This window comes from Moschus berezovskii, chromosome 3 (assembly GCF_049115385.1).
Source record: "Moschus berezovskii isolate FMDL1 chromosome 3, NW_MosBer_1.0, whole genome shotgun sequence".
In the NCBI taxonomy this organism is placed as follows: Eukaryota; Metazoa; Chordata; class Mammalia; order Artiodactyla; family Moschidae; genus Moschus; species Moschus berezovskii.
This window is the reverse complement of record NC_142462.1, coordinates 31,709,956-31,939,778: the sequence shown is the minus strand read 5'-3', so window position 1 is coordinate 31,939,778 and position 229,823 is coordinate 31,709,956. Positions and strand designations below refer to the sequence as shown.

The 229,823-nt window shown below is 39.4% G+C and overlaps 3 protein-coding genes and 1 non-coding gene across 5 annotated transcripts; 2 read left to right on the top strand and 2 right to left on the bottom strand.

The window, feature by feature from the left end:
• Positions 1-46,752: 46,752 nt before the first annotated feature.
• Positions 46,753-110,862, bottom strand: BZW2 (basic leucine zipper and W2 domains 2). 2 transcript variants are annotated; one of them, XM_055420530.2, is made up of 12 exons: positions 110,706-110,862; positions 93,100-93,164; positions 82,603-82,779; positions 74,925-75,028; positions 73,661-73,726; positions 70,214-70,349; positions 66,912-67,021; positions 62,525-62,695; positions 60,375-60,521; positions 58,610-58,748; positions 47,813-47,935; positions 46,753-47,215 (listed from the first exon to the last, which is right to left on the bottom strand). In XM_055420530.2, the coding sequence occupies exons 2-12, from the start codon at positions 93,155-93,157 to the stop codon at positions 47,187-47,189; spliced, it is 1,260 nt and encodes a 419-aa protein (XP_055276505.1). In that variant the 5' UTR covers positions 93,158-93,164; positions 110,706-110,862; the 3' UTR covers positions 46,753-47,186. The 2 variants fall into 2 exon arrangements, with proteins under 2 accessions (XP_055276505.1, XP_055276506.1); XM_055420531.2 differs by having other exon boundaries at positions 110,690-110,836.
• A 224-nt stretch (positions 110,863-111,086) lies between these two features.
• ANKMY2 (ankyrin repeat and MYND domain containing 2) lies at positions 111,087-157,697 on the top strand. The gene is made up of 10 exons (XM_055420528.2): positions 111,087-111,482; positions 120,522-120,586; positions 126,017-126,155; positions 129,048-129,146; positions 134,707-134,867; positions 139,885-140,099; positions 140,981-141,116; positions 146,656-146,784; positions 148,688-148,817; positions 150,220-157,697. The coding sequence occupies exons 1-10, from the start codon at positions 111,416-111,418 to the stop codon at positions 150,405-150,407; spliced, it is 1,329 nt and encodes a 442-aa protein (XP_055276503.2). The 5' UTR covers positions 111,087-111,415; the 3' UTR covers positions 150,408-157,697.
• LOC129552858 (small nucleolar RNA SNORA40) lies at positions 130,902-131,024 on the top strand. The gene has a single exon (XR_008685343.2). It is a non-coding gene; the product is annotated as a small nucleolar RNA SNORA40 (small nucleolar RNA).
• A 758-nt stretch (positions 157,698-158,455) lies between the features above and the next one.
• On the bottom strand, positions 158,456-228,525 carry LRRC72 (leucine rich repeat containing 72). Its single transcript, XM_088833551.1, has 9 exons — positions 217,387-228,525; positions 210,770-210,843; positions 204,594-204,663; positions 177,448-177,529; positions 176,614-176,724; positions 167,933-168,022; positions 166,759-166,911; positions 161,232-161,259; positions 158,456-160,368 (listed from the first exon to the last, which is right to left on the bottom strand). Exons 1-9 carry the CDS (start codon positions 217,477-217,479, stop codon positions 160,203-160,205), a joined length of 867 nt encoding a protein of 288 aa, XP_088689677.1. The 5' UTR covers positions 217,480-228,525; the 3' UTR covers positions 158,456-160,202.
• Positions 228,526-229,823: the final 1,298 nt, after the last annotated feature.

The following is a 229,823-nucleotide window of genomic DNA, read 5'->3' as shown; positions in this document are numbered from 1 at the left end:
GGGGTTTTGTATATTAGCTGTTACTGCCATAAAATGCCAATGGTGCCTTCATGATATTTTTTCTTTCTTTTTCTTCATGATATTTTTGGCAATCTACTAGGTACAATTTATGGCAAAGAGACAATTTTTAGAAATAAAAGCATGTCTCACTTAAGTCATATCCTGTTTATAAGTTCAAGTACACTGGAACACATTGTTAAGCACTTTCCTAAAATAAAGGAACATGGTAAATTTTTTGAGACTTTAAACATCATTCAGGAAAAATGTTTCTACTTTTTGGGCCACACATCTTGCGGGGATCTTAGTTCCTTGACTAGGGATCGAACCTGGGCCACAGCACTAAAATCTCTGAGTCCTAACCACTAGAGTGCCAGGGAATTCCTCAGAAAATATTGCTATTCTTCTCTCTCATTTTATTGAAATTGCCCAGTGTGTTGAATTCTAGTTTGGATATTATTTCTTCCTAGAAGTTTGAAGTTCTTTCTTATTAAATTATTATTGTTAAAATTTATCTTGCAGTGCTGTTAAAAAGTCCAAAGCTATTCTGATTCCTGATACTTCATTTATGACCCTTTGCATTTTTTTGTTCCTCTCTTTGAAAGTTTGTAGAACTTTTCTTTGATTTCAGTGTTCTGAAATTGGAGGAACACTGAGAAAAAGATTATCAAAGTACAAAAAACAGAATTTGGTACAAAATTAAATTGCCTAAAATGGATAAAGAAAACACAATAAATTATACATTTTTAAAAATAAATGATCAGTTCTAAAACCTCACAAAATCCTAAAAAAAAAAAATAGAGCTTTTATTAATCTACTGTCTTATGTAACTATATATTTTTGGCTATTTTTTAAAATTTATTTTAAATTGGTAGATAATTACTTTACAATAGTGTGTTGGTTTCTGCCATATATAAGCATATATCAACCATAGGTATACGTATGTCCCCTCCCTCTTGAACCTCCTCCCATTGGCTACTTACTTTTGATCTCTTTTTTTAATGGTAAATGTTTTGTAATATGTTCCACAGAGAAAATAGAAAAGTTATTCAGTCTTTCTCTAACACAGTTAACTGAAATTTTAATTTTTATTATCAGTAATTTCAGTTCAGTTCAGTTCATTTCAGTTGCTCAGTCGTGTCTGACTCTTTGCGACCCCATGAATCACAGCACACCAGGCCTCCCTGTTCATCACCAACTCCCGGAGTTTGCTCAAACTCATGTCCATCGAGTCGGTGATGCCATCCAGCCATCTCATTCTCTGTCGTCCCCTTCTCCTCCTGCCCCCAATCCCTCCCAGCATCAGGGTCTTTTCCAGTGAGTCAACTCGTCGCATGAGGGGGCCAAAGTATTGGAGTTTCAGCTTTAGCATCAGTCCTTCCAATGAACACCCAGGACTGATCTCCTTTAGGATGAACTGGTTGGATCTCCCTGCAATCCAAAGGGACTCTCAAGAGTCTTCTCCAACACCACAGTTCAAAAGTATTAATTCTTCGGCGATCAGCTTTCTTCACAGTCCAACTCTCACATCCATACATGACCACTGGAAAAACCATAGCCTTGACTAGATGGACCTTTGTTGGCAAAGTAATGTCTCTGCTTTTTAATATATTATCAAGGTTGGTCATAACTTTCCTTCCAAGGAGTAAGCGTCTTTTAATTTCATGGCTGCAGTCACCATCTGCAGTGATTTTGGAGCCCAAAAAAATAGTCTGACACCGTTTCCATTGTTTCCCCATCTATTTGCCATGAAGTGATGGGACCAGATGCCATGATCTTAGTTTTCTGAATGTTGAGCTTTAAGCCAACTTTTTCACTCTCCTCTTTCACTTTCATCAAGAAGCTTTTCAGTTCCTCTTCACTTTCTGCCATAAGGGTGGTGTCATCTGCATATCTGAGGTTATTGATATTTCTCCTGGCAATCTTGATTCCAGCTAGTGCTTCTTGCAGCCCAGCGTTCCTCATGATGTACTCTGCATACAAATTAAATAAGCAGGGTGACAATATACAACCTTGACGTACACCTTTTCCTATTTGGAACCAGTCTGTTGTTCCACGTACAGTTCTAACTATTGCTTCCTAACCTGCATACAGGTTTCTCAAGAGGCGGGTCGGGTGGTCTGGTATTCCCATCTTTTTCAGAATTTTTCACAGTTTATTGTGATCCACACAGTCAAAGGCTTTGGCATAGTCAATGAAGGAGAAATAGATGTTTTTCTAGAACTCTCTTGCTTTTTCCATGATCCAGCGGATGTTGGCATTTTGATCTCTGTTTCCTCTGCCTTTTCTAAAACCAGTTTGAACATCTGGAAGTTCACAGTTCACATATTGCTGAAGCTCTACAACTTATAGTCACAATTCATTAGTGATAATACTATTTAAATTTGAAGAATGTCTGATACTCATTATCTATTTCTGCATAACACATTACATTACCCCCTGCATTTAGTAGCTTAAAAAAGATAATCAGTTTAGTATACCTCATAATTTCCTAGGTCAAGAAGTTGAGCAGGACTTGGTTGGCTAATTCTTCTGCTGCACGTAATGCTGACAGGATTGTTTGGTGATATTCAGGTGGCAAGCAGGCTGGTCTGGACAGTCTGTTTTCACATGCTGGACTTCACGTGAGATGCTCTCTCCCCATGTAGCCTGAGGGACTATTCATGTAGTCGCTCTGTGCATTACTACGTGACGACTTTGTGTTCTAAGAGATGGAGTGGAAGCTTACAATCCTCTTAAAGACAGGCCTCAGAGCTGGCACAGTAACACTTCTTACACACTGGGCAGAGCAGTAACTTGCCAGGCCAGATTCAAGGAGAGAGGAAACAGACCCAATCTCTTGAGTGAGTCTAGAAAAGCTTTTGTGGGGTGGTCTTTATTATCGCACAGTGGTTCTCTTTCAGTTGTCTGTTGCTGTCTAACAAGCTGCCTCCCCCAAAACAGAGACCTGAGACAGTGACCTATTGTCATCGCTCATGGGTCTGTAGGTTTTCCGAACTCGGCTTGGCCTTTCTCACTCGAGGTTTCTCATTCTGCTGCAATCAGATGGAGGCTCGAACTGACTGGATGTAAAAGATGGCACCCACCAAATGCCTGGGGCCTCAGTTGGCATGGCTAAAATATGTGGGGGATCCAGGCCTCTCACGTGACTGGCTTAAGCTTCCTCACATCATGGTAATCTCATGGTAATTGGACTTTTTTATGTAATGTATTGTATTCCTAGAGTATGTTTCAGGAGATCCAGGCAGAAGCTGCAAGATTTCTTAGGACTTAGACTCAGAACTCAGCTACATCACTTTTACCACATTGGTCAAAACCAAGCAATGCAGCCAACCCAGACATAAGGGAGGAGACTATACAAGGCCATGAATACCAGCAGGCATTGAGGGTAGCTTTGACGTTAGCAGCCACACCCTAACAAATTTCTTACATATATATGCTCTTCATTTCAAGGCATTTCATAACCTTAAATGCTCTTGAATCGACAACTCAAAAAATTTGCACCAATAGCCATATATAGTGAAATATTTTACAAGTTTTATGCAATTCTATCGATATGAGAAAACTTCCATTTTGATGAGACATGGTTGAGACAGAATCTTCCATTTACAATTTTACATATCCAACACTTGAAAGAATTTTTCACAGACTTCCTTCTGTCTCTGTAAATCACAACATTTCTCCCCAACATTCCTCTTGCGCTGGGCTCCACAGGATAAATTCATAACACTTTTCACTTCTGGCACTGCATCTCTCTGTTTCATGGGGTAGATTAGCACAGTGGCAATGAGTTTTCCAAGAAGTCATTCCTAGTCCCATGACTAGCTAAACCATATATGCAATACATATGAAATAGATACATAGAGAAGTGACTGCAGGATACATAACTGTATCACACTAAACCCAGACTAAATATGTCTCTAACTGAATCCAGTTATGTGGATGGCCTCCATAAAGCCACCTGACATGAGGGAGAATATGAAAGAGGAAAAGTTAGAATAGAGAGAGTCAGCTGATCAGGGTTAAAACATCTTACTTACGTTTACGTTATGTTACAGAAACATTGGACTACTTGAGGAGGCGGTGGCTGCTTGGGCACCGGAGAGCCGAGAGGAGCTGATCTACATTCAAAGCAGGAGGCGCGGCCTTGAGGAGATACCCCTCGTCCAAGGTAAGGTACAGCGGCTGCACCTTGCTGGAGCAGCTGGGAAGAGATACTCCACGACCAAGTGGAATATAAGAATCCAGTGTTCTTGGGAGGAAGGAACAAGATGGCGGAGGGATAAGATGGCAAGACCACTTTCTCCCCCACAAATTCATCAAAAGAACATTTGAACGTGGAGTAAAGTCCACAAAACAACTTCTGAATACTGGCAGAGGACATCAGGCTCCCAGAAAAGCAGCCCATTGTCTTCTAAAGGAGAGAGAAGAAATCCAACTCCACCTACCAGAACACCAACACATGCTTCCCTAACCAGGGAACCCGGACAAGTCACCCGTCCAACCCCACACACAGCGAAGAAACTACGTAATAAAGAGAACTCCACAAACTGCAAGAAGAGGGAAAGGCCACCCCAAGCAAAGCAATATAAGCAAGATGAAGAGGCAGAGAAATACCCAGCAAGTAAAGGAACAAGATAATTGCCCACCAACACAAACAAAAGGAGAAGATATAGGGAATTTACCTGATAAAGAATTTCAAATTTTGATGGTGAAAATGATTCAAAATCTTGAAAGCAAAATGGAGTTACAGATAAATAACCTGGAGAAAAGGATTGAGAAGATAGAAGAAAGATTTAATAAGGACTTAGAAGAAATAAAAAAGAGTCAATATACAATGAATAATGCAATAGATGAGATCAGAAACACTCTGGAGGGAACAATCAGTAGAATAACAGAGGCAGAAGACAGGATAAGCGAACTAGAAGATAGAATTGTAGAAATAAATGAAACAGAGAGGAAAAAAGAAAAACGAATTAAAAGAAATGAGGACAATATTAGAGACCTCTGGGACAATGTTAAACGCTCCAACATTCGAATCATAGGAGTCCCAGAAGAAGAAGACAAAAAGAAAGACCATGAGAGAATACTTGAGGAGATAATAGTTGAAAACTTCCCTAAAATGGGGAAAGAAATAATCACCCAAGTCCAAGAAACCCAGAGAGTCCCCAACAGGATAAACTCAAGGCAAAATACTCCAAGACACATATTAATCAAATTAACAAAGATCAAACACAAAGAACAAATATGAAAAGCAGCAAATAACACATAAGGGGATTCCCATAAGGATAACAGCTGATCTTTCAACAGAAACTCTTCAGGCCAGAAGGGAGTGGCAAGACATACTTAAAGTGATGAAAGAAAATACCCTACAGCCCAGATTACTATACCCAGCAAGGATCTCATTCAAATATGAAGGAGAAATCAAAAGCTTTACAGACAAGCAAAAGCTGAGGGAATTCAGCATCACCAAACCAGCTCTCCAACAAATGCTAAAGGATCTTCTCTAGACAGGAAACACAGAAAGAGTGTATAAACTTGAACCCAAAGCAATAAAGAAAATGGCTACGGGATCGTACTTATCAATAATTACCTTAAACGGAAATGGGTTGAAATTTTCAAAAAGGCTAGGAAACAATTCTCATAGCCATCAATAGTTCAGTGTTGAGTTCATGAATAGTTTTTAAAGTTTGGGACAAACTGTAGTATTTGCTATTTGAAGTACTATTTGTAATTGGCATATTACGATGTAACATTGGTCTTCATTTCCATCTTAAAATGCCTAAAAATGCCTAACAGGTTTTTAGATTTGTGAATTTTAGTTGAAATGTATTTTATGATGTTACTAAACCTGCAGAAATATTGAAATATTTCAGAGAACTTATTCACTGTACATTTAATTTATTTTATTTATAAAAGTTATGAACTGTAGAAAGTTTTACTTGTTGGGTCAAATGCTTGTTGCTTCAAATGCTTGTTGCATTTGAAGTGCTAGTTACAAGAAAATCAAATACCTTCAATGTATAAATGCTATTAAGTTTTTAAAGGACTCTGGAGTATAAGTAAGTTTGTTTAAAGAAATTTAGTCTGTTCAACTTGAAAAAAATAAATAAATAAAATTGGAAAAAAAAAAAGAAACATTGGACTACTTGAGTTCATTGCTAGAACCCCTCCACAAAGCCTTTGAAAGGCTTATTGATAACCTTACTTTGCACTCCCTGCCCTTTACCTCCAGCCTCCTCATCACCTGAGGACCACTTTGATCTGCTGTTACAGCATCTGTCACATGCCTCCTTTCCTCAGATTTTGGTCTGCTAAGAGCCATCACTCTGAAACATAAATTCGGCCTGCTTGGAATTCTAGCTTAAAACCCTCAGCGGCTCTTTGGTGATGGTGGTAGTCGCTCATTCATGTCCAACTCATTTGCAGCTCCCTGGACTGTAGCCCACCAGGCTCCTCTGTCCATGGGATTTCCCAGGTTGCCATTTCCTTCTCCAGGGGATCTTCCCGACTCAGGAATCGAACCTGCATCTGCTGCATTGTAGGCCAATTCTTTACCACTGAGCCACCAGGGAAGCCTGATTCACTGGCTCTTTACCATTTTTCAGATTCCTTAAAAAGGTTTACAAAGCTTTTCAAAGACTGGACTGTACCTCTACCTTCCATCCTAATTCTTCTCATTGGCTTTTCCAAAATTCTTTAATCCAGTCACGCTGAACTATTTTTATTTCCTGGTATTCTTTTCACTCTGGGCCTTCCTAATTCCTGGGGTTAGGTACTGTATTAGATATGGTAGATGTAAATCTGACCCTGAAATTTCACAATTCTAACAAAAGTGCATGCCTCATACATGCAAAATTGAAAGTCAAAACAGTTATCTTTCATGCGGTGACCCAGTAACACAAGCAGCTTCCATCAAATCGTATCAGGGTGACCACCTGCAGGGTTCACACATGCTTTTAAAACAATCATAAGGGGTCCAGACACCTTCTGCTCACAGTCCCTGGGCCAGAATAAATCAAACTGCTTGAATAACTGCTGAGAACCACTAACCGGGTAACATTACCCATAAGCTACTCCCATCACATCTTCTCTTTACCAATCCCATCATCATTTTTATCACTTCTTTTGCCCAAGTCTTTTAACTTATCTCTCTACACATTCTTAATACACTAATAACCTCTGTGAGGACTCCCCTGGTAGCTCAGGTGGTAATGAATCTGCCTGCAGTGCAGAAGATCGGGTTTGGTCCCTGGGTTGGGAAGATCCCCTGGAGGAGGGAATGGCTACCCACTCTAGTATTCTTCCCGGAGAATTCCATGGATAGAGGAGCCTCATAGGCTACAGTCCATGGGGTTGCAAAAAGTTGGACATGACTGAGCGACTGACACAAAACTTCTGTGAGAGCAAGAAGCATGTTAGTTTGGTTCAACATTTTGTTCTCTCCTAGGGTTGGACACGACTGAGCGACTTCACTTTCACTTTTCACTTCCCACTTTCACACATTGGAGAAGGAAATGGCAACCCACTCCAGTGTTCTTGCCTGGAGAATCCCAGGGACGGGGGAGCCTGGTGGGTTTCCATCTATGGGGTCGCACAGAGTCGGACACGACTGAAGTGACTTAGCAGCAGCAGCAGCAGCATCACCTAGAAAATTCTAGGCATTCAATGACTGTTTACAGAATAACTAAATACACTGACACTATCAAATGTTGACTGAAAGACTTCTAGCCCCAACTTTCCATGATCCCCTGAAAAAATTATAAACTATAAGACTTCTTCACTTTTTTTTTTATACTCCACTTAAATCGTTATGGTTTTCTATGTTATTCACTCCATTTTAAAGATCACAGAGTTGGGGCTTAGATATCACAAGGGATTCAAAAACATTCCCTTTTTAGAGCAGGCCTGAGTTACTTAAACCTTGCACATTGAAAGGCCAGTCTTCAGGACTACCCTTAACCAGTTCCCAGGAGATGAGCTAAGCCATGGAATATTCCACCTGATAAGCGCTTTGCATGCCTGAGGCCTTCAGCCATGCTGCTTTTGTGGTGAATGCCTGTTCTGCTCTGGCAGGGGCGGGGCAGACTGGAGTCGGAGTTGTGGTCTGTCACACAGGGTTAGAGCCCTACCTGCATGCCTGTGTGAGTGCATGCTTGCTCAGTCATGTCCGTTGTGTTTGACTCTTTGCGACCCCATAGACTGTAGCCCACCAAGCTCCTCTGTCCATGGGATTTCCCAGGCAAGAATACTGGAGTGGGTTGTCATGCCCTCCTCCAGGAGATCTTCCCAGCCCAGGAATCAAACCCGCATCTATGGCATCGCCGGCATCTCCTGTATTGGCAGACAGATTCATTACTGCTGAGCCACCGGGGAAGCCAATGTCTACCTGACTCAGTTCAGTTCAGTTCTGTCTCTCAGTCATGTCTGATTCTTTGCGACCCCATGGACTGCAGCATGCCAGGCCTCCATGTCCATCACCAATTCCTGGAGCTTATTCAAACTTATGTGCATTGAGTCGGTGAAACCATCTAATCATCTCATCCTTCTCCTCCCACCTTCAATCTTTCCCAGCATCAGGGTCTTTTCAAATCAATCAGTTCTTCGCATCAGGTGGCCAAAGTATTGGACCACTACCTGACTCACCCCAGTAAAAACCAAAGTAAGCTTCCATGGTCTGAAACATTTTGCATGTGTCATCACATAGCACTGCTGGGAGAATTAAAGTGTCCCTGTGTGAGGGACAGGGAGGGAACTGTCCACTGGGAGGGAACCCAAAACTTGTACCTGATTATTCCTGGACCTCTCCCCATGCATCTTTTTCCCGTTGCTGATTTTAATCTGTGACCTTTCACTGTAATAACCTGTAACCAGGCATTTAACAGCTTTTCATAGTACTGATGGTGACTCATTGAAACAGGGTGGACTTGGGGACCCCTGGCACAATATCTAACCAATATCTAACACACCATGCTCCCGGCCCTGCCAGATTCTAACCTATATTCATTGTAAACTTAGATTTTCAGTTGGAAAATAAAAGTTCTTTATAATTAACTCCTTTATAATAAAACATGTCCATGTTATTTTCCTTCTCCTAGTTGGAGAGGACTCTTGAGAGCCCCTCGGACTACAAGGAGATCCAACCAGTCCATCCTAAAGGAAATCAGTCCTGAATATTTATTGGAAGGACTGATGCTGAAGCTGAAACTCCAATACTTTGGTCACCTGATGCGAAGAGCTGACTCATTGTAAAAGATCCTGATGCGGGGAAAGATTGAAGGCAGGAGGAGAAGGGGATGACAGAGGATGAGATGATTAGATGGCATCATGGACTCGATGGACATGAGTTTGAGCAAGCTCCAGGAGTTGGTGATGGACAGGGAAGCCTGGCATGCTTCCATGCAGTCCATGGGGTGGCAAAGAGTCGGACAAGACCAAGCGACTGAACTGACTAACTGATTGATGCTATTTTCCAGAGATACATAGCTTGAGATTAGAAGTTTGTTGGAAGAACTCACCAACTAGCACACAGGAGAGTTTTAAATCATTTCTGTGTTTCTTGGCAAACATCAAGTAAATGTCCAGTTTTAACCATTTATCTTGAGGCAATATGCAATAAATAAGTTTATGCTGTGAAAAGTAAAACTGATTATTGCCTCATCTATTTTAGAAAATCATAGGAAATATGACTATTATATTTATTCAGAGAAGTGGTTTTGACACGTGGCATGATATAAATACCAGTTACTGTCAGTCTATAAATCTTGTTTAGCCATGGATTAGGCCTTGCATAAGTCTGATCCTAGAGTTCACTCATCTACAACCTGCAATGATACCACTTTTCCAATACCCTATTTAATCAGAGTGAGGAGGAAAAGAGATAAAACATATGAAAAAAATTTGGAAACATTAAAATGGTACGTGAATGTAAAACATTATTGTTGTTGTTATTGTTTAGTCACTAAGTCCCGTCTGACTGTTTAGCAACCTCACTGACTAGAACCCACCAGGCTCCTCTGTCCATGGGATTTTCCAGGCAAGAATACTGGAGTGGGTTGCCATTTCTTTCTCCAGGGGATCTTCCTGAGCCAGGGATCAAACCAATGTCTCCTGAATTGGCAGGCGGATTCTTTACCACTGACCCACCAAGGAAACACAAAACATTACTATATGTTCTCAAATTAGTGGCAACAAGGAAGTGTTTTCAATGTAACTCATTGTGCTCTCTTAGGAAACTGCTTTTAAGGGGACTCTTTCATAGGAGTTACTTGAATTCTTCACCATAAGACTCATACTTAAAAGCTTAACACTTATACACATAAAGTAATGTGCACTTATATTGTTAACCTCTAGGTCAAGTGGCAGAGTTGGGTAAGGAAAAGCATGTTTTATACATTAATTTATGGCTCTAAAAGAGTATAAGATTGGACCATAAAGAGAAGATGTTTCAGTAAGCCAGGAGTCAACCCTCATCAGTATAAATACTACTTTATAAATATGAATTAAAAGCACTTAAACTTGTTTTTGTTCAGTTGCTCAGTTGTGTTGAACTCTTCATGACCCCATGGACTGCAGTATGCCAGGCTTCCCTGTCCTTCATCATCTCCCAGAGCTTGCTCAACTTATGTCCATTGAGTCGGTGATGCCATCCAACCATCTCATCCTCTGTCAACCCCTTCTCCTGCCTTCAATCTTTCCCAGCATCAGGGTCTTTTCTAGTGAGTTGACTCTTCACATCAGGTGGCCAAAGTATTGGAATTCAGTTTCAACATCAGTCCTTCCAATGAATATTCAGGATTGATTTCCTTTAGGATTGAGTGGCTTGATCTCCTTAAAGTCCACGGGACTTTCAGGAGTCTTCTCCATCACCACAGCTCAAGAGCATCAGTTCTTCGTCACTCTGCTTTCTTTATGGTCCAACTGTCACATCCATACACGACTACTGGAAAAACCAGAGCTTTCACTAGATGCACCTTTAATAGTGCTCAAATAACACCAGGTATGATCCAATAATGTGACATAATAATTCGGTCAGGATAAGCTAGGTTATGATGTGGTCATGTTAACCCTGAAATATCACGGATGAACACAACTGAAGTTTATTCCTTGTTTATGCTGTTTTATCAGAGATGGCAGAGCCTTCTGCTCTGCATTGTCACCAGATTTGGGATGATGGAAGCCCAGGAAATCAACCCAGAGTATTCATTGGAAGGACTGACGCTGAAGCTGAAGCTCCAACACTTTGACCCCTGATGCAAAGAGTCTACTCACTGGAAAAGACCTTGATACTGGGAAAGACTGAAGGCAGGAGGAGAAGGGGATGACAGTGGATGAGATGGTTGGATGGCTTCACCAATTCAATGGACATGAGTCTGAGGAAGCTCCAGGAGATGGTGAAGGACAGGGAAGCCTGGCAGTCCATGGGGTTGCGAAGAGTCCAATATGACTGAGCAACTGAACTGAAAATTGTATGTAGCAGACATGACTTGGTCTATTCTACACATTTTGGGTTGATACCTAGCTGCTGCTGCTGCTGAGTCACTTCAGTCGTGTCCGACTCTGTGTGACCCCATAGACGGAAGCTCACCAGGCTCCCCCTTCCCTGGGATTCTCCAGGCAAGTGATACCTAGCTAGTATCCATTTATTCCAGTTACCTTCTTCCTTGCTTAAAGTGTACACTCAATTTCCCAATAAACATATAATGCAGAGGAACAGATTCCCGGATTGCAGATCCTCACTCTATCTGCAAGCCTGGTTCTTAGATGGCTTGATGGCCTTCCTTGACCACAGGCTTTGCTTCAGGTGTAGACATATGAACTAAGGGGTTTAACTAATGAGAATCTCAGGAGACTTGCTTGGAATATTGGGACAAAAGTAGCATTTCAGAGTAGGCAGTTGTAAAGCATGGCACATGCATGATAAGGGAACCAGTATGAGAATGATGATAACACAGAGAAGGCACAGCCAGCAGAATAAAAGAGAGATGAGACGAGAGCCGCTGACTGGGCTTAGCCAATCTCGAAGCCTCGCCCTTCCTCTAAATTTGCAGAGGAGCCAATGTGTGTCTTCATAAGGCCTTCGGGTCAGGTATTTTCTTACGTGCAGCCAAAGATATTTTAACAGATTAAATATCTAAATTCCAAAAACATCTGCACGCCTATACTGTTAACAATAATTTCAATTGTATTCAGTGCAGTGACCAATGAAACTTCACTCAACAGTCTGGATAGTACCAAGTTTACATGAGATCACATGAGTCTATGATCCTAAATGAGTTAAAACTGATAACTCGGCAGGAACACAGAAATGAGTCCCATTGTGCTGGTCAGGGTTCTCCAGAGAAACAGAACCAGTAGGACAAAGAGTGAGAGAGGTACAGGGAATTTATTTATAGGAACTGACTTAACACATTCATGGAGGTGAGAAGTCCCACAGTTTGTTTCCTAAAAGCAGGAGAACCAGGCAACTAATTCAAGTCTGACAGCCTGAGAATCAGGGGAACCAATGACGCAAGTCTGGGTCCAAAGGCCCGAAAATCAGAGGGGAGGTCCAAAGGCCCAAAAATCAGAGGGGAGAGCAGTGGCGTTAAGTCCAAGTCTGAATCTGAAGGGCAAAGAACCAGGAACACTGTTGTCCACGGGCAGGAGAAGGATGTCTGAGCTTAAGCAGAACGAGCAGACTTGACTTTCCTCTGCCTTTTTGCTTTCCACAGGCCCTCAAGCGACTGGATGACATCCACCCGCAGTGGTCAGGGTGACCTTCTTTACATCCTCACAGGCCAGGAAATGGAGTTTTACCAGCTCTCTGGGCATCCCTTAGCCTAGACAGGTTGACACATTAAATTAGCAATCACAGCCACTGAATAATCTCTCAAACTTGATCTGTTCAGACACCCTTTTCTCTTTTCAGGTTTTGCCACTGCCTTCAGAACATTTCCTTCTTAGCTTTTCTTTTTCAAATTCCTCAAATATCACCACCCCATCTCCACCCCAGCAGTCTCTGTTTTATGCAGCAGTATTTAAGAAATCCACATATTACTTTTACAAATGACACCTACCAACTGCCCATGTTTGGTACAAAAAGTAAATTGAACATTAAGTGAAATTTATCACTAGCAAACAAAAATTTCAGGAAGAAGGAGCTGAAATGAGCTGAACATGATCTTTGAAAATGTGGCTACTACATCATGGTACAAATTGTTGGGGAAACAGAATTTAAAATAAAACCTTCTCCCAATCCAAAAATCTCTCCAGAAAGACAGTAGAAAAAGAAACACTTTTTATTGTTATTATTCCATAAGCATTAAATCGCTCTAAGAGGCTGCAAGAACAGAGAGGAATCTTAACTTTTTACATAGCCTAGCAGATACAAGTCATCCTTTACATGTTCAAAAAACATAACAACTAGTCCTCAAGTAAGAGGACTTGACAGCACCGTTTGTCACATGTAGTTCATTCTAACTTTACCTGGTAATTATGTGGCCAGCTACATTAGCATTGGCTTGTTGGCTTTACCAAGAAGAAAAGCTAAATTCTTATTTTTTTAAGATAGGAGGTAGTTTTGCAACTAAGAACCAAGCACCCACCTAAATAAGTCTACCACTGTCCCCCAGAAACTGGGAGAGAGGGGTGCTATCTTCCTTTGTGTTCACATTCAAAGAGACCGCTCCCAGCTTCTTGAGAGAAACATTCTCCGGTTACAAAGCTGACCGAATGCCAATCCAGTCCTCAAAAGAATTCAAAGCACTTCCAATTATAGCCTTTCTAAAGTAAATGTCAAAGAAAAAAAGAGAAGGCAATCTCTCATTTTCTACAGGGAGAAGCAAGCCTCTCATTTCTCATTTTTACTTGTCCTCACATGATGCACATGTTTTGATTTTATTCTAGGTGTCCAAGACAATAAAATCAGTGAAAATTCATTCAGCAAATATATCTAAGAGTGCCTACTATGTGCCAGGCATGTGCTGCTGCTGCCAAGTCGCTTCAGTCGTGTCCGACTCTGTGCGACCCCATAGACGGCAGCCCACCAGGCTCCCCCGTCCCTGGGATTCTCCAGGCAAGAACACTGGAGTGGGTTGCCATTTCCCAGGTAGGTCCAAAACCCTTTGTCTTTATTCTAAAATAAAGAAGTTCTGCGCTCAACATCACTATTTATTAGGGAAATGCAAATCAAAACTATAATAACGTAGAAGTAGGTGTGGGGGGAGGCTCAAGAAGGAAGGGATGTGTATATCGTTATGACTGATTTGTGTTGTTGTATGGCAGAAACCAACACAACATTGTAAAGTAATTATCTTCCAATTAAAAAATAAATTAAAAAGAGAAAAAGAAAACTACAGTGAGGTATCACCTCAAACCAGTCAGAATGGCCATCATCAAAAAATATACAAAAAATAAATGGTGGAGAAGGTGTGGAGAAGGGAACCCTCCAACAATGTTGGAAGGAATGTAAACTGGTACAGCCACTGTGGAGAATAGTATGCGGGTTCCTTAAAAATCTAAAAATAGAGTAATCATATAACCCAGCAATCCCACTCCTATCCAAAAGCTGGAGAAAAGCATAATTCAAAAGGATGCATGCAGGAATTCCCTGGTGGCTTAGTGGTATAGAATCTACCTGCCAATGTAGGAGATGCAGGTTCAATCCCTGATCTGGGAAGATCCTGCCTGCTGCAGAGCAACTAAATCCATGAGCCACAACTATTGAGCCTGTGCTCTAGAGCCTAGGAGCTACAACTCTGAGCCCCGGTGCTGCAACTACTGAAGCCCAAGCACCCTGGAGCCTGTGCTCCTCAGTGACAAACCTGCATGCTGCAACTAGAGAAAAGCCCATGCAAGAATCAAATTCCCAACACAATCAAAAATAAAAGTTAAAAAAAATTAAGGCTGCATGCACCCTGATGTTCATTGCAGCAGTGTCTACAATAGCCAGAACATGGAAGCAACCTAAATGCCCATTGACAGAGGAATGGATAAAGAAGGTGTGGTACATATACACAATGGAATATTAGTCAGCCATAAAAAGGAATGGAGTAGTGCCATTTGCAGAGACATGGATGGACCTAGAGTCTGTCAAATGGAGTGAAGTCAGAAAAAGAAAACCAAATACTGTGTCACATCGTTTATGTACAGAATCTAGAAAAATGGTAGAGATGAACTTATTTTCAAAGCAGAAATAGAGTCACAGATATAGAGAACAAACATGGTTACCAAGTTGGGGAGAAGAAGGTGGGATGAATTGGGGAACTGGGACTGACACACATACACTATGTATACAATAAACAACTAATGAGGGCCTACTATATGCCACAGGGGGCTCTCCTCAGCACTCTGTGGTGACATAAATGGGAAGGACATCTAAAAAGAAGGGTGGATATATGCATTGTTTGTTCATGCTCCTGCTTAGTCGTGTCTACCTCTTTCCTCCCCATTGGACTGTAGCCTGCCAGGTTCCTTTGTCTATGGAATTTCCCAGGCAAAAGTACTGAAGTGGACTGCCATTTCCTTCTGCAGGGGATCTTCCCAACCCAAGTATCAAACCTGAGTCTCCTGTGTCTCCTGCATTGCAGGCAGATTCTGAACCCGCTGAGCCACTGGGGCAACCCTAGATATATGTATATGTATAACTGTTTCACTTTGTTGTATAGCAAGAAACTAATATAATATTGCAAAGCAACTATACTCCAATAAAAATTAATTTTAAAAAAAGTTCTGAAAATAAAGCTTCTTGTTGTTTTTATTTTCAATCAGTCTGGGGCTGAGTTTCTTTTAATAGCAAAATTTGACCTAAAATGCCATGAGAGTCTGTATAAACTTCATTTACTCCACTTGCTGTAAATAAATTTTAATACATTTTACTGAGAATTATTAATGTGTTTCAATAATGGATAATACTCCAGCCCCTGCTTAATTAGCTCCAGTTATTGTTTTCCCTTGATTTTGAAGTAGGAAAAAACATCAAAATGTAACGCAATGGGAAGAGAGAGATTAGCTATATATATATGTGTGTGTGTGTGTATAAGTTGCAATTAATTTTTTTCTTTGATCTACATTATAGTCAATTAATGGAGGTCAGAGGTCAAAGAAGTAGAAAGAGAAAATAGACAAACTGAAGGAAAGGGAAAATGCAAGCATCATAAATACACATGAGGAGAAGAATTATGTTTGTTTTATTTTTTCTGTTAAATATCCAGAATTTAGCGCAGAGCCTAATACAAAGTGGAAGCTCAAAATTATTTGCTTCACGAGAGGCACAAGAGAAAGGACAGCTGGAGGAGCACAGGCAAGAGAGGAAAACAGAGAATTACATAATAAGCAGCAAGGGAAAGGAGACAAACAGCATACTCCTAAAACTGTAAAGGGCTAGGGAAGAAAGGGGGGTGGGGGACAGAGAGAAAGAGAGGAGAAAGAGAGGACTGGGAGAGAGAAGAGAGAGAGGGAACAGAGAGAGGAGAGGACTGGGACAGGAAGGAGAGAGCAGGAGCTCTGAACTCAAACTGCTGACAGCCAGCTCTTTGGTGCAGAGACTTCAGAGTTCTATTATCGTTGATCTTTGAAATGCTAATTCACGGATTAAAGACTTGCCAGCACTTGCTGTTTATACTAACTTCTAGAGGAAGCCTCTGAAAGGCCAGGCCGCTGCAACTCCCCAGGTGGGAAATGATGCTTTTGGTTGCCCTGACAGTGACTAAATTACCAGGGTGATGAGGGGAAGCCCTGCTAAGGTCTGAGGCCATCCATCTTTTCCTTAGAACGAGTAAAAGATAATCTGACGTCAGATAGGTTTGCATTTGAAAAGAGATCCTACACAGCATTGCAACAGCATTCTTCTTTGCCACAGGATCCCTTTAGTTTGGTAATATCATCCGGGGCCATTCATTCGGTAATGGTTAGGAACCTCCGACTATTACTCAGAAGACCCCTAATCTTTCAAGTTGTTCTTTTGATGGAGTCTTCATTTTTTGATTTTTTTTTTTTCCATTGTAAAATTCTGTTGTTCTTGTTGGAACCCAGATTTCCTCTAGGCAGCAAGGAAGCGTGAGATGGGGTACAGGGCCACAGAGACAAAAGGAAGGGTCTGTGAGGAAGGGAAGCCCATTATCAGCTAAGTGATATTGGAATGTATTCTCCCTGAAACCGAGTCCCCCTGAAACCAAGTTCCTCTGCCAGGTGTGTGATGAACCTCTCTATCTAAAACTATTCGCTTTCTGGTCCCACCCTTGTTCCCCTCAGGACTGAGGAGTAACAAAGAAAAAGGGGGGTTGAAACCAAGCTGGGGCCCATGTGGGAACAAAAAGTCTCTCCATGTCCCCCATTTCTTGTTTTTAGAAAAAGGCTTTAGTTTCCTAGGCCTTCCCTGAGATCCAAAGAGCAAACTCAAGCAGTTACTAATCAGGGAAGTGAGGGAATGCAGAAACAAAGGAAAAGCAGATAAACAAGAAAAATAATAATTTAGCTACAGACATCCCAAGTTCCTCCTCAAAGGACATGCATGACAACTTGATACACATCTTTGAGTTCTGCAAGAACTAAGATGCCCCCACCCCCAACCCAGTCCAAGCGAAGAATGGTGAGTAAGTGTTGAGCAGAAGTTTGTAGGCCCCAGACTGGGTGGGACCAGAAGGCTGCTTAAGATTCTTAAAACATCACCCTGTTACCCCACCACCAACCAATCAGAAGAAAGTCACACATCCCATAGCCCTCACTCCAAACACTGCCATTAAATTCCTTCCTTAGGGACTTACTGGGTGGTTCAGTGGTTATGACTTCGCTTTCCAATGTGGGAATTCAGGTTCCATCCCTGGTTGGGGGACTAAGATCCCACATGCCTCAGAGCCAAAAAACTGAAACATAAAATGGAAGCAACGCTGTCACAAAATCAACAAGTCCCCCCAAATAGTCCACATTAGAAAGTCTTATAAATAAAATAAAATCCTTCCCTGAAAGTCATCAGGAAGTTCAAATCTTTGGAAGATGAGCTGCCCATACTTCTTGGCACATTACAGATAAATCCTGAACTTTCTTCACCAGTAAGCAGGCTTCGCTGCACAGAGGGCAAGTGGACCCGTTTGGTTCGGTAGCAATGTCAGCATGAAGATTCACAAGAACAAGCGAATATTTGCAGATAGGGCAAAAAGCAACAATTTAATTTTAGCTGTTTCCTCCTCATAGCCAGGAATTCATAGTCTTAATTGTTCCTTGAAATCATCTGAAGAAGTTTTAAAAAAAATATGGATTTCTTGACCTCACATAGTTTGATGCAGTGGCTTCAGAATGTGTCCTAAACATCTCATAGTAAATACACATACCCCTCACACACACACACCCTTCCAGGTGGTTTTAATAAAAATCCACAGTTGAGCACCTCTGCCCTAGGGCAGCAGTCCCCGACATTTTTGACACCAGGGTCCAGTTTCATGAAAGACAATTTTTCCATGGGCTGGACAGGGTGGGTGGTTTCAGGATGATTCAAGCATGTAACGTTTATGAGCACTTTATTTCTAGCATTACTACATTAGCTCCCCCTCAATCATCAGGCATTAGATCCCAGAGGCTGGGGATCCCTGCACCAGGGGACCTGCTAATCTCCTGTTGTACTGGATACTATGAATATCCACACAACCATCTAACTTGTGCACTTCAGCTGTTGTTTTACTTCAAACAGCTCTTGATTTTTACATCCATCTCCCCAAACCCAACTCCATTCTTCTTCCATATTCACCCTCTCCTCCCAAGTACCTTCTATCACCACTAGCTCATGTGGAAAGCTTCTTGACACCTTCAGATACCTCATACCATTCTCACATTCGGTCATCAAGTTCTGCTGACTTCACTTTTAGGACATCTGTCCACTTGTCTATACCATCACTAGGCAGTGCCCCAACATCTGCCCTCCACCAATGCACACACACACTCACACACTCATTTTGCACGTGAATTACTAGGATGGCCTCTGAACCAGCTTTCCGTCTCCCGCTCTTGTTCGCATGGAACGCATGCTCCACAGAAACCTGTTTATGACACACTCTTGCTGAATGCTTTCAAAATCTTAAAATGGTGGTTATCAGGGTCTGTGTGGGGAAAATAGAGAGAGAGTAACTAATGGGTACAAACGTCTAGTCATTAAGCTTAGCAAGTTCTGGGAATCTAATATACAGCGTGGTGATTACAGCTAATAATACTGTATTGTATACATGAAAGTTGCTATGAGAGTAGATCTTAAATGTTGTCACCACCATAAAAGGGCAAGCACGTGACAGGAAAAGGGCAAATAGATGGGGAAACAAGGGGAAAAGTAATAGACTTTATTTTCTTGGGCTCCAGAATCACTGCAGATGGTGACTGCAGCCATGACATTAAAAGACGCTTGCTCTTTGGAAGAAAAGCTATGATCAACTTAGACAGCACATTAAACGGCAGAGGCATTACTTTGCTGACAAAGGTCCATCTAGTCAAAGCTGTGGTTTTTTCGTAGTCATGTATGGATGTGAGAGTTGGACCATAAAGAAAGCTGAGCGCTGAAGAATTGATGCTTTTGAACTGTGGTATTGGAGAAGACTCTTGAGAGTCCCTTGGACAGCAGAGAGATCAAACCAGTGAATCCTAAAGGAAATCAGTCCTGAATATTCATTGGAAGGACTTATGCTGAAGCTGAAACCCCAATATTTTGGCCACCTGATGCAAAGAACTGACTCCTTGGAAAAGACCCTGATGTTGGGAAAGATTGAAGGCATGAGGAGAAGGGGATGACAGAGGATGAGATGGTTGGATGGCATCATCGACTCGATGGACATGAGTTTGAGAAAGCTCTGGGAGTTGGTGATGGACAGGGAAGCCTGCTGTGCTGCAGTCCATGGGGTCACAAAGAGTAGGACACGCCTGAGTGACTGAACTGAACTGACTGATGTGACAGGATGGAGTTATTAGCTAAGGAGGTAGTTGTAATCATTTTGCCATATATAAATGTATCAAATTAAGACTTTGCAAACCTTAAATTTACAGTGTTAAATCTCAATTACATCTCAATAGAACAGCTTGGAGGAAGAGGATCTTTCTTTTGCTCTAAGGATAAAGCCCCATTTGTTTAATCTGACCCACTAGGTCTGGACCACTTCTACAAGTTCATTTCCCACTCCCCTCCCCCACTAACCCTACTTCCATGTCTTCACTGATCTTCGTTTTTAGGCCACATCAAATCACTGGCCTTCTGAAAGGCCTTCATGCAAGATCACTGTTCATCCTGCCCAAACTGCCCATTCTCACATCCTTCCTCCCCCAGCCTTCCCCACCTCAGATCTTTATACCACTTCCGTGCCATTTTCGGCCTACATTTTACGTACCTTTTAGTTCTCAAGCTAAACGTTATCTCATTCTAAATTAGGTTCCTTTCCTAAATGCTCTAACATCCTGTATTGTTCCCTCAAAGTGCTGTGTATTTATAAACCTTTCTCCCCCAGTGGAATGTGAATTTACAAAGTCATGGATCAGGTCTGTCTTGTTCATGTTAAACACCCACCATGTACCACAATGTAGATCTCATAGATCTCAAACACTAAATATGTGCTGAACACATGATTAAAATAGGAGCTTCCTCTTTGTATGTTATCAATATCCGTGGGATTCTCTTAACTCTGGACGACTGATGAGCACCCATGAGTCCCAGCTTGGCTCTCACAGGAAGAAGGTGAGGATGAGGAAATCAAGGTAAGAACAAAGAATAGAATCTTAACTGGACATGGTTAACACTGAAGTTTTCTAGTAATCTGTGCCTTTTTGCTCAGTCTCTGTTTGACAGATTGTCTTCCTTGATAAAAGCACACATTTGCTTGCCCAACGGGTCCTGTTGGATTGCTGTCCCGCTGCTATTCTAAAGCAGAGATCTGGCATGCAGGATATGATGTAGATCATGGGATATGAGCAGAGAGGGACACACGACAGCTTAGAATGACACGTGGGTCAGCACTGACGCCAGCTGAACTGGAGATCTCCAGTCACCGATACACCTCTGTGATTCCAGAGCCTGTTCCGCATTTTCAACAAATCTCTTTTCTGGGTAGTTCTGCAGTCCAGCGCTGTCTTTACCTTCCATGCATGGACGTTCCTAAAGTTACTGCACTATTTAAAATTTCTATCTAATTCATATGGTTGACTCTTTTCTGTTTCAGAGGCCACTCACAGAAATATAAAATGCTTCTGCTAGTCTTGTTTTGGCCCCCAAATATATGTTGTTGTTGTTCAGTTGTTAACTCGTGGTGTCTGATCCTTTGTGACCCCATGGACTGCAGCTCACCAGGCCTCCCTGTCCCTCACCAGCTCCTGGATGGTGTCCATGTCCTTTGAATTGGAGATGCCATCCAACCATCTCATTCTCCGTTTTCCTCTTCTTCTGCTTTCAATCTACAATCTACTCTTTGATTGGCAGTTTACCCAGTCATCCAATTACCAGTCAAAAAGCAATCTACTTTTTTTTATAGTAATCAGTCAAAAAATATAGAGTGAGATCATAGTAGCTAAAACTGTGAAGACAGCACAGTCATAATTTCCTCCAGCCACTCAGCACTGATACAGTCAACAGGGGTCTAGATCTGACCAAGGAAACTTCTGGGGACGTCCAAAGGGATTACCCAGCAGAGGTACCCATAACCCTCATCCTTTCAGGCATCTGATACCACAAACTCATTTAAGTGCATGAGGAGCTGCACTTTTCAAGTTATTCAGTACCTCCATTCAGCAAATTCTGCACAGGAAGCAATCTTAGGGCAGTCAACCAATATCGTCATCCACAGTTTGGAAATCATTTTCTGGTGCCAGGGGATCCTAGAGAATGAGACTCAGGTCCTAAAGCACTGATAGGCACCCCGTGCAATACCAGTGCAGGCACCACTGTTCCTCCAGTGTCCTCAGTAGCATGCTGGGTCTCTTGTCTTAACCTCCTGGGGGTGTTTCTACTGATAAATGGGTAAAAGTATAAAGAAAAAAGAAGTTATTTATTGTTCTGAATTTTAATTCATTGAGCATAAGCAAAAGATTTATTACCATTCTTTTATCATTTAATGAACTATCAGCATACACATGATCATAGCTCATAACAACATAAATCTTTGTATTCATTATTGAAAGAATCTCATCTCATTGTTAATGTTATTATTAACAACTAATATGTAGTGAGGGCTCACTAAGTGTTGACAATGTGTTTAAGCATGTTATTTATTATCTCATCTAATTGTGACTAAAATTTTGGGAGAAGCTAGGTAATTTGCATATGAGAGGACCTGTATTACAAAATAAATTTTATCTCTTTCAACTGTGACAGCAACCCTGTGAGACATTAATAAATAGGGACGACAATAATATTAACAAAAGAGGTTAGGAAACATTTGTGGAAAAGTAATGGGTAAAATTTTTGATACATAAGAACAGAAAAGTTTGTTTTAAAACATTTGGTAAGGAAAGACAACAGATCTTAAACAGGACATAAGATTAGAGACCTCTATATTAAGACGACATAAATATTCTAGTGTATCAGTCATAATAAATAACTTAAATTTGCAGAACACATTTTATTCCATTCTATATAATTCTAAAAATATGAGATGGAAAAGGATGAGATCCTAATTAAGAGCCTGTTTAAGAATCCAAAAGAAATAAGCGACCCACCAATGAGCTAGAAACTTTTTCTTTAGTTGTCTACATAAAAACTCACTGAGAAAATATATTTAAAAATATAGAGTTGATTCTTGTACAATGCAGGGGTTACAGACGCCAACCCTGTTTGAAGTCAAAACTCCAAGTGTTATCTTTATCTTCAAAACAAAAAATTGATGAATGATTCACCCAAGGACAGGAAGCTAAAACAGTTTGAATAAGATCAGGACTCAAATCCTAGTCCTTTTGATCCCACATATTGTGATCTCTAATCCAACACAAGTTTTTTCCCCACATTCAGCTGTAAAATGAAAACACGAATACTGACTGTATTTATTGAAAAGAATCAAGGTGTAAATGGGTCAATGCAGTTTAAATCTGTGTTGTTCCAGGGTCAGTTTAATGCAATCACATAAAGAGCCAGGCTTTCAGATATAGAAATTCTAAGAGTAATTTCCATTTTTGAGTTTTTTATAAAAATGATAGACAAAATAAATTTATTAAAATTTGTATTTTGAAATTAATACATTTTCTTTAAGGGTGGTATAGCAGGGGAGCCTGGTGGGCTTCCGTCTATGGGGTCACACAGAGTCAGATACGACTGAAGTGACTTAGCAGCAGCAGCAGCAGCAGCATTTAAATACCCATACCCAGAAGTTACACATGACTTGTTATCTGTAAAAATTTGGATGAGTAACTTAGCTTTGCTAATCTGGTTCATCAGCTGTCTAGTCAGATTAACAACTGCTTTACCCAACAGGGTTGTTTTGAAGATAAAAAGAAAATTGATTATTTGGCTTTTGGGAATTAAGTATAATGACTGAAATGACAATTATATTTACCTAGTCACATAGAAGAAGTGGCAAGAATACACAGAAGAACTATTCAAAAAAAATCTTCATGACCCAGACATCCTGGAGTGTGAAGTCAAGTGGGCCTTAGGAAGCATCACTATAAGCAAAGCTAGTGGAGGTGATGGAATTTCAGCTGAGCTATTTCAAATCCTAAAAGATGATGCTGTGAAAGTGCTGCACTTAACATGCCAGCAAATTTGGAAAACTCAGCAGTGGCCACAGGACTGGAAAAGGTCAGTTTTCATTCCAGTCCCAAAGAAAGGCAATGCCAAAGAATGTTCAGACTGCACAATTGCACTCATCTCACACACTAGCAAAGTAATCCTCAAAATTCTCCAAGCAAGGCTTCAACAGTACATGAACCAAGTAATTCCAGATGTTCAAGCTGAATTTAGAAAAGGCAGAGGAACCAAAGATCAAATTGCCACTGTCCACTGGATCATTGAAAAAGCAAGAGAGTTCCAGAAAAACATCTACTTCTGCTTTATTGACTACGCCAAAGCCTTTTACTGTGTGGATCACAACAAACTGTGGAAAATTCTTGAAGAGATGGGAATCCCAGATCACCTTACCTACCTCTTGAGAAATCTGTATGTAGGTCAAGAAGCAACAGTTAGAACTGGACATGGAACAATGAACTGGTTCCAAATTGGGAAAGGAGTATGTCAAGTCTGTATATTGTCACCCTGTTTATTTAACTTGTATGCGTGAGAAATGCTGGGCTGAATGAAGCACAAGCTAGAATCAAGATTTCTGGGAGAAATATCAATAATCTCAGATACACAGATGATCACACCCTTATGGCAGAAAATGAAGAGGAACTAAAGAGCCTCTTGAAGAAAGTGAAAGAGGAGAGTGAAAAAGCTGACTTAAAACTCAACATTCAAAAATCTAAGATCATGGCGTCCGGTCTCATCATTTCATGTCAAATAGATGGGGAAACAGTGGAAACAGTGAGAGACTTTATTTTGGGGGGCTCCAAAATCACTGCAGATGGTGACTGCAGCCAGGAAATTAAAAGATGCCTGCTCCCTGGAAGAAAAGCTATGACCAACCTAGACAGCATATTAAAAAGCAGAGACATTGCTGACAAAGGTCTGTCTAGTCAAAGCTATGGTTTTTCCAGTAGTCATGTATGGATGTGAGAGTTGGACTATAAAGAAAGCTGAGCACTGAAGAATTGATGCTTTTGAACTGTGGTGTTGGAGAAGACTCTTGAGAGTCCCTCGGACTGCAAGGAGATCCAACCAGTCCATCCTAAAGGAAATCAGTCCTGAATATTCATTGGAAGGACTGATGCTAAAGTTGAAGCTCCAATACTTTGGCCACCAGTTCTTCTTTGATGCGAAAAACTGATTCACTGGAAAAGACCCTCATGTTGAGAAAGACTGAAGGCAGAAGGAGAAGGGGACGACAGAGGTTGGATGGTATCACCAACTTGATGGACATGAGTTTGAGCAAGCTCCAGGAGTTGGTGATGGACAGGGAAGCCTGGGGTTGCAAAGAGTTGAACATGACTGAATGACTGAACTGAACTGATGCACTTATTTGATTATTATGTGTTTTAATTTGGCAAATATCTGAATTAGCTCTGACTGGCAAGATTCCCAATACTGAAGCACATTAGAACACAGTTTATACTCACATTTAAATGTATTTGTTTTATTCATTTATCTCTAAAATTAATACCTGATCAACTTTAGGATGCTCAAAAATTTGACATTTATAATTATCTTCAATCTTATAGAAGAAATTTTTATGTCACCTTTATTTCAGACACTCAGTACGGCTATCTGTACTTCATATTCAACCTGGAGTTCCATGTGAGTTACCCAGTATGTTAGTTGGTGTCTTAGTCAGCTCAGGCTACTATAAAAAAGTGCAATAGACTGAGTAGCTTAAATATAAGACACTTCTTTTTCACAGATCTGAGCTTGGGAATCCAAGATCAGGGAGCCAGCATCCCGGGTTTTGGTAAAGGAATTTCTCCCACTTTGCTGATGGCTACCTTCTTGCTGTGTTCTCATAGAGCAGAGAAATAGAATAAGAGAGTGCAAGCTCTTTGATGCCTCTATTCATAAGGACGCTCATTCCATCCCAGGGCCCCAGCTTCATGATTTTATGTAAACCTAATAACCTCCCAAAGGTCCTACTTCCAAACACCCTCACAATGGGCAAGAGGACTTCATCACATGAATTTTGAGGGATGCGGGAGTTCAGTCCATAACATTTGGCTAGGGTTGCCATGACAAGATACCACAAGCAGGGTTGCTTAAGCAATCGAAATATACTGTCTCACAGTTATGAAGGGTGGAAGTCTGAAATAAACATGTTGATAGAGTTGGTTTTTGCTGAGAGTCGTGCAGGGGAATCTGTTCCATGCCACTCTCTCAGCCTCTAGTGGTTTGCTGGTAACCTTTGGCATTCCTTGACGTCTCTGGGTGTGTGTCTCTGTGTGCAATATTTTCCTTCCAATAAGGACACTGGTCATATTGATTGGGAATCCATCCTACTCCAAAATGACCTCATCCTAACTAATTAAATCTGCAATGATCCTATTTTCAGATAAGGTCACATTCTAAGGTACTGGAGGTTAGAACACCAACATATGAATGGAGAGGGGCACGATTCAATATGTAATGGTTAGTTATCCTTACTATCTATAAAGCATAAAGATATGAAGCATATTACTGAGTTCCTTAGTAGTCATAGGATATATTGTTTTTTCAAATTAACATAAAATATTATTTAAAACATTACCAGGTCAATGTTTGAAGTATTAGCCATACTGAAATAAAATTCTGAGTTTTGTGAATTAAAAAGGAACATTCATTTACAGAAGGAAAGTGAATCCTGTGTTTCATCTGAGAACACTTTACCAAATCAAATTTAGCAATTTGCTGAGTTTCCCGGTATGGTACTTTGAGTGTTTAAAAGTGTTTTCTCAATTAGCTATTAAAAAGCATTTAATTTTACATAAAGCAGCTTTCTCTTTACAGCCTTAATTAAAAGTCAGTATTCAATTATTTATGTACCACTCAGGGTATCAAATGATTTAGAAGGAATAGCAAGTAACATTCCAAAGATTTGGGCTCATTTAAAATATGATTGAAATAGCATATACGTGATAACATTTAAAATATGATTATGACCTTCCTTATTGGGCTTTGTTATCTGTTGGCCTTTACAGAAAGCTGCCGGCTAATGTGGTCTCTGATGAGACCAAAAGCCAAGAAGATGCTGGAAATATTTTGAATACTCAAACGTCCAGAGAAATTTGAAGCTCAGAAAGTTGTACCTGCTTGCAGGAGGACAATTAGATTGAGACATCACTTTAAGAGCTAAGTAACTTTTGAACTGTGGTGTTGGAGAAGACTCTTGAGTCCCTTGTACTGCAAGGAGATCCAACCAGTCCATTCTAAAGGAGATCAATCCTGGGTGTTCATTGGAAGGACTGATGCTAAAGCTGAAACTCCAATACTTTGGCCACCTCATGCCACAAGTTGACTCACTGGAAAAGACTCTGATGCTAGGAAAGGTTGGGGGCGGGAGGAGAAGGGGACGACACAGAATGAGATGGCTGGATGGCATCACCGACTCTGTGGACATGAGTTTGAGTGAACTCCGGGAGTTGGTGATGGACAGGGAGGCCTGGCATGCTGTGACTCATGGGGTCACCTAGAGTCAGACACGACTGAGCCACTGAACTGAGCTGAACTGAATAGTCATGCTGAAAGAAAGAAGACTTGGTTACCTAATGCAAAAGGTCACCTGCCCCTCCTTGGTGACCAAGCAGGATCTGGGGGCATTACACTCCCCAATCTGGGGATCTCCAGCCCTAACCAGCTGCTTGAGACACTTCTGAAACAAGAGGAGTTTAAGGGAACTTCCATGGTTCCCCAAACAATGAGTGATATAAGTACTCATCACTCCACTCTGACACCTTAATATCTACTGCAGTAAACAGCTACCAAGGGTGACACTGCCCAGCACGGACAAGCTGCCCAGAGAGGAACTGCAAGAGTTGTATCCCAGATGGAAGCAAGCCAAGTAATTTCAAGTGATGCCCAGAGGTATAGTGAGACTCTGACCAGGTATAGCTAAACATCAAAACCTTCTCTCTTTTTACATACGCAGGATCCCAAAAGTCTCAGTTCAGTTTTAAGTTTTAATATCTTCCCTAGCATAGATGTCACAAACTTATAAAATCAGCATGATCTGGAAGACTATCTGTACTTATTTAGTTTTTAAATATTAGAAAAATTAATTTTTTGGCTTGAAAGATGATGCTGTGAAAGTGCTGCACTCAATATGCCAGCAGATTTGGAAAACTCAGCAGTGGCCACAGGACTGGAAGAGGTCAGTCTTCATTCCAATCCCAAAGAAAGGCAATGCCAAAGAATGCTCAAACTACCGCACAATTGCACTCATCTCACATGCTAGTAAAGTCATGCTCAAAATTCTCCAAGCCAGGCTTCAGCAGTATGTGAACCGTGAACTCCCAGATGTTCAAGCAGGTTTTAGAAAAGGCAGAGGCACCAGAGATCAAATTGCCAACATCCGCTGGATCATGGAAAAAGCAAGAGAGTTCCAGAAAAACATTTATTTCTGCTTCATTGACTATGCCAAAGCCTTTGACTGTGTGGATCACAATAAACTGTGGAACATTCTGAAAGAGATGGGAATCCCAGACCACCTGACCTGCCTCTTGAGAAACCTGTATGCAGGTCAGGAAGCAACAGTTAGAACTGGACATGGAACAACAGACTGGTTCCAAATAGGAAAAGGAGTACGTCAAGGTTGTATATTGTCACCTTGCTTATTTAACTTATATGCAGAGTACATCATGAGGAACGCTGGGCTGGAAGAAGCACAAGCTGGAATCAAGATTGCTGGGAGAAATATCAATAACCTCAGATATGCAGATGACACTACCCTTATGGCAGAAAGTGAAGAGGAACTCAAAAGCCTCTTGATGAAAGTGAAAGAGGAGAGTGAAAAGGTTGGCTTGAAGCTCAACATTCAGAAAACAAAGATCATGGCATCTGGTCCCATCACTTCATGGGAAATAGATGGAAAAACAGTGGAAACAGTGTCAGACTTTGTTTTTTTGGGCTCCAAAATCACTGCAGATGCTGATTGCAGACATGAAATTAAAAGACGCTTGCTCCTTGGAAGGAAAGTTATGACCAACCTTGATAGTATATTAAAAAGCAGAGACATTACTTTGCCAACCAAGGTCCGTCTAGTCAAGGCAATGGTTTTTCCCGTGGTCATGTATGGATGTGAGAGTTGGACTGTGAAGAAAGCTGATCGCCGAAGAATCGATGCTTTTGAACTGTGGTGTTGGAGAAGACTCTTGAGAGTTCCTTATACTGCAAGGAGATCCAACCAGTCCATTCTAAAGGAGATCAATCCTGGATGTTCATTGGAAGGATTGATGCTAAAGCTGAAACTCCAATACTTTGGCCACCTCATGCGACGAGTTGACTCACTGGAAAAGTCTCTGATGCTGGGAAGGGTTGGGGGCGGGAGGAGAAGGGGACGACGGAGAATGAGATGGCTGGATGGCATCACCGACTCTGTGGACATGAGTTTGAGTGTACTCCGGGAGTTGGTGATGGACAGGGAGGCCTGGCGTGCTGTGATTCATGGGGTCGCGGAGAGTCGGACACGACTGAGCGACTGAACAGAACAGAACAGAACAGAATTTTTTGGTTCTGTTTTAGTCCATCTGGAGATGGCAGACACTAAAATAAAAAATTAGATTAAAAATGTATCCTTTGGTCAATAAGCATATGAAAAGATGCTCAACATCACTAATCATTAGGAAGATGCAAAATCAAAACCACAATATTATATCACCTCATACACATTAGGATGGGTACTATAAGTAAACGAAAAATTAACAAGTGTTGGCAAGGATGTGGAGAAATTAAAACACTTGTGCCCTGTTGGTAGAAATGCAAAATGGTGCAGCTACTATAGACAACAGTATGGCAGTTTCTCAAAAGATTAAAAATAGAATGACTATGTGATCTGGCAATTTCAATTCTGGATATATATCTAAAGAATTGAAAGCAGGGTCTTGAAAAGACATTGATACATTGATACATTCATGTTCATAGCATTATTGACAAAGCCAAGAGGAGGAAGCAACTCAAATGTCCATCAATGGATGAACCAGTAAACAAAACATGGTATATACATATAATACAACATTATTCAGCCTTAAGAAGGAAGGAAATTCTGACACATGCTACAGAATGGATGAACCTCGAGGACATTATGCTAAGTAAAAGAAACCAGTCACAAAAAGACAAATACTGAATTATTTCATTAACATGAGTTATCTAGAGTAGTCAAATTCATCAAAATAGAAAATGGGAGGGTGCTTGCCAGGGGCTGTAGGAGAGAAAATGGGTACTTGTTTGATGGGTATAGAGTTTCAGTGTCCCAGGATGAAAAAGTTCTGGTAACTGGCTGCAGAACTATGAATACACTTAATTCTACTTAACTGTCCATGAAGAAATGGTTAAAGTGGTAAATTTATGTTATGGGATTTTTATCACAATAAAAATTTATTATTCAAAGTTTCTCAAAACTGTATGATATGATAAATATAAATAACTTACATTTTCAATGTTTTTTCCTTTGAAGCATTTATACTTCTGAGATTATCAAAATTTAAGAACATCTAACATCTTTGAGATACCCTAGGTTTGGGGTCTTCCTTCCATTTATGGCTGATGGTGCATACTATTTGGTTTAGCCAAAGTGTTATATTACTATACTACATGTTGTAAATAAAAGCTTTAATATAATTTTGAAAAGCTTGATATTTCAAAAGTTTGAATGGATTTGAAATCCATTTGTATTATCAGAGAACTTTCAATATTACCAACATTTCTTTGGTAATGAAAGAAGTGAAGTGCCAACAGATCTTAAAATATAATCTCAAATATATATTTTAGAATCGTTGTAAGAACAATTTAAGTTGTTCTACTTTTAATTAAGAAAAATTTCAAATGTATTAAAAAAAAGAACAGATATGCTGGGAAAACTGGAGGCCTGTGTTTAAGATTCAATTGCACACTATTGAAAGTTACTAGAAGAATCAGAACTCATAAAACTACTGTGTTATGAGGAATAAAGAATGCTGTTATTAATAAATACCTACAGTTTTAAATGAAAATGAACTGTTTTTAAAATCAAAAAAGTGTTTACTTGCCAAATTAAATTTCACAAATGAGACCATAAGATACTCTTTTAATTTAAATGATCAAATTTTTCTTTATCTTTTTTTTCTTTTTTTTTAATTGGCTGAGTTGCTTCCAGCAGATCAGTGAAGTCATATTGGTTATCAGGAGCCTGGTGAATAAATTCAACTTCCTGAAACAAACACTGTCCACAACTTTAAGTGAACACTGTTCTCCAAAACAAATATTTTTAGAAACACTGTTTTTCACAAAACAAAACAGTTCTAAGGTCAACAATGCTTAGAGGATCTCTAAAAAACAAAAATAAAATATAGATATAAAAACAAGTTAGAAAATTGAAATACTAGGGGAAAATTTCCTTCCTGTTTAGTAAACAGATGAAGACATTCACTTTTGGATGATAAGGAGCAGACTAAATGAGATTTAACTTACTCTTTATGGCTGACAAAGGATAAATTTTATCCTCTATCTTTGTTTCTTTCTCTCTCACCATATGACAATGACTAACCTAGTGATGTAAATTCAGGCATCAGTTGTTTCAGCACCTTTCTATTTTTCCATCTGTTTCACTGAAGCATTTTTGAAGAGAAGTGAAGTAAAAGTTGCTCAGTCGTGTTGAATAGGGACTTTTTCCTTTGACTTAATCAAGGCTGAATTAAAGTACAGGGCTAATAATTTTTTTCTCTTAGTTCATTGTGAATGAGCATTGTAAGCAAACACTCTGAAATTTTGATTGACATTTTGACAACTGTAGATTGAATGATTATCCCACACACTTACCCCGGCAAGATATCCACAACCTTATCTCCAGAACTTGTGAATATGTTACTTCCATGGCAAAAAACTCTTCAGATGTAACTGAATTAAGGTTTTTGATATGGAGAGATGAACCTCAATTATCTGGATGTAATGCAAGCACAAGAGTCCTATAAGAGGGAGACTAGACATTGCCTTGGAGAAGGCACTGGCAAGCCACTCCAGTACTCTTGCCTAGAAAATCCCTTGGATGGAGGAGCCTGGTTGGCTGTAGTCCATGGGGTCGCTAAGCGTCGGACACGACTGAGTGACTTCACTTTCACTTTTCACTTTCACACATTGGAGAAGGAAATGGCAACCCACTCCAGTGTTCTTGCCTGGAGAATCCCAGGGACGGGGGAGCCTGGTGGGCTTCCGTCTATGGGGTCGCACAGAGTCGGACATGACTGAAGTGACTTAGCAGACATGCATAGACCAGAGAATATGCCACTGCCTTTGAAGGTGGAGGAAGGAACCACAAGCCAAGGTATGCAGGCATGTCTAGAAACTGAAAAAAAGATTCCTCCCTAAAGCCCACACAAGAACACATCTCTGCTGATCCATTCTAGACTTCTGACTGTCAGACAGTAAGACAATAAATTCATGTGGTTTTAAGCTAGTACATGTGTGGTGTTTTGTTTGGCAATAGGAAATTAATCCAACAATGGTCTGTGAGCAGCTTTCACCTGTCTCTTTTGTGGCACCTACACCTGTTACCTCTGGTGTTGCTTTTAGGTGTGGTTTTGAAGCCAGCACTGCTCAAGCCTGTACCTCTGGTTGCTGCCCTAAAGGTGATTGAATCCCTAGGTGAATGGTGTTGCTTTAGCTGCCTTATAAAAAAGAACTCGGTTTCTCTTGTGTGTGGCTACCTAAGATGTAGATTAGAAGGCTATTCACCATAACAGAAACACTAAAATATTAATTTTAAGTAAGATAGACAACCTAGAGGAAGATCCAACAGAACATCCATAGTTAAGCCCAGTTAGTGACTCTAATTAGTAAGTGTTAGCTCTCCTTCATCACGGCTTAAGCCAATTTGAGTTTCTATAAATTTGAGTAGAATAAACTCATCTTGAACCTATACTGTTCTGAGGTAAGGCTGGAACTATGAGAACAAACTGATATGAAAAATGTTTCCTAACTGCAAAACCATTATGCTCTTTAATTAAATATTGATCTTTGAGGCTTTCTCTGACTATCTCCTCTCCTATTTGGTTCAGAGCCCAGACTACCTGTGGTGTGCTTTGCTTCCATGTAGAATTAAGAATATCATTCTGTCTCCTTTCATTGCCCTGGGCTGGGCTCTGTGTTTGGTTTTTCATCTACTCCCTCATTTACCTTCCAAGATAATAACTTCAGAGCTGCTCTATGTGTGTGTGTGTCCGTCCATGTCTTCTAGCATTTTCTGCTAAAATCCTGCTGAAAGGATTTTAAAATCCTGCTGAGACGGCCTGTAAGAGATGATCAACTTTTTTAGAAAAGGCGGGTATGAAGCCACTTTTAGGTCACTCTGAATTCTGCAATTCTGAAGGCCAGTACCAATTCTAAACAATTCCAATCCAGTTTCAAAAACTGAATCTTTAGTGCTATATGTTTTACTTTGTAAGTTATTTTTCAGTGCTTATAAAGTGAAGAAAAGAAAACCTAATTTACCCCAAATAGACACTAATATGTGCAGTGTCTGTGGATAGCAGAGAGAGTAGCTGTCTCCCCAGACAGACACTAAGAGGCTGTATTCTTTAGTTGGCTATTGTGTGGAACAAATCAAGTTTATTACCTGAGTTTTTAAAAGCTGAAAGGTACAGTGAGTTATCTAAACTACTCCATATTTCTTGGAAAATAGTCTATTGCTCTTTCTGAAACAGTACCCTGTTCTAAGGCCAATCCCTACCCGAGAAGGACAAATAGTAAGTGGGTCACTGAAACAAACGCTTCATTAAATTAGCCTCAATACTTCCTTTTAATTCCTCCACTCTCTATACCCCGAGTCCCCTTTACTCTTCATTTTTCCATCGTGAAAATACAAAAATATGTCCAAAGGAAGGAAGAATGGCCCCCAGGATGAAGATGAGATGCTAACAGGGGACTCTGGTGTTGACAGTGGCACATCCACTACACATGAGAGAGGGCTGTCTGGCTATGATGATCTGCCTGAGCTACCTTGATACCGCTCTTTGGCAAGCTCTTGCCAGCTACCTGCTATTTTTTTTCCAGAAGCAGCACATTCTTTTGTGAGTTCTATGTAATTACCCTGAATGCACACATTTCTAACATATTTTGCAGTTCAACCTTTAGCAGTATCTATTTTATTCATTTAGTTCCTAGCAAATCTTTATTAGAATCATTCTTTATTTTCAGCGTGATTTTAAACAAGAGTATTTTCCTTATATTTAAAATAATACACAAAAATGGACCTCCAGGGAGTTTATTTACTTGCTTGAAACTTTGTTAGTCATTGTACATGAAAAACAACATTTTTTTTATATACAAGCAGAAAAAATAAGCCTTTGGACTTCATCTAACTAAAACGACTTTAGGAATTAATATTTGACTTATATGATTATTTTAATCCACAGGGTGGCAGAGGAAGGTATCAGTGGCTTTTATGAATTTGATTGAGCATGTAAAAAATTGTGATCTGTAGCTTTAACAAGTGTTTGTTACATTTTTCTATGACGATCATTGTTTTAGGGTGTCGTACTTTGGCCACCTCATGCGACGAGTTGACTCACTGGAAGACTCTGATGCTGGGAAAGGTTGAGGGCGGGAGGAGAAGGGGACGACAGAGAATGAGATGGCTGGATGGCATCACCGACTCGATGGACATGAGTTTGAGTGAACTCCGGGAATTGGTGATGGACAGGGAGGCCTGGCGTGCTGTGATTCATGGGGTCGCGGAGAGTCGGACATGACTGAGCGACTGAACTGAACTGAAGAGCTTATTGATAAGGTTTGAAGGTCAGAAGGCAATTCTGAAGCATCTCCAAGAATTATGGAATCATAGACACTTAGAAAGATCTGTGCTCTTAGAGGTCATCATGCTTAACCCTCTGATTTTGCAAGAAGAAACCAACCAAGAGAAAATAACAATGAACAAACAGACTGTGGTCTCTTTCTTTTTTTTTAAGCTAAAAAAAAATTGAGACCATGGTCTTTTGAATCCCAATCTGATGCACTGGTTCCTAAAACCATGCTACTGTAGAATTCAAATGTAAACATCATCCCCAAAACTATTCTAAGAATAGTTTGGAGATTTTCCTTGACAGTTTGGGCATTTTAATCTCAAGACTAACTGAATTCATACTATTTCCATCACTTTAAAATGGGATCAAATAATACAGTTTTATTATTTAATGTAGCTTTCATGCACAATAGTGTATCTATTCCCATGTATGTATATATGTTTTTGTCTATATTTATTGATGTATCTCTATCTGTCTGTCTGTCTATATATAAATATCCTACTGGTTCTATTTCCCTGGTAGAACCCTGACAAGTACAGGTATTTCCCTTGTTGAACTCAGGACAAGATACGGTATCATTATATCTTGATACACTTCAACAGAAAACACTGAACCATGGAAGAAGTTCTGGTATGTAATGAAACCCACAGTCTATTTCTAAAGTGGTTTATCATCATTACCTTTAAGTGCTTTGAACAAACTGCCAGTAGAGATGATATTAAAATTAACAGGAAATATGTCAATATTTGTAATTTTGCTTTTCTCTATGAGCTAGAACATGTTATAATAGGTTTAAAGGTGTCGGTAATGATATAGAACTATTGGAGACCTGATAACTAAACCTCCCACCCCAGGTGTGATATTGATGCTCATTCACTGTGATATTAATTTTGTGATATAAATTATGACCTAAAGGCATTCTCTCTTCCTGTGGCAGCAATTTCCAGTCCCTGATTATTATTATTATTTATTCAAGATTCTGCTTCTGGTAATGGCCGATTAATTTCTACAAGAGTATAGCTGCTTTCTTGATTAAGTTTTAATACATATTTGTTTCCTGAGGAAACGACACTGATTTTTACAAAACATTAGACTTCTCTTACTTCTGCCAAAGTAACTAGTACCTGACAGAGCTCGTAATCTAAGGTGAAGGAGGATTTCTGGAACCAGAGACTTCTCTCTGGAGCTGTGAGCAGTCAAGTTAACCACAAGTTAACTGGCTTTCATACATTTCTGACTAGCATTTGGCTTGGAGTAGAATGTGAGTTCGGAGAAGGCAACAGCAAGCCACTCCAGTACTCTTGCCTAGAAAATCCCATGGATGGAGGAGCCTGGTAGGCTGCAGTCTGTGGGGTCGCTATGGGTCGGACATGACTGAGCGACTTCACTTTCACTTTCACACATTGGAGAAGGAAATGGCAACCCACTCCGGTGTTCTTGCCTGGAGAATCCCAGGGAAGGGGGGGCCTGGTGGGCTTCCTTCTATGGGGTCACACAGAGTCGGACACGACTGAAGTGACTTAGCAGCAGCAGCAGCACGGTAGAGTCAAATGCCAAGTTCATAGCAGGCACTCACCCTCCTCTGTTACCCCCTAGATCTCTCAACTTTGGGGGGCTAATTGAACAAAAACAGGTTGGGTACTATGTGACGAGGCCCTTCTCAGGTGGCTCCTACTAAAGAATCCGCCTGCAATGCAGGAGACGCAGGCAGACGTGGGTTTGATTCCTGGGTTGGGAAGATCCCCTGGAGGAGGGCATGGCAACCCACTCTAGTGTTCTTGTCTGGAGAATCCCATGGACAGAGGAGCCTGGCGGGCTACAGTCCATGGGGTCCCAAAGAGCTGGACACAACTGAAGCGACTGAGCACACAGGCACGCACTGTGTGACTATAGCTTCAAGCTGATCAATAAGATTCCTAAAAGAATTCATTGTTCAAGATTCTGCTTCTGGTAGTGGCTGATTAATTTCTACAAGACCAAGTTCCCCATGGATAACAAATATGAAGGCTAAACAAAATATGGAAAACAATTACTTGGAGGCATTGGAAAGTAACCAAAAAAATCAGGCAAATAAAGGTACAGGCACAAAAAATGGGACAGTTGGCATTGGAGGAAGAGAAGAACACCTGGTGAGTGTATCCCACTCCTCTTTATTCAAAAGAATAATATATATATATGTCCCATCATTTCATGGCAAACAGATGGGGAAACAGTGGAAACAATGGCTGACTTTATTTTTCTGGGCTCCAAAATCACTGCAGATGGTGATTGCAGCCATAAAATTAACAGACGTTTAGTCCTTGGAAGGAAAGTTATCACCAACCTAGACAGCATATTAAAAAGCAGAGACATTACTTTGCCAACAAAGGTCCACCTAGTCAAGGCTATAGTTTTTCCAGTGGTCATGTATGGATGTGGGAGTTGGACTACAAAGAAAGCTGAACGCAGAAGAATTGATGCTATTGAACTGTGGTGCTGGAGAAGACTCTTGAGAGTCTCTTGGACTGCAAGGAGATCCAACCAGTCCATCTTAAAGGAGATCAGTCCTGGGTGTTCATTGGAAGGACTGATGTTGAAGCCAAAACTCCAATACTTTGGCCACTTGATATGAAGAGTTGACTCATTTGAAAAGACCCTGATGCTGGGAAAGATTGAGGGCAGAAAGAGAAGGGGATGACAGAGGATGAGATGGTTGGATGGCATCACCGATTCGATGGACACGGGTTTGGGTAGACTCCGGGAGTTGGTGATGGACAGGGAGGCCTGGTGTGCTGCGGTTCATGGGGTCACAAAGAGTTGGACACGACTGAGCAACTGAACTGAACTGATTACATAATAATACAATGTATATGTGTATCTTTTAGCTTGGGGGAAGTTCCAGAATAATGATTTGAATCCTCCACCCCCACCACCTTCCCTTCTCCACTCATCAGAAAAGAATGAAGTCATACAATGGAACAAAACCTTTTAGCACTGAGAGCTAAAAACTGCAAGCCCAGAATACTGTACTGAATGAAAATATTCCTTCACAATGAAAGCAAAATAGAGACATTTTCAAATAAAAGTAAACTAAGATAATTTGTAGATAGGCCTACACCTCTAAAAATTATAAAACTTAGGGCTTTGGTTTTTGGTTTATAGTGAAGAGAAATGGTACCAGATGAAAACTCAGCTATTCAGGAAAGAAGAGGAGCACCAGAAATGGCAAACTAGAGAGGTATAACACATGCTTTTCTTTAATAAAAAAAATGCTTATAACTATTTAAAACAAAAAGTGCTTATATTCTATAGGTATAATGTTATAGATGGAATATATATGACGATTACACAAAGGATGGAGGAGAGTGTAGATAGGTCCATACAGTTATGAGGTATTTATATTTTATGCAAAATAAAACGATATTCAGTTCAGTTCAGTAGCTCAGTCGTGTCTGACTCTTTGCGACCCCATGAATCACAGCATGCCAGGCCTCCCTGTCCATCACCAACTCCCGGAGTTCACTCAAACTCATGTCCATCGAGTCGGTGATGCCATCCAGCCATCTCATTCTCTGTCGTCGCCGTCTCCTCCCGCCCCCAATCCTTCCTAGCATCAGACTCTTTTCCAGTGAGTCAACTCGTCACATGAGGTGGCCAAAGTATTGGAGTTTCAGCTTTAGCATCAGTCCTTCCAATGAACACCCAGGATTACCTCTAAGTAAACTGAAAATTTAAGATTGTCCATTTTAATCCCTAGAGCTATCACTATACTATAAAGAGGTACCGCTAGAAAGGAACAGATAAATTAAAGTGGAATTCTAAAAAATATTCAATTAATTCTAAAAGTAGGCAGGAAAATGTAGAAAGAGGACTAAAAACAGAGGGGACTAATAGAAATAAATTCCAAAATCGTAAACTTAAATTCAACTATATTAACAATGAACCAAGCACTCCCTTTAAAGGGCAGATTATCGAGATGGATTTTTCAAAAAGCAAGAATCAGTTATGTTGTGAACAAGTCATACTTTAAATATAAATGTACAGACTGAGAGGACATGAATGAAAAAAGGTATGCCACACAAATATTAATAGTATGCCTTAAGAGGGTGGAGTGGCTGTACCATCAGATAAAGCAGATTTCAAGACAAAGATTATTACTAGAGGTAAACAGGGACATTTCATACTGAAAAATTGGTCATTTCATGAGAAAGTCACGTTAATCATAAATGTGTACACAACGGATAATAGAACCTCCAGATATATGAAGCAAAGTAGGTCAAATTAAAGAGAGAAATGGACAGTTTATAACCAGAGTTGATCTTAATACCCCTTTCTCAGAAATTGATGTAGCCACTGGGCAAAGAAATCATTAAAGAACATAATCTTTGAACACCATCAACCACCATGTTCTCATTGATATTTACAGAAAATTCCTGTAGATCACACACTATTGTCAAGAATACATGGCACTTTCATGAAGACAGACCAAACACTGGACTGTAAAACAAGTTTCAATCAACTTAAAGCTGTGAAATCATAGTGTACAAGTTCTCTGATCACAGTGAAATTAAACTAGAAAGTAGCAAACAATATTAGAAAAGCTCAAATTTATCTGTAAAATTTAAAATGCATTTGTAAATAGTTCATGGGCCATTGTCACAGTTCATAGTATTTCAGAAGTCATTTAGTAATCACGGTGATGTGAAGCATGCTTCGATGTGAACAGAAGCCTAGAGCCTGTATTGGGCAAAGCAAACACCTTTTCTAAAATCCATGGAAAAGCTTTAAGATCTGGTGAAAAAAAGATAAATAATCAGATATTTCATTTGCTATTTTATCCTCAGAATTAATGACGTCAGAATTTTAAAATCTTTGTTTACAAGCCAGCTAGCCTAAATGTAATCCTCCTATCTAGACTCCTATATGCATGCACATATAACATTCATCTTTCCCTCTTCTCTTGCCTACATTCCTATTATCCAGGAGTCTATTTCAAGAACACTCATCTTCCAGTTCTATTGTATTTAGAAAAGTTGCTGCTCTTTACTACTAAACCTATTTCTATGCTTACTGATGGTAAGCTACTATGAAGAAGAAAAAAAATCTGAATATATTTTCATTTCACCTCTCAATGAGAAGATAAGAAATTGAGGGAAAAATAGTTTTTAGAAGAACTATAACTTTTCAGAAGGTGTTTATTCCATGAACCTGGGAAATGAGTTCATACAAGATAGCAGCCACTTCCATAGCTTGGTCTGAGTTACGTAGTTACAGGGCATTGACATCCTCTATTCTCTTAAATTAAGAAAGAAGGAAAAAACACGAACAAAAACCAAAACCCACTTACATGAAGCATAATGGGTCATCTTGCCCCCAAAGCTATTTTCCAGTCTCTGATCCAGCCTTCAAAAAGAATAGTGAACTCTATTGTCTCACTAACGCCTTACCTGTGCCAAAACCTGCTCCTGCCTTTGTTCTAATTGTCCTCCTACCTTCATATCTTTTATGAATGTGTTTCAAGATAATCTGGTACCCGATTTTAAGTTAGGCCAGTGGCTTTTTAAACCTAACGGTGGGTCAGAGTCACCAAAAGGGCGGTTAAAATAGATCACCAGGTTGGCCTCTAGAGTTTCTGTCTCCCTCCCAGGTGATACTGCTGCTGCTGGTCTGAAGTCTACACTCAGAAAATCATTGGGCTTTCCTGTTCAAGAGGAAAGAGAATGCTAAGAAAGGTTCCAGGATTTCCTCAAAGGAGTTTTTGTATTGTAAAAAGTCAAGACTGTCTGAATTTAGATTTTTCAAACGTTCTCATACTTCTTAAGGATACTTAAGGATTCAGGGAAGACAGGACCTTGAGAGAGCTAGGGAAGAAATACAAATTCAGTAGCTTTCGAGTTAGTCTAAATTTAAGTCCCATTCTGTGAGGCTGGGTTGCTTCAACATGCCTAGTCCTAAGGGTTTACAGGTTAGCTAGCCCAGTGGTTCTCAACATGTGGTCACTGGTTCAGCAGGAACAGCATGACCTAGGAACTTGTTAGAGAATGCAAATCCTCAGGTCTTACCCCAGGTGTACTGCGTCAGAGACTCTGGAGCTGTTGTTTACAACCCATAATTAACAAGCCCTCCATGAGATTTTGAGCGACTAACACTCACTCTGCCATGTGATTCAGATGGTTTTCAGATAAAGTTTGAAAACCAGTAATCTAGTCCAGTTAGAGCTTCCCTCTCTTAGACCTGTTCTAGGTCAGAGAGGGCAGGCTGAGGGGGTTCACAGTTGGTCAATATCCACAATGTACTGGTGCAGATAGAGCCTAGTTAGACAATCCTCATGAGAAAGTATTTTTGCTACTTTTGGGAAAAAAAAAAAAAAACAGACAGGGTCAGATCATTTTGTAAATTACGGCCCCACGTTTTCCTGGCTGTGCTTCAGACAATGCTACAATCAATAGTTGTGGATTTCTGTCTAGCTCATTAATTCAAATTCTTACTAAGCAGCAGTCAGACTATGGTCCCAAAGCTGAAATTTTCAAAGAAGATATAGGACCACATTAGGATGAATTTATGATCAACCCTTTAAAAAGGAATTCTTAATGCACATTTGTTCATTTATTCATTCAAACATTTTTCGAACACCAACTTGCTGCCAAGCTCTGCTGAATGGCTATACAGAGGTGAGCAAAATACAACCCACCTCCTTTACTGAAGAACTAGCGGACTGCAGATGGCCACGCAGGAGTGGACCTTGGTAGCCATCTGGCTCTGTGGCTCTCAGTGTGGTCCTGACACCAGGGGACTCAAGTATCACTGAGAAGTTGTCTTCAGACCTTGAGCCACACCTACTGAATCAGAAACTCAGTGGAGCAGGGAGGTGAGATCAGCAATCAATTTTCAGTCATTTGGGTGCTCCTGATGCATGCTGACATTTAAGAACCCACAATCTAGCCTAATTATATTTTACCTTTCTCAGGTCACAGACCTAAGAATCTGAGCATCTGATGAAAACAGTCTTACCGTGAGGGCCCAGTTTAAGGACTGATCTTGTACAAGCCTTTATTTTACAATTAAGCAAAGTAAATACCAAGAGTTGAGCAAACTCGGGGAGATAGTGAAGGACAGGGAAGCCTGGTGTGTTGCAGTTCATGGGGTCACAAAGAGTTGGACATGACTTAGCAACTGAACAAGTGACTAACTATTTAAGTTAACCAACTAATTAATGACAGAATGGTGCCTCCAAGCTCAAACCAACCAATTACAAATTCATTTCTCTACTCCTCTATTTACACAGAAGGAAAAGTCAAAATCTGGGTGCAAGGACACCCAATTCCTGGTCACAGGAATCTATGATGTCATTAAAACATCTATCCTGCCCATATAAAACGCAACTAGTCTTCACAGAAGACAGGCATAGTTTTCTTTTTTGTAATGACTACTATAAGGAAATACCCGCGATTTCCAAAATGATCTCTGATGAGCAGAATTCTTTTCTGTGTTAAAAGAAAACAGGAAAAAAAAAAAAAGAAAACAGGGCAACATTTTGGTTCAGTAAAATAAGTGTCCTCATGTTTCTTATGTTTTTGCTGAAAGAGCTGGGTATTATTGTCTGTAGATTGACAGGGTCCACTTAATCACATACCAGAAAAGAATTCAACATAGATACTGACAATGAAACTAGGTAAAGTTGAAGAAAAGAAGGCCTAAGTGAACTGATACTATGTGCGGTCACTTCAAACACAGGGGAAATGAACCGAAGCTGTCAGAACTCAGGATGATGATCTACCTAGAGGAGGGGGCGGTGGAGGCTGGGAGGGGGCGTTCTCTAAGGGCTGTGCTCATGTTCGTGGTCTTCATTGGAGCCCTGGTCACACAGGTGTGCTTAGCTTCTATTCAGTCAACAGACTGCATTTTCCTTTCTTAGATGTAAGTATACAGCTGAAACACACACACAAAACAAGGTGTTTAAGGATGCAAAGATTAGCTCTAAAAAGTTTTTCCTGGAAGAAATATTTTAATCCCATGGAGGTGTCAAGGCATCTATCAAAAGGAACCTTGAAGTTAGTCATTTTTCAGAAGAACTTAGTGTAAAGAAATAATTGCCTATAGCCATGTTGGACCGGATGTATTTCCAGACAGCTGCTTTTCTTGGCTTAATAAGATATTCTCTGTACTGCCAATGCAGGGGGCCCAGGTTCAATCCCTGGGGACAGAACTAGATCCCACGTGCTGCAGCTAAAGATTCTGTGTGCTACAGCTAAGACCTGGTGCAGCCAAATAAAGATTTTTTAAAAACCCAAATTCAAAAGTAAGACTCCACTGTTAAAATTATTCAAATCCCTTGACCCAAATTCCATTTCTATTTTTTTCTGAATAACCATGGATGAACAAAACCTTATGTCAGAATATTTTAAATGGTTATTTTTAAAAGCAAAACATTTAAAGATATTTTGAACAGAAAGAGTAGTAATTGAACTTACATTGAACATAAAGAGTATTATGCTCCACTCATACCAAGGATAATTATATTTTAAAATCATGTACTTGAAAGATAGTTATTGACTTGGCAAAATGGTATCAAACACTACTTAATAAAGAGCAGAATAAAAATAGTACAGAACAGACCTAATTTTTTGAAAGAATTAAGCAAAGCCATATTTGTAAAAAATATGAAAACATTAAAGTATAAAAACTAAGTTCCCAACAAGCCATGGGGCAACTTACCTCCCACTGCACTGCAACTACTGAGCCTGTGCTCTGGAACCTGCTCGCCACAAGGAAAGGTCCCACAGGCCTCAATGAAGACCCAATGTAGCCAAATTAAAAAATATTTTAAAAAAGATATTTCCTACACTGCCTTTTAGTGCTCTCATTAACACTAGTTTTAATCTATTCAGATTAAAAACTCTGTTTAACATACAGTTTTCATCTAACTAGAAACTATTTTAGTATGTATTAATAGAGACTAATAATAATAGGCTAACTAATAGAGATTAATACTACTGTGGTCACCAGCCTCCAAGAGGGCCCTCGAATCTCCCCACTGTCTGGAAGTCACACCTCATGCAGTCCCCTTCCGCACTGTACCTGAGTTGGTCTGTGCCACCAATAGAACGTGACAGTATGGTTCAGTTCAGTTCAGTCGCTCAGTCGTGTCCGACTCTCCGCGACCCCATGAATCACAGCACGCCAGGCCTCCCTGTCCATCACCAACTCCCGGAGTCCACTCAAACTCATGTCCACAGAGTCGGTGATGCCATCCAGCCATCTCATTCTCCGTCGTCCCCTTCTCCTCCTGCCCCCAACCTTTCCCAGCATCAGAGTCTTTTCCAGTGAGTGAACTCGTCGCATGAGGTGGCCAAAGTATTGCAGCTTCAGCTTTAGCATCAGTCCTTCCAATGAACACCCAGGATTGATCTCCCTTAGAATGGACTGGTTGGATCTCCTGGCGGTCCAAGGGACTCACAAGAGTCTTCTAGGTCACTTCAAATACTTAGTTATCAAAGATAGCCCTTCCAGGGCTGCCTTTCTCATACCACTCATTCTGGGAAAAGCCAGGGGTTATGCCATGAAGACTCTCAGGCAACCCAAGTAGAGGACCTGTGGAAAGGGACACGAGTCTATAGCCAAACGTCACCAAGGAACTGAGGTCCACCAATCCTTGCTTTGGGGCTGCACCCCACAGGCCCCACAGGGGCCCACACTCACCCAGCCTCAAGACTGAAGAAAGAGCTCCAAGGCAGCAACAGGGACATTAATGTTTTAATGGATGGGGGAACTTAAATTTGTCTGAAGCAGGATCCTGGAGCAACACCCCACCATGTCAGTAGAGAGCAGCAAGGACGCCAGGGCAAGATGTGGCAGTCTCTGGTACCGGGGCAAAGGGAGGTTACCAGAAGGGAACTGACATCAGGCATGCTCATCAGTTACCAGGAAAACCAGCAGAAAGGCCGCTCCTTTTAAACTGTCCAAGTAGAGGGGTCTGATCTAACAATCAGCACCTGGGGCTGGAGCAAGGAGGCATTTACAGATCAGACTCTATGACTAAGACATAAGGTCAGTCATGTGGTGAGGGTGTAGGGGAGGCTGGGACTTACTGAGCAGTGGTTCCCTGCTGGTGGCTCAGACGTAAAGAATCTGGGACCCAGGTTCGATCCCTGGGTTGGGAAGGTCTCCTGGAGGAGAGCATAGCAACCCACTCCAGTATTCTTGCCTGGAGAATCCCATGCACAGAGGAGCCTGTCAGGCTACAGTCCATGGGGTTGCCAGGAGTGGGACACGACTGAGCCACTAACACTTTCACTTTCTTTTCCCCAACCTGGACCTGGCCACACAGTAAGAGGTGAGAGGCCAGCAAGCGAGAGAAGCTTCATCTTTACAGCTACTCGCTATTGCTCACGTTACTGCCTGAGCTCTGCTTCCTGCTTCCTGAGCTCAATAAATGTAACCCACTTGAATCATTCCGAAGCCCCACCCCTGCCTGCCTATCTGTGGAAAAATTGTCTTCCAGGAAACTGGTCTCTGGTCCCAAAGTGGTTGGGGACTGCTGATGTAGACAGAGCAAGAGAGCAGCCATCTGGAGTGGCCTGATCTTAAAACCACCGTCCGCTTGGAAGCAATAGGACTGCATGCCCCACCAACAGATTGACTGCAAACTCAGGAGAGGCCAAGCTGGAAGCCACCCTGTTGAATTGCTCGTGGATCCAAATCTCAGAAACTGATAGGATAAATGTCTGTTGTTTAAAGTTGCTAAATGTGGGGATAATCTGCTGTGTAGCAATAGATAACTAACGCAATTAGTTTTATAATTAGGACAAGTTTTATTTTTAAAAAGAGACACTTGTCTTCCAGAGAAAGAAAGGGGTTAGGCTTCCTTAAGTTTTTGCTGATAGGCATCCTTCTTCTCCCCCATGACTGTGCATGCCTGCTCAGTCACCTCAGTCGTGTCCGACTCTTTGTGAACCCATGGACTGTAGCCTATCATGTTCCTGTCCATTTCCAGGCAAGAATACTGGAGTGGTTTGCCATGCCCTTCTCCAGGGGATCTTCCTGACCCAGGGATCAAACAGTCTTTGGTGTCGCTAGCACTGCAGTCAGCTTCTTTACTGGTGAGCCGCCTGGGGAGCCCCTCACCCATGATTACTTACCTGAAAATCACTATCTTAAGCTCTATTTGGAAAAAATATTATGTACGAGAAAACATTAAGTATTTAGCCTGATAATTCCTTATAGTTTATACATTAGGAAACTGACTTCCCAGATGTTTGCTCAGTAGAAGTACTGCTGAACCTTCTTGAAAAACCTTCTGATTGAACTATAGAAACATACATTTCATTATAATTTGACAGCAGAAAATAGGGGCAAAAGGGCATAGGTGTGGAACTCAGTAACGGGACTTTTAGTTCCATCTTGGTCACTAAGACCTAGGACAGTGTGGATACTTTGGAAATAGTGGGGCAAAGTGAAGTATCTTCTTCACACATCTTACTCAAGATCCCTAAAATGACAGGGAACATGCTGATTTAAACTTAAATCTAATTTACAAAGAAGCTGACATATAAAATTGTTATTATAAATTGAATGTAATTTTCAATATTTTAATCTTTAAATATCTGTCAAAACATCAGAGATGAAGATTTAACTTACAGAGTGTGCCTGCCATGTATACTAACTGGCAGTCAGTACTTGTCAAATTAGTTTGCCAAGTTTGTTTTCAATAAAAATTATTCATTTTTTCATTTCAAATAAACACACTGAATATGCACTCTATGATGTGAATACCATTTAACTTCATATTCTTATTTTTATATAGGCAGAAGGAGAGGCAGATGGAGGCTTGCCATGAACTAATGGACTGGAAGAAATAAGATGCAGACTGAAAGGAAAAACCAGAATGAAAGAGGAACATTTTCCAGGAGAACAATTTAGGAAAGAATATATAAGCGCCCCCTGGGGTATGCTAGTCTCTTCAAGGGGCTGTAAAGCTCTTTATCCTATGACTTCTAATCATTCTTGGGTACAGTTATTCTTGTCTTTATTATTTCCTGCATAATGGAAATGACATCCTCACACACAGATAGTATTATCAATTTATGGTATCGGAGCTAGTGTGCCTATACTTTTGGGTGGATTTCTATTACACTTCAAAGGTAGCTGAAATATATTCGCCAATGATACAAGGAGTAGAAGTGCTTTGATCAACAAGAACCATTCAGCATTTTGGATGGGAAACAAAGCCTGACACTGAAATGTCATTAGTACAAGAAGTCAGGACAGTAAAGAAATAAAAGCGTTGAAAATATAAGCCCAGATTTTTAAAAAGCCATTTATTTTAAAAAACTGGTTTGTCAAATCACATACACGAGCAGATACACAACTACCAAAGTGGCCCTGTAATAGACACCAGTGGGGCGTTCACCACACAGTACCTGAAAAATACAGCTAAAAAAAGAGGAGTCTCTGGAGTATTTCACCTCAGATACCTACTGGACTCCCTGTTGAATGGCTTTAAGTTAGCGAATAGTGAGTGAGAGGTAGAGTCCCAAGTATAATCGCTGACGCCTCAGGGCTCCATTTAAAAACAAAACAAAACAAAAAACCATTTCCCTCTCGGCAAAAGGGAAGCCTATCCTATTTTTTTTTTTCCTTTGTGAAAACGGAAGCCAAGTTTCTCTTCTCAAATGGCTCAGCATTCCCAATAAAAGTGTTGTGTGGTGACCTAGGTATTGTGCTTCTTGAGCCACCTAATTCTCTTCACCTTCAGATTCAGATTCTACGAGAGAAGAAAGAGAAAAATCAGGTCAGGAAATAGTTAAACGAGGTCAGGAAATAGTTTCTACTCTTATCTCCCTGTCCCCTAAAAAAGACATTTTTGCCTGGGTGTCCACTGACTAAGAGAGTCACAGACAGGGCAGACAGCAAACCTCGATTTTTAAATGAAACTGACTTTCTAAAAAGGCAACATACTCAGAAATATTACTGGTGACTATAACTACTTGTATATTTCTGGATCGTCAACTTCTCACGCCTCGTTGGATTAGTCTCATCATCATTGTTCTTCCCACTTTAAGCACCAGTCAACCAATAAAGGCGCTACAAAAATTGACATAATCCCATAAATGTAATTATTTTTTTCCTTTCACATCTGATTATTTCTTCCTATTTGTCCTCCATTAGGGATAATTGAAGAGATTTTGTTTTGTTTATCATGCAGGTATTTTCATTGCCTTGATTCAGAAATGAAGGCTCAGAACTTCAGTTTTACAAAGCCAAAAAAAAAAAAAAAAATCTGTAGAGGGAGGAGCTATTTTGAATTACAGTGAGAAAGGATCTGCTAAATGGCCACCAGGGTTGTTAAATACAATCATACCTTCTTCTGCGTTTTGTAACCACTCCACAAATTTCTTCATCTGGTCAAGGAAAACACTTTTGCCTTTGGCAACATGTGCTTCTTTGTACCACTTCAATATTGCTTCTTCACTCAGCACATCAGCTGCAATTTCAAATCAAACATTTCAAAGTTATTACATACATACCATGTTTTAAAGCAAGTTCATGTCTTACAGCTTAATAGAAAGCAATCACTTCAAATATTAAAACTCTGTTATGAAAGAAACTCATATTGAAACTTATCAGGAGACAAGAACCACACTTGCTTCCACCTAGCACAGTGTCCTGTGCATGTCAGTAGTTCGGGTGGTGATGCTGTTTAGTTGCTCAGTGGTGTCCAACTCTTGTGACCCCACAGACTGTGGCCCTCCAGGCTCTTCTGTTCATGGGATTTCCCAGCCAAGAATTCTGTAGTGGGTTGCCATTCCCTTCCCCAGGGGACCTTCCTGACCCAGGGATGGAACCCTTGTCTCCTGCATTGGCAGGTGGGATCTTTACTTCTGAGCCATTGGGGAAGCCCAGCAGATAGGATCATCAGTACTTTAGTGATGATGGTGGGACTGGGAAATCTCACAGTGCTAATTTGCTGGGAGGAAACTGGGTTATTTTGTGATTCTGCCAATGAATCAGCAATTCCAGCATTTCAGAATACCCTTTGTCCTGCCAGTTTCAAACACATCTTGATTAAGCAGCGACCTCCAATGACTGGTCTTTTAAGGGGATTTACTTGAGGAGAACAAAAGGGCAAATGAAAAAAAAAATATATTGCAGATAGAATGCAATAATGATAATATTAATGATTAAATATAAAGATGAGTTTTCTGGGTATACCATGGGACCAGTATACACAGAATCCAACGTTCTACATCACTCTATCGCTGTACTAAATTTATTTTCGCACAATATCTAAATCACACAAGTAATGGTTTCCTTTTATACTATTCAGAGGAAAGACGTGTTAGATAGACTTCCTACTTTGGCCACCTCATGTGACAAGTTGACTCACTGGAAAAGAGTCTGATGCTAGGAGGGATTGGGGGTGGGAGGAGACGGGGACGACAGAGAATGAGATGGCTGGATGGCATCACCGACTCAATGGACATGAGTTTGAGTGAACTCCGGGAGTTGGTGATGGACATGGAGGCCTGGCTTGCTGTGATTCATGGGGTCGCAAAGAGTCGGACACGACTGAGCGACTGAACTGAACTGAACAGGTTTTTAAGAGAAAGTGTTATCTGTGAACTATCTACTACCTAAAACTCTAAATTCCATAAATAGACATTGATACCCTCAAGTTATCATGAACTTAGAATAGTTAATGTTAAGAATAGAAAGGGCTACATACTTTGCCAATGTTCTAATGGGTTGTCTTTTGGGGTTTTGGAGTGTGAAATGAAATGGAAGGATTTATTATTATCCCCAATGCCTGCCCAATCCATTACAAATGCTGATAAATCATTCTAATGATGTTTTTGTAGTTAAAATATACCTTTAACTTATAAAAACAAGAGAAATGATTTGATACTGTTTTCATTCATAATATCACTGATCTTTTCATAACAAAAGCCTTGTTTTTTAAAATTAATAACTGGCTCTCAGATTCAATTGAAGAGATTAAATTGACTAAAAATGCACATGATTGGTTTTAGAAAATATATAAGTGTTTTTCATTTTGATCATTAAATATACTACATTTTGCAAAGGAAGATAGAAATCTGGGTTTATTAATTTACAAGGATTAGACTTAGAAATTATAATCAGGAGTCCTAAGGAATTACTCTTAGCTTCTAGTCTTTGAGTTTCTCATGTTTCCAGCTCTGCACTCTTCACTCATAATGATAAAAGAACTTTCCTACCTCTGGCCATCAAGGCCCAGTTTTCATAGCCATAGGAAGAAAATGGTTCACAGCTCGAGGAAGTGATTTGTTAATGGGTAAGAACGCGTTGCAGAAAATTTCCAGGAACACTAATTGTCTCAAACATGGATTTTAAAAGTCCCTTTTATAGATTTGTTTTTATGACATCTTTAAGATGCCTGTGATTTATATTAGTAATTTCCAAACATTTTCATCATGTTTTCCTATCAGTAAGACAATTTTGAGCACATACATCCCAACATATGTATATTTTTTGGCTTACAAACTATATGCATGTACTAACAACTACTACTGTTAATGTTATAAAATAAAATATAGAACTAAACATGTAAAGGGAAATTCTATTTTTTCTTCTCACCATAATGAATCATGTTTGATACAATGTGCAGGTTGCAAAGGCGACAAGAGTGTAGCTTAGTGACACTCTGTCTCGTGTCTTCCTTATGAAGGTTGAGAGCTCACTCCTGCGTTTGATTGCCCTGCAGAGGCCAAAAGAGACCATGCAAATACTAGAATCCTCGTTGGTGACTGTGCTTGTGAAATGGACTATACATGACTGGTAAAACTTACTGGATATATCATCCACTGAAAAATCAGACCAACTTTGTGCAGAGCTAAGCTCTTGGAAGAATTTAATAATACACACCTGCTGCAAGACCAAATTTCTAGGGAAATAGATAATAAAGAAGCGACAGACGCAATGACACAGGGCAACTCTGAGGCAAGGTGTGAACATCGAAAAGAAAGTTAACTTTCGTGTAGGAAAAAATCTAATCACAAATGGAAGGAGCTCCTTGACAAATGTCGGAGAGAGAGAACTTGTGTTTTCCACTAAGGAAAAGTAGGGAGAGGAGTTCATTATAACCGGGAGATGGCGATGACAAAGTGTTGGGATCGCCCCCCAAATACCTACTAGGAATACAGACGATCAGTAAACATACAGTAAGAAAGGAGACATTCCACAATTGCACTAGTTCAGTTCAGTTCAGTTCAGTCGCTCAGTCGTGTCCGACTCTCCGCGACCCCATGAATCACAGCACGCCAGGCCTCCCTGTCCATCACCAACTCCCGGAGTACACTCAAACTCATGTCCACAGAATCGGTGACGCCATCCAGCCATCTCATTCTCCGTCGTCCCCTTCTCCTCCCGCCCCCAACCTTTCCCAGCATCAGAGTCTTTTCCAGTGAGTCAACTCGTCGCATGAGGTGGCCAAAGTATTGCAGTTTCAGCTTTAGCATCAGTCCCTCCAATGAACATCCAGGATTGATCTCCTTTAGAATGGACTGGTTGGATCTCCTTGCAGTATAAGGGACTCTCAAGAGTCTTCTCCAACACCACAGTTCAAAAGCATCGATTCTTCGGCGATCAGCCTTCTTCACAGTCCAACTCTCACATCCATACATGACAACAGGAAAAACCATTGCCTTGACTAGACGGACCTTGGTTGGCAAAGTAATGTCTCTGCTTTTTAATATACTATCAAGGTTGGTCATAACTTTCCTTCCAAGGAGCAAGCGTCTTTTAATTTCATGGCTGCAATCAGCATCTGCAGTGATTTTGGAGCCCAAAAAAACAAAGTCTGACACTGTTTCCACTGTTTTTCCATCTATTTCCCATGAAGTGATGGGACCAGATGCCATGATCTTTGTTTTATGAATGTTGAGCTTCAAGCCAACCTTTTCACTCTCCTCTTTCACTTTCATCAAGAGGCTTTTGAGTTCCTCTTCACTTTCTGCCATAAGGGTGGTGTCATCTGCATATCTGAGGTTATTGATATTTCTCCCAGCAATCTTGATTCCAGCTTGTGCTTCTTCCAGCCCAGCGTTCCTCATGATGTACTCTTCATATAAGTTAAATAAGCAAGGTGACAATATACAACCTTGACGTACACCTTTTCCTATTTGGAACCACTCTGTTGTTCCATGTCCAGTTCTAACTGTTGCTTCCTGACCTGCATACAGGTTTCTCAAGAGGCAGGTCAGGTGTTCTGGGATTCCCATCTCTTTCAGAATGTTCCACAGTTTATTGTGATCGACACAGTCAAAGGCTTTGGCATAGTCAATGAAGCAGAAATAGATGTTTTTCTGAAACTCTCTTGCTTTCTCCATGATCCACCGGATGTTGGCAATTTGATCTCTGGTGCCTCTGCCTTTTCTAAAACCTGCTTGAACATCTGGGAGTTCACGGTTTACATACTGCTGAAGCCTGGCTTGGAGAATTTTGAGCATGACTTTACTAGTGTGTGAGATGAGTGCAATTGTCCGGTAGTTTGAGCATTCTTTGGCATTCCCTTTCTTTGGGATTGGAATGAAGACTGACCTCTTCCAGTCCTGTGGCCACTGCTGAGTTTTCCAAATCTGCTGGCATACTGAGTGCAACACTTTCACAGCATCATCTTTCAAGACTTGAAATAGCTCAACTGGAATTCCATCACCTCCACTAGCTTTGTTAGTAGTGATGCTTTCTAAGGCCCACTTGACTTCACATTCCAAGATGTCTGGCTCTAGGTCAGTGATCACGTTATCGTGACTATCTTGGTCGTGAAGATCTTTTTTGTACAGTTCTTCTGTGTATTCCTGCCACCTCTTCTTAATATCTTCTGCTTCTGTTAGGTCTATACCATTTCTGTCCTTTATCGAGCCCATCTTTGCATGAAATGTTCCCTTGGAATCTCTAATTTTCTTGAAGAGGTCTCTTGTTTTTCCTATTCTGTTGTTTTCCTCTATTTCTTTGCATTGATCACTGAGGAAGTCTTTCTTATCTCTCCTTGCTATTCTTTGGAACTCTGCATTCAGAAGCTTATATCTTTCTTTTTCTCCTTTGCTTTTCCCCTCTCTTCTTTTCACAGCTATTTGTAAGGCCTCCTCAGACAGCCATTTCGCTCTTTTGCATTTCTTTTCCATGGGGATGGTCTTGGTCCCTGTCTCCTGTACAATGTCACGAACCTCCGTCCAGAGTTCATCAGGCACTCTATCAATCAGATCTAGTCCCTTAAATCTATTTCTCACTTCCACTGTATAATCATAAGGGATTTGATTGAGGTCATATCTGAATGGTCTAGTGGTTTTCCCTACTTTCTTCAATTTAAGTCTGAACTTCGCAATAAGGAGTTCATGATCTGAGCCACAGTCAGCTCCTGGTCTTGTTTTCGCTAACTGTATACAGCTTCTCCATCTTTGGTTGCAAAGAATATAATCAATCTGATTTCGGTGTTGACCATCTGGTGATGTCCATGTGTAGAGTCTTCTCTTGTGTTGTTGGAAAAGGGTGTTTGCTATGACCAGTGCATTCTCTTGACAAAACTCTATTAGCCTTTGCCCTGCTTCATTCCGTGCTCCAAGGCCAAATTTGCCAGTTACTCCAGGTGTTTCTTGACTTCCTACTTTTGCAATTGCACTAAGGCCCCTCATATTACAGTGCGTTTTTCTCCCTTCTATGTGGCCAACTTCTTCATCACCTCTGGGGAAAATACTCTGGTCCCTTGAGAGCCTTCCCTTTTCCTTCACCAGGCTAGCTTCAGCTCTGAGTTAGGGGCCCCTCCGCTGTCATCCTTCCACTTCTCATCATCACTTACTGGTACCAGCCTTATTTCAGCCACTGATATGGTGATTATAGGAGAGGGAAATGGCAACCCACTGCAGTATTCTTGCCTGGAAAATACCACAGGCAGTGGAGCCTGCCAGGCTATAGTCCTGGCGTCACAAAGAATCAGACATGACTGAGTGACTGAACACACACACACATTGTGATTTTAATTTTGGATTTTCTTCTATACTCTGAAATCCAGGCAGTCAGGGACTATTTTGTTCATCTCATTTCCAGCATTTAACATAACACTTGGCGGCTAGTTTACAGTCAGTACATGTATAATAAATAACCTGATGAGAAAAACTAAGTATGTCTCAATGTGTAGAATTTTAATTCAAAATTTGGGTTTTCATGAGGGTCAAAGAGACAACAGCCTAAGAGTGTTATGACAACTGCAAAGTGTTATGTCAGTTATTTAAATATTTAAGTTGAAAATGATGTTACTTGAAACATAAAATTCAGTACTTTTTACAAGCAGTGTCATATAGGCACACGAGTCAAATATAATTTACCCTAAGAAAGCTGGGACTATACGTGAGAAGGTCAAAAATCTTTTAGAATAAGAAACTTCTTTTAGAAAAATGTGTGTGAGGAACAGAATTTAGCCTAAGAAATATCTGCAAACAATAAAAGCCATAACAGAGATACTAAGAGTACTTGAGAAGGTAGTTTTATATTTTTCAAACCTACATGCTGAGAAAACAGTACCTAGCTTTAGGAAGAAAGAAATTTATTTTAGAAAGTGAATAATGCAATATTAGAAAAGTAGTGATGGATTTACTATTCTCCTTGCTGCCTTAGAAATATAAAAATCTAGATACTAGTACAAAATGGAAATCTTCAGTAAGTGACCAATCACTGTTTTCTCCTTTCATTGCTGCAAAGCATTACTCAAAGTTTATTCACTTTCATTCCACTATTTTTTTCTATAAAATATATAAAAATAAAAATTTTAATAATGGCATTCATTCAAGCAATTAGGTTTTCAGAAGGGACATGGTGAGTCGTATCCCCGTTTCTGTTCTCAAGTTCTAGAAACACAGGAAGATGAGTGTATGTAATAGAGATACTAAAATGGGAAAGGAGAAATGATTTCCATCACATTTTTGAAAACTGGCTTTAAAGCAAAATGTAAAGGGCTTCCCTGCTGCTGCTGCTGCTGCTGCTGCTGAGTCACTTCAGTCGTGTCCGACTCTGTGTGACCCCATAGACGGAAACCCACCAGGCTCCCCCATCCCTGGGATTCTCCAGGCAAGAACACTGGAGTGAGTTGCCATTTCCTTCTCCAATGTGTGAAAGTGAAAAGTGAAAGTGAAGTTGCTCAGTCGTGTCCGATCCCTAGCGACCCCATGGACTGCAGCCCACCAGGCTCCTCCATCCATGGGATTTTCCAGGCAAGAGTACTGGAGTGGCTTGCCATTGCCTTCTCCGAAAGGGCTTCCCATCACTAGATAAAAGAAGCAGACAAAACACTATTTGATATTTGTAAAATGTCTGTGTGTATATGGAATTAATGGTTAAGCATAATCTTAACAATGGTACTATAGTTCATGGGATTTGTCACTTCTGGCATTCAGTAAATATCCTTTAGATCAAACAGTGATCTGAGACCAACAGTCACAGCATCACCTGGAAATTTGTTAAAAGGGAAATCTGAGGGCCCAAGGCTAGACCCACTGAATCAGAATCCCTGGGGAATCTGTTTTAATAAGCTCCCCAGGTGATTCACATGCACACAGGCAGGGGAAAAGGAGTGCTTTAACAAACACAGTCCCCAAGACTTCCTAGGCATATGAAAAACTGGGCTGCTGCTGCTGCTAAGTCACTTCAGTCGTGTCTGACTCCGTGTGACCCCATAGACGGCAGCCTAACAGGCTCCCCCGTCCCTGGGATTCTCCAGGCAAGAACACTGGAGTGGGTTGCCATTTCCTTCTCCAATGTGTGAAACTGAAAAGTGAAAGTCAAGTCACTCAGTCGTGTCCGACTCGTAGCGACCCCATGGACTGCAGCCTACCAGGCTCCTCCGTCCATGGGATTTTCCAGGCAAGAGTACTGGAGTGGCTTGCCATTGCCTTCTCTGGAAAAACAGGGCAAGAACATCCAAATCCACATAAAGACAAATGGAATACATGTCCACTGGTGCACAAGTGTTTGCTGAATGAAATAGGCCAAGGTAAAAACATTCCATAAAAGGAATGTAAACCCAGTAACTCTCTTAACACTCATAAAGAACAACCATTCCTCAGGGATTCCATGTTCTCAAGAGAAAAAAATGCAATTATCTTATTCAGAAAAATAGCCTATATGTATAATTCTGTGGAAAATTGTGAAATTACTTAGAAAATGATATTCAGTTTTAACTTTTCAGTAAAATATAGTTTAGGTTTCTATTTGTAAGTTTCCTGATTTCATTTCCAAAAACAACTAAGCCAGACTAAAACTGATGCTGACACTTATCTTCCTATGTTCCCTTGGGCCTGCTCATACTCACCACAGACTTTACTAACTGAATCAATCTATTTGAAAGCTGACCACCTAGTTAATCTATGGCCTGGTGGTGGTGGTGGTGGTGGTTTAGTTGCTAAGTCGTGTCTGACTCTAGAGACCCCATGGGCTGTAGCCCGCCAGGCTCCTCTGTCCATGGGATTTTCCAGGCAAGAATACTGGAATGGATTGCCATGACCTAAGGAACAGCTAATGCCTCTTCTTTGTACTTCTTGGTGCCCATTTCTTGGATATAATTCCAGGCCACTGTTCCTTAGCATTTGGGGCTGAAGATAATAACTCAAAGCCACCAGTTTTGCTAGCTGTTAGTTGTTATAAAAAGTATAATGGGGAAAGATGCTGACATTCATTAATAGTTAAAAAGAGAAATCTGAAGAATAGGATGTTAATATGCCACCTAAATGCCTTTACTGATTAAAAAGTAGTTCGTCTTGGCCACTGCATACTACAGGTGTGTTTGTCATAGGACCTGCAGGTCTGGTTCTGATGGGTCACCTAGCATTAAGACAGATCCAACCAGTCCATTCGGAGAAGGCAATGGCAAGCCACTCCAGTACTCTTGCTTAGAAAATCCCATGGACAGAGGAGCCTGGTGGGCTACAGTCCATGGGGTCGCTACTAGTCGGACAAGACTGAGCAACTTCACTTTCACTTTTCACTTTCACACATTGGAGAAGGAAATGGCAACCCACTCCAGTGTTCTTGCCTGGAGAATCCCAGGGATGGCGGAGCCTAGTGGGCTGCCGTCCATGGGGTCGCACAGAGTCGGACACGACTGAAGTGACTTAGCAGTAGCAACCAGTCCATTCTAAAGGAGATCGATCCTGGGTGTTCATTGGAAGGAATGATGCTAAAGCTGAAACTGCAATACTTTGGCCACCTCATGCGACGAGTTGATTCACTGGAAAAGACTCTGATGCTGGGAAAGGTTGGGGGCAGGAGGAGAAGGGGATGACAGAGAATGAGATGGCTGGATGGCATCACCGACTCTGTGGACATGAGTTTGAGTGAACTCTGGGAGTTGGTGATGGACAGGGAGGCCTGGCGTGCTGTGATTCATGGGGTTGCGGAGAGTCGGACACGACTGAGCGACTGAACTGAACTGAACTGAATTGAATCTCATGATCTGGGGTATCATGTAAGCCCTAGTTTTAGGATGTTCCTATCTCACAACCATATCCAAGTGAGTCTAATACAGACCTGGCCAAAAAAAACCAAAAACACCTTTTATTGAACTTCAAATGGGACTCTGCAGTCATCACAGTTTCCCACTGACACAAAAAATTGTGCCGAATACCTTAGTGCTGAGAAAGCAAAAATATTACCCACATACTTGTGGGCAAGATGAATGCATTTGAAGAATCTGGATAGCCAATTAAAACTCTGTGAAATGCTATCAAGAATTTTTTTCCCAAATAGCTAGCAACCGATAATGTAAAATTTTTACATTCCAAACTGTCATTCAAAATAGACAAATTTAGGAATGCATCAAAAAGAAAAGAAACATTTGACTGGTATTCATTTATGTGTTTGCTGTGTGTGTGTCTGTTAGTCGCTCAGTTGTGTCTGTTTGTGATGCCACGGACTGTAGCCTGCCAGGCTCCTCTATCCCTGGAATTCTCCAGGCAAGAAAACTAGAGTGGGTTGCCATTCCCTTCTCCACGGGATCTACCGGACCCAGGGATTGAACCTGGGTTTCCTGCACTGCAGGCGGATTCTTTACCATCTGAGCCACCAGGGAAGTCCATTAATTTATACTTTAGTTTTCTGTGCTATGCCATTTAAGATAGCAGTAATTTCTAATAAACATTTCATCATGTTCAAAGGTATCATTGTTGAAGTGCTCCTTCCCACCTCCTCATAAAACTACACAAAGCTGCTGCTGCTGCTGCTAAGTCACTTCAGTTGTGTCCGACTCTGTGCGACCCCATAGATGGAAGCCCACCAGGCTTCCCCGTCCCTGGGATTCTCCAGGCAAGAACACTGGAGTGGGTTGCCATTTCCTTCTCCAATGTGTGAAACTGAAAAGTGAAAGTGAAGTCGCTCAGTCGTGTTCGACCCCTAGCAACCCCATGGACTGCAGCCTACCAGGCTCCCCCATCCATGGGATTTTCCAGGCAAGAGTACTGGAGTAGCTTGCCACTGCCTTCTCCGACACATAGCTAGATCAAAGGATAGTCTAGGATCATTTTTTAAAAATATACTATAGGTATAGAGATTGAGATCAGTTAAAACCCTAGAGCATTCATTTTTTAATAAACTGGCAGTACCAGTTGTCATGGCAACCTAATCCTTATAAACACAATGAACAGACAGTAAATGTGAAAATCTAAAAATAGTCATTTCCTGGGCAAACAGGAGACTGGGTGAGTCAAATAACTAAAACACAAAGTTTAAAGCTAATTTAGAGCCAGCTTGATGGTATCTGAAAAGGTTTGAACATGCTTCTGGTGATCATTGTTGTTAGAACTAATCCTTACAATTCAAACACAGACCTTCTTTTTAGTAATTACAGTCTTTTTCACCATCCTCCCTCCCCACCTCCCAAAATTATAAGTTCATCACCAGTCTTCTAGCCATTTCCATCAATGAGAAGTGCACAGGGTCCTAATCAGACTGGGACCTGGGGCCACAGGCGTCTGTGGGGTTTGTATTAATACCTTCTCTCTCTACATAATATGGCTGCCTCACTAAAATTCAGAGATGAGCAGAAACCCATGTTCCCCTCTGCGGTGCACTTACTCGGGCCCAAAAAGAGCTTGAACAAAACACAGAAACACAGTGGCAGAACAACACAGATACATACCTTTGTAAAAGAGAACCACAATCTTCTGAAAGGCTTTCATGAAGTGGATGTTGTCATAACAGTATTCCTGAACCTTCTGCAGAAGGATCAGCTCTGACTGGCCTTGGGAACTGAACACAGCCAGGAGTGGAGCGTATTGCTGCAAGAGGAGCGGGGAGGAAGACCGTTTACTTTTGTGGGAGGTGTAGGGCCGATGCCACTTGAAGCACAGCAGTCACCTGGAGATTTGCTTAGAAAACTTCCACTTTGAGGATTATCTTATTATAAATTATAATATTGTGTCCAACCAAAATGAATTTTTTATCCCCACACCACATCAGATTCCTCTCATTGTACCCGCTAAAAGAGGCCAAACAGGAACTTCTGACTCTGTCAGAGACAATTGCTATGCTACTGTGTTCGTCTAATGGATATTGTGAAAATGAGACAGAGATCCTAAGTTCTGAAGGTTCCCAGGGCTGCTGTGATTCCTCCACTCCTGGAGTATGGCTCTGCCACTGGAAGAGTAGAGGTCTCTTCCCAGATCCCCTCACAAAATGTCTTTATGGTTTTGTTCATATTGCTCCTTTTGTCTTAAATGACCTTGGCTTCTAGTTCTCGATGTGTGTGTGTGTGTGTGTCTTTCAGTCCTGTTTGACTCTTTGTGACCCCACTATTGTAGCCTGTCAGGCTCTTCTGTCCATAGAATTTTCCAGGCAAGAAGACTGAAGTGGGTTGCCATTCCCTTCTCCAGAGGATATTCCCAAACCAGGGATCAAACCCAGGTGTCCTGCATTACAGGCAGATTCTTTACTATCTGAACCATCAGGGAAGCCCCTAGCTGTTGATGTTTGGCTATTATTTTCTCTAAGAGTTACTGAGCTCAACACAAACTCCTCCTTTGATCCTTCCCTGCACAGGCTACTCACTGCTCTGTTGTTCTCCTAAATATTGAAGAGTTATCTGATTTACATCCTACCGAGTATATACTATGTAGGTGTTCGCTTCCCAATTCAAGCGCAAACTCTGAAGTCAGGTTCTAAGTCTTGTTTCTTAATAGTTTTACAGGGAGAGGATAATAAAAGCAAACACGTATGTATCCCCATACAAAAATATACAATTTATACAATCAGCTGATTTCTTCCACCACTCACTTTTCAAATTCTAATGTCAACTTGTAGCTTACTTAAAAAAAAAATACTCCTTAAGAATTTTTGTCAGGTAGAAGGAAAACTAACAGACTATATTTCTCTTTAACTAATACTGCTGCTGCTGCTGCTAACTCACTTCAGTCGTGTCCGACTCTGTGCGACCCCACAGACAGAAGCCCACCAGGCTCCCCCGTCCCTGGGATTCTCCGGGCAAGAACACTGGAGTGGGTTGCCATTTCCTTCTCCAATGTGTGAAAGTGAAAAGTGAAAGTGAATTCGCTCAGTCATGTCCGACCCTTAGCGACCCCACGGACTGCAGCCTACCAGGTTCCTCCATCCATGGGATTTTCTAGGCAATAGTACTGGAGTGGCTTGCCATTGCCTTCTCCGAACTAACACTGAATCTATGACTATTCTGTGGATTTTCTGATGTTGTTTTTAATAAGAACTTACCCTCAGGTATTTCACAAGCTCTTACATCTCAAACATTTTAGGTGGTGGCATATTTGAAAGGAAAAACATTAGAAAATATATGTTTGGACTGAACCTGGGAGCCCTATGATTAGAACCCTTCTGTCACACTGTTAAAGCTGCAGCTGGCCTGCAGCCAAGACAGCTGTGCTGGGACCCTGTACCTTCAGGTGTTTGAGGGCCTGCTCCGCCACGAGTTCCTCCTTCTTGTTCCATTCCACAGCGTTCATTATACAGGTCCACAGAAGTCCAATCACTGCTGTTTCTGGAAGATCATTCCTTTTCATTTCTTCTTTAACATAGAGAACCACCTACATTTCATGAAGAAAGGAGTCAAAAGAGGAACAGGCAGGTGAGGAGATGCCCCTCTCTCTGTGCTTAGTCAGGAAAAGTTTGGGGCAGACAATACACTGCTCAGTTCCTCCCTTCCTGGCATATGCTCTCAAGTTCCAAGGCAGAGGAGAACACAATGATTTGTTCTCAGAGCGGATTTATTTTTAGTCCCCAAATTAATAGGCTTAGTTCTGGCCAGGAGCCGCTGGGTAATAGAAAATAACAGCGAATCTTGGTTTCTCAGGGTTAGTCTTTTACAGGCAGGACCCCTGTTGAGTCCAGCAGGGCAAGGATTATTTAAGCCAGTCTGACTTTCTGGGGTTTGAAGAAAGCAACAAAGCTGTGCATGTCTACTCCAACCCTCAACTTAAAACCTCTTGATGAAAAATGTCTTGGGTTGGCACGAGGCACTCTCTACAATTTATTCTTTAATTATCACTTTTGAATATTCTCATGCCTCATGTAAATAAATTATAAAGTGCAAAGACTTTTTTAGATGGTATATATCAATGCAGCAACACTCAGCAGGCTATTTTCCCTTCAGAATTACTTTTAAATGTGCAAATGTATCCTAAAAACCTGATCATATGGAATAAATTCAGCCTAACAGTGTATTTTATATTAAACTTGTTTGAAAAAATCTTTCTTCTTTTGAAATAAAATCCCAAGTAGAGCTGAGGACTTCAGTGCATGCATGTACGCTAAGTCGCTCAGCCGTGTCCGACTCTTTGCGAACCCATGGACTGTAGCCCACCAGGCTTCTCTGTCCACGGGGATTCTACAGGCAAGAATACTGCAGTGAGTTGCCATTTCCTTCTCCACAGGATCTTCCCGACCCAGGGATTGAACTTGCATCTCTTAAGTCTCCTGCATTGGCAGATGGGTTCTTAACCACTAGCGCCACCTGGAGGGCTTAAGGAGTAATTAAAAACCATAATGCATCTTATGTATCGCTTTGTGAGCAGTGTAACTACTTTTCTCCCTTTCTTTTTTAAAATGAAAGTACACTGTTTTATTTCCTGCCAGCCTGGATTTCAGTGGGTAAAGCAGCCTTCAAGAAAAGAAGGAACTGAGGGGTCTCAGTCGTCTAGCTGACAGGGAAAAGCTGCAAAATGTGACATCTCTATACCTCAAAATATCACAGTTACAATTTGCTTTTTTCTTTTTCTTTTTTTTCACCATGGAAAATCATGTTCAAGATTTTTGCTTGGATAAAGGTTAGTGAATATATTGCTGACCTTAATGTTATGAGACTTAGGACCAACACTTCCACCTGCTGGCCAGAATCCACCTTGAAATCTCAAACTTTAAACCATACACGGTACGTTGTAAGGCTCTAGGCAAGCAGGGTGGTGAGGGTTTGGGACTTGAGAGTAAGCGGCAAAAGGAAAGGACTCTTAATGCAGCTTTTGAATTATCACATAAAAGTTTTTTTAAAGTTCAAATGGGAACTTTTCTTCAGGCATGACCAAAAAAAAAAAAAGATACAGTCATAGCCACAAGAACTATATAGCTAAACAAAAACATAGTATTCACATATGCAGATACACAGTTATTGTGAGTGGGAGCCAGCAAGTCACTGGTCCAACTGGTCTTTATCCATGACGTGAATGTAAAATAGAAATCTACATACATTAAGCTAATACTTAACTGTATTACATAATCTGCAATAAAATGGGAAAAATCACCTTAAACTGAGGTATAATGCTAGTGGATAGCAGCAGACAATGAATCTATTAGGCAGATGAAATATTTTGACAACCACAGCAACCTGGTAAATAAGTCATTTGTATGGAAATAATCATTATTTTCTGGAACATCTGGAGGATGTTTTTGATATTGAGCTCATTTAAATGGTATGAAAAGGACCTCAAGTTCATAGCAATGAACAAAGGGCAGTCTCCTTTAAGGGAGGTAAAGTTTGTAATGCACAGTGCCCCTCGCCTGTGGTTTTGCAGTGAAGTGAGCCCATGGTCCTCACCTCCTTGATCGGGCATTCCTGAGAAAGACGCTCCTGGAGTTCCTTCTGCAGCTCCTTCCTGGTGCCCAGGGACTGCTGGACTCGGAGGAAGTCGGAGAGCTCCTTCAGACCTGCGTCAGTGAAGTATTTAGCGAAATGATCCACACTCTGTCTGTTAACTGGAAAGAGTTCCTGAGAGAGAAAAGACGAGAGACTGTCATACAATAAGCCATGCTCATTCTGCAAGCATAAAGAACATTTTCATATTAAAGTAGCACTTAAGACTATCTCATGAAGAAAAGAGTAAGGATTGATTTTTCAAAAGCATACATCTTAAGGTATATTTCTTGAGCACTTTCTAAGACACCTTTCAAAATTAGGCAATTTGATAAAGAATAGAAAATGTTAACTCACATAAACTAGTTTCACTCATTTGGAACCACTATTTACTTTTACTTTAATCGAAGTGTAGCATATGCAAAAACAAAGCCAAGTTTGCTAAACTAAGTACAAATAAGGTGATAATTGAGTAAGGCTGGGATTATTTTAAACCGATAAGAAAAACTGAAATTATTAATCATACTATTTCCTTAATGAGTTAATAGACAAACACCAGTTTTAGTAATGCTGAAATGATTTGAGATACTATTTAAAGAAAAAAACAATATGGATTATTATCATCTCATAGACCTCGATTCACATTATGAGAAAATGCTATTAGTCTAAAATAGCTCAGAGCTACAGGGAATTTTTGCTGTATCTCTTAATGATGGTGGCTCTAAATTAAGTTCATGGTGAGATCTAATCTAAACCTGCCCTACCAACTCTTCAATTCATTACATAATTCTGTTGGAAATTTTTAAAAAGCACAGTACACCATGGCTGCTCTTACATTTTTACCTCATTTCCATTTCACCTTATACAGCTTGGCAGGGGCTTAGGAACACTTAGTCATGTTCTAATCCTGTGTGACTCCCAACACTCAACTAAGAAAGCAAGGAGTTTTCAAAGCTCTCACATTTTTCAGACTGTTGAGTCTACAAAATAGATTCAAACTTTTATGATGGCTAGATTTGCATATATATATTGGCTAATGGCTGTATGGGCTTCAATAAAAATCTCTGAAGAAAGATCTGTAATGAGTTTGCGACCAAGTATAGGGATGTAGCCAGATGGCTTCTGTCAGGATGCAAATTTCAATATTCTGTATACCATCATCCCATAACCTGCCTTGAGATGAGTCATGAGTTTCAAAATGTCAGAACAGAGTTGGTGGGAGCAGCATTATAACATACATTCATGTTAAAGCAACATTTCAAAACTGACTGAAGTTCTGTCATTGATATTTGTCAATAGGTCGTCTAAATCTGTTGGGGGCAGGGAACTAATTTAACTTTTAGTTTCTTCTATGAATCTAGATATGAGGTATTTTGCTAATAATTGCATACAATAGAAGTTTTACAGAAAAATAAACTGAACCTCAACAAGGTTAAACAACTAATTAGGCAGCTAGAAATTTAAAGACATGGTTGCATGACTCCAAAGTTAATAATTATTTGTGCCAGCATTCTGTATTCAATTAAGGAAGAATGTGACTGCAAAGTCTGATTGCAAGTTATGTTCAGAGTAATACATCATCAAAAGTGATTCTTAATTTACTTTTATGAACTATAACCATAGTCTTTATGACTGACACGTAATATCTTGAAAATTATTATTCTGAGCTGATCTCCACATTTCTGCTCCTACTAAATTCTCGCCTTTGCTGTTCTCAACATGCCATGCCTCAAAGGCTTTGCCTGAAATACTCTTCCTGGATATATCTAGATAGTTAGCTTCCTCACACACGTCACCTTATGAGGCCTTCCCACACCACACAGACACGCCTCACGGTTTCCCTACTTGGTTTTCCTCTCAGAGCACTTTTCACTTTTTTTATACTACACATTTAAATTAATTATTCAGTTTATTGCCTGTTCCCCTGCAATAAACTATAAGCCCCAGAAAGACAAAGGTTGCTTGTTTGACTTTCTTCAATAGCTTCAGCTCAGTATCTTGATCACTGTTCCCTTTTCCACTGATGGGAGAATGATGTCTCCCATCTCCTCTCTTCTGGGAGTTGCTATATATTTTTCTTGCTTCTGTATTATAGAAGTAGGTAATTGCTAAACTTTGAGAATATGCTATTTTCCCCCCAAATGTGCTAACGCAGAGGGAATTCTGTTAAACAGCTTAGTGAGACAAAAATTCCCTCCTAGATGGCGGAAATGACCCTCTAGTTGCTCATTCATTTTTAAGTCAGCAAGCAGCATGCAGGCATGGTCTACGACATAGCCACCCTGTCCTCACGGAGTTTCTGGTAGAAACTGCTACCTAAGCTTTTCATGCTCAAAATATACGTAGACAAAGAAACCTAGTAAGAACACTTAAATGATATATGTTTGTCAAAAAGGAAATACATTATACACTTTTTAAATGAAGTAACCTAATCAAGTTAACCAAGCTGTGATTACTGGTGTCTTTAAGGAACCATGCTTTAAGTTAGAAGAGCATAGTTTTTTCAAAGTTTAATATGGGAAAGAAAGGTTCACTATTACCCCCTAATCCATAGTCATATAGAGTGCCTTGTAAAACACCTGATAATAAGCATAAAATTGTAAGGATGAATGAATAAAAAATAAATTGGCATTAAAAAAAATAAAATGGATAACCAACAAGGACCTACTTGTATGGCACCCGGAACTCTGCTCAGTGTTATGTGGCAGCTTGAATGGGAGGGAAGTTTGGGGGAGAATGGATACATGTATATGTATGGCTGAGTTCCTTTGCTGTTCACCCTAAACTATCACAACATTGTTAATTAGCTATATCTCAATACAAAATAAAAGTTTAAAAAAGAAATAACTGAGTCTTCTGTGTTAAATAGTAATTGACTGTATCTTTTTTCCTACTAATTCACCCAGCTCTCCTTTAAAAAAGTGTTCAGTGAAGTCCCTCCTTGTTGTACCTGTCTTCACAGGTGGAGAAGTAGTCCATGGGTGGATTAAATCTTCCTTCCCCACTGGCAGGCTTCTCCACCACCAGAAGGGCTCACTTCAGTGTCCTGTATTCCTGTCCTCTGACATGAGGACAGAAGGGCTCTGGTCTGAGCTGTTCCTTCACCATGGGTCCCAGAAAGAAAGGGCGTGTAGATCTCAGTGGGCCTTGCTGAGCTAAGATACAGCTACTGACTCAGGGACGAGAACACACTCTTTCATATGAACTTCCAGAGACATCAACAACCTATTCACTTGTCTTCAGTGACTCCCATACACCCTACGTTGCTAGAGAGTAGGTTCCACAAAGGCAGGAAACTTTTCTATCCTCTCTCTACTGACTCTGCAACTTCTAGGCTGGAGCCTGGCACAAAGCAAACACTTAATAAATACACACTAAAATGAAAGGTATTGTCAGTGGCAAAAATCAACAAGAATCTAGAGTTAAATTTTTCTTCTTTATCAAATTCTAAAGACTTCCAAGAGAGCTATTTTAAGGTAAATTGCAAAAGATAAAGGAATTTTAAGTCATTGAAAATCCAAGGGTTTACAATGAGCCAGATTTAGACTTATCCCATGGATCAATACCTTTGCACAGCAGGACATGCTGGAAGAGAAAATAGATAAGAAACTAGGTAAACAGAACATGGCAAGCATGTCTTTCAACTTTAGACTTTGTCCTAAAGTTGTAAAGGCAATTTCACTTGGAGCAATCTCTGTCACAGCTGTGGCTTCTAGCAGAAAGAAATTATAGGGGGCAGATAGAAATTATGAGAGCAAATATTTTTCTTGATTTTCTTTGAAAAATATAAAGGTACAGAAGTAAAAATATAATCAAGCAATCATGATAATGGAAGTTTCAAATTAACTACAATTAACTTGTTCACTTTCACAGGTATCCAAGTGTTTCTAAGGAATCTTGGTATAAACAAGGAATCTTGTTTAAACTTTTATTTTGTTAACAAACTAACCTGTATTTGAGATCAGTGTCATTCAGCTATGACCCAAGATACCCATAAATGTCTAATTAGGTAAGATCAATGTGACCTCAAATTTCATATTAAAACTTTAAATTTCTACAGTTATTAGCTGCAACACAGGTAATTCTGATAAATGTTATCACTATGTCAACAAACTTCCAAATTTGAAAGTCTCCATATCCCCTGTGACTCTTTAATTTTATCATTCCATTTATGTATGCAACGAAGATTAAACTGGAATTAGTTTCTATCTTACAATAATACATAAACAAAAGGAACTAAGTTCCAATTCGACATAGACTCGGGCATTCCATTTGTGTATTACACTGCACACACTGGCAGAGCCACGGCAGAAGCATGAAACATATAACCCTTTGCCCAAATAACACTTACAAGCAGCCTTTTGTCTAAGTTGGCTTTTCTCAAAGAGGAGGTAACAGAGTTGGCATCTTTTTCTGCCATCCATGCTTTAAAAAGTTTGACAGCAAATGAGGCCGCAATGCCTGTTAAAAGAGAGAGAGTAAACCATTTATAAGAAAAACTGCTTGTGATAATGCATAAGGCAACATTTCCCATTAGGTGCCCCGAAATGACTAAATTAAAAACTTAGAGACTTGATTTGGTACAAAGGAAAAATGCAAAGCTCTCTAGGCTATTCATTACTCAAAAGAGACTATTTTCATGAGAAGGAAAAAAAGAAGTTACAGTACTTTTCAAACTTGAACTCCCGAATTCCAACCTGTTTTAACTGTAAGTTTATTTTTACCTTGGTCAAAACCATATTCAAAGCCAAGGATGTTATAGTGTTTTGCCTCTAATTCACTCTGTGGTTCAGAATATTCCATGTTTATAACAATTATCCTGAGGTACAACAAATAAATCATGAGCCACACAACTGAAATGTCAACATGTCAACTAATCTGCTGATAAATGATGCCAGAGAAAGAACATCAATAGCGACAGGTATAAATAAATAAAGTTATAGATGAACATGCACCATTTACTTTACAGTTTTACTTTTTGTAAAAAGCATTTTAAAATATTCATGAGTTAAGCTATAAAAATGTCAGTTCTGTTTTCAGCTGAAATCTTTTCTGGATATTTTTAAAGAGATTTTAAAAATTGCTATGTTAATCAGGAATCCACTCAATTACATACTCATTTATAACAGGATTTATTTCTAAATATAAATAATCAGATAACTAATAGACTGCTTTTCTGTGAGCACTCTAAATGTCTAAATTAATGCTGCATTTATTTAATGAAAATTTAAGGAGTAGTTGATACATTAAAATGATTTTTCTGAATTGAAGGCTTCACTATTGTTGGTGGTCTAAACAGTCTCTAGTCCCCTTTCCTAAGAGAATTCCCATCTTATTCAGGCCAGTAACTCCTAATTAGTCTAAGCCCTGGCACCACCATCCTTCTGCAATGAATAATGGGGAAAAAATTTGAGTCCTGAATGATATTGCTGTTCACTCTGAAGTCTGTTCAACTTTTACATATATTGTTACATAAGAAATAAATGCCCTTAAATGGGGGAGGGAATAAACCAGGAATTATGGGATTCCAACGAGGACCTACTGTATAGCACAGGGAACTATACTCAATATTTTGTAATAACCTACAAGGGAAAAGAATCTGAAAAAGAATATGTATCTGAATCACTTTGAGATACACCTGAAACTAACAGCATTGTAAATCAAATTTGCTTCAATTAAAAAAATGTAAAAAACAAAATTAATAAAAACAAAAAAGAAGAAATGTCCTGACACAGAAATTTATGTCCTGTCTTCCAGTTACTTGCAGGTAAACAAGTTCAACTAATACAGACACCAGCTTTACCCAGTGTTTTTCTTTTGAATAGCAGAGAAACTAAGCACCCCCCCCTCAAACTAAGACAATAAATATAAGCTAGAGAATTTTATGTTGTCAACTTGTTGACCTGGATTTTTAATATTATCATTACTTCATAGTCAATATATAAACTTATGTAATTAAAAATTTTAAAAAGGATCTTATAATCCTCATTGTAAGTAAGAGAAATAAAGTATGCCTGAAACTAGGAGTCTAAAAAAAAATCAGGCTCAAACCTATCACTTTGCATTAAAAGTGGCTCCTGGTGGAAGGATTGGAGAAACTTTGTACTTGAGATTCTGCTGAGTGGATGATTCCCCTTAGCTATTTGTTGGGTGGGAAGTTGGGGAAAAGGTATAATTTCATAACCCTTTCCTATTTGGGAAGAAAAAGTTTAAGACTTCAGTTTCTAAAGATGATGGCATATAAGGGAAAACCATGTGACAGAGGCACTATGTCACTTCTACAGCAGAAGGATTTTTCCTATCCCTCCTAACATTTTACCGTAAAAAAATCCCAAGAGCTTCTTACAGAAGAACTGAACAAACTGAAAAATAAATACTCATGTACTCACCATCTTGATTCTGCAGCAGTTAATATTTTGCTCTATTTGCTCTATCACGTTTGTCCATTTATCTTTCTAATAATTTAATTTTTAATACATTTCAAAAGAAATTACATACATCATTTAAGTTTTTAATACAACCAGAAAGAATCACTTTCTGTTATAAATGCTAGGGATAAATCTGATGTAATTAACATTTACTGTTTACATTTTATCTTTTCCTCCTAGAATAAAATGGCTAGTACCATAAATAAAACATGAAGGATCACGAATTCTCTTCAGAAAACATTTTAAAAGTGCCATAATATTTTAACAATATATTAATAAAAATTAGAGAGTCTAAAACTATAGAGACTCTCTAAATAATATGATTTGACTCTTGATTTACTATTCTTTTCTCAGTTATAAGAAAATTATAACTCATTTCACTGCAGGCATGAATGAGGCTGGGACTTCACATCTGTAGGAGTAAAACCCAATGCTAAGAAGAAACAGATGTTTTCACAAAAGCTCTTTTCATTTGTCTTTAAGAAAAAAAATAACTCTTTGTTTAACACTGCATTTAAAACTTGAATATCATTATCCTCCTACAAGAAAAAAAAGAGCCCACTTCTGTATTACTCTATAACCAAGTAATTGTATGTATGCCCATCAAACTCTTAATGCCTTAAAATTAAAGCAAAACTCTTTAGGCAGCCGTCTGGACTTCTAAAACAGACATAATGAATACTTTAAAAATGTGATAAGAACGAACATCTGAGCACAAGATCTTGAGGGGGAACAGTTCAGAAGAATGGCCCAAACGAGTGAAGAAATAGTTTGGGGGTCATTTAGGAATGTGAAGGGCCATTTTTGGTTCTTCTACTAAATGGAGGCAAGTGTTTCAGGCTGGCATTCTGTTTCTGAGGGCAAAAAAGGCTAAACGTCCCACAAAGCATAAAGAGTCCTGCACAATGAAGCACTGTCCCAACAAAATATGTCAGTAAGCATCTATGTTGAGAGAAAGTTTAGAACTGATCAATTTCAGGGTCTTTGACTGAGACTTATGCCAAAATTTCTAGTTTATTATATTCTATAATTGTCTTTGTATAGGTGTGCATATTTTTCTCCTAAATTCCTACAAGAAACACATACAATCCTTCTATTGTTTGAACACACACACAGTGTCTTACATGGAACATGGATGGGTAGTAGAGAACACCAAGAAGAGGTACTGGTACTTATCTTTGGCTTTCTTTTCCCACCTGACAGGTAAGAAAATGAACATACGTACCTTCTTTGACTAAGCTGTCAGTGAAGAGACTGGTGAGGATGGTGGCAGGCAGGGTGCCGCTGCCCAGCAGGATCCCTGACAGCATTGCCAACTTTGTCTGCTCTGTTTCGGAAAAGGCTTTAAGGAAGAGGAGAAGCTGCGGGTCAAACAAAAGAAACCATGTCTATAAAGCAAAGGACTAAAATAGGAAAATAACAAACAAGGCACATCCACAGCTAGATGGCTCACAACTGATGGCATTCATGGGTGGCACACTTACTCTTTGGAGAGACACACATATATTCCATTACAAATTGGGTGCTATAGAAAGGGACTTGTTCCTTTCTCCCAAATTTACTTACAATTTAGCTACAGATAACATTCATGGGAAGGAAAAGAGGCATTTGGAGAACAGTGAAAACAGGTCACATAAATAACTTAAATTTGACTGTATACAACAAAGGTAAATATTACCAAGTGTATTCTGAATACACTACTGCTTTTCATATGTGTTTCATTTCTTTGCATGCTCCCTTAGTGCCACGCCCCCCACCCCATCATACATCTACCCATTTTCTTTGGGTTATAACAAAACAGAAATCAATAAGCTTTGACATTTAGCATATACTTTTTTGAGCCCACAGCACCCTTTTTGAAAACAAAACTGGGTGAAAAAGGGTTTTCAAGGTTCTTAATGCCTCTTTTTAAAATGGTGAGATTCAAACTAGGTATTTCTTAGATCACAGAGTTTTACCACCACCCCTGGTGATGAGGTAATGGAGGGTATAAGATAAAGAAACGTTACGAGAGGAGAAAAGGCCACTGCTGCGGGTTGGAAAGAACAATTGTAATGAGAGGGTGACAATGCTGTCTGGGTCCTTCTGGGTCGCAATGCTGCCAACATCATATCCCAGCAGTAGAGGAAGTGACAAAGCAGCAACCCCAGAAAACTTGGAAGGGAAGGCAAAGCAAAGGGGCTAAACCCCACTTGCCATTGTGAGTTCTAAGAGGAGCCAGGCTTGCGGAACGCCCTCCTCCTCCTCACCTCTCCTCCACCTAGTGTTTGGATTGTACTATATTTGTATTTCATGGCTACTTTTCTCTGTTTCAACAGACTTTAAGCATGTTACTGAGATTCCCCAGGGCCCAAAATCACGACTGGGGCTCTCCAGACTTTTTCATTACCCTGCACCGATGAAAAATCGCTGGCATAAATACAGATTTATTAAGTGCTTTATGGCCAATGAAATTGTTAGCTCTGTGCAGTGAATAGGGCTGTATTAGTGTACCATCCCCAACAGTTGCAGGATTATTATATTACAGAGACGTTATGTGACTCTCCAAATATTTATATGATAAGTAAGTGGCAGAACTGGAATCAGACTAGCCTGTTTCACTCCCCATTTATGCCTTTTAAAGTCTCAATGATTTAAAAAGACTTTCTAAGCTCACTTTCTAAGCTCACAAGAAAAGAGGGAGTGAGGGAAATTGGTATCAATGGTTAAAGCTCCAGGGGGCGGCAGAAATGGGGTAAGAAAAAAGTTGACAAAACTAGATACTTTATATCAATCTGGCTTTTTTCTCATTGTCAAAGTAAGAAAGATTCAAGTAAATAATGAAAAACAGCCAAGATAAAAATATTAACACTACAAGAACATTAATATATTCATAAAAAACTCAATTATATGAGCAAAACAATGCAAAAGTTATCTTTTCTTAAAATCAATATCCATATTGCTCAATTATACGAATAAGTATTAAAATCAGATGCTACATGTATTGCAACAGAATTTTCTTTAAAAAATGAATACTCTGAAAAATAATTCTGGAAAGCATATTCATCAAATGAATCAAGTGGAAAGTTTTCAAGGTTCAAACGAACTAGGAGAAGAAAAACACGAGTGATATTATTAGGCAAAGCGGTAAGGTGTTTATTTGAATGCTTTAATATCATTTTTTGGTCATATCTATCCCTCTATTTTAATGACACACTTCTTATTTTCTAAGCTTCTAGCCAAATAATGGACCACTTTAATCCATTCAAATGTTTTTCCATGGTAAAAAAAATGTAATACATGATAGTAGAATAAATCTAACATAGAATAATATAAAAATGTGAGTAATCTCTCTAATCCTATTTCCTTAGAATAAACATTATTAACAGTTTGAGATGTGTCCTTTCAGATTCTTAAGTGTACTTCTATATGCCTACATTTTATAAATAACTACATGTATACACATGCTTTTACTGAACTATACATTGATAACAGCTCAAACTTGCTGAGTGGAGCAGAAAGTTTTCTGAACGCTTTATGTGTATATGACTGTTTACGAAAGTCTTGATCCTCACTTTCAACAAAGAAATCTGAGGCACAAAGAAATTAGTAACTTGCTAAGGTTAAACTTCTGCCAAATGGTTGCTCTTTTACTTTGCAATTTATCATAGACACTTCCTCTCATCAATTTATGTGGTTACGCCTCATTCTCTAACTGACTGCATAGTATCCCACGGTAGAGACAGACCATGATTTCATTAACCTGTCTCCCACCGTGAAAATTTGTTACGTCTCAATACTGTGATGAACATCTGTATGCATATATAGTTGTATGTTTTCACGCTGAAGGATTTTTTTTGGATGAAAGCCAAGCCATGGAGAATATAGATTTAAAAAAATGATGTTGCTGCCTAAATGCTTGTTATATATGGAACCATTTTGAACAAAGGGAAGCAAGAGTGGGTAAGCAGCAAAGTAGATGTTGCAAAGTAACAAAGTCGATGGTTTCTTTATTCCCTTGGTTTATAATTTAGGTAGATATTTAAAATCAGGAATGATGGCAAAGCAGCATACAAATCTGTAACTGTCATATATAAATAAAGAGGAGCTACAAATTAGAAAGGAACACACTGCAATTTCTGAAAAGAGGGCTTCTTTAACAAGGTGCTATTGCTTATTTGGCTATTTATTAGAGGTCAATTACTGTGCTAAGTACCCTACAGATCACAGAAATTATCCCTACAACAACAATACATAAAGTCCATACTTTTATTGCAGCTATTTTATAGATGAGAAAAACCAATGAGATTTACACCCAGATACTATTTCCAAAGGTATGCTTCTATCTCCTTTGCTAAATAGCATCTTCTAAAATTAAAGAATTTTAGTGATTAATAGCTGTTGTGCTATGCTCTTTCATAAGCTTTAACTAATTATATATTCTACAAAGATATTCCTTTGAACAAAGCATGCTGGCTTACATTAAACATGAAGGAAAAATGCTAGGCCAATCATGTATTTCTTTCTACAGCTATTAGCTAATGATTTGTCATACTCATTTCTTCACTCAACAAGCATTTATTAAAAGCTTAAAGATGTATGTGGTACTCTGGACTACCACTATAAAAGCAAAATTTTCGTCCCTCTTCATGTCATCATTTTAGCAAACAGTATATTACAGTTGAATTCTTACCTTTTTCATTTCATCCTCAAATGCTTTTTCCAAATACTTATATCTCCTGATGAGTTTGTTGAAGACCTAAACATGAAAGAAACCAGTCAATATTATGTAAACAATTTTAAAAGGCAAACTCACCTCAACTACACAGCTCTACGCTAATAAAAACATGTAGTTAAACATTCTCCTACTGTGACATGAGAACTACAAGCATTTCAAAAGAGTTATTATGACCTGGGGGATAAAACAGGATCAAAATGCACGTAGGAAAAAAACCAATCCATTTGAGAATATAATAGGTGAGAAAACAAAGATGACTTTGATGAAAATAAAATGAATGTAATTTTAAAACTGTGTGACACAGAGATGGAAAATATTAATAACTGAAAGAAGGGGGATTACAGATATAATCACTGAGATACATGATGGGAGGAGATCAGAGTTCAGGGGAGATTATATTCCAGGTGAATACACACATGATTTCAACAGATGAGCAATAAAGCCTACTGGCCCCCACGATCCAGTTAGAATTCTCAAGCAGGATTTCCAAGTGTGTCAGTGGAATCCTGGACTGTTTTTTAAAGAGGAATGATGTTTGTTATGGACCGAATGTCTGTGTTCCTCCTAAATTCACACATTGAGGCCCTACCCCCAAAGTAACTCTAACCTCTGTAACTCTAATGCTTGATGATCTGAGGCTAATGTAACAGTAATAGAAATAAAGTACACAATAAATATGATGCACTTGAATCATCCCTTTTCCTAACAGGCTGCTTGTCCTTTTCTTCTTGACTTACAGTTCTTTATTTAATCTGCATATAAATCCTTTATAGGCTTTATGTATTACAAGTATCTCCTTGTCTCTTTCTTTTGAACAGCTACCTGATAGTTTATTAATATGAAATACCAAGCTCTACTTAATTAACAGCCTGTGGATCGACTTATGGATTTTCAGACCTATGGATTTTCATCCTTTGATGTTTTAGTTATGAAGGGTAGTGCTAAACTACTCTCCCTAAAGCTGGGACCAACTTATATTTCAATAGAAATTATGATTCCTCATGTCTCTTATGGATGAAAGGGTAAAACTCTATCTTCCTGAAGTTTTAATGATCACTATCTTATTATGAACGCAGTTAAGTATCTCTCCATATGTTTAGCAGCTACTGAACATTTCTATTAAAAAAGTGACCTGAAGAATTTCTGAATCTTAACTTTTCTTAAATCTTATTTAAAGGTTTCCCTTTCAGCACGACAATCTCTCAGTGACAGGCTCTACCTGAGCATAGTTTCGGATGGTTTCATGATCTTCATTTGCTGAAAACACACAGTGGTTGGTCATCTTGGTCTTATCACCATCATCTATGCGTGTTCCTCCAGGGGCTAATAAGAGAATGGTTAATAACCATTAGGACAGCACTGAAATCAGAAGAGCATGTGTAGAAATCAATTCTTGCACATCTAGGAAAACAGTAAAAGCAGGTATCACATAAACTTTTATGGAATGATGTACATGTGTGGATACTGAGTTTTTTAGAAGATTGTCACCTTAATAAAATTTTGTTCAAGTGGTTGTGTTTATTACAAAGGACTAATTAAATCTTACGAATAAATTAATTGCATCAAAATAGACTCCTGAAGGAGTTAACTTTTCTAAAAACTAATTTACTTACAAAAGATGTTTGTATGGTTTGATTTGTGTTTTGGCTGTGCTTTGTAGCATGCAGGATCTTAGTTTTCTAACCAGGGACTGAACCCATGCCCCCTGCATTGGAAGCAGAGTCCTGACCAAGGGATCGCCCTTGTTTATACTTCTATGATAATGCAAAATGGTTATTCAAACGTGTATTCCTACCATAGCGTATGAGACTGTTGATCTACATACTTGACTTTACTGGACCCTATAAGTCTGGTTCTTGCCAAAGTGTATCCTTAACCATGATAACTAAACAGTAACATTTATTCAGTGAGTTTAATTTGATTATTCTCAATGCAGTTCCTGGAGAAGGCAATGGCAAGCCACTCTAGTACTGTTGCCTGGAGAATCTCATGGACAGAGGAGCCTGGTAGGCTGCAGTCCATGGGGTCGCTAACAGTCGGACGACTGAATGACTTCACTTTCATTTTTTACTCTCATGCATTGGAGAAGGAAATGGCAACCCACTCCAGCGTTCTTGCTTGGAGAATCCCAGGGACGGGGAAGCCTGGTGGGCTGCCATCTCTGGGGTCACACAGAGTCGGACACGACTGAAGTGACTTAGCAGCAACAGCAGCAGCAATATAGTTTCTGATGTTTCCCACATCAGAACATGGTTCACTTTTCAGGTTTGCTACTAATATTTTGTGGGACTCCAGTTCACCAACACTAGTACTATCCAGACCTGGCTTTTATAGTAGATCTTGATGGTTTCCACTTCAGTAAGTATCAAGAATGTTTCCTCCTCACTAACCCAGTTATCCACACAGTGCTGATCAGGATACACTCTGACCTCTTGTCATTTATATTTGGTCACCCAGCAGTTGCACTGGCTAGGAAAGAGTGCGTTTTATTGTTGCTCATCTTTGCCCCCATACCCTATACAGTATCATGGAGGAAATGGACAAATAAATGGATTAGAACAAAAGAATGCCTTTTTTCTACCACTCAACTTTCCTCATTCAAAGGGCTTCCCAGGTGGCACAATGGTAAAGAACCCACCTGCTAATGCAGGAGATGCAAATTCAATGCCTGGGTTGAGAAGATTCCCTGGAAAAGGAAATTGCAACCCACTCTAGTATTCCTGCTTGGGAAATCCCATGGACAGAGGAGTCTGGCAAGCCACAGTCCATGGGGCTGCAAAAAGTCAGAAACTCATGCACACATGCTCAATCAAAGGCTCCTCCTATAAGTTTCAATGGTGGCCATTACAAACATTGGTTGATTAGAAGACCAGAGTCAGAACACTAGGTAGTTTTGTTTTCTGATTTTACTTAATCAGAATTAGGGTGGAAATTTGAGCAAGTCAAATTAGGTTAATAACTATTATATACTCAAATATTTGTTGGGTTGATATTTGTACAGGCCATATTTTAGTGTTTTGATTTGAGTCATATTTCAAATGTGAATTAGCAGCAGTAGCAGTAGCAGCATATTTCATACCTTTGGATGAGATGAGCTGCAGCTGCGTCACTTCAGTCGTGTCCGACTCTGTGTGACCCAATAGACGGAAGCCCACCAGGCTCCCCCGTCCCTGGGGTTCTCCAGGCAAGAACATTGGAGTGGGTTGCCATTTCCTTCTCCAATGTGTGAAAGTGAAAAGTGAAAGTGAATTCGCTCAGTGGTGTCCGACCCTTAGCGACCCCACGGACTGCAGCCTACCAGGCTCCTCCATCCATGGGATTTTCTAGGCAAGAGTACTGGAGTGGCTTGCCATTGCCTTCTCCGATGAGATGAGCTACAAATAGCCAATTGTTTCTTACAGTTTTGTAAGTAAATTCGTTTTTAGAAAAGTCAGCTCCTTCAGGAGTCCGTTTTCATGCAATTAATTTATGCACAATTCAATTAGCCCTTTATAATGAATACAACCACATGGAACAAATTTGTTTTGGGGGAGCGGAACAAAATTTTATTAAGAGGATAATCTTCTAAAACCTCTGGACTAATGATTCCTATCTGACAGAAGTTATATAAATGAAAAGTCTGATTTGGAAACTACAGTCTTTTAAGAGGTAAAATTTAAAAACTGCATTCTCTTACAAAACAAAATATTTTTTACACATTAATAATATTGCTGCTGCTGCTGCTAAGTCACTTCAGTCGTGTCTGACTCTGTGCGACCCCATAGATGGCAGCCCACTAGGCTCCCCTGTCCCTGGGATTCTCCAGGCTACACCTTGCTTTTTTACCACCTGATAGTGGGACCAAGTATTAACTGCCATTTCTAAAAATGTTGTGAAATTTTCTGTTTTTCTCAAAGTAGAAGAAAAGTAAAGTGTTTCTTGTATCTATTCTTCCAAGTGTACAACTGAAAAGCCAAGATAACTATTGTCTCAAGAATAGCAGTGGAAGGTAAATATTTTTGTGGATGTGAAGAAAATTCTTAAATACTGAATTAGCAAACAAAATGTTTACATAAAAAGAATGCACCTGGCTAACTTTTTTCATTACATCATAGGTCTGGCCTCGGTAGATATCTGGGGTTATACAAACTGTGCTCATACACTGTACCAAACATTTTGTCCTATGCTCTTTTGGATGTATGAATGTGGCGTGAAAACATGAATTCTTTTTTCAAAAATATGGGGTTTATTAGGAAAAAAGTCTAACAGTGGAAAGGGTTCAGTTCAGTTCAGTTCAGCTGCTCAGTCGTGTCCAACTCTCTGCGACCCTATGAATCACAGCACGCCAGGCCTCCCTGTCCATCACCAACTCCTGGAGTTCACTCAAACTCATGTCCACAGAGTTGGTGATGCCATCCAGCCATCTCATTCTCTGTCGTCCCCTTCTCCTCCCGCCCCCAACCTTTCCCAGCATCAGAATCTTTTCCAGTGAGTCAACTCATTGCATGAGGTGGCCAAAGTATTGCAGTTTCAGCTTTAGCATCAGTCCTTCCAATGAACACCCAGGATTGATCTCTTTTAGAATGGACTGGTTGGATCTCCTTGCAGTCCAAGGGACTCTCAAGAGTCTTCTCCAACACCACAGTTCAAAAGCATCAATTCTTCGGCGATCAGCTTTCTTCACAGTCCAACTCTCACATCCATACATGACCACAGGAAAAACCATAGCCTTGACTAGACGGACCTTTGTTGGCAAAGTGGAAAGGGTTAAAGACTGACAAAGAGTGCTCAATGTGTGTGTAAAATGAAGGTGGTGGTGACGACGGAATCTCCCCTTGAGCTCTAAGTTCTATGAGTAAGAGAGAGGCAAGATGCTGCAGACCTTGTGATCCTGGTATAGGCTGCAGGTATAAATTTGCTGATCATTATTATGGAGATGGTAAATGAAGTCTTGAGACAATCAATCCAAAGCATATAACTTTGAACATAGGTGAGGCGGCAAATCTGGAAACCTATGAGCCGTATGAGAAGTGGCACTAAGAGAGGGAGTAGGGAGGCTAAACGGTCTATGAAGGGAAAGAAAGGAAAACAATTCACGGATGATCAGAGGGCCAACACTGCTACCAGGAAGGTACTAAGAGCGGAAAAGGGTGCCCCAGATTGATGGGTGAAGTCATTTGTGACTTGGATAAGAACCAAAACTGATTGATAAGAATCCTTGCATACAATCTACCAGTGTATCAATAAAAGTCTATAATAGTTAAGGCAATTGAAAAAGCCAATAGTCACAGCAGGAAAGGTTCAATCTCACTCTTAACTATGGTTTTCATTCTTTTCAGAATCGTTTGAGGAAACACTTATTATAGTAAGAAAGACAACAACACACTGCAGAGTAAATACAAAACAGCAGAGAGAGTTACTGTGTTTGTGTAATGTCATCCCATCTTCAAAAGCTTATGCATTCAGCTGAAGAAATCTGTAGAAAAGAGTTAACCAAATAATAACAACAGTTATCTCTGGATATTGGCACTTGAGCACATTTCAGTTCAGTTCAGTTGCTCAGTTGTGTCCGACTCTTTGCGACACCATGAACCACAGCACGCCAGGCCTCCCTGTCCATCGCTAACTCTTGGAGTTTACCCAAACTCATGTGCATTGAGTTGGTGATGCCATCCAACCATCTCATTCTCTGTCATCCTCTTCTCCTCCTGCCCTCAATCTTTCCCAGCATCAGGGTCTTTTCAAATTAGTCAATTCTTCGCATCAGGTGGCCAAAGTATTGGAGTTTCAGCTTCAACATCAGTCCTTCCAATGAACAACCAGGACTGATCTCCTTTAGGGTGGATTGGTTGGATCTCCTTGCAGTCAAAGGGACTCTCAAGAGTCTTCTCCAACACCACAGTTCAAAAGCATCAATTCTACACTCAGCTTTCTTTATAGTTCAACTCTCACATCCATACATGACTACTGGAAAAACCATAGCCTTGACTAGATGGACCTTTGCTGACAAAGTAATGTCTCTGCTTTTTAATATGCTATCTAGGTTGGTCATAACTTTCCTTCCAAGGAGTAAGTGTCTTTTAATTTTATGGCTGCAGTCACCATCTGCAGTGATTATACTTGTTTTAAAACGTCTACTTTCTGCTTCATTGACTACGCTAAAGCCTTTGACAGTGTGGATCACAACAAAATGTGGACAATTCTTAGAAAGAGATGGGAATATCAGATTACCTTACCTGTCTCCTGAGAAACCTGTATGTAGGCCAAGAAGCAACAGTTAGAACTGGACATGGAACAGCAGACTGGTTCCACACTGGAACATCAAGGAAGTACATCAAGGCTGTACATTGTCACCCTGCTTATTTAACTTACATGCAGAGTACATCATGCAAAATGCTGGACTGGATGAAGCATAAGCTGGAGTCAAGATTACTGGGAAAAATATAAACAACCTCAGATATGCCTATGACACCACTCTAATGGCAGAAAGTGAAGGAACTAAAGAGTCTCTTGATGAGAGTGAAAGAGGAAAGTGAAAAAGCTGGCTTGAAACTCAACATTCAAAAAACTGAGACCATGACATCAGGTCCCATCACTTCATCATTTATTTCATGGTAAACAGATGGGTAAAAACTAGCAGATTTTATTTTCCTGGGCTCCAAAATCATCGCTAATGGTGACTTTAGCCATGAAATTAAAAGACACTTGCTCCCTGGAAGAAAAGCTATGACAAACTTTTGTCAGCAAAGTGATGCCTCTGCTTTTTAATGACAAACCTAGACAGCGTATTAAAAAGCAGAGGTGTCACTTTGCCGACAAAGGTCCATTTAGTCAAAGCCATGGTTTTTCCAGTAGTCATGTATAGATGTGAGAACTGGAACACAAAGGAGGCTAAGTGCTGAAGAACTGATGCTTTCAAACTGTGGGGCTAGGGAAGGCTCTTGAGAATCCCTTGGACTGCAAGGAGATCAAACCAGTCAATCCTAAAGGAAATTAATCCTGAATATTCACTGGAAGCACTGATTCTGAAGCTTCAATACTGTGGCCACCTGATGCGAAGAACTGACTCATCTGAAAAGACCCTGATGTTGGCAGAGATTGAAAGCAGAAGGAGAAGGGGATGACGGAGGATGAGATGATTGGATGGCATTACCAAATCAATGGACGTGAGTTTGAGCAAACTCTGGGAGATAATAAAGGACAGGAAGCCTGGTGTGTTAAAGTCCACGGGGTCACAAAAAGTAGGACATGACTTAGTGACTGAACAACAACAGCAATTTCTGAGTATTGGGATTTGAGCACACTACAAAGTGCTTTTATTCGTGGACTTGAATTACCTACAATGGTAATGAGATTTTCATAAACAGGAGCAATAAAAATAAACTTGGCACATAGTGAAAGCCAGCGGTTCAAATCAAAAGGGAGTCTGGAAGTGAATGGGGCCATGTACCAGTACAGATAGATGTAAGAGCTAAGAGTGAAGAATTAAAGGGTGGCTCTACCTAGAAAGGACTTCCCTGGTGGGTCAGATGGTAAAGAATTCACCTGCAAGGCAGAACACCTGAGTTCAGTCCCTGGGTTGGGAAGATCCCCCGGAGGAGGGCATAGCAACCCACTCCAGGATTCTCACCTAGAGAATCCCCGAGGACAGAGGAGGCTGGCAGGCTACAGCCCATGGGGTCGCACACAACTGAGCGACTAAGCACAGCACAGCACTATCTAGAAAGGTATGCATATACCCTGTCTTAAAGTAGGTTGGCCTAAGCAACATTTCTCAGTGAAAGGCACTCACACAATGCTGTGCAGGGCAATTTTTGATTGTACAGAATGTTCATTGCATAGCAGAGCAGGTGGCATACCTGGCCTCCACTCCCAAGTCTTTGTGACAACCGAAACACTTGCATACATTTGCATATGTCCTCCGGGTAGTTGAAAATCACTGACCTGGGGATCTGATCACTTCCAGTGATTTATGATTACCATAGGAACTAGTTACGAAAACCAAGTTCTAAGAACAACTATGAGAGGAAAAATGAGTGGTTGTGATACCTAATAAACATTTAGATCAACGTACCAGGACACTTAAATAGTATTCTGAAACCTTTTCCCCTGATGCCCCTGCTCTGTAAGACACAGTTTTTATTTTGCTTTTTACCTATTTTTAATAATTTCCAAACTTCTATCTTTAATCCTTTTAGTTACACACTCACAATTATGAAGATTTTTAAAAAACTAAATATAAACTATATTTCTTAGGCATTTTATTATTGATTGATGAAATGATATTTAATGAAACACTGAGACTTCTTTTTAAATTTGTTGACAAAGTTAAATCTCACTGCTCATTGTACCAAAAAAAGGGGTGGGTGGGACTAAAAAGAAAGGTGCTATGCTATTGGGATTTAACTTGGAGGAAGATTATTGTCCGAGCCACTAGGTAAGCCCCTTAAATATACTGGAATGGTCTAGATAAGTGGTCTCTAACCTCTCTGGCACCAGGGACTGGGTTCATGAAAGACAATTTTCCCATGGACTAGGGGTTGAGGACCCCTGATCTAGATGATCCCTGAAGTAAATGCAGAAATCACCCCTCCTAAATCTACTCCAGAAACATTCAAAGATTAGGGACACACAGGAAAATTGGCTTTCAGCTACAGCCAAGTGGCCAACTGTGCTGTCTGTCAACGAAAGTTCTCAGTGCTATGCCTCTCTTAACCAACAAACATTTCACAGCCACATCAACATCATTCCAAATTATAATCTAGGTAAAAGTTTTACAGACTTTTTAGACTTTTATAGTTTTTTTTTAAAATCAACTATCATACATGGAAAGCTTATAAAGATTCTGTCTCATAAGAAAATATTTCAATAGAATTGAAAGTACGTAATACTACAAGATGCTCTAGTATATGGCTTACCAAGCATACTGCCAGCCACCAGGATATCGAAGAGTGTGTCTGCATAGCGACGATAATCTAATCTTGAGCCTGTAGAGTCCAGAAACTTGGCTACAGCTTCAAGGTCATCACCAGCTTCATTAAGCCCCTGGACAAGTGTATCCCTGAAGACTGTGGGTTCGAATTTCTCTTTTTCATCTAAAATAATAGATAATACAATGGTTCTTTTACTTAAACATCATATTCCCAAATGCAACCATACATTTCCTTTGCTCACTGGTTTTTATTTGATAGCATGATTATTTAAAAGTTGAAAGACAATTAAGATTTTCTACTAATTTTTCATGTCAAAGCCCTTGTTTAAATATTCATTTAAGCAACTGACCTGCTAAATGGGGCCACACTTTAATACATTAAAAAGTTGATGATCAATCATTTGTATCACTCATAGGGTAGGCCAATGTAACTATTAACACAATTCTCTAATAAAAAATAAAGTATAACAATCAAAAATTTAAAAAATTTGTTCTATCCAGGATAGAAAAAGAAAATTACTCAGGGAGAATCACCTAAGAATAAGGGAGAATATAAAAACAAACAAAATAAAGACTCAGAGGGAGGAAATAGAGAGGGGTATATCTTTAAAAATTTTTTTAACTGAGATATAATTGATATATGATGTTAGTTTAATGATTTGATATCTGTACATACTGCAAAATGATCACCACTAAGTCTAGTTAACATTCATCACCATATATACTCATATATTCTGTCTTATAATGAGAACTTTTAAGATCTTATTTCAAGTATGCAATACAGTATTATAAACTGTAGTTATCAGGGTGTACATTACACTCTCATTACGTATTCTACAGTTGGGAGTTTGTTCTTTTTGAATACTACCTTCACCCATTGGTCAACCTCTTCATACCCTCTCCTGCAACCATCAATCTGTTTTCTATGAGCTTTTTTGTTGTTTCTATTGTTAAGATTTCACATATAGAGATCATATAGAATTTGTCTTTCTTATTTCACTTAACCTAATTCCCTCCAGATCCATCCATGTTGTCACAAACAACAGGATTTCCTTCTCTTTATTGCTGAGTAATGAAAACTTAAGTTGTCTCTATATCTTAGCTATTATAAATAATGCTTCAGTGAACACTGGGGTGAATGTATCTTTTTGAGTTAGTGTTTTCATTTTTTTCAGATAAATACCCAGAAGTGGAGTTGCTGGGTCATATGTAGTTCTATTTTTAATATTTTAAAGGAACCTCCATACTGTTTTTTATAGTGGTTGCACAAATTTACACTCCCACCAAGGGTGTTCAAAGGTTCTCCTTTAACCACATCCTCACCAACACCTGTTACCTCCTGGAAGGATATTTTTTTTTAACAAGATAAGTTATTCTAGAATATTTAAAAAATATCTGAGCTATATGTTTATAAATCCAGCTTCAGAGAAGATGTTGTCAACTTTCCTGGTTGCATGACCCTTGACAACCTTCAAAAGTACTAAAGATTCCAAAGAACTCTTGTGTATATGGATTATTACATCCATGGAATCTTATTTTATAGAAATAAATTTAAAAATATTTATTACATGAAAGATATTAGTGAAAAGAAAGGTAATGTTTAACACTTTTGCATTTCTTTAAAAGTCTGGAGTAATGGCAGATAGACAAATTCTCAAATGTACTGCGTGCAATTTGTTGCAATATTACACATCCTGAAACCACTGTTAAACTCTTGAGAGAATGTGTGAAAGGGGCAAATATTATCTTGGTATTTTGTTATGAAAACAGTTTCAATTCTGTAGATGCCCTGAAGTATTTCAGCGGATTTAAGGATACAGATACTATGTAACTTTCTCTCCTCAGCACACTCTAGAGAGACTTCTCTGTGGAAGGTCACTTTGGAGGAAAATCTTGAACAAAGTAAGGGTCACTTGAAAAAAAGTGAAGATAACAAGCTAGATGTCAGGTCAGATGAGGAGTTAAAAAAAAAAAAAGGCTAGATAAGACAAAGGATCTAACATTCAGTTCAAAGAATTTCACCTTTTCCCCCTTACAAAGACTGAGTCTGCATATGGGGAAAAGGGGCAAAGGATGACATACCCCCAAAATATTCTATCATAAATGTCTTTAGAGAGAGAAGTAGATAGTGCAACTGTTTTGTTTTGTTTTAAAAAAAAGGAAGCAAGAGGAGGAGAAGAGAATGCTATGGAAAAAAGAAACATTTCATGAAAAAAAAAGTTCTTGGAAATGAAAAATATGATAGAAAAACTTAAGAACTCAATTGAGTTAAAAGGGAAAGTTGAGAGTATCTCTTAGAAACTGACAGAAAAGTCAAAGACCTACATAAAAGGAGCATAAAGATAAGAAAAAGAGCAGACTAGTCAAATGTTCAAACAAGTGAATAAAAAGATGATTTTCTTAAAAAGGGAAGGATTTAAAACTTTCAGGAAATTTCAGTTTTAAAGGAGATGTGAGTTTCCCAATGACAGACTATCTGTGGACACAGTGCAAGGACTGAAAGTGGATCCACAAGGAGCATTTGTTACTGTGAAACTTCAGAATAAAGCAACTCTCTGAAGTTTCAAGGGCAAAAAACCAAATCACATACAATGTATCAAGAAACAGAACAACCTTGAATTGCCCAACAGAAATACCTGAAGCCAGAAAATATTCTTTCAAAATTCCAAGGAAAAACAATTTTCAACCCAGAATTCCAGTGTTTGGTCACACTATTAATTAAACATAGTTCAGTTCAGTGGAGTTGAGCTGCTTAGGCAAGTCTGACTCTTTGCGAACCCATGGACTGCAGCACGCCAGGCTTCCCTATCCATCACCAACCCCTGGAGCTTGCTCAAACTCATGCCCATAGAGTTGGTGATGCCATTCAACTATTTCATCCTCTGTCGTCCCTTTCTCCTCCTGCCTTCAGTCTCTCCCAGCATTAGGGTCTTTTCCAATGAGTCAGTTCTTCGCATCAGGTGGCCAAAGTACTGGAGCTTTAGCTTCAGTATCAGTCCTTCTAATGAATGTTCAGGACTGATTTCCTTTAGGATTGACTACTTTGATCTCCTTGCAGTTCAAGGGACTCTCAAGACTCTTCTTCAACACCACAGTTCAAAAGCATCAATTCTTCAGCACTCAGCTTTCTTCACAGTCCGACTTTCACATCCATACATGACCACTGAAAAAACCACAGCCTTGACTAGATGGACCTTTGTTGGCAAAGTAATGTCTCTGCTTTTTAATATGCTGTCTAGGTTGGTCATAACTTTTCTTCCAAGGAGCAAGGGTCTTTTAATTTCAAGACTGCAGTCACCATCTGCAGTGATTTTGGAGCTCAAGAAAATAAAGTCTGTCACAGTTTCCAGTGTTTTCCCATCTATTTGCCATGAAGTGATGGGACGATCTTTGCTTTTTGAACGTTGACTTTAAGACAGATTTTTCACTATCTTCTTTCACTTTTGTCAACAGGCTCTTTTAGCTCCTCTTGCTTTCTGCCATTAGAGTGGTATCATCTGCATATCTGAGGTTATTGTTATTTCTCCCACCAATCTTGATCCCAGCTTGGGCTTCATCCAGGCTGGCATTTTGCATGATGTACTCTTCATATAAGTTAAATAAGCAGGGTGATAATATACAGCCTTGACATACTCCTTTCCCAATTTGGAACCAATCTGTTGTTCCATGTCCAGTTCTAACTGTTGCTTCTTGATCTGCATACACAGATTTCTCAGGAGGCAGGTAAGGTGGTCTGGTATTCCCATCTCTTGAAGAATTTTCCACAGTTTGTTGTGATCCACACAGTCAAAGGCTTTGGCATGGTCAATAAAGCAGAAATAGATGTTTTTCTGGAATTCTCTTGCTTTTTCTATGATCCAGCGGATACTGGCAGTTTGATCTCTGGTTCCTCTGCCTTTTCTAAATCCAGTTGAACATCTGTTGAAGCCTCACTTGGAGAATTTTGAGCATTACTTTGCTAGCATGTGAGATGAGTGCAATTGTGTGGTAGTTTGAGCATTCTTTGGCATTGCCTTTCTTTGGGATTGGAATGAAAACTGACCTTTTCCAGTCCTGGGGCCACTGCTGAGTTTTCCAAATTTGCTGGCATATTGAGGGCAGTACTTTAACAGCATCTTCTTCTAGGATTTGAAATAGCTCAGCTGGAATTCCATCATATCCACTAGTTTTGTTCCTAGTGATGCTTCCTAAGGCCCATTTGACTTCACACTCCAGGATGTCGGGCTCTAGGTGAGAGATCATACCATTGTGGTTATCTGGATCATTAAAATATTTTTTGTCTAGTTCTTCTGTGTATTCTTGCCACCTTTTCTTGATATTTGCTGCTTCTTTTAGGTCCATACCATTTCTGTCCTTTAATGTGCCCATCTCTACGTAAGAGCAGATTAAACATATATTAAAACATTCAAGGCCTCAAAAATTATTTCTCATTTATTCTTTTTAAAAAGCAATTGAAACAGACACTCCACCAAAATAGGACAGCAACTCATGATTTCACGATCTTATTACGTTATGAGATCCCAGGAAAAAGAGAAAAATATCTAAGAGGCAGACAACAGCACTTTTCAGGATAGTAGGAAAAGGGATATTTCAAACTGTACTGTTAACAGCTGGACAACCGGCCTAAAGAACAAACTGAATGGCAGAGCATTTTCCAATACAATCATACAGTATGAAATGATACATAGTTAGAATTTCTTCAATAAAATATTGTCAGAATTCCAAAAGTGCTTAGATGAAGAGATTTACATAACACAGGAAAAGTGTAATGCTGCCTAGTTTTAAGGTACAGAAAGCTAAGCAAAAAAAAAAAAAATCAATTACTATAAATTCATTTACTCCAAAGAGAAAATGGTGTCCAGAAAAATAAATAATAGTTTAGCTCTGAAGAACATGTACCAGGTCACAATGATATAACCCCTAATTAGGAATCTAGCTAAAACTGATAAAATGAAAGAACACAGAACAAGAGGTTTGTAGGTGAGCAGGGGCGTGAAAGAGACGAATCCTCATCTCCCACAGCAGGAAGTGCATCCATAATATACCTCTCCAACAGAAACATCAAGAAACAGTCGTGTAGAAGTGTTATGTGGTCATAGGAATGCAAATGCCAGAAGAAGCAGTTAAAGGTTAGAAAGAATACTGCTGGAAAACAGATGTGCTGTTACCTGTTTTGCAGAACGGTTTGACTATTTAAACCATGTACGTGCATGACTTAGATACAATTAAAAGCTACGTTTAAAGCCAGACAACAGCTATCTGGTTTGCAGAGACTGCCTACCTAAGGTGTAGCAGAAAGGATGTTTTGTAAGAGGTTAATACCACCACCTCAGAGGCAGAGAAGAATGGCATTCCCAGTGCCAGTCACGCAGCATGAGATTCCACGAAGACAGATGTAAGTTACCTTGAACACTATGTGTCATGAACAAGAGATAAAAGTCCCTTTGATTCCATAAGCAAAACATTATGCAGACAAGAACATGCAAATGTTGACTACAGAGGAAAACATAATTAGGGTCTTGTTGTGAAGCAAGGGAGGGAGAGAATGGGCACCCTACAAGAACAGATCATGGGGTGTGGCAGGAGCAGACAACTGTGACCAGAAGGACAAACTCATTGGCAAGCATCATCCCCCTACTGGGGGTCCAGCTAAAGGGTAATTCTCCTCCCACCTTGGGAAAAAGTTCTGTTTCCTTTAATACAAAAAGGCAAGAAGTAAACAGGTTGCTTACTAAGTATTAGTCACTCAGTTGTGTCCAACTCTTTGTGACCCCATGGACTGTAGCCAGCCGGGCTCTCCTGTCCATGGAATTCTCCAGGCAAGAATACTGGAGTGGGTTGCCATTTACTTCTGGGGTCTCCTGCATTGCAAGCTGATACTTCACCATCTGAGCCAATAGGGAAGCCTATTAAGCTTATTAAAACTTGTGACCAGTTCCCAAAATCAACTGAGGCCACCCACATAATGGCACCCCAACATACTAGAATGTCGACTTAGGTGGCAGAACAGCCTTTTTGATGGTTTGAAAATTATAAATTCGAAGCATTAGAAAATATAAGTTGGTTAATAAGGTAGAATCCAGACCAAGCTACAAATACACACAGCTTTGTTTTGAATCTAATAGACAACTTACAAACTTTTGCTTGTGAAAAGGCCTTCACCCTCCAGTTATACTTTTTCAAAAGACTTGCTAAGGGAGAGGAAGAATACAAGGAGGAAGGCAGTATATTACAGCCAGAGTTATTTCAACAGTGAGTAATAATGCAGCAGGTCAAAATGCTCACGTACAGCTTGGGAATCTTAAAAAGTCATGACGGCCTGGGAGGATTAATAATTCTCTTGCAGGATGAAGAGCAGAACTCCCACAAGATAAGTTAAGTGTCCATCTGCAGGAATATAAAATTCCTGTACAGGAAAATGGCAAGAACGTTAATGGAAGTTTGGGGAAACAAGACAATACTTTTACCCAAAGGTTCTTTTTCCCCTAAAACAACCAACAGTAAATATGGTATGTATTTCATTTGAGGACAGTGGAACAGAAATATCAACAAAATTCTAACAAACATATTACATTGCTCCCTTGAGTTTCCATTTGGCAGGTCAAAGCTCCCCTGAGGTGAGAACATTTAGGGTCTGATGTTCATGCTGTGTTGGTGAATCACAAGTATGGCACTGAGGAGTTGGTCATAATCACCCTTCTATGACACAGACAGAAACAGGCCTATTTCTGATGTGCCTGTAAGTTATCTAAAATACCACTGCTTTCTCAAAGAACCATGGTAACTGGAAAGATATCCCAACATAGTGACAAATAACATAAGTTACATCTTTTTCTGCAGGTCACTGAGGTATGGTAAAAGAATGCAAAGTATCATGGATTTTCTAACCATACACACAGAGTGACTTCCAATATATATTAACCTAAATGAGTTACTTCATTAGTTCCTAACACCACTTATTACAAATCTAAGAGTTATTTAAAACTGCCAACTCAGATCCAAAGCCTCAGAGGGAAACCTGAGAACGTGGTCACTCTGGGTGCCTGATGTTTGGTCATTTTTTCTCACTCCTATTTTCACTAATTTTAATTGTATTTTTCTACAAAATTTAGAGGGGGACCACTTGAATTATTAAACATTTCATCTCGCTCATTTCATCTAAGCATAACAATGGCTCAGGCGAGAAGTGTTCATCCTTTTCAGATTCCCACAAGTCACAGTAGAAAATATAATTTCTTTGGAGAAAATATTATAAGTAAGATGTGCATATTTCATAAAGGATAAGTTCTATATGATGTGCCCTACTATAATGTTTGGGCTTCCCAGGTTGCGCTAATGGTAGAGAACCCACTTGTCAATGCAGGAGACATGAGACATGGGTTTGATCCCTGGGTTTGGGAATATCCCCTGGAGGAGGGCATGGCAACCCACTCCAGTATTCTTGCCTAGAGAATCCCCAAGGACAGAGGAGCCTGGCGGGCTACAGACCATGGAGTCACAAAGAGTCAGAGATGACTGAAGCAACTTAGCATGCACACACCATAATATTTCATTTTGAAGTTAAGAAAAAAAAAAAAAGAACAAAACATTTTTAGACTAACTTGGCAGGGAAGAGCATTAGCTGTGCTAGGGAATAGTTACAAACTGAAGACAGAGCTTCAGAAGACAGCCTATTAAAATGACCTTGAAATATCCTCTGCAGATTTCTTTTCTCAGCTCTGTGAAATTTCCAACCATTTATCTGAAGTCAGCCCAATCATAATAGCAAAAGAAAAGCCAAAGCATGATGAATTGTCAGGAGGCAGTTCACTGTTATGAAAAGCAGAAAATGAGGCTGACTCCATTTTTTCCCCCAGTCAGCAGTTTGCACAAAATGGCTCAAATACAGCTTTAAATCCCCAACAGACCTGAGTTATATAAATCTAGATCAACTGGCAAATTACAGATAACATATTTCTGGGTGGCTCTCTGTGCGTACTCCTGAAGCAATGAGACGCAGGCACAATCTTGCCCACCAAATGAATCAGAGGCAAACCAGTTCAGTATGAGAGGCAACCTTTCTGTTCCAGAACTGACTGACTGTAAGGGCCAGCTTACTCCGCTGACTCATGTTTGCTCTTGTGCAATCCATCCTAAGGCCCTCTCCTGGCGCTGGAACTCAGCTACCGTGAATCAGCGTCACGTTAAGAAAGCTGCCTGAGCTGAAGATCCATGTCTGAGATTAACACGTTCCCTCAGCGGGCAGGTGGTGGCAAACCTTTCTTCACCCCACAGTGGGGCATACGTTAAATATTATCACATTACCAGGAGCAACAATACCTTAACTGTGACTAGGTTTCTGATTAAGTCCTTTGGAAATCATCGACGTCATTTATTTTTTTCCCAAGGCTGCTTTACACAATGAGACAAAGAATGCATGCTGGTTTCGGCACCTTGCATGGCTATCTGCTTCCAGATTTCAATCCTCATTGTGTAAGTGGGGCCACAGTTTCTAAAAGGACTAAACACAGGGGGTGGTTCAGGCTATACTTGTACTTCGCTTATAGGGATGAGTCAAGGATGCAAAAAATAAAAGCATAAAAAACAGAAATACTGTACAAAATAACTACCTTTTTGGTTTTTAAAACTTTTTTTTTCATTTTTTAGAGAATGTGAAGTTTTTTGGCAGGCAGCATTTATAGTTAAATTTAGCCTCACTGCTACTGAGTGATTCTTCTAATCTCTTCTTATTCAGCTGACCCATTGTATTGAGAAATCTTTTCTTTCTACATGACCACACTTGGCTGCTTCTTACACAGACAGCACTACAAGAGAACCTCAGCTACAGACAGTGGTGGGGAATGCCAAAGGCATCTGACACAGGTTAACAATTCAACAATCTAGTGCTCGAGGACCATTACATAGCTTCTGTTTCACAATCAGCAATGAAGCCTTCACAAAGATAGTCAATCATCCTTTATCTTTACACATGATACTTCCTTAAATATTTTTCAGTCACTCTTCTCAGTGTTAGTCATACCATGTTTCATATTTTAAAAAGTTTCCCAATCAAGTTTTAGCTCAACTATTCTTAAATCCAAGAGGATTTCTGTATAATTAGGCAAAACTGGTTAAATATTTAGAATACTTAAAAATTCTTTACACAGAGAAATGGTAAGATGAACATGAAAGGAGTCACTCACATACAGATGTTTTAACAGCCACCATCAAACTGGCTTTATCACTACTTTGCCCACAATAAAAGACAAATGAAAATATCATGAATTTTAAAGTTTTAAAGATATTTAGGTAAATTTCATTCAACTTTCTAAAATTCTGAAACGGTTACAGCTCTTTTATATCTCTTTCCCTAATTTACTCTTCTCTTAGTTTCACTATCTTTGCATATGAACATTTTCTTAAAAACATAAAGAAAGCAAAAACCAAGTGCAAATGCAAATGTCAAAAACAGTAAAGTTTACCAGTTGCCTTCATAGCCTCACATGAGACTAAGGCAACCTGAACAGACATAATTACCCTCATTTTGTAGCTAAAGATACAAAGCTCAGACAAGTTAAATGACTTGTTCAAAATCAAACGCCTAAATAACTGGCAGATTTTACAGTCAGAGCTCAAAAGACAGGAACCACTCCAGTGTTCTTGCCTGGAGAATCCCAGGGAGGTGGGAGCCTGGTGGGCTTCCATCTATGGGGTCACACAGAGTCGGACACGACTGAAGTGACTTAGCAGCAGCAGCAGCAGTGAGGTTAGGTGGAAACAAAGATAATACTAATTCTTCTTCGTGGAATTAAGAAACCTCACCTAGAAGTGGGCTTCCCTGGTAGCTCAGCTGGTAAAGATCCCTTGGAGAAGGGAACGGCTAGCTACTCCAGTATTCTGGCCTAGAGAATTCCATGGACTGTATAGTCCATGGGGTTGCAAGGAGTCGGACATGACAGAGTGACTTTCACTTCACTTCACTTACAACTGGAGTCCAGACATGCCTATAGGGGGAGCTCTTACACCCTCTCATGCACCATCAATTATTCCAAACAGGAAGAGATTTAACGCCTTCACCTCTAGCCTCCTACAGAAAGCTGTTGCCTACTTTACTATCCAGAAGAAGAAAACTTTTCTCCATCTAACCACAGCCCAGCCAATCAGAGAGTGTACCAGTGCAACCTATGAGAAGCCTCCATACTTTGGATTTCCAGCTTCTAATGTGACTCTTGGGTTATTACTGCCCCTCTCAGCTTCCCTCTTTTCTCTACAAAAACAAATTCCTCGCCCTTGTTCTGATTTAACCCATAGTTCAAATATCCAGAATTGCAATTTCTTTGGGCTATTCCTGAAGAAACTGGCTTTTGCTAGTAAAATAACTGGTTTTATATTGTTAAATTTGACATTCTCCAAACTTATATATTGATGAGAACTTTAAACAACATTCCCCACTTCCCTGCCCTCCTTGCCCCTGCCATACACACACAAACACAATACAACTTACCCCTTTTCCGAGTTTTGAACCGCTGGCCTGTTAGCACTGGCTTCTGATGCTTATTCATAAAATTTCTGAAAACAAAAAAATAAAGATTATGTGCTTCAAATAAACAGTCCATATATTTCCAGTAAGTATGTTTGACTTTACTCATCTAACTATACTTCTCAAAATGAGATAATTGTAACTACTGATCTAGTAAAACTTTTAAAGTTTAATAATATCTGCTGCTGCTATGTCACTTCAGTCGTGTCCAACTGTGTGTGACCCCGTAGATGGCAGCCCACCAGGCTCCCCCGTCCCTGGGATTCTCCAGGCAAGAACACTGGAGTGGGTTGCCATTTCCTTCTCCAATACATGAAAGTGAAAAGTGAAAGTGAAGTCTAGTGTTGACAAAAGACACAAGGAAAATAACCATAGACATAAACTTTGGTATAAGGGATAAACTCCATGCAATACTTTTGGAAAGCATTTGGTGAATGTAAATATTTACATGTACAAAACCTATGGTCCAGCAATTCCTTTACAAGGAATTTATTCTAGTTATACCCACTGCTGCTGCTGCTGCTGCTAAGTCACTTCAGTCGTGTCTGACTCTGTGCGACCCCACAGACGGCAGCCCACCAGGCTCCCCCATCCCTGGGATTCTTCTCCAGGCAAGAGTACTGGAGTGGGGTGCCATTGCCTTCTCCGAGTCATACCCACCTAAGTATGGGTATACGCATACCCATATGCATATATGTAAATATACGCATGTGTATATAAAAGGACTTAGTTGCAACATTGTTGGATGCATAAATAAATGAAAAAGTCAAATACCCATAAACCTGTATCTGGTTCAATAAGTTATAATAAGCCATTGAATGGAACTGTGAAGTGTTATAAAATAAATTAGATCCAAATGTACTACATATGGCCCTGGCTACCTCTCTGATTAAGTTTCCCTGGCTACCTCTCTGATTAATAACCTATCTTTTCCCATCACTCACTCCTCTAGTCACCCTGCCCTCTGCTCTTCCCACTGGGCCAGGGAAGGTCACTTTTCTTCTGGGAAGACTCTTTCCCGAGGCATTCATGTGGCTTTACTCTCTGCACACAAACACCTCCTTTTCAGAGAAATTCCCAGACGATCCTGACTAACAAGGCTCTGTGTCTTTCTCTAGCTTTATTTCTCTTCATTGCTCATAGCAGCCCCTGGCGTTTTTTAGTATTTGTTTGCCATGGTCTATTCCCCTGATGACAGTGTAACCTCCCTGTGGGCAGGGACTTCGCAGGTTTTACTAAAAATTGTATCTTTAGCGCGAGGAGAGCAAGTATTGAATAAATAATTGTCAATAAAATGTCATACTGAGAAAGATGTTCAAGGTAAATTGTGAAGGGAAAAAAGCAAATTGAATAAAAGAGGGCAAAGCGTAATTTTTTGGTTAAAAGGGGGTACATGTAATATTTGCTTTTCTAGGCAAGGAACATTTAAGAACGAGACAAGAAACAGTTTTCCATTTGTTTGTTTACTTCAGAGGATGCATATTTGGGCTTTTAAATTCTTCCACTGGATTTAATAATTTAAAATATCATAAGTTGTCTTTTAAAAAAGTGAAAAACCTGCTCTAAAAAGAGCATTTACAAACAGAGAATAACCTTGCTGACATAAATATTACAATCTGAAAATGTATCTAGATTGCCTAAGTTATGAAGACCAAACAATTCAAGATAATGTCAAGCAAATTATTTCTCTTTCAACTTTTTTTAAAATTATAATTAAAAAACATTCTCAAGAATGTGGAAAAATTATTATTCAACATATGTACCAAAACTTTCTTCCCACTCACCCCATGAAAGAAGAGAAACATCTATTTTCACATAGAAAGCAATCTATTTATCATGGAAAACTTGAATCACCATTTCACAAGTGAAATTCATTAAAAATAAAGTGACAAAACCCAAAAGTAATTTCTTTCATGGATAAAGAGAGAGAATTTTTACCAGTCTTATAGAGTGAACTTACTACATTCTGCTTTTAGATATAAAGGTGACTAAGCTAGATTCCAAGCCCTCAAAGAGCACAGAGTCCAGCAGAGATAAAATACAAACATTTACAGTACAATGAGGCAGGTGAAACCACAGTGGGGCTCACACCTATATCAAGAGTAGAGAAGGGATTGATGTAGGCGGATGGAGCAGCAGCTGCATAGTGAAATAGTTACAAATGCAATAACCTTAATCAATGAAATCTTATTCCACTTGAGAGGCACTGGAAATAGAGTCTCTAATGCATTATGTATATTTACAGAAAAATTCTTTCATTCAGGATTTTCCCTGCTGGCATTTTCAACAGATTCACTCTAGATCAGCAAACATTTCCACTGGGGCACAAGTAATGAATATACCTAAGTGTGCATGTAGTTTCCTTAGTGTTTCCATACCTCCCCAAACGCAACAAATATCATACAAAATATTTTCTTGTGTTAGCAGAGAAAAAAAATACCTGTTAAAGGGTCTGGGTCTTGTACTGAGATACAAAACCAAAACTAGAGCCTGAAACTTCTCCAGTAGCTGAACACGTAAGGAAGGCACTACTCTTTGCCAAAGATGTTTTTATTTCAGAATTTTAAAATATTCTTAAAGTGTGTGCCCATTCTATTAGAGTCTACAGTATAAATACATAGAATTCTCTAATTCTTAATATCTTATTTCTGTTTTCCAGATAATGGAAAATTACCACCAAACACAACCTATCTAGGGGTGAATTACTCTATTTTAAAAATTCTTTAGCTCCATTTATAATACCGTCTTTAGTTTTAAACACTAAAGTTTGTATCTTCAAAGTTCAGTTATGTGGGCTTGTTTTATACAACCCACCTCACCTCAATATAAGGTAAGAACACATAAATGTTTTTTTATGCAAAGATTTTTGACATACACAACATCAAAAATTAAAATAAACAAACACACACAAATAGGGATTCACCTAGTGGTGTTGAAAGACTAAGTGAAGATATTCTGTTCACCAAAAGGCTCTATCACTTAGCTGTTACTATTTGGAGCAGAGGCTTGGCTAGTCTCTAAATTTAGCTCTGGTGCTACATTGTAATCTGCTCCAGAGAGGGTCAGCCTTTATAAGGCATTCACTGAATCCTGGCCGAAGAAGAGCAAGGGCACATACACTAAGAAACTGTACCAGCTTAAACCTGGGCAAGTCACAGTAGAAGAGCAACAATGGCAATTCTCTTTGGCCAACCTCAAAAGCTCACAGTTATCAGACTGCATTATAATCTATAACTTGATATCCACTAACTAACATCATGATAATTTGGCTTCCATTCAGAACACTTGTAACTCAAATGTTCACAGGGAAAAATAAGTTCCTGTCCCACCAAAATGGAAACACTCCATGGTTTAAAACAGTACGGATTTTTAAAAAATTGTATGTAAAATTGGGAATGTTAGAAGATAAGGTCCTAAAAATACTAAAATGATCCACTCAATCAAACATTAGAGACCAGGTACTCTATTAATGAAACAACAATTTGAGCCTAAATGGCTAACTGATCTCGTGCCCTTTTCACATTTCATCTCTCACTTCCAACCAGACTGTGGGTCGCAGTGTGACAAGGGGCCAGCAGCTCTGAAGGGTCTCAAGGCTGCTGCTGCTGCTGCTGCTAAGTCACTTTAGTCGTGTCCGACTCTGTGTGACCCCATAGATGGAAGCCCACCAGGCTCCCCCGTCCCTGGGATTCTCCAGGCAAGAACACTGGAGTGGGTTGCCATTTCCTTCTCCAATGTGTGAAAGTGAAAAGGGAAAGTGAAGTCGCTCAGTCATGTCCGACCCTTAGCGACCCCACGGACTGCAGCCTACCAGGCTGCTCCATCCATGGGATTTTCTAGGCAAGAGTACTGGAGTGGCTTGCCATTACTGTAGACTAATTCTGCCACTTGCCCTGCCCACCTTGAGCAGAATGACACCTAGTGTGTTGCCTTCCCTTATATTCTTCTTCAATTCTCTCCATTTTGAAAAGTGTCTGATCCATCAGAACAGACATATCTTCCCTCCTAGGGGAAGCCTCTTCTCAACTAGTAATTAAGAGATCTGGCCTGATAACTCTATTCTTGCCTGTCCTGGTCTGGCTCATCTTTGAAGTATGATAACCTGCTTTATGTAAGGCATTTAATACCACTAATATATTCTACACATAAAATGACTGCTATTCAAACAACCTCGACATTGTGAATATGGATACTCTAAAGTGGGGTCACAATCTTTTCCTATAAAGGGACAGAAGGAAGTATTTTAGGCTCTGTGAGCTGCAAGGTCTCTATTCTAGCTATTCAGTTTCCCTGGTATAGCCTGAAAGTAGCCACAGGCAAAATGCAAACAGGTGGTCATGGTTGCATTCCAGTAAAACTTCATTTACAAAACAAATGGTGGCTCAAAATGGGCCTCCAGGCTGTAGTCTGCCAACACCCATCCTGGAAAAGTGTACTGAACACTGTGACAGTGAAAATGTTCTGTATCTGCACTGTCTAACATAGTAGCCACTAGACACATGTAGCATCCTTGAAGTGTGGCTAGTGTGAATGAGGAAGAAAATATTTAATTTTTATTTAGTTTTTATTAATTAAAACTGAAACAGCCAACATGCCTAGTGGCTATCATGACCGGCAATCCAGTTCTAAGGCATTCCCCATGGCTCAACACACAAACTTGATAAAACTTGATAAGAAGAGAAAATATACTCAAAGAAAAGCAATTTTTTACTTAGCATTTTTCAAATAAAGTAACTGCAGAGCATTTTGCCCAAATTTCAAAACTACGTGTCTACAGCAGGAAAGAAAAGAAAAAGTACCAAACTCCAAAATGAAACTGTGGACAATCAACATTACTTAAGACAATGGAAACAAAAAGACTTCCGATTGACTCTGATACTAAAAATTATTTTTGCTGTTGTTTAGTCACTAAGTTGTGTCTGAATCTTTGTGACCCCCATGGACTATAGCCCACTAGGCTCCTCTGTCCATGGGATTCCCCAGGTACACTTTATTTTTTGGGTATAATATTGTTGCCATACAAAATCATACCCAAAGAATAAAGTGTGTTGTAAAGATGCAATAACACCAGTACACACAAAAAAATATAACTCAGTCACTTCACTGCAATACTCTAGGGAAATACTCCGTTTAGGAGCAAGTTTCAAGAATTACCTTTTATTCTATCTTCCAAATAGGTAAAATAATTTCCATAAAAAGAACTAAAAATATGTCCATAAACTATTCTCCCTTCCATTAAAGCTAAAACTGCAAGAACAAACATTACAAATTCCTGTATAAAACATTGTCTTGGGATCATTTGGGTTGATAATATTGCAGCATCATTCTCTCAAAAGAAGAGAAATTAAATTGCTCTGGGAAACCATAAATTATGAACATTCTAAAGCAATAAACTAAATATATACCTATAATAATAATACACAATTTTGTTGCCCAGCATAACACTCAGTTTCAGTTCAGTTCAGCCGCTCAGTCGTGTCTGACTCTTTGTGACCCCAAGAATCACATGACGCCAGCCCTCCCTGTCTATCACCAACTCCTGGAGTTCACTCAAACTCATGTCCATAGAGTCAGTGATGCCATCCAGCCATCTCATTCTCTGTCGTCCCCTTCTCCTCCCGCCCCCAATCCTTCCCAGCATAACATTAGTTTGGTAAATATCCTTATCATGATTCCTCTCTGGAATCAAAATCACCCAGCCTCTACAACAAGCTTCATTCTATCTCCCAGCAAATTCTATGTAAGTTTCAGTATTTATAATAATTGAAATAACATTAAAAATTTAAAATAAGTGGCATACGTATAAAAGAAAAATGTTTTAAAATATAGTCAAATATTTCTTTCTTTAATATAAATATTATTGTTATATTCATATCCTCTTTACTTTTATAATTAATTATATCAAAGGACAAAAATATTTAAAAGTACAAAACAATAAACTATAGTTGTCTTCTCAAAATTTTACAGTAGTTTCCAGCGAGGAACATTAATGGTTGGAACTTAAGTTGTGCTAAGCAATGATTTTATAAGAGGGATCAAAAGCCTAAGGAATTGTGCTGTGAAAAAAAATTCACTAAGAGTTAATTATGTTCATCTAAATCTTCCTTAAGAAGACATAAAAGCATCATGATTAAATTTTCATTATAACATTTCCAAATCTATTTCATGTCTTAAACTTTATCTTGTTTTTGAATACTGGATTTTTGTTTCCCTTTTTAATAAAAATATTTCAAAAATTTCATTTTAAGTATCACTGTACAACCTCTTCATTGAAATAAGATGATTACATAATGTCCCTTATTTCATCTCAATGAAGTTATTTTCAAAAACTCCCAAGAAGTATAAATAACTATTAAATAGTTTCACTCTGCTTATCCATTCATGCTATCTATTTAATGAACTCTATACAAAGTCCCTGAGGCAAGCACACCTCCTTCTCTGGGAGCTTCGACTTTCCCCAGATGCAAACTCTCCTGGGCCCTTCCCTTCCCCCAGCAACTGACCAGCCCCTCTCAGCTTCCCAGACGGCCTAATCTTGCTGATGTCATTCTTATGTCTCAACACTCTGAAAAACACAAACAAACCTTCAACTACACACACTGTATAAACTTAAGCTTTTAGAAAAGCCATCCCTCAAACATAACATCTCAGGGTGTTTTAATAACAAAATGTCCTAAAACCTTTGTGCTAGATGAGAACCTTAGAGTTTTTATCTATAAGACAAGAGGATGGTGATAAGAGCTGCATACCTACCGTGATACTTCAAGCTGTAAATTCGGAAAATTTAGAGGAAATGGTGGCATATAACAGAGAAATATCCAATGATTAAATGTCTAGCTGTGGTTTAAACATATTTATTAATTTATCAAGTATTTTAGGGGAGCTTACTATGTGTCAAGCACTGTGCTAGAGCAGTGGCTTCACTCCAGGCTTAATTTTCTTCCCCAAGGGACATTTGTCAGCGTCTGCGGACATTTTTGTTTGTCATGCTGGGAGGATTGGGGTGCTACCAGAATCTAGTAGATTGAGGCCAGGGATGCTGTTGAACCATCTATAATGTTGTAGGAGAGCCCCCTACAGCAAAAGGTTATCTGGTCCAAAATTTCCAGTGTCAAGGTTGGAAAACCCCACATTAGAGAGGAAAAAAGACAAGCAAAGTGAAAGATGGGCCTTGCTCTCAAGAAGTGAAAATTATACATGCAGGTCTACATGTATCAGAGCAGCAACCAGGCAGATATTTCCTTGAGTGATTTATTTTTGTTTGCCAAACAATAATGTCAGTTTTAGACAAAACAAATGTGTCACTGAGTAGCTCTGGTGAGGAGTGATGATGAGGAGGCTATGTATGTGGGCAGAGCGTATATACGAAATCTCTGTACCCTTAAGTTTGATGTGAACCTAAAAAAATTAAGTTTAATAAATCAGCAGGGAGTGGTGTCAAATGCCAGAGCACAAACCAGGTGATTTAGGCCAATTTTGTATCAAACACAAAAGTGATGGGAATGTTTATGACTATCAGTACCAACAGAAGATTAGATGGTAAGTTATTATGGCAAGGGGGATTGAAATCTGTTCCGCTCTTAGCATGTTAATCAAGGAGAAGAAGAAAACAGAATTTTCTGAAAAACAAAACAAAACAAAAATACTAGACTGGTAACTAGTGGGAGAATGTCGCTTTGGAGCAGTGGCTTAAAAAACATGGGAATGGACCTTCAGGAAGTTCAAACGTCGTGGTGGGCAGAAGTCCAAATGTCTTCTCACTTGTGAGTTCTCCCAGGCCACTCCTGCCCCCATTCTCCCATGAGGGTACCTGCCCAGGCCTGTCTAGCAGATGAAGCTTTATTTAAGAGCTGCACACACAAAAAGCTACACATGCCTATTTCACAACGAGGAGAGCATAAACTGGATATAAACATTCAATCTTAGCCTGAGATTTATGGGACACAGGACACTGATACGAGACTGCGTTCCCAGGTACAATTTTAAAGGAGTGAATTATACAAACTCAAATTAAAAGAGGGAAAGAAGACCAGAGCACAATTACAAACTCTCATGTATACTTTCTAAAAAAGCCTAAACATACAGAGAATAACTCCTTTGCATTAACTTATTAAATAGACATTTTTCTGTGCTGTGCTCAGTCACTTCAGTCGTGTCCGACTCTTTGCGACCCCGTAGACTGGGGCCTGCTAGGCTCCTCTGTCCATGGGATTCTCCAGGCAAAAATACTGGAGTGGGTTGCCATGCCCTCCTCCAGGGGATCTTCCAGATCCAGGGGTCAAACCCAAGCCTCTGACATCTCCTGCACTGGCAGACGGATTCTTAACCACTAGCGGCACCTGGGAAGCCCTATCTGGTACTGGGCAATAGGGATGCAGTGGGGACCAGACAAGATGCATAGATAAGATGCATGGTGCTCCCCTTCTAGCAGGTGGAGTTCTGAGCCAAGCACTGCACAAAATTACCTGGCAGTGAGTTAAGAAGGAATAGTCTCCAGTATGTTAAAGTCCATCACGTGATGAATTTGAGTTGCAAACTGTGTTTATTAATGCTTTAACAATTTGATGTGTGTTATTGTTTTTTACTTTTTAACTTATAATGGCTATCCATGAAGCCTGGAACACTTTGAAACCCAAAGAACTAAACCTAGACCCACTCTGATAAGGTTAAGACTCTGATAAGACTCCGAGATGTCATGCCACTTGTCTGAGGCCATGCATTCCATTCTAACCTTGGTGATAACAGCAGAGATCAAAGAGGAAAAATCACAGAACAGCCAGGGCCAGAACCCATCAACTGTCTCCTCACAGTGCACTTCCTCCAAAGAACCAACTAAAGTTGTCAGGTAACAATTTACACGATCCTTGATGGCAGCTTTTACATTATTTGCCTCATGGATTTTATGGGTTTAGAGTTAGAGAGAGTGAAGCATAAACATTAATTTTAATGTCCAGTTCAGCGCTTGGATAAACTAAATTAGCATATGTTACCTCCAAAATGCCAAACAGTTCTCTGTGGAGTTCTAGTAAGGAAAAACACATTCGTCTTTAGCTAGAGGATTTAACAGAAATCCTGACTCTTATGGACATGTAAATAGTAGAAAATTTATGGCTCCCTGCTTTCTGGTACTATGGGAGCCAGTGCTCAACTTGCTTCCTGCAGAGGCTCGACCCTAATGTAAACACCATCTTCACACTCCTCCATGCCGAGAAGTGGCATCCTTTCCTCTAGCCAGCAGCTTCCCCTGAACCAGCAACATGGGCTTCTCCTTCCTGTTTACAATAACCCCTTTCTATTACCCTGTATACTGAGAAGAACGTATGTCCTGTTCTTTTTTTTCTTAGAAATGGTCACAAATCCAGGAAGGCATAGAGGTTGGTTTGAAAATCATTCAAGTCTTATGTGTGAATACGCAAAAAGGGATGACAGTAGAATATTATAAAATCGCACACCTAACAGAGGCTTACGATAAAGTCTCCACAGTGCTAAGAGATAATATTCATTACTGTTACGCTTCTCTGCCCAGTGGCTGTCTTCAGATTTATTTAGAAGTCCTCAAAATAACAGTGCATCTAACCATTATTTTCTGAAAGTCCTCATCTAACATAAAAATAAGTTGGAAACATAATTCTACATCTCCCACAGATTTGTTATTATTGTTTTCCTATTAATATATCATTTCTGTAATTAAGGGAGGAGACGGGGACGACAGAGAATGAGATGGCTGGATGGCATCGCCAACTCTGTGGACATGAGTTTGAGTGAACTCCGGGAGTTGGTGATGGACAGGGAGGCCTGGCGTGCTGTGATTCATGGGGTCGCGGAGAGTCGGACACGACTGAGCGACTGAACTGAAAGATAACAAAACAAGAAATACCAAAGGCCTCACCTGCCATTAAAAAATCAGGCGAGAACAATGGAAGCACTCTCTTTGGTGTCTGTCAAAAGAATGGGTCATTCAGTGAGTTATCTAAAACTTTTATTTTCAAAGTAGTTTACAAATATGACTGTCAGAACATTTTTTGGCACTCTTCGTTCATCACATGCCAAATATAGAACAGGTCAGTTCATTCTAGTTGGCATTTAACTGCCCAAAAGATACTTGCTGAAGAGACCCATGGCCCCGGCACAGACATCAGAGTGAGCCAAGAATGAAAAATATTCTTGTGTACACTGCTGATAGTGGTAGATTTTATATTTTAAAAAATTTAGAAATTATTTTAAATTATCACATATTTTCTTCTCCAGTAGATATAAAGGAAAAAATGTGGAAACTCCTAATGATAATCACAATCCCGCATTAAAATGATTCACATTAATCTGATTATTAAATCCCTGAGCTGCATCTCTCAGGTTTAACTGTTTCAGTCTTTATTCCATTCATCAATAAAAACAGAAAAAAAATCGGAACAATCCAATTGGAAAAAAAAATCAGAGAATAAAATTCTTTAAAGGCACTGTATAGATAAAAACAGGTTCCATGGGTTATCTTTCATTTGCAAAATAAACTTCATAAACAATTTCCTACTTATTTGATTGTCTAGCTGTTTTGGCTATTGATATTTTAGCTATTTTAGATAATTTTGAATTAGTTTTTATTCAAGGACACAATATCCTAATAAGTATATGATTTTTTTCTTCCATTGCTTCTTTTCATATCCATTATTAACTTTCCTGCTACCAACAATTCTAAAGATATTGCCTTATAATTTTCAGTTTAGTCGAAAACATGTGATGTCATAAACTATTTGGAGCAAGAACAAATCGAGTGCGCTTTAAAATATAACCTACCAGTTCCATGACTTAAAAATTTCTAGTTCCAAGATGGTCAGCCAGAAAATTATAGGCAATATTTATTTTATAAATATTTATGTTATAGTATCTTATGGAGTTGTTTTCTTAGGGGTTGTTCTCTCTGGAATGTTTTCCATTTTCTGGCTCACCTGCCCAAATTCACCAATCCTTCCAGACTCTGTTCAGAATCTCATTTTCTCTGACCCTCCCTCTGAGCGCCACCCATTCTGGAACCTACACATGTGGACTGTATTGCTCAGATTACGCACTGGAGAAGCCTGTTTGCAGGAGAAGCTGGGAAGGACCTGAGTAAAATGTGATGCAGAAATGGGTGGAGGAGGGCATTCTGGGAGCAGGAAACCTGTGGGTGGATAGGGGAGGAACCACATTGTTCAAATTAAAGTTTAAAGACTGGAAGGAGCCAGCCAGCCACTTGAACAGGCAATGGACTCCAGTCCTGATTGTTTCAGAGACTGGCAGGTCTCCTAGAGGACAGTGGAAGCCTCTTGAGGACAAAGCTCATATCTATCATTTGGGATTTGCAGAAAACAACAGATCCACACCAAGAGCTTTCTTATTTATATATATATATGTATATATATATATATATGTATATATATATATAATGCTAATCCTGAGATAAGAGTTATTAGAATTATATCTTTTATGAAAAGTCTCTCTTGAAAAACAAATCTCTTCCAAAATGTAGGAAGAAGGGCTTATATGAATACTAATTTCTATACAATTTTACTTTAAAATGACTTCTTACCTAGGCCTACAACTACTTCTCAACTGTAAAAACGGGTAGAATTGGCCCTAAAAGTATCAATTAGTTTTTATATAACACTTTATAGTTCACAGGGCATCCTCAGGAATCCTCAAAGTCACCATGTAAGTTTGGTTAACATCCCTGTTTTATATATGAAGAAAGTGAAAGCAAGAGAGGTTACCTTGGAAAAGCCACCTCATCACAGAGCCTTGGCTTTGCCCCTCTAACTCTCAGGGCTGTGGCTGTGCTTGGCTGTCTCCCAGGGCTCATCCATAATCATTTCCCACCAGGTCAGAAGAGGCTACTTAATGGGACTGCTATACTCCACAATCAACAGACCAGGAAGAGATTTTACTCAGAGGCTGATGAATGTAGTTTTAAGGGCTGCTTTGTCCTTTTGCTGCGTTGTTAGCAAAAGACAACAAATAACAAGACATAAAAACACCGATTTTCTACCTTAAATGTATTTATTGGGAAGGCGAATACTACCTTTCCCTTCTGATGCAGAAATAGCTTTCTATTTTTAATTATTGCAATTGCTTTACTATACTCAGAGATAAAGAGGCACCAGCCTAGAGTTTTAAATTCCACAGTGACCTAGCTAATATAAATACATATGAATTGAAGTTGGAAGCACCCGAGTGTGTGCTTCAACATTACCTGGCAATGAGACTGGATTGGCTACATTGCCTTATATATTGTGAAGGCTTGGCTTTGAAGCTTAATTAAATACGCTTTAAAAACCCTTCCAAAAAAAAAAAAAATTGGAAGATTATAAATGATACCAAAATATTTCACGCTGGCCTCTGGAAATATTAACATTTCATAAGTCCAAAACATCATAAAAGAAATGTAAACATCAAGACACACAAGTTATAAAGTTTTAAGAATTCAGAAAGTGGGTGTCAAAATGAGCATTTCGTTGAGCAAACCCTGAGGACGGGCGTGGCAGGCACACCTGAGTGTGGGCCTCATTCTCCCACATTGAGATATTTGTTCTAACTACACTGTTACTGCTCACAACATTACCAAAGTGCTCCTTCTTTGGAAACGTCTTCTGACGTGGTTTATGAGACAAAGAAGAAAATCGGTCTCTCCACTTCATTCATATCTTGATTTTCTCAGTTAAACTAAATATACCTGCACCCCTTGTTCAGACTTGTCTGCAAATTACTCCATCAGAGTTCAAAAAGGATGAAGGTTAACTGACAGCAGGATATTCATAAGCCTGTGACACAGCACTGAGATATGCCACCTACCCCTTCTTCATTCCGGGGAGAAGTTAAAATGTGACATGAACAGTTTATGGAAATGCATTGTTCACAAGACAATCTTTTGCAGATTTAGGTGTAACTTTTAACATTAAATGGATAACTGCATAAGCTAAACTCCAAGGACAGAGAAAGAACATTTGTATCCATATTGCTTTCTTAACTGAAACAACAATTTCTTAAGAGGCTATGATTCATGGGGTCGCAAAGAGTCGGACACGACAGAGACTGAACTGAACTGAATACTTCCAAACCTTCCTTTTTATTTCTTCATTTTTAAAAATTTATTTTGCTGCACAGGATTTTACTTGCTACACGCAGGATGCCTTAATTGTGGCATGTGGGCTGTAGTTCCCTGACCAGGGATTAAACCTGGATCCCCTGTATTGGGAGCACAGAGTCTTAACCACTGGACCACCAGGGAAGTCCCAAACCTTCCTTTTAAAAACTTCATTACAGAAAAATCTCAAACATATCAAAAGCAGAGAGAATAAGTCTAACTGCCCACTTTAAACTGTTAACTGCATGGTGAGTTTTGTCTCATTAATATTCTTACTCAGTCCCAGCCCCTTACTGTCACAAAATTAGATTAAAGCCAGTGTTAGATATCCTATCATTCCCGCCTTAAATAATTCAGTACCCATGTCTAAAAGATAAGGGATATTTTAAAATATAACCATAATATTAGTTTCAAACCTAGAGGAAAATGAAATTCCTTAATATCATCAAATATCCAACTCAGTCAAGAAGTGCACCTAAGACAAGAAAGTCAAATGTCAGTGAAAACATTAGCCCCAAAGTTACAACAGTCAAAAATGAGCTATTCCCCTGCAATAAAAAACAAACAGCATTCTCTTAAAGCACAGAGTTGGAAGTCAAGGGTTTCAAAGAGAATCCAGGAATGGTGTGCAAAATTTGTAACACGTACATATGAACAATTTTTTTTTCTTGCTTGATAGCATTCATCAGAATGTCAAGCAGCTCGAGACTGAAAACATTTAAAGACCTTCTGCCCTTGGTTATGACTGTGTGTGCTTAATGCCACATCACCTCACATTGCCAGGAAGGATTAGTCAAGTAGGGAAATAAATCTACCTAAAATAACTTAGAGATCAAGCTGAATTCAACTCAGTATGCACTGAGCACACACTAGGTGTAAGACACTGGGTCACGGTCTTGAGAAGCAAAGGTAAACTAATCCTAGTTAATTTATAGTATACAAGGAGAACGGATCAAATAGATTAACAAACACTGAACTAGAAAGCCATGAGAAAGGTGCTGGCTTTAGGTTATTTTCATGGAGCTCCAGATGAAGAAGCAAAGATGTTAATTTAGGGGTGTGGGGAGGGATCAGGGCTCATAAGGAGATAGGAGAAAGTTAGAGGATGTCAGCAATTGTACCAGTAACTCATGAGGAAAGACTGTCCTTATCGCCCTTGCTGATGGACAGGAATAAACATGTTTACTAGGGCCTGTATTCCCCTCCCAGACAGGGTAGAAGAAAGTTTCTTGAAAGTTGACACTTGATCAGATCTGGGAAGGAGAGAAACACTCAGTAAAGAGGAAAGGGAGGTCATTCCAAGAAGAGAGAAAAGCAGGAACAAAAGGGTGGAAGTTACTGGCGTGTTAGGGAATCAGCAGTGAGGTGACCTTAGAGCAGAGTATGTGGGAAGGGCTGGCTGACTGGAAATGCTGGCTGGGACCAGAAGTCAGCGCCTCCCAGACCAGACCTGGGCCTCTGTTCTGCGGCTGGTGGGGAGGAACTGCAAGTAGACCTCCAGCCCAGACCAGAGCCTCTACCCCGTGGCCAGCGGAAAGCCACCGACAGGCTTTTAAGTGAAATAGCTCTGTCTTTACAAAGCATGTCTCATCCTTCAGTAGATGATGGGTGCTCACTGTTTATTGGTGGTGGTGCCTTGAAAGAGCCAGATGGGAAGCAAGCTACTTAGGAATCCATCGCAATCAGCTGAGAGGTCCAGGGTATTAGGAGTAGGCAAAGGGCTGAAAGGGACACATATAAGAATTTCAGAAATCATTTTTTTTTTTTTTCACAGAAGAGGAAAGAAACCAAAGCATCATATAAATTCCATTACACAGTGTGCAATAATGTGTTAGCACACTTTTCATTTGTTTAAAAAAAAAAGTGGAAACACACCTGCAAGTTATAAACACATACAATTTCTCAGTAAAGGCATGAGAAAAATAGACACTACGGGCTGTAGGACATGGAGAAAAACTGGGAAGAGGCTGGAGACTTTTTTGTACCTTTGTCACACTGAACCACATGAACGTGGTACCTCTTAGCTAAAGAATATAGAGTTTCCCCCTTACTTCCAGCCATGCAGATAGAGAATAACACAAAGAGAAAAGGTTTTGGAGACAGATCTAGGTTCCAGTTTGGGCTGTGATACTTCCTAACTGTAGGGTTGTGGGCAAATTAACTTCTTTTTGTTTCTGTCCTCTTATTTTCAGAAACAGAGGTAATACTGGCTAATTTCTGGGTCATTACAACAATGATTAAACTAATCCTATACAAAGCTTCTGGTGGACTATCTGGTGCTAAGTACCCAGTAAGCAGTAGCTATTTTATTACCAACAAAACTTCTTTGATGTGAACACATTCTTCATACAAAAAAGTTCCTTGAACAAGTCTAAGGTATGCTCATTAGCTGGTCCTATTCCTACATTAAATATTAATACTGTACAAAACACCAGGGTTTCCCTGGTGGCTCAGAGGTTAAAGCGTCTGCCTGCAATGTGGGAGACCTGGGTTCGATCCCTGGGTCGGGAAGATCCCCTGGAGAAGGAAATGGCAACCCACACCAGTATTCTTGCCTGGAGAATCCCACGGATGGAGGAGCCTAGTGGGCTACAGTCCACAGGGTAGCAAAGAGTTGGTCACGACTGAGCGACTTCACTTCACTGTACAAAACAATGAATGTAAAACCCATATGATAAACACTACCCATTACATTGTCTAGAAATTTAAAATTAACATGTTATTTACATGCATTTCAAGGCAGATGTTAGCTGCTTTATTTCTAGCTGCCTAGATTTACTGAATGAATGCAGTCACAGGCACCAGGAAAACAGAATAAGTTGCTATCCTTCAGAAACTGACAACCTCAGTGAGACGAACAGGTGTGACCTTCAAGTAACCATGGCCCCAATTTGGCAGAAGAGATGGAAATTCTGGCAATGAAGTACCCAATTCTGTAACATCCCTTATAGGGTGTTAAATCACATGGTAAGGAAAGGTTACTCTGTAAGCATTTTCTTAGGTTTGTGGGTTGCTCCTTCATGAGACTGTGTTTTCAATCAGCTGTAACTGTGGCAATAGCAGCATTCTAAGTGTTACAAAAGATGGGTCACTCAAAAGCCTTACTACTTGTTTGAACAGTCACATCATTATTAAAGCATCCCTGAACAAAAGTTTCTTTGTTATACATTGAGTTGAATAATTTCAGACCATTTTCATGTGAGATGTTCTGGCTCACATTTGCCCCAGCAGCAGCAGCAGAGATGAAGCCTTAGACAAGAAAACATCTGGGATTCAGGGGGAAAATTTTTCTTTTGCTCAAGGCAGGAAATAAGGGTGAACATCTTCCAGGATTTCAGAAGTGTTAGTGAATGCTTCCAAGAAATGAAAGTGTAAGGCCAGAGGAAAATAACATTTCACTTCATATACCGCATAAGAGGGGAGAAAGAGTGGTGGGGAGGGATGCTTAACAAAAAAAAAAAATCTATATAATCATTCAAATAATTCTCTTGGAAGCAGAAGGGTCTTTGGAGAAACATTAATACTAGACTGTAGAGGAACGGTAAACACTAATTTCTAAACAAAAGCTGTAAATATGTTATGGATAAGCACGCGGGAGGAATGACTGACTTCATGTTAGCAAGCAAGTCTTGTGGCTGAGCCACAGGAGGGTGCACACTTGTATTTATCCCCTAGTTTCCCACAGTGAAAGCTTGAGGTTATATATTACAGTTGAATGAAGGTTGGATTAAGAGGCTAATCTAATGCTATATATAGACAGCAACACCAATTTAATCTCCGCCCCTTCCCTCTCCCCTCCCTATTTCCATAAATCTCAAGATCTGAGTTACAAAGAGACTGGGAACTCTAGCAGAGTGAAGAGGCCCTTCCTCCCCGCTGCCCCTTGACTGTCTCTCCTAAATCAAGTATTAGTGCACGTGTAAATCGCTTCCAAAAACCCTTTACAGGCACACAGGGCGATCAGATCCGGTTTTCTTCTACAGCTTCCACAGAGGCCAGAGGAGATGACAAGTGGGGGCGAGGAGTAGGTTGCCAGAAGAGACTTATTCTCACATGCTTTCACCTCGCTTGTAATGGGGAGCTCTCCGTTCCTCCCCACCCGTAGTTCAGAGCCTCAACCTTGGCTTCCTCCGGAGTTGCATCTGGCGGTGCCACGCACGAGACGCTGTGCACCCGCCACTTCCCACCGCGTGGCCGGTCCCTGCCCGCTCTTGGTCTCTCGGGGCGGCCAAACGTGGCGAGTGGTGGGTCTTTACTCTAGGGCACCGATACGCTGTATAAGCGATGGTAATGGGGTGGAGGGGAGGCTTCCCCACCGAGAAGCAGGAAGCCGCCCGAGCAGGCACATGCTTCCTCCCGGCCAGCTTCGGCCGGAGGGGAATCTCCCAGTCGGGCTTTGGCTCCGGTGGTCTAAAGCTTCCCGGCTCTCCCCTGCCCTACCTGGTTTGCTGCTCACCTGTCCGAGGAGGTAGCGGCGACGCGCGAGGCTGGGGGCTGCGGCAATCCCGACAGCGGCGGTGGCAGAAGCGGCAGTGGTAGTGGCAGACAATGGAGGAGTGAAGGACAGACACATTGACATCGACACACGGAGCTCGGCGCAGCCCCGCCTCCCACGTCGCCCCTCCTCCCGGCCCGCCCCCGGCCAGGGCCGCTCCACTTCCAGGGAAATAAAGGGGGGGTGTATAGCGAGAACCAGGGAGATGCACGCCCTAAGAAGACATTTTCGAACACAGACGTTCCAGATAGAGAATTTAATTATTGTGTGTCCTTAAATATCTGAACCGGAAAGAGTGGCTTGGGGGAAACGTGCAAGAAGCATTTAATTACCCCCCAGTGATTTTCTCCATTTGGTTTTTCCTCCCCAGGCTCTTCCAATGGGACAGCCTCGCTGCGGCCTCCTGCAGCTCCTCCTCCCTGCCGGGCCAATGAGGCACGAGGGGCGGGGAGTACCGCTGGGCCTGCGGAGACTGCCGGCCCGGCTCGCCCGAGCTCGCCCGCTGCTCGCCAGCGCCTGGAAGGAGGAGAGAATTCGAACGCTTCCGCGGTTGGCTACTTAGTGTCCTAGTCGCAAGTTGCCTAACATTGCGGCTGGCTTTCCTAATACGTACACGTCGTTTCTTTTAGTACTCCCGAAGACACAGAATAGCCGTCAAGCTGGCGGAAGCAATGGTTCACATAAAGAAAGGCGAGCTGACCCAGGAGGAAAAGGAGCTGCTGGAAGTCATCGGAAAAGGTGTGGGTGCTGGGCTGCGCCGGGGGCTCTGCCTGCCTGGCCCGGGAGGGGGGAGAGGGGCGTGGCGGAGCCCGGGCGGCGCCCCAGGCCCGGCTGACCCCGGGTTGCGGTTTTACGAGGTTGACACCCTACCATCGGGAAACAGCGCTCCTCCCTGCGGTCTGGGACGAGTTGCGGGGGCGGAGAGGTGGGGAGGGAGAAGAGCAGCTGGGACGAGAGCGGAGGTTGCAGACATTCGTCCTCTGAATCAGCTTTTAGAAGGCGCCACCTTTGCGGGCTCCACGTCGGCTAATAAAGAGCCAGCCGGGGGTGGGGCCTCAGAATGTGCACTCTTCAAAACTCCTCAGGTGAATTGACCGGAGTCCGCCTGGGCGATCGTGGCCGGAAAGTTTCAGGCTCTTAGACCGGTATCTACAGGGCCATTTCGACTTCCGGAGGCCGAATGATCTGGATCCCTTGGCTGTCTCCGCCCCCTTTTGGGGCGGGTGGAGAGAGCTCCTAAGGAGCAGGGTTCTTTATAAGAGCACAAAACGACATCTGTAACTTGCCGCCTTGAGGCTTCTGCCTGCAAGGCCTCCCTGACATCCTTCCAGAAGCCCCCGACCGCCGCGGAAACTCGCGCGAAAGCGAAGGGGTTGAGGAGGCGTCCGCACCGCTTGGCGCTCTTGGCAGGGCTGCGATCTTGTAATCGCGCTCTGCGCGCATTCTCTTCCATTCTCCCAGCGCGAGTCCCACTTCCACCGCTCCTGGTGCTAGGGAGGGAGACGCAGGCCCCGGGGACGAGCCAGAAGCCATGTGTCCCCTCAGTCCCCCAGCGGATATCCCCGAAGAGTTTACTACTAAGTCCCGTTACCTGGCAGGTGACAACAGCATGAATCGGTTGCTTCTAGAGCACTGTCACCTCGCGGGGATGGGGATGCGTGGGAACTGCGGGCGTTGTTCACGTGGCTGTTTTAAGCTCGAGAATGAGCTTGCCCTCGATTGGGATCGGCACAGAGGGTGGTCATAATAACATAAAAAGCTTCCCAATTTCCAGTGTTTCTAAATAACATGGCTCAGATCTGGACCTACAGAGAGAGAGGAAGGCAAATTTTATACTGACAAGGAAAGTCTACTGGGAAAAGAGAAAAAAATCGGATTGGTACTCAACAGGTGCTGATGACCTGAGCCCACCCGATATGACCTCAACAATTTTAAGTCAGTCACAGCCCTATGTTTCTCATGATAAGTGTTCTTTGCCCAGAATTTGTGGGACTTGGAGTTAGTGCAGTGTGTTTGTTTAACATGGTTCCCGCTGACCTATTTGGCATGCAGTCTTTCTGTTCTGCCTATCTCTGGTTAATTTCTCCGTGCCTTTGGTGGCTCTGGGATTCAGCTCACCAACCATGTGAGTCTCAACTCTGTGCCAGGTACAGTGCTGGGCAAAAAAGGAGACAAAGGATCAATTTACAATCCACCAGGGATGCAAATGCTGTTTTTAAGCAGTCCAGGGCTATCACCTTCTCGCAAAAGTGTAAACAAGAGAGCAGTTTTGTAAAGTCAGTCTCTGAAAGGCGCAGATGGGTGTGTGTGTGTGTGTGTGTGTGTTGGAGGGAGGGCGGGGAAGGGGAAAGCTTGGATAAATTATTGGGTGTCCACTAGTTTTTATTTGTAAAGATTAAGTGAAACGACTGATGTGAATTTAGCCTGGTTATCCCTGTGACTTTTTTTTTACTGGGCTCACATTGTTCAACAAATTACATAGACCCTCTTTCAGCTATTTATTTGGTGCAAGCTGATGAGAAAAGAAGTGAGATGGACTTAGTATGTGATACATTCTTGTCAAATGGGACATCACCATACTCTTAAAAAAGAGTAATGAGAAAACTGTAGCTGACCTTTACTGACTATTATCATGGGTCTGGCATAATTCTTAGCACTTAACATTTATTTGTGCATTTAATCTTCATAAGCTAGGAATACAGGCTTCTCTGTAGCTCAAATGGTAAAGAACCTGCCTGCAATGCAGGAGACCAGGGTTCGATCCCTGGGTTGGGAAGTTCCTTTGGAGAAGGGGATGGCAATCTACACCAGTATTCCTGCCTGGAAAATTCCATGGACGGAGAAGCCTGGCAGGCTACAGTCCATGGGGTTGTAAAGAGTTAGACACGACTGAGCAACTAACACACATAACACTTTACAACATTTTAAATGAGTTAGTATACATAAAGTATTTAAGATACTGTGTTGGCTATGATTATGGTAAATATGGCAGTCTCTATTTGATAGATAACAAACCAAGGAATTGAAAAGTTAAGTAGCTTGCCCAATGTAACACAGGTAATAAGTGGCAGAGCAGAGATATCCTCTGGCTTACAGTTGTAGAAATATGCTGGACTTGAAAACAAACTAAACAAAAAAATGAAAAAATGAAATCAGCACCATAGCAGTCCATACCATATCTTACTCACTTTGAAAGGTAATTGCATTAAAATATTATCATCTGTCAAGTTAAATTAATTTTAATTGTAAGTGATTTTGTAGTTTTGTGTGCAAGTGGCTCAGGGGTGAAGAATCTGCCTGCCAAGCTGAAGACAGTGGGTGTAATACCTGGGTGGGAAGATCCCCTGGAGAAGGAAGAAGCAACGCACTCCAGTATTCTTGCCTGGGAAATCCCATGGACTGAGGAGCCTGGTGGGCTACAGCCCATGGGGTCCCAAAGAGTTGGACGACTTAGCAACTAAACAACAATTTGTAAAATAATTGTTGGCTTATAGCCAAACAGAGGTCATAAACAGAGTTTATATTTGTACTCATAAGAAGCATTTTTTTGTTTAAAGAAGTGAGTACGGTTCTGATATTTTTCCCCTTTTTGGTACATTTCTAGACTTTGAGAAGCACTGGATTAGTCAGTACTAGTTTGTGAAATTAACAGTAAATTTCTAGTCAAGTGTGACCTGTCACCTTGGCCAGTCTGAAATAAGCTCAGCAAAGTTTTGAATGTCTCCATCCTGCTAATCACTGCCCTCCAAAAGTTAAGCAGATTGTAAGGGGGACTTAGAGCCCAGAGAATACCACATATGGCACTGGACACTTTAAGAACAAGTTCTTCTTTTGAGTAAATTCGTATGCTAGCTACTCTACAGGTTGTTTATTTGTTGGAATGCCAAGAAGAAGTTCCAGATGAAACTGAGAAGCTGTTTCTCACTGCTGCTGCTGCTAAGTCACTTCAGTCATGTCCGACTCTGTGCGACCCCATAGACGGCAGCCCACCAGGCTCCGCCGTCCCTGGGATTCTCCAGGCAAGAACACTGGAGTGGGTTGCCATTTCCTTCTCCAATGCATGAAAGTGAAAAGTGAAAGTGAAGTCGCTCAGTCGTATCCGACTTCACGACCCCATCGACTGCAGCCTACCTGGCTCCTCTGTCCATGGGATTTTCCAGGCAAGAGTACTGGAGTGGGGTGCCATTGCTGTTTCTCACATATCCATTTAAATTTTAGTCACTGACGGCATCCATTTCACAACATTTCAGAAGAGAAATGAAATCACTGAAGCACAGTTAAGTGGCTTATATTACTTGTAGATTGAGCCATTCTTCCAAGTTCTGATATCTTTTTCACTAAACACTGAGGAAGCACTGTTTCAAAATAAATGAAACCTCCTTTAAGAATATAAACCAGTTTCATTACTTATCTTGTTTAGTACTTGAAATCCCTGGAGTCAGTATTGCTGATTTCACAAGAAAGTAATGTGCTTTCTTTTCTTTTTCTCTTTTTCCATTATTTGTGTTAAAGGAGCTATGAAACAGGCTTGAACAATAAGGTTTATTCTACCGGTCTTACTGGAGTATAATTTAAGTATGATAAACAGTGCATATTTAAAATGCACATTTTTTAAAAGAGTTTTGACATAAGTATACATCCACGAAACCTTCACTGCAATCCACACAATGACTAGTTGAGTTACCCCAAAAGATTCTACATCCCTTTTGTAATCTGCCACTCCCTCCAACCCTGTCTCTAGGCAACCACCGACAGGTTTCTGTCACTATTGGTTAGATTGATTTATTCTAGAACTTTATAAAAGTGGAATTATAAAATAAGTACAGTAAATACTTTTTTTTTTGCATGACATCTTTCACTCAACATCATGATTTTGAGGTTCATCTGTACTGTACCAACAGTTTGTTTTTTATTTTCTTTTATTCCCCATGTATGGATGTATCATTATGTGCTTATCTGGTCACACTTAGGGACATTTCAGTTGTTTCCAATTTGGGACTGTTAAAAGATCCTGCCCTAAGGTCCTGTGGAGTTAATACAGTTATTTCTAGTGCCTCTGGTATATAGAAAGATTCAGTTCAGTTCAGTCGCTCAGTCGTGTCCAACTCTTTGCGACCCCGTGGACTGCAGCATGCCAGGCTTCCCTGTCTATCACCAACTCCCAGAGTTTGCTCAAATTCATGTCCATTGCGTCAGTGATGCCATCCAACCATCTCATCCTCTGTCGTCCCCTTCTCCTTCCGCCTTCAATCTTTCCCAGCATCAAGGTCCTTTCCAGTGAATCTGTTCTTCGCATCAAGTGGCCAAAGTATTGGAGTTTCAGCTTCAGCATCAGTCCTTCCAATGAATATTCAGTACTGATTTCCTTTAGGATGGACTGGTTGGATCTCCTTGCAGTCCAAGGGACTCTCAAGAGTCTTCCCCAGCACCACAGTTCAGAAGCATCAATTCTTCAGTGCTCAGCTTTCTTTATACTCCAGCTCTCACATCCATACATGACTACTGGAAAAACCATAGCCTTGATTAGACGGCCCTTTGTTGGCGAAGTAATGTCTCTGCTTTTTAGTATGCTGTGTAGGTTGGTCATAACTTTTCTTTTAAGGAGCAAGCATTTTTTAATTTCATGGCTGCAGCTACCATCTGCAGTGATTTTGGAGCCCCCCAAAATAAAATCTTTTATCATTTCCACTGTTTCCCCATCTATTTGCCATGAAGTGATGGGACCGGATGCCACAATCTTAGAAACAACTTTTCTGAATGTTGAGTTTTAAGCCAACTTTTTCACTCTCCTCTTTCACTTTCATCAAGAGGCTCTTTATTTCTTCTTCACTTTCTACCATAAGGGTAGTGTCATCTGCATACCTGAGGTTATTGATACTTCTCCTGGCAACCTTGATTCCAGTTTGTGCTTCGTCCAGCCCAGCATTTCACATGATGTACTCTGCATATAAGTTAAATAAGCAGGGTGACAATATTCAGCCTTGACGTACTCCTTTTCCAATTTGGAACCAGTCTGTTCTATGTCCAGTTTTAGGTGTTGCCTTTTGACCTGTATACAGATTTCTCGGGAGGCAGGTGAGGTAGTGGTTTGTTGTGTTCTACACAGTCAAAGGCTTTGGTGTAATCAATAAAGCAGAAGTACATGTTTTTCTGCAACTCTCTTGCTTTTTCGATGAGCCAGTGGATGTTGGCAATTTGAAAAAGATTCACGTCTCCTAATAATCAGTTATAGCATAGAGTTCAAAAACAAATTTAAATTCAAATACATAGAAACCGTTAACTATTTGACTGGGCTGGTTTTACAACCTCTGTGGGCTTCCTTGTATTCATTTACAAAACAGCTCTTTTAGATACTGTTTTTTTTATGCAGTGATTCATAATCCTAACTTAAGGACATTTGGTTACAAAGTCTAAAAATAGATAGGAGTAGGAGAATTTAGAAACTTTACACTTAAACAGTATTTCAAAATGCATGTTGTAATTAAAAGTCTATTTTAAAATACATTTATAACTATGTGTCTATGTCCATTCTAAAGGAGATCAATCCTGGGTGTTCATTGGAAGGACTGATGCTAAAGCTGAAACTCCAATACTTTGGCCACCTCATGCAACGAGTTGACTCACTAGAAAAGACTCTGATGCTGGGAAGGATTGGGGGGGGGAGGAGAAGGGGACGACAGAGAATGAGATGGCTGGATGGCATCACCGACTCGATGGACATGAGTTTGAGTGAACTTCGGGAGTTGGTGATGGACAGGGAGGCCAGGCGTGCTGTGATTCATGGGGTCGCAAAGAGTCAGACACGACTGAGCGACTGAACTGAACTGAACTGATCTATGATTAAATCTGTATCCATGTATTATTTTTAAATCCAGACACTTTATTTTATACATGTTTTTACTTACACATAAATGTTATGGCAACTAACAAGCTAAATAGTTTTTTTTTAATACTTAACTTTGATATAGATTCCTCACAAAAAGATATTCCTTTTGGGAAGTAAAGTGAAAGTCAGTCAGTCATGTCTGACTCTTCCAGGCCAGAATACTGGAGTGGGTAGCCTTTCCCTTCTCCAGGGGATCTTCCCATCCCAGGGATCTAACCCAAGTCTCCCACATGCAGGTGGATTCTTTACCAGCAGAGCCACCAGGGAAGCCTAAAACTCACACATATCCAGATCTCATGACCATCTGATGGATTGCTGGGAACAGAAATGTCATGTTTGTTTCTCCCTTTTTGTCTGTTTTGGCTACTTCTTGTCCTCAGTGAGACCAGTAGTCCCAAACTAGAAATTAGGAGTGTCACAATAAATTTTATTACGCTGCTCTAAATACAAATAACAGGAGCATCTAGTGTGCACGGAAGTGGTACTCTCTGCCCTACGCCAAGACAAGCCCTTAGTCCTAAGAGCCATATGGGATGGATGTTATTATTTCTGCTTCACCAATGGGAACACTGAGGGTTTTATAGGTCTTGTTCATTTTTATGATGCTAAAAGGTCTGGGGTGTGGTATAAGAGAGGGCAGTAACAGTGAGACTGTCACACTTACCATCATCTCTCTCCTGCTAAAATGCTGGTCCATCCCGATAAGTTATCAATCCCACCCTAATGGAGCAGGTTAGGTTGTGTTTTCTTTTCTGGAGTAATTTGGAGAAAGTCTTACAAGGGAACCAAATCACTAAATATTATTTTCATCATTATAGGTCTGTTCATTTTTGTTTCCAGTGAAATGTCTCATTTCCTATCCCCCTTTTAGTACCACATTTCTTCATCTTAAGAGTTTGTTAACTGAGATTTAACACATTTCCTTCCCGAGGAAAGCAATTAATCTTTTAAACTTAATTGCAAAATACTGTTTGAGACTCTCCTATATGCACAGTGAAGAAAGACCAAAAAAAAAAAAAATCCTTCTGCGTTAACAATGCGTTTCCCATTTCCATGCTGTTGTAGACTTGTACAGTTTCCTACTAATGTCATTAAATTAGGAACACAAATTAGAAATCATCAGAAGAATTAGAAATTCTCTTCTTGGGGGTATTGTGCTCATCTGTTTTCCAAAATCTGTTTTTATTCTCTGGATTCCCAAACCGTTTTAGGAAAATTTTCTAACCGTGGTCCCTGCATTTCAAAAGACTAACTGGTATTCCATGGCAAGTGAGTGAATGCCTCATCATTTTTTTTTTTTTAATTGCCCTGTGACTGGACAGATTTAACATGTATTGTTAGCCCTTGGGCTCAACTTTTATAGAATTACCGGCCTGTTCCCTAACATGAGCCAAGTGTTTATGATTGAAATTCCCATCTTCCCCCTAACATATAGCAAGCAGGCTTTGGCATGGTCACAGTCCCCATAGTATTCTCCCTTTACTGCATAAACATCTCTTGGTTGGATGAAAAGTAACTTCAGTTATTCCTCAGTGGATAATGAAGTTCAACTGAAGCATCTTCCTCAGTTAACAAACTCTTAAGATGAAGAAATGTGGTCCTAAAATTAGGATGCTGGAGTTCTAATTCCTTTCCAAAGATGTTTGAGTCTCTGGTGAGAAACCATGAGTGTGGATAAGCTTCTGTACAAAACCTGCTTGCATGATTGAAGGCTTTCCCCTCTCCCTCTGTAGCTGTAGCCATTCAACCAGGGATACCAGCTCCCCTCAGATGGACTGCAGGATCAGAAAAATGAATAGCTGTCATAGTCCAGGGCCTTGTAGATCACTCACTTGACATTTCCCCAGGTGAGCTACTGCAGTATTGGAGAGTCTAGGAGACACTTCTGTGTCTCCCCCCTGTTGATGAGGACTGTTCAGATTATGTGCCTAAGAAGCAGATCAGGTAGAAAGAAGCAGGCTACACTCGATTCTGCTTTCCACCTTTAACTCTGGAAGAACTGCAGAGTTCAGCATATTCTTGAACTATAATTCTAAATTTAAAAAGAAGAAATAATTCCTCATTGAGAATGCTTCAGTTCTTCTATGCCCTTTCAGAGGAGAGACTTAGTTCAGCCTTTCTCCCTGAGAACGTGCAATTTCATTATCCTGTTCCCCTTCACACAAGAAATTTTTTGGCAGAACATGTGGTTGGCTTCTACTAATGATGATAATAGCAACATTTTCTCCTGAGACTACTTGCTTCTGTCAGTATGTCTTATGGATGGCTGGAAAACTTGACAGTTGTGGCCCAATTATGGCTTATTTACAAATTTACAGAAACTGACCTTTAGTTTTATATCAGATGACTTTCAGTACGAGAGTCTGAATCCTGGCCATAATGGCACTTTTATATAGTACTAGGCTTTAAAGATAATGTTTACCTCAGCATTTCCAAACCAAGAATTCTATTACAAGCATGCCATCAATTCACAGGGCCTAGTGGTGACAAGGTATATAAATACTGACTGTATTTTGAACCCCAGTTATTACATTGACTGCAGTTTAAGCTTTAGATGGTGGGTTGGATTAGATGCCCTTTAAGATTTGTTTCAGTATTAAAAGTCTTATGCCTTGTGGTTTTTGTATTACTGCCAAAAGGAAAATGTGGCCAATTTAATATACTCTGAGGCCAGTGGAAGTAAAAGCAAGATGGAGCTATTTTAGTCTCTATGAATCTGTTCTTGGGAATAATTACTTTGTGGAAGAAATACTATGTGATTGATGTTTTATTTCTTAACAACCTAACCTGACTCATCTTAGTTTCACAGATGATCCTTAAAAGTTTGTTTCCTTGGTGTTAGATTCTTTTCTAAAGATAAATAAATTTTGCATTTTCTTTTTTTTTTTAAGGTACTGTCCAAGAAGCTGGAACATTGTTAGGCAGCAAGAATGTTCGTGTCAACTGCTTGGATGAGGTAAAATTTAAAATGTTTAATAAGATGTTTTACTTCCTATGAGAATAGATCATGTATAAAATCTACTAATAAGAGTTGTTTTCTAGTATTTGTCCTCAAGTCATATTAAGCTCTAAAGCAAATATCAGCAAGACAGGTTGCAAAAGACAAATAGCATGTAAAAAATGTTTAATTTTATTGGTAATCAAACAAGTGACAATTAAAGCAATACTATATCATTTCTTATGAAGTATGGGAAACACTGGACTTATATATGCTAATGGATTAGGTATAAATTGACGTCACATTCTGGAAAAAAATTTTAGAATATTTCTCGTTTTTAAACATGCATACCTTCGATCCAGCAATTCTCCTTCTAGGGAAGGTTAACTGAACCTAAACTCTACATTATAGAACAGTTGCTATCCAAAATAACTTTCTGAGATGATGGTACTTTCTCTTCCGAGCTGTCCAGAATGGCAGCCATTAGACGTGTGTGGCTAGTAGCTACACTGTTATGCAGGACAATTCTACTACTATAGACGGTTAACTGAATTTCTGTTTCTCATGCAGAAAAGAGCGTATTTTGTTAACCCTTTACCCACACATGGATAGCAAAATTAATATCAGACAAAATAAAGCTAAAGCAAAACACACACAAAAAAGATGAAGACTCTTTGCTATAGATCATTAATAATCCTCCAAGAACATGACAGCCTTAAGCCTTCACTAATAAGCCTATAAACTTTGAGGTTCATAATGAAAAAGATGGAAATCAAAGGAGAAATTTGTAAGACCACAAAAGCATCTTCTGGTTAAGTAGAAGTATTCAAGGGTTGGAAAATTGGATAACCTAACAGTCTCTGCAGTGTGTATAAGACAGAAATAGTACATCTCCATTTTACATAGAACACTGATAAAAATTTGCCTGTGAATGATACTAATTTGTACAGGAAAATTTTAGCTAATTTTGAACAACTTCACCAAATGTAATATAACACTAAAAATAAAAATTTGATCCAAATAATAAAACGTGTAACCTGAATGCTTGTTAAAATTCTGAATAATTCTTGGCTAAAGGAAGAAATAGAAGTAGAAATTGCCTACTATTTACAGCTGAAAACACAATATTTATCAAAAGCTACTGGTGATCAATGGAGAAGGAAATGGAAACCCACTCCAGTACTCTTGCCTGGAAACTCCCATGGAGTCACTAAGGGTTGGACACTACTGAGCAACTTCACTTTCACTTTTCACTTTCATGCATTGGAGAAGGAAATGGCAACCCACTCCAGTGTTCTTGCCTGGAGAATCCCAGGGACGGGGGTGCCTGGTGGGCTGCTGTCTATGGGGTCACAGAGAGTTGGACATGACTGAAGCGACTTAGCAGCAGCAGCAGCAACTGTTGGTCAAAAACTGGTGTCATGTGGCCAAAATCATATTCAGAGGAAATTTTGTAGCATTTATTATTGTATTTTAAATCTTTGTGGTGTTCTGAGCTTTCAACTCATGAAATTAGATGAAAAATAGTATACTCAGAAAATATAGGAAATGAATTAAGAAAATAAAATAGAAATAAAAAATTTAAAAAGTCATTAAACATAAGCAACAAAAGAAAAAACAAAAATGAAAACCTTTGTACTTCAAACCACACCATCCAGAAAAGTAAAAAGAAAACCCACAGAATGGTTTTATAGATCCTACCTGGTAAGGAATTTGTAACTGAAATGTGTTAAGAACCCCTACAACTCAATAATAAAAATTACAAATCACCCTATTTAAAAATGGGCAAAGGATCTGAATAGACATTGCTCCAAAGAAAACATACAAATGGCCAATATGCACATGAAAAAATGCTCAGAATTAGCTGCCAGGGGAATGCAAATCAAAACCACAGTGAGAGGCTACTTTATACCCACTAGGATGGTGAAAATAAAACAGATGATAACAAGTATTGGTGAGGATATGGAGAAACTGGAACGCTCATGCTTTGCTGGTGGGAATGTAAAATGGTGCAGCTGCTCTTTAAAATGGGTTGACAGTTTCTCAAATGGTTAAACATAAGAGTTACCATATGACACAGCAATCCTAGGTATATAACTAAGAAAAATAAAACATGGCAATATAAACATTTTGAAAATGAATGTTTATAGCAGCATTATTCATAACAGCCAAAGTGCCAAAGGTGGAAACAGTTCAAAACATCCATCAACCGATAAGTGCATAAACACAGTGTAGTATATCTATGCAATGGAGTATTACTCAGTTATAAAAAGGAAAGACATCCTGCTGCATGCTACAACTTGGTGAATATCAGGCAAAATTCTGCCAAGTCAAAGAACCCAGTCAAACAAGACTGAATATTATACGATTCCATTTATAGGAGAATTCAGAAATGAGCAAGTCCAGGATACAGAAAGCAGATTCATGGTTGACTAGGGCTGGGTGATGGGATTGGGTGGGGGCCAATGAGAATGACTGTCAGTGGGCATGGTGTTTCTTTTGGGTATGACAAAAGTGTTCTAAAATTGATTGTGGTGATAGTTGTACAACTCTGAAAATACTAAAAATTATTTAACTGTAACATTAAATGGGTAAGTCATATCACAATGAAACTGTTAACAAAGAAAAGATAAAACAAAGTTATCAATTTAAGACCCCCCCTGCCCCTCCAAAAATAGATAATTAGGAAAGTAGAAGCAAGAAAATTATATGTATAAACACCAAGGAAGTAAGTGGGAGTATAACTGCAGTGAGAAAAAAAAAATTGTCATAACTTCGTGTAAACTAATCCACTTGAAAACCTATATGAAAGTAGTGATTTTGTAGAAACATGAAAATGAACATATTCATCTCATATAGAAGTATAAAAATAGAAAATAAAAGATTTGTGTAAATGTATTTAACTGCCAGCTACTTTTTAAAGCTACAGACCTGAGTAAGTTTTACAAAATGTTCAAGGACCATTTAATTCTCATTTTACACAGATTGTACCATTAATTCATAAAAATATGGGCAGATGCCCAACTCATTTGATAAAATAATCTTAATGCTGATGCCAAAATAGGAAGAAGCCCAAGCAAACTGTGGGCTCAATGCACTTTGTAAATAAGGATTCAGAAACACTATATAAAATACTAGCAACTTTATACAACAGTGTATCAAAAGAATAATAAGACTTAACAAAATAAGGTTTCTCCAAGGATGACAGGATGATTCAGTTTAGAAAATCTTATGTAAATCACTATTTTACAAAGTAAAAGAGAAATACATAGATCATCTCAGTAGATATTATAATGTATTTGATAAAATTTAGCTACTGAGGGTAAAAATTCTTTAACAGATTAAGGTAGAATGACTCTTCTGTAGCTTAATAAAATAATAAGTTTCTGGAAACCCTCCACAAGCACTGGCATCCTATTTAATGTTTAAAACATTAGACACACTCCTATCCTGTCCTACCCTGTATATGTTTAAACTTGGAGAAGGAAATGGCAACCCACTCCAGTATTCTTGTCTGGAGAATCCCATGGACAAAAGAGCCTGGTGGGCTACCGGCCATGGGGTTCACAAAGAGTCGGACACGACTGAGTGACTGACACACACTAGGAGCGCTTAGATCAAGACAAAGAGGTCCTGCACATTCTGCAAGTGAGCTGCACACAGGTTTGGCCTCCTTGGTATTCCTCCTAGGTATTCCTTGAACACAGAACACCAAAGAGTTTTACTCTTGCAGTCTCTTTACTGGAGCATTCTTCTCTGTTCAGTTGTTGAGTTGTGTTCGGCTCTTTGCAACCCCATGGACTGTAGTGCACCAGGCTCCTCTATCCACGGGATTTCCAAGCAAGAATACTGGAGTGTGTTGCCATTTCCTTCTCCAGGGGATCTTCCTGACCCAGGGATCAAACCTGCATCTCCTGCTCTGGCAGGAGGATTTTTTACCACTGAACCACTCAGGGAGCCCATTCTTCTTCTAGTTACTCAATATTTACATCCTTCCTCCAGGACTTTGTTCAAAATGCCACCTTGTCAGAGGCATATTCTTTGACTGTCCTTTTAAAACTAATAACCTCCTCTAACCTTCTGGCATTCCCTCTCCCGCTTATGCAATGTTGTCTCCCTATAGGACTTATTATCACCATCTGCCTTGTCACCCCTACTAAAATTTAAGTGCCCAGGACTTAGACTTCAGGGGCTTGGGCTTTGTTCATTGCTACCCACAGTGTAAAGGTTTGTCTGACATAGCTTAGGCACTTGGCAAGTATTTGCTGAATGAATGCTTTTTTAATGATAATAGAATTATAACTTAGTAGACTAATATTGATGAATTCTTTAAGAGTTACAAGAAACTTTAATTATTTTTAATGTCATCATATCTAAAGTTTTTAAATCTACTCCCTTATCATTTTCCCATTACTACTGTCAAAAAACTTGGACTACTCCTAAATTGCCTCTTGTACAACCTCCCAATAATTTTCACATCAACATACCTCTGATAATATTGAGAACTATGTTCATAAGAATAGTCTAGAATCATTAAAAACAACTCAAATTATGTTAGTTTTCTAAAATTTGCCAAAAACGAGATTATTTTAGAGAGATTTTCACCCAAAACAACTGAAATTCTAGCACTCAGAGAGTCTCTTCTGGGTTCTGAGAAAATTTACTTATAGGAAATAGCTCATTTATTTATCCACTAAATGGTTTTGGATCCTTAACATATAAGGTTGGATGTTCATTGGATATGGACAAAACATGTGGAGACTAAACAGTGTGGCCTGGTGTAAATACTACTTATCATTTCTCCATATTCATATAATCATATATTTGACCAAATCTTATTCATGATTAAAATATAAATGTGATTTTGAGGCTCATTGTTTTAAAAATGAGGGCACTCTCATATGTTTCCTGCATCTTGTTTTTCTCATTGGCAGTAGTGACTCATGAAAATTTCTTCAATTCAGTAGATACAGATGAATTCAATCAGTACATAATAATATTCCATGTTGTGGATATGCAGTATTCTACTTTCCCCTGGATAAGCGTTCTATTTATTTTAAAGTTTTTCCTTACTTTTTTCTTTTCTTTTGTAGTGCGTTTATACCTGTTCGTTCCATTTATTTCTCCAAGAGCAGCATGTAGGCGAAATGAGAACTCTGATAAATTTAGTTTCAGTTTTGCCCTGGCCATTTTATTAGTTAAGCGAAGTTGAGCAGTTCTTCTCTGAATCTGTTTGCTAATCTGTTGAAAAGCTCAGGTAATGAAACTATCTTTTTTCCTCAGCAGTTTATAGAAGATCCAAGTGGGAAGTGAGTATAAAAATGTAGATTATAAAGATGATTTTATTAATTCATTTTATTTTGTGTTCTAACTGAATTGCATAAATTGTTCATAGGCGGGGGAAAGGTAAATAAGTAAAATTAATATTTTCTTCCCTTTCTGTTAAAGAATGGAATGACTCCTCTAATGCATGCTGCATATAAAGGAAAACTTGATATGTGCAAATTACTTTTACGACATGGAGCTGATGTAAATTGTCATCAACACGAACATGGATACACAGCCCTCATGTTTGCTGCACTTTCTGGTGAAGTTTTAGCATTTATTCTAATACATTAATTATAGTCAAATTTGTTATAAGTATATGTATATTTTTTAATTAAGTGCATTTTTGTTGTGGTAATTTTAAGATCATGTCTTATGGAAAGACATGATGGGAATTGGTTTTGAAAAGGTACAATGTATGAAACATGTTATATAGTTAATTTGGTGATGTTTCTTTAGTTATTTGAATCGCCTGATTCTGTTGATGGTATGCTTTGTTTAGAGTCATGAAGCTTGATCTGTTATTCTTACAAGTTAGTTCCTTTGATGTTCTATAGTTTTATATTTTGAAGTAATACTGAAGCTTTGTTGTTCTCTTGACAAAATAGCTGCTATGATAGAGCAGTTTGCTTCACTGACATTTCTGTATGAAATAGGATGATCTGTTTAGAAACTTACTCTGATTCATGTTTCTTACAATTTGTTGAATGAAGACAATTTGGGAAGTATCTAAAATTAAGTGGAATTATCTGTACTTGTTACAGTTTTTAAGAAAATATGTAATATAATATTATCATGCTTTGAAAGCAGTAATCTGTAGTTTTTTTAATCCTGGAACTGGAAGGTGTTTCTAAGCATAACATAAAATATAGACTTCAAAAAGGGCAACAGTGCCTAATTTGATTACATAAAATCTTAATATTTCCATATGTAGAAAATACCCTACATAGAGTTAAAATATAAATTAAACAATATGGGAAATAGTTATTACATGTCTTAAAGGGTGTTCAGTTCAGTTCAGTCACACAGTCATATCTGACTCTTTGCAACCCCATGGACTGCAGCACGCCAGGCTTCCCTGTCCATCACCAACTCCCGCAGCTTACTCAAATTCATGTCCATAGAGTTGGTGATGCCATCCAACCATCTCATCCTCTGTCGTCCCCTTCTCCTCCTGCCTTCAATTTTTCCCAGCATCAGGGTCTTTTCCAGTGAGTCAGTTTTTCGCATAAGGTGGCCAAAGTATTAGAGTTTCAGCTTCAGCATAAGTCCTGCCAATGAATATTCAGGATTGATTTCCTTTAGGATTGATTGGTTGGATCTCATTGCAGTCCAAGGGACTCTCAAGAGTCTTCTCCAGCACCACAGTTCAAAAGCATCAATTCTTCAGCACTCAGCTTTCTTTGTAGTCCAACTCTCACATCCATACATGACTACTGAAAAAGCCACAGCTTTGACTAGATTAACCTTTGTTGGCAAAGTAATGTCTCTGCTTTTTAATATGCTGTCTAGGTTGGTTATGGCTTTTATTCCAAGGAGCAAGCATCTTTTAATTTCATGGCTGCTGTTACCCCATCTGCAGTGATTTTGGAGCCCCCAAAATAAAGTCTCTCACTGTTTCTATTGTTTCCTCATCTATTTGCCATGAACTGAGGACCAGATGCCATGATCTTTTCTGAATGTTGAGTTTTAAGCCCACTTTTTCACTCTCCTCTTTCATCAAGAGGCTTTTTAGTTCCTCTTTACTTTCTGCCATAAGGGTGGTGTCATCTGCATATCTGAGGTTATTGATATTTCTCCCAGCAATCTTGTTCCCAGCTTGTGCTTCATCCAGCCCAGCATTTCTCGTGATGTACTCTGCATATACGTTAAATAAGCAGGGTGACAATATTCAGCCTTGACGTACTCCTTTCCCAATTTGGAACCAGTCTGTACTTCCATGTCCAGTTCTAACTGTTGCTTCTTGACCTGCATACAGATTTCTCAGGAGGCAGGTCAGGTCGTCTGGTTTTTCCATCTCTCAGAATTTTGCACAGTTTGTTGTGATCCACACAGTCAAAGGCTTTGGCATAATGAATAAAGCAGAAGTAGATGTTTCTCTGGTATTCTCTTGCTTTTTCGATGATCCAACGGATGTTGGCAATTTGATCTCTGGTTCCTCTGCCTTTTCTAAATCCAGCTTGAACATCTTAAAGGGTGATACCATTATATATGTATGGTTCTTATAAATCAGTTGGAAAACAACAAATACTACAGTAGACAATTAGACAGAAAATTGAACAGGAACAAAAGAAATACAACTGACTAAAAATCTCAAAACCGCTCTCACGAACAATCAGAGGACTTCAGATTAGGACAGCAAATGATAGTTTTTCACTTACAGTATTGGCAGAGGTTAAGGAGGAGTGACAAAGCCCAGCATTGGTGTGGGAACTTTTGTGCACTGTTTTGGGGAGTGCACATGAGCCTAACCTTGCTGGGAGGCTGCCTGGTAAAATGCATTTAAAATATACATAACCTTTGACCCTACCGTGTTTTCCAGGAACTGTTCCTAAGGAAATCATAATTCAAACTTGCAAAAAGTAATGGTAAATGCTATTCACTGAGTATAGTGTATAATCCATACATATGTTTATAATAGCAAATGATCTGTAATGATTCCTATAGTCAAAGAATGCAAATAAAATAACTGTAAATGTTTAAACAGGACAAAGCGTAGAAAGATAGGTCCTCAACCATTAGTTATCTCAGGGCCTCTAGGAGTAAGGGAGGGGATGAGTTAGGAGACATTAGTGAGAACTTTGATTCATTTTCTTTTTTCTGTCTTTGTCTTTGTTGTTATTTTGTTTTGACTTTATGCTAAGCAAGGAAAAACATACTTTGTTCTCGTTTTAAAAAAAATGTGATATTCAATTCTGTGCCATTTTTGTATTCATGTTTTCTATTCTTTTCTAGAAAATAAGGTTGATTTTTCTGTGGGTTCTGTTGCATTTTACTTTTTACTGTAGTTATGATAAATATTTTGGGAAAAATGAAAATATCCACCAGATAGAAATCTGAAACTAAATGGGGAAAAAAGAGTATGGATTATTTAAAAGGCAGTATTTGAATTGGGCATTCCTTATTTTTAACAAATGTTTCTTTTTAACTCTAGGTAATAAAGACATCACGTGGGTAATGCTAGAAGCTGGTGCCGAAACAGATGTTGTCAATTCTGTAGGAAGAACAGCAGCTCAGATGGCAGCCTTTGTGGGTGAGTTTTTAGGACAGTTTTACATTAGGTTATACCCCAAATTTCCCCCATGGAAAAAAATGCCACTTTGCTTCTCAGAGTGTAAATACTGTCATGTTTCCTTTTTAAAAAGCAAACATTTACAGTTTTGTTTAACTTAATGAAGCATCTAGTAACATTTTGGAGAACATGAACAAGCTATTTCAAATTTCCACTCTGAGATAAAGAGTGTGGTGAGGCCTTTCTGTTGCAGTCAAATGCTTGAATGAGAAGAGTTCACTTCTCTAAGGAAGTAGTTAAACCTAGTATTTAAGAATAAGAACTGTGGAGTCAATGATCTGGGTTGAAATTCTGTTTGTACCACCTACTAGGAAGTTACTTAATGATTCTGATCTTCAATATAATGGTTACATGATTATTAAAAGGATTAAATGAAATGACAGACCTAAAGAGCTTTAACTGTGGCTCTCAATAAAGGCCATCAGTTATTCCTATTTATAATAATTATAACAATGATTAGGAATGAGTATTATTGATAATACAATATACAGCTGTTTCAGTATCATCCTCAGCAACCATAAACATTTATTGTGTGTCCAGTATTTCTTGGTATGTTAATCCTGTTACTTGATATAGGGGTTTAGAAGAGAGTGGGAATGAATATCTGATGTTTGGTATTTTGGCCCCACTGAGTTGGCAGTAGCAGAGTCCACTGATAGAAAAGCAAAAATAGAAACATCTGATTTATTGGGAATACAGTAAATAGCTTTGTGAGACCTAATGATTCATGAAACTGATACTTAACGTTCACAACCTATAGATCAAGCATCACTCTAGATGCTTTGGAGAATAAAACAGGATATTTGTATATTTATGGCACTAAGTGGCTAATAGGAATGACTGTGTGAAAATATACTCCAGTGGATGACATAAGGGTTCCATAGAACTACATCAAAGGGAGGGATCTTCCCTCCCATTCCAAGGGAATTTAAAGAGAGAAATTACTTTTAAGCTGATATATAGGGGGAATTAATCAGATATGGGGGACAGTTAACTATATATGGTATTAAAATTTATTACTGTATTACTTAAAGCTACTCATAGTAGGTACAGTTGATAAAGTCAAATAGTCATAGAGTCACTTTTTTACAGCTCTATGAAAACAAATATTCTTGTTTCATTTTAACTCAGTTTCAGGAAGATTTGAGAAAGGTATGACCTTGCTGGGCAAATTGCAGAGAAATATTTGTCTCTCGTAGTTAAGGGCTCCCTGATTGCCACCACCTCACCTCTCAGCTAATTTTGAGGGTGTCAATATAGTAAGAAAAGAACATTAAACTAGGAGTCATGAGACTCTTATTTTAGTTCATGTCTGCTCCTAATTATTTCCAAGATCATAGGCAAATCCCTTCACTGCCACATCTTCAGTTTTCTGATATGTACAGTGACTCCAGGGAATTAAATGATCTGAAATTCTGTTTAACTCTGCAAGTTTTCATTATGTCCACGATGTAATGAAACAGAGCTCAGATAGAGGTTAAGTGTCTTCCCCAGACCACAGGGCTGAAAGTAGTAGAGGAGTTTGTTTCAACCATTAATAGAATAGTTTTCTTTTTCTATTTATTTATCTTTTAATACTACCATGTTAATACAAATCTAAGGTACAAATGTCTTCATTTCCATCCTAGAGTGAGGGTAATATTTTCATTCCATTTTAATCTATTTAGACTAATTTCATAGAAAATTGCATTGCACCCTTTCAAGTTGACATTATATTTTCCTTATAGTTAGTCTTATTAACTGGACAAAGACTTACAGACAAGTGTGAAAGTAAATCCTCTTTTGCAACCCACAACTCATTGTTCAGTATGAGTTTTGATAAAGATAAGAAGGAACATGAAAAAAAAAAAACTCATTCTCCCACTTTTATTTCCCTCAATCAGGTCGATACATATACATTTGTATTCATATGTGCAAGATTTTGTAATCTTTTAAAAATATGGTCATACAAATATATTCTTCCAACTTTCTTCACTTTGCAGGCTACCATGGAAGTCCCTAAGGTGATAGTTTGTGTGTTTGCGTGTATTTCCTTAATGTGATTGGCCTGTCCTTGTTAGAGTACACTTCCTTTTTGTTTTTATTAACTTAAAAAATCAATAATGCTTTTCTGTTCTACTAGTACATACTCTCCTATTCACAATGCTCCCAGTTAAACCTGTATTTCTTAGTTATTATCTAGAAACGAACAAAACTGTACCCTGTGCCCCATCCTTAAGGTATTATATTTGCCCATTTAGCAGCCCCAACAAGATGAAATCACTAAAACTCAATTTATTTCTCCACATTCTCTGTGTTTGCCTTGTCAGGCAACAGGACTTTCCTTTCCTTTCCTCCTCCACCACTACCCTTATCTGTGGCCTTGGCTGAGACAGTCTAGAATTTTCAGTACCGATGTATCATTAGAATGTCACCCACGGTGTGTTCTTTGTCCTTTAGCAGTCCCCACCATCTGCAGTATCATTTCTCTGTCGTGCTGTCTCCACCCATTGGGATTAACTGTCTCTGCTATCAAGGGCTGCTGTTCTTTCTCCACACTCTTCTCTTCTCCTTGCTCCATCTCGATCTTTGTTCTCATTTAGTTTTTGATTATAGGACCTTCTCAGATGGTACATGGGTTGCACATTGTTTGAAACCTGTCATAACCAAAGCTACCTTTTTCTCTGGAATGCAAGTTATATCTTGGCTTCTTTCGTGATTCTTGTATCACGGCTCTGTTCTCTTATATGTAGACATGACTCCACAGTTTTCTAAATCCTGGTTTTGCAAGTGCGAATGTGATTTATCTTTGTCAGCTTTTTGTTTCTTGTGCTAGAAGTGTGTTTCAATTTCAGTTTATCCTTGAAAGTAGAAAATTGTACTGGATGTGTCTGATTGTATTTATGTTCTCATTAATCCTGCCTAGGACTGACTCAGTGAGCCCGTTTAGTCTAGAAGACTCAAGTCCAGTGACAGTCATGACAGAACACAAAGTGGTCCCCACCCAGCTCCTACTCCTAGCACTTATTTTCTATATTAACAGTACTATTTTATTTGCATGTATTCCCAATTCATAAATTAAAAGCTAATAAAGCTAAATATTTAATAATTTCAGTTATAAAAAATTAAATATACATTAAGAACTTATAAAGATAAACTTTAAATATATATGTATATCACTCTAACAGAAATTATTGATGGATTATTTAAAATATCAGAATAACCTAAGCGATATCTAAAATGAGAAAGATAAATCTTGAAAAAAAGTTGACATGTTTTTTTCCTTCTCACAAAGGTATAATTTTAAGAAACTCCTAGTCTTGTGATAGTGTCATTGTTATATAGCCATTATTTTTATGCACAGATATTTCCAGCTGCTAATGAGGCTTTTTCTGAGTATACTAATTAGGGGACTGATGAGGAGATGTAGTTACAAGCTAAGTCTATGTTTTTCTCTCTCCGATTCTTTTAACTTCAAATTTTCCTTGGTCTCTTTATATGTTGAGAAGCTTTTTTAGAGTATGTTTTTTTTTTTTTTTAAACAGGAACATCTATCTTTTTATTGAAGCTGAGTGTGTTTTAGAGCTTCCCTGGTGTTTTAAAAAAGCAGTGCAATTTGTCTTCATCTTTAGTTTCTTCATATACAGTTGTAAATTCCTGCACACTGTTATCTGTGTTAATTTTGGTGCTGTCATGTTTACATGCTGCTTGCAGTATATTTGCTTGATGGTCATTTTCCTCCCTTCTTGAAAATTGTGTAGGTAGAAATGATCTTTCCAAACAGAACACTTTGTATTTTTAGTATTTCTTGTTACTGTTTGACTTTTCAAGATGTATATAATGGAGATTTCTGGTTTAAAAAAAGAAAAAGAAAGTGATGTTTCAGTGCTTACAAATAGCATCAAACACCAAAAATGATACGTGATCACTACTAAAATTTGCTTTCAAATGACTGTGTTGTTTTATCATTTGTTTAATTATTAATTTGCCATCCATTTCTTTTCTTTTTTCCCCCGGATCTGTTTTTTTCAGCTCTCTCATCCTTCCTGTAGTGATTTCTATATCCTAGTTTTTATCTATTTTGAGATATTTTATCTGCTTCATCTTCTGCATTACTATTTTAGTTCTACATTGTAACCAGGATTACCTTTCTCAGTTTGCCTATTAACTTTTAAAAATGGAATCTCTCTGTGGTCCATGAGAGTCTCTTTACTTACAGTGATTGATCTGCGTAAGTGTTCCTCGGTGGCTGTCTTTATGGTTTGGTCGTGGAGTGGTTGTAGTAGATGTTACAGTACATGTTCCACGGAAGAGGCCATCTGTTGGAGACATTGCATAGTTTTTCGAGATTGGATCCACTTGGGTCTGCATCTCCTAGGCAGTCAGGTAAAGCTGACAGGGTCATGGAGCCGTGAAGGGCTGTGCCATCTCTCTATACCTCTGGACCCAGGGTCAACAAACCAGGAAATATTTCAGCCTCTGCTGAGACACAACTCTTGGGTTATCCTCAATCTCTTGGGCAAGCTGAGAACTTGACCAGCCTCAACGATCCACCTGGCCCACAGTGCAGTCCCCCTGCAAGTCACCTGTCGTCAGCAGGATTGAGCAGATGCTCCTTGGACCATACACAAGTGGGCAGGGGCCACACGGGCCACCCAGAGCAGACCCCTCTCCCGGAGCCCTGGCATCTGGGTCTGCTCTGCAGGACTCTGTCACAGGTCCCTCAGCCCTCATCAGGCAGAAAGGAGGAAGAAGTCTGTCTTGCAGAGATTCCTGGAAAAGCCTGCAATTGCAGATGTGCCCTGCTTGTCCAGAGGGGCCACTTCCTTGCTCCAGAGAAGTAGTGGAGAGGGAGCCAGTGGGGAGGAAGCAGCAGGAACATACAATCAGTCTGCCAGCTTCTCCATGGACGGTTCTGCTTTCCTTGAACAGTTTTTACCTCTGGGGATTGGCTTCCAGAAGTGGCACAGGGATCTATGAGGAGCCACAGTGTGGATTCCAAGCTTACGGAAGCAAAAGCTTTTTCTCTAATTCATTTCACAAAAAGGCCGAGCTTTTCTCAAATCCAAGGGGAGGAGAGATTAGCTTAACGAAATGGGTAGTAATTATAATGACAGTAAGAAAGTTAATACAGAATAAATTTAAATTTTGTGTAAGAAAGCCAGATGTGATTAGGGAAGAGCGAACATCATTTGTGTAGGAGTGGAAGAAGAAATATTTAGATTATGTGCAACTTGTATTAAATATTTAGGGCCAATTTTAAGTAAAACACTGCTTTTTTATTATTGTTGTTGTTATCCGCATAATCTTCTTACATATTGTAGATTCTGTGTCTTTAAAAGGGGATTATTTCTTGACTTCGAAAAGCATGCTTATAGATGTTTCCTAAAACATTTCACCTCTTCCTTCCTTCTCTGCCCTCCTAAAAGTTAAGGACGTTGATGCACGTTTACTTCAGAAAACAGAACAACATAATGAAAAAACGGACAGTGTCTTTACTTTGAATGATAAAATAATACATTTCCTATTTTCCTATTAAAAGGTCAACATGATTGTGTGACTATAATCAACAATTTCTTTCCTCGAGAGAAACTGGATTATTACACTAAGCCCCAGGGACTGGATAAAGAACCGAAACTGCCCCCAAAGTTGGCAGGCCCACTGCACAAAATTATCACTACAACAAATCTTCATCCTGTCAAGGTACTGTAGTTTATTGTATTTGCTTTCTGTTTAAATAGTGTGTGTGCTTAGTGTGTCTGACTCTTTGCAACCCCATGGACTGCAGCCCACCAGGCTCCTCTGTCCATGGGATTTCCCAGGCAAGAATACTGGAGTGGGTTGCCATTTCCTTCTCCAGGGGATCTTCCCGACCCAGGGATCGAACCCGGGTCTCCTGCATTCTTTACTGTCTGAGCCACCAGGGAAGCCCATTTATATATTGCTTTAGAATTTAAACTGCTCTTAGTATATGGGGTCCTAATTGTCCTGGGTTGCTTTTTGTTGATGTGAAGCTTGTGATAGGTTCTCCCATTCAGTTGATACAGTGAAGTAGCGCTCTCGTTTGAAACCTACAAGAGAGTGAGGGACACACACCAGAGCAAGAGGAGGAGCAAGGCAGAGAGGTGGGTTCAGCCAAAACCTAGCTTCCACTTCGTCTCACAGTGAGCTCTGTTTATTAGTGGCTCCAGAGAGGCAAGGGAGCCAGGCTTTCCTGTATCAGCATGTCATGGCTGAAGTCTGTCCCCAGGGGGAAAGGACAGCTGCCCAGATGGTGCCGAGTGAGGTGGCTGTTTCTGAATGAAGGGAGTTCTCCGAGGAAGGAGGTAGCTCTGAGCCATAGCAGCCAAAAGTCGCAGTCGCAGGAACCTGGTATAGGACCTGGTAATGAAGATCTGGGTGAGGGACCAACAGCATCCAGTACAGTAATTATCCTTCTAGGCAGTGTTTGGAAATGTAATCATGAACACATTTCTTTCATGCAAGTAGGTATCTGATGCATTTAAATAGTACAGTTCTTGCAGTAAACAGTCAAATCACACAGATTTTCAAACTTTGTAAACCAACTCGGAAGTTCACATAGCATACCTGGGAAACTTCAAGGGTTATCCTGAACTATTCCCATTGCTATTTTCTTCATATTTTATAGATGACCTTTTTGTTTATAAAATGATTGTTTTAAAAAATTAATCCAAATGAATATAATTTTTTCCATGAGTCATCTCAGGAAACAGCACAGACCTGTTTCAGACTTCAGTGTCTGCCATATGCTTTCATTCACAATGTATAGATTTGATAGTAATTCAGAGCTATTTGGGGTTTTTTTTGGTTTGTTTTTTAATATTTATGTATTTATTTGACTGTGTTGGGTCTTGGTTGTGGCATGTGGGATCTAGTTCCCTGACCAGGGATTGGACCCAAGTCCTCTGCATTAGAAGTGCAGTCATAGCCACTGGACCACCAGGAAAATCCTGAGAACTATTTGTTGAGCAAGATGTATATTGGGTCAAAAACTGAAGTTTTCCCTTAGTACAAGGTGTTATTATAATGTACTGAGATGGATTTCCTTAGTATGTTACAAAAGAAAAATCTGGAATATACTGATTGTCATTAGAGTAAGTGGACAGCCCTCATGAAGTAACTCTTGAAGACTAACACACACTTAAAGATGTAAGTTATAAATTATATATAATATTATTACTTTATTGTTGCATCCCTTGGCATATGGTCTTTTGAAGCTTGAGGAACAACCAAATAAATACCTTTCATGTGGCCTTTCCCCCAAGTTATTAATAATGTTCTGGATCATCAAGAGAGATGACAAAGTAGCAGATCCTTTCCCACACAATAGACAAGTGCAATCTATTCTGTTTTTATTTTTCAAAACACGAATGTTTTACTTGACATTTTGAAAGAACCACTAGATGCAACACTTGTGATCCTCACTGGGCAAAAAAGAAGTTCTGCCATGGAACAGGTGTTTGTGTTTCTAGTGGAAATTCCGTTAAAAAAATACTTAGCCTCTTCTGTTTTGGTCTTTCTTTCCCTCCTAGCACGTGCAGGAAAGAGAGAACTCTTGGAAATGACGACATTGTCTCTGTGGTACTCTTTCTATTAGGAGTGGAGTGGGCTGGGGTGGGAAAACAGGAGTTTCTCCAGGCACACAGCATTTCTCAATGTAGAGAACGTGTGTGGTTTTATAAGGCCTTCATCACTCCCCCTCCAGTCTGAGCATGACTCGGGGGTCCCCAACATCTGGGATCTAATGCCCGGTAATCTGAGGTACAGCTGATGTAATAATAATGGAAATAAAGTACACAATAAAGGTGATGCATTTGAATCATCCTGAAACTATCTCCTCCCCAATCCCCCTCTCCCCCGTGGAAAAATTGTCTTGCACAAAACTGGTCCCTGGTGCCAAAAAAGGCTGGGGACCACTGCTTTACAGGATATTTTGGGTTTGATTGATTTAAAGAAGTTTTCTATATGTTTCTGATTCACTGTGTCTTATGTCTGTTTCCACCCTTTGAGATTACAGTAATTTCAGTTATGGTGACAGTTGGGTCTGTGGAGTAATTTTTGATGTTTACACAGAACCTAGTCTCTGAGGGTTAAATATCCCAAGAATTATTGTACCTGCAGTTATCTTTAAAGGCACATATTTTGTGTAAGTTAGATTAAGGGTATATTTATACAGAGAAATTATAAACGAAAATAGCCTGCATTTTACTTTTTAGAGCACTTGGTTTTATGAGAGACTGCTCTATGATTATAGTGCCTTCTTTCAGACCAGGCCTTGCCTTTTGTAGATATAGTCTCTTTGCTTGAAAACCTTTCTTTATCCACACTTCAGTTAAAGGCTGCGCAGTTGCTTTGGTTATGGGCCATTTTCATTGCTTTACCCCCTTTCAAGCTGGCATGGGTCTTCAGAGGGCATATTATAAAAAAGTAACTAATAGCTACCAGTCAAATTAAAGACCTTTAAAAATAAGCACAGTACAACACTTGATCCAACAGTGCACCTTTTGCCGCAGTGTACCTAACACAGATACATTTGTGAGGAGGTTAAGTGGCTGCTATAGCAATAAGGATGTTTGTTTTCAGCAGGGACTTAGGGAGTTGTGCTGATGCCCAGGATATAGACGTTTATAATGGAGAAAAACAGAGGCAAAAGGAAAAATGACAATAGAGTTTAGCAGGGTCTGTAAGTGATCAGAAGATAATGTGTGCAAGTGATCCTGTTTTTTGATTATTAAAATGATTTTTAAGCCCAGAATTTATTTATTCACCCTCAGTAATTATTAATAATAATGTTTCCCTTTATAAGAAATATCCCTTTATAATACTTCAGAGACTAAAGGAAGGAAACTAATTCAAGTGTTCTTTCGTGTGCAGCTATGATAAATGCTTCCATGAGTTCATTGTTGAGCTGTGGATATATATCATTTTTCATTTGTTTGGGCTTCCCTGGTGGCTCAGATGGTAAAGAATATGCTGGGTTCAATCCCTGGGTCCAGGAGATCCGCTGGAGAAGGGAATTGCAACCCACTCCAGTATTTTTGCCTGGAGAATTCCATGGACAGAGGAGCCTGGCAGGCTACAGTCCATGAGGATTACTGCTGAATATTATAAAGTAAATAGAGTCTAATGTCTTAAGCAAAAAATCATTAATCTGGGTTCTATTTGGCTTTGTTTTTTTTTTTTTTTTAAGAATTCTCACATGCAAGTTTAGATCCTATGCTTTGATTCATAATATATACAAAATATTGAGCAAATGGCGTCAAGTGATGGCATGGCAGTTGATAGGAGAAATATAAATAATTAATGATTCTTTTCTTCTCTGCCACAAGTTAACTTTTGAATTATAAATGGTAGGGGAAGTTGTCAGCAAGTTTATCAATAAGAATTCTGATTATACTTATTTAATGAAGTCTAGTTTATTATTGAGTGCTATATTTGAAGTAAAATACTGGGCTGTGTATCAATTTAGTAAGATCAGAAATAAGTAAAAGTCTTATTTTAACAAGAACATTTAGTTTATGTTAAATTTTCACGTAGGAGGCTTGGGCATGGGCTTTCCTTAAGTTAACAATTACCTTGCTCCTTGTCTAAAGAAAAGGATCTGATTCATGAAATCTGCCATGTGTTGTTTCCTAATGTTTCAGTTACCTGGGATAGGTATTTTACTGTGACACATAGGTTAACAAATACTGAATGACTTTCTGCTCTGAGAATATAGTTGTGCCTCTGTTTCCCACATATTTACATTACTGTTATGTCATCTGGATTTGTACAGGTGTCCTATGCAATCAATTAAGAAGAAAATGCTCCTTCTTACACTGAATTTGGGCTTAATCTGTGTGTATTTGGGAAGTGTAGGACTCATAATGCATCATATTGGATAGCTGTCTAATTATCCCCTTCTTAAAGCTATTTTTGCTTTCCTCGTTCATCTATTCATATTAATGACTAGAAGCATATTAGGAAAATTTCCACAGAGAAATGTAGTTAGTAAGCAATACACCTTTTATTTTTAGACTTCCACCTGTAAAAACCTCATTTGCTTATAATTAACAAGAATGAATGAGAATTGTGGTTTTCCTAGCCATGAAATCCTAACGCTCAGTAATGTTAGCTAAAAGTAGTGATTGCTCTGTGATTTGTTTCTGATTATAAAGGGTGTGCAAATATGCCATGCTTATCTTTAGTAAGAGAGCTTCCCTAGCTCAGGCGATAAAGAATCTGCCTGCAATATGGGAGATCCAGGTTCAGTCCCTTGGTCGGGAAGATTCCCTGGAGAAGGGAATGGCTACCCACTCTAGTACTTGCTTTGAGAATCCCATGGGCAGAGGAGCCTGATGGGCTACAATTCATGGGGTTGCAAAGAATCGGACACAACTGAGTGACTAACACTTTTATCTTGAGTAAAAGTGCTTTTAACAGATATAGAAACCATGATTCCAAGTGGCCAACTAATACTTAGTTTAACTGGATGGCAAATCACACAATAACTTTGATATACAGAGTTCAAGAGATTTCATGATGTCCTTCTGTTATTAGTTTTACAACTTGATCAGTGGCAATTTGCATTCTTATTTGAATTAACATAGTAAGTATGTGACCATGAGAAAGACTTTATTTGATAATCAAAACTGATTGCCTAAATTGAGCATGGAAAAATCTCTCATGGAATTTCTAAGCTCACTGGGGTTTCTTCTAGATTGTGATGCTTATAAATGAGAATCCTCTGCTGGCAGAAGAAGAAGCTCTGAATAAATGCTACAAGGTGATGGATTTGATTTGTGAGAAGTGTATGAAGCAAAGAGACATGAATGAAGTACTGGCTATGAAAATGCATTACATCAGCTGTATCTTTCAGAAATGTATTAACTTCTTAAAAGACAGAGAAAATAAATTGGACACTCTGATCAAAAGGTACAGTTTTTACCATGTCATGTATAAAATACATTCAAATGGATAATGTTTTATTGTATGAAATCTCATTATGGCTTTAAAAATTAAACATTTTAGCAGCAGCTGTTATTGTTGAGATCACATTTAATCTTCCAGAAACCAGGGGCCCTATTAAAACTAGATCGATTATTCCATTCTGTACTATTTACAACATTTTTGCCATCCTAAATTATGGGTGAGAAATCTGAAATTTGGAGAGGTTAAAAAGCATTTGTAAAATCATACAGCTAGAAGGTAGCCCAAGTCCAGGGGTCAGATTCTCATGATTTTACTAAGAAAAGAGAACTAAATCAGAAGGGTGTGACTTAATCAGAGTTTATATTCTTTGTTCAAATAACTGCCATGGTAATAAGTAACTAGCTAATCTGATAAATGTCTAGTATGTTTGACGTCAGGGGTCACCTTTTTAAATACATCCTTGGGCTCCTAAACCTGATAAGACCTGGCCTAATGGGCAGGTGGAATAGCAGTTTGAATTGAATCAATCCTCATGATGTGACTATACAGTGAAAATCTTAAGCAGCAAAGAAAAGTGAAAATGTTGGTCACTCAGTCATGTCTGACTCTCTGCAACCCCGTGGACTGTAGCCCGCCAGGCTCCTCTGTCCGTGGAATTCTGCAGACAAGAATACTGGAGTAGGTTGCCATGCCCTCCTCCAGGGGATCTTCGAAACCCAGGGATCAAACCCCGGTCTCCTGTACTGCAGGCAGATTTTTGTTACCCTTTGAGCTACCAGGGAGGCCCACGGAGCGAGGAAGGAGCTACTCAAAGTTCATGTGTTCAGCTGGGAGGAAATATTTGGTAATTGAATTCCAGTTACTCTTTTAAATCTGTCTTTCAGCTTGTTAAAAGGTCGAGCTTCTGATGGCTTTCCAGTATATCAAGAAAAGATCATTCGAGAAAGTATCAGAAAATTTCCTTATTGTGAAGCTACTCTCCTCCAGCAGCTGGTGCGAAGCATTGCTCCTGTCGAAATCGTAAGGCTCTTCCTAACTAGATTAACTCCGCCAGTAAGATCTAATTACCATATTTTATACAATTAGAGGCATGTTCTCCTTAGCATTATTTAGTTACCTAATAAAGGCATAATTATCTTAAGGAAAATTTCAGAAACAAACATGGAGATAAATTTGCCTGCTAACACTGTTTCTGTTTATGCGTTTTTCCTCTGTCAGTCCTCTTCTTTCATTTATATAGTCCATGGTTTAATACACAGTATTTCCTTAGATCAGAATATAGATATTATAGTTCAGTTCAGTTCAGTTCAGTCACTCAGTCGTGTCCGACTCTTTGCGACCCCATGAATCACAGCACGCCAGGCCTCCTGTCCATCACCAACTCCCGGAGTACACTCAAACTCATGTCCACAGAGTCGGTGATGCCAACCAGCCATCTCATTCTCTGTCGTCCCCTTCTCCTCCCGCCCCCAATCCCTCCCAGCATCAGAGTCTTTTCCAGTGAGTCAACTCTTTGCATGAGGTGGCCAAAGTATTGGAGTTTCAGCTTTAGCATAAGTCCTTCTAATGAACACCCAGGATTGATCTCCCTTAGAATGGACTGGTTGGATCTCCTTGCAGTCCAAGGAACTCTCAAGAATCTTCTCCAGCACCACAGTTCAAAAGCATCAATTCTTCGGCGATCAGCTTTCTTCACAGTCCAACTCTCACATCCATACATGACCATGGGAAAAACCATAGCCTTGACTAGACGGACCTTTGTTGGCAAAGTGATGTCTCTGCTTTTTAATATATTATCTAGGTTGGTCATAACTTTCCTTCCAAGGAGTTAGCGTCTTTTAATTTCATGGCTGCAATCAGCATCCGCAGTGATTTTGGAGCCCAAAAAAATAAAGTCTGACACTGTTTCCACTGTTTCCCCATCTATTTGCCATGAAGTGATGGGACCAGATGCCATGATCTTTGTTTTCTGAATGTTGAGCTTCAAGCCAACCTTTTCACTCTCCTCTTTCACTTTCATCAAGAGGCTTTTGAGTTCCTCTTCACTTTTTGCCATAAGGGTGGTGTCATCTGCATATCTGAGTTTATTGATATTTCTCCCGGCTATCTTGATTCCAGCTTGTACTTCTTCCTGCCCAGAGTTCCTCATGATGGACTCTGCATATAAGTTAAATAACCAGGGTGACAATATACAGCCTTGACGTACTCCTTTTCCTGTTTGGAACCAGTCTGTTGTTCCATGTCCAGTTCTAACTGTTGCTTCATGACCTGCATACAGGTTTCTCAAGAGGCAGGTCAGGTGGTCTGGTATTCCCATCTCTTTCAGAATTTTCCACAGTTTATTGTGATCCACACAGTCAAAGGCTTTGGCATAGTCAATGAAGCAGAAATAGATGTTTTTCTGGAACTCTCTTGCTTTCTCCATGATCCAGTGGATGTTGGCAATTTGATCTCTAGTGCCTCTGCCTTTTCTAAAACCTGCTTGAACATCTGGAAGTTCACGGTTCACATATTGCCGAAGCCTGGCTTGGAGAATTTTCAGCATGACTTTACTAGCATGTGAGATGAGTGCAATTGTGTGGTAGTTTGAGCATTCTTTGGCATTGCCTTTCTTTGGGATTGGAATGAAGACTGACCTTTTCCAGTCCTGTGGATATTATAGTTACAGTGGATAAATACTTACACTTTTAATGACTCGGTGAAACCTCAATGGTGAGATCACATCCAGTACGTAATACAGACCCACGTTTGTTTTCATATGTAGCTTGTGAAAAACCAGCATAAAATCTCGTACTAGATGGAAGTAGGAATTGAGTGTCTGCGTTGATGGTTTCCTGTCGGGGGGATGTGAGAGGATGAGTTATGGGAAAGCTCATTGTGTATCCTGCTAAACAATTTTAAAGTATGTCCCGATTCTTAGATCCTCCCTTAATGCCTCTGATTTTATAAATTTTCCACACATTGAAAAAAAGTCTATTTATATTTAACAGTTATGGAAAGTAAATTTGAACTTTATTGTCTGTTCTTTACTTACTTTCGTCATGTATTTAAGTGGTATTAAAGACACTCCCTGCCTTCCCTATTTTGCATAGCTTTCAGATCACCTTATCTATACCAGTTATGCTTTTATACATTTCAATGAAATCCCTTATCAGCCTTTCTGTATTAGGCAAGAAACTTATCCTGACACTGCTAGCATCCATGCCTTCCTACCTCCCTCTGGCAATGTTGGTTCTTCTCTGCCTTCTTTCTGTTCTTCTCTGTTCTTTTTTTCATTCTCAGTTTGAAAAATCAGGACTAAAAATGAGTTCCAGGTGCTCCATTTATATATTAAGATTTCATCCAATCAGAACCATTAAAGAAGAAAGGCCTAAGCAGACAAGATGATTTCATGAAGTTCATGCATTGATTTGTTCCTAAGAGTTTGCCATGATTTCACATAGAGATTCTTTATGCTTGCTCCTTAATACACTTAGCTATTTGGTGTTTTTGGAAGTTTAAAGTTAGCGTATTATGAGGGTAGCTTATCAATTATGAATGTATTTTGGCTGTGCATATCATATTCCAGCCAACTATGAATTAAATAGATCAGAGCTTATTTAATCCACATATTAAATATGTGCCCAAAGGTAGGCAGACCCAGTCTGGTACAGTGAACTAGGGACCCAAATCCTTTCCCTTTTTCCCACCCAGTATTCTTTAGCCATATGGATTATCATGCACATGCTAATAACCTCACAGTTGCAAGGCATCTAATACTCTTCCTCCAAACTCATATTCCTGTCCTAGGCAGACAAGAAAATAAAACTGGTCTAGAGCTGGAAAGCATAAGCTTATCAGAGAAGCAATTAACAGTGGCTACTGAGAGATATCCAGCACTAATAAATGTAGCTGACATTGTACCTTTAAGGGAGAAAACAGAAAAACTAAAAATAGCAGGTCAGAGTACTTTTTAAAAAGTCAAAGCAGGTCAGTGTAGGACTCAACAGTCCATCTTAGCCCTGTATCATAGAACAGTGTAGTTAGTATGGTGTTTGAGTGATGTTTATCCTAGTGATCTGAGTCATCAGTAATCAAGATAATATTTATTTAATGCATTTTAGAAACATTTCTCTCTTTGAAAACTTCTGCTGTCTTGAAGACTTGATCTGCAATGCTTGTGGTTGTGAGTGTCCCAGATAGCCACTGTTGATTGCCTGACAGATTCCAGTATTCTGCAAGTTCATAAGCCTCTGAAGCAGTATTAACCTTGTCCCATGATGTGGTGGTTCTCACGGCGAGCTGCCATGAAGATCACCTGTGGTATTTTCGGACAGTGTTAGTGCCTGAGCCCAAACCTCTGCCTGTCATGGAACTCTGGCTTCTGCCTGTCAGAGTTCACCAGGAAGTGTGAGGCATAGCTCTATTTAAGAAATGCTGCTCAAGCATTGTAACATGAGACTGTTAAAGATATTTTACTTTATCATTTGAAGGTGTATATTTTAACTTCTGGAAGGCTAGCTAAGGTCTCTGATTTTATAGGATACATATTTAACAAAGTAAATGATAAGGTTTTGTATAGTAAGGAAGAATTCTTATCACTCAACTGTGACAAGAAAGATTTCACATGGTTACTCTGCTGTACCATCAATTTTTTTTTTTTCTGAGGCAGTAGTTCACATTAATAGCCATATTTCTAGCAAAAAATATTTTAGTTTTACTTCTGGTATATTTGTGAGAATATCATTATTTTGTGACTCCTACAAAAGTCCCATCTTGGGGAAGATTTTGAACATGTCTCAGTCATGATTTTTTTTTCCCCCTTAATTTTTATTCATTTATTTTTAATTTTTGGCTGCACTGGGTTTTCGTTGCTGCAAGGGCGTCTCTGTAGTTGTGGCAGTTTTTAACAAGCTCTCTGATGCACACCCTCTTTTCAGCACAACTGCCATAGGCATTCATTCTGTGCAGATATTCTGCAGATAATGGAGGCTACTCTGGTTTCAGTGCATGGGCTTCTCATTGTGCTGTCTTCTCCTGTCACGGAACACAGGCTGTAGGGTGTGCAGGCTTGAGTAGTTGCGGCACATGTGGGTTCTGGGCTCTAGAGCACAGGTTCATTGTTTGTGGTGCACGGGCTTGGTTGCTCCGAGGCATCTGGGCTCTTCCCAGCCCAGGGATTGAACCCATGTCTGCTGCATTGGCAGGCAGATTTCTGTACTACTGGGCCACCAGGGAGACCCCATCTCAGTCATGTTTATGAAAAGAATATTTGAACATGAACATGTAATTGTAAAAACGTTTAAGTACCAGTAATTCTCAAACTTCTAGTATGTTTCAGAATCACTTGTAATAACGCAGGTACATGGACCACATCCTTAGAGACTCTAATTTAGAATGTATAGATGGACCTGAATTTTGAACAAACTATCTGATATACTGTCATTTCAGCACAACTGCCATAAACATTCATTCCTGATGAAATTATTAACTGATAACTAGTATCTGAGGTTTTATTTCAGCTCTTTTTTCTCACTGTTACATTATCTTCATTCCAAAAGAGAATTCTTAACTCTTGAACTAAAAAGAAACTTAGTAATTATTTATTTTCAGGAGGAGTAAAATGGTTTTGAAATGAGTCCAGTGTAAAACAGTGTTCCAACTTGGTTATTTGTTATGTATAACTGGTAAAATAAATATTCTTAGAAAGGAAAAGCAAATAAAAATAAAAATATAAATGATGAAAATTTCCACATTTTTAGTTAGGAATAAAGAAGCAAATTTGAAAAACTCAGAAATGAGAACTGTTGTGAGTAGGTATGATCGCTCCATATCCTGTAATTGGCTCCAAGTAGATCTTAACAGTATTATCCCAGGCAGATAAATATTTAAATAGGTCTTAATAGCATTATCCCAGGCAGATAAATATTTGCCCTTATAATTTTCTGTGTTAAGAAATTTCATAAATCCTCTTTAGCAAGCCATTCTGATTTTCAGTAACTGTATAATTTTCATATTTTTGGTTTTTCTTAATAATCTAATGCAACCACATGTATAGCTTTTTAATCTTAAGAGTTTGGAGCATTTCAGTGATAAAGGTGATAATTTTTATCTATTAGAATTGCATATCTACATCAAGTAAATAGCTTTAAATAGACAAGTTCTTTAAAACACTTAAGTTGCATTGAACTTTTAAGAATTATGATAAACATTTGTGATGTATCCTATAAATTATCCCTCAGAATATGTATTATATATTGTCTTAATTCTCAGAAGGAAATTCCACTCTGAGTTCACTGTCCTATGTCTGAAATCTTTGTATGCTTACTGAATAATCCCAGTAGAAAAATACATTTATTCTACAATAGAGCCAAATTTTTTCTTTCTGAACATCTGGATCCACAACTTACCTGCCCATGTACTTGGCGCAGAAAAAGGTGTACTCAGAAAGGTGTATGTGTCATAAAGTCTGTGCAGGCTCTCTCTCATTTTGTCTCTTTTTCTGGAAGTGTCTTCTCTGTAGTCTGTCTATTGGTGATTTCAGAGTTTTTTTTTTTTCTCCTCTTCTTACTTCCTCTAGGGTTCTGATCCCACTGCATTCTCTGTGCTTACCCAAGCCATCACTGGTCAGGTGGGTTTTGTGGATGTTGAATTTTGCACCACCTGTGGAGAAAAAGGAGCAAGTAAAAGATGCTCAGTGTGCAAAATGGTAAGAATGAAGTTAAGTTCATTGACATCTGGTTTAGATTTCATCGAAGTTGGTAACTGAGTTTTAATATTCTATAAATGTAATAGTTGGCTTTTTTTTCTAATAAATTCTAATATATTAGATATGAAGTATTGAATCTAATATTTTAAAATAATTTTGAAAAAGAACTATAGGATACATGTAGTTCTGTTCCCTCTTCTGTCCAGCTCACCTGTTGCCCAGCTTCCATGCCGACCACACCCAAAAAAGAGAGAATGAATGAACGGTTATGAGAAAACAAGAGAAAACGTATTCACAGGGGGCTGAGACTGGTGCTATATGAGAACCTACAACAGTTCATAAACATGCAGGCTTCAGTCTTCCAGTGTTGACTTCAACTGCTCTCTCTTCATCAGCTCTTCCTTGTAAAGCCCTCACTCCCTTCTGTCACCAATCTTTAAGCTTTCTGGACTGCTACCAACTTCTGCCAGAATTATCTTTATAAAGAGCATATCTGAATGGATTCTTCTCACATACAGATACTACCCACAGGCATGCATCTGTGCATTCACTTTACCCTATAGATCATGTTAATTTCCTATTGTTTTTAAGGTTGAAATTCTTCAGCACATTCTTCTGTAACCCGTCATGTTCTGCTCGAAACTTCTTCTCCAGTTTCATTACCTTTAATTACTTACTTCTCTGAGCCTCAGTTTCCTTACATGTGAAATGGGGCTAGAGTTGTGAGAACTAAGTGAGACCATCTATAATGATTAAGTATGGCCACATATAAAAACGCTCCAAAATTCATTACTTGAAACAAGTCTTTTTTCCCTCATGTTTGTGGTGGGCGGGGGCACGTCTGTTCATTGTGTTTCTCGTCGTCCTTGGACCAGCAGGCCAGGGTGAACATCTCATAGTGATGGTAGAGCTGTAAGTAGGCAAGGAGAACCATACAAGGTCTTTTGAGGTCCAGCCTTGAAATTGCCATGGTGTCTCATTCCTCTGGCCAAAACAAGTTGCATGGCTATATTTAAAGTTAATTCTCCTCCCTTTCAGAGAAAAGAACTTTGAAGTCACACGGGAAAATGTATGGGTGCAGGGAGGAGTGAAGAATTGGGGCCAGTAATACAGTCTGAAATACCTTCTATGTATAACAGCCTCGCCCAGTGCTTGGCATATAATTTTATAAAAATCTAAGCTCTATTTACACAAATGTATTGCTGTCCTAAACACAGCATTCACTTTCCTATTCTTGCATTTTTGTAGAAGATATTCCATCCACTTGGAATGCTTCTTTCCTGTTTCTCTGTCTACCGACTCCCTTTATTTAGAGTGAGTCATTGCTTCCTCTGTGTTCCCATTGCTGTTACGTCCTGTTCTAGGATATAAATCATGTTGTTAATTATTAGCCTCCATCCATGCTACCCCATCCTGCTCTAGCTTCCTCTGGGACAACAACTGTATTTTCTTTGTCCTTGTACCGTATCAGTTCTGGCACACAGAAGTCTCTTAAATAAATCATATGTTGGAGTCTTTGGTAGACCATGTGTTGTTAAAAACTGTAAGCTAAAAAATGCAAAGGTAAACAATACACATTCATACATCATGGTTTTAAAATAAAGCACATTGGGAGTTAGTCACTTAGTCATGTCCGATGCTTTGTGAGTCCTGCCAGGCTCCTCTATCCATGGCATTCTCCAGGCAAGAATAGTGGAGTGGGTTGCCATTTCCTTCTCCACGGGATCTTCCCAACCCGGGTATCAGTCCCGGGTTTCCTACATTGCAGGCACATTCGTTTCATCTGAGCCACCAGGGACGCCTAGAAAATTTAATATTTTTACAGCACAGTACTTGATTTAATGTTGTAATTGAAAAGTCATGTGACTGCATGTCTTAAAAATAAACCTACAATTGCCTTCAGGTAATATATTGTGATCAGACCTGCCAGAAAACACACTGGTTTGCACATAAGAAAATCTGTAAGAATCTCAAGGACATTTATGAGAAGCAACAGTTGGAGGCTGCCAAGGCAAAGAGTGAAGAGGAGAACGGTAAGTGTATAAAAACCGAGACCATAATACTTGTCAGTAGGAAGAGGAAGGCTCAATTATTTTAACACAGGACACGCAGGAACTGCATCTTCTCAGGGAACCAAGGAAGACTGGGATTAACCAACATCAGGATTACACTTAAATATATCCTTCTTTTGAGTCTCTGGGATAATGTACAGACTATAGTCAGCCTAGATAGCACTGGAAAATGAAAAACATAAAATTCTGAGGATGGTGTTTATTCCCCTTTCTACTTTGTGATTCATGAGACTGCTCTGGAGCCATGTGACTCTTAATGAGTGGTTTACTTATATTTTGCTCACAAAGGATTTTAAGGTCTTTGAATAAGGAAATCATTGTTTCCCCTAATGGCTACCTGAAGATTTTAAGATTGGAAGCCTTTAAATTTCTTAATTATGAAACTGCAGGTAAAATTATGGAGTAAATTTATAAATTACAAGTTAACTTGCACAGCTTAACTTTCCACAAGTGTGAGGGCAGTGAGTTCCATATTATTTTTCCTCTCCTTTCCTCATAAAGTGTATGACTCATTTTCATCAGAAACAGTGAGTTGCTTTGGCAATGATTCACATATTGGAGAAGAGAACAGCCCACACTCTCACGTCCCACCCCAGAGGATATAGGATATGTATCACACATTTTGGGAAATGATAGGTTGCCAAAAGGTTACCTGGGTGATTCTGATACTAAGCATGCTCATCTCTGTTCCTCAAAGGACCATGTCCCTTTGCCACCTGGTGGAGAAACATATTAATGGAAATGGATGATTTGTACAAAACTGCATTCATACCAAATAAACTGGTATAAATAGATTATTAATAGAACAGTCAGGCTCTCTGTCTTGCTTTCTCCTGATTGCTGGACCAAACCTTTATATCCTGTGTGTTGAAAGCGGTGTCTTAACAGCTGATCACATACTCAAGAAGTCATATGGGAGGGTTGTCAGTGGATGAGAACTCCTGGTTGTTAGACATCAGTGCATCCCACACACTACTCTACTCTTTCATTGTCCACAAATGTGCGATAGGCTTTATTATCCCCCACTTTATAAGTAGACAGCCTTGGATAGGCATTTACCTAACCAAGTATGTCAAGCTAATTCATGGCACAGCTGTATTCGAATGTGGATTTTGCTTGTCTGCAATCCTGATTTCAAGGCCTGAGTTCAAAGGCCAGTTCTCTTATTTTCACTGGCTGTGCAACTATAAGCAAGTTAACAAACCCCCTCTCTTCTCAATTTGTAAAAGAATAATGCTAATAGAAAACTCCCCCTTGTGGTTGTTATGAGTATTAAATGATTTAGTACACAAAAAGCACTTAGAAGAGTGTCTGGCACATGGTAGGAGCCAGATGACTTTTTTTTTTCTCTTCTTTTTATCAGATAGCAAACTTGATGTCAATTCTAATTGTGTTGGTGAAGAGCGGCCGGAGGAGGCTGAAACGAGAATCTGCCAAGAGGATGACAATCCTAAGGATTCTGAGGAAGGCGAGAAAGAATCTCTGCAGAGTGATGCTGGGCTGGAAGGCTTACAGGAGGCTGCTGTAGGTCCCCAGGTGTCTGAGGAGTAAGGGCCAGAGCAAGTGTCTGAGCAAGCGCAGACAGTCCTCGCCTGGCAGGTAGCTGGGGACTCACATGATTGCGTCCTGCTTGGCTCCACGCCTGCCTGGCACTGTGGGGGGATTCCACATTTCACAGAAAGGGTCTTTCCAACAAGACCCTGTCCACCACGCCCTGACTTCATACTGATTCTGTTCTGTAATAGGACAGATATTCCTAGAGAGAAAAACGTTTTTTCAAAATGCAGGAGAAACATTTCTATTCCCTTTCTGAGGCAGGCTTCCCAGCAGTTGTTCTCAAAGGAAAATAAATTTCCTTTTAAAAAAGAAATATATGTTCTTGGGAACAAAGAGGCAAGAAGAACAGTTGTAGGAGAGAGGAGATTTTCAGGAAAAGAAAAATTTTATAGCCATAGAGATGGGTAGTTAAAAGAATCATAACTTATATGTAAATAAAATGCTTTATATAAATAGCATTTATGGTAAAGTGCTACTTATTAAGATGAAATGAAGAAAAGCTACATGTTAAAGGAGCTCTGACATAGTTCAGCTAATGGTAGTTTTCTATAGAATTTATCCTGAGCAGACTGAACTTTATGTAGTTCCTGCAGTGACATTTTATCTACAGTATTTGTACCTTCAGAAATGTCAAATCCCCCCCTGGAGGAATTAAGGTATAGCCACAGTTATCTCAGCATGTGCATTAAAAAAAGATGTTTGATGAAACTGTTGGTTAAACAAAGTCTAAACATACTGTGTCCACAGTTACTATAAAACTGATTCATGTGCCATTTTCCACTTGAAAGGCTGTGACCTTCCTGTAAGCTTTTCATGGGGTTCTTTTTGTCCACAAACTGATTTATAACTGTCATTTATAGGCTGTGCTGGCATCAGTTTTTAGTGTCTGAGTAGTTAAATCGAGCTAGAGTGAGATTTGAAGACAGTGCTGTGTTTCAAAGTTCCCATGTGTTGATTGTAAAATAAATTGTGCCTACTAATAGAGCCAATTTAAATCTTTTTTCATAGTTTATTGCTGTTCAGTTCAGTTCAGTTCAGTTCAGTCGTTCAGTCGTGTCCGACTCTCTGCGACCCCATGAATCACAGCACGCCAGGCCTCCCTGTCCATCACCAACTCCCGGAGTTCACTCAAACTCATGTCCACAGAGTTGGTGATGCCATCCAGCCATCTCATCCTCGGTCGTCCCCTTCTCCTCCCGCCCCCAACCTTTCCCAGCATCAGAGTCTTTTCTAGTGAGTCAACTCGTCGCATGAGGTGGCCAAAGTATTGCAGTTTCAGCTTTAACATCAGTCCTTCCAATGAACACCCAGGATTGATCTCTTTTAGAATGGACTGGTTGGATCTCCTTGCAGTACAAGGAACTCTCAAGAGTCTTCTCCAACACCACAGTTCAAAAGCATCAATTCTTTGGCGATCGGCTTTCTTCACAGTCCAACTCTCACATCCATACATGACCACGGGAAAAACCATAGCCTTGACTAGATGGACCTTGGTTGGCAAAGTAATGGTAAGGACATATTAGAGAACTTAAAACATTTTAGGAAACAGCAAATACTGGAGAACACAGTAATAATTATTTTAATATTTACAATTGTAAATCAGAATGGCAAGAATTCTCACCTCACTTCACGGATCAGATTCTTCTGTCTTGCTGCTTTTTCTCTTCCTTACACTCACTTTTCTCCCAGCCCCAACATGTACATCTTCTGTACACCCTGTACTGTGCTGCTGTAGGAAGACTTCTTGTGAGCAGATCACTGTTTAGGGTTAAGTGGGTAGGAATTCAACAGGCAGATTTTCCCTGCACTTGTGCATCATGACAAGCCCCCCCTTCTCTCATTGAAGTCCCTCAATCTACACACACTGATAAACGTTTATCTTTGACTAGAAAAATGGTCCTTCCAGGCCTTCCTCTTCCACAGGTAAATTTTTAACCCGAGTTCCCTGATTTTAATTATGTTTTGGGTATGTGGTATCATCATGGTCCCTGTTTTTGGATAGCATGAAAGGTTATTGAAAAGCCAAAGGGAGTAGGAGAATCTAGATGTGGCAACATACAGGTGGTTTTAGTGAAATGAATACTAATATGAGTCAGAACTCCAACACAGATACAGCTGGCATTAATAGTAACTTTCCAGTTGGACAAAGAGGACTTCAGATATAAGCCATGTCAGTATCAAAACTTCTATAGACATATTTCAGGGAAGGGTTGGTTAGAAAATGGAATTTAAGAAAAATGAGGTTGGTTCTGATGGTAATCTCTTTGTCATAAATAACCAAAAATAGATGATTCCATTATAACACCATCAAAACAGGTGGTCATCCAGCTACCCTTTCTTTTTTTTTTTTACCATATTGAATTATTTTCAATATGCCATCAAGAAACTTTTCTCAAAAACAGGACCTAAAGGATTAGAATAGTCTTACCATTGTAATGTCTTGTACTCAGAGCTGATATAATCAAATATTAAATTAGCCAATGGGTTTATTCAAAAATTGGATTGTGCTTTTTGACCAGTGGTGGCTTAGTTGCTAAATCATGCCTGACTCTTGCAACCCAATGGACTGTAGCCCGCCAGGCTTCTCTGTCCTTGGGATTTCCCAGGCAAGAATACTGGAGTGACTTTCCATTTCCTTCTCCTGGGGATCTTCCCAACCCAGGGATCAAACCCAGGTCTCCTGCATTGCAGGCAGATTCTTTATCAACTAGGTAATAATAATAGCTAACACTGAAAGCTACTGTATCTCTAAAGTTATTTTGTTTAATATTCACAACAACCCCATGAATTAGGCTTTATTTTTATTCCCCACTGCACAGATAAGGAAGTTAAAGTCTAAAAAGGCCCACTCGATCATCCAAAAGTACAGAATTGGAACTCAGCAAGGTCTGCAGTTTGACTACAACGTTGTACACTCTTAATATGTTACCATTGCTGTAGTTTCTCTGCAGACATGAGATAATAATAGAGCTCTGTAGGCAAGCCATTATTTTATAGGATGTGATGGGTAACCCTTCGGCCCTTAAAAAGATGACTGATTTTAGTCATCCATCATGTTTATGAGTTTACTCGAGTTTTAGTATTATTGGATATTAAACAACAGAAATACTTGAAATAGTTCTATAGTGTTTTTATCTTCTCAGGACCATCTCCCCTGCTTCTGAAGCAAATCACTTCCCTTCCTGAGTGGGAGATAGATGTCTTCCTAGTCTCCCAGTTTTATAATAACCAGTAGTGACCTGCTTCGGAGAAGGCAATGGCAAGCCACTCCAGTACTCTTGCCTAGAAAATCCCATGGATGGAGGAGCCTGGTAGGCTGCAGTCCATGGGGTCGCTAAGGGTCGGACACGACTGAGCGACTTCACTTTCACTTTTCACTTTCACACATTGGAGAAGGAAATGGCAACCTACTCCAGTGTTCTTGCCTGGAGAATCCCAGGGATGGGGGAGCCTGGTGGGCTTCTGTCTATGGGGTCACACAGAGTCGGACACGACTGAAGTGACTTAACAGCAGCAGCAGCAGCAGTGACCTGCTTCCTTGGCCACAACGAGGCCCATCAGAGTACCTCTCAGAGATTTTACCTTCCTGAAGCCAAAGAGGGAGGATTTTTGTTTGTTTCTCCCTTGGGATGATCATCAGTTATAGGGATTCAGTTCAGAAGCTGACATGTGGAGGTACCTAGGAGAATGCGGCCACTGAGTGGATACAGATAAGAGAGGTATACAAGCAGGGAAGGGTGTCAAATTCACTGGGCTCTGACATGGTCCACACTGGGTTTGCGTCCTTTGGTTACATGAGCAAATTTTTCATTTGGCTTTCTGTAAATCAAATGCAAAGAATTATTAAGACCTCCTTTAAAAACTTAATGGAACCAAATTTCAAAAGTTAAATATATATAAATATAATTAAAAGGAAAACAAAGGCACATAAAAGTTTTGAGATTATATGCTCTTAGAAAAAGTACAAAGGCAGGTCAAGTTTTGGATTACAGTTACCATTTTGGTTGGAAAAGAAGCTACCACTATAAGGTGTTTTTGCATCTCTGATGCTAGGAGGGATTGGGGGTGGGAGGAGACGGGGACGACAGAGAATGAGATGGCTGGATGGCATCACCGACTCAATGGACCTGAGTTTGAGTGAACTCCAGGATTTGGTGATGGACAGGGAGGCCTAGCGTGCTGTGATTCATGGGTTCGCAGAGAGTCGGACACGACTGAGTGACTGAACTGAACTGAATGTTTATTTTGGAAAAGCATATCTGTTTGCAATTGTATAGAAATTAATAATGTTTATGTAAGCTGTGATAATATTAAAGCATCATTTGCATGGACAAAAAGCAAGATCTTAATTTAGTAAAAACAACTTTCTTCTTCCTGCTAATAATGATTGAATAGCAGATAAACAGATTCCCCCCCCTCAAAAGGTGACTCTAGCCTAGTTTCTATGTCCTTTAAAGACAAAATTCTAGTTTTATAAATCATTAAAGGCATCTTTTTAAATGGTGATCTTAATTTGTCTGCGATGAATCAGGTAGCTATATAATTGATCAATTCAGGGCAGTGTAGCTAGCAAATTCATACACTTACATAAAACTACTTAATCTCAGGGATGATGCCAAATGACTAATTTTAAATGTGAAAAAATTGTCAATTCCAGAAGAAACCCTGAATGAATTCTTAGTGACTTTGGCATGAAGAAGGCCTTCTTAAATGTGACACTAAACTCAGAAGCCACAAATGAAACTAGTTCAGCTACATTAAAAAAAAAAATCTCAACACTTCGGGGAAGATAGTGTATACATACTTTTCCTTATTCCTCCTCCTAAGTAAGACTGATCCAACCAGTCCATCCTAAAGGAGATCAGTCCTAGTGTTCATTGGAAGGACTGATGCTGAAGCTGAAACTCCAATAGTTTGGCCACCTCATGCGAAAAGTTGACTCATTGGAAAAGACCCTGATGCTGGAAGAGATTGGGGGCAGGAGGAGAAGGGGTCGACAGAGGATGAGATGGCTGGATGGCATCACTGACTCGATGGACATGAGTTTGGGTAAACTGCAGGAGTTGGTCAGAGGAGGCAATGGCACCCCACTCCAGTACTCTTGCCTGGAAAATCCCATGGACGGAGGAGCCTGGTGGACTGCAGTCCATGGGGTCGCTAAGAGTCAGACACGACTGAGCGACCTCACTTTCGCTTTTCACTTTCGTGGATTGGAGAAGGAAATGGCAACCCACTCCAGTATTCTTGCCTGGAGAATCCCAGGGATGGGGGAGCCTGGTGGACTGCCGTCTTTGGGGCCGCACAGAGTCGGACATGACTGAAGCAACTTAGCAGCAGCAGCAGGAGTTGGTGATGGACAGGGAGGCCTGGCGTGCTGTGATTCATGGGGTTGCAAAGAGTCAGACACGACTGAGCAACTGAACTGAACTGAAGACTGAAAACCCTGGACATTACATGTAAAACAAACAGAAGAAGGCAGACTGGCTAGGCCCCTCAGGACCAGGCAATAATACTTAAGTTTTTTGTCTGTTTTCTTTCTGCCTCATATATCAGAGATTTGAGGCGGAAGAAGCCAGTAACATGGAAACAACAACCAGAGGCAAAAATAAACTCCAACAAACAAATGCCTGCTCTGTGGATTTTGGACTCAAAGCTGAAACATCAAATCATACCTGAATTTCAAGTCTGCATCATCCTACCCTGCAAATTTTGGACTTGCCAGCCCCACCCACACCAATGGCATGAGGCAATTCCTTAAAATAAATTGCTGTCTGTAAATATGCATGTACCCAATTGATTCTGTATCTCTGAAGAACCCTAATAGACCGCATGTCCTAGTTTGAGCTGCTAAAACAAATTACCATAGATTAGGGTGGTTTATGGAGAAGGGAATGGCACCCCACTCCAGTACTCTTGCCTGGAAAATCCCATGGATGGAGGAGCCTAGTAGGCTGCAGTCCATGGGGTTGCAAAGAGTTGACACGACTGAGCGACTTCACTTTCATTTTTCAGTTTCATGCACCGGAGAAGGAAATGGCACCCCACTCCAGTGTTCTTGCCTGGAGAATCCCAGGGACGGGGGAGCCTGGTGGGCTGCCATCTATGGGGTCGCACAGAGTTGGACACGACCGAAGTGACTTAGCAGCAGGGTGGTTTAAACAGCAAACATTTATTTCTCACAGTTCTGGAGGCTGGAAGTTCAAGATCTGGGTGCCAGCTTGGTCAAGTTCTTGGTGCGTGTCTTCTTCCTGGTTTACAGAGGGCCACTGTACTGTGTCCTCATTAGCAGAAAGGCCTAGCTCTCTGGCCTCTTATAAGCTTGCTAATCCTATTATCCATGAGGCTCCGCCCTCATGACCTGATTGCCTCGCAAAGGCCTTACCTCCAAGTACCATCACACTGGGAATTAGATTTCAATGTGTACAAGTTTGAATGAACACCAAAACATCAGTCTCTGATGCTAGGTGTAGTTCCTAAGGGGCACAACTACTCTCGAACAACACAGGGGTTGGGGTGCCCACCCTCCCAGAAATTCAAGTATAACTTTCCAATCTGTCCTCCATATTTGCAGTTTCACATCTGTGAATTCAACTACAGAGCATGTAGTACTGTGCTACATATTTATTGGAAAAAAAATCTGCCCACAAGTGAATCTTTGTAGATCAAACTGAAGTTGTTCAAGGGTCAGCTGTAATAGATGACATATATTGAGCACTTTGAGAAAGCCACTCTACTTAACACGTTACATACATGATCTAGTAAATCCTTGCAACTCTCTGAAGTAACTTATTATTTTAAAGAAGAGGAAGTTAAAGCCTCTATAGAAATTAACTAACTTGTCCAAGTAACATAACTGGTGAGTGGAAGAACTAAATTAGATTGTCCAATTCCAGAGCCCTAGCTTATAACTGCGGAGAAGGCAATGGCAAGCCACTCCAGTACTCTTGCCTAGAAAACCCCATGGATAGAGGAGCCTGGTAGGCTGCAGTCCGTGGGGTCACTAAGGGTCGGACACGACTGAGCGACTTCACTTTCACTTTTCACTTTCACACATTGGAGAAGGAAATGGCAACCCACTCCAGTGTTCTTGCCTGGAGAATCCCAGGGACGGGGGAGCCTGGTGGGCTTCCGTCTATGGGGTCACACAGAGTTGGACACGACTGAAGTGACTTAGCAGCAGCAGCTTATAACTGCAGCCCTCCACAAATCTATGTATCAGTGTTTTCTCTTCCCCAGTTAAAAGATCAAGTGATGGATCCTGAAATAAATGTGCTTCCTCTCGAATCCATTTGAATGGGTCTTTGTTTTTTGAAGCAAGTAATTAAAGACTCTCTCAATTGTGTATTCCATTTTGGTAGAGTTTTAGATTATTTAGGTAAGGATCATGTATTTTATTTTGTCCTTTTCTCCAAATGGTATTTAATGTAATGTTTTCCTGTCATGGAACTAATAGGCCTTCATTCTTGAACCAGAAGTACCCGGTACTGAGGAGTGCATTTTGAAACAAATCTTTTTCATACAAATGAGATAATTTCCATTAGTTCTCTAAAAAGATTAAGTAAAATTTGTTAGCCCTATTTTTGCAATTGGAATAAAATTTTCTTTCTTTTTAGCGATTGTGGGATTAAAAATAACCTTTTTTTTTTTTTTACTATTCTTTTAGTGGTTTACCTGAGTATTGCAATACCCCATCCTCCATTTACTGCAGTCGAATTAAAAAGTAATACTGCTTGTGCGGTTTATGAGCCATCTTAAATCTGAGTCAAAATACACCATTTCCATCCTGAAATAGGTTGTTGCTCTGCCCACTCAACATTATTGGTTGGTGGGTCTCATGGTACTCAGTTCATGATGAGTTCAGCTCAGGCTCCCAGTTCTAGAATGAATGCAGTAGCATTCCTCGAACTGATCAGTGGCTAGCTCTCTGCTGCTGCTACTGTGACCCTTGAAGACCCCACTGTAAGCCCTCTCAGCTTGCCAGAGGCTTTACAAGATATCGTTACTTACAACAAATACTTCCAACATTATGGATTAGGCTGGGTTATTGTGTTACTTGGGGCCTCCCAGGTGACTCAGTGGTAAAGAATCCACCTTGCCAATGCAAGAGACACAGGAGATGCGGCTTCAGTCCCTAGGTCGGGAAGATCTCCTGGAGGAGGGCATGATGACTCACTCCAGTATTCTTGCTTGGAAAATATCTTGGCCAGAGGAGCTTGGCAGGCTACAGTCCATAAGGAAAGAGTCAGATATTACTGAGTGATTGAGCACACACACACACATTGTATTAATTATCTATTACTATATAGCAAATTATCCCAAAATTTATCAGCTTGAAGCTTCAGTAAGCATTATCTTATGAAATTCCTGCGGGCCAAAAATAGAAGCGGCTTGATGGTGCTGTTCTGGCTTGGAGTTTCTCAGGAGGGTGTTATGAAGCTTTCAACCAGGGCTGCAGTCCTCTGAGGCTTAAATTTGATCTGGAAGACCCACTTGCAAGGTGGTTAACTGGGTCTGGAGGAAGAATTGTAAATCATATAGTTGTCAGCAGAGGACTTAGTTCCTTACTTACTTCTGGAAGTAGGTCTCAATTCTTCACCACATTGGTCTCTCCAGAGGACTGCGTAAGTGTCATGACATGACAGCTGGCTTCATGCAGGTTAAGTGAGAAGGAGAGGGAGGAAGAGAACATTTTGATTCTTCCTGTGAAGTAATCTTGGAAGCCACATGCCATCATTTTTGCCTTTATATCAGCCACTCATGAAACTCTCTTTTTCCTCAGCTGTAACCTTCTGCCAACCACCATACCAGACTTTGCAGATTTTAGCTGTGCACAGAATCATGTGTGCCCCGAGGTAAATGGAGGTCACAGATTCTTGGCAACGGTTCACTACTCCCTCTCGGGTTTTCATCTCTTGCTTTTGATTTCAGCCCCACTTCTACAGTGTGTCTCTGGTACAGTGTGATAATGTCTAGGCACCATCAGATAAGGGGACATGTTGCTCTGCTTTTTATAAGCTTTTATCTAGCTCTTGAGCTTAGCTGGAGAATATCAGCAATATATTTTTAGTTACCTTACATGTCCAGTTTTGTGTCTCAGCACCAGGCAACTGCTGAAAACTTTTCTGTTTTTGCTTCCCTCTTACAGAGTGCTTCTGGGTAGGCCAACCACAGATTATAAGCTCACACCCAGAACTGATAAATGCCTCCAAAGGTGAGAGTGAAAGTCATACCTTGTGTCATCTTCATACACTGGAATACTATATATATCAAAGAACACAACAGAATTATTGCTGCCAACAAAATATGTTGAGTAAAAGAAGCCAGAAAAAACAATTCGGCTTCTATGACTCCATTTATATGCCTTTCAAAAGCATTAATATGTGGTTTAGAAACCATACTAATGTGTATTAATATCTAGTGTATGTGTTTAGAAATGCAATACATGGTTTAGAAATCAGGATGATGTAGTAACTGGTCATTGGACTGGTAACAGGAATGAGGCGGTTTCTAGAATACTGGTAATGTTCTATTTCTTGATCTAGGATGATAGTTACATGTACATGTTCAGTTTTTTGGAAATTTGTTAAAACTTAGGATTTGCGTATATTTCTATACCCATGTTTAACTTCAAAAGAAACTTTAGAGAAAATGTAGGAATTATTTTTCCTTGGTGTTTCTGTTTACATCCTAATATTTCAAATAACACCACAGTAAAAACAGAAATATGCTAATCACAGAAAAGTTTAATATATAACTGAAAACTACTAAGATTTCTAGAAACCCCAGGGGCTATCTCAGCGTGATTGTAAGCATTTGGGTAGGTCCTGTGTCTTTCTCTTCAAGGTATTTTTCCTCTTGTGTTGGCACTGTGTCCCAGTTCAGAGAGGTAATAGCCATTGCCGATCGCTTCATGGACCTTACAAGAACAGCATCTTCTGGGTCATCAAACACAGTTCTGCAAAAATGGCAATTATGTCAGCAAACAATCAATTAGACCAAAACACATTTTTAATTTAAAGGTGTCAGTGCCATATTTTTCTGTTATTTGTAGTATAGTACCACTGACAAATAACTTTAGAGCTCTACTGACAAATGACTTTCAGGACAAGTAACACTGTTTTTATTGTGTATTTTAAAAATACAATGGACATATTTGGGATCAGCTATAATAGATGTCAGTATAGATGGGACTATTCTTGCACTCACGTTTAAAGTCAGTGGTTAAATGAAATGATTAAAATATTTATAGCTATGACATGTATTAGTATCTTATATGCATTTTATTGAAAAGTTATTATTTCTCTGCATTATGCTACATTTTATAAAAAGATTTTATATTTTTCAAGACTGAATCCAAAGAAAAAGTTCCTTAGTGCAAAATGAAAAGAATGATGATTTTTAAAATTTATCAATATTCATAAATTAAGATTTTTTTCAGTTGTGAAATATTTCTTTTGTTCCAGTGAGTATAAAATATTAATAATTGTGCTCACTGAACATATTTGGGGGAAAAGTAAAAAGGAAGTAAGGACCTTCATTTTTAATATCAGGTTTAACTTTTTTCCTAACTTCTCCCTCCACCTCACTCCACCTCTTCATTTATTTTAGGTTATAATAATAATATTAAAAACCCTAAATATATCAAATATAAATACATAGCTTGAAATCATTCATCACAGGAAGACAGTGTGATTTTTCCTATCAAAGAGTTAATCATTTTTTAACTCATTAAAATTCATTTGGGGAAAGAGGAATAATTTAGGGAATCACCACAATTATGAAATAACATAATAACAGTAAAGTTTAAAAATCACTTACTTGTCTACATTGTTTGCAAACGCAAAGTCTGAAAAAGAAATTCTAAATTAGTATTTTCCAAATGTTTATTCAGCAGTTTAAAACAATGAAATAATGCTATAAAGGAAAAAGTCTAGAGCATATGTTTCTGGGTTTTGAGCAGTCTTTATCACAATTGCCATGATGCCTAATCCCAAACTGAAATTTTCTCTCGGATATAGAACCTTAGGTGTTTCTAATGTCTTGAGGCAAATTCTTTACTACAATACATGCCTCAAAACTGAGAACAAAATACTCTTATCAATTTGGTTACCAATGGAATCCATGTGGGGATTTTTATATTTAAGATACTGAGTCTCATGTGCAGAAACGGAGCCTTTTTCTTTTTCAGATAGACACATGCATCTGTAAATGGACTAATAGACCAAATGTGGAAAAAATATTTAGGGCAGTTTAAGCCACTTGGATTCTTGGCATTAACTTCAAAGAAACAGAATAAACAAATCTTAGGTCATAAGAATCTACATCTTCCCTAGCTTTGGAGCTCAAAGGCTAGTCCTCAAAGCTTGGATTTCCTATGGTATCTTCTCGAGACTGCCATTGCTTTGTTTATTCCTCTCCAGAGGCCCAGTGCCAGGCTAGTGATGGAATGTACCAACACCTGTTGGACCAGCAAAGCCCACAGTCTGAGCTCTTGCCAACCCACAGGCAGCAGGGACACTCTGCCTTAGGAGAGGGGCTCATGGCATTGTTCCCATTACAAGTGGCTGGTGCAAGTCTTCCATTTCTTTGCTGTTCTCCTCAGACTCTGTCTACATTTTCAATTACAAAAACTCACATTTTGCTTATGATGAATATAAACAAGAAAACAGTAAAAAGTGAAATTCCCCTTTGACCTTTCCAGTTCCTCGTATCAGTAGTATCACTATTAAGTGTTTTGTAAGTATGCGTCCAGCCTCCTGTGTGTGTATACATGTGCACTCACATACATATACATAAAGATTTATTTGCTGACAGGATTCTAATTTTGTCATTACTCCGCGTTATATTGGGCTTCCCTGGTGACTCAGTTGGTAAAGAAACTGCCTGCAATGCAGGAGACCTGGGTTTGATCCCTGAGTTGGGAAGATCCCCTAGAGAAGGGAATGCATTATGTTACTCAAAATGTGTGTATGTTTTTGTTTTTGTTTTGTATTCAAGATTTATCATAGAATGATTCCTTAATCCAATAGTTTGTATTGTAAGGATGTGCCATAAGTTAACTTTCTATGAGTGACCATTTAGATTTTTTACTGTTTTTCTATTACAAAAAAATGTTTCAACTAGCACTTTATACATGTATCTGTATATATATATATATATATATATATTTTATAGATTTGTGTGTGTCCAGCTACTTCTGTAGTAGAGAGATTTCAAATTTAGTTGCTGTGTTGAATAGGTTGCGTATTTTGTATGTGCATGGGTACTGTCACATTGCCATATGCCCTTGCAAGAAATTTGAACTAGTTTACACTCCCACCGATTATGTATGAGTTATGCTTTTGTCTCTCCCCCACTTCACCAGCCTTTCCAGTGTTTGCCTAACTGCAGGATGAAAATGGCATCTCATTGTTTTAATTTGCACTTACTTGCTCACTAGTGAGGCTGATTGTTGGACGTCACATTTATTTCCTTCTATAAATGTCCACATCTTTTGTCACTAGTTTTCAAATTGATTTATAGGATCCTTTGATATAATGGGCATTAACTTTTGCCTATTGTATATGCTGCAAATATTTCTTCCAGTTGTGTTTTTTAATTTTATTCTTTGGATTTGAAGAAATTTCAAGTTGTCCTTGCTTCTCATGCTATTTCAAATACAATTGATTTCTTTCTTAATTTAGGGTGAAGAGTAATAAAATCAAAATGTGGTGTTACAATTGCTTTATAAACATTTTCAAGTATAGTTTATTTCCAATGAAAGAATTTATCATCCTCAATGTGCACATCACAGGAAGAACAAATATAGAAACTATAAAACTATAAGGCACAATTTTAAGAGCTTACATAGGGAGTTCTACTAAGTTCATTATAAATGTTTGGTTTGTGGAAAATGAATTGAAGATTGATAGATTAATTAGGGTCATGCTGCCAATTTGGGGGAGGGTTATAGTCAACCTATCTATGAATTAAGAATGTGGATTAAGAAGAAAGATTTCAAATGCAATGAAATACTCTATCCTTTCTTCCCTAATTTTGTTTTTGGAGACTTTATATGAAAGAAATGTAAAGCTCTAAAGGTAGTAGTCAGCTATCCTCCTCACACTTGGAAAACACTCTAGGCATGATATACAGATGGGGGTGGCCTTATATTGCTTGTTAATAGGTGCATTAGTTGTTTCTAAGAGTGGGGATTTCTATCCAGAGGTTCCTTTTCTACTACAACATGGCTTATCCCCCTGCCCCCCACTAATCCAGTAGCATTTAGTTTGAGTATTAGCTTTTACATGAACTAAAAGGAAAACCAAGTGGCTAACCAACAGAACAGTCCAACTTATCATGCAGTTGTCATGTGTCAGATCAGGTGTTGCAATGGTTTGCGTAATAAGCATCCTGACAGCCAAAAGAAGATATCACCCCCATTTTAAAAATCAGGAGGCTGAAGCAAAGTCATGTCCAAAACAAAACATGTAATTACTAGCAGAGCTGGTGTTTAGATCCAGGAGAATCTGATCCTAAAACTTGTTTCTTGCCTCAACACTGGTTGTTCTAGTGGGAGTATGCATCAGAATCACCTGAAAGGCTTGTTAAAATGTAGCTTCCTGGGTCAGCCCTGAGTGTCTAATTCAGTAGATGTTGTTTGGGCCAAGAGTGTGCATGTGCAGCAAGTTACCAAGTGATCCTGCTGCTGCTTTGGGGACTACACTTTGATAATCATTGCTCTATACTATAGCCTTCTGCATCCAGAACATGTACTCCAGGTATTTCTCCTATTCTATGGGACATACAGGGGATTGAGGAATATGTCAAATTATACTCTGTGGAGACAATCATACAAATCGAGGCATTCTATAATGTAACTGGCCTGGTCCCTTCAAAAAGTCATGGGGAAAAAATGGAGGCTATTTTAAATTAAAAGAGACTGAGATAGTTGGATGGCATCACCGACACAATGGACATGAGTCTGAGCAGACTCCAAAAGAAGTGAAGGACAGGGAATCATGGCATGCTGCAGTCCATGGAGTTGCAAAGAGTTGGACACAACTTATCGACTAAACAACAATGAAGAACCACAGCAACCAAACATAATTGTGAACCCTGACTGGATTCTGGTTTGAAAAAGCAGTTGTAGAAGTCATCTTGGAACAAGTGGGAAATTTGAATATGGATTATATATTAAATAACATAAAAATTAAATGTAAATAAGTTGTTTTTCTTAGGTGTGATTATGGCATTGTGGCTTTATAGAAGAATGTCCTTATTTTTTAGTTTACAGGCCAAATTAATTAGGAAGGAAATTTCATTATGTCTACTAATGAAGCATTTAAATGGTTCATCAGTACTTGATATTTTTGAGTTTACATAAGAAGTAAAGCATCATAGATGATCGTGAATATGGTGGAATATTAATTGTTGAATATACATGGACATATATAAGTGTTTAATGTTTTTTCAACCATTTCTGTTGGAAAAACTTCATGATAAAAAGTTGACTTTTCATCTTGATTTTGCCATTTTTTTTAAAATCTTGCTCATTCTTGAATAATAATTTAGCTGGTTGCAGAATTCTTGGTTGACTATTTATTTTCCTTAGCATTTTAAAAGTATTAGATCACTGTCTTCTGATTTCCATAATTGCAGTTGAGGAGTGTGTTGTAAATCTGTAAATTATTCTTTTGTAGGTAATCTACAGTTTTCTCTCTGTTTTAACCTCATTTTGCCTTTGGTGTGGATATTTGTTGCTGTTTTATGTCTTTTATGTTTTTGAATTAATTTTGTCCAGTGAATCTAAGGATTTATAACATTTAACAAATTTGGAAAATTGCCAGCCATTACCATTTCAAACATTACTTTCAGCCCAATTTCTCTATTTTTCCCTGTGGGATTATAACATTTATTAAATTTATATAGGAAGTAAACATTGTTTCCAAATGTTTCCTTATAACCTGCTTCTTTTTCTATGTTGCATTCTGGGTAATTTCTTCAAAACTATTTTCCAATTTAATATTTTTTCCCTTTGTTTCTACAAAATCTATTTGGTTATTTTTCAAATACATGTTGTCTCATTGGCAAAATGTCATGAGGAAAAGGCTTTTTGTCTTTGCACCATTTTTCATCTCCCCATGTGATACCTGATGGTACAATAACCACTTGGCAACCGTAAAGCACATTAAGAATCACAAAACAAAAGATAGATGTATTCTCAAACACCAAAAACATCATTTAACTTTATACTAACCTTGGACACTCTTTGTTGTGTGAGTAAAGTAAAGCTCTATTTCCTTAAGTCACTGTAGGATTTCTGTTACATACAATAAAATTAAATTCCAACTAATGAATGCATTACTGAAGATATTCAAGTTATACTTACATACTTATATATGATCACATATGATCAGTGTATGAGAGTACAACCAAATAACAATGTTTATTTCTGGATGGAGGAATTGCAATGATCTTTATTTATTTTTATTATTTTTCTATATTATCAAAAACTTAATAGGCTTAATTCATGAAATTGTCCAGAGTCATTGGTACTAGTAGCAATTGCAGCTTATTCAATGAGCCCTTTATGCTGTGCTAGATATTGGGGTATGGATTTCAATGTGTTATCTCATTGTTATCACATTATCTTATTTAATTTAATATACACAAACGATGATGAAGTTTGCATACTTAATTAGGCTAATAAAATTAGAAAATATTTCAGTATATAAGTGCTTCAGTTCAGTTCAGTTCAGTTCAGTCGCTCAGTCGTGTCCGACTCTTTGCGACCCCATGAATCACAGCATGCCAGGCCTCCCTGTCCATCACCAACTCCCGGAGTTCACTCAAACTCATGTCCATCAAGTCGGTGATGCCATCCAGCCATCTCACTCTCTGTCGTCCCCTTCTCCTCCCACCCCCAATCTTTCCCAGCATCAGAGTCTTTTCCAGTGAGTCAAATCTTCGCATGAGGTGTCCAAAGTATTGGAGTTTCAGCTTTAGCATCAGTCCCTCCAATAAACACCCAGGATTGATCTCCTTTAGAATGAACTGGTTGGATCTCCTTGCAGTCCAAGGGACTCTCAAGAGTCTTCTCTAACACCACAGTTCAAAAGCATCAATTCTTCGGCGATCAGCTTTCTTCACAGTTCAACTCTCACATCCATACATGACCACTGGAAAAACCATAGCCTTGACTAGACAGACCTCTGTTGGCAAAGTAATGTCTCTGCTTTTTAATATACTCTCTAGGTTTGTCATAACTTTCTGCTTAGCTTACTGTAAATTGAAGTTATTATAATCAAATTAGCCAAAAGCTTGTGGAGTTTTAATTTCATTTTTTTTTCTTTTTTCAAAATACCTGAAGGTACTCTCTGTGCTGGTTTTTGCTTAAATGGTGATCGAGGATCCCATGAGGTATCTACTTTTCCTCTGAATGCTATTGATTGAACAATATGAGCCTTTTTATGGTTAAAAAGCGTAATCATTGACCTTCTTTCCTTTTCTGTAACTTCTGGCAAATGCAAAAAAGTAATGTTATTGCATAGCATTATAAACAGGTATGCAGAGTGAGTCAAAAAATAGAATTTCTGTCAAAAATGGATTTTTCCAAGTTGTATGTGAACATTGTCATAATCAATTTGTAAAAACTCTACCAAGCTAATTCCTTAATCTTACAAGCTCAATATATGTCCCTCATGTCACAGGGCACAGATCTATCTTATCTCATCCAGACATTCTAATGCATCACCATGGATGATCGAAATTACAACTGTGCTACATCTCTTCTTTTCCTCAAGGTTATGAGGAAAAAGAATAAACATAAGGTTTTAATATATCCTCATTAAGCAGTTACTCAGTTACATATGGTTAAGAATGTTCACATCTGTAAAAAGGTAAGTATGTAGGTAGGTAAATAGCACTTATGGGTAAAACAGACCTCAAAAAATGTAAAATATAATGCACTGAGGTTGATTTTTTTTTCTTGGCTTATACAAATCAAGACATACTAGTTTGTCTGCAATGTCTAAAAATATATCACAAAGAGGTTATGATTGATTACATGTTTTAGAATATATTAGTATATATATGCATATATACTTACAGAATTTCAAAGAATATGACTTTTAGAATTTAAATGGCTAAGCCTTAGGAGATTTAGTCCAATTGTCTCATTTTTGAAATAAAAAATTAAAAGAGTGCCAGGGGGTCAGTGAATTAGTATTCAATACATAACTGCCAAAAAAATTAAAATTTTAAAAGGAATAAGGAAAAATATGTATTACTGACAAAGCTAGAATCAAAAGAAGACCTTTCTCCAGGCTCTGTTAGATGGTCTTTCCTATAAAGTGGTCAACAGACAAGCTCCTAAACTAGAGCAAATTTCATACAGCAAAAATTTCAAAAATAAATAATTGAAAAACTTTCATTTACAAAGACAGTCTTTTTCAAAGATCAAAGATCATCAGCATTTTAAACCACTGAGTTATAAGACTGACTCTCCAATATTTCTCTTTAAGAAGAAATGTTCTTACGATTCCGGTCAAGCAACTCAACTCCTGGAAGGTGGTAGATTATATATAGACGGTACAGGTTATACTGGCATAAAGGGTTTTGGTACAGAGCTGCAAAGAAAGAAGCCAAATTAAGATGTCAGATTTTGAAATCAGTTTCATTTAACACATTATATGAAAAATCACAAGATTAATATAAATCATAAGTATATGTGAAGCCCTGCTTCATAGACTTTTGGTTTCACCAAACCCTTACCTATTCATTGCAGGACTTACTTTTTCTATCTGTTAAATTCATTCATTCAACAGATATTTTTGGAATGCTTACTATCTTTTAGGAACTGTGTTAGGTGCCGAGGATGTATCTGTGACCCAAATCTTCCACAAATGGGAATTTTTTTTAACATGTCCATAAATTAATCAGTAAAGGAAGAACTTAACATCAGCTCTAGAGGGTTCTGGGAAGATTGAAGGCAGGAGGAGAAGAGGACAACAGAGGATGAGATAGTTGAATGGCATCACTGTCTCAATGGATGTGAGTTTGAGCAAACTCTGGGAATGGTGATGGACAGGGAAGCCTGGTGTGCTGCAGTCCACGGTGTTGCAGAGTCGGACCCGACTAAGCAACTGAACAACAAAAGAGGGTTCTTGCTGCTGCTCTTTATTAAAGGATTTGCTCATTTGGTTCTCATCTTCCCCTCTCAAAGTTCACATTGGTGTCTGAGAGGAGATGAACTGAGATGTGGTACACTGTTTGAATATGGTTTTCTTTCTTGGCTTCGCACCATTGTGCCTAGTTCAGAACATGTAAAGCCAGTAGCAGCTTCAGGTCTCAGCAGGAGCAGAGGTGAACAGATGCTGGTTTTGCACCCCGCGTACCTCTGGCCAGGCACAGGGGCTTCAGATTTCTTCGTGTGCAGGTGCTAGGATACCTAAAGAACCCTGCTCGCTAATATAGCTGCTGGAGGTGGGAGGCATGCTAATGCAGAACTCCTGGCCTCTCTCTCATGACATCCCTTAGGCATCAGAAGATTTAAAAAAATGCGTCAACATTTTAAAAATCTTCAACTGAAAGTTTTATTTTCCACAGAAAAGGTAGAGTAGTTTCCCTCTACTTCTTTAGATAATATTAAGCAGGGTTATTGCAATATGGTCTTTTATAATTTTCACTTGGATATCTTTAGCTATTGGAGTCTGCCTACATGGAATTTCTAGAAAATATGTCTGGAAAATATATCTAGTGAGGAGAACCACTAGATGGCAGTAACAGAAAGAGCTCCAGCTATTGTACAAATATCACTCAACAAAATGAGGCTCATTTAATGTACATTTAGCTGTAGCATTTGACTATTTATAGAATACTAGGTTTGATAAAAGCTTAAAGTATTAAGCACTGGAAACCCAGGAAAAAAACGTATTAATATTTATAAAGAAAAGTTTGCAACATGAAGAAGACAGGGGCAGAGGTCATGCTTGAAAAACAAACTGTTTAGATAAAAACTGAAGAAGCTAATTATCTGCATGCTTTTTTCTGCAGGAAATAAAGCATTCTGATATTTGTTGTATAAACACTAACTTTTCCGGCTAATAAAATCGTTATATATAGCTATTCCCTGTGGAAAACATGAGCTTTAGAGGGACTTAAAGCAGGCAATGGAAGACACCTGGTGCATAATAAACAAAAGTTATAAGAGGAAAGGCATAAAAGAAAATGTAGAGCCAGGGGCAACAAGAAAATTTAAAAGAAAGGAAATATGTGTGTATTGGGGGAAACTAGAGGAAAAATAAAATGGATATTTTTCAAGATTTCTTAAGTGACAAAACTGGTTTGAATTTTAAAAGACAAGGAATTTAACATAATAAAATAATTATAACTACAGGATGGGGAATAGAACGGACATATATTAAACCAGTAATAAGGACAGATTTTAAAAGATCCACAACGATCATGCATGGTAGTTTGAGCCAGAAAAAGAATAAAAATGATCACCTTCAAGAATATAAAAGCAAAGCACTGTCGTTTTTAATGAGTTTAGGAGGAAGAAAAATTCACACGCACTTCTGTGCATAAGGCTGCTCTGCGGTTACTGTCTTGGAGAGTCGCATCTGACACCTCATAACCCTGTCCTACACTGTAGCAGCCGGAAGCAGAGTCTGCCTTTGCATGTGATTTTAGTGGAAAATGCACAACCATCTTACAATGACGTGTACTTTGGGGATACCCTTCACAGTCTGTTTTCCCTCTGAGAACATTACTATTTAATTCCGTCTCTGTTTTCTTCCTAGTGCGTGGTTAACTAACTTCTTTAATGTATTGTAATACTTCTGGCTTTTGCTGAACAAATCACCAAATTTGGATTTACTATTATTACTTATTAAAAAGGTGTCATAATACTAAAAACTCGTGCTTATCGTGGTTCAACATTCATCTCATCATAAAATCTAAGTGATAGCAAGTCAGAAAACTGGGCTATTAATCTCAGTCTCTAAGTTAACTTTAAAAAATAGAATTAAATAATTTTAAATTATTCTGTTTTTATTATTCACTTTTTTTCTTACTCAAAGTTTAGAAGGAAGCAATCTTATTTTTAATTCTTTTTTCCCCTCCATACTATCAAGCATTTAATATTTTGGATTTATGAGTTTTGGACTGATGCTACTAAAATTACCATAAATAAAGTTTCTAAGATATGATATCAGTTTCCTGTGTCTGAAAGTTCTGAAAGCCTTCTATGATGTATGGGTACATTCTTTCAGGAACTATGAAGTGAAATTGCTTACACTTTCACTTTCAATAGGTTAATACTATTTAATCCACCTTTCCTCTAGGCTACTTATAGAGTACACCTTGATGGCGCCACCACTGTCTTGCTTATCTTAATTTGGGATTCTGAGTCTAAGCAATTTACATCTACCCAATAATATATCAAAATATTTCTACTACTTTACTGCACAAACTTGAGCTCCATGAGTCACATGTATGAAGCTATCTATCAAAACAGAAGAGGAAAAATAAAATTTATCTAAATAATTAGCACCAGCTAATTTTTATTAACTTTTAAAGCAAAATTTAAAATCCCATTTAAATGCACCTGAATATTTTTAAGACCATCTTTGAAGAAAGTTTATGTAATTAATAATGTATCAGCATGTCCATTTTAATAGATGAGGAAATTATATAGAGAAGTTAAAAGCAGTTCCATCTGTGCCTGTACAGAGAAGCCTGTGGAAGGAAGCTTAGCTGTCAACAATCAGAAGTTCTGGCTCAAGGTTACTTAGAAGGTCAGAATCTCCACTGTTACCATTTCATTTTAACTAAAATCTCTGGGCCACAGCTTGTCCTGAATATGGAAATGATACCTGATTTTTGAAAGACAAACTTGAACTAAACCAGGGGTTAAGAGAGTGAGGGATGCTCTTTCAGGATAAACAGCAATGAAAGATCCAGCTGGCTTTTTTATACAGTGGACTGTTCTATTGCATTGTATGGGAGAAGTAGCCCTAACCTTGAGGGGCATTTCGGGGTAAAGAGTTTCAGATAAAGTAACCATTGAGGGACTCCCCTGGTGGTCTAATGGTTAAGTATTTGCTTTGCAATACAGGGGCCATAGGGTCAATCCTTGGTCATGTTGACTAAAAAGATGTACAACTTGAGAGTTGCAAATTAAGTTTTATTTGGGGTAAAATGAGGACTGCAGCCCAGGAGGCAGCACCTCAGATAGCTCTGAGAGACTGCTCCAAAGAGGTAGTAGGGGAAGGTCAATATATAGGATTTTGGTGAAGGGGGAGTTCAATACCATTAAGCATTCATTTTACAAAAAGTTTGTTGCTAGGACCTGATGTCCCCAAGAAGGAATTTAGGGCTTTTCTAGATATGAGGAGATGCAAGGATTGGAATCATAAAATCTGTTCCTAAAACATCTATCTAAAGACCTGTCCCATAAGATTGCCTGAAGCACAGAGTGCCTTACTCCACCCTGAACTCTCTCGGGCGTGTTGAAGGTCAACAGTGCGGGGTTTAGTCTCTGATGGCAATGGCAAATGCCCTTATGGTTCAGTCATCGGCAACCATCTTGGCAAGCGCCAATTTGTAGTTGACAGTCAGGGAACTAAGATCCCACAAGCCATGGAGCAACTAACTAGCGAGTCTATGCATCATGAGGAAAGATCCCACAAGACACAATGAAGAGCCGGTGTGCTACCACTAAGACCTGACTTAGCCAAGTAAATAAATGAAGAGACCATTGAGACCATGATCCCACAATAACCTCTCAGCATCCCTTTTCACTCCCTGACTATTTGCCATCAGCAGTGGACTGCGGCCAACTGGGGCAGAGCAGGACAGGATATGCTTAAGAGCAGAGTCTGTAAAAGCTGGAGATTGCACCTCTGAGAAGGGGCATTTCCTGTCTCCAATGGTGAATCCTTAAAGACTGCGAGGAAAGCAAGTCTTAACAATTCTGGAATGTGGGAGTCCAAATATACTTTCTAATACTGGAGCGTCATGAAACACAGAGACATTTAGAAATGGGGAGACTAAAGATTTAGAAACAGAATGGGTTCAGCATTTTGTTGCTGTTGGAAAGTTTTTTTCCATGTAGGCAGAGGCAGGGAGCCAGAAGGTCAGTGAAAATCTGCAACCACAAAGCAGGTCTTCAACACGTACAGATTTAGAAAGGGTTTGGAGGAGAGACGGGAAGAGGAAAATGGAGCAAGAGAGGAAGGGTGTGGAAAGGTAGACTGCCTGGAGAGAAAAGGTGTGTCCCTCCTGACTCAGCCTGGAAGTCAGGAATTCCAGTTTCCAGGACCTCACACTCTGCAGCAGTTTTAGGCCTCCCTGAAGCTCCCAGCAATGTGTCTCCTGGGCAATCTCTCTAGCAGTTCTCTTTATAAATGCCAGTGGAGGGTGCAGTGCTGAAATGGATTAGAGGTTTACCCTCCAGGCTATTTTCTCACCCTCTAAAGAACTGGTAATTGAAGTGGAATAATAACATTTTAGCATTTTATACAGTTTTACAACTTGAAAAGACAAAATTCTTAACACTTGAAAATACATGGATTTCTCATTTTAGTTAATGAGCTGAGTCTATTCTGTGATTGCAAATGAACCTTATAGAAACTTAATTTGGGGACATTACTGCACAAATATAATTAGTAGTTAGTAAATGTCAACTTTTTGGTTTTTTTTATAATATCTTTAACCAAAATGGGATAAGGGTTCAAACTGCGTATTTGGTACTAAAATTTTTCAGAAAATATTTTTTTTTGGGGGGTGGCAATTATACACAGCATTTTCTCTATTAAAAAAAATCCCTCTAAGATTCTCAGTTATAACTGTTCATATTTATATAACGAATTACATCACTATGATTTTAAGTAGAGGTCACTTAAAACGCTGTGACAGGAAATCGTATGGACCTTACACTGCCAGGCTGAGCTAACAGACTTTCAGAGAGCAGCAAAAGGCACTTCTGCACCCCACCTACGGGCTGACACTACTCTGTGCCCACACAGAGGCTTCGTATGGGAGGCAGGTATTGAATTGAATTTCAGACTCCATTCACACCCCAGCCCATCCCCTGCCCCCACCAGGCACTTCTGTTTAGGGCATAACCTTGTTGACTGTGATGGCAACCTTGATCGCTAACCTCCAAATCTTGCCTTGTAAAATAAATTTGCTTAAATTATTGAGCTCTTATATTTGGCAAACTGTCCAATTAGTTTTGCATTCAGGTGCCTCAGGTCTCCAGGAAATACTTAGATTGACTGTTATAAAACTGTAAGCTCCATACAGATCCAGATGGGGTCTTTCTTGTTTACCTTTATGTCCCCATCTAGAAGAGTATCACTCAGTGAATGCATGATAAATATTTATTGAATGAATGAATGATAAACAAAAGAAGCACAGTATGAGTTTAAGTTTTAACATTCCTTGGTAGTCTAGTTTAAGCTCTGAGCCCTGCATTTCTACCATTAAAGAGGGAATAATTCTAATCACATCATGCTAATCACATCATTGGATTGTTATGAAGATTTAAATGAGACTATTATAAGTATTTTCCAAACATTCAAACATGTTTTTATTACAATGATTATTATTTAAAATGTCAATTAAAAAAAAATCTCTTTACCAGTAAGCAGAATTTCTAGACCATGTGCATATTAATTCATTATCTAACTTTACACAATCCATAGTAAAATAATATTTTTGTTGTTACATCTGGGTTCAGTCCCTGGTCAGGAAACTGTGAGATCCCACAAGTCACAGAGAGCAGCCAAAAGAAAGAAAAAAGAAAGGAAAAAAACCCCACATATTTTACAGAATTAGTTTAATATTTGAAGCAATCCTGAGAGGTAGCTATTAGCCCATTTTACAGAAAAGTGAAGTAAGGTAGAGTAGATCTTGCATAACCAGTCTGTTAATCACAGAAGCACCTGTTAAGCACAGAAGGGCCAGATACAAATATGCACGTCAGTCCTGATAAGTCTTTAACAGACCTTATCACACCTCAAAAATGAGCACTGAATTCCCATGAACTTAGGGACATCTTAATAGTTAGATTTAAAGAACCTACCTATAAGCACTTAAATAATTTCTCCTTACAGCAGATATAACTAATCAACACTGAAAATATTTGAAAACTTTAATAACTATGTATTGATCTGATCAAGACCTCCACAAACAACAGCAGTTTACACATATTTAAAGCACTGTCTCAGACAACTCTGAGAAAATAATACAAAATAAATAGGGGGAAAGAAAACATCTATTTTTTGACACTGTATAAAGAAGTTTCAAATTCTGAAATCTGAAAACCCATTCATTGCTCTGACTCTTTTCCTTTGGTCCACCTAGAAACATTTGTTCTGAATTGCCATCATGTACCAGTTTATTTACTCAACAGAATAAGCTTACTGGGGCTTCCCTGGTGGCTCAGAGGTTAAGGCGTCTGCCTCCAATGCGGGAGACCCGGGTTCGATCCCTGGGTCGTTGCACTGGAGAAGGAAATGGTAACCCACTCCAGTATTCTTGCCTGGAGAATCCCATGGACGGAGAAGCCTGGTAGGCTACAGTCCACGGGGTCGCAAAAAGTCGGACGCGACTGAACGGAACGGAACGGGTAAGCTTATTGAGAGTAGGAACTGTGTATTATTTATTTTTCCAACCCATCTCACACTTTCTTCAAATATTGAGGCCAGTTCCTGGTTATCTATGAATTATGTTTGTGGTTCACCCAGTGGAAAACTTCCACTAAAATATGCTCTTGGGTGGGGGGTGGGGAGTGGGTGGGTGTCAGCTTTATTAATATAGTTTCCACATGACAGGCTTCACTAATTTTAAATACACAATTCATAGCTTTTAGTATATTCACAGAATTGTGCAATCGTTGTTGTTGTTCAGTCTTTGCAACCCCATGGACTGCAGCATGCTAGGCTTCCCTGCCCTTCACTATCTCCCAGAGTTTGTGCAAACACATGTCCATTGAGTCAATGATGCTACCCAACCATCTCATCCTCTGTTGTCCCCTGCCTTCTCCTCCTGCCTTCAATCTTTCCCAGCATCAGGGTCTTGTCCAATGAGTCAGTTCTTCAAATCAGGTGGCCAAAGTACTGGAGGTTCAGCTTCAGCATCAGTCCTACCAATGAATATTCAAGACTGATTTCCTTTGGGATGGACTGGTTGGATCTCCTTGCAGTCCAAGGGACTCTCGAGAGTCCTCTCCAATACCACAGTTCAAAAGCATCAATTTTTCGGTAATCAGCTTTCTTTATGGTCCTACTCTCACATCCATATGTGACTACTGAAAAAGCCACAGCTTTGACTAGATTGACCTTTGTCGGCAAAGTAATATCTCTGCTTTTTAATATGCTGTCTAGGTTGGTCATAGCTTTCCTTCCAAGGGGCAAGCATCTTTTAATTTCATGACTGCTGTCACCATCTGCAGGGATTTTGGAGCCCAAGAACATAGTCTGTCACGGTTTGCATTGTTTCCCCATCTATCTGCTGTGAAGTGATGGGACTGGATGCTGTGATCTTCATTTTTTGAATGTTGAGTTTTAAGCCAACTTTTTCACTCTCCTCTTTCACTTTCATCAAAAGGCTCTTTAGCTCCTCTTCACTTTCTGCCATAAAAGTGGTGTCATCTGCATATCTGAGGTTATTGACATTTCTCCCGGCAATCTTGATTCCAGCTTGTGCTTCATCCAGCCTTGTATTTTGCGTTATGTGCAACCATTACCAACTTCAATTTCAGAACATTTTCATTACCCCAAAAAGAAATGCCGGGCTATCACTCCACAGACCTCATCCCCCAACCCTGGGTAAACAGTAATCTATTTAAAAACAGTTACCTCTCAGTGTTGCTATCTTGATCAATGTGCCCATTCTGGACATTTATATGAACAAGTGGAATCATATAATAAATGCCAAAACTTCCTTTTGAGGTAAAAACCAAAAACACAGATGTAATATGTAACACTTTTTCGGGTCACTTTTGTCATTTTCATACTGTATCATTTCACAAACGTTTTTTCTATCTATTGTTCTTTTGAAAATGTATTTTTAAAGAGATTAAGATCTAGTCTTGTGTTCAGGAACATCTAAGTAGTTTTGTTAAAAACACTGATCTAATTTAAATTCAAAACATGAAATAGTGTGTTATCACTTTTAAGTTATGGACATATAAAGTGCAGATTAATACTTAGGGTCTTCAGATTTAGCATTCCCTTTAATTCTTTCACTGTTGCGTCAAGATTTATTAACTCATTGTGATGCAGCAGGAGTATATGCAATGAAGGCAAATAGTGCAGGCCTGAAAAAAATAAAATATTTGTGTAAGATTTAAGACATTTTTTTAAATGAAGAAAAATGTTTTGTGCTATACCTCTTTGTATCTCATGATAATTGTATAGCAAGTACTTTAATACCTGGCTTGTAATACATCAGTTTAGAGATTGTTGCAGATACAGAATTAACTCAGAGTGAAACACAGATTTGACTGGGAAAAAATATAACCGGTAAAAACATTTAAGATTATTTATGATGTCATTATTTTTATTAATGCTCTCAAACATTGTTAAAAAATTTGCTTCCACAATATCTAGTTTGTGTCCAATGATGCAGCAGAATGGCAAAATTTTTATGTTAAAAAAAAAAAAGATTCTTTAACATGCTGGATAAGACATATGATAATACTGAGCTAAAACCATAATCAAACAGCACATCTTAAATGAAATATACATAAGAACATTAAAAATAACAGCTTCTAGCATATATTTTCAACAGAAATGTTAAAACAGATTTTTCCATGCCATTAATAACACCATGCTTGTGTATGTGCTAAGTCACTTCAATTATGTCCAACTCTTTGTACTGTAGCTCTTATGGACTGTAGTCCACCAGGCTTCTCTGTCCATGGGATTCTATAGGCAACAATATGGGAGTGGGTTGCCATGTCCTCCTCAGCAATACCATAGTTGAAAGTTATTATTTAATTGAAAATCTATTAAATTAAAAGAGAAAATTTAAGACATACCTTCTATATCAAATATTGCATTGTTGTTTAGATACAGTTCTGCCAGACAATAGTTTCTGGTTAGAAATGTTATTCCATGGAGCTGAAAATGAGAGTTAGAGAACAATATACTTTCTACAATAATTATACATAATTATATGCACATATATAAATTTAGTTAGGAGCTAACATTTGCTGTTTTTATTAATTATCTGAGACTTCTTGCCTGGGCTACTGAGTTGCCTTTGAAGGTACATGTAATAAAAAGAATGTGTGGCCACAGGACTGGAAAAGGTCAGTTTTCATTCCAATCCCAAAGAAAGGCAATGCTAAAGAAAGCTCAAACTACCACACAATTGCACTGATCTTACATGGTAGCAAAATAATGCTCAAAATTCTCCAAGCCTGGCTTCAACAGTACATGAACTGTGAAATTCCAGATGGTCAAGCTGGATTTAGAAAGGGCAGAGGAACCAAAGATCAAATTGCCAACATCTGCTGGATCATGGAAAAAGCAAGACAGTTCCAGAAAAACATTTACTTCTGCTTTATTGACTATGCCAAAGCCTTTGACTGTGTGGATCACAACAAACTGTGGGAAATTGTTCAAGAGATGGGAATACCAGACCACCTGACCTGCCTCTTGAGAAATATGTATGCAGGTCAAGAAGCAACAATTAGAACTGGACATGGAACTACAGACTGGTTCCAAATCGGGAAAGGAGTACATCAAGGCTGTATATTGTAACCCTGCTTATTTAACTTAAATGCAGAGTACATCATGAGAAATGCTGGACTGGATGAAGCACCAGCTGGAATCAAGATTGCAGGAAAAAATGTCAATAACCTTAGATATGCAGATGACACCACCCTTTTGGCACAAAGTGAAGAAGAGCCTCTTGATGAAAGTGAAAGAGGAGAATGAAAAAGTTGGCTTAAAATTCAACATTCAGTAAACTAAGATCATGGCATCTGGTCCTCAGTTCATGGCAAATAAATGGGGAAACAATGGAAACAGTGAGAGACTTTATTTTCTGGGGCTCCAAAATCACTGCAGATGGTGACTACAGCCATGGAATTAAAAGACACTTGTTCCATAGAAGAAAAGCTATGACCAACCTAGACAGCATATTAAAAAACAGAGATGTTACTTGGTCAACAAAGGTCTGTCTAGTCAAAGCTATGGTTTTTCCAGTAGTCATGTATGGATGTGAGAGTTGGACTATAAAGAAAGCTGAGTGCTGAAGAGTTGATGCTTTTGAATTGTGGTGTTGGAGAAGACTCTTGAGAGCCCCTTGGATGGCAAGGAGAGCCAAACAGTCCATCCTAAAGGAAATCAGTCCTGAATATTCATTGGAAGGACTGATGTTGAAGCTGAAACTCCAATACTTTGGCCACCTGATGGGAAGAACTGACTTCTTAGAAAAGACCCTGATGCTGGGAAAGATTGAAGGCAGGAGGAGAAAGGGATGACAGAGGATGAGATGGCTGGATGGCATCACTGATGCAATGGACATGAGTTTGAGCAAGCTCTGGAAAGTGGTGATGGACAGGGAAGCCTAGTGTGCTGCAGTCCATGGGGTTGCAAAGAGTCAGACTGAACTGAACTAGCTGACTTAATACAAACTTTTCTTACCACATCTCCTCTAAACTCTGTGGTTTTCAAAGCTTCTGGAATCTGGTCCAGCCCTTTGCTTTGACAACCTTTCCTATAGTTCTGCTCCATGTCATAGCACTGGATTTGGCTCCATATATCCACTAATTCACCATCACATATTATTAAGTCGCTATTATGTGCCAAGGGCTCCCTCCTCAGATAATGCTGAGCCATTTCTGCATCTGTGTATGAGTCATGATTTCTCTTTGCCTGAATGGCTTTTCTTCCTGGTACATTTCTGATTATTCTCAAGGATCTGCCCTAGGCTGGCAATGCCTCTCCCACCATGCCTGAGCAGGCTGCCACAACACGTTTCCACTGCTCCAGAGATTCGTTGAGACTATTCTTTGATCTCTTTGCATCTCACTGCTGTCTTCTTGCTTTGTTTTGACCCGCATTTTGTTTCTCTAAACTTCCACCTGCTCCAGGACTTTGAGTCAGATTTCCTGAGAGATGGTTTAATTCAGTAGTTAAAAATGCTCTACGTGCCACCCACCCGCCCTTCCACTGAGGTACACCTTCCCCCTCTCACCACTATTCCCCCTCACCCCAGAATGCCTAATTCTGAATTCTCTTTCTTTATGCCCCAGTCTATGAGCCATCTCCTCTTCTCAGGCTCACTGTTCTTCGTATTAACAGAGCTCAGTTGAGCCAAGGACTCTGTAATCTGCATACATTCAGGAGATCAGACCCAGGGCTAACAGCTCAACTGGCCACCATTTCCAAGGAGCAGACAAGGTACAGCACAATCCTCTTACTTTACAGCTCATCTTTCTTTAATAAGTCCTTTCCTGATAACTTCTCATCCCATGAACCTTCCTTTTCTTGACCACACCCAACACTTTCTTAGACTTGTGCAATGACTTGATCACTGGTTTTGTGTCTTCCTTAAGGAAAGAAACCATGTTTCTTCAATCTCTTATCCTTCCCATCTCTCCATTCTCCTAACTACATGGTGAAGTGGGATCTTACTTTCAAGATGAGATTAGAAATTTGGTGTGCTACATGAATTGGAAATAGTCAAAAGCACTCTTGATAATTCCTCTAATGAACCATTACGGTACATAATAGGAGTATTTAACTCTGATCTGAATTCAGAAATGTTTGTTACCCTGCAAGGAGAATCCCATTACTTTAAAATAAAATGTTGACTTTATAACCCTGATAAAATTTGACAGATTTGTTTGAGTTATGGGGATGAGACATGGCAGAGTCACAGGGTGAGGCAGGTAAGTTCTAAAAGCAGTGCTTAAGTTAAATGTGAACAATGCTCACTTTACAGCTTAATACAGGATGTAGCAGGGAGAAGAAACTCATGAAATAGTTTTGACCAAGTGCTTCCTGATTTATATATACAGAAATAAGTGCTCATGATTGTAAATTAGTTTTATATATTTATTAAATTTTATCACAGGAAATACTGTCATCAGTGAAATAAAACTGTTGTAACTTTTGATGGATTGATTCACGTAGACAGATGCCAACTTATCGGACTTAGTGAAGATTTATTAGAAATTTTACTCATGCCCTCTCATAACTCAGAAAAGCTATTTTAGATTTATATGCAAAGTTTGAAAATGGGTTTCCTTAGCGAATTTAATTTTTTTCTTATATTTGCAACAGTCCCAAATTATGAATCTATAAAATGCACATGTGCTGCTCAACCTCATTGTCTCACCTACTTACATCAGCACTTGTGCAGGAGAAACACTAGTAATTTCACTTCAGCTTTTTGAGAGGAGCCAAGTTTGTGCCAAGTAGGCGAGACCATCGACACAGTGAGGGGTGGGTCCCAGTTGCTTCTTATCCCTTCCACTCTTCCTGCTAACCTCCTGAAAGCCACTTATTACCTTTTTGTCCTTTCCCTCACCAATCCCTAATGTAATGATAGCCACAGTTAACATCAGCATAGAAAGAGAACACCAGGGCAAATCTGACTTTTTCTTCTCTTTTTTTCCCCCAGTTGCCTGCCCAACATTGACAGAACATTACTAGTTAGTTGAGGTTTTAATTTCTCTTGCGTTATGCATTAACACCAGAATACTAATAAACTCAAACCATTTCATCTTGATTATAGAATAATAATTTTCTTATGAGCGTTAACATCTTTGGACCATGATTATTGGAATTGTACGATTGCGCTACTTGTTGGAATGAAATGATTTGGGGGAAATGGAGTGAAAAGAGATAAAGCCAGATCATGAGGGCCTTGGGGAACTATTGAAAGATTTTGTACAGAGAAGTGTTATTGACCAGTTTTATTTTGGAACAAAAATGGCAGGAAAGAGTACTGTTTAGAAGAGAAAGTAATGGCAAGAGATTAACAAAAATGGTGTCATGCTAATTCAAAAGAATATATGGATCCCAGAGTACGGTAATGACAGTGGAAGAAGATCAAAGTAGAGGAAATTAAGAGATAGTTCCAAGGTAAAATTCACAGGACCTTATAGACATTGCAATGTACCAAGTTGCTGAAGTTAAGATCCAGGAATGGCAGTTGAAAGATCTGCTGATTATTTTGACACTCAAACCATTGTTAAAATAAAACATTATTACAATTTTCCACTTAGAAAAATCTACACTACCAATTTTAAAGATTGCCAAAAAATTTATATTAGAATGTGACATTTCACAAATTATATCAAAACCTCAGATATACAGAGGATACCACTCTAATGGCAGAAAGCAAAGAGGAACTAAAGAACCTCTTGATGAGAGTGAAAAAGGGGAGTGAAAAAGCTGGCTTAAAATTCATCATTCAAAAAACTATGATCATGGGATCCAGTCCCATCATGGCAAATAAATGGGGGAAAAATGTAAACAGTGACAGATTTTGGGTTCCAAAATTACTGTGGACAGTGACTGCAGCCATGAAATTAAAAGACATTTGCTCCTTGGAAGAAAAGATATGATAAACCTAGACAGCATATTCAAAAGCAGAGACATCACTTTGCCGACAAAGGCCCACATGGTCATAGTTTTTCCAGTAGTCATGTACAGATGTGACAGATGGACCCTGAAGAAGGATGAGCACTGAAGAAGACTCTTGAGAGTCCCTTGGACAGCAAGGAGATCCAACCAGTCAATCCTAAAGGAAATCAGTCCTGAATATTCATTGGAAGGACTGATGCTGAAGCTCCGATACTTTGTCAAAGCTATGGCTTTTCCAGTAGTCATGTATGGATGTGAGAGTTGGACTATAAAGAAAGCTGAGTGCTGAAGAGTTGATGCTTTTGAATTGTGGTGTAGGAGAAGACTCTTGAGAGCCCCGTGGATGGCAAGGAGAGCCAAACAATCCATCCTAAAGGAAATCAGTCCTGAATATTCATTGGAAGGACTGATGCTGAAGCTGAAACTCCAATACTTTGGCCACCTGATGGGAAGAGCCGACTCATTGGACAAGATGCTGGGAAAGATTAAGGGCAAGAGGAGAAGGGAAAGACATAGGTTGAGATGTTTGGATGGCAGCACTCATCATGATTAAGTGGACACAAGTTTGAGCAAACTCCAGGAGATGGTGAAGGACTGGGAAGCCTGGCATACTGCAGTCCATGGAGTGGCGAAGAGTCAGATGTGACTTAGTGACTAAACGAGACCAGCGTATCTTGGCTCAGGGTTTGGCACATAGCAAGTGGTCAATAAACAGTGCTGCTGAGCTGCTATTATTTACTATCTAACCGTTATTAGTTCTGATAGAGTGGAGAGCACTTAACATTTAAGATAAAGCTCTTATGGGTAACCACCGATATACTAGTGGGGAAATTTTTATGCCAGCATGATTTTAAAATTAAGGAGGCATACTTTTAGGGCAGGACTTCTCAACCTTTACAACTATCGACATTTGAGGCCAGATGAATCTTTGTTGGGGTTGGTGGAATTGCTCTGTGGTTGTAGTATAGTTGGCAGCCTCCCTAACCTCTATCTGCTAGAAGCCAGTAGCTTACACACCCCAGCTGTGAAAATAAAAAATGTCTCCAGACACTGCCACATATTTCCCTTCTATGTGTGAGGTGGGAGAGGGGTTGCAAAGTCATTCCTGATTGGGAACTACTGATTTAGACTCAAGGGAAAAGTCATATCTTTTAAATATTTATTATGACCCAGGCACTAAACTAGATGTTTTCACCAACATCATCTGACTCTTACAGTTCAGTTCAGTTCAGTCGCTCAGTCGTGTCCGACTCTCCGCGACCCCATGAATCACAGCACGCCAGGCCTCCCTGTCCATCACCAACTCCCGGAGTTCACTCAAACTCATGTCCACAGAGTCAGTGATGCCATCCAGCCATCTCATTCTCCGTCGTCCCCTTCTCCTCCCGCCCCCAACCCTTCCCAGCATCAGAGTCTTTTCCAGTGAGTCAACTCGTCGCATGAGGTGGCCAAAGTATTGCAGTTTCAGCTTTAGCATCAGTCCCTCCAATGAACATCCAGGATTGATCTCCTCTAGAATGGACTGGTTGGATCTCCTTGCAATATAAGGGACTCTCAAGAGTCTTCTCCAACACCACAGTTCAAAAGCATCGATTCTTCGGCGGTCAGCCTTCTTCACAGTCCAACTCTCACATCCATACATGACCACGGGAAAAACCATTGCCTTGACTAGACGGACCTTGGTTGGCAAAGTAATGTCTCTGCTTTTTAATATACTATCAAGGTTGGTCATAACTTTCCTTCCAAGGAGCAAGCGTCTTTTAATTTCATGGCTGCAATCAGCATCTGCAGTGATTTTGGAGCCCAAAAAAACAAAGTCTGACACTGTTTCCACTGTTTTTCCATCTATTTCCCATGAAGTGATGGGACCAGATGCCATGATCTTTGTTTTCTGAATGTTGAGCTTCAAGCCAACCTTTTCACTCTCTTCTTTCACTTTCATCAAGAGGCTTTTGAGTTCCTCTTCACTTTCTGCCATAAGGGTGGTGTCATCTGCATATCTGAGGTTATTGATATTTCTCCTGGCAATCTTGATTCCAGCTTGTGCTTCTTCCAGCCCAGCGTTCCTCATGATGTACTCTGCATATAAGTTAAATAAGCAAGGTGACAGTATACAACCTTGACGTACACCTTTTCCTATTTGGAACCAGTCTGTTGTTCCATGTCCAGTTCTAACAGTTGCTTCCTGACCTGCATACAGGTTTCTCAAGAGGCAGGTCAGGTGGTCTGGGATTCCCATCTCTTTCAGAATGTTCCACAGTTTATTGTGATCCACACAGTCAAAGGCTTTGGCATAGTCAATGAAGCAGAAATAGATGTTTTTCTGGAACTCTCTTGCTTTCTCCATGATCCAGCGGATGTTGGCAATTTGATCTCTGGTGCCTCTGCCTTTTCTAAAACCTGCTTGAACATCTGGGAGTTCACGGTTTATATACTGCTGAAGCCTGGCTTGGAGAATTTTGAGCATGACTTTACTAGCGTGTGAGATGAGTGCAATTGTGCGGTAGTTTGAGCATTCTTTGGCATTGCCTTTCTTTGGGATTGGAATGAAGACTGACCTCTTCCAGTCCTGTGGCCACTGCTGAGTTTTCCAAATCTGCTGGCATATTGAGTGCAGCACTTTCACAGCATCATCTTTCAAGACTTGAAATAGCTCAGCTGGAATTCCATCACCTCCACTAGCTTCGTTCGTAGTGATGCTTTCTAAGGCCCACTTGACTTCACATTCCAAGATGTCTGGCTCTAGGTCAGTGATCACGTTATCGTGACTATCTTGGTCGTGAAGATCTTTTTTGTACAGTTCTTCTGTGTATTCCTGCCACCTCTTTTTAATATCTTCTGCTTCTGTTAGGTCCATACCATTTCTGTCCTTTATCGAGCCCATCTTTGCATGAAATGTTCCCTTGGAATCTCTAATTTTCTTGAAGAGATCTCCTGTTTTTCCTATTCTGTTGTTTTCCTCTATTTCTTTGCATTGATCACTGAGGAAGGCTTTCTTATCTCTCCTTGCTATTCTTTGGAACTCTGCATTCAGATGCTTATATCTTTCCTTTTCTCCTTTGCTTTTCGCCTCTCTTCTTTTCACAGCTATTTGTAAGGCCTCCTCAGACAGCCATTTCGCTCTTTTGCATTTCTTTTCCATGGGGATGGTCTTGGTCCCTGTCTCCTGTACAATGTCACGAACCTCCGTCCAGAGTTCATCAGGGACTCTATCAATCAGATCTAGTCCCTTAAATCTATTTCTCACTTCCACTGTATAATCATAAGGGATTTGATTGAGGTCATATCTGAATGGTCTAGTGGTTTTCCCTACTTTCTTCAATTTAAGTCTGAACTTCGCAATAAGGAGTTCATGATCTGAGCCACAGTCAGCTCCTGGTCTTGTTTTCGCTAACTGTATACAGCTTCTCCATCTTTGGTTGCAAAGAATATAATCAATCTGATTTTGGTGTTGACCATCTGGTGATGTCCATGTGTAGAGTCTTCTCTTGTGTTGTTGGAAGAGGGTGTTTGCTATGACCAGTGCATTCTCTTGACAAAACTCTATTAGCCTTTGCCCTGCTTCATTCCGTGCTCCAAGGCCAAATTTGCCAGTTACTCCAGGTGTTTCTTGACTTCCTACTTTTGCATTCCAGTCCCCTATAATGAAAAGGACATCTTTTTTGGGTGTTAGTTCTAAAAGGTCTTGTAGGTCTTCATAGAACCGATTAACTTCGGCTTCTTCAGCATTATTCGTTGGGGCATAGGCCTGGATTACTGTAATATTGAATGGTTTGCCTTGGAAACGAACAGAAATCATCCTGTCATTTTTAAGATTGCATCCAAGTACTGCATTTCGGACTCTTTTGTTGACCATGATGGCTACTCCATTTCTTCTAAGGGATTCCTGCCCACAGTAGTAGATATAATGGTCGTCTGAGTTAAATTCACCCATTCCAGTCCATTTTAATTCACTGATTCCTAGAATGTCAACGTTCACTCTTGCCATCTCCTGTTTGACCACTTCCAATTTGCCTTGATTCATGGACCTAACATTCCAGGTTCCTATGCAATACTGCTCTTTACAGCACCGGACCTTGCTTCTATCACTGGTCACATCCACAACTGGGTACTGGTTTTGCTTTTGCTCCATCCCTTTATTCCTTCTATAGTTATTTCTCCACTGAGCTCCAGTAGCATACTGGGCACCTACTGACCTGGGGAATTCCTCATTCAGTATCCTATCATTTTGCCCTTTGTTACTGTTCATGGGGTTCTCAAGGCAAGTATACTGAAGTGGTTTGCCATTCCCTTCTCCAGTGGCCCATGGTATTTGTTTTATTTATTTATTTTTTACCTAGGAGGAAACTGAGGCTTAGAGAAGTTAAACGGTTTCTCAAGATAACAGAGCAAGGGTTCAAACCCAAGACTGTCTGATTCTCAGATCAAAAGTTGGCATATAGTACATCATAATGTGGTCCATTAAATTGGGGGAATTTCTATATAAACCATCCAGAAGATATTAACTTGAATATAATTTCAAGTAATGGAAAATATTATTAGTTTGAGTAATGGGAAATATGGAGTAATAAAAAATTTTCCACAATTATTTTTTTCTACTACATCAGCAAAAACAAAAAACATGTTTAAAAGGTACCCAAAAATATTTGGCATCAAATGAGAAAAAAGAAGAGAACTACAATAATCTCTAAATATATACACAAATGGCAAAGTACTAATGTCTTCTGAAGATACATATATATGTGATATTTACATAGCTATATGGGTTTCCCAGATGGCACTAATGGTTAAAAAAAAAAAAAACCTGCCTGCCAACACAGGAGACATAAGAGATGTGGGTTTGATACCTGGGTAGGGAAGATCCCCTGGAGGAGGGTATGGCAACTCACTCCAGTACTCTTGCCTGGAGAACCCCATGAACAGAAAAGCCTGGCGGGCAATAGTCCATGGGGTTGCAAAGAGTCGGACATGACAGAGGCAATCTAGCATGCATGCACAAATAAAATTACCTTATTTAAGCAATAAGACAGACACGGAGAGGGTGAGTAACTTGTTCACAGGGCTACACAGCCGGTATATAGAGGAACTGAAGTTTGGCCCAGACTCCAGAGTCCTTGCTGAGAACCATTGAACTTTATTACCACCCAGGGTAGGAAGCCGAGCTGTCAAGCTCATTCCCAGATGCAGCTTGAGTCAGTGGCTTGACTTGCTCCATCCACCTGATCTAATCTTGAATCTCTCAAGGGATCTGGGTTTCTCTCAAAAATTGCTCCAATCTGGCTGCCCCATCTTAGGCTAACTTTGGGTTCCAGGCACTGTCCTCTCATGTCTCCAACCCTTAGGAAGTTTTTCTCCAGTTTTATCAATGACCTTCCAGCAGAAACTAGACAGATGCATCTGATTGCCAATCAGTCCAAACTAAAAGAACCACCCAACACTGGTGTAAAGCAAAGTAATATGCAAGTAAATGCACTTGCTCTTGGTTTCCTCCACGTTGCTTTTCAGCATTCCTTTTTCCTGGCATCCTCTTACCCCTGAACACCCCACTTCAAGTCCTTTCAACATGCTCTAGATCCCATTTCTGCAGATTGGTAGAGGTAAACTGCTGTATTGTTAATAAGGCTTAAGATAGTCATCCCAAAGGTGTTTCTTTTAAATTATTTTGTTCACTATTTTACCCCTTTCTCTTAGAACACTATCTGCTAGTAGTTGCTGCTGCTCCTGTTAGTCACAAAGTCGTGTCCGACTCTTTTATAATACCATGGACTGTAGTGCGCCAGGCTCCTCTGTCCATGGGATTTTCCAGGCAAGAATACTGGAGTAGGTTGCCATTTCCTTCTCCAGGGGATCATCCTGACCCAGGGATCCAACCCATGTCTCCTGCATTGCAGGCAGATTCTTTACTGCTGAGTCATCAGGGAAGCCCTGCTATTTCTTTTCAATTAGAGGATTGTGATTGATGACTCTCTAATTGCTGACTTTCAGGTCAGTCCGAAGAGGTATGGTGCTCTGAGAAGATTTCCGAGTGTCTCTTGAGTTATGTTCCATAATAGCTAGGATACAGCTTGTAAAATCAGTTTTAGAGACTATGTTCACTAAATCTGAATAATGCCATCAATATAAAGAGTGTCTTCAAAAAATTTCTATTGTTGTAAAACAAGATCACAGACTTGGAAGGAAACTTAAGAATTATGCACATGGTTGCTGGTGAGGAAAATGACTTCTGGTTAAAAGTTTATATTATAAACACAGATTTAATTTTTTCCAGCCAAATATTTATCTAAAATGACAATAAAATAATTGGTTCAAAAGATGTATATTCATAAAGAGAGGGAGAACATAAAATTAGACCATAGCAATATGGTTTTGAAAGTATATGATCTAGGGGTAATAGAATTAATAGAAATAAGAAAGTCAAATTCTAAACTAGAAAACAACCTTATATTTATACCACAAAATTATGAAAAGGCTCAAAAACTGGAAGTGAGGATAAAGAGGAGAGGATTAACTGAGCAGAGAAATTCTATTTCTCAGTAATGTTCCCAGTATAACCACATGGCAACTGGACCTCTCCCCTACCACCTCAAAAGACTAGAGATTCATTCCCTGGATGGAATGAGGGACTCTTTTAAGGGAACTCTTTTAAGACAAGAGTTCCTGGTCAAGTAGCCGCTAGACAAATGTAAAGACAGAGGTTCCCACTGAAAACTGAAAGATTAAGGGAATGTATGTACACTATATGTTGAGGGTTCCCAGCTCTCTTTTCCCAGCTTGGCTCTCAGAATGTGGGCAGCCAGGTTTTTATAATTTAATCCTGTTATATATAAAGATAATACAATAATAACATTTAGAGGGGCTAAAAGAGCCCTTGGAAATTAAAAACATGAATGTAGTCTAAAATGTAATAAAAGAGTTGGAAGAGAATGTTGAAGAAATTCTCAGAAAGTAGAGCAACCTGACCAAAAAAAAATAGAAAATAGAGAAAATAAAAGAAAATTAGAGAGCCAGTTCAGTAGTTCAATATTTGTGTAGGAGTTCCAGAAAGACAATGGTGAACATAAAAGAGAAAGAAATCAACAATACACTCCAAGAAAAATTCCCCAAATGGGAAGATATGAGTTTCTTGACTGTAATTTCCCCAAGCTCACCACAGTGGTTGAAAGCAGACATGCACCAAAGCACATCACTGTAAAATGTCAGAACACTGTCCTCCAGACAGAACACATGTGCTCACATGTGCACACACACATCATATTGAAGGATCAGGAATCAGAATGAAGAATGGCTTCACACTCCTCAAAAGCTACACTGAAAACTACAAAACAGTGGAGTGATGCCTTATCTCTAACTTAGAATTCTACCTACACAATGAGCCAAAATATTTGCCCAAATATGAACACTGAATATACAAAATTGCGAGCATACACAATCTTAAAAAAAAAAAATTACCACATGGAACACTTTCTCACAAGGCCACTGGAGAATGCAGTTCAGAAAAATGTAAGACACACAAAACAAGAAACAAGAGGGGGCAAAGGGAGTCCCTGGTATGGCTATGAAAGGTGATTAAAATTGTGCACAGAGGTATACAGGGCAGGAAGCCCAGAGTGGAGCATGTCAGAAGGTTCTGGGCATACTTCTTCGAGAAATAAAAGCTACTGAATGATTCATTGAATAGATTTGGTCAACTGTGAGAGAGTTTGGGTTGAATAAGTAATAGTAACTAATAAAAAGTATATTCATTTGTTTGGGTTGCATAACAAATATCACAGACTAAGTGTCTTAAACAACAGAAATTTATTTCCGCAAAGCTCTGGAGACTCGGAGAAGGAAATGGCAACCCACTCCAGTGCTCTTGCTTGGAGAATCCCACGGACAGAGGAGCCTGGTTGGCTACAGTCCATGGGGTCGCTGGGAGTCGGACACGACTGACGCGACTTAGCAGCAGCAGCAGCAGCAGCTCTGGAGGCTAGAAGTCCAAGATCAAAGTGTTGGCAAAACTGGTTACATTTTGAGGCCTCTCTCCCTGACTTGTACATGGCCACCTTCTGATACCCTCACATGACTTTCTATCTGTATGCACACATCTATTCTCTCTCTCTCTCTCCCCGCTCATCTCTTTCTCCCTCTCTCTTCCCCTCTCACTCTCTCCCTCCTCCCGCCCATTTTCACTCTCACTCTTGCTCTCTCTCTTCTCTCCCTCTGTATCCTAATCTCCTCTTCTATTACGACATCAATCACACTGGATTAGGGCCCACCCTAATGTCCCCATCTTAACTTCATTACCTCTATATAAAGGTCCTGCTACTGCTACTGCTGCTAAGTCGTTTCAGTCGTGTCTGACTCTGTGCGACCCCATAGACGGCAGCCCACCAGGCTCCCCCGTCCCTGGGATTCTCCAGGCAAGAACACTGGAGTGGGTTGCCATTTCCTTCTCCAATGCATGAAAGTGAAAAGTGAAAGTGAAGTCGCTCAGTCGTGTCCAACTCCTAGCGACCCCATGGACTACAGCCTACCAGGCTCCTCCGTCCATGGGATTTTCCAGGCAAGAGTACTGGAGTGGGTTGCCATTGTCTTCTCAAGTGCCTGATAAACGTTAAGAAGGAGGTAGATGATGCCTTAGTTGAAATGCACTGGGTTGAGGGCCAGAACAGGGATTTGATGAACCAGCTTTGTACTTACGTACGTAACCAAATTTTCAGGCTTGCTGCTAGTTAACTCCAAAATTCTCACACAGTTGGGAAAGTTCTATAAAGCAGCTTGCTTTGAAGAGTGGCCTAGGAGGGTGGCAAGCTGAATTCCATCATTAGCCCACTGGTAACATTATGTGGAATTGTCTTAAAAAACCAACAGATGAGTCCATTTTTAAACACTCGCCTCCTTAAAAAAAAATTACAGGGCATTGTAGTATGGTAGTTCAGAGAAAGAATTGTGGTGGTCAGCATCAACAACATGCCATCAGTAAACTCATAAGGGATTTAAACCTGACTTAAGCTGATCACCTTTGGAGAAGGAAATGGCAACCCATGCCAGTATTCTTGCCTGGAGAATCCCATGGACAGAGGAACCCTGCAGGCTACAGTCCATGGGGTCACAAGAGTCGGACACAACTGAGTGACTTTCACTAGTAGCTTCCCTAGTAGCTCAATTGGTTAAGAATCTTCCTGCAACGTGGGAGACCCAGGTTGAATCCCTGGGTCAGGAAGATTCCCTGGAGAAAGAAATGGAAACCCACTCTAGTACTCTTGCCTGGAGAATTCCATGGACAGAGGAGCCTGGCAGGCTACAGTCCATGGGATCGCAGAATCGGACACGACTGTGAGACTTTCACTTTCATAAAGGCCCTGTATCCAAATACAGTCCCATTCTGAGACAGTGGGGTCTAGAATTTCAACGTATAAATTTTGGGGCAATAAAATGTGGGGCAATTCAACCCAGAACAAAAAACTACTTAACGAATCAAAGGAAAATAAAATCTAGGGAAGTAGAGGAAATCCAATAAAGGGAAAATAGTTAGAGCTTAACACATGGCTTAGCTCTGAAGAGCATGGGTAGTCATAATAACAGAGCCAGTGAATATTGATTTAACCAAAATCACAATACTGCCACATTAGGGGAATGGGAAATGGAAAGTATGCCTGTGTACGGAAAGTATGGAAGTGGAGGCAGGAAAGACAAGGCATCAAATCCTCATTTTTGTGGAAACTCAATAGCTATTGTCTAAATGGGAAAAATCAAGTGGCAGCAATACCAGCATGTGACTTTGAGATATGCAGCTAAACAACAAAAGATTACTTATAAAACTGAAAGTTGTTGCACCTGGGGGCTAACAAACAGGGCAGAGTTTGCAGAAATGTTGCTAATGTATAGAATTAGCTAATTCTTTAAACTATTGTAATAGGGATACATATAGCTAGCTCTGTTAAAAACAATTTTTTTAAAAAAGAGTAGGTCCTTAATATTCATTCCATGCTTACTGTATGTGCTTCTTTATTCAGTACTTCACATATGCTATCACATTTCTTCATCATGACACCCCTTAGTTAAGAAGACTAAATATCCCATATATTATATAAGGAGGCTTCCCAGGTGGCACCAGTACTAAAGAACTCACCTGCCAATTCAGGAGATGTAAGAGATGTGGGTTCACAGGAAGAAATAGAAAATCTGAACAAACCCATCACAAGCAAGGAAATTGAAACTGTAATCAAAAATCTCCCAGCAAACAAAAGCCCAGGTCCAGAATTTTTGAATTCTACCAAAAATTTAGAGAAGAGCTAACACCTATTCTACTCAAACTCTTCCAGAAAATAGCTGAGGAAGGGAAACTTCCAAACTCATTCTATGAGGCCACCATCACCCTAATCCCAAAACCTGGTAAAGACCCCACAAAAAAAGAAAACTATAGGCCAATATCACTGATGAACATAGATGCAAAAGTCCTTAACAAAATTCTAGCAATCAGAATCCAACAACACATTAAGAAGATCATACATCATGACCAAGTGGGCTTTATCCCAGGAATGCAAGGATTCTTCAATATCCGCAAATCAATCAACGTAATACACCACATTAACAAACTGAAAAATAAAAATCATATGATTATCTCAATAGATGCAGAGAAAGCCTTCGACAAAATTCAACATCCATTTTTTATAAAAACCCTCCAGAAAGTGGGAATTGAAGGGACATACCTCAACATAATAAAAGCTATATATGACAAACCCACAGTAAACATTATCCTCAATGGTGAAAAACTGAAAGCATTTCCCCTAAAGTCAGGAACAAGACAAGGGTGCCCACTCTCACCACTACTATTCAACATAGTTCTGGAAGTTTTGGCCACAGCAATCAGAGCAGAAAAAGACATAAAAGGAATACAAATTGGAAAAGAAGAAGTAAAGCTTTCACTGTTCGCTGATGACATGATCCTCTACACAGAAAACCCTAAAGACTCTACCAGAAAACTACTAGAGCTAATCAATGATTACAGTAAAGTTGCAGGATATAAAATCAACACACAGAAATCCCTTGCATTCCTATACACTAATAATGAGAAAATAGAAAGAGAAATTAAGGAAACTATTCCATTCACTGTTGCAACGAAAACAATTAAATACTTAGGAATATATCTACCTAAGGAAACAAAAGACTTGTACATAGAAAACTATAAAACACTAGTGAAAGTAATCAAAGAGGACACTAATAGATGGAGAAATATACCGTGTTCGTGGATTGGAAGAATAAATATTGTAAAAATGAGTATACTACCCAAAGTAATTTATACATTCAATGCAATCCCTATCAAGCTACCAACAATATTTTTCACAGAACTAGAACAAATAATCTCACAATTTGTATGGAAATACAAAAAACCTCGAATAGCTAAAGCAATTTTGAGGAAGAAGAATGGAACTGGGTGAATTAACCTGCCAGACTTCAGGCTCTATTACAAAGCCACAGTCATCAAGACAGTATGGTACTGGCATAAAGACAGAAATATAGATCAATGGAACAAAATAGAAAGCCCAGAGATAAACCCACGCTCCTATGGACACCTTATCTTCGACAAAGGAGGCAAGAATATAAAATGGAGAAAAGACAGTCTCTTTAACAAGTGGTGCTGGGAAAACTGGTCAGCCACTTGTAAAAGAATGAAACTAGAACACTTCCTAACACCATACACCAAAATAAACTCAAAATGGATTAAAGATCTAAATGTAAGACCAGAAACTATAAAACTCCTAGAGGAGAACGTAGGCAAAACACTCTCCGACATAAATCACAGCAGGATCCTCCAAGACCCACCTCCCAGAATATTGGAAATAAACGCAAAAATAAACAAATGGGACCTAATTAAAATCAAAAGCTTCTGCACAGCAAAGGAAACTATAAGCAAGGTGAAAAGACAGCCTTCAGAATGGGAGAAAATAATAGCAAATGAAGCAACTGATAAAGGATTAATCTCCAAATTATACAAGCAGCTCCTGCAGCTTAATTCCAGAAAACTAAGTGACCCAATCAAAAAATGGGCCAAAGAACTAAACAGACATTTCTCCAAAGAAGACATAAAGATGGCTAACAAACACATGAAAAAATGCTCAACATCCCTCATCATCAGAGAAATGCAAATCAAAACCACAATGAGATACCATTTCACACCAGTCAGAATGGCTGCTATCCAAAAGTCTACATGCAATAAATGCTGGAGAGGGTGTGGAGAAAAGGGAACCCTCTTACACTGTTGGTGGGAATGCAAACTAGTACAGCCACTATGGAGAACAGTGTGGAGATTCCTCAGAAAACTGGAAATAGAACTGCCATATGATCCAGCGATCGCACTCCTGGGCATACACACCGAGGAAACCAGAATTGAAAGAGACACATGTACTCCAATGTTCATTGCAGCACTGTTTATAATAGCCAGGACATGGAAGCAACCTAGATGTCCATCTGCAGACGAATGGATAAGAAAGCTTTGGTACATATACACAATGGAGTATTTCTCAGCCATCAAAAAGAATGCATTTGAATCAGTTGTAATGAGGTGGATGAAATTGGAGCCAATTATACAGAGTGAAGTAAGCCAGAAAGAAGAACATCAATACTGTATATTAACGCATATATATGGAATTTAGAAAAATGGTAACCTGAACCCTGTATAAGAGACTGCAAAAGAGACATAGGCATTTAGAACAGTCTTTGGGACTCTGTGGGAGAGGGTGAAGGTGGAATGATTGGGGAGAATGGAATTGTAGCATGTATATTATCATAAGTGACCAGTCCAGGTTCGACGCATAAATTTTCCTCTGTTCATTTCTTTGCATTTGTGCTTTTTTAATAAAAATACTTTTAACTGTAAAGAAAAAAAAATTATAAAAAATAAATAAATAAATAAATTTTGAGAAAGTCACAAAATAAAATAAAATAAAATAATTAAAAAAAAAAAAAAAAAGAGATGTGGGTTCAGTCCCTGAGTTGGGAAGATCCCCTGGAGGAGGGCATGGCAACCTACTCCAGTATTCTTGCCTGGGACCCTGGTATTCCCAAAGACCCTGGTAAGCTTACAGTCCATAGGGTCGCAAACAGTCAGATACGACTGAGCCGACTTAGCATGAATGCATATTCAGTGCAGTCGCTCAGTCAGATATTTGCTAAATATTATCAGCTTATTAGTGACAGGATTATAACTATACCTGAACTCCCCATTCAGTATCCAGAGTTCCAGACTCTGCCAGGAATTATGTAGCTATTGGTATTATTCTTTGGATTTTCATCTTTCTAAACATTATCTTATTAAATATAGGACACACTAGTCATTATTTTTCAAATTCCCAGCACTGAATCATCCTCCCCACAATTCAAGGAATTCTTTATCTAATGAGCCTTGGTAGGTATTAGGACTTACTCTTCATTAGGCAAAATACTTGCTTTTCTAGATTTCCTGGCAGGTAATGTGCGGACACATGACTAGACTAGGATGCAATCCGACACATCCACTCTGAACTTCAAATCAAGAACTAGTAATGCAACCCAGAGAAAATCATAATTCCAAAAGTCACATGCACCCCAGTGTTCACTGCAGCACTAGTCACAATAGCCAAGACATGGAAGCAACCTAAATGTCCATCAACAGATGAATGGTTAAAGATGTGGTACAATGGAATTACTCAGCCATAAAAAGAAAGAAACAGGGTTATTTGTAGAGATGTGAATGGACCTAGAGACAGAGAGTAAAGTAAGTCAAAAAGAAGAAAACAAATTTCACCTATTAATGCATATATGTGGAATCTAAAAAAAATGGTACAGATGATCTTATTTGCAAAGAGAAATTGAGACACAGATATAGAGGACAAATATATGGACACCAGGCGGGGAGGGGAAAGAAGGGGGTGAGGTGAATTGGGAGGTTGGGACTGACATACATACACTGCTATGTGTAAAACAGGTAACTAATGAGAACCCACTGTTTAACACAGGGAACTCTACTCTGTGCTCTGTGGTGACCTAAATGGGAAGGAAATCCAAAAGAGGGGAGATATATGTATCCGTATAGCTGATTCACTTTGCTGTACAGTAGAAAGTAATACAACATTGTAAAGCAACTATACTCCAATAAAAATTTAAAAAATCAGGAACAAGTAATGCAAAGAGGTAGAGACAGTTTTGTGTTAAATCTGGTGGTGGCAGAGAAGGAGACAGCAACTTTCATTTCCCACTGCAGTGGAAATGGTGCCAGCAGGAATGGGGACAGGAAAACAGCAGCACGGGTTGGGGGCTTCTCTTGCTGATCGGCAAGTCAACAGTGCATGTGGAAGCCACTTCTGTGATATGGCTTAGGCCATGGCTTCTTTGATCCTAAGAATTTTGTACACTTGATTCCTAAACTACCTAATATTCACCCAGTATCATTTCAATATATTACCTTCCTGCTTAACTCAGTTAAAGCATGCTTCTGTTAAGTGAACTTCTGTTTACCTTAACCAGCACCTTTGCAAAGAAAAGTTCAACTTGGCAGACCTAGCTATGATGCTTAAAAAAAAAAAAAAAGAAACTGAAAAAACAAAACCTAGAAACTATTTTTGAAGGAACAAAAAAGTATCATATTAAGTAAAATATTGTCAAGTTACCCTCCCCAAACTTATAATTTATGATCCATTACATGACTTTCATGATTCACTGACAAAATGGAAATATTATATTTATGAGGAAAGATTAGAATTTTTATGTACACATTTTTCCATTCAACAAATACTCGTGAAGCAGCTACTGTGTGCCAGCACTGTGTTAAATTCAGTGGTATAGCTATGAAAAAAGCAGACAAAAACCCTGTCTTTTTTTCTAGCAGGGAAAGAGAAAACAATACTTACAATAAGTAAAATGTGTATTATGGAATCAGCTGATAAATGCTATGGGAAAAAAATTAAGTGTGGAGATTGGGGGTGCCAACAGGGAGATAATGGTATATTTCAAATGGACTGGTCAGGAAGACCTCACAGAGCAGGTAATATCTGAACGAATTCTTGATGAGGAAAAGGGAGTCGGCCATGAGAATATCTATGCAGGAGCACTTGAAGACTAGCCAGTGTATATAGGTCCAGAGATAACAGGGTACATTTGTTGGGTCAGCAAGTTAGGGAGAGAAGAGGTGTTGAGGTCAGAGAGGTGAGCTGGTAGCCTATGTGTGCAGAGCCTTTAGGCTACTGAAAGAACTCAGCTGAAAATAATAGGTAACCATCAGAGATTTTGAGTAGAAGAGTAACATGTTTTGACTTAGATTTCCACAGATCACTCTGTCTTTGAGGGATTCTCAGTGAGCAGCAATTTTGTGCCCCGGGGAGCATTTGACAATGTCTAGAAACAATTTTAGTTGTTGCTTCTGGGGAGAAATCTGATATATAGTGTGTAGAGGCCAGGGATGCTGCTAAATATTCACAAATGCACAATACCACCCCCACAATCAAGAATGATCCAGTTTAGAAGGTCAGTAGTATCAGCGTTGAAAAACCTTGGGGCTTTAAAGACCCTTAGACCAGAGATTAAATGACATGATACAATTCTGAAAAATATTATAATTATGTGTTATTTAAAGGGGTATATTATTGCATGTTTGATATTATAATTATAATAGTCCATAAATTTACATGAAATTCTTAAGTATTCGTTGGGAACAATTTTAATAATATACACTGAATTATATAGGAGGGAAAAAAAGAAAAATTTCAGTATACTTTTAGGATTTCTAAATTCATATACATGGTGTTCCTGTCCAATAAGTGAACATGATGCATTCATTTGGATCAGTTTAAAATGTATACAATACTTGGAAATAAAATCTACACTTTAAAAATATTGAGAAATAACTATTTTTGTACAATCAAATAGATTTTCATTCTCATGTTTTTCCCTCCTTATTCCATGTTCTTGACATTTTTATATACACTTTTTCCCCCAAATAGGTTACATTTTTTGGATCATAACTAGATATATTGTTGTTTACTTGCTAGTCATGTCCGACTCTTTTGTGATCCTATGGACTATGGCCTGCCAGGCTCCTCTGTCCATGGGATTCTTCAGGCAAGAATACTGGAGTGGGCTGCTATTTCCTTCTCCAGAAGATCTTCCCAGCCTAGGTATGGAACTCATCTTTTGCACTGTCAGGGGGATTCTTTACCACTGAGCCACCTGGGAAGCAACTAGATATATAGTGTATGTGAATTTCAAAACCACGCAGTAAAATCTTATTTAGGTTACTTTTTTGAAGAGGTTTTAAATATTTGGTAAAATATAATTCTTTCAACAAAGTTGACATAAGAGAGATAATTAATATTACACTGAGATAACAGAAACACATAAGAGCCCAAATTATAAGGAATGCATGTTAGTTCATTTTATTCATTAATTTCTCATATGTACTATCACAGGGTTTGTGGTGCTCTAAATAGGTTTTTGGAACAAAGTATGGCATGTATAAATGAATAAATAAATGCATATATACATAAACTTGATTAAAGGAACCAACTAAACTTTCATGAGGCAAAGCATGTTGTGAAAACTACCTGAAAAATAAAGTATTGCCACTCAAAGAGTTCTTTACAAATATTTAAAACTGTACATTTAAAATAGTTATTTTAATTTTCAAATTGTGACTTGCTAGTTTTGGACATCAATATGCATTCCTAAAATACACACACATGTGCCCTTTACCAAATTTGCAATATGTGCTGCCTGTCTGGAAGATAGGGAAAAACAACATATCTTTACAGCACAGAAGAATGAACTCACTCTTTCTTGAAGTGATTTTGCTTATTTTAGTGTGGAAAACATTGTTATAAATATTTTCATTACTTTTTAGATGATGAAGTATGACTTTGTCAGAAGATGTATTTTTATTTAAATTTACTTTGTAAGAGTTGTCAACTATTCAGTTTTTGCTACGTGGTGGAAACTCAGATTGTATTTTGGATAGTTGCTTGGTGAGGCATTATATACAGGTTTCCCATCAAATGCTTACTGGAATCTGTGATAAATAGAATATACCCAAGTACCGCCAGATCTTCCAGAAATAGAAAGACACTAGCATTGTGGCAATATTATACACTTATTATTAAACATCTGTTTAAACAAAAACTTTTGAGGAAATGAGCCAAAATACAAACAGATCAAATGTATACAGACCATTTGAAACTGTAGTATAACATGCAAATCACTTAGATCACTCGTCCGAGCAGACCCAGATCCATAGGAAAGCTAGGAAAGATGAACTGTGACCTAAAATTCCCTCAGTCAGGCTCACTGGAAAATGAGACAAGAGAGAGTGTTTTGAAGGCTTCAGTTTATATGCACCTAAGAGCAGCTGGCTCTCACTAATTACATCAGTGGAGATGAGAGAAAGATGACCCAGAAAGAGAGTTGCTACAAGAACTAGTGAATCTCTACACAATACAAGGAGAAAGCAAGCCCTCGGAGAGCATAATGAAGGAGGAAGCGGATAGCTTGAACAAACCTAGGAGAGTCGGGGCATTGCAAATCCTTAGAAACAACTTGTACCTATTTAATTTGTTGGTTCATGGTCAGACTAGAAGCTCCAGTTTTATCACTCATTGCATAATAATAGGGTGAAGTGTGCACCCTTTGAGCATGTTCGGCTCCAAACACACCGAACCACACTCATTCATTGTCTCCCGAAACCACTGCTTTCTCTCATTCCATTCCAGGTAGTTTGCAACCACAATGCCCTCACCAGGAGTATAGCCACTCCCTAATTCTATCTCTAGGGCAGGTACCATCATATTCACTGTTATATTCTATCAGTAGCCTAAAACAAGTACAGAATAAACCACATTAGATAGGATGCTTTTGACCATATGTAATCTCTAAGCTCAACTCAAACTGGCACATAAATTAAAATACTCATTATCTCACATATCTAGGAGTCAAGAAGTTGTAAGAGCCCCAAATCTCAATGATTCTCTGCGCTCTGCTTTTCTCAAAATGTTGGATAAATCCACAAGTTGGAAGGATGGTTTCTGGTTTACAAGCCAGGACAGAAAATATCCAGAGGAAACAGCAGACCTCTCTTCCAATGCTCTTTGAGGAATAAGGAAACCTTTCACAGAAGTCTCCCAGGCGCTACCTCCAATGTCTCTATTGCAACAGTTGGATTACGAGCCCATTCATTCACTAGCCACTCACAAGGAGGATGGGGTTATACTGACTGGTTTAAACAGTTTAGGCTCCACCCTTGGGAAGTGGGAATGGGGCCACCTACCTGAGTAACAACAAGCGTGTACTATAACACAAACTCAGATTCTGCTAAACAGGTAAAGGAAGATACTGGATAATGAATAGACAACCGATAAAATGATCAGTATATTTGCCTCCACAAAGTTGTTGATTAAATAAATGAATAAACAAAAAAGATGTCCTCATTTTATTTTACTATTTTGTGCCTTAGGTGTTCCTAAACAGAGGGTGGGAAATAAATCTAAGGACATTTATTTACGTTCTACAATAATGAAAGAACAATGCTGGTCACAGATTCAAACCGTTGTTAGCGAAACATTACAATTCTAACTATTTATGATCCTTTGTCAATGTTGATGCTTTTCACCAAGATTCTCCATATCATTTCTATACTGGTATAGTAACTTCCTGACAGTAGTTCACCCAGTGTAATCTAGATTGTAAAGAAAACTAATAATCACATTTTTCCATAGGAAGTTTGATGAAGTACTATCATAGCTAATATGCCCATTAGAGTTTTAGATGCTGAATAAGACTTTAATTTTTCATGGAGTGTGAATACTCCAACAGCTTAGCAACCAGTCAACTACTGATCAACCCAAAAATTCACATTGGCTTATTCACTCATCTCATGACCACTTAAAATTTATTTGAATATAATATCTTTTCAGGATTATATGGAATTGCTGTTCAGTTGCTAAGTCATGTCTTACTCTTTGTGACCCCATGGACTGCAGCACTCCAGGCTCCCCTGTCCTTCAATACTCAAATTCATGCCCATTGACTTGGTGATGATGCCATCTAACAATCTAAATAAATCTATTTTTAAAGAACAAAGTTAAGTGATGGCTATCTGGGTGCCGGGAGCCAGCGAGGGAAATCCTACCCATGGCAAAGGTCAATTGGGGAAGAGGCCTGACGGGCAAAGGCTAATCAGGACTCGAGGAACCCCCTGGACTTACCTGAGCATCTACCCCAAAGAAAACCGGAGTCTGACTGCCTTACTATCTTACGCCTCTTATCAAGTCCTCTAATACTTACGGGGGCTTCCCCCTCAACCACCTTTCTCTGAAAACATTAATTCAGAGCTGTAGTTAAAAAGTTCTCCTGGGTTTAATAGGAGTGTTCCAATCCAAGCCCCTCTGATAGCTTTCTAACTTGCACGACAAGTTTGTCCGGGCTCTTACAACTGAGTGTGACTGTTTATAGCCTCCCAGCCATGCAAGGACAGAAAGCCTAATATTATAAAATACAGGAATCTGTTGAAGAAGTTAAAATCATTAGAATAGTACTAAAAAAGATTTCATTGTTGAATCAATGCTTGCTGCAAAGTTTCCTCTATCTATTGTATCCTTGGAAATATATTAATCACATATAGAGAATATAAGTAGTAGCCTTTGATTTAACCACATCAGATCTTAAGTTAATAAATTCCTTTCTTGTAGCTCACTACACCTGTGCCTTATAGGAATGCAACTTTGTCATGTGTCTAGCACCTGACTTTAGGAAAGTCACCTTAAAAGAATATAAGCCTTTTACTAGCTAACTAACCTATTGTTAGGAGAGAGGGCCATAAACTGTTAGCAGGCCCCCTGGCCAGAAGATGATGTAAACCACCTAAAACTTTTATCACAAGACACACAAAAATAAGCCCTGATCTTGATAAGGGTCAAGACTGCTGACCCCACGTGATTTTGGTGTAACTCTATACCTCCCTTTCTCTGTTTCTTCTGTGCACAACTTAGGGTATAAAAGCAGCACTGGAAAATAAAGTTTTGGGCCTTGCTCACTGAAGCTTGGTCTCCCCGTGTCGTTCTTTCTCTTTTTCCATCCTTTTCCCTATTCTCCTTTTTCTGGTTGAGATCCTTGGAGTGCTGGGCCCTCTGAGTTTACTTATCTGCCTGGGCTTCTAAGACCCACTCGAGGGGGTGCCCTGGTGGGGTACCTCCAGTGATTCGAGAGGGCGCCTGCGGCCTACGTAAACAGAGCAAACCCCGTGCTGGGGTTTTATTGGTTTCCAGCGTAAACCAAGGAATCATCAGCCCCTGTCTCTCTCTCTTTCTCTCTCTCTCTCTGACGCTGACGCCGTTCATCCCGAGGATACCCTGGGCCATATCGAGGCTGGTCCCCGATATCTGGGAAAGAATATAGTTTGTTAAACATAAATAACCAAACACTAGAAGAGAATTTAGCACTTGTGTTGCACCCTTTCTCCACCAATCCCCCTTCAAAACCGAAGTACAATAGTTGACAGTGTGTGCAATCCTTTCCTATGTATATAATGCATCTGTAAGTCAACTGTATGAAAATTCAGTGACTGACTGAAGGTGGGATGGTGTCCACTACAAGAAAGCCAAAAAAATATTAAAAATCCTTATCATACCTCTCCCTTTAGACATACTGCCAACATTTGTACATGTTCTTTCCTTCAAAGCTGAACACTGAATACCACAAGGAACACACATGAGAAATGAAGATTAGTCACTTTTGCCATGCTTGATGAGTTCCATCTTTTTCTAATTGGAGGTCACACACTGTGACCCAGGATAATTTTTGGCAGAGTGTTTAAAAGAGTTTTGAACTTGTTTGCCCTTAAGTAGTTTGTGCACTTTCCATTTCAGTTGTTAGCTGCCTGGGCCTTGAAGGTATTTGTGCTTGTTCTCCTAGAAATTATTTCAAGCTTATGCAACTTATGCTTGCACTTAATACTGGAATAACTTTTTTCCATTTTCCACTTAATTGGTTAAAAAAAACAGACAAATTGCAATGTAATACTAAAATACGTTCATAAACACGGCTGCTTAAAGATTCAGTGCTGTGAATCTGGACTATAGCTTGACAAGCAGACCACTACCAAAAACTCAAATTGCTATTTTTAAATCAGCTGGTGTTTGAAAGTTTAAATTTAGAATGCTACGACTGGATCATCAATTTACAATAAACAAAATACAAGCTGTTGGAAAGTCAAACTTCTGAAAGTGGAGAATGACTGACTAGCTAACTATAGTGATTGTTTTGACTTGAATTTTAGTTCAGTCCCGCTCTTTGACCTAAAGAGAGCTTGGAGCTCCAGTCAGGCCCCACTACGGAGGAGGTGGTGGGAAGGCTCTGCCAACTAACCCTGACCTCTAAGATCAGCTTCAAGGGCCACACTCAGTAACCTTGATGGGCATTCCTGGCATCTGGTGTCATGATGGCTTAGTGCCTGGCACTTCCTGAAGAAGCTAGACCAACTTGGGAGGTAGTCAGTCCCTCACATGGCAGGACAAAGTGTGTGAGTTCTGGGGAATGCATGCAGGACCTTTGAAGGAGTGTTGATCTAGAGCACTTTACAAAGGATCCTGCCCAAGAGGGCAGTTTGCCAAGGTGAGGAGATGCCCAGATGTAAGAACGACTGGGATACAAGGTTAGGGGAGGTCTGGAGTGGCCAGCAAAGAGGAATCAGCGTTGGAGAAACCTAGCAGAGGGGGCTTCTGAATAGCCCAATGGGAGAAAATAATAAACTCTGAACACTGTTAATACCAGTGTGTGCAAACTGAAAAAGAACTTTGCTTTTCCTTGGCTTTTCCACTGCCTCCACACTTCTCCATTCCATACTAACTTGCAAAGGCTGGGGTAGAGGTGCGAGGCAAGAAAACAACCAACCACATTCCCTTGCTAATGAAGAAGGCAGATGGCCATCTGCAGTCAGCCCTAGCTGAATAAGAGAGGACAGATGGGGGATGTCTCATTTATGAATTAACATATTCATCTCCACAGTCTTACTTCTGAACTGAGCCTAAGACTGTGGCTTAAAACGGACTGAAAGTTCCTGAACTACAAAAGAGAGAGAGAAAAAAAGTCATGAGACTGTACAAGTTTTCTTCCAAGAAACTGGGAAGCAGCAGCTTACATTGAACAGTTTTGAAAGAACATGGGAGGAAAAAGTAAAGCTCCCATCTGACAACATCTCACAAATTGACCTATTCAATATGCATGTGTGCAAAGTCGCCTCAATTGTTTCTGGCTGTTTACGACCCTGTGGACTGTAGCCCACCAGGCTTCTCTGCCCATGAGGATTCTCTAGCCAAGAATACTGGAGTGGTAGCCATGCCCTCCTCCAGCAGATCTTCCCAACCCAGGGATCAAACCCACATTTCTTAAGTCTTCAGCGTTGGCAGGCAGATTCTCTACCACTAGCGCTAGACCACTTTGTACATATGTATAGTTTCCTACCTAGATTAAAATTAGGAGTATAAAATATTAATACTTTTAATGACCAGTTCTATTAAAAACATGAAATTAAAATTGTAGTTTAATCGTAGAGCCACGTAAAGATCAAATATCACACTACCTTGTTATGATGTAGCCATAGGTATTTCAATTTTTTAAACCTAGAAAGATCAATGACCTCTGTCAACTCCCTAGAAAGGAAAAGAGAAAGTGAGTATTAGCAACAATTAATTTATTCATGTCTAAAGTTGCTTATATAGTATGATTTGGGGAGAATTGGAAAGGCCTCTTTCTGTCCTTTCAAAATTAATGGTACATTTATACAGGCTAATTTCCTACATTCAATCTTAATTATTATTATTTTTTGATCCTACATGAGCTGTTTATTTATTTATTTTTTGTTTTCATATTTCTTTTTTTTTAATTTTTTTTTTTTCAAAAACAATTTTAGGAATCTCTACTTAAAAACAACCTTATCTTAAAATGGAGTAACTTTGTTTTACGAGCAGAAAGCAAAGTACAGAAGCAAAAATGCATTACAGGAGCATTAAGTTCTACATTAGGTCACAGTGTCTAATCTGAAATCACACCCATAATATCATTTTTCAGGATATCTGGGAAATAGTTATTTCCCAGGATGTCTGAACCATAGCAACTCTATTTTGACTTTTAATTGTTAAAAAAAAAACTTTTTTTTTAATAGCCAAAGCAGATTTCACCATTAATGAGGTCAGTGTTTTTCTAGGTATGAGAAGATGCAAGAATTGGAACTCATAAAACCTTTTTCTGAAAAGATCTAACTATCTGAAGGTCTGTTCTGCCAGGTTTTTTTTTTTTTTTTTCAGAGCAGAGTGCCTCATTCCTGATTTTCACCCTGAACTTCTTTCAGGGGGTGTTGAAGGTCAGCAGCTTGCAATGGTCATGATGTAATCTTTGTAGAGGCAGCAGGCAAGTACCAACTTCCAGTCAGCAGGGTCCCTTCACAGCCACATATCTGACCATGTGACACCAATTTCCTACATTCAATCTTTAAAACTTCATTCTTGGGTTAAGATTTTTGTTAGCCAGTTAAAGCAAATACTAAAAGGAGAGAAATTTATCATATCAGTAGAATTTATACCTCATTATGACTGAACTTGTTGGGACCTTCATTTTAAAAGACTTCACTGAGAAGAGGCCAGAGGAACAAAAGTAAGCACGGAAGACACCAGACTTAAGGTCAATGTAGGAAACAGCATCCGCTCTTGCTTCAACACTGCCTATACGGTCTTTAGTTTGAGGTTCTCCAGATCTTGGCCAAACTGGATTTAAGACATGGAAACTGCAGGACCCAAAGAGGCAGAGAGAGAGTGAAGTGTTTTATTCTCCCACTGTTGTTTACTATACGTGTGTGTGTTCAGTCACTTCAGTCATGTCCAACTCTTGTGACCTCATGGACCGCAGCCCACCAGACTTCTCTGTCCATGGGATTCTTTTCCACTCAGTCACCAGAGAAGTCCATAATTTTTAATATTTTGCCACATTTATGTTCACTCTCTTATCTGTATACACAATTTACCTATTTTATAGTTGATAAGTTTCTTGGTGAATCGTTTGAAAATAAGTTGCAGACATGACTCCAGGGCTTTGATTCATAAATACTTCAGCACACGCATCCCTCAAATAAGGACATTCTCCTGATTAACCACCATACCAATATCAAACCTGAGAAAATTAAAATTGAATTCAAAGATATCATCTAATACACTGCTGTTCATATTCAAATTGTTCCTGTTATGCCTATGTTCCTTTTATAGATTTTTTGCTTGTTTAGACCCAGAATTGCATCAACATTGATACACTGGTATAGCCCGTTTTCAGTTGGTATAACCCATTGTTGTTTGTTGTTTAGTTGCTAAGTTGTGTCCGACTCTTTGTGATCCCATGAACTGCAGCATGCCAGGCTTCCCTGTCCTTCACTATCTCCCAGAGTTTGCTCAGATTCATGGCCATTGAGTTGGTGATGGCATCCAACTATCTCATCTTCTGCCACCCTCCCTTTCCTCCTGCCCTCAATCTTTCCCAGCATCAGGGTCTTTTCCAACAAGTCGGCTTTTCCCATCAGGTGACCAAAGTATTGGAGCTTCAGCTTCAGTATCAGTCCTTCCAATGAATATTCAGTGCAGTCCAAGGGACTCTCTGAAGGCATCAATTCTTTGGTACTTAGCCTTCTTTATCATCCAACTCTCACATCCATACATGACTATTGGAAAAACTATAGCTTTCACTATACAGACCTTTTTTGGCAAAGTGATCTCTTGCTTTTTGATATGCTATCTAACTTGGTCATAACTTTTCTTCCATGGAGCAAGCGTCTTTTAATTTTATGGCTACAGTCACCATCTGCAGTGATTTTGGAGCCCAAGAAAATAAAATCTGTCACTCTTTCCACTTTTTCCCCATCTATTTGCCGTGAAGTGATTTTAGTTTTTTGAATGTTGAGTTTTAAGCCAGATATTTCACTCTCCTCTTTCACCCTCATAAGAGGCTCTTTAGTTCCTCTTCACTTTCTGCCATTAGAGTGATATCATCTGAGTATCTGAAGTTGTTGATACTTCTCCCAGCAATCTTGATTCCAGTTCTGGTTCATTCAGCACAGCTCTCCTTTATTGCCTTCAACGTTTACTTTCTGAAGAGTCCAGGACAGTTGTCTGATAGAATTTCTCACATTCTTGATTGGTCTGATTGCTACCTCATGATTAAATTTAAGGTAGATCATTTTTTAATTCAGTTCAGTTCAGTTCAGTCGCTCAGTCGTGTCCGACTCTCCGTGACCCCATGAATTACAGCACGCCAGGCCTCCCTGTCCATCACCAACTCCTGGAGTTCACTCAAACTCATGTCCACAGAGTCGGTGATGCCATCCAGCCATCTCATTCTCTGTCGTCCCCTTCTCCTCCCACCCCCAACCTTTCCCAGCATCAGAGTCTTTTCTAGTGAGTCAACTCGTTGCATGAGGTGGCCAAAGTATTGGAGTTTCAGCTGTAGCATCAGTCCTTCCAATGAACACCCAGGACTGATCTCCTTTAGAATGGACTGGTTGGATCTCCTTGAGGTACAAGGGACTCTCAAGAGTCTTCTCCAACACCACAGTTCAAAAGCATCAGTTCTTCAGCGATCAATTTTTTAATTACGACAGTGGTAATTACTGCACCACATCAGGAGGCAAAATGATGCCACTTTGTCCCACTCTTTGTGAAGGTTGTGTATGTGTGCTCAGTCACTAAGTCGTGTTCAACACTTTGCAACCCCATGGACTGTAGCCCTACAGGCTCCTCTCTCCATGGGAGTCTCCAGGCAAGAATACTGGAGTGGGCTGCCATGCCCACCTCCAAGGGATCTTCCTGACCTGGGGATCTCTTATGTTTCCTGCATTGGCAGGTAGATTCCTTACCACTGAGCCACCTGTTCACCTTGTTGGTGAAGCTAAGTTCAGTGATTTGGTTAAGGCTGTATTTTCCAGTTCTCTTCATTGTGAAAGTATTTACAAATTTTATCATTGAAAAGCAATATCTGGGGCAAAATTCTGAGTGATTTGACATTGGACATACTGCAAAATGATCACCAGATGAAATCCAGTTGCTGAAACCATACAAAGTTTATACAGTGTTACTGACTATATTCTTATACATTCCACCCCCAACATTTACTTATTTTACAACTGAAAGTTTGTACCTCTTGATAATGTTCACCTATTTCATGCCCTACCCGCAAAACCCTGTCCTCTCTGGTGACTGCCAACCTGTAGAGAACAGATTGGTGCTTCTCAATAACTGTTTATTCAATGGCTTTAGCTTTGATTAATAATATTGACCTGAATCAGTACATTTGAGATTATGAAATGGTAATTTTTCTAATCCTCTCATTCTTTTTACATTTATTAGCTGGTACTTGGTAAAAAAAAAAAAAAGATCTGCTTCTCCCCTTTCTTTCTCTCATTCCTTCTCAGATTTTTGAAGAGATTTTTCTTAATCTTTTATCAATCTTTTTTTATTATTCTCAGGTTATCCCAAACAGAATGCTTTTCAAGTAGACCACCTTGTCCTTTTGACAGGTGCCATTAGTCTTCAAGCACTTCCCTGACACAACAAAATATTCTGGGTTCCTTCAAAGCAACTTGTAATATATTTGTATACATAATGCATTCTCTTCTTTCACTGAAGATGTGTAGCTAATTTTGGATGCTGACACACTTATTGCACTGGACAACAAGGATGGTACACGTCAGCTCTGCTTTTTTCCTGTGAAAGATAAAGCAGCCACTGCATGGTAGCAGAGAAACTCAAGCCCCATTTAGAGTGTTTCTACAAGGATTCCCAGAAAAGTTATTTTCATATATTAATGCTATAAAATATCAACTTTGTCACATCACTGTCAAATTAATTTTCTTGTAATAGTTGTACTGACACTCTGCTATAGATAATATAATAAAATGGCTCACTTTGGGGGAGAAATTAACAAGGCAGAAAGGTTTATTTTGCATATAAATTTGTCCTAAATTAATAACAGGCTATTACATTTTAAGGTGAGGCCAGTGGAAGACAATGATAGAAACTCTACTACTAATGATGACAATGACTCATGCTGACAATGGTACATCAACTCTGTTGTTATAGTACATGTTTCTCCATGATTTCTCAAGGAAACACTGATATGATCCTTTTAATTTTCCAAGGGCAACAAAGACTTAGGCAAATACCTAATTTACCCAGTTTATTGGCATCTGGACATTTTTTGTACCTGGGTGTATTAAATGATAACTTAGTATTCTTAGGATACAAAATATATTATCCTTGAATTGAAAAGACCACTAATTATCCACTGTCAGAAAATCAATATTTCCATTTTTCTAGTGTTTTAAAGCTTTTCTTATTGTTATCTACTTATCCTAATGATCAATAGTGTACATTTGTTAAAATCATGAAAGGCTTAGAGATGCAATCTTTTGAAGACAAAAAAAAATATTTATTGTTACTGTAAGACAAAATGGTCTATAGAGAGGATCAAAGCATGACCTTAAGTTTGTCAGAATTGCCTACCATACTTGCTCCATTCTAAAAAGTTTATTTTTTAAAATCTTAAATTTGTTAGCTATTTATTCTCTTACCACCAAGAGATTCAGGGTCATTACAAAGATAACTATCATTTATGGCACTAATGAACTAAAACATGTTAATATTTAATAAAATAAATATGTTTATTAATAAAGGATTTCCTCAAATCACCAGAGAAAAAGTGATTAACTTCATTGATAAAGTAGGACTTTTTCTTTAAAAAATAGCTAAGTTCTGAATATTAAGTGCAAGTAGAAATATGCTAAGTCTCTTTTAAAATAATACATGGAATTCACAGAGATCTAAAAGTATGAAAGAGAAGGAAAAGTTAGGAATACGATCATTGTTATGAAAATGCTAAGTGTAACTACATAGGCATCACTGGTGCACTAGTAAAACCTGTGCCGTCAGCATCCAATTGAACACATACTCTGTCTTCCACCTGGGCTCTACCTCAGGCACTGTGACTTGCTCTGAAGAAGGATTCACTTTGCTGCCTGCCACGTTGAGAAGTCGGAGTGGAATGAAAGGAAATTGTAACATAAGGGAGAAGTTTTCCTACTTACCAGTAAAATTAGCATGAAGGTTACTGGCTAGTGGTTATAGTATAATAGGGGCTATTATTTTAGTACAGTGGTATAATGAGTCGTTATCCTTTAATCACAGTAGTAATATTAACTGCACTAACGCTGATTGTTTACTGTGTACCAGACCCTTCCCTACTCTCAACTAACTCACTTATCTTCACAATGACCCTGTGAAACAGGTAGTACTGTTTTATGTAGGCAATAGGTTTGCCAGATAAAATACAGGATCCACAGTTACATGTGCATTTCAGAGAAACAACAAATATCCCAATGTGATGTGGGACATATTTATACTAAAAAAATTATATTCGTTTCTCTGAAATGCACATGTAACTGGTATTCTATATTTATATTGGCTAAACTGACAACCCTAATAGGTTTATGACATGCCCAGGATCATCCAGTTGGAAGAGACAGAACTGGGATTCAAACTCAGCCTTACTCCACAATCTTTGTTTTTATCCATTTCAGGATCCTGCCTCTCCAATAGAGACTGTGAATGCCAAGAAGCATGGGCTACTTGCCAGCCCACACAAGGGGAAAACAATGGAAGAGAACATTTGAACCTATGAAACATAACATGATGCTCTTCTCTTTCTTACATAAAGTACACTTACTTTTGAGAAAGAAACAGCTCAAAGACATCAGCATCCCTCTTGTGGCCACATATCTTTAGCTGCTCTTCAATTGCCTGATAACATATAATTAATCTGTCAAGCCACATTCCACTGAGCAAAAATACTGAGACATTTGCAGTCAATAACAATAATGTCTACAAAAAGATCAAAAGAAAGGTGAATATGGAGGCAACTACTCTAAACTGATAAATTCCAACACTACAATTCAACATTACTTAATAATTTTTGTGGTTGAATTTCATTATCCTTAATCCTGGGCACAGATGTTTAAATAAATTTTAATCAAGAGAAAAAAATGTGCATGTGAGCTTATATACCAAAAACAAGCTCTTTATTCTCCATGCTGCTGCTCAGTCGCTTCAGTCATGTCCGACTCTGTGCGACTCCACAGACAGCAGCCCACCAGGCTCCTCTGTCCCTGGGATTCTCCAGGCAAGAACATTGGAGTGGGTTGCCATTTCCTTCTCCATGAGGAAGAGTAATTTGGTCTTTAAATATCTGTAAATATTCCTTTAAGCATGAAGGACTGATATTTGGTAGGTTTTCCGTTTTTACAGAAGACAGTATCAAGGTTGGAGATGGAGGGAGAAGAGTATAATGTTTCCTATAAGTTCTCATTAAATGTCATACAAATGAATGAGTGTATGAATGTTATTTTTTTCCTCTGCAAAGAAGTAGTGTCTTCATGTTTCAAGAGTTACTAATATAGTTGGACCATGGGAATTTTTGGTGGAGAAGAAGCAATTTTTATTCCCATAGGTTTTTTGTTTGAAAATACATATCCAACAACAGCTATTTAACTGCTTTGCTTTTTCTTCTTAAGGTCCTTTACTGAATTACAAAATAACATTTATAGGCCACGTAGCCTAAGATTCGGAGAAGGCAATGGCAAGCCACTCTAGTACTCTTGCCTAGAAAATCCCCTGGATGGAGGAGCCTGGTAGGCTGCAGTCCGTGGGGTCGCTAGGGGTCAGACACGACTGAGCGACTTTACTTTCACTTTTCACTTTCACACATTGGAGAAGGAAATGGCAACCCACTCCAGTGTTCTTGCCTGGAGAATCCCAGGGAAGGGGGAGCCTGGTGGGCTTCCGTCTATGGGGTCACACAGAGTCGGACACGACTGAAGTGACTTAGCAGCAGCAGCCTAAGATTATATGGAAAAATTAAAGACCATCTATAATTTGTCAATGAAGGAGTAAAGCTAACAAGACACAGCAGAAGTAGAAAGTATAATCATTGCACTTCTGGAATTTGACAAACACTGTAATTATCAGGGTCAAAGCAATCACCAAATTTCAGAAATTTCAAACTGAATTTGTTGTGGGTGGTGAGGTTATAATGTCAGTAAGTGATTTATGGATTTTTGACACTGGTTTTGTTACTTAGTAGGGGACATTAAAAAGTTAGATTTAATGGGAAGAACAAGTATCTAGAGGTGAGGAAGACAGATATCCCAGGGATGGAGAACAGCTGCTAATTTATACCCCAAACTTTCTTTGTGACCCTGTTACACAAGTTGGATCTTGGGGCTTGGAGAATTTATTGGTTCAGGTGTAGGCATTTCCATTAGGGTATTTTGTGACCATGATAAATGAACTGAATCTGGAGTTTGGAAAAACCCCATTAGACAGCCACATCTGGGTATTTTAATTTAAACATTGAAACCATCAGCTTGTACTATACACAGTCAATCTCAGTTTTGCCAAAGTGTTTTGAATGTTAAGGTTTGGTCAAAGTATAATTAAAATTTTGCAGCTACCTATTAAAATTGCAAGCTGGCTTCTAACTTAATCCCACAGTTTCACATCTAACACTCAGAAATACATCGGTCCATACACACACAAGCAAAATGTGAATATCATTGCTCATCTCATACATACATTGTCTGCAGTTGTGAAATATGCCCAATTAACTGGAATAGAGGTTATATTAAGATGCAGCTTCACAGTAGGACGTACGCAGTAGCTTAAAAACAAAGAAAGATGGATATCTAGACCTAAAAATATATCCAAAATATATTTTTAAGTAAAAATGCCATTGGCAGTATAATATTTATATATGTAACAATATTTTTGTTACTAACGACATTTATATGCATACAAAATGCACACACTCCAAACCATTAACAAGTTATTACTTGAGATTATAAGGGACTGTCACTTTTCAGGAAATTCCTTTTTCAATAATGTTTGAATATTTTATGATATTAATTTAGAAATCAGAAATTAATATACATTCTGGACATTTTACCCATGGAATGAATATTTTAGGACTTAAATTTTGAAAATAAAAAGATGAAAAAGGGAAATTGAAACTCTCAATATGTAAATCACTGATGCAATTAATTATTCATTTACACACCTCTTTATCATGGCATACTTCCTTCCAAGCAAAACTTTCATATGAATCTGGTAACAAGAAAGTGTCAGAATGCCAAAGAACTCGAAAATGCACCAAGAAGTTTCAAGTTTCAGTGAATCTGTGGTGGAACAGTTCCAGTTCCCAATCAACAAACAATTTCACTAGCAGCATATTCCTTTCATCTAAAGAGACATAAGAATTCTTTCCCTGAACTGTTTTTTTTCAATTGTGGTAATATATATATAATGTCGAATTTACTAGTTTAACCGTACATTTTTGTGGTATTAAGTGCATTCATATTGCTGTGCAGCCGTCATCACCATTTATTTTCAGAAGTTTTTCATCTATCTCAAATGAAATTCTGTACCCACTATACACTACCTCTTCATTTCTTTCCCTCTCTCCCCTGTTCCTGACACTCACCCTTCTACTTTCAGTCTCCATAAATTTGACTACTCTAAGTACCTTATATAAATGGAAGCATGCAGCATTTGTCGTTTTGTGACTGGTTTATTTCACTTAGCATGTCTTAAAGAATCATCTAGTTGTAGTATATGCCAAGATTTCCTTCCTTTTAAGGCTGAATAATATTCCACTGTATGTGTATACCACATTTGGTTTTTCCATTTAGCTATCAGTGGACACTTGGGTTGCTTCCACTTTTGGGCTTTTGCAAATAATGGTGCTATGAATATGGGTGTATAAATATCTGAAACCCTGTTTACATTTCATATGAGTATATATTAATACTCAGAAGTGGAATTGCTGGATAACATGATAATTGTATGTTTAACTTTTTGAGGAATTGCCATACTATTTTTTATAATAGCTGCACACAACAGCATGCTTTTACATGAACATTTCTACTGAAGTTTGTCCAAACAGATCATTCAGCTATTTATTGAACCACAAACTACTGTGGTTCAGGCTGTGACTTGTTTAGTCTATGGCTAGCTAGTAAATGTAGCAATGAATCAGGTAAGATGTCTATTCCTTATAAGTAAAGAATTGATGGTTTTGAATTGTGGGGTTGGAGAGGACTCTTGAGAGTCCCTTGGACTGCAAGGAGATCCAACCAGTCCATTCTAAGGGAGATCAGTCCTGGGTGTTCACCGGAAGGACTGATGCTGAAGCTGAAACTCCAATACTTTGGCCACCTCATGCGAAGAGTTGACTCACTGGAAAAGACTCTGATGCTGGGAGGGATTGGGGGCAGGAGGAGAAGAGGACAACAGAGAGTGAGATGGCTGGATGGCATCACTGACTTGATGCACATGAGTTTGTGTGAACTCCGGGAGTTGGTGATGGACAGGGAGGCCTGGCATGCTGTGATTAATTCTGACTTGTGCAAGAGTCAGACGTGACTGAGCGATTGAACTGAACTGAAACTTTGAATAAGAGAAGGAAGGATACACAATGTTGCAAAAGAAGGTTGCAAATGTTAAGCGCTAAGAGAAAAGAAAAATACCACTCCAGTGAATTCAGAGGAATAAGAAAGTACTGTCAACCCTGGGAACTTTGAGAGGATTTTAGGGCAAGACTGACAGTTGGGCTCAGTGTGAACGATGAGGAGAATTTAGACAAAGATTCTGATGGATGAGAGTTTTAGTCACAGGGAAGTAAGTACACAAAGGAGGAAAAGCAGGGGAAGAACGTACAAGGCATTAGGGCTGTACAGTCTTTGGCTGCATGAAAAAGGAATACAGCAGACAACTGTGAGGGATCCATTTTAAAAGGTGAATTGGGGTCATATACTTGTGCTCACTTTGAAATTTGGGCTCAGAAGTATGTACCTACTGCTCAAAAAAAACTTTAATGGGTCTTAAGAACTCTAACTTAAAGTCGTGTATTTTATTCAATCTAAAATTAAATTAAATTTTGTATATATATAAATTAAATATATATAAAATAAATATATATACTAACAGCATGGTGAAATCAGTGTAAGGAAGTCCAATAAAGTTCTGATTTTCCCCATGACAACTGTATCAATGCTTTTAAGTAATATCCAATATCAAGTTATTTTAAAATCATTTTTCCTCCTTCTCTTTTGGTGCCCTTGTTTGATGGGCTGTAAAAGAATGGACTTAATAACAACTGGGTAATTTATCAATGGACTCAACTCTGGGAAGTTTGCAGAGACGTATAATAGTATTTTTAAACAGGAGAAAAGATGTGACAAAGCATACCATATCTCATGGCCTAGGGTGCAGATAGAACTGCAGACAGGAAGCAAGGTTGCCTCTGGAAAATCAAGTCAAGATCTGATAAGCCTGCCCCAGGGACAGAAGCAAGTGAGAATGAGCAGTGAACAGGTATGACATGTGAGATACAGAGAGAATTGATGAGAACTGGCAAGTAACTGGAGGCAGAGAATAAGGGCAAGGGAAGACACCGGTGCTGATGATGATGTGATGACATGATGATGAGAAAGGTGACTGGGAGGGAAGATGCATGCAGTTGAGAAAGGGTGAAACTGAGGCACTAGTGGAAGAGGTCAAGGCGACCACCAGAAAGTTGCAAGTGGGAGAGCGAATCTCACCAGAGTGTCGGGATAGGTATGTCCAGCCTGGTCGTCAGCCAGCACAGAGGAGAGAGTGGAACCCAGGGAAGATCATCCTGCAGGGTCTGCATTTGGAAGGAGGAGGAGAGAGCCAAGCTGCATAAAAAGATACATGAGGGATTATTATGAAGAGAAGCTAAAAGACAATGGGAGCAGAGAGGGTGGGTTTCAAGAAGGTAGAATTTGAATCTGCAATATTGTGTGGCATGGTAGAGAATATCACACAGAAAAGGTATTCAATTTGCAGAGCAATTTCAGGAATCTGATAAGGGGGAAATGTTAGCTTTCAAATTTACTGATTGATGAAACAGGAAAATAAAAACAGCCCAACACAAAACTTGGATGTAGATCGTTTTAGCATAGAGAAGGAAAAAAAAACAGCTACTTCCACTGCAGATACTTTGGGATCTAGATAAAATAGAACAAAATGTTTGAAAGTTGTGGGACTACTACATCCTAGAAGAATGAAGACTTTATTAAGATCTATAGAAGAAAATATCCCCACTGATGATTTATCTACTATAATGATACATTCCTATACCTTCATGCAATACACATGTGCCATGAGTTAGTTAGGATTTAGTGTGAAGTTTCCAATTCATTACAGAATGTTCAGCCTTGATTATCATAGCTCCAAGCCTTTCTAGACAAGCGTGAGAACTCAAGAACACCTTGTTAGGTCCTAAATGGCACAACACAATTGTGACTTTTTTTCATTCCCCACTCAATGATTCTTTTAGTCATTATCTAAACTGTCCTCAACTCTGCTTGTATTGTCCCTCAAAGAACTTTTCCTCCTCAGTGTGTCAATCTGCACTTTAGGGAAACAACATTTAAGGGCTCTACATGTGTGTGTATATATATATATATATGTTGGAGGATCAAGATTTCAAATTTATGGTCTTTAAATTAATCTCTGTGTGCCAACAGGCATGCTCAGTTGCTTCAGTGGTGTCTGACTCTTCCTCCATTCTATGGACTGTAGCCCGCCAGGCTCCTCTGTCCATGGGATTCTCTAGGCAACAATACTGGAGTGGGTTGCCATTCCCTTCTCCAGGGGATCTTCCTGACTCATGGATCGAACCGTGTCTCTTACCTCTCCTGCATTGGCAGGAGGGTTCTTTACCTCCAGTGCCACCTGGGAAGTCCTGTTAGTCTCTATAAACTGCCATAATTATATATGCTGCTGCTGCTAAGTCACTTCAGTCGTGTCCGACTCTGTGTGACCCCATAGACGGAAGCCCACCAGGCTCCCCCGTCCCAGGGATTCTCCAGGCAAGAACACTGGAGTGGGTTGCCATTTCCTTCTCCAATGTGTGAAAGTGAGAAGTGAAAGTGAAGTCGCTCAGTCGTGTCCGACCCTTAGCGACCCCACGGACTGCAGCCTACCAGGCTCCTCCATCCACGGGATTTTCTAGGCAATAGTACTTATATATGCACGAGATATTAAATGGGAAAGGGTTGGTGTAAATCAATTAGTGTGGATCAGGGCAGTCCCCAAACCCCAGTCAGGAGATTACAAGCTTCTAGCCCCAGTGGAAGGTTTGGCTGGGGACTGTGATTGCGTTATCTACTTCGCCCCGGACCCCGGGGTGGCCTTTAGCGGACTGAAGCATCTGTCAGGATCCCCCGAAACGCTCCATGGTCTGGGGAAGAGGGAGATGCTTACCGTGCGGCTGATTTCCAGGGCAGCTTCTGCGGCCCTCACTTGGATTTCTGGGTGTCGGTAGGCACGCGGCAGATGACTGGGGTCCCTGGCCATCAGGACACCCCGGCACTCAGCGGCACCTGGGATCGACCCAGCCTGGCCTGCGGCTGACTGTTCTGGCGGTTACCAAGAGTTACCACCACCCTGTGGACTAAAAGCCAATCCAAAGTAGGGAAGATGTGAAGCCAAATCTGGACTTCTGTGACGTTTGCGCTTGCGGCCCTGCAACAGCCGCTGCGTCCTACCTCAGGTCTCCAGCGTTTCTCCTGCGCGGGGGGTGCCGCATACCGCGGACGTAGGAGGGGCGGCGATCGGGTAGACTAGAGATCACGAGTGTATCAGAGGGCCCCACTGAAGTCACCCAGGAATAATAACTCTATTGAGATCTGAATATTAGAAAATTTAGGTTTCTGAAAAGTAGATGAGTGTGGAAACCACCAGCCACCTGTGGAGGGTAGGAGTAAAGCAGTGCCTGGTGGCGTCCTCCTGGAGCTTAACGCAAAAGGAAAAAAAATTAAAAAATAAAAAAAAATAAATACTAGTGAGACTGTCTTTATTTTAAAATTTGACATTTTTGTTCACCATGTATGTTTTGCATTAATTTTTATTTTCTGAAAAGAAATATTGCATTAGGATTTATTTTTTTAAGCTGAGCCACTATTTGGCCGGTCTCATCCAATCTTGAAGACTTTATTATTTTATTTATATGAATTTGGTTCTCCTCTAGCTTGGGAAACTTTGGAGGCTGGAGGTTTTTTTTTTTTTTTTTTGGCCAGGACCTAACACATTGCATTTAATAAAAATTGATTCAATTGAATAGGTTGGTTTTTTGGCACCAAATTTGAACTTGAAATCTAGGAATTAAATGTAGTTTTTCGAAATGGATCAAACTACTTGCATTAAAAAGTGTTGGTATTGGAATAGAGCATTAAAAAAAGGTCTCAGTGAAGAGGTCAAAACACATTATTTCTAGAACTTTTTATAAATATTTGAGTATAAATACTTTTTATAAGTACTTGCGCCTGTTGGGGTGGGTGGATAAAAGTTCTTCTAGGTGCCATGGGGAAAGTAACCATCTAAGAACCATTGCTTAGTTTTTAACCCAGGAATAACAATCAGATGAGAGGAATGGTCCAGTGAGAAAAGGTATAAAATAATTCACTAGTATCTTGTCTCCCGTCTTTGCTGTTAATATGCATTACAACTCTCCAGATATCATTTATTAATATGCTACGTAGAAACATGGAAATGCATACTCCTTGGTCAATGTTGTACATTACACAAGTGCGAAGTTTACAATCACAGGCTATTTACTTTTAGAGAGTGTCTTACAGAAGTAAATTACTAACTAGTTAATTTCTACTAAAATCACATTTAAATATTTTATTCTGAAATCTCGTCACTTTACACTGATTCAGAGGAGGAAATAAATTTTAAACAGACAGCTCTGTTCTTAGGAAAGGAACTCAGAGACTCATATAAAGAGGTCTTTATATGTTCCCTCTTCAAGAAAAGCTTACCATTTAACTGATCACAAGGACTAAAATAATGCAAGTTTAAAATGAAATGTGAAAGATGGGAATTAGTGAAGGTACTTCTTGGATAAAAGTTTCTTCCCAGATGTCTTCACACACTGGTGGTCTACAGAAGAGGTGCCCCTAGCCAAGTGAACAGATAGAACTTTCACCTCCATTTGATGGGATTATAGCCTGCGGAATCCAGCCTGAAAATTTAAAAATTCATATAAAATGTACATTCTCCTTTATAATCAATTTTGTTTTAATATAAAAATAAAGTGGTTCCCCCTAACTCCCCTCAAATCTTTGAGTAATATTTACATTGAAGCAAGACACCCTGTGTTTACCCTGTGGCTTTGCCTCCCTGGCATGCTGCCATTGCCTGCAGGGCTATGCATATCCCAGTTTGAAAGCTCTATCATATCATGTATGTGGATTTGGATAAGAAAAAAAAGCCTTGTGTTCCAAGTCCGGGCATGTGGGGTTTAGTCTCAGTTCTGAAATTAACTATCTGTTGGCCACCTTCTACTCACTTAATGGCTCTGAGCCTCAGTTTCTTCAACAGTAAAATAAAGAAGCTGAAAGTTTACTTCAAAAAATCCATTATTTAATTACACTCTCCCAGACAGGTAGAATGTATTGTTCACAGAATAAAAGGTGCTCATTGAGATGTTGACATGTAATTGTTTTTCAAGAATAATTTGCTAGTAAAAAGTGTAATAAAAAGTTATGCATATAATGGCCATCATGAAAGCTACGTAATTTTTAAAAAAATTCTCTTCCTAATTTGTCTTGAATAATTACCACCCATTCCTACTGTATACAATGACCATAGAATAAGTAATATATCAGTTACTATCAAAATCTCATTCTTATATGTATACCTTTTTATGATATATGATGCCATTCTTTACCACAGAACCCCCTGGGAAGTTCAAATCTGTCTTCCTTGCTCTCTTCTCCCAGGCTAATACCTGTTGCCTCCAGACTTTGAATAAACGTCATTTCCGAATCTATCTCCAAAAGTACCCCTTCATTGACATCCAAGGTCCACGCCCAGAACGCTATCACCTGATGCTCCAAGGGATCCAGCCATTTCCACTTCATCTTTACATACCTGTTTTCTCTCAGAATTCATAACACAACCCTCAAAATACCTTCCTGTATAGGAATAAAAAGCGATTCAAGTTTGGAAACATACTATATTGTCTGGAAAAGCTAGAAACCTCTAGACAGAATCCCAGCTTAATCAAATGATATAATTTTCAGTTCCGAACCTGAATTTGCTTCAGTGTGATTTCACATCTTCTCCCAAGAGCCTAAGTTCTGCCCATCCCCTCCGATAGCTACCTTTTCACTATCCTTTACACCTAGGGTATCACATGTCCATTAGGGTCATAGAGGGGGCAAGAACTCCAGGTGGGTTCGTCCACTTGTCCCATGGTGGAGTGCATGAATGTGGTGGGGCATGAGTCCAGTAGAAGACCTGAGCAGTGACCTCTAAATCAAGGAGCCTAGGGCAGAAGCCCCCTTGCCTGAAATTAGAGGTGGTACTGGGTGGAATTCACACAACACACAGATATTAATTTTCCTTATAGCACTTCATTGTGTAATGTCATCGAAATTACTAACCCTTCTCTTGCTTTGCTCAGTTTTGACTTGATGAGTTATTGACAGACGTTTATCATAAGCTGGCAGAGAAGTCTTGTTAATGCTATTAAGAATGCTGCATTTACACAGAGAACAGACTGAGGGACAAGGCAGCAGGGAGGGAAGGAGATGGTGAGATGAACGGAGAGAGTAGCATGGAAACATATACATTACCATATGTTAAATAGATAGCCAGTGGGAATCTGCTGTATGACTCAGGGAACTCAAACTGAGGCTCTGTGACAACCTATAGTGGTGGGATGGGGTGGAAGGTGGGAGGGAGGTTCAAGAGGGAAGGGACATATGTATACTTTCGACTGATTCATGTTGATGTATGGCAGAAACCCACACAGTATTGTAAAGTAATTATCTTTCAATTAATAATAAATCAGTCAGTTCAGCTGCTCAGTCGTGTCCGACTCTTTGCAACCTCATGAATCACAGCACGCCAGGCCTCCCTGTCCATCACCAACTCCCGGAGTTCACCCAAACTCATGTGCATCGAGTCGGTGATGCCATCCAGCCATCTCATCCACTGTCGTCCCCTTAAATAAATGAATATAAAAAAGAATATTGCATTTTATCACATACATGATTTAGGAATCAGGCATTTCAAGTATAAAGTCTCTCTCTATAACAATGTGTGGCTCTATATACATGTATATATATGTGTGTGTATATATTTATGTGCGTGTGTGTGCGCGTGCTGAGTCGCTTCAGTCATGTCCGACTGTGTGTGATCCTATGGACTGCAGCCTGACAGGCTCCTCTGTCTATGGGATCCTTCAGGAAAGAATACTGGAGTGGGTTGCCATGCCCTCCCCCAGGGGATCATCCAGACCCAGGGACTGAACCTGTGTCTCTTACATTTCCTGCATTGGCAGGCAGGTTTTCTACCACTAACACTGCCTGGGAAACCCAGCATATGTATGCATACACATGTAAATAGATATGTGTGCATGCATGAACGTATATATTCATACAAATGTACACCCATGTGCGCACCACCCCCCACACACACATACATAGCAGGCAAACTCTACAATGCCCCTACTGATCCTACTGGTTTTTGCATCCTTGTACAATTAATCCTCTCCCCTCATGCGTAGGCTGGACTTTGGACTCACTCCGAATGAACAGAATATGGCAGAAGGGCAGGCTATCACTTCTGAGGGCAGGTTACAAACAGACTGTGATTTCTATCTGGGGCACCTTCTCCCTTTTTCTCTGGCCCACTCTAAGGTAAACCAGCATCCTGTTGTGAGCTGATCTATAGGGAGGCCAGTATATCAAGGTATTGATGTCTCTAGCCAACAGTCACGGCATACCCGAAGCCTGCAATGGTCACATGAGCCAGCTTGGCAGTAGATCCCCCAGACTGGAGCCTTAAGGTCACAGCCATGCAGCCTCCTGAGAAACTCAGCCAGGGTCACCCAGCGGAGGCACACCCAGATTCCTGACACTCAGAAATGGAGATAATGTTTGCTGTTTCAGCTGCAAAAGTTTTGAGGTAATTTGCCATGCAGCAATAGGTAATTATAAATACATATGTATATTATTGGGGTTTCCCAGGTGGCGCTAGTAGTAAAGATGGCAGTGCAGGAGATACAAGAGACATGGGTTCAATCCCTGGGTCAGGAAGACTCCCCCAGAAGAGGGCACGGCAACCCACTTCAGTATTCTTGTCTGAAGAATCCCATGGACAGAGAAACCTGGTGGGCTACAGTCCAAAGGCTTCACAGAGTTGGACATGACTGAAGTGACCTAGCATGTACATATGCATATATATTATTATGTATTATATATAATATGCATAATGTATATAAATATCAATATATAAATATCAATATAATTGTACAGCAGAAACTAACACAATACTGTAAAGCAATTATACACCGATTAAAAATATATACATAAACGTTTTAAAAAACTGACAAAAGATATCAAAAGAAATAAATCAATATCAATTTAAAATCTCAGAAGACCAGAAAGATACAGTTCAATGATCAAACTCAGTCTTTTTCAAAAGAATTCTTGCTCCTGTCACCTTATGTTGTAAACACTTGACAAAATTTCCATCCTGACAATTTCAGATTAATATTTAAATCTGGAAAGACAGATATATTCTTGAAATGTTATTATCTTCATGCAGCTGCATATTTAAATGTAAAAATAAACTTAACTCTTTTATCATAATAGACAATGATTTAGTTGGAAGATAACTTTAAGAGGATTGTTATTAAACTACAACTTAATCTAAATTGAGTATTGACACAAAAAAATACCACTGGCCATAATAAATACTATTACCAAGTCAATAAATATTTTCTCATCTTCTTACATGAAAACTTTTCCAAATGTGCTATATATTAAAAAAAAAATGTAGTGGGACAATGAAAGCACTATTATTTTGTCAAGTTTGAGGTGTTATGTTGGAGCTGGGTTTCACCTCTGTTAACATATAGGCTTCTTTGTGACTCTTACTAACTCAAGCATCTGAACCTGCTGGAATTTTCTTCTTCACATTCCCATAATTTAAACATTTCAGAATAATGACAGCTTGAAAGTAATTTCCCTTTTTGACCTGGATTATTTCTGCAGAAGATCAGTGTTAGCAGTGGCATATGGGATTCCTGAAGACAGTTTCTTTGTCGCTCTTGTCTACAAAGTGTCAGAGAGACTTCCAGACTAGCTCCAAGAAGCCTGAGTTACCACAGGCTACACTTGGGCAATCAAGCCATTTAAAGTGCATTCTCACTGCATGAGGTAGCTACATCAGATGATCTGACGTCCTTTATCAATGTATTCATTCCTTTAGCCAGTCAGGCACTGAAACTGAGTCCCTACCATAAACTACACTCTGCCAGGGACTAGAGGATGTGAATGAGATTCACTTCAAGAAATGGTTGTTAGGAAGCAAATCTCATGGGTATCCACAGCTTTAAACACATTAATTGTAGTTGGTTCTACTTTGATATTACCTGGCATTCAAGGAGATCATTAAAACCACTACTATTATTTGCTTAGAGTGTGAAGTGTTTCAATTACCTTTGTAAATAATTCCAAACTGTGTTATTGACTGTATTGACTGTGTACTCTTTGAAGCCTTTATTCAGCTGCTAGGTATTTTACTAGCAATGCTTTCATTACCACCTTTTCCCACAAAACAAAGACAAAAGATCAATAATTATTTTAATTAGAGATACTATGTATTGGAAAGTAGTTCAGAAAAACCTTTTTCATAAAAAGTACAAAGGCATTGAGAGATTTTGCATTGAAAGTACATCTAGAGTTTCAGAAACTGATCTTTGCTTCATGAATTCATTTTAGATTATAACAAAGGAAAAACTGGTTTTTCCAATTAGGGTATACTTTCCATGAAGTCTGGCCAGTTTTTGTAAATTTGGATAGGAAAAGTAGACTAACAGTTAATTTTGGCTTTGCCCAGTTCTTCCTCCTTAAGAGATCTGACTAAAGCAGTAAGAAGCAGGAGTCCAGTTGAAGGCCACTGGATTCCTGGGTGCTAAGTTGCTTCAGTAGTGTCTGATTTTTTGCGATCCTATGGATTGTAGCCCACCAGGCTCCTTGTCCATGAGGATTCCCCAGGCAAGAATACTAGAGTGGGTTGCCATGACCTCCTCCAGGGGATCTTGTTGACCCAGGGATCGAACCTGTGTCTCCTGCATTGCAGGCAGAATCTTTACCACTGAGCCACTGGGGCACTATATAGATGATAGATCTTGGGGGCTGTTGCAGGCATGGACAATTAAAAACAGGTGAGGGGATAAGGAGAAGCAAGTGAGAGAGAACAAAACAAAGAGAAGGACAAAATGGGGGAGATAAAGAGAATGGAAGGGAAGGTGCAAAGAGGAGGTGAGGAGCAGGAGATAAAGAGAAGGAAAAAGGGAAAAGAAACAGAAAAAAGTGAGAGAGAGACAGGAAGGGGGGGAGCAGAGGAAAGGGACACACTGTGATTAGGAATTACGTTGTCATTTGATCACTATCTTTTGGAAAGAGATGTTCTTCATTGGGGACACAGCTTTATTCCCAATCCTGTGGCCCAGTGAGGCTGATAATCATAATCTTTAAACTCCTGGCATTAAGGGTAGGCACATGATCTGAGACAGGCTAAGCAGAATAATTGTAACTAAGGGGAAAAGGAGGATTTCTTTCTTGTGGTAAATCTATGCAGTATAAGGCTTGGAATTAGTATCACTTGCTGCCTAAATAGGAGAAGGCAATGGCAAGCCACTCCAGTACTCTTGCCTAGAAAATCCGATGGATAGAAGAGCCTGGTAGGCTGCAGTCGGTGGGGTCGCTAAGGGTTGGACACGACTGAGCGACTTCACTTTCACTTTTCACTTTCACACATTGGAGAAGGAAATGGCAACCCACTCCAGTGTTCTTGCCTGGAGAATCCCAGGGACGGGGGAGCCTGGTGGGCTTCCGTCTATGGGGTCACACAGAGTCGGACAAACTAACTTGTGAGGAGCCATCAAACTGTTTTCTACAGTGACTGCACCACCTTACTTCTACCAGCAACGTATGGGTATGAATTTTTCTACTCCTCACCAACACTCATTATGATTTTAATTTGCATTTCTCTAATGACTAATGGATTCCCAGGGGGCATAGTGGTAAAGAATCCGACTGCCACTGCAGGAGACCTAGGAGACTCAGGTTCAAGGTCGGGAAGATCTCCTGGAGTAGGAAATGGCAATCCTCTCCAGCACTCTTGCCTGGGAAATCCCATGGACAGAGAAGCCTGGTGGGCTACAGTCCACGGGGTCACAACGTGTCAGACACGACTGAGTGAGTGAGCGCAGCACAGCACAGCAATGACTAATGACATTGAATATCATTTTCATGTGCCTGTTGGCCATTTGTTTATCTTCTTTGGAAAAATGTGTATTCAAGACTTTTGCCCACTTCTTGATTAGTTTGTTTTTCAGCTGTTGTGGTTCTTGCATCTGAATACTATGCCTTTGTCAGACGTGTGGCTTGTAGTATATTCTTCTACTTTATAGGTTGTCATTATAATCTGATGATTTTTTTCTACTATTTCTACTCCTCTAATTAATGCTAATTAGAATTCATCCTACATGTATTATTTTTGAGTATTCATTTTTCTACCCTAATCTTATAATGAGAGGTTTAAAAGCCACCAAGTTAGAATAGGGTCTGCCTGACCTACCTCCCTGGCTTATAGGTTTTGGTCTAAAGGTGGGGATTTAAGCTTATCCAGACCTCACAACTCTAGCCACATTAACTGATCCATCACACTAGTTAGGCCAATCAGAATCCTTCTCTAGGATCTTTTCACTATCATTAAACTGTTATTTTATGAGCCTAGAGACCGCCACCAGCCATGCTTCTTTCTATATAGAAAGTGGATCTACAGTAAAAGAAAATAAAACTAATAGAGACTTCGCTGGTGGTCCAGTGCAAGGGGCATGGGTTCAGGGAAGTTCCACATGCAGCATGTCCAAAAAATAACGAAATAAAAAGCCTTTATTCACTTAAAAAAAACAAAAATAACAGAGCAAGAGAAGACCATGTCTAACGGCATTTGAGTTCTTGGTGCTAGCTAGCTTTGTGCCTGTTTCCATTGCAGTTTGGTTATACGGGTCAATACACTTTTCTTTCTGTTTAAGCTGGTCTGGATTAGATTTCTCTACTTTAAATCAAGAATATGACCAAGTTTGTTGATGTGGTAATATTATCCTGAAGGTGTATCTTATACCATCATGGCACTTTCACATATACATGGCATTTCTTGGATCTACATCCTGCCCACACTGACTCTGATTTTTACTGCAACACTTGCCCAGAGTTTTCCTCTATTGATCTCCCTTGCCCCATTCCTCCCCCAAATTAAGAACTAATAAGAAAAAATTGAAATAATTCCTCTTCTTTCTCTCTCTAAAAATTTACATTGAAAATATTGGACAGATGCCAAGAGCTTGAAGTACAGCTGCATTTTGTGAATTAATTAAATATCATAATCCTGTTTGCAGTTTCTGTTAGTAACAGAAATGAATGTTATAAAAGGGGCATTTACTAAAAGGAATGTGTTGTGTAATTTAATATATGCTAAATGTAGGTGGTCTAAAAATATTCTACTACATTCCTACCTTTACTAACAAACTTTTTAAATACTGTCACTAAAGTGTGAATACCATTCGACAAAGGAAGTCAACTAAGCCCTTTATATGACATTATTTTAAATGATCTTTTCTATATTTTCTAAGTCAGATTGTACAGCTAGTTGATTCAGCTACCTATTGTAGTGTTAGTTGGTGGGAAATGTCATGCATCCTGTCTTTGGTATGATTACATACATTCCTTTTCAATTTCCTTTTGTTGAGTTTTGTTATATTTTGTATTATGGCCTTAGTAAGTAGGATGTCTTTGGGGTGAAGAAAATCCCTTATTTCCGACCTTTGTCGTTTACAAATTAATGACTCAAAGTATTACAAGTGCACTCCCATAACTGTTTATCTTGGTGTGGCCCACGGTGAAAATGACTTCTACTATCAAAATTATTCTGCTATTTGACATGATCCCTTGGTATTTGGGGGTTCTGTTTTCTCTAAAAGTTCAGGAATTCCCTGTCAGAAGTCCTTTGACAAGAAAATTTACTAAGAATATTATTGGATTGGTAAACTTGACAGTTTCTTTTTTTAAAAAAGTATAGCTTCCACAGCTTGACTTCTCACCCTACGGGTATTTTGTTCCCTGCTGCCATATTTTTTTCCTATACAATTATTAATCAAATAAGCTATTTTTTTTAACTTTATGTTGTTACTTAGATATGGATCACACCTAAACTGTAGGTAGCCATGGCAACATAACAAGCTCACACTCCGTATTAATGAAGAACATTTAAGAAGCTTCATTTAACTGGTGGAATGACCCTGAGGCAGTTGTCTGGAGTTCTACATAAGAGCAACCCACTGGAAAATCATAAAGTCTGGCTGTGGCTTTTTCCCAGGACAGTTTCTAAGCCCTGGATCTTATATTGTTTATAAATGATCTTGGGTTTTGCTTCCAATTACCCAGTGTCTTGGTCCTTCTGATTTGCCATGCACAGAACCACTAGCAGACTCACTGGCAATGACAGGTGCTAACAATGGAGCAAAGGTGCAGTTATCAGGTAGGATGTCTTTTATTATAGCACCTGGACACTAGGCTCTACTTGTTCAAACAGTTAAGAAATGCCTTGCCTCTGTAACAAGAAGCCCCAAGGAAAAGCAGTTCTGCGCTCTATACAGTCAGGACCAGGGCTCCAGAACTCTGCTCGCTTTAAATGCTATACTCCTCTAAGTCAACTTTCCTTTCAGGTTGCCTCCTTCTGTTACAGGTCAGCAGTGGCAGCTCCAGGTTTCACATTTTGATGTATTACTATTGAGAGGAATAAGAGGGGCTACTTTTCATCATCACCTTCTGAGAGTGAAAACCTTTCTGGTTTCACTGCCAAAGTCTCTCCTTTCCTGAATGCATCCTTGTACGTGTCCTGGGCCTGAATGCTGTCACAATTCCCTCCTAAACACTGGCCAGCGGGGTGGTATTGCTATCATTCGTGGACAATTAAGGTCCATCTTGAAGCCCAGGTTGCCCTGCCAGATGGACTCTCCCCTCACTCAGCTTGGAGACTGACAGTCCATACGGGTCTGCTGGATGCCCACCTCCCCCTGCTGGAACTCCTACACCACCCCCTAGGCTGCCTCTTTCCACAAGGACATGCTCCTTACCTGGCTTGAACTCTGACACTGCACCCACCTGACATTCCACGAGGCTTCTCCAGAAATGAGAGAGGCTCTGAATCCTCAGTATGGGCCCACTCCATGCACCAATGAGTTCGTCACCCAGTTCGGGTTCTGACACCCCTGCACTCCGTCACCCCACTGAGACTGTCTGCTTACCCAGTGACAGTCCGTTCCGATAAGAGTTAAAACCTTGCTCAGTCGCAACTTTTATAGCAGTCTATTTAAAGAAGCAAGTTGATATGACAAATAGCTATGTACAAAGTTAAAAAAAAAAACGCTATGAGATTTTTCCACTCAGAGGAAAAAAAGATGGGAGTTGTCAGAACAGAAAGCCGTGACCCTGCATGCACACTGTTGCTATAGTCCCTACAGTTAATACAGGGGGTTTTCATAAGTTAAAACATATATAACCATTTATCCATCTTATCAGCAATATCTCAAATTACAGAAACAGAAAATAGCTATTTAAAATGACATTTTAACTTTAAAACCTATGTACTGATAGTTATCAACTGGAAATATAAAAATAAGCACCTGACACTGTTTTGCCATAAATTAATTATAAATAGAACCTTTTTAAAGGGTTAATGTCATGGTACTTCTGATCAGTCCCCTACCACAATTTCATCACTCCTGTGACCAGAAGGCAACTTAGAGTGGCAACAAACCTTTTATGTTGCTGTATTACCTATAAGATTTCCACAGCATGCTCAGTTTATAGATGTGAAGACTGAGGCACAGACATTTAAGTAATGGATCCAGGGTCACACAGCTGTAAGAGGGACAGGCAGGACCCACCCCCATGAAGCCTAGCTCCCTTGCCCTAACAGTTCCTAGTGTATGATTGTCTGGGGACAAAGTACATGACTGTGATATTATCTGTAATAGGGGAAATCTAAGAAACAACCAGAGAGGGGAAAGGATTTTTGAATCATCTGTCCTGTGGAAATTAAACAGCTGTAAAAGAATGATGCAATAGAGTCACATTTACCGATGAGGAAAGATGTCTAGTTTATCACACAATGTTTGCTGTAAAAACTGAGTCAGGACCATCTACAGATTACAAAGAGAGTGTTTGTATAAACCTATAAATGCCGCAAGCAGGACTGGAAAGATTCCCAGCAAATTGTCCACAGTGTCAGTCTGGGAGAGCAGACTTGGGAAGTGAATTTCAATTATGAGAGAACAGAATTTGGATTGAGATGAGGAATCTCAGGAGGTGGAGGTAACTCAGCACACAAAGGGAAGGTCAAACAGGTCACCAGAGAGAGAGGAACACCCAGGAGGTCCATGCTACCCAAGGAATGGGGTGGATTCCACAGGCCAGAAACTGAGGTCTCCCCTGTCTCAACTGCATGCAGGGAAATCAGCTGCCCAGATCAATTCTCAGATGATGTCAGGCATACCTGGGCCAGGTATGCTCACTGGGGTCCTTCACCATTTTAGGGTTAAAAGGTACCCC

Excerpts from the sequence above, each read along its gene's own strand:
- LRRC72 (XM_088833551.1), bottom strand. The coding sequence starts at position 217,479 with ATGGCCAGGGACCCCAGTCATCTGCCGCGTGCCTACCGACACCCAGAA. Across the intron at positions 166,912-167,932 it reads TGAGTTGCTTGACCGGAATC|AAGTTACAGAAAAGGAAAGA; the intron begins GTAAGAACATTT and ends TGCATTTGCCAG. Across the intron at positions 160,369-161,231 it reads TTTGCAAACAATGTAGACAA|AACTGTGTTTGATGACCCAG; the intron begins GTAAGTGATTTT and ends CCATTTTTGCAG.
- ANKMY2 (XM_055420528.2), top strand. The coding sequence starts at position 111,416 with ATGGTTCACATAAAGAAAGGCGAGCTGACCCAGGAGGAAAAGGAGCTG. Across the intron at positions 120,587-126,016 it reads GTGTCAACTGCTTGGATGAG|AATGGAATGACTCCTCTAAT; the intron begins GTAAAATTTAAA and ends TTTCTGTTAAAG. Across the intron at positions 141,117-146,655 it reads GCATTGCTCCTGTCGAAATC|GGTTCTGATCCCACTGCATT; the intron begins GTAAGGCTCTTC and ends TACTTCCTCTAG.
- BZW2 (XM_055420530.2), bottom strand. The coding sequence starts at position 93,157 with ATGAATAAGCATCAGAAGCCAGTGCTAACAGGCCAGCGGTTCAAAACT. Across the intron at positions 75,029-82,602 it reads GGTGGCTGGCAGTATGCTTG|CCCCTGGAGGAACACGCATA; the intron begins GTAAGCCATATA and ends TTCTCTTATTAG. Across the intron at positions 73,727-74,924 it reads CCATCCGAAACTATGCTCAG|GTCTTCAACAAACTCATCAG; the intron begins GTAGAGCCTGTC and ends TTTCATGTTTAG.